General features: G+C 44.1%; 9 protein-coding genes across 14 annotated transcripts; 5 read left to right on the top strand and 4 right to left on the bottom strand.

Moving 5' to 3' along the window:
- Positions 1-453: 453 nt before the first annotated feature.
- On the top strand, positions 454-35,421 carry DYRK1B (dual specificity tyrosine phosphorylation regulated kinase 1B). 2 transcript variants are annotated; one of them, XM_054999387.1, is made up of 11 exons: positions 454-652; positions 25,485-25,630; positions 26,177-26,296; positions 26,697-26,885; positions 27,326-27,473; positions 27,940-28,226; positions 28,477-28,623; positions 29,681-29,821; positions 31,128-31,431; positions 32,000-32,106; positions 32,241-35,421. In XM_054999387.1, the coding sequence occupies exons 2-11, from the start codon at positions 25,568-25,570 to the stop codon at positions 32,634-32,636; spliced, it is 1,902 nt and encodes a 633-aa protein (XP_054855362.1). In that variant the 5' UTR covers positions 454-652; positions 25,485-25,567; the 3' UTR covers positions 32,637-35,421. The 2 variants fall into 2 exon arrangements, with proteins under 2 accessions (XP_054855362.1, XP_054855361.1); XM_054999386.1 differs by lacking the exon at positions 454-652 and adding an exon at positions 18,512-18,731.
- A 2,786-nt stretch (positions 35,422-38,207) lies between these two features.
- On the bottom strand, positions 38,208-61,761 carry LOC129343496 (beta-1,4-galactosyltransferase 3-like). 4 transcript variants are annotated; one of them, XM_054999727.1, is made up of 8 exons: positions 60,172-60,399; positions 53,799-54,000; positions 43,501-43,841; positions 42,292-42,527; positions 41,330-41,517; positions 40,412-40,534; positions 39,583-39,687; positions 38,208-38,758 (listed from the first exon to the last, which is right to left on the bottom strand). In XM_054999727.1, the coding sequence occupies exons 3-8, from the start codon at positions 43,760-43,762 to the stop codon at positions 38,611-38,613; spliced, it is 1,062 nt and encodes a 353-aa protein (XP_054855702.1). In that variant the 5' UTR covers positions 43,763-43,841; positions 53,799-54,000; positions 60,172-60,399; the 3' UTR covers positions 38,208-38,610. The 4 variants fall into 4 exon arrangements, with proteins under 4 accessions (XP_054855702.1, XP_054855703.1, XP_054855705.1 ...); XM_054999728.1 differs by having other exon boundaries at positions 53,914-54,000; XM_054999730.1 differs by lacking the exons at positions 53,799-54,000; positions 60,172-60,399 and adding an exon at positions 61,742-61,761.
- Positions 61,762-75,873: 14,112 nt separating this feature from the next.
- Positions 75,874-78,476, top strand: CTU1 (cytosolic thiouridylase subunit 1). Its single transcript, XM_054999589.1, has 2 exons — positions 75,874-76,401; positions 77,681-78,476. The coding sequence occupies exons 1-2, from the start codon at positions 75,900-75,902 to the stop codon at positions 78,229-78,231; spliced, it is 1,053 nt and encodes a 350-aa protein (XP_054855564.1). The 5' UTR covers positions 75,874-75,899; the 3' UTR covers positions 78,232-78,476.
- Positions 78,477-80,925: 2,449 nt separating this feature from the next.
- LOC129342930 (kallikrein-11-like) lies at positions 80,926-88,869 on the bottom strand. Its single transcript, XM_054998888.1, has 5 exons — positions 88,827-88,869; positions 84,770-84,920; positions 83,864-84,114; positions 82,722-82,858; positions 80,926-81,075 (listed from the first exon to the last, which is right to left on the bottom strand). The coding sequence occupies exons 1-5, from the start codon at positions 88,867-88,869 to the stop codon at positions 80,926-80,928; spliced, it is 732 nt and encodes a 243-aa protein (XP_054854863.1).
- A 4,696-nt stretch (positions 88,870-93,565) lies between these two features.
- Positions 93,566-124,263, top strand: RLF (RLF zinc finger). Its single transcript, XM_054999615.1, has 8 exons — positions 93,566-93,726; positions 106,328-106,482; positions 107,713-107,794; positions 111,122-111,254; positions 114,003-114,205; positions 114,941-115,077; positions 117,681-117,822; positions 118,874-124,263. Exons 1-8 carry the CDS (start codon positions 93,574-93,576, stop codon positions 123,620-123,622), a joined length of 5,754 nt encoding a protein of 1,917 aa, XP_054855590.1. The 5' UTR covers positions 93,566-93,573; the 3' UTR covers positions 123,623-124,263.
- A 5,658-nt stretch (positions 124,264-129,921) lies between these two features.
- On the top strand, positions 129,922-144,274 carry ZMPSTE24 (zinc metallopeptidase STE24). The gene is made up of 10 exons (XM_055000020.1): positions 129,922-130,123; positions 135,079-135,225; positions 135,507-135,593; positions 137,675-137,791; positions 138,216-138,368; positions 138,837-138,978; positions 139,811-139,998; positions 140,366-140,470; positions 142,118-142,261; positions 143,445-144,274. Exons 1-10 carry the CDS (start codon positions 130,001-130,003, stop codon positions 143,667-143,669), a joined length of 1,431 nt encoding a protein of 476 aa, XP_054855995.1. The 5' UTR covers positions 129,922-130,000; the 3' UTR covers positions 143,670-144,274.
- Positions 144,275-145,411: 1,137 nt separating this feature from the next.
- Positions 145,412-182,289, top strand: KDM1A (lysine demethylase 1A). The gene is made up of 20 exons (XM_054999660.1): positions 145,412-145,803; positions 150,574-150,739; positions 155,956-156,015; positions 163,139-163,272; positions 164,732-164,810; positions 166,206-166,298; positions 167,066-167,172; positions 168,257-168,338; positions 169,469-169,563; positions 171,047-171,189; positions 172,041-172,131; positions 172,425-172,559; positions 172,906-172,979; positions 174,911-175,022; positions 176,190-176,322; positions 177,009-177,196; positions 177,930-178,044; positions 179,748-179,875; positions 180,347-180,493; positions 181,242-182,289. Exons 1-20 carry the CDS (start codon positions 145,477-145,479, stop codon positions 181,425-181,427), a joined length of 2,595 nt encoding a protein of 864 aa, XP_054855635.1. The 5' UTR covers positions 145,412-145,476; the 3' UTR covers positions 181,428-182,289.
- Positions 182,290-183,161: 872 nt separating this feature from the next.
- On the bottom strand, positions 183,162-238,311 carry LUZP1 (leucine zipper protein 1). 2 transcript variants are annotated; one of them, XM_054999241.1, is made up of 4 exons: positions 238,275-238,311; positions 197,895-201,158; positions 191,112-191,293; positions 183,162-190,406 (listed from the first exon to the last, which is right to left on the bottom strand). In XM_054999241.1, the coding sequence occupies exons 2-3, from the start codon at positions 201,054-201,056 to the stop codon at positions 191,123-191,125; spliced, it is 3,333 nt and encodes a 1,110-aa protein (XP_054855216.1). In that variant the 5' UTR covers positions 201,057-201,158; positions 238,275-238,311; the 3' UTR covers positions 183,162-190,406; positions 191,112-191,122. The 2 variants fall into 2 exon arrangements, with proteins under 2 accessions (XP_054855216.1, XP_054855217.1); XM_054999242.1 differs by lacking the exon at positions 238,275-238,311 and adding an exon at positions 207,315-207,373.
- A 12,365-nt stretch (positions 238,312-250,676) lies between these two features.
- HTR1D (5-hydroxytryptamine receptor 1D) lies at positions 250,677-251,810 on the bottom strand. Its single transcript, XM_054999721.1, has one exon. The coding sequence runs from the start codon at positions 251,808-251,810 to the stop codon at positions 250,677-250,679; it is 1,134 nt and encodes a 377-aa protein (XP_054855696.1).
- Between the last annotated feature and the right edge of the window lie 4,480 nt (positions 251,811-256,290).

Raw genomic sequence — 256,290 nt, 5'->3', positions numbered from 1 at the left:
AATCTGTAGTGGTACATCTTAGAATCCCCCCTCTAGAATCTAAGTAGTACAGGCCAGAATCCCTCCCCAAGTGTTACAGCTCAGCACACCCCCAAATTCTCAGTGGTACAGGCCTGAATTCCAAGTCTGCAGCGGTACAAGCCTGAAACCCTGCCCAAGTATGCAGTGGTTCAGGCCTGAATACCCCCCTCTCCCTGAAGCCACATTGGCACAGGCCGGAATCCCCTCCCCCTCTTTTCGGAAAGGTTGAAATGGGAGGGCAGAAAACGAGCGGATGGGGGAGTTCAAACTCCCGCGCATGCGCAGAGGCGTTTGGGTGGTGAAGGGAGGCGGGGCCGAGAGGCGCGCTCTCTCGCTCTCGCCCAAGGAGGCGCGCGTGCCGTTTCTTCTCTCTCTCGCCCCGCTCGCTCACGTGGGCCGAGCCGTCGAGGGGGGGAGAGGGGGCCGCGCATGCGCCGCCGCTCGGCCCGCGGAGGCGGTTTGTTGTGGTCGCCATTTTTTGTTGCATTACTGGGAAATCCCGGCAGCGGAGCAGCGGAGCCGCCGGCGGAGAACGCCCCTGGCGCTGGGGGTGGGGGCGCCCGCCCGCCCCTCCGCCGCGCCCCGCCCCCGGCGCGCCTTCGCCTCAGCCCCGGCCTTTGAAACGCGTCAGGTAAGACCCGCCCGGCGGCCGCTCCCTCGTCAGTCAGCCAGCCGCCGCCTCAGGGGCCCTTCGCGGGGGGGGGGGACGGGGGGGAGGAATGAAGGAAAAATCGTTTCCCGCTTTCGCTGAGGGGGAGAGGACCGGGCTGGCCTCAGGCCCCGCCCCGGCTCTCCCTCAGGCGGGACCCCCTTGCGCACCCCCGGCCGCCCCGCCCTTGTCCCCTCCTCGCTCGGACCCCGCCCTGGATGCTGCTGCTCCCTGCCGCCGCCTCGCCCACTTCCTTCTCCCCTCCGCAGCTCAGCCGTCGCTTCCCCCTCCTCATTTAGGCCTGTTCAGTTCAGCGCAACTCCCCCCCTCAAAAATATCCTCCCTCGCTGCGTTTGCATGGACGGGACCCCTTCCTCTCTCCTTTCCCCTGCCCCGCACCAGGATGCCCGCTGGTGGAGCTCGCTCCCCGCGCTGGCTTGCAAGCAGGGCTGTTACTTGGGTGTCCTTATTGGGGGGGGGGGAGAAAATTATACTGGCGGGGGGTAGCCCCGTTTCCTGCATTAGGAAAAAGACCAGGCGAACGGGGTTTTTGTTGTTCTGTCGCTTTCCATCATGATCGTTTCAGCGTTTCTTGAACTCTGTTGGGTTTCTGCTGGGTTTAAATCTGCACATTTTGCATGTGCGTAGCCTGTTACCTGTATGTTGAAATGTCTTTGAAATGGACTGTACTGACCCACGCTTGTGTGTTCTCCCTTCAGTCTTGGTGAGAAAGGCCGACAATAAATAAATAATCTGATGGAGCCAAGGGGGTTTTGACAGAGGGGAAAGCTTATGCTGGGATAGGTGTGTGTGTTTAATCTTAGTCTGAAGAAGGGAGCTCTGAGTCTTGAAATCTTACATTCTGAAAATCCTGTTGGTCTCTAAGGTGCCACTGGTCTCAAATCCTGCTTTCCTGGGAGTAAGCACCATTCAGTCGACTTTAGTAGGATTCTGAGTAAAGTTGCTTTAGGATGGCTCTGCAAAAGAATAATTCGCCTGATGGAGCATAAGAAGAATCTTTCTGAAAATCAGTTTGTACTGAACCAGTTACAGAAAAGACACTGTAAAGACAATGTTTCATTCCATTTTCTCTCTCTTTTTTTGAGTTTCTATATATATTCTATATATCTCTTCTTTAAATAACTATATTATTATTATTCTGTGCACTGTGCATCTGATGAAGAGCGAACGTGATTAAAGGGAAAGCTTTATAAAGACTAACCTTAAAGACTAACATTTGGTTCCATTGTTTCATCCATCTAATTAAGCGAGCTCTTCTTGACTCATGCTAGAATAAATTTTGTTGGTCTCTAAAATGCCATAGGGCCACTGTTTTGTTGTGCTGCAAGAAACAGCTGCCCATCTGGAATCTTATTCCAGCCTAAGAGGTAAAGATTTAACTAAACTTATTTGAGCATAAGCTTTGGAGAACAATCCTAAATAGGTATGCTCATACATCTGTTCACTAGGGTTTATTCCCTTGAAAATCTTTGCATTGTTAATGCTTTGGTGACATCCTGAGAAGACTAACCAAATTTATTTAAGTCTAAGCTTACATCATGCACCTGATGAGGTGAGCTCTGACTGACAAAACAACATGCTCTTTAAAATTTATTCCTGCATAAGCCTTAAAAACTTAATGAAACTTATTCCTGCATAATTTTAAAGTCTTAATGACATTTATTCCAGCATATGTTTTCATGCATTTGATGGAAGTGATTCTGATTTGCAATACTGGAATAAATTTTTGTTACCCTGGAAGGCGCTGCTGGACTCCCTATCTTATTAAAATGAATTTCTGATAGGTTTTTATTTCTGTATGTGAAAGAGTTTTTTTAATCCATTTGTAACTCTATAACCTTTGTGCTTGCCTGAGATCACTAGTCTTGCTTTCAGCTTGATGCCAGATAGGGTTCCTAGTTTCCCCCCTCTCTTTCTTTTTCCTTATCACCCCTCAGTACAGAAGGTAAATGTTACCCCCAGTCTTCACCATATTTTTAGGGTGAATCTTTGAATTAAAGATATGTGTGGAGAGTAATCCTATAAAAATACACATTTGTTTTATATTTCTGGCAGTGTGATTTTTTTTAAAAAAATCTTTCAATACATAAAGAAACCCTGGGTCTTAAAAAAGAATCAGAGAGAATTTTGCTGTTGACTTTTAATTCCTTTTTAAAAAAAATCTGTTGAGGAACATTTTGATTATTTAACTTGTGGTGTAGTAGTCTTGTTGAGGGAAGTAATGGTAGTGGTTGCACTTGGATTATTTCCTCTAAAACCATCCTTGGTACTCTTTTATCTCATCCTTCTTCTAGTGAGCTTAGGATGATGTGCGTAATATTGTCCTCTTCTGTTTTATCCTTACAACAACCTTGTAAGGTAGTTAGGCTGAGAATGACTAGTCCAGGGTCCCCCAGTAAGTTTCATGGGGATTTGAAGATGTAGTTCTCTGGTCGTAGTCCTACACTCTAACCCTACATCACCACCAGAAAATAAGACCCTCACCTCCACTACCTGGCTTATCTGTTCTCTCCTATTCCCTGGCCAGATTAGATCACATGAACCCAAAATGTTTTTTCTGACAGAAATGATTTTAGTGTCATATGTTTCCTTACATTTTTCTGTTTTTATCTTTTTTCTCCCGCAGAGTTTCTTATGCTAAAATTCTATGCCATCAAAAATAACTGCATTAATAAATTGTAATATTTACATTAGCTGTTAATTGCAGTGAAAAACATTTGTTTTAAGCAGACAGTACAGATAAACTGGGGAGTCCTTGTTTGAGGATTATGCCAACGGTAAGAATTTAATAGCATGTGCGTACCTAAAGATATTGGATGTGTAACAATAATGTTGAATGAATTAAACAGATAGAATATAACCTCTCACCAAACATTGCCTATTTCCTCTAATGGGATTTCATTATAATTGTGCATCCTAGACTTGTAGCTGCTTTTGTAAGTGCCGACTTTATGACCCAGCTGCTTTGAGAAGAAATATGTACCGGCAAATGTGAGTTTTTTTGCCAACTCTAGCTTTATGTCAGTGGAGATTCCCTTGGGTAATCTGGAGCAATTTTGCCAGTGCTTGTTTCCAGTACTTGTTGCTATTTACAAATAATTTAGTTCTTTAAAATGATTGTTAACTCTTCACTTTTGGGAAACTCCCTGTATTGGTCCTTAGAACTTCTGTTAACAGATTTCTGTCAACTCAGAAGTTGATCTTTTTGGATCTTGGATGTTCGGTTTTTTTCTTTGTATGACCAGAAGTGCCAGAGTTGGCCCTGATAGGATTCGCTACAAGCCAGGTTGGGATTGGCTTAAGTGAATTCTTTTCTGTGCTTACAAAGTAATGTTCAACCTGGTCACATCTCATCTTTAGACTATTCTAGTTCCTGATTTTTCATAAGAATGTGAATGGTGGTGGTGTCAGGCCAAATCGCCACCTGTCTTTTTGTTTCTAATCTATAAAACCCCTGAATGTAGACTCAACCAGAATTCTGGCCTAAGCTCTGGCCACACTTGTAAACTGTACGAATAACAAGTTCATTTTTGAACATATACAGATGAACTAATTGCTCAAAATCAATCTGAGCAGATCAGTTCCCAGTCTTAAATTGCAACTGAAGGCTGATTCAGGCTCCCAATATTAGCTTCCAATGAATTATCAGACTGTTTTCAAATTCCCTAGTATGCAGAGAGAGAAAGAGAGAGTTGGTTGAATATTACATTACTAATAACATTTCAGTGAGAACTTATGCTGGCATATTTAATCACCTGTGGGTAATTTTAATAAGTTAAGAGTGAATGGACTTAACGTGCATTCATTTTGTTGGGTTGCTGATAGGTAGCTGATTGGTCCCAATGTATGTGCACCATCTGCCTGAATTTCTGTGGTTTCAATAAACCTTGATACCATACTTCTTTTCTTATATCCTACCTATTTTTCATGAGGGAGTATCACTGAGATAGATAATTATATCCTGCCAAGTGAGTGGAATCTAGGAAACACATAGATATATCTTGTGGAAGTTCTCTTCATTCCATGTAGTACAAGCAAATGAGAAAGTACCAGTTACCTGAGGCTGTACATTTTTGTAGGCTGGAGGGAGAATAGGAGTTCTGAACCCTGCTATGATGCAGTCATAGCCCTGGATGGGTAAGAAATGCATCCTGAGGCTCATAATTTTCACTGCTGAGCAAGATGAGAAACCTGTTCATTTCTTCTCCATTGTCCATAATGTTCTGCTACAGGATTTCTCAAGTAGAGTTGTGGGGGGTAGTGGTGGTGTTGGACATGTGTTTGCATTCAGGAGTTTCTCACACTTCAGGCAAAAGTTCAGGATTTTTTCCCAGTGACAGAGGTGAATCTGCTATGGGAATTGCCATGGTTTCTATGCTAGAGGAACATCTTGTGATATCCTGCTATTAACATGGCATTTGCTGATAATGTATTGATAGGGATCGTCTACAGAGGGTAGAGATCAGGAAATAATTTGTGATGGTGCTAGATGATGTCATAATGAAAGTAATTAAATTCAGTAATAAAGTTGGAGGCTGTGTTGCTGAATTTACTTAGGGACTGATACATATTTTTTTCTTTGCTAGATATAACATATAAAGAAGGAAAAAGAATCTTGCAGTCTTGCCCAAACACAATATGATGTGATTTAACTGCAGAGAAGGCAAACATAATGTTTGAATGTTTTAGGTGAAGTTTTTCTGGTATGTATGCAGAAGTATTAAATGATGCTAGCTGAAGGGATGTTTCATATGTTCAAGGAGGATACATTTTATAGAGCCAGTGGGTTGAAGGACCAGAAAAGCACCTTGTTTAGCCTCCACACATATTGGGCTATCCACACAGCAGCTCTCACAAATCATCCCATGCAATCCTGCTTGTGAACATCTTTATTGCCATATGAACGCAAGACCCTCACCTCATTACATCTGCATTCCAGATTCACTTATATCTTTGCTGTAACAGATTAACATGCTTTTTCTGGACGAAGTTTAATAGATAGAGCATGATTGCAAACCATCTGAGACTTGATAGGACCCACCACATCATCCATTTCTTCTTTTGGTTTGTGTGGAATATGATTAAACTACTGCCACTTGTGGCCACAGCTCAAGGACCAGTTTCAGAATCCTTGTAGTAGTAATCATTTAGATTATTTAGTCATTCGTGCTATTTCTACTCCCAAAGAGAAAGTGAAACACGGTAGATGGGCAACTCTCAATATGGTCACTTAAAATTAAGGCCAAGAAAATGGCCTGTCTGTTTAAGAAATGATTGCATTCTTTTGAGCCTAGGCATGGACAAGGCATCCAGAAAGAGGATTTTCTTGAACCGTTTATAGCCTATGGTAGAGTTGCTTTACAGCTCCCACAGGGGTGCTCTGTTGGTAGCCTAGTAAGACTGTTTTTCCACAATGTTAGTGAAATACCAAATTGTTGCTGGATGATGACAGCCTAACAAAGTTTCAGGACTTGGTTCGTGTTTGTTTTAATTCACTGATAGTTTGATTGCAAAAGCCATCTACCAAACAGGAGGGAGTTGTTCAGTCAAATTTTGTATACATGTGTGATACTCAAGCTGCAATCTTAAACATACTTACCAGAGTGCAAGTGGGACTCACTTCTGAATAAACGTGCTTAGGATTGTGCAGCAAGGCTTTTTGAGTCCACCTTATTTCTGATAGGATAAGTAGTGAATACTATTCCCATAGCCATGGCATAAATAACCATTTAGGTACTGGACATAGTAGGAAGCATCTGTATCTCTCTCTGGAGGAGAGGTTTGGAATGCAAGGTGTTCCAGGTAGGGTATTTTAAAAAAACGAAACCCTGAAGGGTGAGAAGCACTATGACTTGTGAGAATCTTGTATTAATATTAGTTGTGCCTATTTTAACTGTTCACCAGAGTCAACAGGACTGATACAGGGCCAGTATGGACATTGACACCTAGTAGTGCTGCAAAGGACTCCAGCAAAAGAGTTGTGTAGTTGCATGCTTAACACTTTTTAGATGGTGATCTTGTTGTCATCTGCATCCTCTTAACGTTTGGCTAGATGAGCTTCTGAGCCATCTATTGAATAAAGATACTTTAATTTGCTTCTACCGAAAACTCTCTTACCATGTCTAGCCTGAAAATCATGAAATAGTGAAGGGTTTCAACCACAAAGGGGGCAGACTGACTACCATTAGATGGAACATAGTTGTCACAGACCTGTAAGCAGCATTTAAAAAAACCCATCCTACTTCAAAAATCTAGTAGTATAATTATTTGAACATTAATCATGTTCTGTGAAAATGTTTTTGTGTGTGTGCAACTTCTGTTGACCAGTGTTTGCATGTACAGCACTGCAGCAATCCAATTTTCTGAACCATGTGGAGTTGGCTCAGTCTGTGCCCAATGTGACCAGCTTTCAGTGACCAAGTATTTTGTTTATTTGACTTTACTTTAGTTGTTATTCTCAATTTCTGCTGTGCCCTTTTCTCTGAACACTAATGTTCATACCCTTTGACTCATCCCTTTCCAGGGTATCTACATGTTAAAGAGATCGTGTTCAGCTAGTATTGCTATCTTTGGCAATATTTCTTGCTGTACTTCAAACCTGGAGGAGGCAGTTTTAGAAGCCATCTGTTGCCATTTCTTTCTGCCTCTCCAGCCCTCAAGCATTTGGACATCCAATAGAAAAGTGAGAGATGTTCTGGATCCACTTTTGCAAAGGACTTTTCTGTACCTCTTGTTTCATTTGGTCATTGTATGGTTTTGGTCATTGCATTCTATGTGAAGACCTTTTTATGGTTATGTGGGCAGTAAATGTGAGAAAAATTGCCTTTGATTGCAAGAATAGAACTGTTTGATAAAATGAAGGTCCCATTTTACTGGTCTACTTGGGACTCCAGTATATCTGTGAGTTGGGAACACAATTCCAGTCCATTGAAGAATAGGCACTTGATGTTTCCTATGTTTTGCTCACACAACTCTCTTTCCTGCATCCAGAACTAAAAAGATGAAGAGGGTTTCCCTCTGAAAGGCCATCCTTGCTTTCAAAACTGAGATAAGAACAAGGGAGTTTTGTTAAGGGTGGTAGTGGTTAAGGTGGTGTTGACAATTGTCAAAGCCTGGCCTCCTGAACCATTATAACTACAGTAATCCGAAGTAATGATAGCTCAATCTGGTTTTTTTAGCTTAACAATGATATCAGGATTTTTTAGACATTGAATTAGAAAAAGTGTAACAAATGTAACTGTATTAATAGAAAAATATATAATGTAGTTTGGAATTCATGGCCCAAGAGTGGGTCATTGCCAGCCTTCCAAAAGCATCATTAACAAAATGTGAAGCCAAATTATGTAGAGGAAAAGGAAGAATTCTGAATGTCATCCCTAAAAACTGTGGGTCAGTGCTTTATGACTGACAGGGGAAACAAATCCTAACAAGTTTTAGAAAAATGCAAAAGTAAGTCCGAAGATATCACAGCGCACACAAACACAAACCCCTTTATTTATTTGTTTCGAATATTTCTATGCCACCTCTTTAGAGTCCTGCTTGAGACAGCTTACAGTTAAAAGCCACAGTATTTGAAGAAGTCATTAGATGTAAGCAGCATAAAAACTATCCATGAAACAGAACCAGACTATTAAAAAGCTGATAAAATCTCTAATTAAAAGCCTAGGTAATAAGAGTTTTAGCCTGGTGCCTAAAAGAAAGTAAAGTAGGCACCAGGTGAGCCGCAAGGGGGGTGAGGGCGTTCCAAAGGCATGGTGCCATCACAGAAAATGCATTGTCTCTAGTCACCACCCACCTGACTGTTGGAGGGCACAGAGTCCAGGGCTTGAGAATCAGATCTTAACAGGCAGGCTGGATAGTATGGGAGGAGCTTGTCCTTCAGGTACCTTGTCCTAAGCCATTTATGGCTTTTGAAGGTAAGAACCTGCACTTTAAATTGTGGATGGAAACAGATGGGGAACCAGTGCTGATCTTTCAGCACAGAGGTGATAGGATTCCTGTAACCAGTCCTTAACTGTAGCCTGGCTGCCACATTTTGGACCTGTTGAAGTTTCCAAACTGTTATCAAAGGAAGCCCCACATAGTGTGCATTGCAGTAATCAAACTTGGATGTGATCAAAGTACAGATCACTGTGACTAGATCATGCTTTTCAAGGAATGGATGTAGATGGCAAACCAGTCGGAGCTGATAAATAGTGCTACAGGCTACCAAGAAGACTTGGGCCTTCAACTATAAGCCAAGATCTAGTAGCACCCCCAAGTCATGAACCTGCCCCTTCAGGGAAAATGCAGCCCCCTCCAAGACAGGCTGGCTTCACAGTCCCTGAGCAGCATCTCCATTGACCAACAACACCTCAGTCTTGTCTAGATTGAGTTTCAGTTTATTGGCCCCCTTCCATCTCATCTTCTCCAGGAACTTGTTAAGGGCTTCTACAGACCTACCTGGCTTAGTTGTTAAAGAGAAATAGAACGAGATATCTACATGTTGGTGACATCTCATTCCAAGTCCTAGGGTGACGTCTGCCAGTGTTTTCATGTTAAATGTATGGGGGATAAGATGGATTCCTGTGGGACACCATAGCATAAATGTTGTGGGGCCGAGCCCCAGTCCCCATACATCCTTCTGGAATTGGTTGGTCAAATATGAGTGAAACCTCCAAGTTGCAATCCTCCTGCTTCCAGCCCGGCCATTGTCTCCAGAAGGATACCATGGTTAATGGTATCAGAAGCCATTGCAAGGTCCAGGAGAATCAACAGGGATGTACTTCCCTTATCACACTCCCTGCAAAGTCAGGGTGGCCAAGACCATTTCCATTCCAAGCCAGGCCTGAATCTAGATTTAAGTGGTTTAGATCATGCATCTCCTCCCAAGACCTCCCAAAGCTGGATAGCCACCACTCAGTCAAGCACCTTGCCCAAGAATACAGTATTAGCCACTGGGCAATCATGGTTTGGGCCTTTGGATCATGGGATGCCTTCTTCAGCCTCACCACTGTCTCTTTCAAAGCAGTCAGAACTACATCTTCCCTGTTGGACCCCTGGTACTGCTGTATCTATCTCCTGAATATTTACATGTCATCCTGTTCACCTTATCTCAGAAATGGTTGGGGTATGAATTGGTTCTATATGAGTAAAGTTTTAAAAAACCAGAACGCCTAAAAAAGGTAAAGCAACTCAATTAGAAAAGTGAATACGACATAAGATTAGCCTGTTCACTTAATGCTAAAACTGGAGAGCTCCAAGCATGTTTGGAACAAGTGTGCTTAAAAAAAAACGCCAACCCTTCATAGTGCACAGCCTGTGGCACTTGCTTACACCAAATGTAATAGTGGTCAATAATATAACTGAGTTTAGAGGGGTTAGGCAATTTTGTGGAAAGGTAGGATTGTCTCCATGCCTGTTGTGCAATCACTGAAACTGCCAAAGACTTGGGGGTGAGAGGACATACTGTGCTAGTATCCTGAGCTGTTAAAGCATTGCAGCATCCATATCTGATCGCTGCTGGAAAGACAGTACTTGGCTAGAGGGGCCTTTGGTTGAGGCTTTGCACTGAGCCAGCTGTTTTCACATCCAGACATGGCCATCCACGTAACTGCCAGCAGCCTTCTATATGTTCTTCTTCCTGCCACAGGTCCAAGTCTGTGAACTGGTCATGTGAGTTTTGCCACACACACCATTCAGTAGGAAAGCTAGATGTAATTCTGAGTCCCAAGTATTTTCATTTACTGTGCCTTTGCTGCTGTGTAACTTCCCTGTGTCACAGAGGGCATCTTTTAACCTTGGTGGCTCTGAAAACATTTATTTTCCCTTGGTTGGAAGTGCCGCCAATCCTGAAGCTTGCTGTGTGCACTTCCCTAAGCATTGTGTGTGACTGTTTCCTGAATCATATCTATATATCTTAACCTTTGTGCTTATTGGAAATATATCTCATAAATATATTGGAAACTTGCATCAAAGTATGCACACTGAGGATTTCAACACTGGGCTTAAGTGCCCTTGGAAGGTATATTCTCTTGAAATCCATGAGGCTTACTTCTGAGTGAAGCCTGACTTTTCCAAATTTGGTGCTCCTGCATTGGTCTTCCCTGACTTTTCTTCACATCTTTGTGATGCTGTAATTTGCTGGATTTTATCTCTTTGCCCTTCCATCTCAACCCCACCGTTCCTGTCCCAGTTTGTCATTTTTAGTAATGTTAGTCTTTTAAGATTCTGTGTATTTTCATGACAATGGCAGTTGCTTTTCAGTTCTTTTCAGGCAATGCAGTTTTGAGGGTACTTATGTATACTTAATTTGCATGAATGGCTTTAAACTGAAGTTGAACATGGTGCTTCATCATTGTGTTTTTCTGTTGGCACAACTCTGCAAAAAACTGGATTAGGGTGGCTTGAATGTTGTAACAGTTATGACCATTGCTAGTCTTTTCTGATTGCCAGTTTTGATTTATGCTCCTAATCGTTGTCGCAGTGAGGGAAAGAGTACCTGCTGAGCGTGGAATAGTTTCCTTCTAAAAGAACAAAAATATACTGTCAACCAAGATGTTTTTCAGTGTTTCTTGTTTAAGGTGAAAAGCTCCTAAGCCGATAATGACCTGGATGACATTCTGAAATAAATCAAGAGTTTTTGTGTAAAAGCAGGCTAGTAGTTGGCATGCTCCCACATGTGATTGTGTGTCCTTAGGAGCTTCTGCATGGGTTTTGTTTGTTGCCTTAAATTTCTAGGAGTACATTTCTGAGAGGCATAGCTAAGATTGTGTTTGCTGAATATCACCTATGCATTTCTATACCATTGGTGGTTTGAGCTGGATTTCTAGGTATGTAATTCTTCTAGGAGGAAATGGATTAGAAAAGTGAACTGTTTTGATGAATAAATGAAAATGCAGCCTTAGAGTACACAGTAAAAGGTACCAGATCTTGACAAATGAAAGAAAACGCTCCCAGCTAACTAACTCCAGTGGACTTTGGATAGAGCCCTGCATCTCTGGGATGTAGGGCAGCTTTTCTGACTGTTCAGTGGCGCAGAACCAGCTGACGTGGGTGGAGATCCAGGCTCCCCCCCCCATACTTTTCTTATATCTGTTAAAGTCTCTTATATGCCTATCTGTTCTGGCAAAGCTGTGGCAATGAGTTTCCGCTGAAAGGGTGCTGAATACAGTGGTGCGAGTAGGCAGGCGCAGCTAGGGTTTTATGACCAAGCGAGGCAGCCTGCTTGCTTTGTCTTTTTTTTTTTTTAACCTTGCTGTTACGTCGGAGGATGGTGACCAGTATGAAACGCAACTCAAGCGGCTGTTGGAATTCTGGACAGGGAGAGTTTTGTACCCAGCTGGCTCTGAGAGCCACAGAGCAGAAGAGATCACGGCTTTGGTGAGTGGCTGTGGCACGTTGCCAGCAGCATGAGCCCTGTTGTTGCTGGGTCTCCCTTAACAGGTTATTTCTAGCCCCTATTCCTGGAAGGAGAGCCAGTTCTTTTACGGAGGTATTTTTGGAGACTCTCGCCTTCTCCTCTTTCTTGCTTTGTTTGGGCATGATCAGCCCATTGCATCCCGGAGAACCTAGCAACACAGCCTCCCTTCTCATTGGCTGCCTGGGCACATCGGTTCTCCAATGAGAAGCTTGTTGCCATGGCAGAGGCACCATTGCACAGAAGTGAGTGAAGAGGCGGGGATTGAATTTGCTGCCTGGTGGAAATCTGCAGGGCCGAACAGGGACCAAGCAGAGGGTTAATGTGTAGCCTGTGGCCTGGAAGCAGAGTGCAGGCTTGGACCTGTGCCAGTGACGTACATTGCCATGGTGGGCTGACAGGCTGAAACTCCCCTAGGTAGCCCTGCATGCTAGAAATACAGCTTCTTGGCTAATTTCTACTGTGCTGCAAAGAGAGCTAGTAACATGCCCCCTCCTTCCTGACCCCTCCTCAATCTGCATTCTCTCCCCCCCCCCCGCTTTTGCATAGCAAGAAGCTACTCTGGCAAGGGATGCATGCAGCCTAGAAAAGCTGGTTGTGAATTCTCCTTGGGTAGGGACTGAGTGTTTTGTTAATGTACAATTACATCGAAGTAGGACTGTGAAACCGTCGCAGTGGCTGAGCTGTGGCAATGCTGAAACATTCAGAAATCATGGGGCAACCCCACGAAAGTCTGAAATTGTAAGTTTGGGTTCTTTCAGGGGTGGGGCCATGGTTTAGTGGTACAACATCTGCTTGGCATACAGAAGGTCCCAGGTTTAATTCCCGGCATCACCAGTTAAAAGGGGTCATGTAGAAGGTGATGAAAAACGCGTCTGCCTGAGACCTTGGAGAGCTGCTGCCAGTCAGAGCAGACAGCAGTGACCTTGATAGATCAGTGGTCTGACTCGGGTTATAGCAGCTTCATATGTGTTCCAGTCACTTAGCTCTTCTCAGCATCCATTTCTTCTTGTCTCTCCAGTCCACCATTTGTAATATTGTTGGCTTGGTTTTTTAAAAAAAATCAATTGCCCTTTGATCATATGTTTTTATGGCTCCTGGTAATTTGAGAAAATTGCCTTGCTGCATGGACCCTGTTGTGGTATATTTCAAAAGCTATACCAGTGAACTGCTGTCCTGTCCTCTTCCTTCAGAGGCCTAGTAGAGAGATCTAGCTCTGGCTGGTCAGCCTCTGATTTCAAGAGCTTTTGGCTGCTTTGTAGGAGCCCCTCCCTTTCAGCTTGCATGCATTTAGCGTGCCACTGAGCTTCTGCCCAGCCCCCTTTTGGGATTGCAGCTGACAGAGGACCAGCTCAGCAGGCTATGCAGAGCGCAGATCATAGATGTAGATTTTAAACTGCTCCCACCCGGCATGCTCCAATTGTGGTGTGGGACAGGGCATCCACATGAGACAGGACCTTGGACAGGGCTGATCCAGTGAGTGCATTCCTGCCATAGCAACCAGCACCAGGCTGGTAAACGCGAATCAGCAAATGGACAATTAGCAAGAATTCTCCCAGTGGGATTTTGGTGATGGATGAGAAAGATGGAGAACAGAAATCCTTGGGAGGATCGGTTGGAGGGCCAGGGTGGGATTCTTCCCTTGTAGTCTCCAGCTTTCTTGGAAGAGATAGTGGCATCTTCCTTCCTCCTGAAAGACACCGCATCTCAAGATATGATATCAAAGGTACAAGAATAAGAGAATTTCAGAATTTCATGGTGGGAAGCCAACTCTTCAAACAGGGATTCTTGCTTTCCGCTGCAAGTTGAGTCGTTTGACTCACTTGTGAGAGTCATCTGGAGTTCTTTGCAATGCACCAAAAGTTGATGAAAGGTGTCAATGCATTGAACGTCCAGAGAGTATGCTAGAGAATTTGCACAGTACTTGTCTTTAGCAGAGTGATAGTACTTTCAGTTACAAAAATTCTGACTATCTAGAATAAAGCAGGCTGTTAGGAAGCCTCTGTGCACTGGCTCACAGTGCACTGGCAGAGTTCACCCTGATACTACAGGCAAGCTCAAATTGGTTTGCTGCAGAGAATTTCATCACATACAAGATGGATCTTGACTTCTTCTTCAAGGCCACCAAGACTTTTGCAGCAGAATTTTAAGCATTGGGTGCCAGTCTACACTTTCTGAAACTGCTTAAAAATAAGCTTCCCTGCAGTGGAGAGCACCCTCAAGTCATAGCTGACTTATGGTGACCCCTGGTGGGGTTTTCCTAGCAAGAGACCAACAGAGGTGGTTTACCATTTCCTGCCTCTGCAACTCTGGTCTTCATTGGAGGTCTCCCATCCAATTACTAACTAAGGTCGACCCCGCTTAGCTTCAGAGATCTGAAGAGATCAGACTCACCTGGGCCATCCAGGTCAGGAATGCACTAACTGGATCCCAAGTAGTAGGAGGTGTGGTGGCCCAGTAGCAGAACACGATGTGGCCAAGAGCTGTTCTCCTTATGACTTCAGCTTCTGAATATTTGTATGTTGGAAGCCCATCTTCCAGATCCCATTGGGAAATGTAGTAAGTAAGAAGTACTGCAGCATGGAAAGTGTATTCGTGGAAGGTAGTGGTGAAAACGGGGTCTCCCCTTTTGTGTTGCAAGCAGAGTTTTGAGAGTCCAAAGATCTTTTCAGGCACCAGAATCTGAATGGAATGTAAAAGAAACAATGTGAATGTGGAGAAGAGCTCAAAAGTAGAAGGCCATAGATCCAAGAAGCCATGTTGAGTACTCTAATACATAGACTTCAAGCTTTCGCTACAGAGGCATTTTAAACTTTCATTACCTCAGACTGCTGGAGGAGCTTTGGAGTTAAGTATGGAAAGACTTGAGATGATCTTGATCTCTGAGAAAGCTTCGAAGCATTGATATGCCGCATCTATATTGGAGCAACTAAGGAGAAACAATAGTATTGTTCTGCCTGGCACTGGTTAGGCCTTATCAGAAATCCTATTGGGAAAAGATCTGCTTACATTGGAGGGGTGTTCCTTAGGCTGGAGGAAGTCTTCAGATTTTGTTCAGTAGAGCAGCTGGATCCAGAAGTTAAAACAATGGTGATGCACTGGAGGTAGTTTAGGAGGTCAGTTGTAAGGAAAAGCCAAAAGCCAAAGAAAACAAAGGATGGAAAAGGCTAAGGGGTATGTGGCCAGTGTTGAGGTACTTAGAGAAGTAGTCAGAAAGAAGAAAAAAGCAGCGTTCCATCACACCTAGGCCTCTCAGATTTTTTCCCTGGGAACATACTTTTTTGGCCTTGGGACCTTGAAAAATCATGGGACCGTTTCCCTGTGGTCTAAGTACTGGATTGTAGCATTGCGCAGGTGCGGGCTCATAGCACTTAAGTCCCATATTGGCTCCAGTGAACTGTCTCAAGGGGTATTAGAAGTTCCAAGTGGGTTTTACGCATAAATAAATTAAAGATATAGTGTTCACTGTATTTACTCTAGGTTGATTTTTTTTAAAAAAAACCCTTTAAATTAGATGTAAGCGTCCTAAATGAAATTATTCACCGGTGAAATAATCTTTGTGGAGAGACTGTGGAATCTTTGGAGGTTTTCGGGGGTGGGATGGGGAGCTGACAGCTAGGTGGGAAGCTTGAGGGTACAGAGCTTTGTCATTGAATTAGATATCTTAAGAGATCCCACCTTCTTGTGGTTCATGAGTTTCTGTTGTTATGACCAGTGTTATATTTGGACTGACCTCCCCTCCTCTGTATACACTTGCCTTAGTGGAACCGGTGGCATCTCTGGAAGCATACATGTGCACATTTTTCATGTATGTGTGCAACATCCGTTGTCTGATACAAGCAAAAGAATGTACACCAGTATATAAAGTTTTATTATGCTTACCAGGTGCCTGTTTGTGCTCTGGAATCTGGTGGGTTCTGCCCTGGGAAACTCCCTTTCCTCTGTCCTGGAGGGGAAAAAACTTCCTGATAAGATTTATTCCAGAGGAATAGTCTTGGGTCTGGACCAAAGGTAGGACATGGCCAAATGAATAAGGGACAGGCAGCGTTAGGAGGGCGCAGATGACTCTAGGCAGAAGGCTTGATCTGACCTCTAGCATGGAAATGGCAGCTTTGTCAATTTTGTCTCGGTTTAAGTGGATGGACCTCTGCCTGCACAAGCTGAACTAAATAATGGCATGTACTATCCATCTACTGTGCAGCCAGTCAATGAACTGGCTGGCCATCAGGATCTAGAACTGGAAGAGCAGAGCCCAGCTCCCATCACTATTGGTCTCCTCATGACCACTGGAACTGCAGGGCTGCCAGGGTGGTTTTTGTGGCATAGAGATGTGTGGGCTAAAGTGACTCATTCATGGCCAACTGCTGGAGTTCTAAGCACGCTGAATACAATGGATTTCTCATAGGAAATAGGCAAATTTCATTATTTTGCTCGTTTTGTTCTGATAGCTTTCAGGTAGCTGAGTGTGAGTATCTATTTCAGCTTTTCCTAAGCTGTATTACATCCTGAAGAATATTTAAGCTAAGCAGATTTGGGGGGGGGGGGGACGACGGGGGAGGGGACTAAGTGTGAGAAGGGAATCCCCCCTGTGTTTCTGTTTGTATCCATTCATGTCTAAATCAGGCAGGGCCTACTTTTTTGTAACAAAAATTGAGTGTGTGGCTTACACCTTACCTTGCTGCTTGATTTCTCATTACTCACATACTTTTTTTGGTGGAGTTAATACACAGACACAGACACACACACACACCATGGTTTCGACATGGATCAAGATCACATGAATCATACCCAACACATCTAGTTTGGCTTTGAGGTTCTTGTAAACATACCTGTCAGGACTCTGGACCACTAAGACAAGTTTGTAACAAAAGCAGTTCTGGTCTGAGAGATCTTGATGCCAGCTCTTGTTGATGAAGATCTGTGGCTGGGGCTACCAGTGAATAGGTATGTTAGGATATTCCCTGCAGAAATGGTTTTATTGTAGGTTTTTTTTCCTGAAAAGGGATTTCCAAGCTCTGGCTACTGTCCTCACTAGTGATATGTTTGCATGTAGCAAGGTTGGATTGTCATGGTGGTGGGAGGAACCTGAGGCACAAACTTGGATGCTAATGAGGAGGACCAGCTGGCTGGTTTTTAGATGGGGCTGGATCCAGGAACTTTGTTCTAAAACAGTATGGTGACCTGCACATATTTAGGAACAAACTGAAGTTTCAGCCCACAACTGAATATTCCCCAATTTGGTGTTTTAAAGACACTAGCAGAGGAAGGCCTACCTGTAAGTAAGATGATTGTGCTGGCATGGGCTCCAGTGAATAGTCCAGCTTGGGATTAGGCAGCTGTTTGGATTGTATTTGACTGGTACTGGAAGAGAAACATGGCTTCATCCTCCATTGGGGTGCTTCAGGGGTAGATAGTTCCTGTCTTTCTAGCATCCCCTTTATGAAGGGTGGAAATGGGGTGAGAGCATCAAGGAGCATGGTAATTCCTGAAATGACAGAGGTGTTGCAGCTCCAGCTTCCATCCACAGCCATGGGATGGAAATCCCTCCTTTTCAATTTTATTATTGTTGATTGTATTATACTCCGTAATCCTTGAGCCTCAGTAAGACAGGCAAACTATAAATAATGTAAATAATAAATCATTGGCTTTGGAGGGTGAGTTTCCTTGCAGAATAGCATTTCTGTCTGCGGGGAAGCATGCTTGATTTGTTTGTAATTATTATTTTGGAAGTCATTTCACAATTTTGTTTAATGTCTTCTCCACCCCGCCCCCAATTTCTCAAAATGATTTTCTGGAACTATCAGTTACTCCTTTCGGAATAAGAATTTTGGCATTTAGTGCTAAACATTTCCTCCCCTTGTGTCCCCAAGTATGTGATTGAAATAAATATGTACATTCTTTATAAGTATACTGAGACTGCAGTTCTTCTTTGCTCAAAAATTAGCAGTTACTTCTCCAAAGCATTTAATTTTGTGTGTATGTGTGGATTGAGCTTTCTCCATTCTGATATCCTGCTGTCTCTCCTGATGCAACCAAAACAACTTGTTCAGGGACCGTTCAGATTTTCATATACTAGCACTAATGAGTTCATTCCATTGGGAAGTTCAAGAAGGCAAATTACTTCCTTGAACTAAAGTTCCCTGGAAAAGAACAGGTAGAAACTGGTATCTCCCAGCCATCTCCTTAGTTATTTCTCCGGCCTGCCTTTAGAAAACTTTTGTCAGCTGTTCCTCTGATCAGTTTCTACTTGGCTGTGGCACGTAACCAGCTGTTTGCTTTGATCCAGCCAAGAGAGCATTCCACACGCCTGTTGACCTTCCATAGCCTCTGCAATGACAGCTGTGTGTAGTGCAGCTTTCGAGTTTAGCTCATTGTGGCTTTAAGACTTGGTCTCTCAGGACTGCGACCTGGGCGAGTTATAGTCCAAAAGTCTGGCTGCATCGCTATTTGCTCGGGAAAGTAGTGGACTGTGAGGGAACAGGTCTCGATGGTGCAGAACATGAGTGGATTTTGTACAGTTGATCTGCTCTAGCACTGAGACACTTCCTCACACAATGCTGCTGACACTGCAAACGCATTGGGCCCGCCAAGAGCCTTCTTGCTTCCTGCCTTCAACCTGCTACAACAGGAAGCTGGTCACAGGTAGGAGCTTCAGCCAAAGGGTGGGTGCTGCTAAGCAGTCAAATAAGATCTTTGTCTGAATCTGAAGGGTAGTGAGTAACACAAGAACAACTGATACGGATTTGAGAAGTGTGTTACTTGTCTGTGTTCATGACAAGGGGAGGGAGAACTTTGGGAGGCTGCTAACAGCAAGGAATAAGGACGTTTCAGTCTCTTGACTGGAACTGTAATAAGTGGGAGAGGGAGGTCAATGTCTGAGAATTGAGAAGAATCTCTAATGTTACTGTTATGGTGCATATAAAATGAAGCATGTATCAGAAAGTATTTGGAGTGGCAAGAGAAGACCAAGAAGTCTAGGATTTTGAGTGGAGAGGTATTGAGTAGAAGATCAAGGAGAACATCCTCAAGGAATGCAAGATGTTATATCTTTGGCAGGGTGAAAGGAAGCCTTCAAAAATCAGGGTATTTTTCTTCCAGGGCCATGACAGGGAAGGCAAGATCCTTCGTACAGTATAAGCTACATGACTGAGCTAGTAGGAATTTCAAAGAGTGAACCCACAGACATGCTGTGATACATCATAGGAACATGCTTGTAATGTACCACTAGCAAAAAGAAAAGTGGGGGGAGGGGACAGTCATCTCCCATTTATGCTTTTTTTGAGATGTTTGAACCTCATGGTTCAAGAACTGTGTTTAGCATCTAAGGAACCAGCTGGGTTTTTTTTGTGGATTTGGGACTTGCATGTTAATTAAAGGGTTTTGATGCTAACTTGCAATGGAAATGCTCTTCCAGACTTTCTCTGGATTAAGGTAGTTTGCAGTATTTTCTAACACACTTGGATGTCCAAAATATATTATTGTACAATCCTTTCCTTGTGAGGGAAAAAATACTGGTGGGTGGGGGGGTGGGGGGGTGGGTGTTTGTTTGTTTGTTTGTTTGTTTGTTTGTTTGTTTGTTTGTTTGTTTGTTTGTTATCACAAGATGTGGGTAGATACTTTATTTTACTATAAGTAAAGGAGGGAATCACTTGGAGTTAAGCTGCAGTCCTTTGTTTGTAAATGCAAAGGTTCTAAAAGAGCGCTACAGGTAGGGAGATCATATTTGTTGGGTATGAACTTGGTGAAAAACTTGAAAATACACCAGAACTGTAGCAGTTGTCAAGCTGATCCTGAATGTGAGAAAGGAGAATATACCCTTGGAAAATTCATACTCCGGTTTTGTGACTCTGTCGTCTTCATCTGTATTTATTTATTTTGGGGTATTGGGATTCCAGATCAGAATTCATTATGCAAAATGTGCATCTGTTTACACAATTCTGTTTCTAAGATTTCAAATGGCCTTCAAGAGATTTAGAATTTTGGGGCAGGGCTAGGGAATTAAAGATGAGAAGGGTGTGGTGAATGGGGGCAAAAGACAAGGAAGTTTTAGGCAGCTGAACTGTGCAAAGCATTCTCTTGCTACTGGGGAGCTTATTGGATATTGCCTGCACCTTTTCTGAGCTTTGCTGCTCAGCAATAAGCGCTTCAGACCTGCTTTTAAACAATAGTTGAACTATTTTGCACAACAAACTGACAGATAATGCACATCTCTGTTTTTATTTTGTTAAGAGATATTGGTTGCTACTTGTTGAAAATCAGGTAATGCTTTAAAGAGGAAAGCTGTAGTTCTTTATAGTAATAAGAGCCTTGTGAAATCTCCAGAGCTGGGATGAGTCTGTGCAGGACTTTCCACTCTTTGCTTCTGAATGAAGGTTTATCATTATACATATCTCTAAGAGCCCGAGTTATCTTTAATTGTACCATCTTACATTTGGGTAGATGGAATGGCTTTCTGTAGCCCCTTGTTAAGCAAGCTCTTGGAAGATACGACTCCAGTAGTCTTGCCCTGCCTGGCCAGAAATGTGCACTCAGCCAATTGGTTCATACATGGCAGAAGCACAGCCTCAAAAAGACTTTCATTGTTTGACTAGACCTAATAAACATACAGCCACAGTCTGCTAGAGGGGTGCTGTGTTGCCAGGAATTGGATGCACTTGGACCTTGGCAGGTGCTCTTCCTGCCAAGTCAGTACTGGGTTTTGTGTCTCAGCATAGCAGAGCTAGGAATAGAAACCTTTAGTTCCCTTGGCCTGTCTTCCACTGTATCCCATTCCAGCCACTGTAACACATCCCTTCAATGGCTAAGAATAGTGTGGTTGCTGAGGTACCAGCAGAGGAAATAAAATTGCATTTTACGTCTAAATGAGTGTTCTATAGGTCAGTTATACCTGTATTTCTAAAAGGGTGAGTTCCCTGGTGGAGAACAGGCAGAAGCACAATGAAGAAGAGAGCTGTAAAATTACAGCTTGTAGATCCAAGATTTGGAGCCTACTAAGACCCGTATTCAGAATGCTTCCATCTTATATGGATCTTGCATGACAGGAGGTTCACTGGAGGTGTACTATCCATACCATGAAACAGTCAGATAGAGTTTGGGGTTAGCCATGGGAGCTCCAGGTTCAAAACCCCATTCAGCCATAAATCCTACTTTCAGTAGCCTTGGGAAAATGCGTTGTTAAGCTTGATTCAGATGTTTGCTGCTACGTTAATGACGCTGCAGGATCCTTGACAACAACAGCAAACTGTGGTTTGCTACAAAGCAGAAATCTCTTTAATTATCTGGGTGCACACAAGGGGAGGACAGGAAGTCCACAAGCACCTCGGTTCATTCATATTGCAGCAAGCCTTGGTTAATCTGAACCAAGTCTCACAAGTTTTCTTGTGAGAATGAAAATACAAGCTGAATAACAATTGAATAAAATTACTTCTGCTAGTCAGAGTTAAGTCAATATTGCCTTTTGGCCTGAATACTTGGAAGTACAATCTACAGGACCTAGCCCAGACCCCAACAATCTTTCACCGTTGTTCCTCTTCATTCTGTTTCCTCTTTTTACAATAAGCTCTGCATTAACCTGGCTGCTTAGCTCATGCTTAATAAAATGGAAATTGTGATGTCAACAGTTTAGGATAATAAAGGAGGAGATTTGAAATTTAGCTGGGGGCGGGGGGCGCTTTTATGAGTGAAATGTCTGGAAAATAATGGGATCTACAAGCGCAGTACAGTGACTCCAGGCAAATTCATTGTCAAAGGGTTTCTTTATATGTATTACCACAAGTTGTTAGGGTAAAAAATTCAACAAATAGAATGTAAGGAATTAGTGTTCTCTGTTACATGTAAAATCTACATGCTTGGCTAATATGCAGACCAGACGCAGTCTGCAGGCTAAATGAATATGTTTGGCTTATGCTACTTGCAGCTACCTTTAAAAGCTACAGTTGAACTTCTTTGTTTTTAATTGACTGTAACTGTCAAGCCCCAGTGAGTGATCCACGATCCTGAGATGCTGCGACATTGCTGGAGCTAAGCAAATGTGAGACCTGTTAAGTCCTTCGGTTGGAAGGACCATGGCTTTTTTTCAGCAGGAACACAGTGGAACAGAGTTCTGGAACCTCTTGAAAATGGTCACATGGCTAGTGGCCCCGTCCCCTGATCTCCAGACAGAGGGGAGTTTAGATTGCCTTCCGCGCCACTGGAGTGGTGCAGAGGGCGATCTAAACTCCCCTCTTTCTGGAGATCAGGGGGTGGGGGCACCAACCATGTGACCATTTTCTCCTAGGGCAACCCACTGAGTTCCACCACCTCTTTTCCCAGAAAAAAAGCCCTGGGAAGGACCATGAAGGAGCAGGATTTAAATAATAAAAAGATTGTTTAAAATATTAGTGCTATTACTGTGTATGATTTTTATGGCACCTAATTTGCAAAGTGCTATTAATTTATATTCTTTACTAGAGAAGCACCTATTTATGAAGGGCTGGGTGTGTGTCGATGGAGGTGGATAGTGTCCCCAAGCCATAGCTGACTTATGACCACCCCGGCGGGGTTTTCATTGCAAAAGACTAACAGAAGTGGTTTGCCATTGCCTGCCTCTGCAACCCTTGTGTTTGTTGGAGGTCTCCCATTCAACTACTAACCAAGGCTGACCCTGCTTAGCTTCTGAGCTCTGACAGAATCAGGCTCACCTGGGCTATCTAGGTCAGGATGTGTCAATAGAGAATCTTGTCTAATTTCAGTGGCCCCTGTGGAGTGTATTGTTAACCTCTGCTCACTGTGCGCAGAAATGTATTGGAGCTCCCTGTGAGAATAGCTTCTGTCTGCAAAGCCTGGCCTGGGGATTCTCTTTCCTGGGATCAAACTGTGGGAATGATCTCAGCAATGTTGACTTGGTCTTGAGTTTTGTTTTCAGTTATCATCAAATGTGCACTGATCTTGCCATAGCTCAGGGTTTAGTATGTGTTGCAGAATTCATTGTCCTAGGTAATCTGTTTCTGTTTTACATTAAAGCAAGCTTATGTCCATTACAGGTATGAGCTAGGATTGAAAGTGCAGGATAGTGCTTGATGAAACTTCAGAATCCACTTTAGGATTCCCAATGGTGAAGCATCTCTTCCCATGATTAGCAGGTGCAATTAACAAATGTGCATTTATTTATAGATGCTAGTTTATCGTATCACAGATGTTTCATTTGCTTGTGCATTTTCTTATTTAAGGGGAAATCTGCTTGGGAACAGGATAGTGTGTAGTTGGATCTGTGGTCAGCAACTAGTTTTGCTGGTGGGAGACCCTGATGTAAAGCAGCCTAAAGTGAACTAGCACCACAAATATTTTTCATTCACATTCTTTTCTTGCTGCTGGAATTGGAAATTAGGGGACAGATGTAATTCCTCTTCATAAGGTCAGGCTTGGCCCCAGAGCTGCCATTGACTGGACCCCTGTATTAGTAGAAGCCCCGCAAAACGGGTAGAAATTGACACATTGATTATAAAAAACATTTTTTTATATGCAGAAATGTGCTCAGATACATGTATGTCCTTCAGAGCAAAAGCACCCCAGTCACAATTGCAAATTGAAAATGTGCATCCTGGAAATCTTCTGTCTTCAACAGAGTTAGATAGGGCACAACTCCCCAGGAAGTTTTCCTGCACATGCTGTGTTTGACTGGATGCTGCTCAAGAACACTACCATGCTGCTGCTACTGTGCAGGATCACTACCACCATACTCTTGTGCTGCTCCAGTCCATCTCATTCTGACTTGTGCAGGAGGACTGTGTGATCTGTTTTTCCTGTGAAGCCACAAACAAATTGCCAGAATGGAACATTAAGGCTATTTTGATATTCTTAACCCCTCAATTCAGAAGTGCAGGCCTGCTGGTTTCTGTAAGTCCCGGTGACTGACAGGACTAATTTGAGCTGTACATTGACTTCAGTGATTAAAATGAGCACAGCTAGCCCAGAAAGAGGCACCCTCACATTCCTGATAATGGCCTATACTGCTCACACAAGCCCAGGAAGATATTTTGTGAATGAGCCCCCAGGTCAGTGGAAGCTTCAGCAGCAATGACCCCCACTGTGAATAGCAGGGCTGCAAAGGTGCAAGGATATTTTCCTCTGTGTGCTGTGCATTAAGAATCCAAATCTTTCTCCTCTGCTGCTGCTTTGAGAAAGGAGAGAAGCCGCATGAGCACAAAGCAAGAAAAAAATTCCCTGCTTTCCCATGCTCTGCAGGCAAACAGTATTGAGGAATTGCACCAGATTCCCATGCTGCTGAGCATGAGGCCAGAGCTGTTCACAAGTGAGTGGTATCTGGAATCATCCTCCCATGCCCAGAGCACCGGATTGGTCCTAGAGGCACCAGCAAGTGAGGAATGGGATTGTATCAAATAAGAACCAAATTGCCAGGCCTCTGTGGAGATGTTTTTACTCTGCAGAGAGTGAAAACACTGCTTTCTACACACGAAATATTACGTAGTCTTCCAATTTGGCACTTTTCATACCTAGGCTAACATTCCAGAGTCCTCAGTGACTAATGACAGTATAGCTGTGGAGCATGCTGCAGTTCATGCAGGGATTACCATGCAAGTTGAGAAATGCACAAGAGGCATTTCTTAGCCACTTGCAACCTGTATTCTAGTCAGCACCATGCCATTGTCCTAACACCATCACCAAGTCCTCTACTGGGGACCCTTATAGTCTTGCCCAGTGTTTGAAAGTTGAGAACTGTCCTTCAGAGAGGCTAGAATTTGGCTAATCACTGGGTATCTGCTTCAGTCTTTCTCCCGCTCTACTTACTGTTCCTTGACCTCAATGCTTATTCATTTCTAGCTCTTCCTGCTCACTGAATGAAAGCTGTTGTTCAGCATGCCCTCCTGGGCCTGGGAAAATGATTGGGGGCCTGGCATTTCCTTCCTAGCTGTGATCCCTCCCTCCACATTAAGCAGGCTTTCCGTGATAACCACTTTACATGGTTTAAAAATGGTGATCAAACATGCAGAACTGTGAGCTGCTACCATTTACGAATGTACCACACGGCTTTAACTCTACTTGTGGCCTGTAGTATTGCAAAAGCAAATTTAGTGACTTACTTGCTTAATAACTTCATGAAATGCAGAAATTTTTGACTGATCTGATGCCTTTGTGTCACTGGGCTGACGTTCTCTGCCCTGGGTTTGTTTCAGAAAACTGGATCTGTACTCTCACACCCTTCAAAAGCCAGGAATAGAACCCGAGTTCCTGGCCCTCTCCTCACCTCTACTGTAAATCAAGGGCTCTGATTCTTGTTCTCAAACTGGAATGTATTTTGTGGTCAAAGCGGAGAGCTATTTCTGGGAAGGCAGGCATGAGTGTGTTAGGCTTGGTGACAAGAACCTTCACCGGAATTTTTTTTGTATCATCCTCTAGGTGGCAGCAGCAACCCACAATGCCAGCTGCCGCCCTGCAGCCAGGTTGCCTCTCTGGGCCGCTCTCTTCCTACTGAGACAATCATGTCGAGCCAGCACAGCCATGCACCCTTTTCCAGCATTCAGCCCATGGCTGAGCATCAGCAGGTAATAATAACCGGGAGAGTCCTGTTCTGTCTTTCTGCAGGGCTGCTCCTGATTCTGTGACCCTTTCTCAGTATGTGTAGATGATACACGCTTCTCAGGTCACACGGTAGACACAAGTGCTCTTACAGTCGAGGCCCTAAGGCTCGTAGGGGGAGACTACAGTAGGGCAGAAGGAGGTTTAATTATCACCAGAAGTAGTCATGATATATGGTTAGATGTACTTTACCCATGGCAGCCAGAGCCCCCTAGGCAGACGGCCGGCGCCTTTGCTACAGTATGGGGAAAGTTCGGGAGGTGAGGCTGCACCCGTGAAGCTTAGGGGATGATGGTGATTTTACCAGCTTTCTGTCTTGCTAATATTTTGTTCCTAGCCAAGGAAGTGGCACAGAAGAAAGCAAGGCTGCAACCTAAGATGCCCAGATGACTTGCCTGCTTCACTGTCGCCCAGTAGTTGTTGATCTTTCTGCTTGTGCTTGTGGCTTCAATGGCCATCTAGACTGAGAGTCTTAACCCCCCCCCCCACCTTGCTCCTCTGGTCCCACGCAGATCATGCCGGACCTGGCCATCCTGCAGAGAAGAATCCCGCTCACTTTTCGGGACTCTGCCACGGCACCGCTGCGTAAGCTGTCTGTGGACCTTATCAAAACCTACAAACATATCAATGAGGTAAGAGGTAACAGCAGTGGGAATCGGGGACATTTTCAGTGTCAGAGTCTTCTCTGTCTTTCAGGATGCATTATCAGTGATGCCATCTCCTAGTTACTTTATTTATTTCATTTACATCCACTCACCTGTGGAGATCAAGAAAACAGTGTACCTCAAGCTCTCAGGAATCTGGGTGCTTACTGGACCTAGACCTCACTTAGTTTTGGCATGCTTGCAGATTGTTTGCCTCAGACCCATGATCTAGAACCATTCTGTACCTCCTTTGCTCTGCCTCCTCTTGAAGGAACGGGATGGGGGTCACTGGGTGTTGTGTGCAGTATTTAGGGGAGATGTAGCTCCCTGTCTTTTCGAAAGATGTTTGTATTTCTGCAAAGCCTTGGTTGTGCCTCTCATTGTCCAGGTTTATTATGCCAAGAAGAAACGCCGAGCCCTGCAGGTCGCACCCGAGGACACCAGTACCAAAAAGGAACGGAAAGTGCACAATGAAGGCTATGATGATGACAACTATGATTACATTGTCCGCAACGGCGAGCGCTGGCTGGAGCGCTACGAAATCGATTCACTCATTGGCAAGGGATCCTTTGGGCAGGTAAGAGACGGGGGTGGGGATAGGAGAGTTCTCTATTTTCGTGCATACTGCATGACAAGTTGCATTCCATGTTCATGCAAATGGTAGCCAGAACCTGCAGATAGTTTATCAGCAAATGTGCCTTTGACCAGATCAGAGTGTATGTGTCCCATAGCCACCATAATGTGCCATTCGTACAACCTGTTTTGTTAAAAGTTTCTTCTCCACCTTTCAGTGCAAACATCCCACCCATCCTCCGTGGCTTACAGTGTCCATTTCATTGCAAGCAAAGCTTCGTTCTCCAATATCGACAGAAGTGTGTGTGCATGTGCATGTGTTCATGTGTGCGCCCCCCGCCCCCGATCTTGTGCTTCTCTGACAATTATGTCACTAAACACCACATAGTAGTGCTCTTGGGTGGGAAAGATGATCACAACATGACTGTTTTTTCCCCTTACTAGGTGGTGAAGGCCTATGACCAACAGGCTCAGGAGTGGGTGGCCATTAAGATAATCAAGAACAAGAAAGCATTTCTGAGCCAGGCTCAGATTGAGTTGCGGCTATTAGAGCTCATGAACCAACATGACACTGAAATGAAATACTATATTGGTGAGAGTCTGGGGGACAGTGCCTTTGCTTTGGGAAGGAATGGGTTTTTTTCAACTTTTGTGTGAATGGGGTAGGGAGAGTCACACTGGTCGAGATGAACATTAACAGGGGTCTAGAAGGTACCTGCTGGATGGGTAAAAGCTGTGGAAGGAATTGTGTGATGGAGATAAATGAGGGAGAGGAGAGGGCTATGTGAGTACTTGAGTTGGAGGTGAGGTTTCACTGACAAAATACCCAAGTGAGAGAATTGGTAATAACTCGGTATGTGTGTGTATGGTAAAGCTGTGTATGTTACTTATTTGTAACAACCAGGGGCAATAGGAAGCAGCACAGTTGGATGCTCAGTGATCGAAGAACATTTGAGATGGTTGCAAGGGCTGACTGGGATGTTGTCAAAGTGTGAGTGTGGAGTGATGACATCAGTGGTGTCGCCACAACACCTTCTTCCCTTTATCCAACCCTACAGTGCACTTGAAGCGGCATTTCATGTTCCGGAGCCACCTGTGCCTGGTGTTTGAGTTGCTGTCCTACAACCTCTACGACCTGCTCCGTAACACCAACTTCCGAGGCGTCTCTCTCAACCTCACACGCAAGTTTGCCCAGCAACTGTGTACTGCACTGCTTTTCCTGGCGACACCTGAGCTCAGCATCATCCACTGTGACCTTAAGCCTGAGAACATTCTGCTCTGCAATCCTAAGCGCAGCGCCATCAAGATCGTGGACTTCGGCAGCTCCTGCCAGCTGGGCCAGCGGGTGAGTTCCTCCAGAATCCTGACCTTCCTAGCCAATGAGTCATCTTAGGCTGTTGCCCGGCAGCTTTGGCAATATCCCTCATTTTAAGGACTTCTTAACTTGAACTTGACCAGGTAGACAGTGTCAGCGTAGAAGGCGCAATCCTTGTCCCACCCAGCGTTCGATGCCAGAGGGAGAGGGAGAAAGAGAGCCATGAGCATGATCCCTTCGATGGATCAACTGACTTTGTCTCACCTTTTTGTCCCCACAGATCTACCAGTACATCCAGAGCCGGTTTTACCGCTCACCTGAAGTGCTACTGGGCATGCCTTATGATCTGGCAATTGACATGTGGTCCCTAGGTTGCATCCTTGTGGAGATGCACACAGGAGAGCCTCTCTTCAGTGGTGCCAATGAGGTAGGTAGGCCTTGCTTGGGGGGTGGGGAAGGCCAGGGCTCAGTGAGGACCTAGATTCAGTCTTCAGCTAAAGGATCAGGTAGTCTGTGATGTGAAAGTCCTGTGCCTGAGACCCTGGAGAACCCTTTGGAGTACAGAATATTGATCTTGGTAGACTAAGGATCGGACCCAGTAGGAAGCAGCTTCCTGCCACATGGTTCAGCAGTAGAACATCTGTATTGCATGCAGAAGCCCAAAGGTCCAGTCCCTAGCATCTCCAGTTAAAAGTATCAGGTACTAGGTGATGTAAGTAACATCTTCTTGAGACCCTGGTTGGCTGCAAGCAGTGCTGACCTTCATAGACCAAGAGTCTAATTCAGGATACATCAGTTTTGTGTTTTCATTTATAGGTGAGGAATGACCAGTCACGAGAAATAATAATAATAACATTTGATTTATATACCGCCCTTCAGGACAACTTAATGCCCACTCAGAGCGGTTTACAAAGTATGTCATTATTATCCCCACAACAAACACCCTGTGAGGTGGGTGGGGCTGAGAGAGCTCCAGAGAGCCGTGACTAGTCCAAGGTCACCCAGCTGGCTTCAAGTGGAGGAGTGGGGAATCAAACCCAGCTCTCCAGATTAGAGTCCCGCGCTCTTAACCACTACACCAGAAAAGACAGTATTGTTCCCCTAGTCGCCAGCTGGGTAAGAAGAAAGGGAATGTTAGAGAGGAAGATTTGGGCCCTGGGGAGTTTGCTCCTGAAGGCTAGCTTCAGCAACTAGGGGTTGGCCAGGGTGGCCATTGGACTCCTTTTGGGGTGGCATCATATCATCTAGGCAAGTGAGGGTGCAGTGATAAATTCTTCATGCTTTGGCTGGAACAGCAGGGCAAGCAGAAGTATCTTGGGCAGCATTTTTATAAAACATGACTCGGAGCGATGAAAGGTTTGTATAGTGGGATTTAAGGAGGCTAGTGTACAAACAAAGATGCTGGGGGGGGTGTCAGGAGGAGAGCTGTAGGGGCTGGAAGGTGTCCGCCTGGTGCTCCTCCTCCTCTTGCTCTCTCCCTGCAGGCGGACCAGATGAGCCGTATAGTGGAGGTGTTGGGGCTGCCACCCCCTCACATGTTGGAGCAGGCTCCGAAGGCTCGCAAATACTTTGAAAAGCTGCCCGAGGGGGGCTGGGTCCTCCGGCGGGGCAAAGATGGCAGGAAGGTAATTCCTAACGGCTTTTCTGCTTTCCTCTCACGTCTTCATTCAGGTCTTCCCTGCCTTTTTCAAAGAACCAAAGGCAGTAGATATTTTAGTGCACTCAGAACATGGCAGCAAGAAGCATCAAGCGCTATCCTTGGTTTTTACTACTCAGTGTGCATTCAATTTAAACTTCTACTCTAACAAAGTTTCTAGTTACATTTTGAGAACAAAAGACACTATCAACTTTCTGCATGAATATAGATTATTTCCCCTGTTAATCTTACCCTTTTTCTAGAGTTGGGGGTTTTGTATTTGTTTCAGTTAACTTTGTGTTACAACATTGGGAAAAAATTACAATTTTCAGAGCATCTACAGGAAGTTAAATTGGAAACGTTTAATGTTCCTGATTTAGTGGATTGAGAATATGCCGCAGGATGGCATGCTTCCTCCACATTCCTATAGTTTGGGGTTAGGATTGTTGTCATGAGCATTTTCATTCCACCCTCTTCTTTTTTGAAGTTCTGTAACTTGTTTTTCCTAGGTGTGGTAATAGAGGAACTTGCAGGATCTCTTACTGGTGTTCCTCTGCACCTTTCAGGCCTATTTTTCTCTCATGCATTCAGAAGAGGTTTTAGAGGACCTGAGAACTAAAAATGTATGGACTGGACCCAAGCCATCTAGCTTGTAGGCTTGCTTTCAGACACACATTAATCCATTAATTCAAATGAGACAAGCCTTTTCTGGCAGAAGTACCAGTATGGACACATTGTTAAAGCATGAAACAGGCTGTACATTCTAAAGAATGCACAAACATAGACAAAGAGCTTTGTCTGTCTTGTTTTGTCTTTCATAATCATGTAGAAACCAAGATTAACAAATTCACGTATCATCTCCTCTTTAAACTTCTTGGTGCAAGTTATGTTGGCAGCTGTCCTTGGCCATGCTCGAGAGGAAATACCTCCTGCACCAAATTCTTGGAAGTAAACAGCTTACAACCGTGTGTGCAGGAGGCATAGCCACAGCTGTTTCAGCATAGTGACACTTAATTTTTGCATTGTACTATTTTTCTTTTAAACTTCACGCTAGTGGAGTTTAACACCTTCCTTTGAACAGAAAGCATCTTGTTCCCATTGCATATTAAATGTATTGTTTCCTATTTCCAAATACAGAACAGAGAGATTTATTGTACACTGCTTCCCTTTTGGCATAGCTGATCATTTCGCCACTGGATGTTGTAGCACAAGTACAAGGCACTCCACCCACCCTTTCTGCATCTTCCCTTTGAGCCGCTGTCCAGCTGATTTTACTGCTTCTTGATGCCTTTCAGGATTACAAGGTTCCAGGAACCCGGCGGCTGCATGAAGTGTTGGGGGTAGAGAGTGGGGGTCCAGGTGGGCGCCGTGCAGGAGAGCAGGGTCATTCGCCTTCTGACTATCTGAAGTTCAAGGACTTGGTGCTGCGCATGCTGGACTACGAACCCCGTAGCCGCATCACCCCCTTCTACGCCCTGCAGCACAACTTCTTCAAGAAAACAGCTGACGAGGGCACCAACACAAGCGCCAGCACCTCACCTAGTCTGGGCACGGAGCACAGCCACTCCACCAGCACCACCAGCTCAGTGTCCAGCTCTGGTATGCACCTCTCTTTTAAAACTCAGTGATGGAAGGGGATAGGTGAATCTCCTTTGGGAGGGAATTCCGTAATTTTGGTGCCACAACTGAAAAGGCTGTCATCCCTCTCGCCTCAGATGGCCGGGGTACCTAAAGCCATCTGAAGATGACCGTGGTGGTCTGGTAGGATCCATATGGGTTAGGTTTGTAAACCCCCAAGTCATATTGGCCTCTCGTAGATACATGCTTTTAGACCAAGTCTGTATAATTCAGTAGTATCTCATTTGTCTGACAACAGTTTTCATGGCCTTTCCCCAGCCTTGTTACCTGAGATGTAACTGCAGATGCCAGGGCTTAAACCAGGAACGCATTGCATGCTATGCAGTGCACTTTGCTGCTGAGTTTATAGCTCTTCCCCTCCCCCCCCCACTCCCCACCCGTCCACCTGGTTTGTGGGGCTGGGTCTTGAGCCCTTCCCAGAGTCTCCAGCTGTGGAACCATCCACCTTCTGTTCTGTTGGTCCCTGTTCCCCTTCATGCATCTTGTTGGTACCTGTTCCCCTTCTCTCATCCTGTTTCTCTCCTGACAGGCGGTTCCAGTGGCTCTTCCAACGACAACCGTGGTTACCGTTATAGCAATCGTTACTACGGCAGCATGGGCACTGTGCATGCAGACTGCGAGATGCAGAGTCCCCAAGTAGGTTGTGTGCCAGGATCTGACCTTTGGTTTTCAATTCCCTTTCTACAATACCTCTCCCAGTCTATTTCTGTCTCTTCTATACATGCCCATTTCGCTGCCATCTGCATTTCTTTTTGTTGTTGTTGTTGCAGGCCCCCTCTCAGCAGCAGATGCGTCTCTGGGCCAGCGGTGACAACGAGAGTATTCCTCACATCTTACCTCACAAACCCACACCCAGCCAGGCCATGCCATGTTTCCCACCGACTGGGCACCCCCCGTACCAGCGCCCTCCGCTCCCGCTGTCTCCCCCTCTCCCCGAGGCCATGGAGGTGTCTCTGGGCCCTCGCCACCTGGACTGCAACCCCTCCAGCCTGGGCTCCTCAACCTTGCACTTGGGCACCTCAGCCTTCCGGACTAGGACTGCTGGCGGCTCGCGCCCCGAGGGACTCGGCCTCAACTACCCTCTCCGCGGGCGCGGGCACCGAGAAACGGATGAGACTGCACTGATGGGTGTCTGCGTGCCCCAGGGCACAGCTGCCAGCTCCTGATGATGGACTGGCCCGGCAGGCTAGGAGCCAGTGCCCGGCGAGAGTACTCCCTTGTTGCACCGGAGCCTGGACGGGCCAGGACTGACTGTGTAGGGCAGGGAACCAGTTGCTCACAGAGTGCTTCTCCGCACAGGAGAGTTCGAGTGGGCCCAGGACATTTAACGGTGGGATGGGTCGGGTTGCCTGGCTGGCAGTGGCCAGTCTAGAGACCAGGTCCTCTTTGCTACCCAGGATCCGCCCTGCTGCAAGTGGTAAGCGTTGTTGGGGGATGGGAGGGGGAGCAACAGTACAGGGGGAAGCATGTGGAGCCAGCATCCTCCCACCCTCACAGCCCAGATGCCCCTTCCCATCTTTCCGGTCAGTGCTTTCTCTAACTTGCGTGGTTCCTCCTGGCTGCTGCCACAAGCCTCCCTTCCACCCCCCACACCCCTCGAATCACTCGGCAACGTCTGGGCCTGGCAGCCATTCCCTTCCCTGGTGCGAGAGATTTCAACACTCTTGTGTGCTTGGATGGACAGACAGACTCCTGTGCACTACCTGGACTTGATAGGCTTGGCGGGCCTGTGTCGGTCCCATGGGAATTGCTGCTAAAACTCCCCCCTCCACCCCCGCTTGGAAATAAAGGGTTGCCCCAACCAACAATTGAATGTTTATGCTGACTCATGTGCAGCCCTCTTGGACCTGCCTCTTGCTGTGCATACACGAGGGGAGGGGGGGGAAACAGTGCCTAGGTCTGAGCTCTGGCACCGTCAGGATGTTCGCCGCACATGCTGCCCTTACCCTTAGCAAGGCAGCAAAGTGGGGGACATGGCTCAAGCCTGGACCATGGCTGTGAACTTTTCAAACTCTGCCTTACTTGAGCGCATGCCTCTTTGCACGGGATTCTGTCTGAGCTCAGGCCGTTTTCCTTAGGGTCCTGCTTTCTTGCATAGGAAAGCGTGGAAACGGTGCAGAGAACATGGGATGTGTGTGACCCAGTGTCCCTTTTCCTTCTCATGTGAGGCTGGCCCCTTCACCCCCACCGCCATCTTACCCCACTGCCATCATACTGGCGTTCATGTGAATATCGGATTCCTACTGAACAGGCGAGGAACCGAAGCACAAAGAGCAAGACTGGGAGCCTCCTACCGTGGGTCTCTTTGTTCCACCTGCTGCTTGTCACTCACTAGCTACTTGGTGCTGCTTCCATGCAGCTTGGCACAAGGGGTGATAGCTGTGCTTTCGTGAGCAGTGTGGCATGCCCCTATTCCTTTTCTCTTCAGCTGGTCGGGATGGCTCTTCCTTTCAGAAGGCATTGAAGCAGCTGGGTCCCTCCCTACCTTGTCACACAACAAGAGGGTTGCCGTTTGGCACCAAAGCCTAAAGTCGCCCATCTTCAATGCATGGTGGAACTGTTAAATGTGGTCAACACGGGCAACTGTGTAAACTCTTGCTCTGGAACAGATTTGCCACTAATATTATAGCAAGCTGTTAGTTCTATCTATTGTTCTGTAAGTCAGGGTGTGTGGTTCCAGGCCCAGTTGCAGGCAGAAGGGGGTGGGGGCACCTGGATGGAAATGTTAAGTGGCTGGTCACAGCCTGGGTCAGTGGTTCACAGCTAGCTTACTCCAGGAATTTATCTCATTACCTGTCTAGTCAAGAGTGCAAGATATATTTGCACATTCAGGCCTAAGTCTCTTAGACTGTAGCATGGAATAATTTGACACAGGGCCCAGAATTCAGTGTCCTGAAAATCTTGTTTTAAGAAAAAAAAATTCTTACGGCTATAAGAACAGGCTGGGTTGTGTGGGAAACTTCTGGCTCAATAGGATTTCCATTGGCCAGAGATCGGGGCATCTCATCTTTGCCATCCACCCACCGCACTAACAGTTACATAGAACTGAACGTATACCTGCATATTTGCATAACATGCGCAGGTTACAACCTCTAATCTTTCTGGATGCAGACTTTTTTGCCCTTAACTACACTAAAGGCACAGTCTTATATGTGCTGCTACTGGAGGCAAGGGCAGCAGGGTGGATGCAGCACAGGGGTGGTGAAATAGCATTAGTGCCCAGGCAGGAAGTGTAGATTGAAGCATCAGCAGTGGCTGTAAATGGGCCTTTAGGGGGGAAAAAATCAAAAACTTTGTAGCAGACATAAAGTTCATTAGGAGGCACTGGGCAAGTGAGCACTTAGTAGCTGCTGAGCACTACCCATACTGCAAGCTGGTCCAACATTGGGTTCTGAATGGAATTAAGTTCAATATGTTTGAGCCAAACCAAGGTTTTGCAAGGAATTGCTTAACACGGGAATGTATTCCATTAGTTCTCTCCACCCATTTAAATTATAAATACTGAGAAGCGATGGTCATTGGGATTCTTGTATTCTTGCTTTCCCTTCTTTATGTCTCTTTCTCAGGCCAGCCCCCCCCTTCTGTGGCTCAGGTTGCCACACACCATCCCCCTCTGTCTCCTTCAGAAGCAAGTCCGTGCAGTCTGCTTGAAAACCAATAGCTTTATTTCACCTGTGACTTGTCTCCTGTGTAAAGTAATTGCCTGAACTGGTAAGAGTAGCCAAACTTGCAGTGGCAGCTTTTAACCTGCTCGGATTAGTAGTTGCTGTTATCATGGAATAGCCATAACTGAATTTCCATTGTAAACTGTTGGTAGTTCTGTCTGTATTTTAAAAAAAGATACTTGATAGAGACTTGGCAGCTCCTGTGAAATCTTGTGGCCAAGACTGGGTGTAGTCTGATTATGCACAACCACGGAGGGGAAAAAGAACATGAATTAGGTGAAACTTTGATTGTCTGCAGAATCTTCGCTTTCATCACCCCACCCTACAAGGTTTTAGGCTTTGAGGCTACACAGATAGGTTCGGAAGCATGGCGCTCTGGTCTTGTTCAGCATGACTTAAGTCTAATTGGAAGCTATGATGGAACTGAAACCAGTTTGGCCCATTGCTTCTAATGGGAGTTGGCCATGTCTTGCACTGCAATCAAAAGTCACGCTTGGAGAGACATCAAAGAAGAGTAATAGAATGGATGCCCACCGACCAAGCAACAGGGTTGAAAGTTTTTTTAAGTGTGTTACTCAGTTGGAAGAAGGGTACTTTACACAAGAGTCTCCCAATATGGTCACATGCTAGAAATATAATTGTGGCAACTCACAAGGAATGCCTCTCATGTAAGCTCCCTTGTGGGAATAACCTTTTTAAAGGCAGGCAGCAGTCTGGCTAACAAATTATGCCTCTTCCAAAACGGCGGCAGGGTTGCCTCTTGTACCTGCGCGCGCGCGCGCGCGCGCACGCACGCACACACACCCTTTGAAAAGGAGTGAACTTGCTGGAGCTGTGTTGGCTAACCAGACCTGGTCAAAAAGTGTAGCTGCCTCCCCAAATCCAGGAGCAGGAGAAGGAATTGCGCCACATGGAAATGCACTTACATGTATAATTTATGTAAGTCACAGCAGGGAAAAGAAAGGAGATGTGGACTTAAATGGCTATTCTAAGCATTTGGTTATTTTGATGCTGGGGTGTGGACCGCTGGCCATGTCTGATCATAGATTGAGATGGGGTACAAATGCTGGAGTATTAATAACGACATGGGCACAAACGGGAAAAAACCCCGAACACGTTGTTCGGTGCCATCCACGAACGTGGATGAACATGAACTGTTCCTGGACATGTTCATTGTTCGTGGGGGCCAGAACCCCACCCCCAAACATCCCCACTTAGCCCCCCTCCCCTCAAACCCACTTAGCTGGCCCTTTAAAGATCCCTCCCCCCCTGCCTCCTGCCAGTTTAAAAGCCCCTTTCCTGCCAGGGCCCTTTAAACACCCCACAAACTGACCTTCCCAATGTCCAATACCCACCACATTTGCAGGGGACATAGTCTTCACTGTCCTCTGAAGACCTCCCAAGTTTCAGAGAGATTGCACCCCGGGAAAGGCATGATCCACGGGTCTCCCCGTTGGCTGTCATTTTCACAGTGGCAAAAACAGGACTCTCTGCTGGAAGTACTTTGAAGGATTAAAGCCAGAAGGAGTTCAGACAGAGTTCAGTCTCTCCTTGCCTCCAGTTGCCAAGGGGATTGATTGCAGCAGGTGCCAGACTCTCTGGCTTGCCGAACCGTTTGTTTAGGATCGGACCTCACGAACAGCTTGCGCGAGAAAAGCAGATTAGGCTGTTCGTGGTTTTTTTCTGTTCGTAATGCTGTTCGTGCCCATGTCTATTAAGAACTAGTTTTTAATGGAGGAGGCTAATAGGGAAATGATCTCATAGTTTAGGTAGCTGCAGGTATAGGATTAGATTCACATTTCCATAATCTAAAGTGCCTAATCTCCAAATTTTATCGCACTCGGCAAGTTTGAACCCCTGGAAAGCTTGCACACAGTGCTGAAGGAGCACCCTCCTCCATCTGCACCTTTCCATAAACTCATCAGACTTATCCCTACCTTTGTGAATAGAAATGCACAGACAAAGCTGACGCTTCCTTACGGTCAGTATGAAGCGAGGTGTCATTCCTTACGGCATTCTTCCTTTCAATTGGGGGCAGGCAGGGATCTGTATTTAGTCCAAGACACCACCTGTTGGATGGAAGTCCCATCACCTTGAAATCGGGGACAAGGGGGAGTTGGAGTAGGTCTGGGAAATTGTATCGGAGAGAGCCATATTACATTGCAGAAGAAACTTTCCCACTGCTCTTGAGGACTCCGGGAAAGCTTCAAGGGTTTAAAAAGGACATGTAACCAGTGGCAGATGGAGAGCCATTGAAGGCAAGATGGCACCCACCTACTCCTGCTTCCTTTACTCAGCTTACATCTCATCTAGCAGTTGAGACTGATGGAGAACAACTTTCCAAGCTCGGTAACTAAATGAGTTTTAAAATGTGCTTTATAAATGCAGATCTCATTCCGCTTCCAGCAGATCATTTCATTAGTTACTTGTCTATTTGTACTTGTGATAAACCCCAAACAGTTGATGAAGGCAACGGGTTTTTAGGCAGAGCAGCAGATCGGATCTGCTTGTTCTACAGAATGGATCAAAGCAGCAGCTGAGGACAAGCTTTATACCGAGCTAGTCTGCTGATCCCCTCAGTACCCGAGCGCTCGCCCCTCTCCAACCTCCCTTGTGAACATTGTCCAATGGAGCTGCTGTGGAATTAACCCCTGGGTCTTTCTGCATGTAAAGCTCATGCTCTCTCATTGAGCCCACAGCCCTACTAACCCAAAGAAGAAATTAGCCTGGAGTTCTTCCTGCAGTACAATTATGGGGGAGGAGAAAGATGTCAGCAGTACAATGAAAACCTCACAAGAGCAAATCCCTCGAGTTTTTATTGCTTTCTCCTAGGCACCAGCAGCAATCTGCAACAGTTCCCAAATTTCTTCCATTACAACTTACTTACCGTCTTAGCACTAGTTTGTTGACTTATCCATCAGGTCTGGAACCAGGATAAGCAGTGTTGGCTTTCATCCAGTTTCTCCAGCCAAACTAGGTCCTAAAGCATAACTCATCCCACACTTTTGGCTCTTGGATATTTCCTCCTCTCTCTCCTTGACCCCAAGTGGAGAAACTGCACTTGGCCAGGTACACTTTAATATAAATTGCACTTTAATAAGAAAGATGATCTGGTGTGGCAGCTGCAGAGTTCGACAGTCCCTGTTTCTCTGGTGAAGCTGCCATGCCATTCGTTCAACCGAGGTATGAAAGGCATCCCCCAAACCAACTCCCCGAGAGTCGGACGCCTCCCCCCATACTCAGCCCCAAGATTAAAAGAGCAATTCTGGGAAGGGGGGAGGAAGAGGAGACAGTCTTCGTGTGAAGCTCCCAGCCGTTTTCTGGAATGCAGCACCAGACAGACTCTTGTGTTCACATTTTTAAAAAATGACAGGTGGTTCAGGGCTCTGCCCCCTGTGGATTCTTTGGTTTCCGGGGTCCCAGAGCCATGCTCGGGGTGGGGTTCTTATCTTGTGCCACTGCATGGTAATTCCCATCACGTATGCCGCAGACCTTTCTCGGTACCAATGAAGACTGTGATGTTGGTATAGAGGGGGTAGAGTTCCTTGGAGAGTAGCTTGTATTCCAGCGTGTTCATACCATCCTGCTTCCATGTTCTCCGTGTTTTGGCCAGCAAGTTAAATCTGCAGGAAGAATTCACATGTGAGAGATGATGGCCAGAACTCATTTTCCCTTCCACAAAGGAAAAAAGCATGAATCTTTCAAGATGGAATACACAGTAGCTAAAACCTGCGGTCGTTCTTCTAATCAGGGCCGCATCATGCAGGTCCTTGGGCATCCCCCTCCATGTTACACAGATGAAGCATAGTGGATATATTGAAAGAACAGATAGCCCTTAGTTGGTGCTGTATTCTGCCATCTTGGTAGAAGGCAATGCTGTGACTGTGGTCTGAGAAATATCCTGCCTCTTTCCTTTGAAGTTATATCCTTCCATTTTCTGTCTTTGAACTTGTTTGTGAACAAGATACTGTTCTGAGCTGCCTTGAGCTCCTACCCCTCATCTTGTCCGGCACAAATACGGATAGCCAAGAAAGCTGTGTTAATTTTACATGGCTTAAACAATTTGGGAAGCTTTCTTATGATTGACTCTGAGGCTATATACACCCAACTCTCCCGAACTGCGTCTCCTAACACAACCTCTCTATCTCTACTGTGGCAGTGAAGTCTGGGTCTTGATTGGCTGAGCTGGGGCAATGCTTTAGAATGTTCAGTTGCAGCCCAGATTCTGTGAGGGAATGGAGAGCTGACAGTTTGGCTGGGATTAAAACCTCACACTGGGGTGGGGAGACATACAGGAAGCCTGGGAGTAATCCTATAACTGGAAATTAACAGAAAAGGCTGAAGTAAAAGTATATATATAAAATGAGGCTTTGTCAAAAACAAAGAGCCAGAGGCTAGAAGGGACTAAAAAGAGAGCATTTCACAGTGCTCATGAGAGGACCCTTACCTCTTAGGATTCTGTTCATTGCCTTTATCATGGCCATGCTTGATCATTCGGTAACGGCCGTACTGAATAGATGGACGAGAGATCAACATCCCACTCAGTGCCACCCTGAAGGAAAGAGTACGGTCATCAGCCGTTGTGTATGTGCTTGGCTCTGATACAGACACGTGTGTTAAACGTTATTTCTCAGCTGTAGAAATGTGACTACTGCGGCTTCCTGCCCAGTCCCTCACTACCAAGACATCCAACAGGTTCAGGGGTAGGAGGGAACCCTGTTGAGCCTGTAGACACTTTTGGAATCAAGAACACTGAGCAGGCACGATCAAAAGCTGTCACGGGGGACACAGCCAACCACAGAATAGCTGCCACAGGCTTGCAGGCCACTCAAAATATTGGGAGGTTCCAAGCCAAGCAGCATCCTAAGATGGAGATGGGAGTGCTCCCCCACAGACACAACAGTGATGCCTCCTAGGCTCTTCTGAAGCACTTCCTACTCCAGTGACACAGGGGCAAGCTAAGATTGGCTCTTATCTTTGGGAAAGAGAGAGTTCGATGAAGTATCTGCTAGGTGCCAGGAAACACCTCTCTGGGAGCCATAACACACACGGCACCATTTTAGAGACCAATGCTCTAAGGCAACACAAAAATAGGGGTTGGGAGCTGGGAGCCAACAATCCCCCCTATACCAACTTCCTATAAAACTTCATAGAATTGACTGGTTGCCATATATATGACAACCTTGAGAACAGCAGGCCATTGACTGCATTTCATGTGCCAGCCCCAGATCTACCTCCTCTTCTACACTGAAGGCCCATCTGACGCAGAACCTTACCGGACTGCGATGTCGTCGTCTTCTCCACCCCAGCCCCAGTAATTGTTGGGAAAGCCGTTCATCTTCATGTACTGCTCTGGACTGAGCGCTGAAACTCCCCCAAAGTAGGTCTTATAGGGAAGCCTGGTAGAATTTGGGGGAAAAAAACAGAGTAACGTTACATTTACGGGTCAGTCACCAGCCAAGACTATTCATACAGGATCTCAGCTCGCACTATGACGTGTTGCACCCATGAAGGATTGCAGGGCAGCGTCGCAGAGCATTTCGAAAGGACCAGTTCTCTAAAGGCCATGCACTGGTACTCAACATGGCAGCTACCTCTTGCCTCAAGACCGAGCTGGTGGGAGTGTAGAACTCCAAAAAGGCACCCACCTAGGGAGTTACCAGGGAGAAGCCACATAAAGAAATGCAGTTGCTGTTCTTTGTATGGAATTGTAACTGCAAGAGTGAGCAGAACATTAGAAGGTGCTATTAACGCAACAGCTCCCATCTTTCCGCCGGTCTACATTACAGTTGCACATAAGCAGGCGCTCACTCACCGGAGTCTGTGTTTCCTTAGCATTGCTGGGCAACCCTAAGCACCCGAGGCAGACTCCAGAGGTATGGGTGCTGGGCAGCTCCCACACCAGGTGTAAAGGGGCTAAGGTGGGAGGTAATGGAAAGTGAGCCACACCTGTCACCCCTCCCACATTGCTGCCCTGTATCAATCCAATGGCCCCAAACGGCTATTTGTGTGTGGCCCTAGAGGCCGCTCCCTTGGCCTCATTCTGGACTAGCTCTTCTAAGATTGATTCTGCAGCCCTACAGCAGGAGGTGGTAGAATTGTTTCTCCTCTTCCTGAACTTGAGCACAAGCATCACTTTTTTTAAAATAGGGGATGCATCTGTACGGAAAGGAACGGGCTCCTGAAAGCCTTACTTGTAGCCAAACTTGTCCATGGCAATAGCCACATGTTTTGGAAAGCGGTCACAGGTGTACAGGTTGCGGTCATCCTCAGGGATGAGGTCCACGTCATGGAAGAACATGCAGTCCCAATCCTCATCCTTCATGGCCTCTTTGAAACCCACATTCAAGAGCTTGGCCCGGTTGAAAGTGTAGTTCTCTGCCTGAAGTGGAAAGGGCGGAATGGCCATTACCCCGGAGTCAACAGTCACGCAAACAAGCAAGAGTTCAAGAGAAGGCCCACACTGCTGGACACCTTCACCATCTGGGGCTACATCTGCTGTACACCGTGTTAAAAACGGTAGCCCTAACCTGAAGCCTCTTGCTAGGACCCACCATTCAGTGCCTTTCCTGCCTTTCTCTAAATCATGGATGTTTCAGTTTTGTAGGGCTTTGTTCACCCACTCCTCCCCTCCTTTCACAACCACCAACTGATCTCCTTCCCATTCAAGGACCTCAGTAAGTTTCAATCCCTGGGAGAGCCTCATCCCTCTGTATCAACTGGTGCTGTTAAACCTTGCTTTATATGCCTGGCTCCTCCCTGCCTCTCTTAGGATGACTAGACCCTTCCATGGCACAGAGCCGTGAGCCACTGCAACTTTTGGAAGGAACGCATCTTTCCCACCTGCTGCAGCAGTCAGAATGCTAACCCCTGCCAAGGCCCAAGCAGAGACCCTGCAACAGCCACAGTACCTCCTTCCCAGTTTCCTGAAAGACGGGGTACGAAACTGCATTTACAATATTTATAGTCCTCCTTTCTCACTGAGATTCAAGGTGAATTACACAATTGTGGCTATCACATATTCATTCCACACTTGGAAAAGAGGTTGCACCGTCGGCGCTTGCCCCCTTCCAAGAATCTTGCACCGGGAATGCAAGAGGCCCACTCCCCAGCAACTCAAAATTCCTGCCGTACTGAAGATGGTGTTCCACCTTACCTGGTGAATGATGTAAATGCCATAGCTGAGCTGCTGCCGCTGCAAAAAAGGGTGCAGGTAGTAGAGCAGATACTTGAGATGCTGCTCCCGGTTGCGGTGGGGAATGATGACGGCAGTTTTGTGGGTGGCGTCACAATCTGGGGGGCGGTAGCGTCCGCCTTTGCTCACGTAAGGATTCTTCCGCAAAATATCGTCCAGCGACAGGCCTGGGGGGAAGGTCACCCGAATGGGGCCTCCTGCAAATGAGCAGACAGAGAGGTGTCGGTGAGGCTTCCTCCCGCCTGCTTGGTGTCAGCAAGTCAAGGGTCAGTTCCACAGCGACCCACAACTGTAAAGCCAACTCTTTTGTTTCAGACGGGAAGATGCGTTCAAGATTAAAATCCGCAACAGCAATAGGGTTCTAGTGTATTTTCTCCTCCACTTCTATTCCTGATCAAGTTCTGCTGATATAGTAAAAACATTTTCACCAGCATTATATAATTAACAAAAAAAGGGGGGGGGGAGACGAGAACCGCTTCTTCTGATTCACAGGTCACCTGGCAACTGGCTCAAGTTTGGGGGAGGGGGATTCAGGTCCACCCTATCATCTCAGGGTCTCGTTTAATATTTTACTTGTGCTACATGGATCGAAAACAATAGAAATATTTAGACCATTTGTGATTTTAAGCAAAGTAGTACATAAAAACCACACACCATTAAATAGGCTATAGAGATTTACTGGCTTTTCACGTTTCTAGTTCTTGTTTCAGGCTAGGTGCATAATGTACAAGTCCAGATTGTGGTGTGTTGATTATCATGGCCGCCTCCTTGAACTGAATTCTACCCCTTTGTTCAAGATCATACTGAAGAAAGGGCCAGAACCTACAAGCCTGGTTCTGGGATTCCCCATCGCAATGGAACTCTAGTCACAGTACTGCTCAACCGACTTGGAATCAGTGATTTATTTCACAGTACCAACCACAGACATAAAAGTGACGGCACCTTTCAAGTTACACTGAATTTTTCATCAGGCAAAATGAGCTCGCCCAGTGCAACTCAAAAAACTCGCAACTCTTCTTTACGCTGCTGGTTGGTCCAGTGACAGAGAGAGTCACTGGTTCTTGCTCCACGTTTCTGCTCTACCTTCTCAGCTGCCAACACTTTGGTCTCAGAACACAACACACAACCTAGCTCAGAACCAAGAACAGTTACGCAGGTAAATTCCCTTACCAAGAAAAGGAGATGTCTCGGGGCAGTAAGGGAGGTCCTCTGGGGGCAGAGGGGGCCGAGCAATCAGGCTGAGGTTGGCATAGACATCCCCTGGCAGCGAGACATTGTGCAGGTTGCTCAGCATAGTTGATGTGCCCGCCTTGTAGAAGATGCCCAGGAAATAGGCAACCCGCTTGCGGTAGCCCTCGCGGTACAGAAGGGCCATCACCACCAGCTGCACCCCCAGGAAGAGCAGTAGGTAGCGGCCACGCGACTGCAGCATGGCGGGACGGGGCCAAGATCATCTATCCATGGTGCAGCTGGGCAGAAGGGAGGCAACAGCAGCAGAAGGCGGCGGTGACCTGTTGAGAGAAGATTAAAGAATCCTTAGTCAAGCACAAATGGAAGTGTTGCCATGCTGGGTCACCCAGTCCAGCACCTGTGTCTGACAGAATAGTAAAGACCACAGTAGCACCTTTAAGACTAATCAACTTTATTGTAGCATAAGCTTTCGAGAACCACAGCTCTCTTCGTCAGATGCATGGAGGGTGTGAAGAAACTGGCCAGAGATATATAGGTGGTGAGGCGAGCGGGGAGAGGGTGCAGGGAGTGAGGGCCATGTAAATGTAAATCAGTTGCAAAAGTCATGAAAGAGTGCAATCCAGGCTGTGTGTAACCCCTCCATTGCTGAATCTCTGGGTGTGACCCCTCCATTGCTGTGTTTGACATAATGGCCAATGGCTTGCCCCAGAGGGCCAACAAACATGGCACTGAGGCTAATGGCCGACCCTTGAAGTTGCCTCCTAGTGTAGATGCCCCCCTCCTGGCAACAGCCCCCCAACACTTGACAATCCTCAATAAATGGAATATTTTGCTTCTGCAAGTTACCAAGCCGAACAGACAGCAGCAGACACCATGAAAGTTGGCTGGCCCCTACTGAATCCATCGCAACAAGCGACTATGACCACCTCTCGTGTAAGTGAGTTTCACAAGTCAGCTACTAGTGAGAAAAACTACTTCATTTTATCTGTCTTCAGTCTATTGCCAGGCAGTTTCATAGGGTGACCCCTGAATCGCAGCGTTATGGGACAAGGAAGAAAAGTTTCTATCCACTTTCTTCAAAACCATTCATAATTTTGTAGACTGCTATCATGTTGCCCCCCTCAGTCATCTCCCCCCTAAAAAAGGGCAAAGCATACTTCGTTTCAGATCATGCAAGCTCATGCTGCAAGGACCACCTTAGAAGAGGCATCCTCTCATACGCAAGAAATGCCTCTTCCAAGGTGGTCCCTGCCATCTGGTTTTAGTTTGCATTAACAGTATCGTTTTTTTTTTTTTTTAAATGGATTCCTGATTAACCGGGATTCCTAATCAAACGGACTCCAGGCTGCAACCCTCCTTTGAAGGATGGCTTCAACGGTGGCTGAGATGGAGGGGAGCAGCTAAACACACACACACACACACACACACACACACACGTTTTCTCTCCCACGCCCAAAGTGTGTGTACATAAGACAAGCCGCGTGTACAATAATGCAAGCTCCGGTTGCAAGGCAAGACAAATCCGTGTCGTGGCACTACTGGAACCCGGCCAAACCGCCGGCTGCCCGCAAGAACATATCCACACTGCTCCTTGCAAGCTGACACCAACGGGTGCGTGGTCGAAGGAGGCAGCTCTTCCTCTCTGCAGCTGCTCAAGCATCTTCACTGAAACATGAGAGTCAGTTCGCCCAACGCGTGAGTGCCTACAGGAAATGAGAACAGGTGGGGCATGGCTCGTCCAGAAAGTAACTCTGCCAAATGCACAATGAAAACAGATGCATGAGGCAGGAGGGATTTGGGACAATAAGTATCCAACGGGAGGAGAGAATAGAATCTCTCGCACACATCCCCAGAAGTTTCTTGTTTTAAGGAACTAATGGCTTGATCCAGCAATACGCAAGCAGAACGCAAAAATACTGAGTGCAGTCCCGCTTGTGCAACAGCTATCTCTTTACTCCCCAGCACAACCAGAAACGCAAGTGGTGATACAATAAGCGACTCAGCTATCACAGTCTTGTGTTTCCACTCTCATCACAGTTCTTACGCAAGCAGAAATTTTCCACTGGATCCAACCCTTTAAAACTAGACCCTAAAAGCTACTGAGTGGGAAAAAAACCTGTGCCAATTTAAAACGTCTTCCTTAAAACAAGGGGTTGGATCCCATGAGTCAGTTCCACAGGTAGCTGTGTTCCCTCATTCCCCTGTGCTCTTGTGTTAGTAGAGGGCAAACACCAGCACTCACAGATTGGATCCAGTCCAGTTCCCCTCCCTTCACCCAAAGAATCACCACAATTCAGTAGCAGGGCACATTCTCTGGATTTACATACAAACCCTATACTGTATGAGAAGCCACCTCGAGAGGGTAGCAAGCCCCTCCGCCATAGCTACATTTCTTCCATACACACACCTTTTTGCCTTGTTACCAAAGCAGAGTCCAATAAGAGCTGGATTAGACCTTGGGCCTTCCCAGTTGCCAATCCCCAACATATAAAAGGTATGCCAGGTTCTGACAGGTTTCAGGAGCTGGAAAAGGTTCCTGCCCAAGGGGGGCTTTTAAGTCTTAGTTGTGAAGTTGCCACAAGACTTCTGTCTGTTTTCACAGCAATAAAAGTAACTCAGCCACCCCTCTGGAATGAGTTGCCAGAGACCCTGAGAGATAGCAACACGATAGGGTACAATAAATACAGATCCTTTGTTCTGCTGCCACAGCAACCATTATCACCCGAAAATACAGCTGCTTACAGGCCGCCATAAAGTCCATCATCATCCCCCAGCCAAGGAGGAACAAGGAAAAGGCAGTCCCTCTGACCCAAGGAATCTTGCCCCGATGGCCCATAGTGATTAGGCGCTGGAAAAGCAAAGGTTGGGAGGGGGGAAATAAAAAAGGGACATTCTTCCATCAATCAATGTGGAATCCAGAGGTTTAGGCATCTGGATATGGTGCTGTATAGCAAAAGGTAACGAGTGACCTCAGCTTTTGAAAGGGCAAAGCCATCTAAAAACAGATATTGATGGGAGGTTTCCACTTAAAAGCACACACAACTTCTGTATGTTCTCAGCAACGACAACAAAAAAGGACATCCACACTTCTGCACTACTGGTAGAAAAGAAGGAAAGTGTTGCTAAGCCAATAGGTCAACACAAATTTCCTTGCCGGTAATCAAGGACATATATCTTATTTTACACAACAGCTTTTGTGGAGAAAACTAGCGTGCTTGGATTTAAATATCTTCGGCCCCTACTGCTTCCCTAGGAATTCAAATGCACTGAGGGGTCCTGAGAAAAGACCCTTGGAAACATAAGAAGTTGCCTTATACTAAATCAGATAACGGCCAGTTATCATGGCCAATGTTGTCTATCACGGTATCAGGTCGAGGTCGTTAACATCACAAACTGCCCGGTCCTTTCAACTGGAAATGCTGGGGATTGAACCCAGGACCTTCCACATGCAAAGTGGGGGCTCTTTCACTGAGCCACAGCCCTTCCCCTGACCACTGATCAGATTTCACCGGCTGCATTTGGAGTTTCTTGCTTAGAAACCAGGATTCCAAGCCCTGGGGTTCACTTTCATCTACCAGTCGCATGAAGGGGGCAAAAGAGCATGGGAGACTGAGGACTTCCACCTAGTTCCTCATGCACATGAGAAAGGGCTCCACATGCATCTCTGCTCCACAGAACAAGGTCACAGCTGCTCAACAGGAACCAGTATTACCTTAACAAGCCATTAAGGCTTCAGAGGCCATCTTCCAAGATGTCATCTGGTGTCCTTCACAGGGCTCCACCTTGGCCTATAATTTCACTCTCTCCCTCTTCTCCACCCACCCTGCGTGACACCTGTTGGAATCTCTAAAGGTACTTAACCCCAAGGATCACAGACACGATATTTGTCAATTCCTATCTAGCACCAATGTAGACAACAATATTTCCTCCAGAACTTACCAGCAAATACTGCATAAGAACCTATGGGAAGAGAAGAATGGGGCCCTGAGAAAAGAAATTTAAATTAAGATTCCTACCTGTAAATGTGTGGTCTGAGTTTCTCAGCCACAGAGAACACCGCTCGCACAATGGGGGGGGGGCACTTAAGTTGCTCAATATAGAGACAAATTCCCTCTTCAGGGCAAAGATCAAGGGCAACAGCCAAAATATATATACCGGATTAGGACTAAAGAGATCTGGGTTCCAGTCCCTATTCTGCCATGAGGTTTACTAGGTAACCTCCCAGCGTTGTGAGGATGAAGTGAGAAAGGGTGAAGCACCATCTATATGCCATCTTGAAGTCACTAGAGGAAGGGCAGGGTGGCAGCAAATAAAAATAAATCTGTCCCAAGTTTAGCAAGCCACAGAGGAAACCAACTAACTGAAACCGAGACACTTAATAAAATGAGAACCGCTCTTACCTTCCCAAAACTGAACTCGAAACCATTCAGCAAACAGACTGCACCCCTCTTTAACCTTTCTTCATATCAGTTCATCCTCATTGCAAAACATATTCAACATTCGTAAGCAAGAGGTTTTTCAGCTGCTGATCTGAAGCTGACCCACCGGAACACAACTGGAGAAACAGGTTCTGAAATGCTTCCCACACACACACACACCGCCCCACTGCATGGCCAGCATTAAGAGGATACAGGTCTCTTAGAAGGTACCTTGTGATGCAGTCTATGAATACTGCACCAAACATTTCTGGGTAGGGTGTGAGCAGGTACCTGGGAGGTTGCTAATCCCCAAGAGAATGGCCGAAGATGTTATCTGGAAGACAAACTTTGTAACACAAAGGCATTTTCTGTCTGCTAAGCAACGCTTACTAGAGCAAAAAGGAAAAGAAAGAAACAAGAGAAAAGAGAATCACTCCATTCCTCCAGCACTAGTTAAGATTAACATCCTGGCACCAAGCCAGGACTACTCATGTATGGGGGAAAAATCTCCGTGCCCCCTCCCTGTGTGAAATTCTCCTAACTTTGTCAGTGGTACACGAACACTCTGCTGCTCAAATTGCAATTTAATCGCAAGTCATAAACAGCATCCAAAAGCACTTCCAAAAATAAAAAAAGATCGATTTTTAATCAAGCATTCAGAACGACACCAGGTTGTGTGGCAGCCATTACTCGCATGGTTCTTTCCCATCTCTCCCACCCACCATCTGCTCAACCTACCTGAGAGAACAAAATCTGTATAGAACAGGTGCTTTCCTTGGTTGTCTTAGTCTTGCTGGGAGTGGGGGCAGAGAATGAGAAGAAGAAGCTATGTTGCTTGTTTCAGTAAATGTTCTAGCCATGCCCATTTTTGATCTGCTTCCATGAAGCTGGGCATATACTTTGAGAGTTGCAAATACTTTGAGAGTTCTCACACTGCCACCTGGGGATTACAGTTTGAGCCAGTAAGTTCGAGCCACACACCAATATGACAAATACGGGTTAGACTAGATGACTCTGGAGGTCCCTTCCAACCCTATGAAATGCTGCTGACTGAGAAAGCTCAAATACTCCAACTGTAGTGATGACCACGGGGCTGATGCAGTCCAAGCAATTCAGTTAATTGTGAGCAGGCACTATCGGCAGCTACCTGACCAGGCAGATGCAAAGCAATTCTGCCAGTTTTCAACTGCAAAACAAATTAATTGGGGTGCTTGAATTAAAAGAAAACTGTCACTGCAAACAAGCTAAGTTTGATTTTTGAACGTTTTCTTGGTGCAGCTTTGGATCATCCATATCTTACATGATATTCTCCTCCAAATTTTTCCTTTCCTCCCCAAATCCTCTCCAAATCCTGGCTTATTTCAGTTCCGGTGCAGTGACCACAGCATACAAATTAATGATGATAGATCTCAGAACATAAGCAAAATACTGTCTTATATAGACTTAACCCTTTTAAATCACATTCTAATTGCACTAGATAAGGATTTTACCACTACTACAGTGAAAAGTAAAGATGAAACTCCAAATTCAGATAATCTACCAAAAAGCTTAGAAATCCAAGATGCCAACGAATTAGATTGAGGTCCAAAATAAAGGCTACAAGTTAAATAATACATAATAATAACAACAACATTCGATTTATATACCGCCCTTCAGGACATGTAGAATAGAAGCTACAACATTACTATTACAAAGATATATCCTTTCAGATAGAGGAATTTGCTTAGAACAACCCTCCAACAAACACTGCACTAGAATAAAAAACTTTCAATATTTAGAGAGAATCAAAAAACGGCAGATACTTGGCTTGACAATTTATCTCATAAAGAGTTAATCCATAAATTATAACTACTTGAATCTCCTCTACAATATGTCACATCGTAAAGCACATGTACGGCTTCCTGTCACTCTATGAAGCACCCTGGCCCCCAACCCATGTGGTGATAACACATGGCACATCATGTGTATGGTAGGGCAAATTGTGTTTGTTTATGAACGGATGAGGTCCCCTCCAAAAGAACAATTCTATTAGTTGGGAAATACAACTTCCCAAGGCAAGCTGATCCCAGGGGCCCAGGCATTTGGAAGAGCTTGCAATTCATGTGTGGTGCAAGATGTTCTTAGTTATCTAATCAAGATTGGGGAGGAGGGGGAGATCTATCTCACAGTTCTGCTTCTTCCTCCAGAGCAAGGGGAAATGTGCCATTATTTGGCCTTAGTATAATTTAAAAGACTAGAAAGGGCATTTTCCTCTTAACGCTAAAGATGTTTCCCAGGCTGGATACTGAAGGAGGAAAAAATATTGCTTGCAGCTGTGACAGGTTGTAGCATTGGTTTCTTTGATACACTTTTACCCTCCCCTTACTGCTAGGAGCTTATGGTGGCACACACTCATCTCCGCTCTGCCCTTCTCTCCCTCACAACTACCCTGCTAGGTAGTTTAGGCTGACAGTGTACAACTGGCCTAAAATCACCCAGCAAGCTTCCATGGCAGAGTGGGGATTCCACCTGGGTCTCCCAGATCTTAGTCCAACGCTCTAACCACTACACCACGTTGACATTTAGGAGTTCCAGGAGTTTACCCAGCCATGGCTACAGAATTTCAGTTCTCAAATGGAAGAAAAAGTGGGAGCAATATTTAGGAACTAATCCATGATTCTGTTGGGAGGAGCAACTCTAAAGAGACACGGTGCCTGTAATTTTTTGGGCAATGAAGGAGTAACACTTGGGGTTTTTTTTTTCTGACTGAATGGTTACACCTTCCACTGACACTTCCATTTCAACTTGATCTGAGGTTGCATTCACCAACGCCACCTTGGGCTTTCACACTGAACTCATCTCTGTAATTGCCTAGGTTCACAGCAATCGTAATTTCCAGTGCTTCAATCTAGTATCGGCGTTCTCTTTCTTCCGGCCACCTTCTTTAAGCCATTGCAAACCAGCTGTGCAAAGCCTTCTGTGCTTGAGTGGCAGAAGCCCACCTAGAATGGTCCCTCTTCTATTTACGGCATTAATAAAAATCGGTGGCAGTAAGCACATTATTTTTGTAACTGACGTGGCTACAAAGGGAAGCAGCTTGGGCAAGTGGCACAGACAGCAATGATTTCTGTTTTAACAAACAGACATTTACGAGTTCGGTAATGGACAAAAAGTACAATATAATGTCAAACGGAAAAAACAGAAAAAGGTTGGGAAAAGGGTGGGAGTCTGTCCGTTAAGGAGCGGCTCCCCAACCAAAGAACATTTTGTTCATCGGCGGTCTTCCTGTGCAGTAACACATGTGTTACTGCACGGAAGACCTAGATGAACAACAGTTACAGGTATGAAACACTGTTTTTACTATACAACCTGCACAAAAACCCTTATCATCCATTTACAGGTAAACCCAAGTTAGACATGAAGAAAGACCAGTCAGCGTTGTCTCTGGGAAGAAACTAACAGTGAGTTCCCAGTACCAGCAATGGAATCTTGCCAGAAATTGCGACGAACACCAATAGGCCTATGAGAGGAGGGGCTATGGCTCAGTGGTAGAACATCTGCTTGGCATGCAGAAGATCCCAGGTTCAAACCCCAGCAACTCTAGTTGAGGTGATATGAAAGACCTCTGCCCGAGACCCTGGAGAGCTGCTGCCAGTCTGAGTAGATAATATGAACCTTGATGGACCAGTGGTCTGATTCAGTAAAAGCCAGCTTCATATGTTCTGGGCCCCACAAAAATTGCACCAAAGGGGTCTTTCATGGGCAGGTACTCTACACAGAGGAACTGTTAAAGTGCTTCTCTCAAGGAAGCAATTGTGGTGGAGAATGCCCTGAAGTCATAGCTGATTTATGGCAACCCCTGGCAGGGTTTTCAAGGCGAGAGAGTAACAGGTGGTTTGCCATTGCCTGCCTCTGCAATCCTGATTTTCCTTGGAGGTCTCTCATCCAATTACTAACCAAGGCCAACCCTGCTTAGCTTCTGAGATCTGATGAGATAAGGCTCACCTGGGCTGTCCAGGTCAGGGTAAAGAAGCAATTAAGTAAGGAAGCAATCAAGTATCCAGTATTTATCCAAGTCAGACAGTGTAGCAAACAGAGCATTGGACTAGGATCTCAGAGGCCCAGGTTCAAATCCCCGTGTTGCATTGGAAGCTCCCAGGATGACTTTGGACCAGTTACACACACACACACTCAACCTAACTTGCCTCTAAGCAGGGCTTTTTTTCAGCCAGAACACAGTGGAACGGCATTCTGGCACCGCTTGAAAGTAATCACCTGCTCAGTGGCCCCACCCCCGATCCTGTTTCCTCCTGTGCAAAGCCAAGGCGTCCAGCTCTTTAGCTTCAGACAAAAAGCAACACTTTTCTTGCCACTTGCAAGCGGCAAGAAAAGTGTTGATTTCAAAGCCCACGCTTTTCAGGTGATGGGAGGGGGATCCCCCATCAGCTGAAAAAAGCTGTGGGCATTGAAAACAGTAACACTGCTTTCAAACACCCACTCCTTCCCCCCCTCCTTCCCCTCCCCTCAGCTGAAAAGAGCAGTCCGGCATCTGAAAGCAGCAACACTTTTCTTCCATGTGTTTCTCCCTCATTTCCCTCTTGAGAGTTCCCCCACCTCTTTTCCCAGAAAAAAAAAAAGCCCTGCCTCTAAGAGTCGTGAGAACAAAATGGAAGAACGAACAATGTTGGTAAGTCGCTTCAGGTCCCTGCTGTGGAGAAAAGCGATGTATAAATATCTAAATTAAAACAGTTTACATGTCTTGCTTGGGCAAGTGCGGCCAAAAGGAAAGCAAAAAATTTCAGGAGGAGGGGAGGGAATACGAGAGCACGAATGTGCCAGCTTGTGTGAAAGTTGCACAAATTTGGACCAGGGAGTGTTTCGAGGATGAGCAGTGGGAACAGATGCTGAGGCAAAAACTGGATCTTCCATCTCCGCATCTCACCCTTAAAACCATCTGGCCTCATGTCCCCATAACTCCCAGACTGCTGGCCCTTAAAAGCTTAGTGCAAATATTTGCTCATATTAGAGGTCATGTTCCATTTCCGACACTACGGAACGGGCAAGCCCAGAGTCGAATACCACTTGGCTCACAAGACAGCACAGTAGCAGCAGGAGGACAATTTCAGCCAGGGATGGGCACCTCCTCCCGAATAATAATTGCAGGCAAAGGTTGTGCAATTTCCCAGTCATTAGTAGGCAGCAGAGAACACCTCCTTGCATATCTCAGAAAATGCATGGCTTCATGGGGAAAACGGTATTAACAACACGAACAGGCATGGCAGTTTACATTGAAGCTAAGAACATCACAGACAGACCACAGCACCTGAAATGCCCTTGCGACTCTTAACAGACAAATCCAGAAGGGCCAGTTCCAACACTACGTTTCCCAATGCACGCTCAAACATCCCCGGCAACAGAGAGATGTGCATTAGCTGGCTTGGATCCACTGAAGGATTTCCGCAGATGAAGAGGGGGATCGTTTTTGCTAACTCTTCTCTCCTGAGCAGCATTTTCAAAGGGCAGTTTGGGCTACAGTGGGAGGGAAGAGGCAGGGACAGACACCAATTGCATCCACAGAAAATACTAATGGATCCTAGCCTGTGACATGAGGGCTTCCCAGCATGCAAACTGGGATCGATTTTAAAAAGCAACAATATACAGCTTATGCTTCAAGGGTCAACTAGAATGGCTATGGAAAAGAAGCAGCCCACTAACCTACCTCAGGACAATTCTAATGCACTTTGAGGTGTAATCATTCCACAGCCTGGGGCCACCACCAAAGATTCCCATAGGTCAGGGGGGGGGAAATAAGCCCACAAACATGAGGATGACATGTTATTAATGAAGTACGTAAATACATAAGAAGTGCAGAGGAATTACCTGGAAGGGGCACTCCAAGAGGGAAAGTGTTTACCCCCAGCGTAGCCTGCAAAGGGGACTCATCTTTGAACACACAACATCCACGCTCAGAAGACATGCGCTGAACGACACCCACCTCAGAAACTGCAATTTGGTTTGCTTAGTGAGGTCTGGGACGTCCTGATCCTTGAAACCCAGCACTTTTTTGGGTCCATGGGAGGTTCTGTAAGGAATCAAGAGAAAGTGAAGAAGGAGGAAGGTTTAGACCCAGTGCAAACCCCAAGAGGGCAGTGAAAGAGAGAGGGGGAGGAGGCAGGGAGGTGAAACCTGGCATTCGACACAGTAACGTAACACTGTCATTCCATGCCGAGGCGGAGAAGCCAATTTAAACAGGAAGTGGGAGAGCCGCTGGTGTGAAGAAAGATGAGGAAACAGGAGGGAGGGGGAGAGAGATGGGGTCAGGAATGTGCTACGTGTACAGAAAAAGGATTGGAGTGGAGTTAATCACTACCAGAAACTGGTACCACCTCAACAGTCAAATGAACAGTTTTTTATACCAACAGTGCCATTATCCAGATTATCCCCTATGATCAGTGTAACACTGAAGAACAATGCCAAGGGCAGAACAGCCTTAATTGACCCCCCCCCCGCCAATCTCACTCAGTACCTCTTAGAACGGATAACATTGGCACAATCCCCCCTTCTAGGGCCAACAATGATCCAAGGCTCTCGCCCACCTGCTATCTAAGCAGGAAGTCAGTTCTGCCCAGCATGGTGGCTTAGCCTGCAAGGAGAGGCGCAGAAATCTCACGGTAGGTTTCAGAGAGCTCACCAGGGAGTCAGTGCCACACTTCCCTAAGCGAACAACAGACATGGCGTTCAGTTGCCGGGACAACCCTACAGGTTGCCAAGATGCACCCACGGGGCCTACATTTTTTCTTAAAGGGATAGAAGTTCTAGAACAAGGGGGCATTAAAGAAGACCCGAATTCTAACTCAGTCTTCCAAGTGACAGCGACATGTCTGGCCATTCCTGGCGGCCCGATAAAGAGAGATCATTTCAGCACCCTTTATGGATTTTGATCTACCACCACCTCCTACGGGTTGTTGAACCACAAATTATTACTGGAGTTTCTCAAAACAAAGGAGCAGTCCTATAAATCTAGAATCATCAAAGCGAAAGCTGCCTCCAAGGTCACTTTGCCCAACCCTCTTCCAAACCCGACAAGGAAGTGTTGCACAATCTGCACAGACTGGATCAAGTCTCATTCCCAAGCAAAGACAGCAATTTCAGGGCGACTTTCAACATACACCTCATTCATTCAGAACTGCCACACCTCATTCATTCAAAACTGCCCCATGTAGGCCCAGACCACATGGCAGTTTAACATCATACACATACACACTTAGTAAACAGATCAGGAACGCCTGTCATCTGCTTAGGTGACTCTCCCCCCCTTTGTTGTTTCCCATTCATTCTTCCAAAAAGAAACACACTGTTAGCATTCTTTGACAGTTTCCGTTTGTGGCAGTCACAAGTGCTCCCACAGAAAGAGTCAGGCACTGCTAGACTGTAATAATAAAAACTTTTTAAAAAAGGAACTCAGATGTACAAGTACATGTTCCTCTAGCGTTTCATATACCACCACCCCACCATATCAGAGAAATTCCTGTGTTAATACCCACAGTATCAACATCACAATGTTCAGGAACCAGCAAGTGAATATTTTAATCTATCGTAGATCTTAAAGTTACAGTTCTCCTATAAAAAAAACCTCAAAAGGGAGAATCTAATGCACCTTGGAGTTGTGAACATAAAAGCACTAACAGGACAGACTTCAATACATCCAACAAAGTCAGCTCAAAAGGTTTACCCTGGGACACGCTACTAAGTCATTCAAGGTGCCACTGGACTCCTGTTTTATTATCCTAAGGAGAATGATACCATTCCAAGCCCATTCACTTCAATGGATTACAGAAGGAGTAACTCTGTTTGGGATTGCACTGCTAAGTGTCAGACTCCTCTTTCTACAAATTAACAACAGGAACCTATCCAGAATTACAATATTAATACCCACTGGGGCCAGCAGTGGTTCTCCAGGGTTGTTTTAGTTTGGGAAAACAGTACCTGGGGTGGGGGGTGGGAGAGTATTTAAACCGAGGCACAACAAATCCCAGATGCCAGGTTGCCATGCCTCCTTGAAATTGCATTGTGGTGCTAATATTTTTGTGTAGCAATAATTTAAAAATATGGTCATACATACAAATGCAAAAGTATGAGTCTGGCTCCTAATTTTTGGGCTGGCTTCTACAGCCAAGGAAAATTTGTCAAGGCCTGGTTTAAACCCCCTCGTCTCATGGTCCTATTTCAAATGAGGCTCCCTCACATCTGGTGATTTTTTTAAATGCACAGCACATCGGACACAGGACAGTGTCTTGTCTAAATCAGCCTTAAGAGGGATAGAATACAGACGTGGTAGCCCTTCATTTTGGCTTACTAAAATGTCATTTCTTTTGGTCTGACTCTGTGTCCCCCCCACACACACCCTGAAGCTCCCACGCCCTTGAATTATTTTGATTCGGGAGAGAGGTAAAAACTGATACCTAGAAGAACTGCCATAACCTGCTCTGAGTCCCGTCCCCTCCCCCCCCCCCCCGGACAGAGACGACCACTATTTGAAGTGTGTAGGTGACTGTCCCCTTGTGATCTCTGCCTTCCCACCCTACCTCTAAAGAGAAAAACTCACCTAACACGGGAGTGGGAAAAGAACAACAACCAGCAAGGGCATTAGAAGTGTTGCCAAAATCTGTTATGCTAAAACCATCATTGTATTATTATTTAAAAAGCCCGAGGCACAAATAGTTTTAAAGAGAAACCATAGACTCACTGTGAAAGAAAAAGCAGAATTGATGGTGCAATTCTATGAGAGAGCAGGTACAATTAGGAGGTGAAACATACACATAAAAGAAAGGCCCCAATCCTTTCCAAGCAGCTTCTCTTCCCCTTCCAGCCCTACCCTAAGGAAGCAGACCCTCTAGGCTGCCCACAGCAACCTCCTCACACACACCCCTTCCTACAAGCACTCCGGCTGCAGAAATCACTTCAGGGGGATGGACCACAGCCAAGGAATCTTGGAACTCCGCTTGGCTTCTGCTTGCAACCAGACTGTGCGGAAGGCATTTGAAGAGGCCAGATGCTGCACCTCAAGAGGAGCCTTTCGGGGAGGAAGAGGGTTGGAGAACCAGACATTCTCCACACACACACACACACCCCACACACAGGCAAGACTAAAAGTCAGGGAATTCACACACATGCAAACCAAAGGCAAGTGTTCACAGCACAGACGGTTGAGGGAAGAAAGGTTCCCAAGAAACGGAAAGTAGAAAGGAGAGCTGCTGTAACATAATGGTTAAGTTGTTGGGCTCCAGGTCAGCATTCTGCTGGTTTGAATCCTGCTACTGGCGTGAGCTCAGCAGGTGGCCTTGGGTAAGTGGCTCCTCTCAGCCCCAGCTGTATTGTGGGGATACTAATAACACTGACTTTGTTCACCACTCTGGGTGGGGCACTAATCTGTCTGGAAGATGGGTATATAAACACAGTATTATTATTATTATTATTATTATTATTATTATTATTATTATTATTAGAACCAACAGGTACAGAAACAACCACATCAGTGCCACCTGTCAGTACAAAATGGACTGTCCTATGGAAAATCACATACAGCATGAGTTGGGACTCAAAAGGTCACGGGTTCGAATCTCATTCAGGCACAAACTCACTAGGAAAGCCATTCTCAGTCTCTTTGGCCAACTAGGGATAACATTTCTGGCCTTCCTTACAGGCATGTTGTTAAGGATGACTGTGATATCATAGGTCAAACACTTAAAACATTGAAAGCAGTATACAAATGCTAGGTACTGTTATCAACTGGAGGGTGCTAGCTCCTCTCATGGGGTAAAGTTTAAAAGCAGGGAAGCCACAAAGAAAATTCAACATTTTTTCAGAAACATAAAAAGGCAATGCCTCCCCACACACCACCACTAGACCGGTTTCTGCTAGTTTAGGGGGAAAAAATGCAATCTCATGAGTTAAAGAATTTTTACTGGCAGAGCAGAAATACCACTTGGATACAGAGAGGAAGACTGGATTCAAACAAGCGTTTCCTGGTAACTGAAAATAGGGACCTATTCACAAAGCGTTGATCATTCAGACAAACAAAAAAGATTTCTGCTAGGAGGGGGGATATGCAGACCGTTGGAAATGATTCATACATGCCAGGTGCAGGATGCGCCCCAGCAAAACTTCTCAATGCACAGAAACCAAGCGTTTAAGATTTTTCTCTCCCCTCCGATTCCTAACAAGATCTTCATTTTAGCCCACAGCTTCAGCAGCTTCAAGTCGCAGGTTCAAATCTTGGCGTCCAGCTACAAAGTTGGACAGGCCACCTCACTTTTGTTTAACCACATGGCAGTTTGCAAGGAGGAAGTTAGATGGCCATTGTTCAACCAGCCCCAATTCCTCTAGGAAAAGGTCTACCATTTACTTAAATAAGTACTCGGAAGAAGTCTTGTGATTTAGGAAAACCAACAATTTGGAAACCTTTATGGGCAAGGTAGTGTTTTGGCGATCAAGAGGATTTAGCAGGTTCAACACCTGTAGCTAGCAACAATACCTGCCAGCCCAAATGGATGGAAGAGAGCCAGCCTGAATCATCTATGCTATACGCTTGAGGCTGTCTAGATATCTTAAAAGAACATTACAGTCCTTTATGTGCCACGCCATACAAGGAGGATCTGCCCCACTACAAAAAGGGGGAAATATGCAACCTGGGGACACAATATTTATTTATATCTCCACCTTTCTCCCCAGTGGGAACTTGAAGCAGTTTACATCATTCTGTCCTCCATTTTAGCTTCACAACAACCCTGTGAGGTAGATAAGGCTGAGAATGTGTTATTGGCCCAAGATCACCTATCAAGTTTCCATGGCAGAGCAGGGACTTGAGTCTGGAGTTTCCGGGATCCTAGTTTGACACTCTAAACGCTACACGTCAATTGTTGGAAGAAGCAGAAAAATGACTCTGACCTGAATGGCGCAGAGGAAAACGACAAGTCTGAAAGTACCCTCAAGCCTAGCACGAAAGGTGCCAAGGAATAAGAATGCTAAATGCCAGCCTGAGAAGCCGGCCCAACACCATTCTCCCTCACCCACTGAGATTCTTTAGATGCAACATAATACTGAAAAATAAAATCCCAGGAAGTTGTTTCTCCCTAAATATTCTAAACCCTGGCCATTACCTGTGGGCAGGGCTTTTTTTCTGGGAAAAGAGGTGGTGGAACTCAGGACCGCGCAATGACATCACTTTGGGTCAGCTGGAACCAGGGGGGAGTTTTTTAAAGTTTAAATTGCTCATGGCGAAAATGGTCACATGGCCAATGGCCCCGCCCCTGATCTCCAGACAGAGGGGAGCTTAGATTGCCCTCCGCGCCGCTGGAGATCTGGAGGCGAGGCCACCGGCCATGTGACCATTTTCAAGATGTGCCGGAATTCCGTTCCACCATGTTCCAGATGAAAAAAAGCCCTGCTTGTTGGTGGGGTCAAGCTTTGATGTGATCCCCCTGCCCCATCCTACACATGGACCTTGTTTGGATATTATAGGAAGAGAATCCATGCAAAGTTGGGCGACTTGGTCAGTATGCAGAATCACCATAACCACAGCACCAGATCCAAGTTTAAGAGGGAGGAGGGAATACTAAGGAACCCTCCTTCCACCCACCCCTGACAGAGCAGAGACCACCTCACCCCACCCACTTCTCAAAACCCAAAAGCCACAGAAAGTTTCACCCTGGATTAAATCTATGGTCTAGGGAACTTCGGGGTGCGGCCAGCAGGATTTACCCCCAAACAGGGGTACAGAAGAAGCTTAGAAAAACTAATTTTTGTAAACGGTAACATATTGGAAACACAAGGAAAAAAGCAAATGGTAACAGACTGGGAATAGGAGGAAGCGGGCACGATATCAGTCACACCCAACCGGAGATCTTTCCCTGCCCAACGTGCGGCCAGAGAAGCCGTTCGCTTCCACCCGGCTGCTCCCCACCACGCACCGTTAGTCCCAACGCTACATGGTTGCCCTGAAGCTTTTTAGCCGGCACACTTCAAAGCGGAACAAAGTAGCATCCCGAGAGCGGCGCTCTCTCGGGGGAGACGGCTGGAATTCTTCTCGGATCGGAAGCAGGGCGGGTAGTTCAAGGAGCACGAGCAGAAAACGGGTGGGAGGGGGCCCCGATCCCGAGAAAGGGAGAGAGCCAAAGCTGCCTGCTCCCCACCTCTTGCGAATAGCAAAGCTAACCTGAAGCGCCCCAGCGACCCCGGCCAGGCTGACACTCACCGTTGCGCGCGCGCTCTCCTCCCCGGCGGCGCAAAGGTCTGGGGGAAGTTGGCGAGGACTCGGCTGCTGGCCAATCGCCCCTCAGCCTCGCCCGCCCCACGCGCAGGGAAGGGCCGCGGTGGGGAGGAAAGCAAAGCAGGGCTGGGGGGGGGTGGAGAGGCTGGGGGCGGGGGCGACGGGGCCGCGTCACGCACACCGCTCCTGGACTCGCCAAACGCCGACTGGGCGGCCGAGCCAATCATGCGCTCCCGGGGAGGCCTGGGAGGCGAGGGATTGGGCGAAAAGCCCACCTCTCCCCGCCAGCCAACCGAAGAAGGGGCACCGGCGGCTGATTGGTGGAAAATTATAAAGGAGGGGGAAGGGGGAAGGGGCGTGGCCTTGCCGGGGGAATCCAAGGAAGAGGTCGGTTGGGAGGGGGAGGAACGGAGAGGTTCGCTGTGCGGGGGTGGGGATGACTGCGCATGGGCGGGAGGCCCAAATTAAGGCGAGGGTTTGGAACGGGGTGAGGGAAGCGTTGCCAACTCTGGTTTGGGAAATTTCTGGAGACTTGGAAGAAGTGCTGGAGGGGGAGGAAGTTTGGAGAGAGGAGGGACCTCAGCTTGGGATGCTTTAAAGTTTTCTCTCTGGAACTGTTATCTGCTCCAAGCGAACTGGTCTCTGTTGCTTAGAAAACTCCAGGTCCAACCTGGAGGTTGGCAGCCTTTGGTGAATGACTCTTGTGCTTATTTTGGATCAGAGTCCAGTAGCACCTTAGAGACCCACAAGATGTTCAGGGCATAAGTTTTCGAGAGTCAGAGCTCCCTTCTTCAGAGATCTTGTTGGTCTCGAAGGTGCCACTGGACTCAAATCCTGGGCGACCCACCTGAAACGGTGTTTATTTTAGGTACACCAGAGGTTTGCATAGAAGCCTTGGAGGCTGTGCTTCTTATTGCGTTTTGTGGCTTTTCCACCGCACTTCCTCACCTTCTCTGTGTAGAGAGAGAGCCAGCTGCAACAAGTAGTTGATCTAAACCCCTTTTGATCTTCTAAAAAGGAGCTCCTAATTAGTTGGCCAGATTAATACAAACAAGTATGCACACACACACATTTATAAAAATTACAGATCCTAACCATCAGCATCTAAGTCATTCCATCTTTCCATACCAAGGAGGGAATGCCTCTTTAGATGACAAGTGAGGCTGGGCTTAATCCAGTGTGGGTTTTTTGTTTCTGGTCTACTATTTTCACTCAAGTACAACTTTGGGGGCCTGGTTATCTCAAAGACCACTGTCTTCCCTATGAATATCCCTGGGACCTAAAGACAGCTGCTCCTCTTTCAGTGCCTTCATACAGAGAGGCAAGATTTGCCTCCATGTGTGTAGCAGGGTAATTTAGTGATAGCCTCGCAACAGTGCTGATGTGTGATTTGTACAGAGGTTTGAGCTCTGTTTTTGTTTATGGTGTAGAAAAGCAGCTTAGATGTGGTATAAATAAAATCTCAGAATTGACTGAAAACCATGTAAACGATCACCTAACTGCAATCCTACACACACTGCATGGAATAAGCCCCATTTAAAACAGTGGGACTTACCTTTGAGTAAACTTGCATAGGGTTGTGCTGTAAGCCTTCTTTAATTGGACAGTCCTTCTATGTCTCTGCCAATGGAGGGCAACTCTTCTTAGACTTAATGAAGTAGGTTCTAGTTCATGAAAGTTTATAATGCAATCTGCAAGCCTTTAACATTTCATGAGATTTCTCCTCCTCCTCTTTCGCTGTAATAGATTAACATGGCTACCACTCTGCGATATGTTACTCTGAACAATTTTACAGGGAGATTCTGTAGCAGTGTCGGTCAGCAAACCAACAGGTAAAACTGGTTCATCCAAGGAGAGGAAGTTGTGCAATGGTGTTTCACACTATCTCTGCATGCTTACCTAAAGGTAAAGGTAGTCCCTTGTGCAAGCACCGAGTCATTACTGACCCATGGGAGGACATCACATCACCATGTTTTCTTGGCAGACTTTTTTATGGGGTGGTTTGCCGTTGCCTTCCCAGCCATCTACACTTTACCCCCAGGAAACCAGATACTCATTTTACCGACCTCGGAAGGATGGAAGGCTGAGTCAACCTTGAGCCGGCTGCCTGAACCCGACTTCTGCCAGGATCGAACTCAGGTCGTAAGCAGAGCTTGGGCTGCAGTAGTACAGCTTACCACTCTGCGCCACTCTTAGCCCCATTGAAATCAATGGGACTTTCATCCAAGTAAACAAGTAAAGGATTGGTCTACCAATCACCTATTTCTCAGACTCCATATTCTGCATCTTGTAAAATGTAGTATTAACAGGTCGGCAGTGACTATGTGGTCATCATCATCATTATTAACTTCATTTATAGCCTGCCTTTCTCACTGAGATTCAAAGGGGATCACAAAATATAAAAAAACAAATTCAATCAAACAGCACAGGTCTCTAATAAACAAAATGATGTAGTGGATTTAATTTAACTACATTTTTTATTCAACGTTTTCAGTAATTGTTTTTAAAACAAGTGGATTTATGTGCCATTTTAATCTATGACGTAGTAATACAAATATGAGTTATTCAGGCAGATACCATGATGTGTGACTCATCCAGGGCAGTAAGTTATGTTAACTGGCTCCACTTTCCAGGGAAGCCATATTGCACACCCAGAGTCTTTTTGCTGTTGGCTCCAGCTAGTCCACTCAAGTGCTCTGATTTTTTAAAAATTCCATTAAGTCTGACAAGGGAGGTACTGTGGCTCAGTGGCAAAGCCAGGGCTCATTTCGAGGGGGAACGTGCAGGAACGCAGTTCCGGCAGTTCCCCAAAGGTCACGTCAGGTAGCCCTGCCCACCTGACTCTCGGCCATTTTGGGTCCGTTTCATCCTGGATTGGGGCCAAAATGGCCCGGATCGGGCCTCTGACGGGTGGTGGATCACTCTCCTGTTCAGCAGTGGCCCAATCCTGACCATTTGGGGCCCCTTTTTGGCCATTTTCAGCCCCCTTTTGCCATTTTGGGCCCAATTTTGTTCCTGAATGGCCAGGATTGGGTCCAAGACAGCCAGGATAGGTGATGTCAGGGGGTGTGGCATATGCAAATCAGTTGTGCTAATGACACATTTCTGGTGATGTCAAGGGGTGTGGTATATGCTGGTGAGTTATGCTAACGAGTTCCTCCAGCTCTTTTTCTATGAAATGACCCCTGGGTAAAGCTATTTGGTATGCAAATAGTTCCAGGTTCAATCCCTGACACATCTGGAGAGCAGCTGCCAGTCTGAGTAGACAATAATGACCTTGATGAATCAAAGGTCTGATTCAGTATAAGGCAGCCTCATGTGTTTGTGCAACATTGGACTATCCATTGGACTAAATAAACATATAAATAAACCAGAAATGATCCTGTTAAATATAATACCGGATGAGCTAAATAGGGAAAATAGATATTCGATAATACATATAATAACAGCAGCAAGAATAGTATATGCCAGATAATGGAAAAACACAGATATACCAATAAAAGAAGAATTAATAGAGAAAATCTTAGAGATGGCAGAAATGGACACATTGACAGAATTAATAAAAGAAATAAACGGACATAATGGAAAACAAAAATGGACCCCATTTTATAGATGGGTTAAACGGAAGTATAAAATAGAGACATAACTATATGTTAGCAGAATACAATCAAATGAATGGGCAGAGTAAAGAAGTACTCAAAGAATGCAGACTTATAGCGATAATAGCGTAGTGAAAATAGCATAATTATGATGGAACTGTAGAGATGAAATGGAATGTATGATTTATAACATGTAACCGAAGAATGTACAACTTTTGATTAATTTTGTTTAGAATAAGATGGAACTAAAACAAATTAAAATATTAACAATGGACTATCCTTGGCAGAAATATCTCGCTAGGGGTAGAAGAAAAACAGTCAAATGGTCTTGCAGTTAGCACTCCAGACTCCAGCAGTTGTGCCTATCTCCCCTGTACTTTAGTTTGTTTACTTGGATTTCTAGCCCATATTTTAATTATATGAATTCAAGACAGTCCCACGATATATCAGAAGGGCAAACAGAACACGCAGACTCATATTTTACTAACAAAACACAATTGAGCAATAAGAAAACCAGATAACAGACAACAGAAGATGTATCAAGAAAATGAATGGATAAAACGAGCACAGATACAAACATTGACATTTGTATCCTTCAGAAAGGGCAAGAAGAAACTGTGATGGAGCATATGAAAAGTACATTCCTGGCATTATACTATAATCTCAAACGGAATGTTATGTTAATCCTAAATCTCACAGTCTTGATAGGAGATACTGTAACGTCATGTCAAATGTTACATTAGCCTGATAAACAGAATAACTTCCGTATATGAAGGGTCAAAGTCCAAGCCATCCATCTGCAATAATTCATTATGATTAGTTTATAACTTTTCTGACATCTGGAGATAAAAGAAGAACATGTTACTTAACTAAATTAGCAGAATTAGATGGGTATATAAGAGCAGATCAGCTTGCCAGACCACTTTCCCCCCTAAGAACAACGATTTGATAGCTGGCAGACATCTATGCAAGATAACTGGATACCCCTCCATACACACTGGGCTATATGAATTTAATCACCTCTGATAGATGTCATCATAGGAGTGCCATACTGTATTATATAAATTGGTGAGTATACCCTGTCACTTTAAGGGATTATATATATATTGATAAAGAGAGTATTTTATTCTTTTATCATATTGCTATTAGCTGGCTTAAACATTTGTTCAGAGAAAGTGCAAAGGAACAATAGGTTTAGAGTTCAGAGTTACACCAGTTGACGCCTGTTGATTTCAATGGAATTTGAATGCAGAGGATTGAATTGTTAGAGTGCAATTTTAAGAACACTCTCCTGGGAGTAAGCCCCACTGAACAGTAGAAAAGAGCAAGGGTCCAGTAGCACCTGTAAGACTAACAAAATTTGTGGTAGGGTATGAGCTTTTGTGAGCCACAGCTCACTTCTTCAGATACACATACACACACAGCTTTTTACAAATAAATTTTAATGACGGTGATTTAGCACTAATCACACTTGCCACCATCGACTCTGGTCTGTAAACATTTTCATCGGTAGAGGTTCCTTTGGATTTGACAAAATAATTTAGGGGTTCCTCCATGGAACAAAGGTTGGGAAACACTGCTCCAGGGTCTTAAGTGGAAGTCTTTAACATTACCTCTTACCTGATCCTTGTAACTGAAGATGCTGGGAATTGAACCTGGGACCTTCTGAATGCCACGCAGAGGCTCTACCACTGAGCATTACAACTGAACCCCTAACTTCTGCCACTGAACCTAATGCCTTGACCTCCAGAGACGAGCTTCCTCATAACCAAGAATCAGTGGAAATCCTGTGGCCCTTGGGCACATGAAGCTAATCAAACTCTCGGTATGTCAAGAGTTTCCAGCAAAGGTCTTTCATGTCACCACCTAATTTATCTTGTAGAACATGTTTTGCATGCAAAACCTCCAAGATTTGACCACTCACATCTCCAGTTAAAAGTATCCAGGTAGGAGGTGATGTCCAAGATCTCAACCTGAAACCTTGGAAAGCAGCTGCTAGTCAAAGTAGATGATAATGACCTGGACAGACTCGGTGGACTCAGTGATTCCACACACGTTGGATAATGCACTTCCAATCCTCTTTATAGATCATTTGGAATGGATTTTTTTGCGTGCGGAACAAAAAATCCACCTCAAACGCTTGATAAAGTGCATTGAAAGTGCATTATCCAACGTGTGCGGAATCAGCCTAAGTTAGCAGAATGCAGCTTCTTGTGTTTGGGTGTGCCCCTTACCAATAACAACAAAAACAGCAGCAGCAGCAGCAACAACAATAATAACTGCACTTTCTGGACAGATTAGTGCCGCACTCAGAGCGGTGAACAAAGTTAGTGTTGTTATGATCCCCACAATACAGCTGGGGCTGAGAGGAGCGGCTTACCCAATGCCACGTGCTGAGCTTATGTCAGATGTGGGATTCGAACCAGCAGAGTACCAATTTGCATCCCAACCACTATGCTACAACAGAGAGGAGAGATCTTAATTCAGTGGGAAAGCTAGGCACGGAACCCTCAATTGGTGCATATTCAAGGTCTTTTAACGTGGATTAGAAAGTCGCTCCTTGACATATTTTAACTATCCTCCCCTCCCCTTATCCTTTCAGACCCCTTTGTTGCATTTCTGTTCAAAAGTATGACCTTTGATGTTCAGTGACGCTGCTGACTTCCAGGTACGTATAAGAACATAGCCTTCCAAGCAGTCTTACAATGCAGCCTTTCAGTACATGCTCAAGAGGAAAATATTGATTCTAGTCCCTATTAACGACTGTACACCCAAGGGAAAAAAGGCTTGGTTGCTCTCCTGGTTCACTTGGGTTCTGTTTGTTTAAAGCACTAGATTATCACTAGTATAGATTATTCATTAATCCAAAAGAGAAGGGTGCGATTATTGGTGTGATCCTCCCCTTGTGGCTGTCTGGTTTGTTGGTCTTGGCTGCGAGTGTTTAACACTGTGCAGACTAATTTCCTCTGGTTTAAAACTCTGACCTGCTCATGACTTCTGTCTCCAAGCAGCCGAACTATTGGCACAGGGGGAAGTTAAAAGCTTCTATCAGTCTTGACAATCTGACCCGGAGATTCAGGAGGTAGATCCTGGAAAATATGGAGGTGGTACCTGAAAAATCAGGTGAGAGGATCGCAAAGACTAAGGGCAGTAGTGGCTGGAGGGGATGGGGGAATGGCACGTGGATCTGACTCTGTATAAGTCAGCTTTGTGTGTTCTTGTCAAGGCTCAGAGATATGCAGGGCTTTTTTTCTGGGAAAAGAGGTGGTGGAACTCAGTGGGTTGCCGGCACAAGGGGCAACTCCTGGCAGGAGGTGGTGCCCCAGTACCATGTGCGCATGCGCAAAGTGCGTGCACACTTCCAGGACTGCGCAATGACGTCACTTTGGGTCAGCTGGAACAAGAGGGGAGTTTTTTAAAGTTTAAATCGCCCTCAGCGAAAATGGTCACATGGCCAGTGGCCCTGCCCCGATCTCCAGACAGGGGAGTTTAGATTGCCCTCTGTGCCGCGGCACGGAGGGCAATCTAAACTCCCCTGTCTGGAGATCAGGGGGCGGGGCACAGAGGGCAATCTAAACTCCCCTCTGTCTGGAGATCAGGGGGCGGGGCCACTGGCCATGTGACCATTTTCAAGAGGTGCCGGAACTCCGTTCCACCGTGTTCTGGCTGAAAAAAAGCCCTGGAGAATATGGCATCTGCTTGGCATGTAGAAGGTCCCAGGTTCATTCCCAGTTAAAAGGATCAGGAAGCAGATGATGGGAAAGATCTCGTCCAAACTCTGGAGTGCTGTTGCTAGTCAGAGTAAAAACTGATATTAATAAAGCAGCTTTATGTGTTCTTGATATGAAGCGAGGCTGCGTTTTCATGGTAGAGCAACTGCTTTACATGCAGAAGGTCCTAGGCTCAATACTCGGCATCTCCAGTTAAAAAGGCCCAAGCAGTAGATGATGTGAACGGCCTCAACCTGAGACCTTGGAGAGCCACTGAAGGCAGTGTGAGTAGACAATACAGACTTCGATGGACCAGTAGTCTGATTCAGTGTTAAGCCAATTTCGTGCATCCATGTCCCTGATGATGCAGAGTCTCTGTACACGAGACATCTGACACTTGAGGAACACGTGTCGGGAGATACAATGATAGCCAGGAGGGGTTGTTTCAAACGACAAAGCCAGAGGCAGGGCAAGGGCTTTGCTATACACTGGAGTTGTGTGAAGGGTCTGTAAAATGTCAAAAGGGAAACTTCAGCCCATTATAACCTCTCCAGGTCCAAGACTGGCTCTGGAAGGCAGCTGCAGCCCATTTCCATGCCTCGCTGCCCTCTGGTTGTGATCCCACACAGTTTTAGACTGGAGAGGTGAAATTGACAGAGCCTTCAGGGAGGCGAAGATGAAATTAACAAACCCTCGGAGAAGCAATCTCCGCCAGCTCTGTCTTTTAAAACTACATTTCCCGACCAATATTGCGTCTCCCTACACTTGACAAACACGCACCCAGGCATCTCCTGTAGAGAGACTCTCACTGGCAGAGCTTGCCAGACAGAAAGATCAAATAGAAGCTCTTAAGCTAAGCAGAAACTGGCAGATTCCGCATACGTTGGATAATGCACTTTCAATGCACTTTATCAATTGTTTGAGGTGGATTTTTTGTTCCTCACACACAAAAAAATCCATTCCAAATGATCTATAAAGAGGATTGGAAGTGCATTATCCAACATATGCGTAATCACTCATTGACTCATTCTCTAAGGTTCTGATCCCTCCCCTGAGATTTGACTCCTCCCCGAAACCCTGAGAAGGAACTGGGTCAACTCCAGCAGCCCTTCCTTACAGTATGGTTTTGAGAATACTCAATGCCAAAACTCCGTGCAGGCCACCCCAATTTCCCTAGAAGAAGCTACGTTGTAATAAATACATGTTTTCAAATTATATAAAAGACAAAAGTTACAAAGATGACAAACCATACAAATATACAAAACCCACAAATATAAACATATAAATTCATATGTGATGAAGGGAACTTGACTTTCAGAAGCTTACACTCTGAAAATCTTAAGGTGCTGCCGGACTCAAATCTTACTTTTCTACTGGAGATCAGTTACGGCTACCCACTTGAAACTGCAATAAACACTGCAATAAACTGTAATAAACCCCCTGTGACACCTTCCACTTGCCATTAAAAGAGGGTGTTGTAACCACAGGAGGTCCTATGAACTGATTGCAAAAATAAGTACTGGATCAAACAAGATGGCTATCTAGGTCCTAGCCTTGAAACATACCTACTAGGAAGTAACCCCATTTGAACTCTGTAGAAATTTCCCCTCCACAAGAAAACACGGTTACGATTATGCTGTAAAAGTTAAAAGTTTTCAAGCCACACAAGAACCAGAGGGTTCAGCAAGTAGATGTTTCAGCCGTACTTGATTTTGAAATTTAAAAATGCTACCACTTAAGCCTGCCTTGAACATGAAATCACTTGACCTGGAAGGGCTTTCTACTGTTACGTCCAAACATACGGGGTTCAGATGTACTCACTGGCTGGGAAAGGAAGAATAAGCAGGCTCGGGGCTTTTTAAAATTCATAATTCACATACCTCGTGCCTGACCTCAGCATTATAATTAATGTCTTGACCAAGCTCCGGATTTCATTTAGCTCTGTTTTTTCACCCAGCTGTCCCTAAGTGGAGTTACAGTCATTGAAATGCGCTTAGAAGAATGTGAATGTGCTTAGGACTGAGCTGTTTAAGAAAAAGAAAACCAGACCTGTTTAGTCACTGTTGAAAGTCATCTCAAGAGGCTCGATGAACAACAGAAACGACCTGAATAAAGTTCTGGGTGGGGTGGAAATTCCTTGGTAGCCCATGCTGCTTTATCCAACGGATGACTTTGGGTACCAGTCCCTTAAGAAGCAGCGCCAAAGTTATGCATGAAACTCTTTAAATTATGCCCCCTCCCTGTTTTTTGTTTCTTTCCCCTGCTGACTGCCAGCGGCCTTCGCGGGCCCAAAATGCCTGAATACGGGACTGTATAATGTGTACTACTGAGGGTGGATTTGTGAATTATACCTGCTTTTTGTGCTACCAATTTTATCTGTTTTATTTTATGTCTTTTAAATTGATGTGATCCACTTTGAGCCTGCTAGCGGGGAGAGTGGACTGTAAATGTAAAAAATAAATAAATAAAAGCAGCCAATATATTACATTTATTTATTTTAGAGCAAGATTTGGGTCCAGTAGCGCCTTAAAGACCAACTAGATTTCCAGGGCATGTGCTTTCAAGAGTCATAGCTCCTTTTGACTCTCCAAAGCTCATACCCTAGACATCTAGTTGGTCTTTAAGGTGCTACTGGACCTGAATCTTACTCTTTGACTACAGACCAACACGGCTACCCACCTGAAATGTTATTTATTTAGTACACTTAATCCCATCCTGCCTCTAAGGAGTTCAAAATGGCATACATTGGTCTCCACGCCTCTATTTTATCCTCACAACAATCCTGAGAGGTAGGCTAGCCTGAGAGAGACTGGCCCAGGGTTGCCCAGTGAGTTTCATGGGAACCAAGCCCCCTAGATCCTAGTCCAACACTCCCCACATTACAAAGCTGGCTGAAAATGAAATCCTGCTCTCAAGTCATAGTTGACTTATGGTGACCCCTAGTGGGAGTTTCATGGCAAGAGACTAACAGAGCTGGATTGCCTTTGCCTGTCTCTGCAACTCTGTTCTTCCTTGGAGGTCTCCCATCCAATTACTAACCAAGGCCAATCCTACTTAGCTTCTCAGATCTGACAAGATCAGGCTCTCCTGTGCTACCCAAGCTGGCTATTGTGCCCTCATTCAAGTCCCAGGTGTGGCCATATTTAAAATTCTCTGCACAGTTTATGTTGCCTTCCCCCCGTATTGAAAAGGATATTAAAATAGTGGAGAAAGTACAGACAAGGGCAAGCAAAATGTTCCCAAGGGTTTGGGGCACCTCTCTTTTGAGACAAGGTTTTTCAGTTTAGAAGTGACTTTGGCTTGAAAACCTAAGAACGCTTTCCTGGGAGTCAGCCCTACTGAATGGACCTAAGTAGGATTCTGAGTAGACATGTCTAGGAAGGCACTATGAGGGGATAATACAACAAAGGTCTACAGTATTCTGCACGGGGCGCCAAGAAGGTCAATAAAATTTTTCTCCTCCTCCCTTAGTACTAGAACATGGAGTCACTCTTAGAGATCGAAATTTTGTAGCCTGGGGAAAAACAAACAGAAAATTGGGGGAAATGTGATTTATATGCAACACTTAACTTTTCTATCAATCCTAAACATATTCTACTGTTTTAGTAACTTCAAACACATCATTTGTAACTTTAGGCACACAATTGTACTATCTGGCATATTTATGAAATTTAAAAGGAAAAAAATACATTCATTTCCTACAGGCAGAACGGTGAATATACCCAATATAGACCTAGAGTGAGAATGAGAGCTTCAAATGACTGCATCTTATGCTGCCTCTGGGTGGATAAAAATCAATTTTAAAAAAATCGAAAAAAAATCAGATTTTTAAACATTTAAATCGGACTTTTTAAATAAAATGTTTTTGAGGAAAAATCTATCTAAAGATAGTTTTCTATTTAAGATACATTATAGTCCAAAGGTTATCATCATGAAATAAGGATGTTTTTAATTATGTAGCATGAGGCTATATATTTATGCAATGTTTAAATTTCTTGGTAAACGAATTCCATTAATCCATTCACAATGTCATGCTCTTCTAGAGGTTTCTGTAAGATCATTGGGCAATTTTTCTGTGTAGAAGATATTATCACAGATGCTTAGTTTTACAGTTCTCAAAACTGTGCATTTGTGTCTGCAGAGATCACGTCTCTTCTTCACAGCAGAAAGGTTATCAACATACACAGTTGAGAAAGAGACCTTAATCCCATTGTTCCTTTGCACATCTTTGTACTCAGAACCAAACCGTTACCACTTAAGTGTTAAGTTTCAAAAAATTCAATGAATAGAAGATTGTTGGGAGTAGAATAGACAAGAAGCTAACCATGAGGAGTCTTTATGGAGAAAACCATGATTTAAATCTAGTCTTACTGACAAGAGATTTAAATCATGATTTAAATCGATTCGATTTAAATCAAATCCACTCTATGCTGCCTTAGCACAGATGCCATTTATTTTGATATCTGAGAGGTGATGGGGGTGGGGAGTTGATAAAAGAAATGATCTTATTCGAGCAGAAAGTCTCATACAGTTATTATGCTTACAGACGTATTTTGACATCAAGTCAAACCGTTGAAAGCACTGAGCTTGTATTATTATATATGTTATAGCACATTAATTGTGGACAACCTTAGTCTCATTGAAATAATAAATATATGCTTGAAAATGCATTGCCTATATCTGTAGTGTGCCCAGGAATTAACTAATGCCATTTTCCTGTAATAAATACAGCTCCACTGGGTGGGGGGGTGTTTTTGGCTCCTATACAATTGTGTATGTAATGCAAGATAGCATTTATGCTGCAGCATGGATTGTAGCACAAAGAGATGGACCTCCATACTCTCAGACATTAAGGTGTTTGACTCCCCTTTTCTGACATCATTGTATCAGGGAGGATATGAAGGCCCCCTGGCAAAGAAGCCCCTTCCAGGCCCCTGCCGACAAATACAGATGAAGAGAGGGCAGGAAATTAAAGTTCTGACCCCAGGCAAAGGATGAATAACAGGAAACAGCTTTGGGAGTGGGAGGGCCCCCGACTGTACACAAGGCACTATGGATCAAACATAAGGCGGCAAGTTCTCGGATGCAAAGGGAGCTCTCTAAATCCTACAGCAGATTGCAATCACACACACAAACACAATGCATACACATTCCAAATCCAGTACAGTTCCAACAATTAAGCCAAGCCTAGTGTCATCAGAACAAGACAACCGTCACTGGAAGCAAAACTGATTTGATTCTCTTGGTCTCTTTCCTACCTTGCAAGACACTCTTGTGTCTACAGAGTGAGGCTGCCCCCTAGTGGCAAACCTGCTTTGTCCACCCTTTCACATTGTAAACCTGTTTAGCTGCCTTACATGGAATCAGAGCATCCATCTAGCTCAGTATTCTGTACTATGTGGCTGCAGTTCTCCAGGGCCCCTGGGAGAAGAAGATTGTTTCCAATGCCTGTTACTAAAGTTCTTTTAACTGGAGATGTCAAAGATTGAAGCTGGGACCTTCAATATGCAAAGCATGTGCTCTGCCACTGAGGCATAGTCCTGTCAAGCTAACATGATTTGCATGCTTTTCATCTGACATTTCTGTCAAGCATTACAGCGGGCAGAGTGCTGATGCTAAAGTGCTTTTTGCATGTGTGCTGCAGTCTGAACTACAACAAGGCCAGTATGTGGGGGGGGGGGGGGGAGAACCGGCAAATCAGGTGTGACTGTGATGCTTTTTCATATGTGGGGTCCAAGGTTTCCAGCGTCTCATACCTGGCAAAGTTCATCTTGTGGAGACTGACCCTCATTTATTAACCCACCTTTCTTCCCAAATTTCCTTCCATCATCATCATCATCTTTATAGTCTGCCTTTCTCACAGAGATCCAAGGCAGATTACACAGTGCAAGTGGAAATATAACAAACAGCTTAGACATTCACTGAGCAAAGTACAAGAATGAACAGTCAGTGAAAGAGAGACAATTATTCTCACAACAACCCTGTAAAGTAGGTTACAGCAAAAGAAAGAGAGCAATCCCAAACAGGGCTCTTCAGAGTCCTGCTCAAGTCTATTCAATGGGGCGTACTCCCAGGAAAATAGTCTTAGGACTTGGCCCTGAGTCATCCAATTAGCACCTTGGCTGAGTGAAGATATGATGCAAGCCCTAGTTCGACACTGTAACGACTACCCCACATTGGCAGCCAAACTGAGAACTTTTTGCGGGGGGGGGGGGCTGCACTAACTGGCCTAATTCATTCTGCATTATACCTCTCCCCCTCCTTTTTAAATTTTGCCTGCTGAACTCTAAAGAAGAATCCTGATGAACCCTAAAGCTTGCAGGCTATTTGAGGATAATTTTAGTTGGTTCTGTTTCACAGAGCAGTTGGATAAAGAGGGGACTGCAGCAACTGCAGCAACTTTGCACAGGCTTGCCTATGAATGCGTTGAGCAGAATCAATGAAACCATCACAGAGTATTTTTTAAAATTTTAATAATGTTAATCATAGTCTGCCTTTCTCACTGAGATTCGAGACTGATTATACAGTATAAATCAGGGGTGGCCAAAATGCGGCTTGGGAGCCACATGTGGCTCTTCTAGACATATTGTGCAGTTCCCAGAGGTCTCTGAGTATCGCCGTGGCCGTACATTTTATTTTCTTTTAGTTTATTTCCCTCCCTTCCCTTCTTTCTTTCCATGTCTCTCCCTCCCTCCCTCCCCTCCTTTTTTCATGTCTTTCCCTCCCTTTTCCTTTTTTCCTTCCTTCCTTCTTTCTTTCCATGACTCTCATATTTTCAATAAAAATGTTGGGGTTGCCAGGTCTGACTCAAAAAAAACCTGGGAACTTTGGGGGTGCTTCGCCTTGCAAGGATGTGACAACACTTTTGTGGTGTCACTTCCAAGTCAAAGGTCAAGTGACGGCTCTTCCCAAGCTCTAGCCCTTCCAATGATGTCACTTCCAGCATATTGCACCAAAACCCCACCCCTTCCTGTGATGTTACTTTCAGGACACTCCCCCAACCTCGCCTCTTCCTCTGACGTCACTTCAATGCATCATGTCTTGCGGCTCTCAAACATCTGACGTTTATTCTATGTGGCTCTTACATTAAGCAAGTTTGGCCACCCCTGGTATAAATCAACACAACCAATGGCTGGGTCATTCATAAACAATAGGAGGTTCCCTGGAAGTGTGATCAGATACTACTGAGAGTTCATGCTACAATGAAAAGCAAGCATCCCTAGGAGGCTAGATGTGCCCATTTTGCAGTCACTCCATTAGGCTTCCCATCAGTTACCAGCCTCAATTCAAGGTCATGACTATCAAATTCAAAGCCCTTCATGGCCTTGTGTACCTACCTCTCTCCCTATGTTCTGCCACAGCAGCTTCGCTCATCTGGACAGGGACTTCTGCAGATATTACCCTATGTGTTCAAGTGGTTCGGCTGCAAATCGGCACTCTACTGGTTCAAATCCCACTACTGCCATCAGCTCAGTAGGTGGCCTTGGGTAAGCCGCTCCTCTTAGTCCCAGCTGTATTGTGGGGATAATAACAACACTAACTTGTTTGCAGCTCTGCCACAGAGTTCCTCCAGCCTGTGCTTAGCCTGGAATAACTGACTTGCAAATTTACAATAGAATAGTTTTGGGTGGTTAGCCCTGTGCTGGCCTGCAGTAGAAGAGCACGATTTGGATCCAGTAGCACCTTAAAGACCAACTAGATTTTCCCAGTATGAGCTCTCAAGGGTCAAAGCTCCCTTCTTCAGATATTTTCTGTTTACTTGCACAATTTACAATAGGATAGTTTTAGGTGAATAGCCCTGTTGGTATGCAGTAGAACAGCAGGATTTGAGTCCAGTGGCACCTTAAGAAACCAACAAGATTTTCAGGGTGCAAGCTTTCAAGCGTCAGAGCACGGGCTGGAGGAACTCCTATCTGAAGAAGGGAGCTCTGACTCTTGAAAGCTTACCCCCAGAAAAATGTGTTGCTCCCTAAGGTGCCACTGGAATAAAATCTTACGACAGGAAATGGCTTGCAGATTTGCATAGGAGCTGATATGCAGATTTAAACTAGGATAGTTTCAGGTGGGTAGCCCTGTCAGTCTGCAACACTGGGGTCCAGTGGCACCTTAAAAGACCAACTAGCTTTCCAGGGTATGAGCTCTCAAGGGTCAACGCGCCCTCCTTCAGATCTCCTGACTGTTTACTCGCAAATGTGTGTAGGAGCTGACCTGCAAATGTGCATAGAGCTAACTTGCAAATTCACAACGGGAGCTGCCTAGCTTTGTGCCCTGGGCCAACGTGGGTCCAGCCGGGGCACTGCGGCGCGCTGGCCGTGACGCACAGCGGCGACCCGCCGAGGCACGCCGGGAAGGGTAGTTTTCCTCCTCGCGGACGGGACGCGGCCTCCGGCTCCCTGCGCGGGCCATGCCGGCGCCCGTCCTTTGCCAGAGCTGCGGGGCCGGCCGCGCAGCCCTGCGCCGCCCCAAGACGGGCCAGGCGCTGTGCCGCGAGTGCTTCGTGGCGGCGTTCGAGGCGGAGGTGCACGGCACCATCGTGGCGGCGCGCCTCTTCCAGCCGGGCGAGACGGTGGCGGTCGGGGCGTCGGGCGGCAAGGACTCGACGGTGCTGGCCCACTTGCTGCGCCTCCTCAACCAGCGCCACGGCTACGGGCTGCGCCTGCTGCTGCTCTCCGTCGACGAGGGCATCGCCGGCTACCGGGACGACTCCCTGGACGCCGTGCGCCGCAACCGGGGCCGCCTGGGGCTGCCGTTGCACGTGGTCTCCTACCGGGAACTCTACGGCTGGAGCATGGACCGCATCGCCCGCCACGTCGGTCCCAAGAACAACTGCACCTTCTGCGGCGTCTTCCGGCGGCAGGCGCTCGACCGCGGCGCCGCCTTGCTCGGGGCTGACAAGATCGCCACCGGTAAGCGGGGTTGCCAGCTCCAGGCGGGGAAATTCCAGGAGATTTGGGGGTGGAGCTTGGAGGGGGCGAGGTTTGGGGAAGGGGTATAATGCCGTAGAGTCCACCCGCCAATGGAGCCATTTGGTCCAGGGAACTGATCTCTGTCGCCTGAAGATCAGTTGTAATTCTGGAACATTTCCAGATATCACCAGTAGGGTACCCCGCCTTTCTCATTGGTTTTATGCTATGGATGCTTTGAATGTATAGATGTGTGTATACAAACATATATCTATGTACGTATCCAATATATTTTGGTAATAATGAGATCAAAAATAGGTAAATTCGTATTTAGATGTTTGGGCGCTTTCTTGTTTATTGGAATCTCCGGGGATCTTTTGTTATTTTATTTACCTTATTTGTAGTCTCTTTTCTCACTGAGACTCAAGGCGGATTACACAGTGTGAGTCAGTACAGTCCCTTTCAAAGACATTTCAATAAACAATGTAATGGGGTATATAAATGCAAATTGGCAAGGTGTTAAAACTAACAGGAATCTTGTACCGAGTTGAAGAAATGCTTAGCAGAGCATAAGATATTCTAAGACTGGCATATTAAACATAACACAGAAACGTAGGATCGTTCTTACAGCAAAATACAGTACATAGTAGTAAAGTCTATAGTCTCTATCTCTTTACTGATGTATTTTTTTAAGACCACTTCCTTAAAGTACAGCTTTCTTATCCCAGTAAAAAAACCCACCACTACACCATGCTGGTCCCTCAGGTCATAACTGGCCCAGCTGAGCTGTAGAGGTTATATTCCCTGATGAACATAATAACAATAACAACAAAACAATAACATTTGATTTGTATACTACCCTTCAGGACAACTTAACACTTACTTAGAGCAGTTTACAAAGTATGTCATTAGTATCCCCACAACAACAAACACCCTGTGAGGTGGGTGAGGCTGAGAGAGCTCTGAGAGAGCTGTGACTTACCCAAGGTCCCCAGCTGGCCTCAAGCAGAGGAGTGGGGAATCAAACCCAGTTCTCCAGATTAGAGTCCTGCTGCTCTTAACCACTACACCAGACAGGCTCAGGGAAGTGGCATACTCTGGGAAGGGGCAAGAATCCAGTAGCACCTATAAGACTAACAACATTTGTGGTCGGGAATGAGCTTTCGTGAGTCACAGCTCACTACTTCAGATACAGGCTACCCTTCTTGATACTCTGGGGAAAATGCTAAGTGTGACGCATGCTCCGTTGACTTATTCTGTGTCTATCTCATAAATCTTTTAGGTCACAACGCAGACGATGTCGCTGAGACAGTGTTGATGAATTTCCTCAGAGGGGATGTGGGCCGGCTGCGGCGCTGTGCGGGGATCCTGACCGGCAGCGAGGGGGCCTTGCCACGGTGCAAACCCCTGAAGCACGCCTACGAGAAGGAGATCGTGCTGTACGCCTACTTTCAGGGCCTGGACTACTTCAGCACTGAGTGCGTGTATGCGCCCAATGCTTACCGTGGCCACGCCCGCACCCTGCTCAAAGACCTCGAAGCCATACGGCCCAGCGCCGTGGCCGACCTGGTGCACTCGGGCGAGCGGCTGGCGGTGCGTGAGGACGTGCGTATGCCCACCCAGGGCACCTGTCAGCGTTGCGGCTACCTCTCAAGCCAGCCCCTCTGCAAAGCTTGCGTGCTCCTGGAAGGGCTCAACCGGGGCCTGCCTCGGCTGGGAATCGGCAAGCCCAGCCGCATGCAGAAGGTTCTGACGGATGCCGAAAAGCCAGAGGTTGGCTTCCGAGAAGACTCGCAGCAGGCCAGCCGAGCCATTAGGACCGTAGACTTCTGAGCTTACGTTTTTCCTTTCTTGGATCCCCAGACTAGTGTAGGTGTTGCCATCGCCAATTACAGAGGAAAGGCCTCTGTGCCCGATGCAACAGCTCTGCAGCTGGTGGGTGCAGAGCAGGGGTGCAGCCGGTAATACAGATCCGTACTGTATGAGAGCCCTTTGCTATGGTCAAAGAGGAGCCAGGAAATGCAAAAAAAAGTCACTTCTTATCACCATATTAAACTTGAGTATTGATCATCACCCCACATGTGTGTTTCCATTCTCTTCTTTCTAACGCAAAAGCTGGGCATTGCAAGGTCCTTCACTGGTTAACAAAATCTCCTGATACTGGATAGAGAGGGTGCTTAGTTGTCTCCCAGTTACCTTTCCCATTGCCTATCAATATTTGTTCTGTAAGAAATAGGAGGTGCCTTGCTGGCTCAGCCCAGCGGTCCATTGAGTCCAGCTTCCTGTCTTGCAGTGGACAAAAAGTTGCTCTGGAAGAGCCAAGAAAGAGGGCATAGAGGCCAGGGCCGCCTCCTGGTGCTTTCTCCTAACAACAACAACAACAACATTTGATTTATATATTATCCTTCAGGACAACTTAACGCCCACTCAAAGCAGTTTACAAAGTATGCTCTGAGCACTGGCATTCAGAGATTTACTGCCACTGATGAAACCGTGAATGTGTCTATAATGCATAATTTACTTCATTTATACCCCTTCTTTCTCACCAACAGGGACCCAAAGTGACTTACAATTTTCTCCTTTCCTCCATTTTTATCCTCACAACAACCCTGCGGGGATTCAAACCTGAGTTTCCCAGATCCTGGTCCAACACTCTTAACCGCTACACCATGCTGGCTATGAGAACGTAAGAGTGCTGTTCAAGCTAGGGTTGGATAGAACTGTGATTTAATGTCTGCTTGATCGAAATAGCCAAATACAAGATGGGGGCTGCTGAGGAATCTCAAGCAGGGGAAACAATTTGGGAATCCCACTCTACCTATCCCACCCTACCCCCCCTCGTTTCCTGTCCTGGTTTCTCTAAGCTCTCAGGAGTTTGAGCAAACTGATTTCCCTCTTACCTCTTCTCACCCCTTGTTTTCAGGATTCTGCCCTGTTTGCAGCCGTAAATGTCCTTATGAAGCTGTCTCTTGATTTATGAAAATATTTATGTTCCACCTTGGTCCAAAGAATCAAAGTGGCCTGCAAAGTCATAATTTTCTGCATATTTGCAGAATCCTCTAAATGAGCGGAAGCACACGCCCCAGAGCTGCTGTTGCACAGTGGTTAAGCAGTTTGGCTGCAAATCAGCACTCTTCTGGTTCAAATCCCACTACTGCTATAAGCTCAGTAGCTAAGCCACTCCTCTCAGCCCCAGCTCCCCAGCTGTACTGTGGGGATAATAATAACACTAATTTGTTCACTGCTCTGGGTGAGACACTAATCTGTCGAGAAGAGCGGTATATAAGCGCAGTTGCTATTATTTGTGGGAAGCCTGGTGTTGCTGTTTTCCATATAAGGGGGGGGCACAACCTGTTTGTTATTAGAGCAATTAGAATTTCTAACCACCATATGGCACCGGTGCTGAAATAGGCTGTATTTCCCTCCTGCATGACATATTGAGTCTTTTGCCATAGAATGGGCTAACTTCATTCTTAGGTGGTTATGTTTACTAGAACGCCTGTGCTCAACCAATATACCTTTATAAAGCAAGGATGCCTTTTCAGGATCGATTGACACTTTAGACCTATCTTTTGTTAAGAGATCCTAACTTTGAATGAATGAATGAATGAATGAATGAATGAATGAATGAATGAATGAATGAATGAATGTTTTATTATGGTCATAAACCAGCAGAAAGTGATCCTGACTTTGCACTCAAGAATATACCACGCAGATTCAAACCTCTTTTTCCTGTACGTTTTTTTGCAAGAATCTCTACAACCAGGGGCTCCCAGCTGCACCTTTGGAAACTGACCAGAGGTATATTAACGGTCTGTGATCTCCCACCCATTTCTATCCTGTATTACATTTCCTATTCTATATGCAGCAAGACTAATCAAGGGGGAAAGGCCATGGCTGAGTGGTAGAACATCTACTTTGCATGCCAAAAGTCCCAGGTTCAATCCTGCCGCTGTCTCCCTGCTGAAACATCAGGTCAGCAAATATCTAACAGTACCATTGTAAATCTTCCTGTTTGGCAACAAGCACAGAATATTGGCATAAATGAGGCTTAAGATCATAGCCTGCAACGTGCTTTTTCTCACCCGTCCCTATTATTTTTGTTTTTGTAACATCCAGCCTGTTGAACGATTCTGGTCAACTCGGAAACCTGCACTTTATCTGTAATCTACCTTTCTCATTGAAACTCAAGGTGGATTAAGTCAACACAATCGATGGATCTTGTCTTGTGTCATTTTGATTGGTCCTAATAAAAGGAGTCACATATGGGTTATGTTGGTAGTTTTGGATTTTGCTCTTGGACCAACTCAGCTGCAAACCAAACTTTGTCCTCTTCCAACCTTGTTTCCGTTGATTCTTGCCGTTTGGCCATCAATGTGATTGGCTGGAGGGGTCACTGTCTGGTGTGATCACCAAGGCTTACTCCCTGAATACTCCATGTGAGAAAAATGTGGGAAAACGGAGGCTGAAGCAGAGTCCAAACCACAATTTCTCTAGACGTTTATTGGGGAGCAACAGCCTGTACAGTTAGTCAGTCATGCTCTTTATGATCCACCCCCTGAATTTGCAGATTTCGGTGTAGACCCCAGGTTTATTCTTAGCTGCACAGTGCTCATTTCCCCACGACACTAATCCATGAAGGACCCCGTTGCAGACCATGGCGCCTCCAGAATCACCCTGTAAGATACACCAGAGCCAAATGAGCTGAGGGTGGCTTGGAAAAATTGTCCTAGATAAACATCGAGTATGATTCAGAAAGGTGCTGTGATAGGAGCACCCAGGGATCATTTCGTAGAAAAAGAGCTGGAGGAACTCATCAGCATAGCTCATTAGCATAACTCATTAGCATATGCCATGCCCCTTGACATCACCAGAAGTGTGTCATTGGCATAACTGATTTGCATATGCCACACCCCCTGACATCACCTATCCTGGCTGTTTTGGACTCAATCCTGGCCATTCAGGGCTGAAATTGGGCCCAAAATGGAAAAAGGGGGCTGAAAATGGTTAGAATCGGGCCGCTGCTGAGTGGGAGAGTGATCCATCACCCGTCAGAGGCCTGATCCAGACCGTTTTGGCCCCAATGCAGGCTGAAATGGGCCCAAAATGGCTGAGAGTCAGGTGGGTGGGGTCACCTGACATGTGACCTCTTTGGGGAACTGCCGGAACTGCGTTCCTGTGCGTTCCCACTCGAAACGAGCCCTGGGAGCACCTTGCTTACAACAATGTCAGGTGGGTATCCATGTTGGTCTGCAGTAGAAGGACAAGATTCAAGTCCAATAGCACCTTAGAGACCAACAAGACTTTCAGGGTATAAGCATTCAAGAGTCTGAGGAAGGAAGCTTGACTCTTGAAAGTTTATACCCTTGTTGATCTTTAAGGTGCTACTGGGCTCGAATCTTGTCCTTCTTGATTAGAACTGGTTTAGTTTTCTGCCAGGGACAAAACATTTGATTTTTCTTTATTTATACTATTTGGAGGGTCCAAACAGTTTCTTTGTCTGTTTCCTTTCTATATTTTTGAAAATCAGAATTTTAGAGAACGTGTGTAACCTCTCCAGACACCTACTCGAGGCGTCTCGCAAGCAAAAACCATACCACAATACCATTAAAGTGACAGCATAAATTAACAATGTTAAAACAAGCAATGGGGAATAAAAAGATCCAAAAAACAGTCAGGCTTGAGGCAGACCGGAACACAGCTTTAAAAAGATGTTTAAAATCCTTAGCTTGAAAGCCTGAGAGAAAGAAATGTTTCGGCCTGGCACCTAGAAGATAGTAAGGCAGGCAGCAGGTGAGCATCAAGAGGGAAGGCGTGCCAAAGGCAAAGTACCACCACCGAAAATACACCGCCCACCTCAGTTAGATGACATAGACAAAATTTCATGCAACATCATTTTAATATTTTGCCACGGAAAGTGTTCCCTTGAGTCCAAAAAACGATGAACAAGAACTTTTTGCTGCTCAAGAGGCTGAATGAGCTTCTAAAAGAACAAAAGGAAGGCTTTTTCCACAGAAAGCTCCCCCCCTCCTCCCCCCAGTTTATGGGAATCTGCAATTTGGAAAGAGTGTTTTCGGCAGATAATAACGTCTGATTTTCCCAAGCAAAGCGCTTTTGGCAAGGTTGGTGTGAGAAGTCCACTTTAAGGCCTTCTCCAACGTGATAATTTGATCTGGTCTTCTGACATCTACTCAGACCTTTCTCAGACTCGATGAAATGATGCCCGTATAAAGAGTGTCCCTATTGCAACTCTTCTGGGTCGGTCCCCTTCCTTCAAGTAGCTGTGGAAGAAAACTCAATGTGATTGGCCGAAGCCGGCTCACCTGGCAGGAGTCTCTCCCTCCTTCCATGGCTCCTGCACAAATCTCACTGTCGACAAAGGTGGACCCATAGGCATCCCGGCATACTTTAGGGGGCAGGATTGTCACTTCTGTGCATTGCAGGTTTCTGGCGTGATTTACTGCAAGAGGAATCTCTGAGTGAGTAGGTTGGCACAGGCTGATGGGGCATATTGTGGCTTAGCTAAGTGGGCTTCCCGTTTCCCACGTCACAAGCTCTAGATATTATTCCCCATCCCATCATCTGGAAATACAAAAATGATGCTGATTGGATCAACCATAGCTCATCCAGTCTACTGTTACTACAGCCAGTGTTGAGTAATTGTTAGAAGGAGGGGATTATCTTAAGCTGTTTTGAGTCCCCATTGGGGAAGAAAGGAAGGGGGAAGTCTCTAAGCAAATACCATCTTTTCACGCTTGCAGTGGCTCTCCTAGAGCTCACTCTGAATTCCTTTTTACAGGAGAGGCAAGGGGCCAAACCTCAGACCAGTAAGGTTTGTACCTAAGAGGTTCCAAGATGCAGTCCCCGGTTTTCCTTCCAGACAATCCCACTACCCTACAGACACAAACCAAGCAAGGGTGTGCAGGTGAAGCCAGTGAGCTTCAATCCATGTTTCTTCCAGTAGCGTCGATTCTACACAGGGTTACTCCAATTGAAGCTAATTGAAATGAACGGAGAGCTTTGACTCCTGAAAGTTCATACCCTGGAAATCTAGTTGGTCTTTACAGTGTTAACCGGAGCTGAAATTAGTTACTCTGCGTAGAATTACACAGCAGCCTTGGTCCCAATCCTCAGATAAGTGTGGGTACTTGACTTCCCATACCAGTAATGGGAAGAAGTGCTTGCTTTGTGACTCCTCTCATTCAAGATTTCTCCAGATGTGAACTTGCCCCTGCTGTTCTTTCATCCTTGTATGTGTGTGTGGTGTCCTTATGGCTACCCCTGGTGGGGTTTTCATGGCAAGAAACTATCAGAGGTGGTTTTGCTGTTGCCTGCCTCTGAAACCCTGGTCTTCGTTGGAGGTCTCCCATCCAATTACTAACCAAGGCCGACCCTGCTTAGTTTCTGAGATCTGACAAGATCAGGCTCACCTGGGCTATCCAGGTCAGGGCTCTTTCATCCTTACCTTCAGGGAAAGTAGTAGTGCCCCAGCCTGTCACTATACATTTCGTTCCAACAGGTGCGCATTGAGTCGCCAGCGGAATGGTCTTGACCGTTTCCCCCAGAATGGCGGGGCGGTTCAGGCGGAGAAGCATGATGTCATTATTCAGGACCACGGGTTCAAAAGCAGCATGGCGGATGACCTGGAGTGCTCGGGTAACCTGGGCCCCTTTTCTCTTCCACAGATCGTGAGCTCCAAGAAAAGCTATGATAGATCTATAAGGTAAACACAACATGCAAAATTCAGACCCATGCAGAGTTAGGCACGGCAACTGCAATTCGCTGAAATGTCAGGCAAGGAAGCCACATGTCTGAAGCTTTCCAAAGACAGCAGGGGAAGAATAGCTGAGGCAGAGCAGCTTGGCTTTGCAGGACTTTCAAAAACTCAGCAACTGGAAGGCAGGAACTACAGAGAATGAACCCTGTAGCACTAGCCATTTTAAACTCCTCCGAGGAGGCAATGGATCAGGCCAGCATGTCTACTAGGCACATCTAAGCGATCACATAGAGTACCAGAGGAGGCATTTAGCCTGTAGCAGGTGCACCTCAGTGATGGTTGCCAACCTCCATGTGCAGCTTGGAGATCTCCCGAAATTACAACTGATCTCCTGACAGATCAGTTCTTCTGATGAAAATGGCTGCTTTGGAGGGTGGATTCTATTGGCATCACATCCCTGCACTTTCCCCTCCCCAAAATCACAATTCTCAGGCTGTATTCCCAACTCTCCAAGAATTTCCCAACCCAGAATAGGCAACCCTACCCGCAATCTTAACCCAGTGTACCCTTTGGATCTCTTTTTGTCTCGGGTTTGTGACCCCAGATTATCTTCTCTCTCCTTTCCCCTTCCTCCCCACGGGCCCACAGACTTGCCTTCCATGACAGTGTCCGGCTGTAACCACCCAATACTTATCAATCAAGACCCCTCCGCAGAAAATTTGAGTGGCGTCGTAGAGGAAGACCTGCCAAGGTTGAGAGTGAGGCCGACACTCGCCTCCCCCGATGATGCGCTTCTGAGCCGACACTGTGACACAAACACTGCCGTATCACACACAGAAGGACGGGAGAGGCTTCAAATAAGTTTAGGTACCCTTGCTATGTGACACCCCCTCAGATGTAAGAGAACTTCTCCCTGGATAATGAACAAACAATACCATAAGGCATGGGAAGTTGTCTTATAACAGGATCGATGGTCCACCAAGCCCTGCACTATCTGTTCTGAACGTCTGGCGCTCCCCAAGATCTCAAGATTTACCCAGCTCTACCGTCCATGATCCTTTAGGTAAGTGGGAATGAATTTGGGGTCTTCTACATGCAAACCACGCATCCGCTTTCATCCACTGAATTAAGTTTCTTCCTCTCTCATTGGTGCTAGCAAGGATAACAAATGGAGCTGCCTTGGTCTGTCAGAGTTGGTCTTTTCTACTCTGCCTGGCTGTCACTGTAAAAGGTCTCAGGTGGAGGTCTTTCCCATCACCTGCTACCTGATCTTTTGAACTGGAGATGCTATCGATGGAAACTCAAATGTTCTGCAGGCCAAGCAGATAATCTACTGAGTCAAAGCCCAGGAATAGTTGTGCATGAACAAGAAGGCAACGGTTGGTATTCTACCTACTCTGCTAAGTCAATTTCGAAGACTTTCTCTAGTCTAAGGAAACTTCCTCCAATTTAAGTGGCTTTTCCTCCAAAGGTAGAATTTGGTGTCTACAAAAGAACTACATAAGTTGAAGGAAGTCTCCATAGACTGGAGGAATTTCCTCCAGCCCAGTTATTACAAGCAGTCTTTTGTTACCGGGTCCTACTCGGAAGACTGTTTCAACCCATGGCAGACTGATGATGTCAACCCATGCTGGTTTCCAGCCATGCTGCTCATAGGTTGAGCAGGACATTTTCATGCATCATTGGACTTTTCCCTAAAGACGTCAGCAAGGACAGGCTGAAATCAAATGGGATTATGCAATCACTGTGTGGATATGTTTGAAATGCTGTGGTTTTGGGGAGAAAGCCCAGATCTACCACATTCAAAACTTTCCTTCCTTTTTATCCTCAAAACACAGTGCAGGTTGGTTATGAAATTAGCCCAAGGTCTCCCAGTGAGGTCCACGACTATGCTATAATAACAACAACAATCATAGTAACAACCAGGGCTCATTTTGAGGGGGAACACACAGGAACGCAGTTCCGGCAGTTCCCCAAAGAGGTCACGTCAGGTGGCCTGGCCCTCCTAACTCTCGGCTATTTTGGGCCCGTTTCGGCCTGGATTGGGGCTGAAACGGCTTCTGACAGATGGTGGATCACTGTCCCGCTCATGAGTGGCCTGATCCTGACCATTTTGGGCCCCTTTTCAGCCATTTTCAGCCCCTTTTTTCCATTTTGGGCCCAATTTTGGCCCTGAATGGCTAGCATTGGGTCCAAAACAGTCAGAATAGGTGATGTCAGAGGGTGTGGCATATGCAAATCAGTTATACTAATAACACACTTCTGGTGATGGCAAGAGGCATGGCATACACAAATGAGGTATGCTAATGAGTTCCTCCAGCTCTTTTTCTACGAAATGATCCCTGATAACAACTGCGCTTATATACCACTCTTCTAGACAGATTAGTGCCCCCTCAGAGTGGAGAACAAAGTCAGCATTATTATTATCTCCACAGTACAGCTGGGGCTGAGAGGAGCGGCTTACCCAAGGACACCTGCTGAGCTCATTGCAAAAGTGCGAGTCGAACCAGCAGAGTGCTGATTTGCAAGCCAACCATTTAACTAGTATGCTACAGCAGCTCTACCAGTCTTTCTGCATCTTTTCTGTGTTCCAGTTGTCTAATAGAAAGAGCTAGTTTTGGTCTATAAAGTTGATGATGGGTTTGTCCCAGGAGATTTTGCTCCTTAACATCCCATCACAATCTCTCAGGGCAATTGAAAAATCCTGTCTCAATAATGATGGACTCTAAAAAATATACCAGACGTAGCGACAAATTTACTTCCTTTCCATCTGGAGGGAGAACCCTAAATTCTGCTTCCTGAAGTTCAGCTGCACAAATAAGTCTATTTGCTTGTGTTGGCTCAGTGGTATAGTTGCTTCTCTGTGCGGTTGCATCCCACAGTATTGCAGCAACATTTGGAATGTGAGTTCAGGTGGGAAGAGGTTGTAGGATGCATTTCAAATATAACTGGAACAGTCTGAGTCAAGAACAGGTAAAAACAACCATGTCATTTCAACGTTATGAAAGAATCAATCATTTGTGACACAAATAGTTGGCGGCCAAGGGATGGGTTGGGACTCAACCCCAACCTCTGCCACAAACCATCGCAGACACAGCTATGGAGCTTGAACCCAGAAACCTGCTGCAAGACAGGGAATTTTAAAGGAGCCCTAGATTCCAACTATGGGTTGCCAATTCCAGCTTGGGAAATTCTTGGAGATCTGGAGAGGGTGGAATTTGGGGAAGGGAGAGAACTCGACAAGGATCTAATGCCACAGACACCCCCCCCCCCCCCCGCTCTACAGCTGCCATTTCTTCCAGAGGAATTGATAACTGTGGTCTAAAGATCAGGTGTAATTCCAAGAGGACTCCAGATCCTACCTGGAGATTGGCAGCCCTGCTTTGGGGCAAACGTACAAGGTTCCAACTCAAAGAGTCAGCAGGAGACCCTCAAAAACAGGCTATAGCTTTGCATTTGAAGTATACATGGTTCTGTAAAGGGGAGTCCTAGAAGATGGGAATAGTCTAACAGTGAAATCCTAAACAGACTTACTTCAGTCTAAGCCCATTGATTTCAGTGGGCTTAGACTGGCATACGTCTGTGTAGGATTTCATTGTAAAATTAGCTCGCTGGCAGGCAGGTGGCTTTACAATGGCATCTTAATGATATCTTGGCACTCTTGCCCCAAGGGTGGTTGTAACAGGAATTGCTTAACTAGGAAATCTTGCCAATGCTGGAGTGGCAGGAGGGAGTTAAATGGTTGAACAATGGGCAAAGAATGTCCTGACATTAAAAACCTCTCCGCGAGAACAACAAGCTGCCTAAAGATTATTACATATTGTGCTTTCCCTCCGGGTACAATACGGTCTTCATTGGGCCAGGTGCGCCATAGTTGTGAAGCCTACACCAAAAATTAGAGCTCAGGTTTTCTCTATGTATCCTTGTGATCAAACAGTGATGTGTTTACTTCTTCATTTTCTTCATAAAGCTATCCTGATTAGGGTTAAGAAGGCAAGAATTTGAATCCAATGCAGTGTTTTGAATCGGTTGCTTTTCTTTAGGGTTTTTTTTGTGTGTGTTGTTACCCACCCAAGTTTCTGGGATGGGCAGACTTAGAAAGAAATTAAAACTAAGACTGGAGTTCTAAATATATGGGAGTGCTTACCTCCTGTTTTGGACAGACTAACACATCTTTGCCTGCTCTGTTTTCTTCTAGATGTTTACAGAAACAAGGGGCACCAGGCATGTCCTAGGAACGCAGTTAGCATTCCTCATTGCTGGCCACAAAAGAGCTTGCACACTTATTTATTTATTTATTACATTACATTTCTAGACTGCTCTCCCTGTCATATGTTGTAATTAAAGCACCATAACTGAAGCAGGGTCCCAAACACACGGCCATCCTGTACAAGAGATACCCCCTTCTACGTCCATGGACTTCAGTTATTAGAAGACTACAACTCTGTTTAGGATGGTAGTGTTTGGTTAACTAGATTTTTAATTGTGCCAGTCCTTTTCCTTCATCTTTTCTAACAGTGGCCCCTTGCTCACGTTGCATAACTTACGTCTTCATAAAGCTCTTTGCCCAATCTTTTGATGCTGTTCTAGCAGAACACACACATTTTAAAAAGCGGTTATCAAGACTGTATGCTTGACCCCCATAGAATATATTAATGGTAAGCTCCCTGCCCTCATATATATTAGTGCCTCTGTAAATAGCTCCTCTTACCTGCAGATCCCAGAAGTATGGCTATGGCCACAACTTGCTCCATCATAGTAAAATGAAGAGAATCAGTGATGTGTACTTTTATACCCATTGATGTCCATAATCTGGGTAAATAATTGACAGATTAATTCATCTTGCTCCTAGTTTCATCCTTCTTTGGAATTTGCAGAAAATATCTTACATTCCCACACATCAAAGAGAAAAATAGAGACATACTGTCCCCTCCCCCCATATGTACTGGGAGACCAAGCATTGTAGATTATACTACTGTAGATTACTGTTGTTGTGGCACCCCCATTTCTTTTATTCCCCATTACGATGTATGGATGTGAAGGTTGGACAGTGAAGAAAGCTGACAGGAAGAAACTTGATTCATTTGAAATGTGGTGCTGGAGGAAAGTTCTGCGGATACCATGGACAGCCAAAAAGACAAATAAGTGGGTACTAGATCAAATCAAGCCTGCTGAATTCTTCCTAGAAGCTAAAATGACAAAACTGAGGCTATTGTACTTTGGTCACATTATGAGAAGACAAGATTCTCTGGAAAAGTCAATAATGCTAGGAAAAGGCAGGAGGAACAGATGAACACCTAAAACGAGACGGCTTGACTCAATAAAAGAAGCAATGTCCTCCAGTTTGCAGGATCTGAGCAAAATAGAGTCCAGTAGCACCTTTAAGACTAACCAACTTTATTGTAGAATAAACTTTCGAGAACCACAGCTCTCTTCGTTAGATTACAGATTTGTGACTACAGACTAACACGGCTAATTCCTCTGGATCCAAGATCTGAGCAAGTCTGTTAATGATAGGACATTTTGAAGGTCTTTCCTTTGTAAGGCCGCCATAGGTTGGAGGCGACTTGACAGCACATCACACACACACACACACACACACACACACACACACACACACACACACACACACACACACACATTGTTGTAAGTATGTTCCTGGGCATTTTTTGCACTGTTTAATATGTCATGTTTAATTACTTATGCTTCATTTCAGCTCTATATCAGATAGCTGCTTGCTTTCAAATTTCTACAAATGTTGTATTTGCATCCCCAATTGTATTGTCTATTGAATGTCCCAGCTGTTGATCATATTGACTTACACTGCACAATATGCCTTGAGTCCCAGTGGGAAAGACGGACTACAAATAACGTAAATAAAATAAATATCACTCATGACTGAAGGCTTAGATGGAGAAAATCATAAGCAAATTAGCCACACAGCTAGGCAACTTTTTATTTATTTATGTCATTTATAGTCTGCCTTTCTCACTGAGACTCAAGGCAGATTTCATAGTGTAAGATTATTACAATTTGCTAGTTTTCACCTAACCTACTCCACAGGATTGTTGTGAAGAGAAAACAAAAGAGGAGAGAATGTTGTTTTAAGTCATTTTGGCTCTCCATTTGCAAGAAAAGAAGGGTACAAATATCGAAATAAAGAAACCACTTCTAAACAGTTCTGTCAATCAAGCAAAGCTAATATCCTCACAGATACATATGCATTCTAGTAAACTCCAAAAACGGTATATCAGCAATATCAAATATCCTCCAGAGGATACAAGAAACTGGTCTAAACAGCACAAGGGCAGTAGAATGCTTCCTAAGCAGAGCTGGGCCCTTCTAGATGGACCAACCTAGAGACAGTGTGATGTAGTGGTTACAGCTTCAGACTAGGATTTGGAAGACCCAAGTTCAAATCCCTTGTGTCACTGAACACAACCAAACTGGAAATCTTGCTCAGGTAAGAGTGATTGATTGCTCATCTTCCTGGGCCAGTACCTTTGGGAGAATGGGTAAAGTATCACATACCATGGCAGCTATGTCTGCATTACAGGCAAAATGGCTGACTGAAGCCATGGGCATATTTTGAAGGCTGATGACCTCATAGTTAGCCCTCTATTTGTAACATGAATAAATGAAGGATTTGTAAAGAAATATAGTTGGGAAGAGTCCATACAGTTTGTAGAAAAATTCCCTCCAAAGTAAAACACATGTCATATTGTCTCTCAGCTCTAGGTGGAGCAGTCGAGTTACATTTGGGGATAAATTCAACGAGGAGTCCCCACGTTTCACCACAAAGCTGAAAGAATTGTGAGGTGCTTTCAAAAGATTTATGGTGGCAAAAACTTGCATGAGCTGCACCCCACTTCCATGAAGCTTAACTGGCACACTCTGTGACAATTCTGTACGCCTCCCTGAGCATTTTGGAGGAAGTTGGACCCGTGATCCACCCCCTTCAGCACTTTTTAACTATAACATTGTGTGCCGTTGTGTTTTCAGTTTATTGTAAACTGCCCTGAGCTATTGGAAGTGCAGTGTATACTGAAAGCAAATAAACTGAAATTCTTTTCTCTGATGGGCAGCATTTCTCTGGGGTCTTTGCGCTTTACCAGCCTCCCCTATCTTCATAGCCTCTTGGAAAGCTTCTACGTGCCAAAGGTGGGCTCTGCCAGTGAGCCTTAAATCGCTGCTACAATTATCTCTAAATTGTTACATGCAAAAGGGGAAAGCAATGGCACGGACTTTAGAACAGTCGCAGGCCAATCCACTGCCTATTGTTACATCATAAGCTGTTGTGAAGACATAAGAATATAAAACTACATTGCAGAGAAAAAAATAACCTGGAGTCTTGTAGCATATTCCAGTGTAAGCTTCTGCAGACCCACTTCTTTGAAGAAAAAGGCAACATGAAATTGCCAAAAAGAAGCAGAAACAAGCATCTAAAGAAACAACAAAGAATTGTTGTAATTCAACATTAGATATTAGAAACAGGAAAGGAACATAGGAAAATCAAAGGCTTAAAAAACTGTGCAAGGATAATATTGTACAGGTGACTATTGTGTGTCTTTCCTTATTTTCCAACATATATAACTAACAGGCAAAATGATTACTCATTGGAGACACATCCAGTACGACCCTTTGAGAGCACGATGCCGTCACAGCAGGAGCTGCTGGTAGTCCCAGCACCAGGGGATGAGAGAATGGTTTTAAAGTGGTCCATTGGTAAAATATTCATTTTACCATTCTTCAGTCAACTCCATCTTGGTCTATGTTCAGAAAATTCTGCCAAGTTGAATTGTTTAAAAAGGACTTGGGGGATTCACTGCTGTTTCATTGTTATTTGTTTTTTGTTATTCTGTGTATTTTGTTGATGCAACGATTTTCTCTATCTTTTTTTTAATGGAATGGAATGATTTTCTTTTTTTAATGGAAATTGCTTTGCGTGATACCTGTTGTCTGAGAAGAGAAGCAATATATAGAAAGAATATAACAGAATTATGTGTGTGTGTGTGTGTGTGTGTCAAAAAATAAAATTGGATGTGGGTATCATTTGCTATATACATATTTTAAAGTGGTACGTTAAAATATTTATTTGCTATATACATATATGAAAACAAGTAATGAAAATATACACACATGTATTATTCACTGTATATGTGTTTTAAATATTTTTAAAAATTATTTCTAATACTGTCTCTTCGGAGTCCTGCTCAAGGCATGTTCCAATTATACATTTAAGTACATGGGCTAATTATTTTGCCACATTTCAAATACATAAATAATATTATGTGTGCATGTTTAGCATTCATTTTATACATATTTTGGACAAACAAACACAGGCTTTTAATTATTTGCTACACATATATTTTAAAATGTATTTGTTTGTTTGCTTGCTTTAGAATACTGCTTCTTCAGGTGTTTATACACTGACTTTGTTTACTATTCTGAGTAGGGAACTAATTTGTTAGAAGAGTGGTATATATGTGCAGTTGTTATTATTTAATGATTTTGTCACATTTCAAATACATGAACAATATTATATGCATGCATCTATCATTCATTATATACATATTTTGGACAAACAAATACATGCTTTTGTTATTTGCTACATACATATTTCAAAATTTTATTTATTTTATTTATTTAGAATACTGCCACTTCAGAGTTCTGCTTGAGGCAACTCTCAGTTATACACTTAATTGTTTTTCCACGTTTCAAATACATAAAATTATAATACAAAAATTATAATATAATGTTGTGTGTGTTATGTGCCGTCAAGTCTCCTCCGACTTATGGCAAACCTATATAATGTTATGTACATGTACATACACGTGTATATAGCTATATAGCTATCATTCACTATATACATATTTGGGATGAACAAATACATACTTTTTAAAATTTGCTACACACCTATTTCGAAGCAAGTAAATACAATTAAACATGTCCTTATGATTTCTTAGATATTACAACCTCCCCAACAAGAAGTCTTTTATCATCCCTTTTGTGCAATCCCAAGAAGAGTTAAGCCTTTCTATGCCCATTGCTTTCAATGGGCTGAGGCTGCCTTAACTCTTTTTAAGACTGCCCTGTCAGTTCTAACGAAGAAGGCATGTGGAGGATCGCATTCGTCCACCTCGCCGCAGCATCACACCACGAGCTCCCTCCCCCTCAATAAGCCAGGCCCCGCCCCCTTTGCTGGGGCGGAAGCGGAAGGGGTCATTGGAGAGGACGCTTAAACAAGAATTATAGAACACCCTCTCTCGTTCCCCCAGGTCCCCCCTTCAACCCGCCCTCAGCGCGATCGGATCGCGTCATCCCCGCCGTCGGCCAATCGGAGCGCCGGAGGGGAGAGAGGGGGCGTGGCCTGGCGCGGTCACGTGGGGCTGTCCTCGGCCGATGCGGTCAGCGGGTCACGTGAGGGGGTTGCCTACGCGCGGTGGGGCCGGGTGCAGATGGCGGACGCCGAGGCTGACGCGGCCCTGCCGCAGGAGATGCAGTGCCCGGCCGCCGGCCTCCGCGCCCGCCTCTGGCAGCTGCAGGCCGAGCTGAGCGAGCAGGGCCCCTCGGAGGCCGCCTCGGGCGCCTACTGCCGGGGCTTCTGCCAGGTGAGGCGGCTGGCGGGGCGGGCCCGGCGGGGGCGGAGGCGGGGAAGGGGCCGTCGCTGGGGGGAGCGAGGGAGGGACGGCAGGGCGGCCGCGATGGGGAGCGCCGGCGAGGGCGGCGGCGGTGGGGCGCGAGTGCGAGAAGGCGGCGCCCTCCGGGGGCTGCCAATCTCCAGGGAGTGGCTGGAGACCTCCCGGAATCCCAACCGATCTCCAGGCCGCAGAGATCAGCTCCCCTGGAGAAGATGGCAGCTCTGGAGGGTGGGCTGTGTGGCTTTATCCCCCACTGAGTCCCCTCCCTTTCTCAAACCCCGCCCTCTCCAGGCTCCGCCCCCCAGTCTCCAGGAATGTCCCAAGCTAGAGCTGGCAACCCCAGAATATGGCTTTTTTACAGTGGCCCAGCCACATCCCCTTTTTCGCATGTGTGTTCCTTGCCCAACATGTTTGGTGTGTCGCCACCTGCTGTGGCCCTGTAGCGTGTTGTGGTTGTGGGTGGGAGGTTGAGGGGTGATCTGTGACTTATGATGGGGGGGACCCAGCCTCTTCCCTGTTGGACTTTGCACCTTGGGAATGCGCAACACTGTTTCAGAAGGTGGGCCTGTCAAAATCAGGGTTGCCTGCTCTGTCTGGCAGCAGCTCTCTCGGGGCCTGGGGCAGAGGCCTTTTGCATTACTTCTGTCAGAGATCGAATCTGGGACAGCAGAAGCAGAAGTTCTGTTGCTGATTCTCCAGAACAGACATTAGACTCTTGCAGTTCCCTTGTACCGTGTCTGGCTGTTGTAAGAATTGCCAGCTCTGTCCGGCAGTGGCTCTACTGGGTCAGAGGGACCTTTCACATTTTCCACCATTGGGGATCAAACCTGGGACAGCCTCAGGGCAAAGTAGATGGCCCACTGCTGAGCCATAGGCACATACCCAGGAGGAGCATTGGACTTGTAACGTTCCCTTATGGTCTGACTGTTCAACCATTGTCTACTCTGACTGGCAGCTGCTCTCCCAAGTTCTCAGAGACAGGTCTTTCAAATTTCTTTCCTTCTTTTCCTTTTAACGGGTGGTGGTGGGGATTGGACCTGGAAACACGCTGTGTGCAAAGTAGACAGCACTGAGCCACAGCCCACTCCCCAAAAGAAATGCTGAGCACATGGGTGTTGAATGCATCAAGCTCTACTATAGTCCTTGAAGCACCATCAAGACCATTGTTGTCTATTCTGACCGGCAGTAGCTCTCCAGGGTCTCTGTCAGAGGTTTAGAGCATTACTTGCTAGCTGTTCCTTTTAACTGGAGATAGAACTTGGGGCCTTCTGTGTACAAAGCAGATACTTTGCTGTTGAGATCTAGCCCACCCTCAGAAATTCAGAATGGATGTATATATTTTTCTTTTCTCCAGAACTGGTTGAGAATATGTCTGTCTACTTAACTTAATATGCTTTGACTTGGCTCTTGCTGTCTTTGGGGCTTTGCAAGGTGTCTGTAGGGTTGTGTATACTCTTGGGGAGACTGGTGTTGTCTTTCAGTTTTACTCACAAGGAGTTCTGTGGCAAACTAAAGACTGACAGATCTATGGTAGCGTAAAATTTAGTGAACTTGAGACCAGTGTGTTTTCCAGAAGAGAAGCTGTAATTGCTTTGTGTGTGTTGACTAAAAAATAAATCCCCTGGTTTCAGTGGTCCTTAACTTCCAGGAAGTGTGTATTAGTCAAAAGTATTAGTATGTTGCTGCAAAAATAAGAACTTTGTGGCCCCTTTAAAATTAGCAGGACTTATTCTAAGGAAACTTTATGGCCCTATGCACATTAGTCTTTAAGGCGCCACAAGAATTTTGTTTTGTTTTTCTGAGGTGTAGAAACTGACGTGGTCTTTGATTAGTAGTGGTTTCTTGGACAGAAAGGTTTTATCTCTTTTGTTTGAAAATGGGATTTTCTCTTTCTGATACTGGCTTGTATACTGCAGATGGTGCTAGGGAGAGCCTGTGTGATTTAATAGTGTGCTGGACTACATCTAGGGAGACCTGGGGGTCGAAATCTCTGCTCTGTTATGAAGTTCACCAGATGGTCTTGGAGTGGGATAAAATGCTGGAGGATAGGTCTGGGTATGACACCCTGAGCTCTTCGCAGGAAGGTTGATATAGGAAATGGTAAACCAGGACAATGCTGAAAACATTACAATGAGTAACATTTTATTTATGCTGAAAACTTTACATTGAGTAACATTTTATTTACATACATTATCTTTGTTATAAACGAAAACATAATTTAACATACCACAGTCAGTTTGGCTTCCCTTTTATGTAGTAGCAGTGTGAGCTATATCCCACCAAGTTACTTCTGACTTATGGTGACGCTGTGGATTAAGAACCTCCAAAACTTCTACCACTGACAGCCTTGCCCAGGTCTTGCAAACTGAAGGTGGGTGGCTTCCTTTATGGAGTCAGTCCATCTCATGTTGGGTCTTCCTCTTTTCCTACTGCCTTTCACTTTTCTTAACACTCTTGTCTTTTCCAGCAAGGCTTGTCTTCTCAAGATGTGATCAAAGTACAGTAGCCTCAGTTTTGTCATTTTTGACTTCTAGGGAGAATTCAGGCTTGATTTGATCTAGAAGCCACGTGTTTGTCTTTTTGGCCATCCGTGCTGTCTCTAAAAACAGAACTTTTTTTGTACTTATTTCCGGAATTCGATACTTGATGGGGAAGGAGAAGGGTATGGGCTTGGAAAGGACTGTGTGTTCTGGATAGATTCATGCATTGAAGTGTATGTGTTATCTTTTGGCAGTAATAACATTTTGTGATCAAAGTAAATGCCAAACTAGCACAGAGAAGGAATAAGCTAATGTCCAGTTCTATTAAGATTATTTTTAGAAGGACTTCCTAGTAGACAGTAACCTGAACAGTGTTCATTGACTGCTGTATTGACATGAACTCTACAAAGGACTCCAGTAGGCAGCCAAGTCCCATTTGCCCCCACGCGTATCAGAGGTGCAAGATGGTTATTCACAGAGGCTGGAATTGGTTGGAGAAGCTGCAGATACCACCAGTTTCGAGAGGCAAGATGTTGTTCATTTTCCAAGCAGGTCAGAAGAACCATTGATAACAGCAAGAGAGGCTGGGGCATGGGCGAGGAAAGATGGTTATGTGTTCTTCTCACAAGAGGTGTGTTCTTCAGTTGTGTAGTCAGCTTGGGTTCACCAAATGTGTTGATAACATCTCAGAGGCCCCAGTTCTGGAAGCTGCTTTGATCCATACAAAAATATGAAGCATTCAATTTATTGTAGCCATTCTGTGTGAAGGCTTAAAATACTCGATTAAGTAGGATTAAACCGTAGAGATGGCATTGTGTTGTTGTCCCATTGGCAAGGGGAGCTTGTTTGGATCCATTTTTGTTGTCCTTTTTAAAAAAAAGCGTTAGGCAAGTTTTGCTTCAGAACATAGTTTTAGCTTTAGCTTTCGTGTGTGGATTTCTCAGTGGCAGAGTTCTTGCATTTCTGGATAAAACGTTGAGGCATCTTTGTGTAATCTGCCTTGAATTTCAGTGAGACGTTCAGACTATAAATAACATATAAATAAATAAGCTCCCAAATCACTTTCAAATTGACTTGGTGTTCAGGAGATGCTTCCTTAAGTTGAAATTGAAGACTAGACTTGTTCATCTTTGTGTTAAGTTCCTCGGGGTATTATGCTCCATGGAAAACTTTTCAAAATACATCTTGGAATGTAAGCGTACTGTTTTTGCAGTCTTAGGAAAACTTCTGGTAGCAGATGTACATGTCTTTTCTGAATTACTGTTCAAGGCTTTCACTCTTCTTATCACACCTCTGCTTTGACACCATTTAAGAACCCAACCTGCGTATTGAGTAACTGATCATATTGGTTTACACTGTGGAATCTGACTTGAGTCTTAGTGAGAAGGTGGCCTATAAATAATGTAAATAAAATAAATAGTACACAACGAAATTGCCCATCCACAGCAGATGCAAATTGAATGCAAGCAAGGCCAGAAGAGTGGGTCGTGCAGTGTTGCAGCAAGCATCTTTTTTTCAAGTAGATGCTTTGCGTTCACAGGATCCATTATTATTTTGCCCTGCATAGTTCAGGAGATTTATTGCTCGGTTGGTTTTGTTCCTTATTGTCAGTACCGCAAAATGTGGGGATGGCTTAGTTTTAGACAATACTTGCTGAAATCCAGTATACAAACATCACAAGCTCTGATGTGACTGAGCAGCACATGGCACCAAGCAGATGAGAAGCGAATAAGCTATACAAAACATCAAGTGAAGAAGATGGGGTGTGAGAGTGACTCTTAAACGATTCCCGTTGAGCGGAACCGTGTGTTCATGTATTTGCATATTCAGGGTAAGGTTTGGCTCGAGTATTAATTGTCTAGATGGAGATGGGATCGATATTTATAAGGCTTGGAGATGATCTCTGATCATTACTTTAACAGCTTGAAAAGGAGGTTCTTAAGTTTAGGTTTTATAACAGAGGAAATTAAGGATGCAGACTTCATAAGGGATTGGAAATACAAGTGTTACGGTATCTTGTATGAAACTATCGAGAAATTCCAGCTTGGGTGTGACTGCTGAAGCAAGCAAGAAAAGTTAGAAGTTGTCATAGGTGAAAGGAGTTCTCTCCTAGTTTGTGATACTTGGTGGGATAACTGTGACAAAGCTGGAATTGAGGGTTGCCGTTTGTTTATTTTGTGAGGAATATGAAAGATGAAGTAGAGCACCCACCATCTCCACTTTGTCCCATAATGAAAGAGGAGGCAGTCCCTCACAATATTTCTGGAGCAAGGTATGGGGTGCAGAGGGAAATTAAAAAGGGCTGTTGTGCAAGTTTGCCCGTTGACCAAAAAACCCATACTGAACAAAGTAGGCTTCTAGGAGAAGGTAACCAACAGTGCAGTGCTTTGTGGAGTTACTCCAGTCTAAACTCACTTATTTCAATAGGCTTAGACAGAATTAATTCTATGTAGGAGTGCACTGTCAAATATGCTGATAATGTTGCGAGACTTCATTATTATTCTTTCTGGAAAGCAAAATACGTATCATAGCTCCTGTCCCCCAAACCCTGATGTTTGTTATGCGCTACATTTTTTTTTATCTTGAAGAGAACGTAGTGGTTCAGCTATTCTAGGTTTGGTTCTGGCTAATAGATAAACAATGTGTGAAGTCGGAAAGAATCTTGGGGGAGAGCCTTTGCAAAGTGATAAGATTAGTGATCCAGAGACAGGAAGCAGCGGCAAAATACTGGCATCAGGTTTCTTTTGCAAAAGCAGGATTTGGCATGCACCGTTTGTAAGCTAGACGCAAGACGAGATTCAAGAAGCGTTCCCTTTTGGGGTCCATAGGAATTGCATAAAATTCTTGTGCAGGGATAGGAAAGGATCGTTATTCTGATGATCTGAAAACAGGGAAACTCAACAGGAAATGCAAGTTAGATTATTAAGGATGCATCTGCTGATGAGCAAAACTGGAGAAGGAAAAGAACTTCAAAGTTGTGAGAGACCTTTGAACTCACACAGAGAAGGTTCATAAGGACATTAAAAAGGCCCTTCCAGATGATTGCTTGCTTCCAAGAATTCGCAATCTGTAACACAGCACGTCTCGTTTTGCTTCTGGTTTGTATCGAATCATTCGGAGACTGAAGTGTTCACTTCCGCTTTTCTTTGTCACGCTGCTTTGCCAGTTTCAAAACAAGCAAGCTGCCTTAAAAAAACACAAACAAGCCAATTTCCACCCTTCCTCCATTGTTTACTCTCTGTACTAAATGGCTAGTGCTGTGATTTTCACTTTCTTTTGCAACTCCTGTGAGAATTTACACCAAAGCACACGCATGCAGTTGCATAAGTAAGAGTCGTCGTAACACTGTCATGTTATTACACCGTTGTGAATTCTTAGCATTGGAGCAGAAATGCTTTTCCAGCAAATGCACTCCATAGACTTAAATAAAAAAAGAGAAAGGACCTGTGTTGTATAAGAGTGGTGGGGACTGTGTTTTTCCAGCCTTGGCATCCCAAAGTTCTTTGCAACTTCTTGCCTTCTGACAAAGGGGATCGTGACTCTCAAAAGCTTATACTTTGGAAAATCTTGTTGGTCTTTAAGGTGCTACTGGTCTCAGACAAGGGTGGATAAAAATCAGTGTTTTTTTTTTATTAAATCGGCTTTTAAAATATAAATGCGATTTTGTTTGATAAAATGCTTTTTGAGGAAAAATCTATCTAAAGATAGTTTTCCATTTAACATACATTATAGCCCAAAGGGTTTTCATCATAATTATTTAGTGTGAGTCTGTATGCTCATGCAGTGTTTAAAAATTCTTGTGAATGCTCCATTCTTTTCGTTCGTTCGTCAGTGTCATCCTCTTCCAGAAGTTTCTGTAAAATTATTTTGGGTAATTTTTCTATCTAGAAGGTACCATAACAGATTCTTGGCTTTGCAGTTCTCAGAATTCTGATTTTGTGTCTGCAGAGATAACGTGCCTCAGGAAGAGGCAAAAATGTTTTAAAATAAACACACAAGAGTTGAGAAAGAGACCTCAGTCCTATTGTTCTTCTGTAAATCTACGTACAAAGAGTCAGCCCCTTACCTCTTAAGTGCTACGTTTCAAGAAGTTCAGTGAATAGAAGATGGAACAAATCAGGATACGGAGATGTTAACAGCAAGGAGGGAAGGGCAAGCAGTACAAATGAAAGTGAAACTTTTTGAGCAGAAGACTCCAGAAGTCTTGAGATCTTTGTGAGTGGAGTTTGACATTTATCTTAGTATTCTCTCCTTTAAAGAGAAAACCAGTAATAGCAGGCGGCCGTAAAAGAGACCCAGTTTGGGATTGTGATGATTACATCTTTCTCAAATTTAACCATGTTAGTTAACAAACATGGATGTTTAAGCAGTATACGCTTACATACGCTATATAATATTATTGTTTTAGTTAAATAAAGCAAATTAAATGGTTAATGTTCATGATTATTTTTCTCTTTCCAATAAAAGTTCGGCAGAAAAGTTATCCAAATATGAATGGTTAAACTGGAGGTAGTTCATTTTGCAGTGATTTCATAATTATTGGTTTAAGATGGTATATAACTAAACAATCATTAGTTTTCTGATATAACTGTGAAACCATTTGTGTTGCAAATATTAGGATTATAACAAACAGCAAGAATCTTTATGTGGAAAAACGTGATTTAAATCAAGTCGTACAGACTAAAGATTTAAGTCAATTTGATTTAAATTAAATCCACCCTGGCTCAGACCTTGCTCATTTACTGCAAACTAATATGATTACACACCTTAAACAAACTTGCCGACGTCTATTCCAAGCCCATGACATGCATTTTGCTCTAGGAATGCATGTGCAGGGAAAATGTACTCTGGAAAGTCCTGTGTGTTAAAAAAACCCCAAAAATGTGTACCAATAAATTCAGCTATTGGAAGGTACTCACTCTGCCCTAATTAATGTATGGCATTTTGCAAAAACGGTGGCTGTTGCCAGTAACACTCAGAACAGTTTAAGGTCTGGCTGCCATGATGCTATAAATATTAATGATAAATGAAAGAATTCCAAATCATATGAGCCCTTTGTCCAGCCCTAGCTGTAGTTGAACTGAAGTACTCTTTTAGGCACTTGAGTTTTTGTTTTGTATACTACTCCAGATATCCAAAAGCGTTATGATGCTACCTTGTTACTGCTTAAACATGGAATGATGGATAAAATGTCTGAACCAGTTTGCTTCAGGCCTTTAGGAATGTCAAAATGTGACCACAAAAGAATGGACTTACAAGAGCCTCTTGTTCCTTTGGGTTGGTCCCTGGGAGGTCAGAAAACCCCACAGCCATCCCAAGTCTCTGCACAATGCTGCTACTTCTCCCCCTTGCTCCCTGGGAGTGCCAAAAATGGGGCAACAACTGCAGCAGAAACTACTTGGAGAGTACCTCCTGCTAAATGTTGGGGTGCTGTATCACAACTTTGTATTCTTGAGTTATCCCTCTCCAAGAATAGGTAGCTTACTAGCTGCCCCTCCCTCTTACTGCACTTCAGGAAGTAAGACTGAAAATGTATGATGTGTTTCCGGAGATCAGGCTTAGAACATTCAAAAATAGAAGTAAGTTTAATAAATGAATAAAAAGAACACCCAATGTTCTGTTCAAGTGTTCAGGCTGAGCAAGTTGACAAAGAAAAGGTGAAAAAATGCAGTCCCCTTTCCATACGCGGTAGGTAAGCTGTACTTGAAGTTGCAGTAATTTAAAGTTTGGCATTACCTTAACTTTCCATGGTTCGGTCTTCCCTTGTCTTCATGGCTTTTGCCTTCCTAGTCAGAAGGTGGAAGTTAATCAAACCTTTTCTCTGTGTCCAGAGAATTTATAATATATCTCTCACCCTTGCCATGGCATGGGTTAGCCTGATTTCATCAGATCTTGGAAGCTAAGTAGGGTCAGCCCTGGTTAATACTTGGATGGGAGACCACGAAGGACATCCAGTCATTACACAGAGGTAGAGTAGAGCAGAGAGTGCCCTCAAGTCATAGCTGTTTTATGGCAACCCCTGATGGAGGTTTCATGGCAAGAAATGAACAGAGGAGGTCTGCCATTGCCTGCCTCTGCAACCCTGGTCTTCATTGGAGCTCTCCTATCCAATTACTAACCAAAGCTGACCCTGCTTAGCTTCTGAGATCTGATGAGATCAGGCTCACCTGAGCTATCCAGGTCAGGCAAACCACCTCTGTTCAGCTCTTGCTTTGAAAACCCTAAGGGATGGCTATAAGTCATGTGACTTGATGGCACTTTCCGCCGCCGCCACTTTCTTCCTCCCCCTTCGTGTTGCAAAGGAAGAGCTTTCATTCTTTCACTTTAGTCTTCCCAGCTTTATGACTCTGGGTGTGAATCTTTGCTGTGAGTGGGACCCCTGGGCTGGCTTTGTTCTCCTAGCTGGGGTCCATCTGCATTTCTTTAACACTGGCTTGCTCTTTTGGGGGGGGGTTGTGACTCATCTCCCCTCCACCACCACCATCTGCATTTCCTCCAAGTGCTTTTTTCAGATTGCAAAGGGACACTTTTTTCTTTCTGTCCCTGAGCAAAATGCACACCCAAATGAAAATAACCTAGGTATGAATTTGGGGGGGGGGGGGTGAAAGGCCTTTCACCGCAAGGACTGCTGACAATCCTGATGAAAGGGAGGGTGGAAAGTAGTCGTTTGGAATAATAGAGCAAAAAATACTTTTTTGAGTATTGAGGATAAGTTTAAATTAATGCCCCTGATGACATTCATTCAAGCACCATGAAAAAGTCAGAAAGGCAGATTTTCACGTTTAGCGATGATGTCGAAGAATTTATGGCAAACTGCTGTGGTTTCAGAAGACTGGAAGAAGAGTAAATCCATAGTCTTCCTGAATAAATGGGAATGACAGCTCTAGAAGACTTTCAGCTGTTCAAACAAATAATTAAACAGTTAAGTGAAGCGCCTACAGGAAATTTGTATGGTTGCTAGCAGTCAGTTTGAGTCAAGATTGCTTGTCTGCGGTTCACATTTGATATTAGAGGTGTGTTTTTCTTTTGAAACCTCCAACATTCTTGCTGAATTCTTAAATACTGAGGATGGAATTGACCCAATTGTCTTTATCAGAGTGCTTGGATGAACATAATCAGGTTTATAATCATGGGGTTGGAGCCTTCCACGTGCACTATTCGTATTTCTGCTTGCATGAATAGGGGGCCCTTTCTCCTGATTCTCACCCCCCATTGCAGGCTCCCATGTTGCACCCCACACAACCTCTGTGTCTACCAACCCCTGCCCCTGACCCCAGGGCTTCCTGTCAGGAGCACCACAGGAGCTGATGGAGAGGAGAATTCCTTTTCCATGTGCACCGCAGTGCTTAGGATCCAGTCCTCGGTCTGGACACATTCACCATGCAGCTACTTTGGCTGAGCCCAAGAGATTATGTGCTCCGTTGCACTTCAAACTGCATACATGCACAAACACACACACACGCATCGCCACAGGCTGCATCACAAAATGTACTGTGAGTTCATTCCTGTTTCAAACAGGGTTTGGTGTGCCCTGTGAGGGATTGCCATACAAGACATGGAAAGTCCCTTGCATGTGCAGAGTTTGTATGAAAAAATGCCCGTGCATTCGTAATGCTTTGCTATGATATAGCAAGTTGTAGAAATGGGAGCATTTTTTCAAAGTCCCTGGCAACTAATATTATTGCCCTGTTTCATACTAATGAGAATTGTACAATATATGGATACCACCAGCATACTTTACCAAATGGTAACAGTTCCTGTGTGATAAAACATGTAAAGTACTTCCCTAAAAGCATTACATAAATGCCCTAGTTTGCCCTCGGGAGGGCTTTTCACTTGAGTAATAGGGCTGTTCCTAAAGGGATAGGGACTGTGGACTGTTCTACTGGGTACTGTCTGTTGACGTACATTTGCTTCTGCTAGGTCGTTTCCACATTGTTAAAGATGTCGTGTTCAATTACTTATGCTTTGTTTCAGCAGTGTTTTCATTCCTGCCCTTGGATTTATGCTTGTTTTCAAATGTCTGCAACCCGTACCTTGTGGTATTTGCTCATTGAGCATCGTAGTTGTTGGTCATACTGCCTTGCGTTGTGTTATCTGCTTGGGTCTCAGCAGGAAAGGCGGAATAAATAAATAAAAATAACAGATGGGCAGGCACTCCTTAAACATCCCTTCCCATGGACTTCCTGAAAGATTCTGCCGCAGCTCTTCACTGGCTCACAAGTTCATCCTATTCGGGAGTTGCTTATTAGTGCTCTGATATACAGAAGAGAAGGACGCCAGCATCCCTGTTGAAATGTAGATCTTGCCAACCTGTTGGTTGCAGTTCTTCGTCCTGTATAGATTGACTGACTGGGAAGGAAGAGCTCCATTTCAAGGGGCTGGCTACAGCTCTCCATGCCCACCGATCTCCTCATGAGAAAATGAACCCAGGACCGATCCCTGAGGCACTCCACTTGTCACTCTTCTCTAAGAGGATGAGTAGCCATTAACAAGCACTTAATCTGTCAACCAATTACAGATCCACCTAACAGTGCTGTGTGAGTACTCTCAAGTCAGAGTTGACTTACGGTGACCCCCGGATGGGGTTTCCATGGCAAGAAACTACCAGGTGGTTTGCCGTTGCAAGCCCTGGTCTTTATTGCAGGTCTCCCATCCAATTACTATCCAAGACGGACCCTGCTTAGCTTCTGAGATCGGACAAGGTCAGGCTCACTTGGGCTATCCAGGTCAGGGCCATGAGAAAATGACTTGCAGGTTATTCATGAGTACGTACATCAGCATAGAGCACTTCCCAGCCCGTGGATCTGGTTGCCGCTCTTCAGGTATCTTGAAGTGCTGTTCTGTTGACAAGTGGAGGATTGTGCAGTAGCACCATGCTGAATTCATCACGAATGGCAGCAGCTTTCCTTGGATGTATCCTTGGGAAAGAGCTTGTGTGTGTACAGATCACGTAATGCAAATATGCTTCCTCTCCCCTCGCAACCCTTTTGTTGATGCTGCTGGCATGTTTTCACACACGACCTCCGCTTCGTCTCAGCCTCATCCCAGTGGTAGAGTAAGCACCAAACTAGTCAAGAGGCCAGTAGTTGTATGAATGACTCTTGCGTGGTTGAAACTGGTAAATAGCAACTGTGTTGGAGAAAGAGGGGATTTGGATTGGCGTTTGCACATGCCGTTTAACCCTATAAGAAACTGCCTTATACTAAACCAGACCACTGGTCCATCAAGGCCTGTGTTCTCTGCTCTGACTGCAGCAACAGTCCAGGTGGAGGTCGTTCACATAACCTTTTAACTGGAGGTTGACCCTGGGACCTGCTGTGTGCACCAAACCACAGATCCTACCTCTTCGCTCCTGTCTGCTCTTTTCCGATCTTCAAATTACTCCTCTTCTTTGCCCCACCCGTTGCTGTTTATCAGTAAAATGTGCCCAGAAGATCCATTCACTGATCTCCCAGCATGTTTCTCTCTCTTTCTCATATTTTGATTTCCCCAGTTGTTAGGTTTTGTCATATACCATGTCAAAGCAGATCTGCTGGTGGCTCCACTTTAGCTATGCAATTGGTACTTCTGAACAGGTACGGCATGTGCCTGATTGTCTCGTGCCACTATTCACTTGGCAAACCCGATCCTTTTTTTAAAAGAGGTGTAATTGTCTTCCAGGCCAGCTGACTGAATGTGAGATTTCATGGCAGTCTTCATTGTGAAACTTTTCCCTGTAGGGTACAAGCACCGCTTGAGTGCAGGTGTTGGGTCTATAATAGCCCGCAGACAAAACTTTCCTCTAGTACCAGAGCTTTATACACTGTTATCGGATAGCGCCAGTTTCAATAGCTGCTCCCTCTTCACAGGAGTTGGTTAATAACAGTAATTAGCATCGGTGTTTATGCTTTAGGAAAGCCCAAAGAGCAGAGTGACATGCCGCCAAGTTTCTTCATTTATTTGGGGGTAGGGGGGAGTTGAGATGTTTTACTTTCGTCTGCTATATAATTAGAAGATTGGCTTTGAAGTAGCTGGTTTAGTTTGTGTTGCTTTTTTCTTTTTAAAATTATCATCAAGAGCAAACACTCTCCTTATTATTTCTTTTTTAGACATTGCTACAGTATGCTGGCAATCGGGGCACTTCGGAGCATGCCTTGCCTCTCTTGGAAGTGTATTGCGTCGCCATTCAGAGTTTTGCCAGTGCCCGACCTTTCTTGACGACGGATTGTGAAGAAGTTCTTCTGGTCCTTGGCAGGCTTGTGCTGTAAGTATAATTCATGTTCATTAAAAAAAAAATTAAACAAGGCTACGGGTCAGAGTTGGTTGCAGCTCTGCCTGCATCTTTCCAGGTTTCTATATGATATGTAAATCACTGCTCCCTTTATTAGCAAAAGGGAGAGACTGTGCAGGTGAAGGGAGGACAGAAAAATACAGAGAGTTGGAATGACAGACCCTGCCTTCTCCCCGAAACCAGTGTGTATCAAAGGCTACAACTGGAGTGTGTCCTATAAAGCAGTGGTCCCCAACTTTTTAACTGTGGTCACTCACAAGTTCAATTTACATGCTGTGTGGATCCAATTTCTGGGGTGGGGGGGACACAGCGCATTCACAAATCATTAAAACCACAAACGCCTGGGACCCACTTTCACAGGCTTCAGAATTGTGAAATTGTGGCTCAGGATCCACAGTTTGGGGAACACTGATCTATAGCAAAGCTTCCCCTTCCCCCTGGATCATTTCAGCAGGAAGAGGGATGTTTTTTTTCTCCCAATACAACTTTATTTTTATTTACTTTGTATACCTAATTTTTCTCCTCAATCAGAACTCAAAGTGGTGTATAACATTCTCCCTTTCTTTTCATTCTCACAAGATCGCTGTTGGGCTGGTCAGGTTGAAAGTGGATGACTGGCCCAAGGTCAGCTATCAGGCTTCCATGGTGGAGTGGGGATTTAAAAGAAGGGGGGCTGGCCTCAACTAGCATCCTTCCTCTCAGCCCCTTTGTAGGCCTTTTATGGGCATCTGGCTGCCCATTGTGTGAAATAGGGTGTTGGACTAGATAGATGGCTACTCTTATGTTCTCCGTGTACCCAGGACAGCTAACGTTCATCTTAAGCTCAGCCATGAAACTCAACTGGGTGGCCTTGGGCCGTTCTGTTAGCCTTAATCTACCTCACAGGATTCTTATGAGCAGGAGGGGGAGGAATCACAGGTGCAACCCCCCCCCAAAAATATTAGTTTCTGAGCTCCTTGGAAGAAGGACACAGAAGACAAATAGAAATAACTTGCAGAGAAATTAGCATTTTTCAGGAGCTGGAGACAGCATTTAGCATGCTACCCATTCCCTGCTCCTTTTAGTGAATCTCAAGCCTTAATATTGACTGCTGTTAGAGTCCTGAGCTCTTAACCACTACACCAAACTGGCTGTCCATTAATGTGCTTCTTCCTACTTGTAATTTTGGCAAGCATCGAAAAGCTCTGTGGCTTTCTGTTGCAGGAGCTGTTTTGAACTACTGCTTTCTGTGCCTGAAAGTGAAGAGCCGTGCGAACCACTGTCAAGATTGTTTCAGTCTATACAGGTGAGTGAATGTCATCTCGTCTTTTCTGCGGCATCTGCTGGCGTCATCCTGAACAACGTAAAAAACTTGGTGCAAAAATGTTACCCCAGTTATCGTTTGAGAGACGACGATTGTGTGAGCTTGGAAGTCATGTTGGAGGAAATTGTATTATGATGTGACCGAACTTTGTGCCTAATCGTGCTGAGAATTTCAGTTCTTTGCAGACCCTTTAACGTCCATTGGAAGCAGCTTTTAAAGCAGCTTTTCCAGACGATTAAGAGAGTACATCGTTTCCCCCACTCTGCAAATTTGGTTCCATTAATGCAATATCTTATTTTTGCATATTTGTTGAAGTCTGAGGAAGCTCATAAGCTTCTCAGTCAGTTTCTGGAAGGGCCAACTTAGTGACTGCGCTTTCAATTACTTGACTTGCTTAGCCATCCCAAATAAGGTTTAGTGGATAGCTGTGCAATAGTAGCAGCCAAAAGCCATCAAAGTTTTTGGGGGGATGCTGCTATAGATTATACATATGTTGTGCTTGTTAATTTTGCAGTACAGATGGCTAATTTATGTTACAATTACGGAATTTTTTTCACTGCCACTTCTTATAAGTATATTGCACCACTTGTGTATCTGTACATGTATATTTTTGATGGTTCTTGGCCCTTGCAAAAATGCACAACTGCTAGACACACATAATGGGATTGTGTGTGTGTAGTGGGAGTGTAGCCCTTGTTTTTGAGGAGTGCTTTAAAATGGGGCATGTCTGCTAGAAGCAGTCTGTGCACAGACTTCTGTGCACCATTAAATACTGTAGGGAAAGGATCCAATGAAGGCCTTTAAGTGCTTCTGTAGTGGAGGCTCATTACAGGGCGGGGCGGGGGGGGGGAAGAATCTCATTTCCCAGCTACAAAATGATGTAATTTCAGTACCAGGAAAACTGACTTGACTCTCTGGTTGCCTTTTCTTCCAACAGTCTTGCAGAGCACCTCTCGGTGGCATTTTCTTTTTCTGCCTGTACAGCTTAGATTCTTTTGTTCTGTTTTGAAACTTATAGCATCAATTCAGTAAAGAGAAAAGATGAGTTGATGAGGCTATGGAACGAACCCATACAGGGCTAGTAAAGTGGGGAAGAATATTATATTCTTCAAGCTAATTAGGCAGATCTCAGACTAGTCTATGCCTAGAAGGGACAGAGCCTGGGAGTACCCATGTAAGCTGCTGTGAGCTTCTCAGAGGAGAAGTTGGTGGAGATGGTTTTATTTTTTAAAAGTAGTAGGAAATACAAGTGATCGCTTCTTTCATCCGCAAATCTCCAGCATGTTTAACCTGAAATCCACCACCCCCCCCGGAACTTGAACTAGATAACCTGCCTTTGCCTTCATGATTCTGTGATCGAGACGTAATCAGTCCAATCTACCTACCTGGCCAAACCAGTGCACTTACTACAGAAAGCTGCTGGAACGGTCATTTCCCTCACCTGGAAATGGCCTTGCAGTCTGTTGCAGGGGACCCTGCAGCTGCCCTCTGGGCATGCTGTTGAAGCTTGGTTCCTGTTTCCACTTGTGCAGCACCCTTTTCCATTGCAAGGGCAGTCCTCTTCTACAGAGTGTGTTCCTCCAGCACTGGGCACTTCCAATCACATTGCCTTTCGATGAACTGAGAAGGGCATAGCACCAGAAGAAGATGCTCCACAGTATAGGCTTGCCTCCACATCAGGGAAAGAGGGGCACAACCAGGGAACAAGGATTAAGAGTTCTGGTGGCAAAATAACCAAGACTGATATTATGAACTTTCCTTGTACCAAGGAATGCCTCCCCTCTAGCTTTCTTAGGCATCTTATTCTTGCATATGGATATCTTGCAGTGGCATTTGTTCTATGGAATTCTTTCCCTGGGGAAAACTGCCACTTGAGTTCCCTTTTACATAAAAAAAATAATGTCCCCAATTTTCAGTAAAACAAGAAGCATTAAACTCTTGGCAGCAGCTGCAGAGATGAGGTGAAGGGTGCAGTTCGGTGCATACTTACCTAGAAGTGGGCCTCATTGAACACAGGGAGACTTGCTTTTGAGTAAGCATGCATAGAAGTATACTGGAAGATGTTTGCAAACATAAACGAAACTGATTCAGGATGGAGAGGTATACCTACAACCAAGAGATGGAAATAAATGAGATGCATGGCTTTTTTGTTTGTATCTTGATTTCTTTTCAATAATAAGAGATGCCATTTTTTCCAGAAAGTATTTTGCATATTCTTTTTTATATTTAAAATGCTTTATCTCAAGTATATTGTTTTAGGTGACATCTAGGTTTTGTCCCGAATCTGTCCACTCACCTGTATACCAGAATCCTTCTCCCAAGACCTATTTCACCACTTCTTTCCAGATCAAAACAATTGCACATTCAGGCTTTTAAAGGGCCGTTTAAATAACTTTGCCCTACAGAAAAAATGGAGGTTGCCAATGGAGCTGTTTCTCTCTGTTTATCCTTGCTATTTGATTAGTAGTTTTATCTTTTATCGGTGGTGATTTTGTAACTTTTGTTCTATTTCGTTGCTCAGGCTGTCTTTTCAGCTGTGTTTTTAGACGTGTATGCAGTCTTTTGACACAACAGAGCCCTAAAGGAAGGTCATTATAAAATAAACATTGTGTCGATCCAGCCCTAGACACAGTAAATATTCCAGTTGTCACATTTAGTCTTCTGCTGAAGGGGCTGTTTGGCAAAAAACTGAGGGAAAGGAAGTTTATGAAGTTATATATAGGGAAGGAGAAGAGGGCCTGTAGCTTAGAATTAGAGCAAATGCTTTGAGTTTGGCTGGCTGTGAATTTAATCTTCAGCGTCTCTGCTTCACAAGGAACTCTGGTAACTGGGCTGGAAGAGCCCTCTGTCTGAGACCTTGCAGAATTGCTGTGTCAGAGTACTGGGGTAGAGGGGCCCAGTAGTCTAGCTTGGTGTAAGACAATATCAAAGGTAGAAGAAAGGGTCATGAATACGGCAGAAGCTGTCAGGATGTCAACCTGCCAGAGTGCCTTTGAGTTGTGGTGGTTTCATGGAAGGCCTTTGAAGTATGAGTTTTGTGTTAGGAGTGTTAAATGTGCTTCTTGCAAGCATCTTGTACGGCACAACAACCCGGAACTTGTGCATTGGTCAAATATCGATCTTTCAGCATTAAGACTTTGTATTAAAACAAAAGAACGGTAATGCTTCAAACAAGGGCAGGTGCATTCAGTGCAGTTCCTATACTTCTGTTTCTATCAGTTGTGGGGTGGATGACCGACTAAAATGGCCATGACCCCCTAAGTGGAGTCTAGAAATTCTAAAGCTCCTTTTTGTTTTGGTTTCTCATAGGATTCCCATAATGCTTTACTTCAGTGTGAAGACAACAGCCTCGAAATACTGGCTGACATCGCCAAGGAAGGTGTGTGGAAAAACCCAGTTCTATTTAAGATTATATCCCAGGAGCCAGTTGAAGTAGAAGAAGGTAAGATATTGTGAATAAACCTCAAATGAGAATTGCATAGCCTTGCCACTGTTCTTGTATGGTGAGTGTCTCATACTTTTGCATTGCTGTTTGTGAACAGACCAAGATGATAGCAGCTCATAAATTAACATTCAGTTTAACATTCAGTTTATATATATCACCCTTCAGGACAACTTAATGCCCATTCAGAGTGGTTTACAAAGTATGTTATTATTATCCCCACCACAATCAACCTGCAAGGTGGGTGGGGCTGAGAGAGCTCTGAGTGGGGAATCAAACCTGGCTCTCCAGATTAGAGTCCTGCTGCTCTTAACCGCTACACCATATTGTGTAGCATTTGATACATCTCTTTTTGTGAAATCTCACATTTCATTCGCAGGCTTTTATTGATTCATTTCAGGTGGGGAACTTTGCTATGCAGTAGAGCAGCAACATTTGAATCCAGTAGCACCTTAAAGACCAACAAGATTTCCAGGGTATAATCTTCTGAGAATCTAATGAAGGGAGCTTTGCCTTCAGTAGAAAATGAATTAGTAGAACAGCTCTTGTTTGGGAGTTTTGATTTAATATTCTTGTGCGAAGCAGAATGAAGCAATGGCATCTTAAGCAATGATTCTCAGCACTGTGGGGTAGCGATACGCTTTTGTTACACCTCTACCAAGTACCTTGTTAGGACTTGTAGAGTGTCACAGATTCGACCCCTGCAGTGTTGTCCTCAAATAAACTCTGTTGTTAAAACGGAGTCATTCTGGGGTTTGTAAGCCACACCCTGTTTCTGACCGTTAGGTCAAGTATGGGTCATTCTAATTCTGTACAGAACTCTGTGAACTCAAACCATGACCAATAGCATTGTCTCTCTTGACGTAGCAACTCTTTATCGATAAAAATGAGAAGTCATAGGCCGCTTGCGTTGTCAGGGACTTCTGTCTTTTTGCTCAGCTGTATTCTCCTTCAGTGGTGGTGGTCATTGAAGAGTGGCTTCGTCTTCCTCTAGGGAAGTGAGTTCATGTTCAGCTCCTTCCATTAGAAGAAGCCTGCCCAGCTCCAATCCAGTGGCTTTCATAGAGCTTCAGCACCATAAACTCTGTGCTAGCAGTCTGCTTGGAATATTGGTTCACCTAAAAGCTTAGTCAGTCACGCTGGCCTCCTCCTTTCAGTCATTGAAGACATAAATTACTTAGTGTTGTGGGGATCCCCTGATAATGGGTCTCATCAACGGGCCCTTCATTGGCAAGTATTTTACTCTGACTTAGGGCTGTCAGCTGCTTGCCCAGCATATGCTATAAACTGACGTGCACCAGGTGGATGCAGCTCTCTTCCAGGTGTGCCAGTTGTAAAGATCCACTGTGAAGGGGTATTGAAAAGCAACCACTTGGAAACTTAATATGTCCCTTTGGTTGAACTAAAGCAACACACATACCACTAGCTTACAGCATGAAACTGAAAGAAGGCTTGAATGCGCAAGGATTTTCATGTCAGTGGTTTTGGTATGTTCAATTAACAGAGAGATTTAAAGTTGATAAAAAGATGTTTGGATTTGATCAGGATATGTCTGCTCTTAAAACTGAACTGTGTATACATGATGATCATGTTATTGCTATACTGTATCAACTTTTGTTGAGATTGGATACAGAAAAAAAGAAGTTAAAGTATGTATGATAAAATGGGCGAAGAACTTTGGATATAGTATCCAAATTGAACAATGGGAGAATATGTGGTTGAAGGGTCTTAAATTTATTCTAAGTTTGCACTTGAAAAAGAATTTTTATAAAATGATGTATAGATGGTATATGTCACCAGAGAAACTAGCTAAAATGTATAAGAATGTTTCGAATAGGTGTTGGAAATGTGAACAGTATGAAGAGACATTTTATCACTTATGTAACAAAGTAAAGAAGTTTTGGAAACATACATTTAACTGTTCAGAAGATTTTAAAGACTAATATACAAATGAAACCAGGATGATTGAATTCTTCTTTGTGAGCACTGTGTTTTCTCAGTCAGTAATCAGGGTTCCAGATAAAGTTATTTAAAAGTAGGTTAACTAAATGGGAGAAAGTAAAGTATAAGAGAATGAAAGGTACACAAATCACAGTGACATACGTAAAAGCGTTTATGAGTAACTGTCTACATTGAATATAAGAATGAATTCAAATCCTAAGTCTCTTACCAAACATATTCAGAAAAAGCACCCTCGATCAAGTATCTGAGCCATCCTGCCAAATTGTCTCATGATGTTACTCTGAGCATGCCCCAAGTAAAACTGAAGGCTAAAGGCACGTCAGAGTCAGTTTATGCTAAATTTCTCAAGAACATGAACTGTTGCTTTAAGATAGTAAGAAAGAGAGATGTCTGACTAGAATGGATAACAGCCATAATTATTTCAGGCTAACATGCGCTGAATAATGAAACAAGACTACATACAGCCTACAAACCATGCATGATTTACATCAGATTCCCCAATATAGGAGAATTGGCTTAACAGCATGCTCTGTTCTCAAAAACTGGCCGGAGGCTCAACCATTTTTAAAGGGCTTGACGTAGTGATGTCTAAAATTTGAGTAAAATCAGAAAGAGTCCAGTAGCACCTTTAAGACTAACCAACTTTATTGTAGCATAAGCTTTCGAGAATTACAGTTCTCTTACGAAGGTACAACCTGCTTAAAGTACATATTACCTGCCTGATTTGCCTTCGTGAACACTGATCTATTGCCAGAAGTGGTAATACTTCATTTTCTTCTTTTCTAGCGAATAAATTAATTAAGCGAGAAGGACAAGCCTTCATGCAGATGCGGATAAAACACCTGATGAAGACAAACTGCATTCCTGAGGCTGCTTCCTTGTCCAAGCTGTGTAAAGAGTCTCCTGATATTTCAAACATTTCACCTTTTCTCCAGGCCTACATCACATGCTTGTGCTCTATGCTTCCAAACGAAGAGTCTATCAAGGAGGTCAGTAGATGGTTGCAGTGGCTTGTTACTGTGCAAACTGCCAAAATAAAGCTGGGCTTGAAAGTAGATAAGCACAAAACCCATGAGCTGAATTCAGAAGGTGGTGGAGCAGGGACTAGTTCTCATTCTGCCATGTAACCCTGGTAGTTTTCCTATTCTTTGTATGTAGGTGCGGTAGCAAAATACCGTAATTTCCATCCTGCTGTGCCGCAAACCTCCCTGTAAGCGTTGTGTGTAAGCATTGGCTTCAGCCAACATGCAAGGCTAATCTATATGAACTGCAGGGTAACAGTTGGGTAGTTCATCTGCAGAGGGGTCAGCTACTATTGCATCTAGGATGACATAGACATGATCTTGGAATCTGGAATTCTCTGCTAAAATACAGTCCTCAGAAAAATCCTGAGAACTTTGAATAGGCCAGGGGTTTTTAAACAGATGGATTTTTTTCTTGGGTATTAGATCAACAGTTCAGGAAAGCCAGTGTCATTCCTGAGGGTTTTTTTTTAAAAAAAGATCAGAGATGGATCTGTGTTGTTGCATGTGGGATGTGTTGCACTGTCATCAAATCAGAATGGCTTATGGGGCACCATTGCTGCATGCGGGAGACCTGAATTAAAGCAGCAAGACTGAGGAGCAAGGGAGATACCATCTCTGATGAATGGCTTTGTGCATGCAAAGAGAAACATGGTCTTGAATGAAAAAAAACAACTTCTGATTTTGAATTCTTTTTGAAAGATTGCAAAGGTAGACTGCAAAGAGGTTCTGGATATGATATGCAACCTGGAGGCAGAAGGGCAGGAGAGGACGGCTTTCATTCTTTGTACAACATATCTTACTCAGCAGCTGCAGACTGCAAATGTGTACTGTTCTTGGTAAGTTCTGTGTCCAGATAATTCCCAGCATAGGTAAAGGTAAAGGTAGTCTCCCAGGCAAGCACCAAATCATTACTAACCCATGGGGGGACATCGCATCATGACATTTTCTTGGCAGACTTTTTGTGACGGGGTGGTTTGCCATTGCCTTCCCGAGGCATCTACACTTTACCTCCAAGAAACTTACTCGTTTTACCAACCTCAGAAGGATGGAAGGCTGAGTCAGCCTTGAGCTGGCTAACTGAACCCAGCTTCCGCCAGGATCGAACTCAGGTTGTGAGCAGAGCTTGGGCTGCAGTACTGCCGCTTACCACTCTGCGCCATGGGGCTCTTCAGTTCCCAGCATACACAACTTGTATTCAGCCATTCAACCCAAATGCCCTCCCATGGTACTCTTAGTAACACAGAAGGCTTAGCATGACTGTCTGTTCAGATGCTACCTGAGTAGAAAAAACAAGCAGCTGAACATAAATCCAATAAATCCTGCTGATGTGGGGAGGGTGGAATATAAATCTAATATTAAATTAAAAGTGTTGGCAGTTCTGTTTTTACTGAAGTGCTGAAACACCACTAAACGTCAAAACAAAGAAATATTTATTTATTTATTTATTTATTTATTCAATTTATATACCGCCCATCCCCAGGGGCTCTGGGCGGTGAACAGTTAAAATTGATAAAAACAAAAACTAAAATCAATATACAAATAATAAAACAAATTAACAAGGTGCAGTGGTGGGGAGAACCTTCCCCACACCAAAGGTGGGAGGCCGACATGGCACCGCCCCCTTCAGTCACCAAACGCCTGGCGGAACAGCTCTGTCTTACAGGCTCGGCGGAACGATAATATGTCCCGCTGGGCCCGGGTTTCCATTGACAGAGCGTTCCACCAGGCTGGGGCCAGGACTGAAAAGGCCCTGGCCCTGGTTGAAGCGAGGCGGGCTTCCTTAGGGCCGGGGACCACAAGTAAATATTTATTCGCCGATCGGAGCGATCTCCGGGGAACGTACAGGGAGAGGCGGTCCCGAAGATATGCCGGTCCCAACCCACTCAGGGCTTTAAAGGTAAGAACCAACACTTTGAACCTGATTCGGAATTCAACTGGAAGCCAGTGCAGCTGGCGCAGGACAGGTGTGATGTGTGACTGGTAAGGTATACCAGTCAGGACCCGTGCCGCCGCATTCTGGACCAGTTGTAGTTTCCGGATCAGGCCCAGGGGTAGCCCAGCGTAGAGTGAGTTACAGTAATCTAGCCTGGAGGTGACCGTTGCATGGATCACTGTAGCCAGGTCCTGGGGCGTCAGGTAGGGGGCAAGTTGCCTGATCTGACGAAGATGGAAAAATGCAGACTTGGCAACCGCCGTGACCTGGGCCTCCATTGATAGGGAGGCATCCAGGAACACACCCAGACTCTTTACCACTGGCAAAGTTGCCAGTGGTGTCCCATCCAGGGCAGGGAGCTGGATCCCAACATCTGGCAGCCCCCGTCCCAGCTGCAGGACTCCGTCTTCACTGGGTTCAATTTCAGCCTGCTCTGTTTCAACCATGCCGTCACAGCCTCCAAAGCTCTGGCCAGAAATATAAGAAATATAAGGCAAATATATTCAGACTTTTAGATCCTGCTCCAGTTAAAATAGCTGTCATCAGAAAAGAAGATTAGCTTGCATGTGAAATAATGAGCTACTGCCTAACTGAACTCATGTATTGATCACAGCTCATACCTTGTGAATGTATCAGAATCAGTATATTTGCCTTTTGCACCCAAATTTCCATCGCTTCCTGTTTCTGTGGCGCTGCTCTTGTAGTTTCAGTGTCCTGAAGCCAAATCCATACTCCGCTGAATGAGTAAAGTAAAATTACAGTGCAGTCCTAAGCAGTGTTGCTCCAGTTTAAGCCCATTGATTTTCATGGGCTTAGACTATACAGGGCTGTATCTAAAGATGCTTTTCCAGCTGTTCTCACCCAAGCGAGAGTTTTGTGTCAGAAACGAAATCAAATCCAAGGAAGTTATTATGTTTGTGCAACCTCTTTTGCAAGAAAAAGCACGAGAAGTGCTTTAGAATGTAAGATCTCTTTCACTAACATTTGTGTAACAAAATTTTCAGTTGCTATCCTGAAAGATGCTCTCAGTTTTTTGCATCTAATCCTTAGATCTTTAGCTGTATATCTCTCTAGAATATGTATTCCTAACAAATCTGTTAAACCATTGAAGCTCTGAACAAACTTTTTGAGCAGCATGTTAATTCTCTGAAGTGTGCTTGATGATGATCTCGCAGGTTACAAGTTTCAGTAGATGTAAAAATCAGGTGTGGATGAATAGATCGGTGTAGCAAATAGTGTTGTTAGGATATGGAAATCTGGATAGATGGGAAGGGAGTTGTTGGGTTTGCCTCTTATTAGACCAAGTACAAAAATCTTCTCGATTCTTCTTGTTGCTGATAACATTTTGTGTTTCACATTTCTGTTTGAAGTTATATGTTAGCAAAATCTGTTTAAATGTTTTGATAGCTCAGTATTTCTGGCTAAATCACTGTTGCTGTTTGCTAGGGTCTTTTTGCTTTTTCATTGTTTGCTGATTTTTGTTCTTGTTTGTCCTGGACTCTGTAGGGAGCTGACGTTATTTTGGAGCAAATTGCAAAGGAGAATCGACCCATCTTTAGACTCCTTTCTGGAGCGCTGTCGACAATTTGGCATCATTGCTAGAACGCTGCAGCATTTGTTCTTCCTAATAAGAGTCATACAAGCCGAAGTACGTATCTCTGTAATCTCCTGATTTGTTGTAACACTTGTTCTTCAGTCCTTGGAACAGTGGGGATAAAAAGGTGTGTCTTTGGACTTAACCACAAATTGCAGAGGGAGTAATCTTGCTCGGTGGTGGGCAACCAAACAAATAGACTAATGAAAAGACTAAATGGGGTGGGAGGCAATCCCTGACTGTTCTCCCAGACTCCTCAGAGAATAGGCGGGATATAAATGGGTGGATGGAAGGATTGAGGGGTTAGAAGTCTCTCGGTCTGTGTCCAGAGTGTCCCTTACTCCGTGTATTTGCATGCCCTCTTTCCCTTTCCCAGGTATATTTATGCCAGTTTAAATACACAAACTATATTTGTGGAAGGGCAGAAACATGTTCCCATTTATTTTAACTGCCAAGTCATATTTTTGACCACTTGCTTACAAGTGTACTTAAAGCATTGGGTTACTTTCACACATGTTACGTAATCCACTTTCAATGCATTTCAGTGATCATTTGCAACTTGAAAACAATATGTAAAGTGCAGTACTTTTTGTCTTTTTATAAATACACTTATATTTAAATTGGAATGAATGTTCTTGGGGAAAGAGGGTGAGGACATGATTTAAGGAAAAAAAATTGTCAGAAGGTTTGGTGCTAAGTTTTGTTTTACGTTCTGTTTATGTTAGAGCATCTTTAGCCTGCCTTTCCTTCAGGCACCTTGCGGTGATAATATACAAGCGGCAACTCTCCATTCCACATCAAGTCACCCGCTTATCTCATGCTGTCCCCAAACCCCCAAGTCCTTGGGTGGTCAGACCAGGGGCGACACAAAACTTCTGCTTCACAAATGGAGTTCTGTTTGTTTCTGTAGACCTCATCAAATTGAGATAAGACAGAATACGAATTGCTCTAAGTCACCTTTGGAAAATCTGCAGAAAGAATTGCTTCTTTCTCTTGGGCAAAATGTCAGGCTTAATTTCATTCTCCCCATCTTTTTTTTCTTCTTTCAGAAGACTTCTTAAAAATATATAAAACTAATGTGTGTGTTTTCTCCCACTTCCAATAGGCAGAAGAATCAGGCCTTGCTGTGTCTATCTTGTTATGCGTGAGAGCCCTTCAACTCCGGCAAAATGAAAATGATGATATGAAGACTTCTGTGTGTAAAACAATCTCTTGCCTTTTGCCAGAAGACCTTGAAGTCAGAAGAGCATGCCAGCTCACCGAATTCTTACTTGAGCCAAGCGAAGATAGATATAATCTTCTGGAAGAGCTCCACCTGCAGCCAGATCAAAAATTTGACGAAGAGAACGCTCCCGTTCCAAACTCACTCCGCTGCGAGCTCCTGTTGGCTTTAAAAGCTTATTGGCCATTTGACCCAGAATTCTGGGACTGGAAGACTTTGAAGAGGCATTGTCTGAAATTGTTAGGAAAAGAAGTTTCTGACTCCGAGGAGGATATCAGTGGCAACGAAATAGGGTTCTACAATGAAAATGAATTGCTGGACAGTCTCCTAAGTGACTGTGAAGAGGCCAGGGAAGATAATCCCTTTGAAGGACACGATTTAACGAATAGGCCTAAAGAGAGAATAAGAGTAAAAAAACCTATTGGCTCTTCGGAAAGGTACCAGAGATGGCTTCAGTACAAATTCTTCTGTGTCATTTGCAAAAGGGAGTGTATAGAGGCGAGAATTCTGCACCATTCAAAGATGCACATGGAAGATGGTGTCTACACATGCCCGGTGTGTTTAAAGAAGTTCAGGAGAAAGGACATTTTTGTAAAGCATGTTGGGGAGCATGTGAAAATGCCTCCGAGTAGAAAGTACCGCGCTAAAAAGAAGATACTGTTGAAGAAAGAGCGGCTGACTAAGAGCAGCCTGACTAGGATGGCTTCTGCTGCCCTGAGCACAAACCGGACGATGAAGATCAAACCGTGCGAAAAACCCCGAAGTGATGTGCATGATTACATCACGTTTAGCAAGTTAGAAAGTTGCCACCTGCAAGACAGAGACCTGTACCCTTGCCCGGGCACGGACTGCACCAGAGTATTTAAGCAGTTCAAGTACTTAAGTGTTCACTTGAAAGCCGAGCACCAGAACAACGACGAGAATGCGATGCATTACTTGGATATGAAAAACAAGAGAGAGAAGTGTTCGTTCTGCAGGCGGCATTTCATGTCGGCATTCCACCTGCAGGAGCATGAGCAGGTGCACACCGGCCCCGAGCCATTCATGTGCGTGTCGGTGGGCTGCTACGCCAGGTTCAGCTCCGTCAATGAACTGCTGCACCACAAACAGCAGCACGATGACCTGCGCTACAAATGTGAGCTGAATGGCTGCAACATCGTGTTCAGCGACTTGGGGCAGCTTTACCATCACGAGGCCCAGCATTTTCGGGACGCATCGTACACATGCAATTTCCACGGCTGTAAAAAGTTCTATTACTCAAAAACTGAGTTTACAAATCACCTTTCCATGCATATTTCAAATGGTGAAATGAAGGAGGTGCCGGTTAAGCGCGAGGAGCATGTTTCAGGCAACCGTCTCGCCTGTCTTTCGAACTCGGTGGGGCTTGAGCAAGCAAATCATTCCTGCGTACCTGAGAATATCAGTTTGCCATCGGTGTCTACAAATTCGGATGGAGTTTTACAAGTCAAACAAGAACCCCTCACTGATGAAGAGGTAGATGGGAAAAGCAACGGCAGCTTTGGCAGCAATGTGGCATCTCGTGCCAAAGAGAAGGCCTTGTCTTTATTGACTGAAACAGCGGATCCAGGCCAGACTGTTCCTGGCATTCTGTTACCCCATGAGAAAGTCTTCCTTCCACCAAACTTAAAAGAGCGTTATTCAAATGTGGCAGTTTACTTTGATGGGAAAAGGTTTACCTGTGGTTTTGAAGGCTGTGATTCAACATACAAAAATTCCAGGGGTATGCAGAAGCATCTTCGAAGGGCTCATCCATACCATTTCAAACCCAGAAGGAAGCTGGGCCTGAAAGCTAAAGATCTTGGCCAGCTCGATGAAAGTCAACACAACAGCACTGCCGGGGAGCTGAGTTCAGAGCTCAGGCATCTTTTGGACACCCAAGCAGACTCTCCCGGCAGTATAAATGGCAATACAAGTTCTAAAATCAAAAGCTGTTTCAAGCAAGAACTGTGTCCCTCTTCCCCTGAAATTTCCCTATGTGAACATTCTAAAGTGTCTAATGCAGAAGACTCGATGTTGGAGCTCCTCCTGGGCTTGAAACATTTAAGTTTAAAAAATTCTAGCAGTCGCATTGGGAACTCTTCCAGGTTGTTACAGTCCTATTCCTCCAAGTGCCCCAACTCTGAAGACGATTCTACCTCAGACCATTTTCCCGAAGAACACCAAGGCAACTTACCAAACCAATACCTTACTCAGTTGGCAGCAAAGCCATTTTTCTGCGAACGCCAAGGTTGCTCATGTGAGTTTGTGACCCGGGAAGCTCTCTTAACACACTATGTTAGAAAGCACAATTATTCCAAGGAGATGGTGCTTAAGTTGAACATGTTCCGATACCGGTATTCACCCTTCAAGTGTCATATTTGCCAAAGATCGTTCACGAGAAAAACTCACCTTAGAGTCCATTATAGAAACCAACACAAACTTGGCAAGATGAGAGCAAAGAAATTGTTTAATGAAAGTTTTGAGGACTTAGAGGGGTGCACTGAGGATATACTGAACAGCACAGCAGGTTCCATGTCGTCCTTTTATACCAACACAGAGGAAGAATTGGATGACCAAGCTAAGCTCACGGGTGAACAGCAGTGTCGTCCAAAAAAGGAAGAGCTTAGTTCTGAAACGGATTTGGAGTCAAGTGAAGAAACGGAAGGCTGCATGCCTGGGAAGCCGACAAAACTGTCTGTGCTCGAAAGCCACAGGAAAGGGCTAGAAACGAAAGAAGGGAGGGGAAGCAAAAGAACAGTTGCCAAAGGAAACCTGTGTTACATTTTGCATAAATACCATAAGCCGTTCCATTGTATTCATAAAAATTGCAATTCTGCATTTACTAACCAGAAGGGCTTGATTCGTCATTATAGAACTGTACATCAGTACAACAAAGAGCAGCTCTGCCTAGAAAAGGACAAAGCACGAACAAAGCGAGAGCTTGCCAAATGTAAAAAAATATTTGTTTGCAAATACAAGGATTGTAACAAACGCTTTCTATGCTCTAAATCACTCGCTAAGCATGCCAGTGACTTTCACAGCCTCGAGTCTGGGGAGGATTCCAAAATGCTTTCTGAGTCTGAGTCTGTGAGATTTCCTTGTCACCATCCACGATGCCCTGCTGCGTTTTATTCCTTCCACAAATTAAAGCGTCACCTGATGCAAGAGCATGCCCAGGAAGAAGAGCTTAACAAAGACATCGAAATCCATTGTGATCTCAATGGCTGCAACAGAGTTTTCACGACATACAGCCGATACTCGCAACATGTGTATTTTCGGCACGGCAACTATGAAGGGGTCTCCAGCAACGCCAAAGAGAGAAGGAACCACCTTAAAGATGAAGAGGAGCAAAGCTACTTGAGTGACCAGTGCTTCAAGCACAAACGAAAGAGACAGACCAATGACAGCATGGAAAAAAATAAAAATAAAGGAAAGCAATTATATAATTTTAGAACCAGAGCAGAAGCCCTACGGATGTGCAGAGACAATTGCAATCAAACCCAGTATCCTTGCATGTTTCAGGGGTGTCCCTCGGTGGTAAAACTGGAAAGCAGTATTGTGAGACACTATAAGCGTACCCACCAGGTGACTAGTGTTTATATAGAACAGCAGTATGAGAAACTTGTGTTTTGTGTTGAATGTGGTACTGTGATCGATGATGCCTGTTTGGAAGAAAGTGAAGATTCGGATAATGAAACCAACGGAGACTTTCAGGAGGAGCCTGCAGCGCACACTGCGTGTCAGCATGACCCTGAAGTGTGCCTTGTTCCAAATGCGGATTATGATCAAGACAGAAAAGGTAGTAAAAATGGCATATGCTCTGAGGACAACAAGGCCTGTGAGTCGGGTGTCTTGTCATACACAGGCACTTTAAAACATATCCCCAATTCAAAAGCTAGGTGTGCGGAAGAGTGTAGTAGTAGAACAGCGTCACCATCCCATCAGCCAGAAGATTTGCCTGAAAGTGACAAGCAGGGAAATGGCTCTTGCTGTGCTAGTTCAGGCATATCGCTGCCAAGGGAGAAGGATGCCAGAGACTGGCCGCACGTGTCATCACGACAGGGCATTAAGAGGCCTCTCCTCCCCGCTGCGAAAGACAAGAGACAAAAGCAGTCTGCGCCCAAGCCCTTCGATATCAAGTCCTTCAAACCAATGGGATTTGAGTCATCGTTTCTGAAATTCATTCAGGAGAGTGTGGACCGGAAAGATGACGATGACGAGGAGGAGGAGGAGGAAGAAGATCTTGAGGAAGAATGGGAGCCTGCTGAACAATACGAACTAGATCGTGTGCTAGGAAAAGATAAAGACTCCAAAAGGGCCACAGCACACGAACGGGTCGCCTGTGAAAACATCCCACCGGCAACCATGTCAAAGAGGAATGGTGGTTCCAAAGCTCCCGGGCAGCTGAGGGAAATACAGCCTCTGTTATCGTCCCACTCTCCCACTCTCCCCTCTCTGGAAAACTTGAGGGCCATATTGGACAAGGCACTAACAGACTGCGGGGACCTGGCCTTAAAACAACTTCATTATTTACGACCAGTAGTTGTCCTCGAAAGATCTAAATTTTCCACGCCCCTCATAGACTTTTTTCCAACAAAAAAAACAGACCAACTTTGTGTGGGAAGTTCATGAATTGTTGTGTTCTATTGAAAGGGGGGAGAAGGTCTTGCCTCCACTACTGTTAAACAGGAGGGAATATCATTAACCGGTTCAGTGCACATGTTGTCGAGGTTAGATTAGGCTGTTCAGTTCCACGAATGTATGACATCTGGCTGCAGTATTGGCTGAGTTAATATAGTTCCCCTGTTTTGAAATAAGAAGAAAAAACCCTGATATTTTGGTGCTAATTAACAGAATATTGAGGGGGGCCTTCCTCTTGCAAAGTAAATGTGCATGATTGTATATGGAACAAGTACTTAGGGTACCAGGGTTGATTGGGAGGGGGGGTGGGAGATGGAGCTCTTACTTGACTTGAATGTGCACCTCGGGGTGCTCCGTGTAACATATTGTACACTACAGCATCGTCTATTTTTTGAGTTCTGAGTTTCAATAAAAGGAATTTTTTCACCCTTTTTTTTTGGTTGACTGTACAGCCATAGGTCATGACATATTTGGGTTGAGTTTGGGGTTTGTTTGGGTTTTTTTGTGTGTGTAGTGAATCCAGTACCTTTACATGAATGTGAACAGTATGTTTTATGTCTAAGGCTGGCTGGGAAAGCAGTAGGTAGCCTGTCGATAAGAAATGGGTGGGTGGGTGGGGACGTTAGTGAGCTTAAATGTTTAAAACGTCATCAGGTGTGCCAAGAAGGAATGAGGAACAGCCTTGATACAAACCTGAAAATTCTAGATTCTAAACTAGCCCTGCAAATCTTTTAATTTGGCAACCCCTGTAGGTGATCTAAGCCACACTGTGCACTGTGAAGAAAGATTTCTGTTGTTTCCTGCCGTGCTATGAGTTGCTAGCAGTCTAATTTGCAAGGTGGGGAGGGGGAAGTAAAAATAGACTTCCAGTAAATGTTTCACCACTAATCCGTTAGGCCTGCTCCAGAGAGAATGTTCTTGCCACTGTATCACAAGTCCACTATTTTCGCTTGTATTTAATGCTGCAGCTCTGTACTGTAGAAGAAGACCCAAAGGATCTGAGGTTGTGCCAGCTAGCAGTATTTTTTTGAACTTAGTGATAGGTTATTTACCAACATCTGGTAGTTTCCTGCAAAACGGAAGTGTAAGCTTAGTAATTCTTCCCCTCCCACCCCATCTTACTTGTTTTCCATCAGTTGGCTTAAGGCTTCCCCCCCCTGAACATTCACATTTCTGGTTGAATGGTTCAACTTTTTGGGGTAACAAATACCCGTAAGGGGCAGAGCTGCTGAACGTGGGTTTGTTGTAGCTGCAGCGCAATCCTGTGCGTGTTTAATCTAAAATCAGATCCTCTGCATTCAAGGAGTCTTACTCCAAGTACTTATTGCATGGGATTGCAGCTTTGGAATCCTCAAGTGTAAGAAGTTGGAAACTTGTCCATCCTCGTTGGGGGCAAAAAGAATCTTAATTTGGCTTTAGCTGCCTTTTAAAAATCCTTCTTGTCATTCCTTCTATTCCTATCTTCAGTAACTTGCCAAAAAAATTAATCACACACATGTTCTTGTCAGTTTCTCATTGGGGGGGCTCCACTGCTTAAAATGATACCCATTTACTTGTAATAAATTTTTATACTACTGTTTAGGTATGTTGGCATTCTTTTGGTTCTTTTACCTTGCGCATCTTTCATAAAGGTATTACTTCTAGGTCACTTTGAATGCTGCCGCGTAGCGTTTTGGGGAGCAAGAGCATGCTGAGTTTTTTAAAAAAGCCATTGAAAACTCCACTGCAGTTCACCCAAGTATGAGAAAGTGAGTCAAGATGGATATAACATGCATATGGAAAGCAAGAGGTCTTTGCACCTGTAATGTGCCTTCTGAAATCTAGGTTTGTGCCAAAGATGCTAAATTAGACCACTTTAAAATATATGAATATTCTAAAGCATACAGCTGGGGGTGGGGGTGGGGGTCATAGGTAAAGGTAGTCCCCTGTGCAAGCACCGAGTCATTACTGACCCATGGGGGGACGTTACATCATGACGTTTCCTTGGCAGACTGTTACGGGGTGGTTTGCCATTGCTTTCCCCAGTCATCTACACTTTACCCCAAGGAAATTGTGCTACAAGGCTCTTCCTCGTGTTTACCCGCATTTAAATTTGGAACCTCCTCTCTGGCTGAGGACAAATGTTGACCTGCAACTAATTACGGCCTGCTTTTCATTATATGTTGTGTGCGCGCACTCATTCTACAAAATGACTGTGTTGCTCATCAGAGAATAGGTGTTGCTTTGCCCTCCGTGGGACTAGGAAAGAATAAACCCCCTTCTGTGTAAGATAAAAGTGGCAACTTATAATATGTGTATGCCCTTCATAGCTAGCACTGTGCATATGTCCCTGTGTCAAAATGGTGAGAGAGAATTCATGCTCGCCTTGAAGAGAAAATTAACGTGAGATTGGATATGTTGGCTGAAAAACAGAAGGCTGACACTTTTAATAAAAGGTGCTGGAAACAAGAAGCCCCTTTGAAGCTGGCCAGAACTGACTGACTTATACATATGTGTGGGTGGGTGCTTTATATAGAACATCACAGACTCCAACCTATCTGTGGGCTGATCACTTCTGTAGGGAGATGCATCGTCCTGCAAAACGGGCACAATTTAAAGAGAGCTTTCCCAGCATGCATTCCTCCAAAGTGCCCCTAATTAACGGCCCAAAATGCATGAAACCAGTGCTAACTTGTGTGAAAATGGAATCTCACGTGGATGCAAAAATGAAGTCTGGCACTTTTTTAATGTTCTGCCTATGGTTCAAGGAAGAGTGAACCCCCTTAGGTTCATTAGTTTTCACTATACCAGGTGCTCCTTGGGTGCCATGGAGCCCACTGCCAAGTGAATGGCAGGGTGAGCGAAGATGGATGAATGAGAAACTAATGAACACTTTTTGTTTTCTCATTGCTTTACGCTGACAGTGAAGTGGAAGCATTTTGCATTGGCTGGACAGTGTGGTGTAGTGGCTAGAGTGTGATGGACTAAGATCTGGGCAAGCCAGGTTCAGTTCCATGCTCTGCCATGGAAGCTTGCTGGGTGACCTTGGGCCAGACGCAGACACACAGCCTAACCTACATTATAGGGCTATTGTGAGGAAAAAATAGAATTATGTAAGCTCCTTTGGGTCCCCATTGGGGAGAAAGATGGGGTATAAATAGTGGCTGATTCCGCACACGTTGGATAATGCACTTTCAATGCACTTTATCAATCGTTTGAGGTGGATTTTTTGTTCCGCACATGAAAAAATCCGTTCCAAATGAACTATAAAGAGGATTGGAAGTGCATTATCCAACGTGTGCGGAATCACTCGAAGTAAAATTAATAAAAAATATGGTGTTTACAGGGAGCTATAAAATGGAAGAGTAGTGCATTTGACAGAATGCTTTCTAGTATGTAGCGAAGAAACATTAAATGTATAGCCTGCCCTTATTGTGCTTCAAGGTGCATTATAAAATATGAAAAGCAATTCAGTCAGAGAGCAAAGCCCCCCAATAAGCAATGCAGTAGGAATAGCATTACAGAACTGGAAGCCAGTGCAAACGACGAAAGAAACTAAGGCATGTTTTTTCATTTAAATTTTTTTACTTCATTTACAAGGGTAGAGTATGTTAAGGAAAAAAGAAAATGAGCTAATTCTCATTGAAACCAGTGGGACATTGCTACAATGCTCTTTAAAAAAACAGACTCTAAAATAAGCATCCATTACTTTTTAATGAAATTTTGCATATCTGATTTCTAAAGGAAGTAAAGTTATGCCTGAGAATTTAATGATGTTTGGAAGAAAATCCCCAAAGCCACAGACAACAGAAGACTGGACACGTTTTTTTTCAATGGGAAACAAGCAGGGCTTTTTTTCAGCGGGAACGCGGTGGAACGGAGTTCTGGCAGCTCTTGAAAATGGTCACATGGCTGGTGGCCCCGCCCCCTGATTATCCAGACAGGGGAGTTTAGATTGCCCTCTGCGCCACTAGCGGCGCGGAGGGCAATCTAAACTCCCCTCTGTCTGGAGATCGGGGCGGGGCCACTGGCCATGTGACCATTTTCACTGAGGGCAATTTAAACTTTAAAAAACTCCCCCCTTGTTCCAGCTGACCCAAAGTGACATCATTGTGAGGTCCTGAGTTCCACCACCTTTTCCCAGAAAAAAAGCCCTGGAAACAAGAATGGCACAAACCAGTGGATGATTAAATAGGGGGAAATGAAATGAATGCAGTGAAAATGATGAAATGGATGAAGGGTCTTTAAAATGAAAACATGGAGAATTTAAAATTAGTATTTCCATGTACCACCCTTGCACTTCAGCTTGTCACATGAAGTTGCCAGTTGGAAATACTCAGAAGCTGCACGGTTGAAACTTGTCCTAGAAAATTTTTTTTGAAGCTGCCAAATATAGAGACATAGTCACCTAAATTGCACTCCAGTAAAATAATCCTCTCTCGTTATTTTGTCATTAATGTATCTAGACATACTGCCCTAAATCTTAGTGGTTTTTATCACTCATTCTAGAAGGGAGTGAGGGGCAGTGTATGTGATCTCTTACTATTTATTTATCATTTGTATTCCGCCCTCACTGCAAGCGGGCTCAGGGCAGATAACAACCTTAAAATCATTTTAAAACGTTCCATATTAAAATATCAAAACATCATATAAAAATAGCAGCACTCTTTTGCCTGGCGTCAGCAATACAACCAATAACCAACAATACAGCAGTACAGCTGGATATAGCAGCACAGTAAGGGCAGCTGAAAAAAAAATGGTGGGCAACTTTCACTATGGCAGCAGAAAAAGTAATCTTGGCCAACTGCCACACTAAATCGCACTGGTTTTGATATGTATGTTCTGTAGACTGCCAGTTCCAGTTGAGCTTCATTTCCCCACTGCTGCTCCCACAGTCTTGGAAAATACTATGGATTGGAGCCAAAGTTCATGCTCTTCCCTGTAAAATAAGGCAGGAAGAAATTAAACAGGTATTTTTCTCATTGCTTCCAGCTTGAATATTTGTGTCTTAGGAAGCATTTAAGACTCCGGAACTTTGCTTGGGAATCTTAAAGAATGAGATTGGCTGGAGGCAGGAGAAAGATGAGGAAGCCATATGGCATTTATTTAAATTCAGCTTCAGTAAATGTTGTCATGCGCCAACAATGCCCTTCTACTGTCTACTCTGGACACCCAGGTTAGTCTCTCTGTGAGAATCAACACAAATCTGACATAAGAAACCACAACATTGAGAAACTTGTGAAGAAACGTTTCAGTCATCTTGGTCATGCTGTCACAGGTCTAACAGTCACTGTTGTACCAAACAAACTAAACTTAAAATATAAAACAGGAAAGTGTTGAATTAGAAAATAATTTTTTTTAAAAAACCCTACCTGGTCATCCTGGCTTAAGCAGAGACTTGGGTCTCCTTATTACAATTTCCAAAAACTTCTACAGGCACCCACTTTTTAGAAACAAGGGCTATCCCTGTTTGTTTCATCATACTCTACCCTTGTATTGCTATCAGTGCATCTTTTTTTCCTGATTAGTTACCTTTATCCTACTTCATTACTTTGTTTACTCGAGTCTCAAGAAAGTCTGGAACCTCTGACCTTTCATCAGCCATTATGTGACTATTCCCTTGCCCAGGGAAGTTACACCTGAAAGGTTTGTGTCAGAGATTCAGACCAGCACTCTCTGCCTTCACCTAACACACACCCTTCTGTAATTTTCTCTACATGTATTCCCAACATGATTTCCTTTCCAGGTATCTGAACAAGACTCAAAAGGTCATACATTAATAAACGTTAAATCCACCATAAACTGGCATGAGTAGGTGATCTATTTCCCTTAAGATCTGCTCGCCCCCCCCTTCTCTTTGCTTTGTATCACCTGGCCTAAGGAAGACTTCAGGGTAACTGGAAAGCGTGCACATTGATACGTGTCCTGGGACGGGTCCTAATAAAAGTATTATGTGGATTGCTTTCTTGTCTTGGATGCCAACCTCCAGGCTGGAGATTTCCTGGAATTAAAACTGATCTCCAGGCCACATAAACCACCTCCCTTGGAGAAAACGGCCACTAGGAGGGTGGACTCTAAGGTATTTTACCTTGCTGAGGTCCCACCTTTCCTAAAAACCCACCGCCTCCAGGCTATGCCCCTAAATCTGCAAGAATTTCCCAACCCGCAGCAGGCACCCCTTTCGCCCATCCTCCACAGGAAGGGTCAGTTTTTCTCCGGAACCATGAAGCCTCTCCCGCGAGGGAGGAGAGCGAGTTTTGCCGGGGCACCAAAAGCGGAAGTTGGGCGGGATGGAGGCGGACGCTGTCGTCATCCTAGGCGGAAGCCTGCCAGGGCCGCTGGAGCGGGCGAGGCAGAGCCGCCGGCTGGGCTGGCGCGGACGGGCGGACCATGGCGGTGCCGGTGCTGGGCGCGCTCTGGGCCGAGGTCCCGCTGGAGACGCGGATCTTCGGCGCGGTGCTGCTCTTCTCCTGGGCCGTCTACCTCTGGGAAGCGCTGCTGGCCTGGCGGCAGGTGGGACCCTTCCCCTCCCTCAACCCCGAAGCCCTCCTCCCTTCCGCGTTGCCTCTTCCCCTTCTCGTCTCTGCTGGCTTTGCTAGGAAGGCGCCGGTCCCGCTGCCTTCCCGGGGCTGGCTCCCCAGTAAGCGGGCCCGCTGCGGAAAACAGGGACCCCAGGCCTGGATATGCAGCCGCCCTCGTCTCTGGGGTAAAGGAAGGCACCCACAGCGTGGGCATGGCCAAGCCTCGAGGCTGCCCATAGTCACACAGTGCTTAGCAGAGGCCGTTATTCGGTAGGATAGCTGCCACCATGAGGAGAGTGTGCCAAAGCAAGTGTTTGCAGACTCCCCCTCCCCATCTCTATCACGTTCACTTGCTTTGCTTGTATTATACACACACGTTGCATGCATGCTTGTATTACATACGTACATAGTGTGTGTGTGTGTGTGTGTTATGTGCCGTCGAGTCGCCCCCGACCTATGGCGACCCTATGAATGAAAGACGTCCAGAACGCCCTGTGAATTAACAGACTTGCCCAGATCATGCAAACTGGAGGACATGGCTACTTTTATTGAGTCAAGCCATCTCGTTTTAGGTCTTCTTTTCCTACTGCCTTCCAGTTTCCCAAGCATTGACATTTCCAGAGAATCTTGTCTTCTCATGACATGACGAAAATACGATTGCCTCAGTTTTGTCATTTTAGCTTCTAGGGAGAATTCAGGCTTGATTTGATCTCGGACCCACTTATTTGTCTTTTTGGCCATCCATGGTATCCACAAAACTCGTCCAGCTCCGCATTTCAAATTAATCAATTTTCTTCCTGTCAGCTTTCTTCATTGTTCAACTTTCACATCCATACATAGTCATGGGGAATACCATAGTTTCAATATGTGTGTGTGTGTGTATATATATTATGTGTATATGTATTTATGTGTGTGTGTTATGCCTGAAACAGCTCACCCTCTGCATCCTATCCAATTAGACACAAAGGGCTGGAGTAGGAAGAGTGATTTTTAAGACTTTTATTGCAATTAAAGGAGAGGAGAACCATAGGCAAGTTTATGCCCCCAAAATGGTTTCCTCTGCCTCTCCTTTGAGCAGAACAATCCTTATAGCTTTTATGACATGAGAATAATCGTGCAATTAATTATAACATAATTGGTTAACAGACATTGCACATTAAGATATTCAAGATGCATGTTCAACCTTTTGATTCAGCATGCATGTGTGACTCTACAAAGCCAGCTTTTGTTGCAGACTTGTTACTTTTAAAGCATGCTATTCAAATCTGACTTACGTGTCCAGCAATCTCTGAGAACAATGCAAGAACTTTGCCTGCTTTATGTTATCTCGGAAACAAGGCCATGAACTCTTGCTGTCAGCTTCTAGTATAACTAAAGCTTCCTATAGCAATTAAGCAATTGTGAATTGCTGATGGTAAACACGTAGCCGAGAAAATACTGTTGGTTAGGGTCTTCATGAGCTGCAGATTGCTTTAGTAAACATATAGCTTGCTTGGCTGAACCAAAATACTGTTTTACTGGGGTATCGCGCATGTGCACGTGCACGCTATGATAAAAGGCAGAAAGGGGAGAGCGCTATTATAAGCTGCTTTGGGGTGAGAAAAGGATAAAAATCTTAGATGCTTAAAAAGCTTACTTCATCAAAGACATCTTTAAGATGCTGCTGGACATGTGTTTGCTTTTGCCTTCTGGATTTGTTTAATTTAGTGCATTTTTGATCTTCTCTTTCTCCAAGGAATTCAAGGTGGTTTATACATTCTTCCCATTTATTATGACAACGATATTGTGACATTGGTTAAGCTGTGAAAAAACTGCGACTGGCCCAAGGTCACTTAGTAAGCTTCATAGCAGTGGGTGGATTTGAACCCTAGTTTCCCAGATTTTAATCTAGTGCTGTAACTGCTGCCCTTTACTAGGTGCAGAGTGCTTTGTGTGGGGCTTCCTTTGGAAATAACATTAATAACATAACATTCGATTTATATACTGCCCTTCAGGACAACGTAAGGGCCCACTCGGAGCGGTTTACAAAATGTTATTTTTATCTCAACAACAATCAACCTGTGAGGTGGGTGGGGCTGAGAGAGCTCTGAGAGAGCTGTGACTGACCCAAGGTCACCCAGCTGGCTTCAAGTGGAGGAGTGGGGAATCAAACCCAGTTCTCCAGATTAGAGTCCCACCACTCTTAACCGCTACACCAAAGTGTTCAGAAATTATAATGGTTTTGGAATGTTGTAGCTGGCTTGTTAAATGATATTCAACACTCTTGAGCATTATTCTTTGTTGCAAGATCTGTGCTAGCTCCCAGTGTCATTTTGACTGTAGATCAAAGAGCTGGTATTGATCAATGAAACCATGGGGCCAGAGTGGCTGAAAGACTGCCATTTCCCGTATGAACTTGCCTGTTTGCTGCAGTCTTAATTGGAAGCCCCTGCTCAGTGTCAGAGGCTAAACAAGTAATGACCAGGAAGAGGGACTTCTCAGTGGTTTTGTTTAGACTATGAAATTTCTACCCCGGAGATATTAATCTCGATCATCTGTCACCCACCCTTCATAACAGTTTCACTCAGCTGAGTGGGGCGACAAAGTGTTTTCTGTTCCCATTGTGTTTCAGTCAGTCCAATCACACACACTCACCTTAGCCTACCTCTCAGGATTGTTGTGAGGACAGAGCCGAGGAAAGAACAATGTAAGCCCCTTTTGATTTCTACTGGGGAGGCAGGGCATAAATGAAGTAAATAAATAATATGTATTACCTGCCCTGATATGCTTTGGTCATTGTATAAATACACTTTTACAATAAACCTGTAGCTAAAAATGTAACAGCATAATGAAAACTTTTACTGGTTCCATCTCCAGTAATCCCCCCCAATCATTTTCAGATCTCTTAGCTATGCCTATTTTTATCTTGTTTTTTAATCTTAAAAAAAAAGCCTTGTCCCTGAAGTTGTGCACAACCTGGAGGAAAAAAATATCCGGACTCTTTAAGAAAGGTTTAATGGCATGTTAGCTAGCAGGTGGTGTTCTTTCTTTGCCATGAAAAGCTTTAACTGCCCATTCCCTCTTGTTAAACCTCTGTTAAAGGGTAATACTTTTTTCTCCAGGTTTTTGGCAACCCTGCTTGAGTTATCCCCTGGTGTACACTAGATCCAGTATAGGATAACTTCTGGTCCTCTAGTTCCCTTGTCTTTGGATTTTTCCTCTCCTTATCATTTGAGCCTAACAAGAGGGCCTGCTGTTCTCATGTTCCTTGTGTGCCTTCCCCTCGCCCCCAATAAATGCACCTACTTTGGGGTGGGGGGAAGAACCCTAATTATAGGATTCTTGGTCTGATTCAGTGTACAAATAGCAGTCCTTTAGGTTATCAACCACAAGCAGGACACATTTTTAATTTTTGAATGGTGCCTAGCAACTTCAGGTGGTTTGTAAATAAGAATGGCAGGGCATCCGTTACTGGCGAAAGTAGGTTTGCATTCTGTAGTAGACCAGTGGCCAGATACAATTTAGGGGGTTGTGACTGCTCAAGAACTAGCATCAGCAATCTGTTATAAGCATTTTTTCAGGTGGACAGCAGTGTTAGTCTTTGGTAGCAGAACAGAGTTCGAGTCCGGCAGCACCTTAAAGACCAACAAAATTTTCCAGGATATAAATTTTTGTGAGTCAAAGCTTATTTTGCCAAATGCCGAGGGCCAGCATGGCTTTTTGTTATGACTTCTTGTTATAAATATGTACATTAAAGTATTTAAAGATCTTTAGACCATGATTAATTGTGTTTGAGGTGCATATAATTATGTGTTTGGCATGCATATAATTATATAATATATATAATTATATGTAACACACACACACACGATTCTTGGACCTCATTTCCTCACATGCTAATAGGGTGTTTAAGAGAACAATCCTGAGCAGGTCTACTCAGAATCCTACTGAGGCCTGTGCAGTGGGGTTTACTCCCAAAAAAGTGTTCTTAGGATTGCACTGAAAATCATTAAGAAGCATAGCTGCAGTTTAGTATGCAGATCCATAAGTATTCTGATAGTGGGGCATTTTACTTTTCTCTCTCAAAATTCAGGGTACCAAGTCTGCCTCTAATAATCGCAGAGCTCAAGCCAAGTCGCAGATTTGATGGAAGTTTTCATGGTGTAACTTCCCCAATTGCTGCTTAAAGCAGTCTTACCTCATGGAGATTCATTGTAACAGCCAGCAACGTAAATTTGAGACTTCAACAAGGTGTGCAACTGGCCTTGACAAATTTTCTTTGCCTGTAGGAGCCAGCCCTAAAATTTAACAGCCAGACTTGTTTTTAAGCCTCCAGAGGCGTGTATCTGAATGACCATATTTTCTAATTATTGCTGCCTCAAAAGCTACTCCTAAACTCTTTACAGTTTCTTATTAAAGTTTTAGCAAAGTTGTTGTAATATAGGGTACCCGTTTGTCAACACTACAACGAAAATCTAACATCTAATCTTAACCTAACATCTCCCCAATTTCTCATAACTTCATTATCTCTTTAAAAAGCTCTGTTAATTTAATACTGAATATCGGAGCCAAACTACAAAATAACTGGTTAAGAAATGGATTCATATACCACCACTGAATGGTGTAAAGTTAACATATAAACAGGTAAGGAGAATAATTTCATGTACATGTACTTTTATGTCATACAGCAAAAAATATTCTGATGCAAAATGATAAGTTGTACTTCCCCGAGGATCACTGAGTGATGCTACAATAAAATCATTGCTGAAAATAGTAGATGCCGCAATGAAATTTCAGGCACTATGGTGACCTGGTGCCTATGATTTGTCAAGCCCTGCTGAACGTATCCCCAGCACACATTGTAACCATTCTTAAATGAGGAAGGATGAGGAGTCAAACAGTAGCCAATACCATCTCTCTTTTTGCAGGGTGCAAGCTGTATTTACCACTATGTTTAAAATATTTCAGAGGACCGTGTACAAGACAACAACCCATGTGCCGTTGGAGCTGGGGCCAATAATGGACTTGGAAACATTTGAAAAATCTCGCCTTTATCAGTTGGATAAAAGTGCTTTCAGCTTTTGGTCAGGTCTCTACTCAGAGGTCGAGGGCACCGTGAGTATCTCTTCAATTTGCAGATTTCTTGTGTTTCTCAGTTAAAATTGTTTTCTAAGTACTGAGAATCAGGTTTTTACCTAAGCAACAGAGAATCAGTACATTTTGCAAGCAACGTTTATCATTCCTACTGTTCAAATATAAAAAAACCCTCTGTTTTTAAAAAAACATTCAAAAGTAGTACAAAGATGGAGAACAGGAGAAACTGAAGTTATTCTTTTTTTCAAGATTCTTCAACTTTGTGCAAACATGTCCCTTAACTCTGTGTCTTTGCTTTATAGGTGATTCTTCTATGTGGAGGTATTCCTTTCCTTTGGTCTATATCTGGAGAGATCTCTGAACATGCTGGCTTTGGACCAGAGTATGAGGTAGGCCCTTAAATTTGGCTAAGCATCTAAATACTAGAATACAAACTTCCCCATTTTTGATAAAAATGCTAGATAATCTTTCCAATGCTATCAGTATGTGACTGCAGGTGGTAGAAAAATCCAAGGTATTTTGTTACTTGAACATTTAAAAAGTGTTTGTAAACTCACAGGGCAGTCCTCAGCACAGTTACACCTTTCTAAGCCTATCAAAATCATTGGGCTTAGGAAGGTATAACTGCTTAGGATAGCACTCTCAATGCATAGGAATTACATGAATTTTTTCCCTTCATTTTGCACTGCGTGCAATTGTGGGGCTGTGTGCGCTAACAGGAGCTAATTCAAACCCAACTTGCTCGGTTTTTTAAAAAGCACTTTATTTCAGCAGTGTATGATTTATTTATTTTTAATAAATGTATGCTGCCTCTCCAGAATGGCTTGACTTGACATACGACTGAAACAGTAGAATGAAGTAAGTAACAATACAAACTGGTAAAAATAACCCCGCCAATGAAAGCAACTTCAGTAACAGCATGCCAATAAGAAAAGGCCAATAAAAGCATATAAAACAGAGCAGTCTGGAAGGATTTTAATGACAATAGTCCTCAGGCTAGGAGTGGGCAGTAACACTGCGTAATAGTCGAAGGAAGCCCTTTGGTTCCACTCACCACCATTACCACTATCAGAGTTGTGTGTTTGCTGGAAACTTTTAAGTCGTGTTTCCAGGTTAGAAGCATGTGAGCATTTGCTTCACGAATTTGCAGCCTGATCCAATTCAGACTTTCTTGGAAGTAAATTCTGTTGTGTTCCATGGGGCTTGCTTCCTGCTAAGCACGTGTACTATTGCAGACCTAGGATCGTATTGTAACTAAATTAGCAGTTTCCACCGATTCTCTCTTCCTGCTGCAGACTCGATTTGTGTTGTTCTTCAGGGTCCCCTATCACCCTGGATCAGCACTTCACATACATAAGTGGGGTGCAGTGAGGGGCAGGGGAGGCAGGAATGTTCCATTCCATTTATGGAAAACTTAGTCTGGCTCCAGCTCCCAGTCTGGAATAGAGGGAAGAAACAAGACATCATTCTGGCAAAGCTGGCATTTGTGGGTCTTCATGCACGGGCCGCCTTCCGAGGCCTGGAAGTCCGGTAACACCTTAAAAGGCCAACAAGACTTCCAAGGTATAAGCCTTCAAGAGTCAGGCTCCCTTGTCAGATGGTATCTGATGAAGGGTCACATCATGAGAAGACAGAGTGTCTCTGGAAAAGTCAATAATGCTAGGAAAAGGGGAAGGCAGTAGGAAAAGAGGAAGACCTAAAACGAGATGGCTTGACTCAATAAAGGAAGCCACGTCCTCCAGTTTGCAGGATCTGAGCAAGTCTGTTAATGATAGGACGTTTCGGAGGTCTTTCATTCATAGGGTCACCATAGGTCAGAGGCGACTTGATGGCACGTAACACACACACACACACACACACATCTGATGAAGGGAGCTCGACTCTTGAAAGCTTACACTCTGGAAGTCTTGTTGTTCTGTAAGGTGTTACTGGACTCAAGTCTTGATCTACTGCAGACCAATCATGGCTACTCTTTTGAAACTGCCAAGACTTGTAGACCAGCAGAGGGACCACTGCTGACAGCAGATACCAGGCCAGTCTTCTGCCTGTGGGCAATGGAGAAAGAAAAGGGCGAGAGAATCATGCGCTGTGCTATCCCCCCCAGGCATCCTACCTATCAGAAAAGGGGTTGCTCCCAACACCACTGAAAGAGTCCCTAAGGCCATCTTCCATTTTTGGATGGGCAGTCCTAGTTTCTTTGTGCTCTCTTAGTATGCCTGTCTCTGTGGGTGGATCTTACACGAGGTGTGGTGGGATTTTGTTCCATTTTTTCTGGTGTATCTGCCATGTGTCGGGGAGATGGGAACTGTGATGCAGCAGTTTATCAAAGTCACAGAAAAACCTGCACAGCTGGTCATGTACTTTGGGAAGAGCTACGGTTCATCCAAAAGGATACAAACATTGTGTCTAAATTAGAATGCAACAGGTTCCTGCTTGTGACTTTTCTCTCCCCCCCCCTCTCCGTGCTTAGATCATTCAATCCCTGGTCTTCTTGCTGCTTGCTACCCTATTCAGCGCCGTCACGGGTCTGCCCTGGAGCCTTTATAATACTTTTGTCATAGAGGAGAAACATGGCTTCAACCAACAGGTAGGGTGGAATGCACAACTGTAGCTGCCAAATGAATATTGGTTTTATTCCATGCTGCTGCATTCATTTCTGTAAAACAGTCTGTTTTAAAATCTGTTTTTGGTTCATTGATCCGGCACAGTTGTGTTCCTACATTTTTATTATTGAAATAATCATTCTGAAAGAGAGTGGCTGATGGGCCTTGATCCTTCAGGTAGCCTTCTGCAGCGGTGATGTTTCTACCCCTTTTAGTATTGTAAAAGAAGTTTCTTATTTTTCATTAACTTTCTATGAATCCTGATGCCATGATAGCTCTCTTCTGTGTAAAGGCCTGCACAGGTTTGAAACCCAGCCAAAGGGTGCTTCATTTAAACATACCGTGTTCCTTCAGCTAGCTTTAAGCCACTTTATCTAATAAGCGTTTTGGATTTTTTGCCTTTCTCAGACTCTGGGGTTCTTTTTTAAAGACGCCATCAAGAAGTTCATAGTGACTCAATGCATCCTGTTGCCAGTAACGTCACTTTTGCTTTACATTATTAAAATTGGAGGAGACTATTTCTTCATTTACGCGTGGCTTTTCACATTAGTAGTTTCTCTGGTGAGTATTTTGCTGCTAGCTCTTTACTGTACCCAGAATTGTTGACTATGTAACTCTGCTAAAATTGAAAAATCCTGTTTCAGTCATTAACACTGCCTCTCTATAGAAGGTGCAGCTTTCTTTTCCTAATCACAGTTGCTTTTTTTATTGTCCTGTACAAATGTGGCTGGGCTAACTTGTCTGAGCGATCTGAATGGTTTTTACTGTGCAATCGTTTTGAGCATTGTCCTGAGCACAGGGCGTTTTGGGCCGGCCAAAGCTCAGCACTTTTTGAGCCCATGTTTTAAAGATGACTTTCTCCTATTAAGAGAGGAACACATGGGAAGGTAGCCTTTGCGGGTAGGGCGGAATACAAATCGAATAAAATAAATAAATAAATAAAACAGTATTGCTTGCATGGTCGTAGAACTGCATGTTGATAAACTAGCCAATGACAGCCCTGTTTTAACACTTCTGTTTCTCTCATAGGTTCTCGTCACTATCTATGCAGACTACATCGCTCCTTTGTTTGATAAATTCATTCCCCTCCCTGAAGGAGAGCTCAAACAACAAATTGAGGAGATGGCAAAGAACATAGATTTTCCTTTGACTAAAGTTTACGTTGTAGAAGGTGAGATAGGTGAAGTGGGCAAGTGTGGTTGGGCAAGCCTCAAACTCTGATCTGGGTATAACTGGATTTTATTTATTTTATTTCCAAGGTGACACCTGTCACCACATATATTCAGTGTGTCTCAATTTTTTTAAAAAAAATTAAACAACCGTAAAATCTGTAAAATAGCAATAAGAAATGGCAAGGGCAGCGTGCGTTATGAGTCATGTGAAATTATGCTGTTGAGGATGCAGTGTTGGCCATTGACCAGTGAAACTCTTTTTAATCTGAGAGTCTTAAGAATACAGGTGGAGCAGGTTTATTTGGAAAGGCATCTTTCTTGTATTTTTCAAGCTCTCATGCCCCTGGAAGGCTTTGCCAGGAATATGGGGTGCAGGATTGAGCTGGTTTGTGTGTGCGTGTGCGCGCGCGCGTGGATAATTGTCTGTTCACATTTTCCATTTTGGTTTTTAATTGTTTTTTGTTAAGGTTTTATAATACTTGTTTTAACTGTTAGTTGCCTTGGTGGTCTTGACGGGGCAAAAAGGGTACAAATAAATTGCCTCTTCTCTATCTTGTGCCATTAGAAGCATCAGTAGGCCCTATCTATTGGAAGAAATATGTCTAATATGTATTGGTCCTCTTGGATAACTCAGACGTCATTTAAACAACAAGCAAACTTTAAGTCTTATATACTTGAGGGAGATGAATTTCATTATAAGCAAGATCATGCAATATTCTAATAGTAAATAATTAAGTAGGTTCCCACTTGAATAAAGGAAAATACATACTTGGGATGCTGGAACATGCGGTTGCTTATGTAGTGAGACGTGGTTCTCTCTTCCTTCCACAGGTTCCAAACGGTCCTCCCACAGCAATGCTTATTTCTATGGCTTCTTCAAGAATAAACGCATTGTGCTGTTTGACACTCTCCTGGAGGATTATTCTGCGCTTAACAAAGAGCGTTCCGAGGATGCTGGCTCAGAGTCCCAGGTGGCCAAAGGAAATGGGGAAGAGGCAGAGACACAGGCTAAAGCCAAAGTGAGTTTTATCATTGGGCGGGAAAGCCCTTTTGGAATTTGCAGTGCCCCGTTTTTGGTTTGGATTTTGCAGAGCTCCTGCGCCTGTCCTCTTAAATAGAATTGATTTTGAAAACGAACCTTGATTTAACAAGCTTATTGCTGGGTTTGTCGCTTAGTGTGCCCGGCGAGTGTGTATGCCTAACCTGAATTGGGGGACGGTTTAATACAAGGCAGAAAGCTTTGGTGTAGCACTGGGTTGGATCCTACTATGTTTGTAGTAATCTCAACTGTGATCTATTTTTTTTTACTTCAATAGTTTTTTTTTTTAAATCATCCTTGCCCATGGAGTGACAGCTATTGTAGCAGTATTGATTGTTTTGATCTAGAATACGAAACAAGGCTGCAAAAACGAAGAAGTCTTGGCTGTGCTGGGCCATGAGCTGGGGCATTGGAAGCTTGGCCACACCATCAAGAATATTGTCATCAGCCAGGTGAGCAGAAAGAAGCAGGGATATCCCAGGTGTCCCCCCCCCCGCCTTTGTGTTCTTCTCTTGCTGTCTTAGAAGCAAAGACGTTTCTGTTTCTTTACATGCAGCTACTGTTGATGTGGTGGATCCGGTTCTTCATACAAAATGATATCCCTGTAGCATAAAAGTAGAGGAAGGGCATGAGGGCTGTGGTTCAGTGGAAGAGCCTCTGTTTTGCATGCAGAAGGTCCCAGGTTCATACCCCAGCATCTCTGCCAAGCAGTAGGTAATGTGAAAGACCTCTGCCTGAGACCCTGGAGAGCTGCTGCCAGTCTGAGCGGGCAGTACTGTCCTTGATGGAAGCGATTGTCTGATTCAGTGTAAGGCAGCTTCATGTGTGAGGGGGCATGCTTGGAGCACGCTGATGCCTAATGCTAATACGCGTATGCTGTGCATGCAGAAGATTCCTGCTCTGGGATGTCCAGTTTAAGGATCGCCAATAGTAGCAGGCGTTAGGAAGACTGTTCTCTGCTTGTGGCTGTGAGGAGCTGCTGCCTGTCAGAGTAGACAATGCTGAGGTATCTGGACCAATTATCTGATTCAGTGTAAGGCAGCAGCATATTCTCCTGCATTTGAAAGAGCCTGGCTAGGTGGCAGAGGAAAAGTTTTGCATGAAGGAGGTACCAGGTTCAAACTCTGGCACTTCTAATAAAAAAAAACTACAGGTAGCTGTTGCTGGGAAAGACCATTTTCCTCCTGAGACCCTGGAGAGCTGCTGCCAGTCAAAGCAGAAAGCAGACAATACTGAGCTTGATAGGCCAGTGGAGATCCTACCTAGTGTAAAGGTGTTTTGTATGTTCATCACAGCTTTTCCTAAATGGATTCATACTCTGATTTTATATTGTTAACATCTTTCCTCATAGTTCTCTGCACTCTGTTCTGATGGCGCGTGAGCTGGGAAAAGGAAAGGGCTCTTCCATCCATCTGTGTACAACTGGATAATTGTTCCCTTATTCTGTAATCATTTGTTGCTCTGCCATTGATTGTCTGATTGCACTGCTTTATATTCTGTAATCTGCTTCAAGTCTTCAAGTCTCAGCAAGAAAGGCAGCTAGCTATAGATAGATAGATAGATAGATAGATAGATAGATAGATAGATAGATAGATAGATAGATAGATAGATAGATAGATAGATAGATAGATAGATAGATAGATAGATAGATAGATAGATAGATAGATAGATAGATAGATAGATAGATAGATAGATAGTCAAGGCAGCACTGGGCACTGGCACTAGGTAAAATGTAGGCCAAGTTTCCATGAATGGCTTGGGATAGACATCTGTATCAGAGAATGTGACGTCGGTAGCTTCATGTATGCTTCAGTGAATGTATGAAGCTTCCCCTACAGCAGGGTTTTTGGGTCACGGTTCTGCATGTGCGTGCATGCACAGGGCTGCACTTTCATTAGAAGTTATTGGAAAAGGCCTTGAGCACCTAGTTGCACCAGGAACACATGCTCAGAGTGCTACTGGATCAGGGTACCCTGGATCAGGGTATGTTTGCATACCCCCCCAAAGAGGTGGTTTATTTATTTGAAACATTTATAAACTGGCCTTTGTGCAGCAGTATTCAAGGTAGCTAACAAATACGCTTTTCTCCTCACCCCCAGATGAATTCCTTCCTGTGTTTCTTCTTATTTGCTGTACTGATTGGTCGAAAGGAACTTTTTGCGGCTTTTGGATTCTACGACATCCAACCTACCCTGATAGGCCTCTTGATCATCTTTCAGTTTATCTTCTCACCATATAACGAGGTAACACAATGCTCAGAATTACATGTTAAACTCTGTGTGACACTTTACAGGTTTGGCTCCCCTCTCCCACTTTTAATTTATATTTTCAGTTCCTCATGTGCCACCATTTGTGAGGAATATGGGTCCTTCCATATACCTGAACAACCCAATTTATTGTTGTATTCTCCTTTTGGATTCCACAACTCTCCCACCAGAAACTTTAATAAAAAAACCCTCAATTAACATTACATTCATCCTGTATTTTAGTGGAGTGCTAAGTGGTCTTTTAGAGTATGTATTATTACTCCACTCCATTCCTTTTGTCTTTATACTTATGCTATAATAAATTAGAGGAGCTAATTTAAATCCGAGACAATATTTATTCCGTATGGAATTAAGAGTAATAATAAAATAATGAAAGAGACTCTCTCAGATGTATGAGGAAAAGTTTCTCCCATTCCTTTCCTTACTTTTTCACTCCTCTCTACAAAGCCCACTGATAATTGAACAACACGCTCACCCCCCGAAGCATCTCCAATGATCTGCCCCCTGCTGTCAGTGCTTCCCAGTCAGTTTCCACCTCTGGAGCACTAGCCCTTCCCATTTTTTTCACCTAACTGATTATATCCCGTAAAGGAAAGAGGTTAGCCTCAAATAAGCAAATAACATTTTCAACTATTCACACAACCATGTCTTCCCACCAACAAACACCATATACTCTGTTACACTCTGAATGTAAACACCTATGGCTTATCCCGTGGCTTACATCTTGCATTATATTTTGTATTTATTTATATCCCGCTTTTCTCCATTGCCATATTTCTTACTACAACCACCCCGATGACATAGCTTAGGGTGACAGAATGTGACCGGGCCAAGGCCACCAGCGAGCTTCTATGATACAGTAGGGATTTGAACGCAGGTCTCCTAGGATTCTAGTTCTACATTGCGTGCACTAGGCCATGCCACAAATTCTGTGACCTTGGTCCCTGAGGATTAAAGATTGTGGCCCACTCAGCTGTAAATCTGAGCCTACTCTATCTCACATGGTTGTTGTTAAGGGAAATTGGAGGAGGAAAAAACCGTGTACTTATCCATGAGCTCCTTGGGCAGAAGAAAAATGTAATCAGCTGGGGAGTGGTTTTGAAGGACTTTGAAACACGTTCTGAGATTTCACACGTGTCCCCTTCTGTTTCTGCCGTAGGTTCTCTCCTTTTGTTTAACTGTGTTAAGCAGGCGATTTGAATTTCAAGCAGATGCTTTTGCCAAGGATCTTGGAAAGGGTAAAGACTTGTACTCGGCGCTGATCAAGCTGAACAAAGATAACTTGGGATTCCCTGTTTCAGACTGGCTGTTTTCTATGTGGCATTATTCTCACCCTCCACTGTTAGAAAGACTTCAAGCACTCAAGGAGTCCAAGCAAGACTGAAATAAGTGGATGGATGAAAAGAGGAGCTTTTACCCCAAAATCAAGTTCCTGGTTTTGTTTTTTTAAAACTATATGTATATAAATACATCCATTCTGAGCACACCATTCTGTGTAAGCGACATTACACTCTTCACCTGATCTGAACGAAGCTCTTGAAAAACTTGTGTTCAATTAACTGAAACGAATTTTAAAGAGAAATAACCTTGTGGGGACTGAGTTGGGGATGAATGTAATGTTTAAAAAAAAAATCTCTTAATCACAGAGAACAGTTCTTGAGGAGGAAAGTAATTTATTACAACCCGAAGTGTTGCTTGAATTTGTGGAAGCTTTGAATGTGACTCTTTGTACCTTAAGCACTTTGTCTGAGTGTTCTGTACGGCAAACTTCTAGCTTTCCTACCTCATTTGTGGGGTTCAGGACCTAGAAACCTCTCTCCTTTTCGACCACTGGGGTTCCAGCATTTAAACCAAAACACTGTCTGGATTGAGAGCACGGGACTTTCTCCCTAGGTTCAAGTTCAAACCTGCAATGAAAATGAAAAGGCTACTTTTTACAGATAATAAAGACATCTCTGCCCCTTGGTGGGGACCAGAGAATAAATTCCAGCAACCTGGCAACGTGTGTTTAATATATGTGTGTTTTGGAGTGGAGTGTTTGGAGTGTTTTGGTCTGTAGAAGAAGAGCAAGAGTCCGGTCCTGAAGCACCTTAAAAGACCAACTAGAATTCCAGGGAATGAGCTTTGGAGAGTCAAAGCTCTCATCTAGTCGGTCTTTAAAGTGCTACTGGATAAGAAGGTTAATTCAGATACACTTGAAAGACCTGATTGAATTAACCCCCTGCCTAGTTCCTTTGTAATCTGCCTTACAAGGATTCTGCTGAAATGAGTTTGAGCGATGACTCATACAAGATAGTGAAATAAATGCTGTGTAGTCTTTTAAGGTAGGGCTTTTGTTTTTATTATAAATATTGTTAGCCTCTAAGGGGCTAGTGAGTTAACTTTACTGCTACAGTCTAACACACATAATCTGGGACAGTGGACCACATGCACTAGCTGTTTGGAGTAGTGGTTAAGAGCAGCAGGACTGTAGTCTGGAGAACTGGGTTTGATTCCCCACTCCTCCACTAGAAGCCAGCTGGGTGACTTTGGGTCAGTCACAGCTCTTCCAGAGCTCTCTCTGTCCCACCCATCTCACAGGGTGATTGTGGAGAACAACACACTTTGTAAACGGTTCTGAGTGGGTATTAAGTTGCCCTGAAGGGCAGCATATAAATCATAATAACAAATCGAATATTATTATGTGGTAAGGGAATTTTGGTTGCCATCTCTGGATTGGAAAATTCCTAGAGAGTTTGGAGAGAGAAAACTGGCTGCTTGCCAGGGGAAGTGTATCCCTATATTTTCAGGATAACTGATTGCTATGGCCTGGAGATCAGTTGTAATTAGGATTGCCAGGCTCCAGGCGGTTGCTGGAGATCTCCCGGAATTACAACTGATCTCCAGGTGACAGACATCAGTTCCCCTGGAGAAAAATAGCTGCTTTGGAGGGTGCATTCTATGGCATTATGCCCCACTGAGTCTCCCAAAGGCGTGGTTCTGCTCCACCTACGGCACGCGAGAAAGGACAATAGCTTCCTCCTCCCCGGAGCTGCGCTTTTCCTGCTGAGGGCGAGGACGTGACCCGCCCTACGGAGGCCGAGAGGGAGGCGGGGCGCACGCGGCGGCCGAGGGGCGGGGCTTGCGGCGCGCTCGGGGCCGCCTTTGTCCCCCGACTGACTTTCCTAAGGCGGCGGCGCGGCTCTAAGGCGATGCTGGCGGCGGGGAAGAAGGCCGCGGTGGAGGCCCCGGTCGTCGTGGGTGGCGGTGGTGGAGGGGACGGGGTGGCCGAGGCCTCGGTGCCGCCGCCCCCGCCCCCTCCTCCCCCGCCGCCGCCCCTCTCCGGCTCCTTGGGCTCCTCGGAGGGCGGCGCGACGGCGGCCTCGGAACGGACGCCCCGCAAGAAGGAGCCAGCCCGCGCCTCGCCCCCGGGGGGTCTCTCGGAGCCGCCGCTCGCCGGGCCCATCCTGGGCTCCGAGACCACCGGCATCGCAGAGACCCCCGAAGGCCGCCGGACCAGCCGCCGCAAGAGGGCCAAGGTGGGTGGGCCGCTCCGCCGCCGCCTGTCATCGCAGAGCTGGGCCGGTTCAGTCCCGCCGATTCCAACGGGCTTAGGCCGGAGTCTCTCTGCCGAGGCTTGCATCCTGTGTGATGTGAAGGGGAACTTCTGGCGTGCTCCAGGGATGGTGAAGGGGTGGGGGTGGGGGGAGACCATTTTCAGTGCCCCAAAGTCAGAAAAGGAGGGAAAGACCGGTGAAGGTATCCTTAAGTCCCAAACAGTGGCCCCGTATCATTGGCAACAAAATAAAAATGGTGACCTACGCCACAGGCCTATGCAGAGGTTATGTGGTGGTGGAGAGTGCCGTCAAGTCATAGCTGGCTTATGGTGACCCCTGGCCGGGTTTACATGGCAAGAAACTAACAGAGGTGGTTTGCCATTTCCTACCTCTGCAACTCTGATCTTCGTTGGAGGTCTCCCATCCAATCACTAACCAAGGCCAACTGTGCTTAGCTTCTGAGATCTAACAAGATCAGGTTCACCTGGGTTATCTGCGTTTGGGCATGCAGAGGTTTTGAGGGACTTCTAAATACAAACGATGATGATGAGCTGGCAGTGCATCCTATGGTGAGTGCCTCCAGCCTAAGCCCACTGATTTCCCAATTCTGAGAGGGGGATGCTTTTCTTAATAAATAAATGTAAACATTTGGTGACCTAAAAAGAGTATTAGAGATGATTCTCCAATTTTTTTTTATTTTATGCAGCCAAATACTGACATTTGCTTATTAAATAGCAGAATAATTGTAAAAATGAATAATCCTCCTTTTTTGAGCATTCAGAAACAAATATCCAGCAGATGTCTTAGGATTTCTATAAATGTAAGAGTGTTGTGAAAGTTTTACATCTTACATGTTTGTATTTTCTTTTAATCTCATAAAAATTAAAAAGGGCATGAAATCTAACAAGTAGAAAATGAACAGGATAGACAGTCCTTAGATTTTCCCTTTTCCCCATACTGTGTTAGTTTTATTTGCTTGTTTAATTCATTTATAGCCCAATGGAGACCAAAAGCAGCTTATGTCATTCTCCTCTCCATTTTATTCTCTTTGAGGTACATTAGGCTGAGTGTGTGTGAACTGGCCTGAGTTCACCCAATTAGCTTCCATGGCAGATGATAGTTTTCTGTGTGTGGGAAGTTTTATCTGTTTCCCTATATATTAAAAACATAAACTACTCCATTTCCTTGCAAGTAGAAAATTAGTAGGGAGTTTTGTTTCCTCCTAAAAATCACTCCAAGGGAGTAGATAACTTTGTACAGCCTCAAGTTAAACCTAACCTTTTTCCATAATACATTCATTAGCTGCTTGTGGAGAGTTTTGAATGCTCCCTTTTGTAAAAAAAAAGAGAATGCAAGTAAAAATTAATGTGATTGGGACTCGGTTTAAATGCTCCTTCTATTATGTTAGTCTGTTGTTTTTGGGGAGCTTTGAATGCTGCCCTCTTCATTGCTCAATACAAGTAGAAAACAAGCTCTCCTAGTTCTATTTCTGTCCTACTAATTTTCTACTTGCATGGAATTGCTTTTTGCAAATGGAAAGCATTCAGAATTCTCTGCAACTAGAAAGATGACCGCGGCGGGAGAAGTTGTATTCCAGCAGCCTTTCTTCTGTACCAGTTAGTTTCCTTGCAGAATTTTTCCCCTTTGACAAAGGGGGAGTCTGATGTAGTCTGGTCTATGGTACAGCCTCAGGATTTTGCCACTTCCTCCTTTTTCATGTTTAAATCGGTCTTGGTCCTTCAGAGGCTTCATAACATTGCAGTGAAGTGGGGAGGAATTTGAGAATTCTCTGTTGCAAGACAAGATGGGAATGAATTTAATTACTGCTTATTGTTTGCCTCTTTGTGCTGCTTGATATATGGCTTTCAGTGAACAGCTGATTCTATATATGAAGGAGTCCTGAGGCATTTTTAAAACTTTTAACACACATTAAGCTTTAAAGCTACACTTTCAGTGCCATAAGATTCCAGTTTTTGCTGCCACATAGCTGTTTCTCTAGCATTTGATCCCTCATGTATTTACTTAGTCCTCTCTACTTCATTGAGACTTACTCTCAGATACCCATATATAGGACTGTAGTCCTAGATTATTTTGCCTTAGTCTCAGAATATGAACCTGTTCCATGGCAACAAGTCCAAACAAATGACACCATAAGACTGTTTCTCGTGGCTTGCTTTTCCAACTTAAGAATTCTTTGTTACAGGGAAAAGTATTGAAACCTTTGTGCAGTCAGTCACATTGTAACTGTGTACATGTATTTTGTAGCACTTGTGCAGGTGGAAATTGTTGGTTACACTTTGCTGAGCACATACATTTGATGAAATGTGTGTGCAGTCATATGATTTTGTGGCCTTATGCAAGGACGCACTTTACATATAGAGCAAGTAATGTGAAGCAGCCTTAGTGAACACAATTAATAAATGCCATGCCCTAGTTCTGAGTGAGCCACAGCAGAGACTGCTTCTTTTAAACGAAGGCTTGCAGTTGGATCTGCCAGAATACTTAATAGTTTGGAGTGAATCAGTTCATACAGTTCTCTAGTTGCACAGCTGCTTTATTTGTGGAAATCTTTAAAATGTGATGAGCCATGTTGTATTTCTTTCCTACTGCCTTGTTCATGGCCAAGAGCTGCTGATTAGGAGTTGGTGCTGGATTTATGTGACTCATATAACACCTATACTATGCCAGCTGCATTGGTTGCCGGTTGAGTACTGGGTCCAGTTCAAGGTTTTGGTGTTGACCTATAAAGCCTTATGCAGACTGGGCCCAGCAAATCTGCAGGACCACCTCTCCCCATGTGTACCCCAGAGGATGCTTCGTTCAACAAATAAACAACTGTTGGTGGTCCCTGGCCCAAGGGAAGCCCACCTGGCCTCGACCAGAGCCAGGGCATTTTCCATCCTGGCACCGACCTGGTGGAGCTCTCTGCCTGAGGAAACCAGGGCCTGGTGGGATTGGTTATCTTTCTGCTGGGCCTGTAAGACAGAGATGTTCCACCAGGCATATGGTGGAGGATAGGTTGGATGGTGGCCACACTAAAGATCTGTCCACCACCCTATATATGAGCCTATATAAGAGCTAGGCCCTGAAATGTAGTATTTTATTGTCACCATCTGAAGAGAAGCTGTATTGTATTTATTGTATAAAGTTTTTTTTAATGTTACTTGTATAATGTTTTATCTGTTTGTAACTGTTACTTATGTAAATTGAAATGTTGTACTCTGCCCTGAGCCTGCCTGGTGGGGAGGGAGGATTAAAAATCTAATATAATAAAAATAAATAAATAGTTTCCCAGTCCATACCTGCAATCCCAGACCTTTATTTGGTATAAATCTCGCATGTGGAGCATTGCTGCTGCAGGATGCTGAGGGCCTTTTTCTTGGGGAGCCATGTAGGGAAACATACTTATTGATGTGTGTTTCATTACATATGATTTGTGTACCTCAGTACAGGAAGCTAATGTGCCCTTGTTGAGCACAGTGGGTAACAGTCCATGAACACATGCTCACCACCTGAACACACAATGGAAAATCTCCCCAGTTGTGCATTGTTTCAACTGAAGTCAGAGGGTTTAGAAGACATGCTGCCCAAGAGGGCACTGTAACTATCCCAAGTCTGTCCACCACCATACCCAAGAGTAGTCAGTGTAATGTAAAACTTCAGGCCCTTGTGGACATGGTGTCTATTTTTTCTTAGTGCTTTTCTTTCCAGGAATTTGCTGGACTCCCACTTGGTCATTAGATTGTAGTAGCTTTTCAGTTTGTAAAAGTGTGGGACTGCGACATGTACATTCATGACAGCACTGTGGTGATTGTCTCTTATAAATCTGAACTGGGAAGGTCCCCTCTGCAGATAAACTGAAGACGAATTAGTTATGCTAAATGCGGGCACTTTAGTAGTCTGATATTCAAACTTGTCCAGTAGCTGGGAATACTGATTCTTAGCCACCTTGAATCAATATTTAAACTTGGCACATGGTAGCCAGTCAATGGCAGTGATTCTTGTCAGGTGTGTTACGTTACAGAAATAATTATGGCAAGGCATTAATTTTCTGTGTCTCCTATTGGGCAATTTGGGGAAAACTATGCTGGGTGTTGTTATGAATTGTTCCCCACAGGCCTTTATAATCAGTACAGATAGTGAGTCTTCATAGTACTTTGGTATGGTCTTGTAGTGTTTTCAGAAATGGGAATCAAATGTTTCAGTAGCAGAAAAGAACCCAATATGATTTTTTTTGCTTTTAAATGTGCCACTATTAGAGGTGCATTTTTAATGTTTGGATACAGAGATCAGATTTTATTGACAATCTAAAACATTTGATTTACATTCAGACTTATATTGTCGAAGGCTAACATTCAGACTACCTTTGTCTGTGACATCACATGTGACTTACCTTGGTAAAATCCTCTGCATTTTATTAACTTACAGTACATCAATTCTCCCCTGAAAACCAAATCTAAGTTTTATTGGTGATACTTGTTAGTATTCAACTTTAGTTGTCCTTGGATTGTTACATAAAAAGAATTATGCTGAATCAGACCAGTAGTCCTTTTAGTCCAGCGTCCTGTCTCTTGCAGCAGCCCTCCAGTTACTCTGTAAGGCAAACGACAAGGTATAAAGGCTTAGACCTTCCCCTGATGTTGCCTCCTGGCACTGATGTTCAGAGGTTTACTGCCTCCAAATGTGGAGGTTCCCTTTAGTCATTGTCGCTAGTAGCTACTGATAGGTCTGCTCTCCATGTTCTCTTTGCAGGTGGAGTACAGAGAAATGGATGAGAGTCTTGCTAACCTCTCTGAAGATGAGTATTACTCTGAAGAAGAAAGGAACGCTAAAGCAGAGAAGGAGAAAAAGCTGCCTCCTCCCCCTCCCCCTCCCCCACCTGAAGAAGAGAATGAGAGTGAGACAGAAGAGCCATCTGGTGAGTAGAAGGCACCCAGCCAGCAGAACAGCAGTTGCTCAGTATCAAAGTATGCATGCTCATTTGAAGACAGTAGGGTGACACCGCCTCTCCCCAGTGTGGAATAATTTGTGCAGTGGGCCACATGTGCAGTGCGTTGATGTGAACTTGGAAGATGCCTTTTGGTCAAATATCTTTTATGATTTGACTGTACAGATTCCATTATTAGTTCTGCCAACCCTAAGTTTATATCTGCTTTGCAAGCATTTCAGTTTTCATTCTGTCTGTGTTCTATTTGAAAAGAACCTTGGGGAGAAGGTAATGAAATTTTCTGCCTTTGCTATGTTGGTCATACAGTGTAGTCCTAAACCAAGTTACTCCAGTCTAAACCCATTGATTTCAATAGCCTTAGACTAGAGTAACTTTTCTTAGGATTTCACTGATAGTTGCTTGTTTGTTTATTTAGTGCTCTGAACTCCCCCCTCCAAATATTCCAGCTATTTAGTGACAGATTTAGAATCCTTAGGCCTTATAAACACATTGGCTCCTATCTTATCTTTAACTAGGCTTCTGTACTCCTCTTCCTTGATTTTTTTTTAAAAGTGTGACCCTTTTTGTATAAACTGATTCTAGCATTTTTCTCTAATTATTGCCAGAATTCAGGAGAATGTGAGTGTTGTCAGCCCCTGAAAAGACAGTTTTCTACTGGTAAGAAATTAATGGTTGTAAGGCACAGTCAGCAAATTACTAGCAGACAATGAAAGCCTGTTTCTGCTTACCTTTTTGTCAAGCCTCAACATGGCAATGCTGTGAAAACAGTTTTACCAGTGAAACTAATTGAGATTATTGCCAGAGGCAGTCAACATAGCCCTGCATGCTCTTTTGGCAAATTGCATCCATCCTGTGTAACGCAGTGTCCTTGCAACTCGGGCAAGGGTTTGGCAAGACTGCTCTGTATAGACTTAGAACTAATGAGTATTTAGGTATAGTGCTTGTACTCTGGGGGAAGAAGACTCCAGTTTCAGTAAGCATAGTTTGTCTTAAGGTGAAGCATTTAAACATAGTTGGCTGGTGTAGTTAAACTTCATACCTGCAAGATCCATATGGATATATGTTCCATGCCTTATGCACTGAGAAAACACACTGAGTAGCACTGATTTCATGTATGAAGCCTTACTACTACTACATATATTCCCTCATTTCCATGCTTAATTCACCTGCCAAATTGCCATTCTGTTTGGGGGCTGGGGTGGCGGCAGTGAGATGCCTGCCTGACGTACAATGTGAGCATTGACTTTTTATTATTGGGTACCCTTACCAATAAATAATCTCTGCCATGAACTCCTAGTACTGTATCTCTGTCATTAAGTGCTTAGTTTCCCTAAGCGAAGTGGAGATAGCCAAAATTATCATACTCTTTATCATCTAATTTCTTAACTAGATGTTGAGTATTTATTTGTTTTATTTACATTTATAGTCTGCCTTTCTTATTGAGACTGAAGGAGGATTATATTATATAAGTCAATACAATCAATAGGACGAGGAGACATCTAATAAACAATGCAATAGGACTAGGATTGCAGAAATCTGAAACAGTGGAAGAAATTATATTACTTTACAGTGTCCGTTCTGTAAGGAGATGGACACACATCTTTGCATTTCCTACTGCTTGCATGCCTCTCACTGGTGCTGAAAGTTGACTTGCGCAAAGTAGCCATATAGTGGAGAGAATTGCGTATCCCAAATTACATAGGAAACAACTTTGTACCTGCACTGCTAGCTAACCTGTATATTGCATTATGCTTAGCATTGTGGAGTCATCTGAAAGTTCTGGGGAGAAGATTAGGCACTGTACGAGTGTAGAGTTTATGATGGTTGTACTGACAGTTTAAAATGACATAAGCTTCATATTAGGGTTTGCTGCGAAGGTGGTGAAGATGGCATTATTAGTAATTGGATGCTCTGTCGCAACTGTACTGCAGTTTTTCTACATATTATAAGTAGGAAAATATTAATAAGATGTTCCATTTTAAATACTAAATTGTCACTTTTGTCTAGATGGGGAGAGGTTAATCTCCAACATTTGGGAACTTTTTTCAGTATCTTTCTGCTGTCGATCAACAAATATAAACATATCAACATAAATATGTTCTCTCCTTATGTGCATGTTCCCCTCTTTTAGGATTCAGATAGGACAGTTATTTCTTCCATTGTTTGGCTGTGCTTCCTTCTCCTTCTTAGTCTGTTTTAGATATACTTCAGCTATTAGCCCTAGCAGCTGCTTGCCAAGTTCCCTGCCTGTGTGATCTCTTGTGAATTTATACTTAGAATATTTGGGGTCATATTTTGCAACCTCACAAAATGAATGATTAGTCACTTATCAGCCTAAAACAGTAGAGAATTCACCTGCACTGCTTTTTAAAGTATAGTGGGGATTTCATTTTGGCTGCATTGTCAGGGATGATTGGACAGTACGATGTTGAAAGCACTGGCCGCTTCAGCATTCTGTTGCTACAAGGAAGGCGAGAATTTAGGTAGGTCAGTTATGCGTATGCAACATTAATCTGCTTTATTGAGAACAGCATGTAAACATTTTCTAATACAATTTTTATACCCTCCAACTGTGTTCCTGTGTGTGTTTTTTAAAGTGTATCAGAAAAGAGGACTTCAAATTCAATTCAAAGCAATTAAATATTTTAACAGCCTTTATTTTCAGGTTCATAAGTATATTGTGTACACAGGAACAATTAATTAAAGAGAGATTGCTATTTTTTGTCAGAAAGGGGTTTCATGCTTTTGCTGTAGTTAGACTGTGTGCAATAATATAAACCTGGCAGGAGCTAATGGATATGGAAATGACCTCTCCGTTAGTTGCATCCTGAAGTTAAAATAATACTTCCAGCTATTAACCAGGAGGGGTTTTGGATTTCATAGTACAAATAGATTCTGATTTGAGGGTGGATAACCAGAGAACTAGCCTAACTTGGTGTGAAACTAACTTGGGTCCAGAGGAGATGCAGTGCCAGGTTTCTGCAAAATCCCTTAGTTGCACATTCCTTTCCTTGCCCTTCCGTTTTTTCTTACCCTTCTTTTCTTAGTGTTAACCATAGTTTTATATCACATATGCACATAACATGAGCCAAAATATCATTCTCTGTCAATCTAAAGATTGGGGGGGGGGGGCGGGGAGAGATGTTGAAGCAAGTTTGCAAATGTGTACCTGTGAACCTGGTTTGCATTGGTTTATCCTTCAGCTTAACCTGCTTCTTAATCATTTTTAGGACCAAGAGGGGGGAGGGGCAACACAAACAGATGAATTGTGATACAAAGGTTAATATGTATCTGAAACTGTGCCTTGAGCGCAACAACTGCTGGTAAATTCTCTTCTCTGACTTTTCCTTATTTGGTAGGCTAAGGAATTTTTTAAAATGTTTAACTTGGAAGACTTGGTAGATACAAGTTTTGAGGAACCTGCTTGCCCTTCTGCAGCAAATACATAATTTTATACTTTTCTCAGAAATTTGTTTTGCATGGAAGGAACAGAGATAGATGTGTTTCCGGTGGCAGTGGTGCTTAGGGTATGGGAATTTCCATGTGGCGCGTGCCATTTGCTGGTTCACATTTCCATAGCACGATGCAAGCATTTTCTGCACTCGTTATCTTCTACGATCTGTCATTCCATTTCATGTCAGTGGTTGGCAACTATTTCAGCAGAGCAGTTTAGTAACCATGTCGGACAGGAAGCCGAGGAGCTCCAGGTTTTCTCCCATCTTCTGTGCTTGTGCCCTTGCATTCATCCTTCTATGTAGTGTATGCTTCTCTTGTCTGTACCGCTTCCATTGTGGTATCTCACAGCATGTGCATGTAGAGCTTCTATTCCTATCTCTAAAAAAGCAAAATGAAAAGGGTGCAGGCCTAATAGCCATACCGTCTAATGTCTTTTCCAGAAAATCCAAATGACCAAAGGAAGCATGCCCATGTGTCCACTCTAGATCCTCCTCTGGTCTTGGGAAAGAAGATGGGTTGAAGAAGCAGAGTTGAAATAGGTGGCAACTGTTTTGGTCTTGGTAGTATCACTGAACACTGGCTTGGCTACTAGATGCCCCTGGTCTACCGTTTGCTAACCATGGAAAGGTCAAACTCCAGTAGCTTAAAGTGCATTTTTCAGCATATGGAAAAGAAAAAGCTGCCGTTAGAGTGGTTAGATAGTAGGTACTTAGTTATTATACCAGACAATCCCTATTGCCCTTAATTTCAGCAGACTTATAAGCCTGTAGTGAGTTTCATAGTTCAGAATGGTCTGTTAGTAGATGTCCTCCTGGGATGCTATCAAGAAGGTACCTGTGTTACAGAGAGGCTCTGTAGATGGCAAATGGGCTGGAGTGTTTTGGCTTCCTATATCATACTGTTCTGATTAAGCCTTCCTCGATGTAGGTGTGAATGATAGAAGAGTAGTTGAAGATCATTAGTGTATTCTTACCCTTTTCCTTTAGAAGTGACATTCAGTCAGAAGAAGTAGAGTTATCTTCTCAGTTGATCAAACTGGGTTATTGTGTATTTACCTGCTTTAAAAAAGCACGGACTGGAATTGCTTTATATGCTGAGTTGTGTATTCTTCACACTTGCATCTCTGGATATGTTAAAGCTCAGAATACTAGCAAAGCATGGGTGAATGCACACACATTCAGCATGAAGTTATTTTAACTCTGACTTGCTGGATGGTGCACATGGTGTCAGTGACCTCTGAGCATTAATAGGTTTCCTGGCTTTGTGGTGGTGAAGGAAGAGAATATCAGGCTTCCCCCCCCCCCATCAGAATGATTCATGAGTGAGAGAAAGGCCTTGCCAAGACCATTAAATCCTTGGTGTTTAAAACCCTTGGTTAGACTACCTATGTACATACTCTTCCTATTGATACCAGGAAGTGTACCCTTCATCTTGCTCTAATCTGTTGTTAAATTGATTTATAAGTATTTACCAACAAAGTACAATATTGTGTGTATCTATTTTTTCCCCACTAACAGTCTGACAAAGGGTTCCAACAGCAACGATGAAGCATTAGAAGACTACAAAGTGTGGCACCCTTGACACAGAGTCCACACGCTGGAATACAGAAAATGGGTTTTCTCAAGTTGGTGAACTCCTAAGCCCCAATCACCAACTATCAGGCCTCGATATCCCCACATGACTTGAACTTATGGAGTAAGGTCCCTGAGATCTCCTCTTTCCTTCCACAGGGCAAGCAGGAGGACTTCAAGACGACAGTTCTGGAGGGTATGGAGACGGCCAAGCATCAGGTGAGGGTGGTGTTTGATGCTTGCCACTTAGTAAGAGCCCCCCCCAAAATCAGGGATAGATGCTTGCCAGGTGGGGGTGGGTGGCCAGGCCTTAGCATGAGGGGCAGAAGCCATGTATTTGCCCACTGCACAAGGGAGGGATAACTTGGTGATGCAATTGGAGAATGCAAGAGGAAGATTTGGAAGTACTTGAGGTATATATTTCATAGCCTTCTGCTCTTCCTGTGTTTGGTGTTAGCGTTGAGAAATTGAAAAGGTAGTCAGCTCCCTCCCTTCAGAGCCCCAGGGTCTTTTCCATTGTACATGAATCCCTAGTTTTTCAAGAGTTGCTCTGCATGTTGATAGAATTAGTTACAAATAACTATCTGCAGTTTCAGTTTGGCTCCTTTTTAATAGCTTATTTAAGGTTTAAGTCCCATTCTGTGCAAGAGGGTTGGCATTTAATCCAGTTTAGTTTTGTCTCTGAGGAGCCGGAATTCCCAAGTGGCCTTCTGATTCTTGAAGCAATACCTGACCAGGTATGGGGCCTGGGCTCGTTTGAAATAGTAGAGCCTAGTTATGTTTGATTACCAGTGCTAATAAATAGGACTTTCAGATACTGTAGACAGGGAAGGGGGGTGCAGTCCCTTCCCCACATGTTTCTTCTTGAGCATTTCTGCAAACTGACGTATGTTGTATCTTATGTTTAATTTCTGGAAGGTGGGCTTTGTGTGAGTGGTGGGTTGGGTGCAATTAAGGGATCAGATGTGCAGAAGAGTAAAGGCTCATCATGAAATCTGAGAAGTTTAGATGTGCCATTTTCCAGGAAATGTTTTCTTTAAAATATGTTGTGAGGAGAGGAGATACGTGAAGGCAGTATAATAATGACTTGAAACTGGGTGGGGAGAACTTTTCTTTGCTATAATTCTAAAGTGAGACCGAAGAGACCGACTACCAAACATCTTTTTTTCCTCAGTCGTTGCGGTAGAAGTGAGTTTGAGTCATTGCTGGAGATTGCTGTGTCAGCTTCCTCTCTGAAGCCCTGAGTCTTTCCCGAAGGAACCCAACTTTGTTTGGAGCCCAGGAGGCCTTGCTTCCTTCCTTTCCTTGTGACCTGCTTGCCGCTTGGTTGAGAATAAGCTCGGCTATTGTTTTGTATGTGCTGCCTTTGAGAGGTCCAGGCAGTTGTCTTGACTCAGTAGGGCTTGCTAAGATTTGAGAGCTGTGATTCTAAATAACGCATTTGAGAGCTGTAATAGTTTAACCCTGTCTCAACACATATTTGCCCCACTGTAGATTTCAGTAGGATTGGCATGCTTTATTACGGTGTAAAAGCCCTCTCTCACATTTGTGCCTATAAAAGCATGTTTTTTGTGGGCTACTGAAAATATTCTACATTTATTCACTTAAATTTTTAAACCATTCCCACAGTTGATGATGATTCATAGACAGCATAAATGCAGAAATTTATTTATCAGCTAACCTATGTACTTAAGAGTTGCCTTGGGGACCCTATGTTGGGTGGAAAGGCTCCTTTAAAATGTTTTAAATAAATAAATACACATATATATTGTTAATGTTCAGGGCTGTGTTGAGTAACTGTACTGTATGCTAGAAATAACAAACGTTGTAGAAAGATGCTGGATATTATTCCAAAGTATATGTTAGCACACGTGCTTATCTGTTTTTGCCATACAGTGTGAAGCTTGTTTTTACTTGCTAGAAGAAATGAAAGTTTTTAGGCTATTTAGTTCTGTCCTAGAGATCATATTTTAGTGTTTACTCTGTGCAGTCCTGAATGCACAAGCATTCACATCCTCTGCTTGCAACTTTGTACATTGCACCAAGCACTTTTTATAAAAATGAAACTGTAAATTGCATAAATTATAGCTGGAAAACTTGCAGGTAAGTTTACAGGCTTTGTAAACGGCTTATTTGTATGGTACTACTCTACCTGGGACTCTTTCATTACTAGAATACAGACAAGGACTGCATATTTAAATGTTCCTTCATATGAGAGAGCCCTTCTGCAGAAAAAAATGTGCATGTATTGTCGAAGGCTTTCACGGCCGGAGAACGATGGTTGTTGTGGGTTTTCCGGGCTGTATTGCCGTGGTCTTGGCTATTGCCAAGACCACGGCAATACAGCCCGGAAAACCCACAACAACCAAAAATGTGCATATTAGGGAAAGTGGACACTTCTCCCTGTCAGATTAGTTTTCCATGGTCAGGGAGCTTCCGCATGAGCTTTCAGATGCAAACTTCCCTACCTCTGTTAAGCGACACATTCCTGCAAAGGCTGTGCCTTTTGATTTTGGCCACAAAAGCCCAAGAAAAGAGGCTTCTTGAAAAAACTTTTAACACTGAATAGGCTCTCTTTACTGGTATATGTGTTTCTGGATGTATATATCAGGAATTTACAAACTGAACAAAAAGACTGGATTTTTATATAGAACATGAGCTCCTTAGATTGTATCCTAGAAATCTTTGATGTCTAATCTTCGTTAGACTTGAGCCCACTGAGTAATCTGGAAGCATCTAACTAACCCTGTGGCTTTGATCTGGCAGGTGTGGACTGGAATAAAAGGGAGACCATTGGAAACCATATGATCATGGATAAAATCTTATTTTTTAAACCATGTAGAGTGGGGAAGGTAGAAGCTTGTGAGGATGATTTTTGTACTGTAGGCTCTCATTTGCAGGATCCCCAGGGTTTTAGGTATTCTTGTAACAACACAGTTAATATTTCTTTACCCTAGGATAATATTGTAAGTTATGTGGATCTTAGATGTCTGTGAGTGTAATTTAAGTTATTTGCAGCAGGCATTCAAAAGTGTTTGTAGCTAAATGTTTCTCACCACCGCTGGAAATCCTTCCCAGCATTAGCTAGCGCTCTCTTCACCAGCCTTGCTCACAACTCTGCAGACATGGCTTATTGCCTGTACTGCTGCTCATGGCATATGCCAAGGCCTGGAAACTTTATTTGTCAGAAATTCAATGATATTAGTGTTTGAGCAGTGGTCCTTCTGTATGCCTACCCGTCTTGCCATTTTCAGTCAAAAAACTGTCATATTGCTTAATGGAGGTAGTAGCCTTATTTGTCTGTTGTGCTTACAGCTTTTTAGCAATTTCTCTCTGTTGATCTCCATTATTTGCACAAATGCCTGTATAGCTAGCTGATTGAAATGACATGTTTCCTGCCTGAGATTAATGTGCTTTTAGACTGAAGTAGATGTGTCTGGTTTTTGTGGGGAGGCTAATCCCCGCCCCTGCCCTGAATATAGAGGCATTAGTACTAAGCATTAAGTGGCTTCAAAAGAAGTATTTTTTTCCATTTTAGTAAATTTTTTCCCAAAGTAGAAATGTGGGGAGTTTGCTTTAGTCACCAAAAATGTGTGAGGTTCTTCCTATCCTGCTCCTAATCTGGTGAAGCTCAGTATTGATAACTACTGCCAATTGACAGTCAGTACCTTAAACGTCTCCTAGCTTAAGCTTTCAGGGGCTAGAGCCCACTTCATCAGAATATGCAATGAGTCCTAAGTAGACATACATAGATGAATTTTTGAAGAAAATGTTATAAGCAGAAAGATCAAAGATCCAGTGCAGTAAATACAAACTACTGTTGTGGAATTACTACTGCAAGTGGAACTAGATTTCCAGGGTATGAACTTTCAAGAGCCAGAGCTTCCTTCATCCGATAAGAAGGGAGCTTATACTCTCAAGAGCATATACCCAGAAAATCTTGTTGCTCTTTCAGGTGCTACTGGAGTCAAATCTAGCTGTTCTGTTGCAAGTTGGTAAACTTCTAGTGGATTACATTGAAGGTGAGATTCTTGAAAACTTTTAGGGCTTCAGAAGATTAGTGTTCACAGCTGACATCTCTGTAACCCATGGAATGTCTGTTAAAATAGGGACTCATCTGGCTTTTAAGAAATCTGCTCTACTTTAAGGCTTAATGTGGGTTGGATCTGTATATATTTCAGTGAAGGCTCATCAGATTAATACTTACAAATCAGTGCTGTGCTTCTAATATTGCTGGGGGAAAGCTCTTGCTGTTGTTTCTGTGCAATGAAAAGGTTGTTTTTGACAGCCCTTATGCACACACATACACACATATGTATGTTATTTTTAGTGGGATTTATATGTTTGTCGTTGGTCTTCAGTACAGTCCCACAATGGGACTGCGCAGACGCAGGCCAGCTGCCGGGAAAGATTTTAAAGTTCTCAGACAGTAGAGAGTGCTCCCTCGTAGCCACACTCATGCGCGGGAGCTTCCCACCGAATGCCATGTTGCTGGGCAGAGCGTCCCTTCTTCCCTCAGATCCTTCTCTCTCTGTTCTCTCTCTTTCAAGTTTCTCCATTCCTGTCTTGACTTTTGGCCCCAAACCTCATCCACAGAGGCCCAGTTCTCCACCACGATGTGATCATTCTCAAACTCACAGCATGGCCCCTACGCCCTTGACTTCCCCCTTCTCCAGGGAGGTTACTCGGATCATGTTGAACACTTGCAAAGCATCTAGCAGGTTGTCATGCAGTCAAAAATGGTCCCGTTTTTCAACTTGGTTAGCTAACACGGCATATTCCCCCTTGTCCTGCGCAGCCGCCCTGAGCCCATTTGTGGGGAGGGCGGGGTATAAATCGAATAAAATAAATAAAAAATAAAGAAATTAGCTCTTATTTTCAACTACTTGTTACTTCTCCTTAAAAACGGCTTATCCACCTCATCAGTCAAGGTTCACTTTGCCGCCATATTGGCATTCCATGAACCCATGGATGGCAAAACAGTATTCTCACATCATGCCTCAAAACCATTCCTGAAGGCTGTTCTTAATACCTTCCCACCTAGGGCCCTTCCACTACCTCAGTGGAGCCTCTCACTAGTCTTGGGACAGCTTATGCTACCCTCTTTTGAACCGCTTGTCAGCTGTGATCTTAACCTACTCTCCTGGAAGGTGCAGATTTCACCTGCAACAAAAGGTTGTCTTACCAGTCCTCTTCCCAAATCCTACCTCAGAATCAGAATGCACACTACACAAATTAGATGTGAAAAGGGCTTTATTGTATTACGTTAACGACAAAACCTTTCAGGAAGTCCAAGGCCCTATTTGTGTACTATTTAGGTCCATGCAAAGGTCTCCAAGTGGCTAACCAATCGCTTTCCAGGTGGATCGTTGCAACCATCAGAAGATGGTACTCTTCAGCCAAGGTTCCCTGTCCAGTGACCATTAGGGCACACTCTTCAGCGGCCTTCCTACAGGACACTCCCCTGCAGGACATCTGTCAAGCAGCCACATGGTCATCAACAGACACATTTATACACCATTACTCTGGGTATGTAAACTCCAGAAGAGATGCAGCAGTGGGGACAGCAGTCCTCCATTTACTATTTGCCTGATCTGCTCACACCTTCCTCCATTGGTGAGTAGCTTGCTATTCTCCCACTGTGGGGCTGCACTGAAGACTGTTGATGAAAACAGTGTTGCACTTACCTGTAACTGTTGTTCATCTAGGTCTTCATGCAAGTACGCATTCCCTCGCTCCTACCCCCAGCTGACTTGCGGTGGCATAGGAGGAACTGAGGGAAGAAGGGATGCTCCGCCCAGCCACACGGCATTCAGTGGGAATCCCCCATGCATGCATGTGGCTGCAAGGGAGCGCCCTCTACTGTCTGAGAGCTTTAAAATCTTTTCCAGTGGCTGGCCTGCGCAGTCCTAATGTGTGTCTCCACAAAGACCTAGACGAACAACAGTTAGAGGTTAAGTGCAACACTGTTTTTCAGTGTGCTTTGGAACAGCATCTGCTCTGTCCTCAATGGAAGTTTAAGCATTTGTATAAGTATTTTGTAGGATTGTGCTTTAAGGACTCGAGTGGCTGTAGAACTATACTCATTTGATATAATGCAGTAATGGCCCCTGGCCAAACACATTGTACCCTTTACCTCTTAACAAGACTGAACTATAATCATGTACCTCTGGAGGCTTTGACCAGACTTCAGTCATTTCATTTCTGGAAACAGAAGTAAATCCTAGTTCTGAGCCCCCCTCCCAATTGCATAGAAGCCGCCTGTCACTTAAAGAGAGAGAGAGAGCTTTTCGTAGTCTAGATAACTTTGGTATTGTGGATAGAGTTCTTGAATAAATGGGAAATGTGTGCAGTAGTTAACTTGTTATAGTAGAGGATACTGCTGCAAAGACATTTCAAGATGTAGTACGTTTTAGCATAGTCATAATTCTTACTATCCCTGCTAGTTGCATCCTCAAGCATCCACACAATGTCCCCAGGGTAAGATTGAGGGTGGCAGTATTAAATAACCTTAGGACTTGAGTGTATTCATGTACAGAATGAACTCTGCAAAAATAAAAGCAGCAGACCTTCTTGATAACTTTTTTGTGATGCACGTGCTTTGGCATTCTTGATTATGTTGTGAGCAAAGCTTTTGGTGTTCTCAGTTGAATGATCAGCTTTGCAAATTCCCCCCTTGATGTGAGAACTGACTTTTCTTGATCCTGGGGCCTGACCCTTTCTCAGAGCCACATCCCACAGTTGTGCTGGCCAGCTTATCCTTTGCTGATGGTCTGCGATTGCCTCCTTCCTTCAGCTTGCCTCTGAGTCCTTGTCTCAGTGGCTTGCTGCTCTTCGTAATTGTTTCATTCCAGCTCCTTTCATCCTGAGGTCCCAAGTCTGTTGCCTGGCCCTGCTTAGCCTCCCTGTTGCTTCATTCACCTTTGCTCCTAGCTGCTGCAGAGAAATGGCTGTGCAGTTGCTTAGGAGGGGTTAGATCTCATATAGGCAGCATAAGTGCCCATGCCAAAGCACTACCACAGACGTTTGCCTGCTGTAGAGCCAGTTCACTTTCTCCACAATGATCACTTGTTGGTTTTATAGTACTTTGTGCTTTGCATTAGGCATTCAGTAATTGTTTTACATTATATATTTCTTACTAAAAGAGCTAATTTAGAACCTTCAGAGGAACTACCAGAGAAGGAAGGACAGAAGGTCCGGTGGTGTGCAGTAAGATGAAAGTTGAATGAGACACACTTACTTACATGTTTCAGCTGGGATCAAAGGTGACTCCGTAGTAGCAAAATCCTGGCATTCTAGGTGCCTTTGCAGTACTTGTCACTTGTCTGTTCTTTTATCTTAGGTGTAGAAGGAGCAGCTTTCCAGAGCAGACTTCCACATGATCGGATGACATCCCAAGAAGCGGCTTGTTTTCCAGATATTATCAGTGGGCCACAGCAGACTCAGAAGGTCTTTCTTTACATCAGAAACCGAACGGTATGTTTCTTCTTAGAAGCACAGTACACATATCCTTAGTTTCAAAGAGCTTTCTGGGCAGTCTTGAGGTACCTCCACATATGGTAGTCTCAGTCTTCAGTTTTGTGTTTGCAGTCTGGTTGAGCTGCTGTATTACAGAGGTCCTGTGTTAGTGTCTGAAATGGTAAATTTCATCCAGTTTTGATGGTGGTCTGAAATACATCAATCACATTATCTGAGGATGTGTTAAGTGTGTGATTTTCCAGATTGTGGTGTTAGCTCAAATAACATATCATAGGTAACCCAGCAAATGTTACCTTTAGTAATAAGGAAATAATGCCCTTGTACTGTAAGGGTGCCACCAGTAATTAGATAACTGCAAAGTTACCTGAAGTTTGGTGCACCGTAGCTTGGTTGACAACCTCCAGGATACCTTCCTACTTTGTGTTCTGCTCGCAATCCCACCTGCTTACTCTTTCCAGTTGTTTCAGGATTGGAAACCCTGGTAGCTTTCCTCTTAGACTATCACTTTGAAGAGGGGAGCACAGTTTGCACCATCACTTCCTCTACGCTAAGTGATCCTTCAGATCACACTACCCAATTGTTGCTATTATTGTTTTTGTTGCTTGTTTATAGTCCATCTTTTTCACTGAGATCCAAGGCAGATTACATACTGCAAGTGAATACAATATAATCAACAGCTAGGACATTCACAGAGCAAAAATACAATATGATCAACAGTTAAGACATTCAGTTAAAACAGATCATAACAGTGTATGATATCTGCAAATTTGAAAAATAGTTCAAAGCCGAACACATAGATAAAACCTTTATGAATTAAAGTGCAAGTAATTAACATGACATTTTTGGCAACATTGAACTACTCAGTAGGAACATCTCTTCATCAGCAGACAGTACTCAGTAGCCTAGTCTGTAGTCCCTGTCCTTTACCAAGGGATCTCTTTGAGCTATTTCTTATGACCCAGCCCTGTAATCTGAGTCGAAGGCCCTCCTGAATAATTCAGTCTTGCATAGTTTGCAGAAAGCCAGGAGAGTGGGAGCTTTCCTGACCTCTTCAGGCAGTCCATTCCACAAGGTGGGGGCTACCACAGAGAGAGCGCATATATGGGCTGTTTAGTCCAGCTGCAGGGTGATAATCCGCAGAAGGCCCTGTTCAGATGAGTGAAGCTGCCGTGGCAGAATATAGGAAGAGAGGGATTTCACGGATAAGAGAGGCCTAGGCCAGGAAGGGTTTTGAATGTGATAGTCATGATATCGAATTGAGCCTAGTACGTAGTGGGTAGCCAAGCCAACAGTTGCTCTAATATGAGGCTTTTAAATGTACTGTTTTATGGGTGTAAAAAAATTAATGCAGAACTTGAAGGTTTAGTCTTTTTTTAAAAAAATCTCTAGCAATGCCTGTTCTCTGATAGCATTTTCAGTCGTAAAATCCTTGGTCTGCTATGTTATTTAAATACAGTTGCAGCTTTGGTTGGACAACCCGAAGATTCAGTTGACGTTTGAGGTAACACTACAGCAGCTGGAAGCACCCTATAATAGTAAGTTGACATTCCTGTGCTTGTGTATAAGCTCTTTGGGGCATGGACTTGTCTATGAAAGTAGCCTCTTAAGGTAAAGAAAAAAGACAAAACCTCAAGTGGCACGGAGGAGATCCTACAGTAGAGTTTTTTAGGCCGTACATTTGAAGAGCCTTTTGTACACTCATGTGTATGTCTATGTCTCTTCGTGATTGGCTCTGACTTCTTAGTGCAGGGTCAGGTATAGTTAGAGCTATTGTCTTCTAGCATTAATATGATCCTTTGAGGTGTTCGAAGCACTGCATGTGTAACCTTGTCATAGTCCTCACAGCAGCCTTTTAACTTACATCCATATAATCTATAGACGGGAGTGCCAAGGCAAAGATTGTTACAACTGGGCTACGGTGTGAAAGTTAGAAGTACAAGATAACACCGTGACAGTAAAAGCCATTGAGTTGCGATGAACCAAAATCTAAAACAGCATGCAGAGAGCCAATTCTCTGATGAAGAAATTAAAACCTCAGCTCAGTGCCCAGATGTATGTGTTTAATGAGCATAACTAATTCTGGCTTTCTGTGCAATACATGGAATTTCTGCCCCACATTCCTCCTCCTTGGACAGGATAGGTACTGGGGATAGGTACTTGTAGCTAACTGCTGGTTGTAAATATTCTGGGACAAAGGCCTTCCAACTGTTCTTGGCTGGGAGGAGCTCACTGTGGAAGAGTCTTGCATGTGCTGTTCAGGTCTCATGAATCTTTCTTACACACTTTAAGTTAAAGCTAAGTTAGCAGCGGTAGAAAATAAAAACTGCATAAAATATCAATGGATTTGTCAGGGACAGAATATCTTTAACTCAGAAGTTAACATGGATTGGAGCAAAAGTATAACATCTTCAGAGATTGGCTTCTGTCCACTAAAATGAGTATGAGCAACCATATGTCTCCATATGTCTCTATGTGGGCATTGCAAACAAACTGTGTTTGTGTGTATAATGGTTTATCTTTGGGCTTGAGCATTTCCTCTCTGAGACTGAAGACCTCTTGATTTGAAAGAAGCCAAACTGGAACACAGTGTCTGAATTGAGCCTATTTAATAAATAAAGATTGTAGAAAATGGCTTAATCCTATTTTGTAATGTTTGTAGGCAAGAAAAAAAACTGCTTTGGGTACAAGTATCTCAGTTTGAACGTCTCAACAAACTGTGGTCTTATAAACCCAAGATACCTTCTTTCTAAACTCTGAGTCCAAAAAGTGTGAGGGGGGAGGGGTTCACTCATACAGGTGTGCATGAGTCCAAGGATAACCAGACTTGTTCTCATTGTGACATCTCAGTTTGACGTCTGAATATAGCCAGTAGCCTGCTAGTTTAACAGTGCGTGCGCACACTAAGACATCTTTACCCTTTGGCTTTGTAGGTGACACTATGCTAGTTCACCGAGTGCATAGCTATTTGGAGCGGCATGGCTTAATCAATTTTGGAATCTACAAAAGAGTGAAGCCCCTACCAAGTAAGGAGTTCAGAAGTTCAAAAATATTTTCTTGGAGCCGAATTGTGTAATCCCCTCTGAGAGTAATGGTTTAATATTTGAGCAAGGTCTGAAGGGGAAGGTGCAGTGGCAACTTCTGTGTATTTGTTCAGTGTTAGATTAGCTTTGCCATGTGCTACTGTCGTCCTGGAGTATTACCCACGTGGTTTTAAGTCTTATTTAGTTAAATTGGAGTATAAAGCTAAAGGATTCTGCAACTGTGGTCTGGCCTGTCTAGCTTGCCTCCTATATTATATCCCTCCTTCAGAATTGTTTGCAGAAACTTACTAGTGAGGAGTGAGGGGCTGTAGCATTGTGGTTAAAAAAACAGCAATTAAAACATAGGACAAGAAGGAGGGATCTTTGAGGGAACACCGTACAAAACTGGTTGCTGATTAATTTATGTACAGACCAAATGCCTCTTACCTTCATCTAGGAGGGCTAGAATTTCTGGAAGCCAAGTCTGAAACTATCTGCTCATCAATCTGTATTCCAGAATTGACAGGCTTCCTTCCTGGTTGCAGATTGGCAGTTGTTTCTGGAAACTCAGTTTAGGAATTTGCTTAAAATATGCTGCCCTTCACACAGTAGCACACAATGCTAATGTAATTTTGTACACTGAAAAACCACCACCAGCTCGGAGAAGAGCACAACTCCCTTCAGTTTGTTCCAGCTTTGCTGTTTTGTCAGACCTCATTCAATATAAACATGCATCCTTTATACCAGTGTTCATACATCTGCATTTTTAGCTAAGAAGACTGGCAAGGTGATCATTATTGGTTCTGGAGTGTCTGGCTTGGCAGCAGCTCGTCAACTACAGAGTTTTGGCATGGATGTCACGCTCCTAGAAGCAAGGGTAAGTGCCTGAGATGATTTATTGCTAAGGCCACAAGCCACAAGCCTACAGACATCTTACTTCCCTGCCCACTCACTCAGGCCTATATTAGTCATGCATGGTCCTTACACAGCCACCAGTTCACATGATTGTTACCACATACAAAATGGTACAAAAATCCAGCTGAATAAGGGGAGGACCATGGCCTCTTGCATGCTGAACTTTACATCGGGTTTTCTGGATATTCGGCCCTAGGGGTGTGCAGTTGGTTTGGTGTTCAGATTAAAAAAACAAATTTTGGCTGTTCTGGTGAAATGTAGGTATTCCAGATCAAACAATGAATACCAAACGAGATTCAGTATTCCGTTTTTTAAATCAAATTAATTTGGCAAAATTTGGTATATAAGGATTGGCTGTTCCTTTGCGGCAAATAAATAGCAGTTCCTGCCTTTTTTGCAGAGAGGGGAGGGGAGGGTGGAGTTTTCAAGCAAACTCCACCAAATTTTCAGGGAACCTATTCCTGACTGTCCTCTAAAGACCCATGCTACCAGTTTCAGGAAGACTGGATGCTGGGGGTGGGGGTGGGGGATTCTGTATGCTCCCAAAGAAGGTGCCCCAGCCACTCCATTATTTCCTATGGGGAGAAAGTCAAAGTTGACTCCCACTGCAGAAACACACTGGCACAAGGCTGCCATACATACTCCCAAATGCAAGATATACTCCCAAATGCAAGCTGAAATCATCCTAGAGAAAGTCCAACAGAAGCAAACTGAAGCACAGGAATGGAATCTCCCCAAAACCAAAGTGAAGCAAGGGGATCAGCATCACACCAGAGAATCACACCCATTCCACCCAAACCAAAGTGGAGGAAGGGGCACTGTTGCAGTGCAGCCCACCAGAATCAGTGTCATTCACAGCAGCCAGGCATTGGGTTCAGCCAGGGGGGAAATACCACAGAGCTGAACCAAGCAGTACCCAGCCACAAGCACAAGGATGCTTCTGTAGCATTTTTTGTTTCATAATTTGATTAATATTTTAAAACTTTCCTGCATCAGTGAAAGCCCTGAACCTTTAAATTTGATCTGTGGAATTTTCATTATTAAAGGATCGTGTAGGAGGCAGAGTGGCCACATTTCGGAAAGGGAATTACGTTGCAGATCTAGGAGCCATGGTGGTAACAGGACTTGGTGAGTCTAAATTTAAGCTAATCTGGGTTCAAATATTCATTGTTTGACATTTATTTTTTATTTAAAAAATTAAAAATCAATTACACATGCTTAAGTATACACTAGCAAAACTTTAAGCAAGGCGAATCTCATACTTCTACATCAGTGTGTTTCATGTATTGAACCATAGGTTTCCAAGTCAAACTCCAACTGATCCACATCTTTAAATTTCTGTAAAACTGCAAGCCTAATAATTTTGTAGAACTGTTTCACTTTATCAGTCCATTTGTCTTTGGGGGGATAGTCTGTTATTCCCAACACCTTGCAAAATTATTCTGCTGAATTTCTATCCCACCCTTCTTCCCTTCCCATTGTTTCCTTTGAGATAAGGCTGAGATAGAGACTCACTAGCTGAAGCTCACTTGTATCTGTGGCCAGAGGGGGGATTTAAACCTGGGCTTCCGATGCTCCAAGCCCAGTACTAATTATTATGCCACATCACCTCATGCGGATTACAATCTTTCAGACTCTGGTTTTACAATGGACAATAGTGGTACTTTCCTCAACTTCCCAGAGAAATGTTGCTTCTTTTATTCCTTCTGAGTCCTTCAGTTGCCACCTAAATCCCTTTTCACTATTCCTTACCAAGTTGGCTCTTTCAGGTAATGAGGGCATACTAATTGTCAAGTCTCACCCCTCTGGTGCATTCCCAAGCTTGTTCAAAAGAGGATGGGATACAAATGCTTCAGTAGCTGTGATAGCTAAATGGAATCTCGGTATTCAGAACTGGGATATCTCTGAATACTGGTTAAAGAAAAGCAAGAGGAGACTGCTGTTGCATTCATGTCTTGCTTGAGGATTTCTCAGAAACATTTAGCTGGCTGTTGTTAGAAACAGGATCCTGGAGTAGATGGAGTTTTGATTGGATCCGGCAGACTGATTTGCATCTTATTGGATATGGGAGTCAGTCCTTTTTTGCTTCATTGACTAAATTATTTGCCTTAGGAGAATTTCCTGTTCTGTCCTTAAAGGTATCGTGTTTTGCTTCTATAATGGTTCTGTGGAGTAACTCCAGAATTTGATTTCTTTATTTGTTAAATACAGTCCTTCTGGAAATGGAAATACTGTTTGCATTTTTCTCTCTTCTGCAGGTGGAAACCCAATGGCTGTTGTGAGCAAGCAAGTCAACATGGAATTGGCCAAGATAAAACAAAAATGTCCACTTTATGAAGCAAACGGACAAGCAGTAAGTCTAAAAAATGGGTTTTGGTAACTTGTGAGGAGATGGTGTTGAGGAAAGTGACCTGTTGCTTTGAGGAAAGTGTGTGTTGCTGAACTATTGTACTTAAGACCTTCCCATTGTTTAGCCAAACACCTAAAAAGTAAACATGTTCTTCTGTGCCTATGGGGATCAAATACAGTATTTTCTGAAATGCAAGAATAGGGTTTTTTTCACAAGTAAGTAATTAGGAAAAAAGAAGGGGCCGTCTTGCGCTTGCATACAACAGCAGGATTTGAGTCCAGTGGCACCTTAGAGACAAACAAGATGTTCAGGGTTTATGCTTTTAAGAGTCAGAGCTCCCTTCTTTAGACACCTGAAGAAGTCTGAAGGGAGCTCTGACTCTCGAAGCGTTCAAGTTACAATTACGTCCAATAACGTTTGTGGGTGGGTGGGTATAACATTTTCGAGGGGTTGTCTTACATTCAGAGTTGTCTTCCCTTCAAGTAAATACGGTATTCTCTCTGTTTTCCCCGTCATTGTTGTGCAGAGTTAATCATATGGCTTTCATGGGGATCAGTGAGTTTGGCTCAGTGTAGTAGCTAAGAGAATGAGCTGTCATGAACTCAGCAGCTCTTCCTTCATTCTTGGCTCCCCATATGCAATTAAGGGTTAACTATACTAAGCTGCTTTATAGGGCTGTTGTCAGGACTGTATCAAGACAATTGCTGTGAAGCCCTGAATGTAAATGCTATAGTGTTAAAAGGGCAGTCTGCTTGTTGCAGCGGGTTCTCTTGTTAATAACAAAATATGGGCCTTTCCATTCTGCTTGAACGTGTCCTTTCTGTAGCACTGGAAGATGATGGTTGTAACCTCAGTAAAGTGCTGAGTGCTGCTTGGGGGGAATGTAAGGCCCATAAGTTCAAGAACATAATAATTCAGTGCTGCAACTGGATGGCTTGACCAGTGATGGATCCTGGTGCCATTTTTACCACGCGTTTTCAGACACAATAACGCCCTATCAAGTACTACAGAAAAGGTGCAGTTGGTTTGCTGTGACAACATGGGCATCCGTTCTTTCTGGACTGTGAGAAGCTTCCTAACAGTCTTCACTAGCCACTTCTCCTTTAGCGTTCTTGAAGCAGTTACCAAAACCATGCACTTGCTCCCTAACTCCAGGGTTTGCTTTAAGTATTTCCAATATAAGCTTCAGCTGTATTTCATTTCTCAGAGCTTGGATATTATGACACTACTAATGAAATTTTAAAATGAGCTGGTGGGATATCGTGGATGGTATGTTTGAAATAGACAGGCCCAGGAAACTTGAGTTTAACTCTCCATTCAGGCATTACGCTGTGTGGTCTGGAGTTGAGATTATCCATTGGTCTCTCCTCTCTCACTAGATGACCAGTATCTCACAGCTGCACAAATGGAAAGATCTTCCCCAAGTTGAGGGCTGATTTTTTTTTTTGCAGTGTTGTGCATTTTTAATCAAGGATCATACTTGCAGGTTCCTAAGGAGAAAGATGAAATGGTGGAGCAAGAGTTCAATCGTTTACTGGAAGCTACCTCGTATCTAAGCCACCAGCTAGATTTCAACGTCCTCAATAACAAGCCAGTCTCCCTGGGTCAGGCTTTGGAAGTTGTCATACAGTAAGTAGGATTAAATTTTACTGGTCAGATTTCCATCAGGGCTGTTTAACTGGAATGAAACCTCATTTCCTCCAATAAGTTGAGTTTCAAATACACATAGCTGGGATTTGAATGCTGACATCTCTCTTTAGCCCTGATTTCCTCTGTGCTGTGCCTACAAGAGAATTTCCATTTAGCATGAGTATGTTGATTATACTCGTTGAGGAATCGCAACAGTAAGAGGGCTGTTCCTCTTCTTGCTTACCTTCTCATGTCTGCCTGTCCTTTGCTACAAGCAGTTGGGAGGAAAAATGAGGATAAGGAAAGGAAGGGCTTGGCAGCTGAGGAGAAAGATTCCCCTTCCACCCCCAGACATTAGCTGCGAAGCCATATTGCCTAAAGATGCTTTCCCCTGCCGTTATGGAGTAGTAATGAGGAAACCTGAGTTAATTTCTGTCAAATTGAAATCTCTGCAAAGTTTCTGCTTTTCACTGACATGTTTCTTCTTGTTGATAGTAAACTGGCCTGATTTCAGTTTGCCCCATTTAAATGCTGACTGAATCTGTGTTCCCACTTTCATATTCTGTTTGCCCATCTGGCATTCATCCACATTGATAAGACAGGACACCAAGCATCTAACAGATAATTTAACTGTGTTGAGGTATGTCCACACACAGGACATAATTTTTGCACATTAACAGCCTGCTTTAGTGGGTAATTCCCTCCCCCCTTAAATTCTTAACTGCTCTTCATTTTTAGATGGTTAAATCTAAAATGACCCTGCCTGGGTTGTCTTCTCTTTGTGCCAGTGACCTTCTTTTTGCTAGAGAAGGGAGGTGATTTCTGATTACGTGGTGGCTTGTCTGTCTTAGATTACAGGAGAAGCACGTGAAAGATGAACAGATTGAACACTGGAAGAAGATAGTGAAAACTCAAGAGGAACTTAAAGATCTCCTCAATAAGGTCAGACGTTATTCCAGCCTGAGATGCACACAGCCACACCTTTTCTCTGATTAAACTTGCCTCTCCTCCATGACATGAGCATTCTGACCCCTCCCACTGCTTTTAAGGGCTGCTAGAGTGGATGTTCTTTGGCGTGGTCTCTGTTAATTTCCACATCTGATACTGGCTGACAAGCCATTATTACAGAGCCATTGGGTGGCAAGCCGTTATTACAGAGCCGTGTAAAGCTCAGAAGAAGCTTTTGTTCCTCCTTCCAGTAGTGATTTTTTCCTCTTTTTTTGGTACCTCCTTAGATGGTGAATTTAAAAGAGAAGATAAAGGAACTCCACCAGCAATACAAGGAAGCGTCTGAAGTTAAGCCACCTCGTGATATCACTGCAGAGTTCCTTGTGAAGAGTAAGCATAGGGACCTGACTGCGCTCTGCAAGGTATGGCGTGGCATGAAAATCAGTCTATGAAATGTTTTATTTTCAGAGGTTGCTTAAGCAAAAATTGTACACCTAGGGGTCCCTTCAGTTACTGCACCTTTTTGCACTGCTGTATTGAATTCCAAAATTTGGCATCCCTGTTTCTACATTCTGGGATGCTGATGTGCCAAGACCGTATGATTTAGAAAGCTCTGCAGTGCACTCTGTTCAAGGTTGAAGCCTCTACTGTGGAGCAGTTGAGAGACACTGTCATGTGTGGAAGTTTTGCTTCACGTTCCATGTGCTTCATAGTGGTCCTTTCAACATTGCCCTCTGCATTTATGCGCCTGTGTCCTCTCTTACCCAGGAGTATGACGAGTTGGCAGAAACTCAAGGGAAGCTGGAAGAGAAGCTTCAGGAGCTAGAAGCCAATCCTCCTAGGTAAAAATGTGGTATAGTCTGTGTCAGTGGATAGATGCTAGCAAAGGGGAGTTTGTGATTTGGATTTCCCTCTCTTCCCCCCTTTTGTGCTTTGCAAATACATGCAGAGCAGTGCAGTAGTTGAGTGCTTAAACAGTAAGCTGATGGTCCTTAAGCTGTGGTTTTGGGTGCCACAAGTACTCCCCAGGGCAATTCACAGATAGTCTCCAGCATTGCAGTGGAAACAAGGCATGTTGTGCAGAAGTGGCAGTTTCTTTGAAACTTCCTCAGTGTCTGAGAGAATTCACTTCTGTCATGCAGTGCAGACAGCTGCAGTGGTAACCTCAAACAAATTGGCTGTGCGTACATTTCTTTTCCCTGCACTCATATTGTTTGGCTCAGATGCATTGGAAGCAGTTAAGTTCTAATTCAGGAACATTTAAAGCATGAAAGCTTCCCCCATCCCCCAGCAATTGGGATTCAGAGGTATACTGCCTCTGGACTTGGAGGCTTCATTTAGGTATCATGGCTAGTAGTTGTTGATGGACATGGTCCACAAATGAGTCTAATCTGTTAAAACTATCCAAGCCTGCTGACTGTCACTATATCCTGTGGCTATGAGGTCTAAGGATACTTGTGTTGTATGAACTAGTACTTTCTTTTGTCTGTCCTGAATCAATAGCCCATCAACCCGTCGTGAGATGCTCTTGAAAACTTTTCTTTCCTTCCTCACTTTTCCTACCATGTACATAATTTTATTATGTCTTCCCATTGTCAGATCTGGGAAAAAAACCCAAATGTTTTAGTCCTTCTTTGTAAAGAAGAAGGTGCTCTCTAACACTTTGGTCACTTTGATTGCCCTTCACTGATACTTCTGATAGTATCTGAACACTAATAAAATCCCTGAAAGGCACACAATAAACAATGGAGGGATGTGGAGGGGGTGTAGATTGAAGATGGCTATGTGGGTTTGCAATTCGGGTTTGCAATTTGGGATAAATACGCAAATCAGACCCGATTTGTAAAAATTCAGGATTTCTGAATTGGGTCCAGCATTGGGGGCCCAATTCGGGAATCCTGAATCAAAGCTTTCCTTTTTTTTTATAGAAGAATTTTTCTTTAAGCAAGCTATAAACAGTAACATAAAAAATAAACACAACATTCTAAAACACACACCCCCTAACAATACATATAAACATAAAATAACAAACAAGAAAAGGAAAAAAACCCTAAAACTAAACTGCAAATTGAGTTCTGATGTCCTCTGCAACAAATACACATCTTTTTCCAAGTCTCACTTATTCTAAGTTAAACGTAAGAGTCCTCCTTTTTCTATTGTTCATGATTCTTAATCCATAAATCCAGATGTCATCAAGTCATTATCTATTTCATGTAAAAATTCTATAAACGGTTTCCATTCAGTCAAGAATGTAACTAATGTCTTTTCTCTAATCAGTGAAGCAAGTTCTGCCACTGACGCAAACTCGAAGCTTTCTGAAGCTGGAGCAAGGGCACAAACTTCCCTCGGCTTCAGTATGCTCCAAATCTTTATGGAGCATACTGAAGCGGTTTAAATTCTCGAAGTTATTCCAGATTGTTTTCTCGGTTTGGGTAAACCTGAAGCGGGAAACCACGTACACCCCTAGATGGCTATTTAACATGGCAAAGATGATGTGGATTGGATGGAACTGGGGGCAAGATGGAATCTGACAGCACAGCGATAGCAGGATCAGGGAGCCTCTTCCTCATCTCCACAGCAACAGGGTAACGGGCACCTTGTACGGAGTTTGGCAGAATAGTTGAGCTGGCCTCAGAAGCCATCTTGATTCAGGGGATGGTGAACAGATTGTTGAAGAAAATGGCTGCATCCTCAAAAAGTTCAGCATATGATAAGAATTGCTGGATAAGTGTTCTTAGCCTCGCCATAACAGTGCATGTCTCTCTCTTTACAGTGATGTTTACTTATCCTCAAGAGACAGACAGATTCTCGACTGGCATTTTGCAAATCTAGAGTTTGCGAATGCCACACCGCTGTCTACCCTATCTCTGAAGCACTGGGACCAGGTGACTATTCCATTTTTCCTCTTCTCTCCCATCTGGAGCAAAGGGGTCAGTTTCATAATTAAAGTCTGACTTTCTCAGTATGGAATGATGCACAGCAACGAGACTACCTTTTGGTTCCCTGAACAAAGTCAACAATTCTGCCTTTCAGCTCTGTTCCAGGAGAAGCTGAATTTTGTATTTTGCCCTCTTCTTTAATTAGAGCACCTTCCAGTGGAGACCTGTTCTCAAGGTTGCTTGTGCTGTTCCATCACACAACTGAAGCTAACTGTACAAACAGAACAATTACATTAGGACAGTAAAACAAAAACTAGCATATGTAAGTAAGCAGTTCTTGCAAGTCTCCAAATGTGCAGTGGAATAAAACCCTGGAAGAAGAGCATTCTATAGCTCTGAGGCCCACACAAATAAGACCCTGATCCTGGTGGGCACTAGACTTTCTTGCCTAAAGGATGCAGGGCTCATTGATATATCTTAAGGTGGGGGACAGGGGGAGTAAAGGTCATGCTGGAAAAGGAGCCTCCTCTGATTTTGCTACTCATGGAAAGAGGCAAGGGCTTTGGAAAGGCATTGGCATTCCATCCTTTGGTTACCAGAGGAATTGCTCCAATGCAGAATCTTCTGACAGAGACCAGCTTCTGTGCTTTTGTTCCTGTAATCTTTCTAAAGTGTCATGCCAATAGGGACAGCTTTGCTTTGAGACTCCCCTGCCCTGCCCCATCTCTGTGCAGATTGAAAATTGAAATTTTTAAAAGATTGAAATTAATGTATGTGTACTCATATTGGTATCTGTAGCATTGTTATAAGCTCTAGCCATTGAAATTCTGTGTTGGATGTACAGCTTTAGCATCCTGTCTTCCTCCTTTTCTCTTGTGGCTCTTATGTTGTCTGGCAGGGTGAGATGTGTGGGATGCAGTCCCCTGAGCTCTTGTCATCTGTCACTGTCACTTGTGGGCTCCTCTGCTCAAAACCTGTAATTGTAGATGGAACCCTGTTCCTGTTGGGCATTTTCTTCTCATATAAGCAGTTGTTGTTTGTCATTGCTGTCTGGGGGGATTTTGTCATCACCTTTTATCCCCAGGAAGCCCAGGCAGTGTGTCAGTAATATGTCTGGGTCAGCTGGTTTGCAAATACCCCAACAGGATTTCACATTTCTCTTTCTCATTTTAGGATGATGATTTTGAATTCACAGGCAGCCATCTGACTGTGAGAAATGGGTACTCCTGTGTGCCGGTGGCTCTAGCTGAAGGATTAGACATTAAGCTAAACACAGCAGTTAGACAGGTTCGCTACACAGCTTCAGGTAAGCCTCGCTTTGCAAACTAAATATTTCTGTGTGGAGTGCCCTGCCCCTGGCAGAGACTACTTGCTTGGAATCTGCAACAGAGGAAGATGGGGAGGAATTAGTGATTTGAATGTGGCTTGGCAAAAAATGGAGCATTCATGAACTGTGTCCAAAGGTGAATCTGTGGTGGGCAAGGAGAGTTGTCAGTCATATGCTTTGAGGAGGATGTAGAGGGGAAGGACTTAAGATATTGGGGAAGGGATGAGTCCTGTCCAACGGAGGTGTGAAGGGGGAGCCCATCAGGGAGATCTGTTAAGTGCAGCACACAACTGTTTTGAGGAGGACAAGAGTGTGGTGCCAATGAGAGCTTTGCTTAGCGTTTAGCATGGAGCAAGTAACTTTGTAGGTTGGTTTTGAGGCTACTGGATATGAGAATCAGGTTTGTGCCCTAGGAAGGCCAATAGCGGGCAACATAGAACTCTGAGCTCTGCCTTTTTAGAGGAAGAGATGAGGCCAGAAAGAAGACTTTGTGGTTCTGCGTAAGATGATCATATTCCTGAATCCATCCAATATTCCTAGGAGCATGACTGGAAAAAGAGAGAGTATTTTGTGCAGCTGTCCTTCCACTCTTGAATTTACCTTCTATCTCTAGTCATTGACTGACACGAGTCTCCCCCTCTCCCTCCACCCCTTTCATTCACCAGGATGTGAAGTGATAGCTGTCAACACTCGCTCCACCAGCCAGACGTTTATTTATAAGTGCGATGCTGTTCTGTGTACTCTTCCTTTGGGGGTGCTGAAGCAACAGCCTCCAGCTGTACAGTTTGTTCCTCCGCTTCCAGAATGGAAGACATCTGCTGTGCAAAGGATGGGATTTGGGAACCTGAACAAGGTAACATGGGAGTGTTAACAGCGGTTGGGCCCAGCAGAAGATTAAATAGAATGCCCTACACCCTGACTTGTTACGGAGGGAGAAGGGATGGGTCCCTGAGAGCCCTTTAGGGAGTTTCTCAGTGGCTTGATTGATTGCTCCTAAGGAAGCTTTGTTGCTGTTTGGAGTTCAGTGGGGGGGTGGGGGGTAACTTGTGCAGCAGGCTTGAGTGCTCCCACGCGTGCTGTTTGGTCTCAGAACTTACTTTACACCTTGGTTTATTGAGGGGCTAGGGGCAATTAAATGATGTCTTAGACTGGAGCACAATTGGAGGAAGGCTTTTGAAGAATTTGATTGAACACGTTGGTGCCTCATCCATGGGGCTTTTTTGCGGCAGTGATGGGGGCAAGGCAGTCTCCTCTGCCGCTACTGCCTGTGCACAGAGCTGTCTGGCTGATCTCCTCAAAGTGGTTGAGGGCACTTATCCATCCTACCTTTGGTGACAGAACATGTGGTAGCTGCCACTGACTTTGATGGACTTGGAAGGGGGTATCCTGCTTAGGTTTGCACAGTCAGTCTCCATCACGTGCATGTGCTAACTTGCCTTCCACTTGCTTGTGATGTGCCCCTGTGAGAGCATGAATAGGCCTTGGATTTGAACTTGGAAAAAAACACCTTAATAGCAACTCTTGGTGGTCATTGCTGAAATGCAAAATGGGCTTCCTTAGATCCTAACTGTCCTCTCATTTTCTAGGTTGTACTCTGTTTTGATCGTGTGTTTTGGGACCCAAGCGTCAATTTGTTTGGTCACGTTGGCAGCACAACAGCCAGCCGAGGAGAGCTTTTCCTGTTCTGGAATCTGTACAAAGGTAATTATGTCAAGCCGTGCAAGTCTGTTTTTTCAGTAGAGCTGAAGTAGTATTACTTGTTGCTTCCTCAGCAGGTGTTGGTTGGCTCTTCATGGTGCAGTCATAGTTTAGCCCTTTTTATAACAGAGATCAAACTCCACCTTAGGGTAGGAAATGGTACATCCTGTTGTATGTTAGCACCTGCATATATTCTGGCGATTCCTATGGAGCTATTTGAAGCAGCAGCAAGCAAGAGTACAGGAACTATAGCAGGCATTCCCTAGCTTGCCAAGACCTCAAAGGAGAGAAACTGGCAGGCTGTGGCCCCATTACAATTTTTCATATGATGTGAAGTAGGATTTTGATTTCTACATTGACAAGAATGCATAGAACCTCAGTAGAGGCTTCTGCATAGGCTATTGCTAGCATTCCTGCCCAGGGCGGGTGTTCTGACTGTATTTATGAGTGGTTGACTGCTTGCCTTAACAAGCAGTCAACCACTGATAAGTTCTGCTTCACTATTTTTTCTACTCTGTACTGGATTCTTGTTCACACTACGTCTTTTAAACTTGTATCTATTTACTCTATGGTATTGTTCCTTGATACTGTATTGAAATGTACTTGATACTGATTGTACTAATCTCATACTGTGTAATCCACCTTGAGTCTCAGTGAGAAAGGCGGACTATAAATGGCATAAATAAATATTATCAGAGAGCAGAGTTAGGTGGGCTTTTATGAGGGTTGCACAGCTTTATCTGGGAGATCATGGAATTTTTAACAATGTAGGGACAAATAACTGGAGGGAGGCACTATCTGCCTGTTGAAGTGCTACACATAAAAAGGCTTGCCACGTAGCCCACCCACCATGCAGAGGTAGTGTTAGGGAGCTGTACCTGCCAGCTACGGTATCCCTGTGTACACAATATAGGTAGATCGCCTGGCATTGTGGATGGAGCCTTTGTGAGTATGCTTGGTGCCCCAGCTTTGGGCTGATTGGGCATAGCTGGAGGTGAGGTTAGCAAACCTGGTACAAAATGTGCTTCTTATTCCCAGGAATGTTATGTATGCCGTGCTAGAATAGGATTATGGGTGATAGTATGCTCCTAGTGCAAAATGAACATAAGAAAGATTTGCCTCGTCTTTGTTTCTTAATCTTAGGTTGTGACTTTTGGTCAGATGTCACCAGAAATTAAACATACCCAAGTAGGAAATGCAGTTACATTCTCTCCACCACCCCCTGCCCCCATGCCCCTGGTACTCAGTGGTACTCTTGCTATATGAATCAGTTTGGTGTAGTGGTTAAGAGCATGGGACTCTAATCTGGAGAGCCGGGTTTGAGTCCCCACTCCTCCACTTGAAGCCAGCTGGGTGACCTTGGGCTAGTCACAGCTCTCTGGAGCTCTCTCAGCCCCACCCACCTCACAGGGTGTTTTGTTGTGGGGATAATAATGGCATACTTTGTGAACCGCTCTGAGTGGGCGGTATATAAATCAAATGTTGTTGTTGTTGTTATTGAAGATGAGTGCAGGCAGCTGGCTCCCCCCCTCCCCCCGTGCCTCGTTTTCCTGTATAAGAACCCTCAGTGTTACAGTCATTCTAAAAATGGTTGCTTTTAAGCTGTTTGCTTTAGATAAGAAACACAAGATGGAAAGGAAACGTTTATTGAAGCTCTTGCTGCCTCCTGGTACCTGAATGAATCTCTCTCCTTCCTTCCACCACAGCACCGATTCTACTGGCCTTGGTGGCTGGTGAAGCAGCTGGAATCATGGAAAACATCAGTGATGATGTAATTGTTGGGCGCTGCCTTGCTATTCTCAAAGGCATTTTTGGCAGCAGTGCTGTCCCCCAGGTACCATTTTGAACCCTTAATATGTTTTTTTTGTTTTTGATAGTATCGATCCAAGAGTACTAAAGTATTGATTTGGGCTCAAATCCTCGCTTCTGCCTTGGAAGCTGACTGGATGACGGTGGCCCAGTTATTCCCTTGCAGCCTAACCTACCTCACAGGGTTGCTGTGAGGATAATTAAAATTGTTGAAGAATGTTGTGGGGTGGGTGCCCTGAGGAAGGGTGGGATTAAAATGTACTAGATGCGCTCTCTCTCTCGGTCTCAGGATCCTATAAAATCTTCTCTCATTCACTGTCATGTCTTGCAGTTTTTTCTCAGCCTAGGTAAAAAGCATGCTATATGCATTTGTGTGCACATTGTGTACACACATTCCTTCAGTTCCTGGGACCCAATGAACCTTTTACTTGTTGCACTCTTCCTGTGGTAGGTGGAATGCCACTGCTTCAGTTGCTGCTTTTCTCTTTGTTCTCAGCCAAAGGAGACGGTGGTGTCTCGCTGGCGGGCTGACCCTTGGGCCCGAGGGTCCTATTCCTATGTAGCAGCTGGCTCTTCAGGAAATGATTACGACTTGATGGCTCAGCCAATTACTCCAGGACCAGCCATTCCAGGTGCTTCCCAGGTGAGGACTCAAATATTGCATTAAAGCGGTCACAAAGCAACCGTTCAGAAGAACCTTAATTGGCTCTTTCCACCTTGGATTTATTCTAATAGATACAGCTTTGTTTTCTGACATAATTTTGAGGTGTCATGAGAGGAAGATACCCTTTTTTTTTTTTACAATCTATATCTTGTAAAATGGCCATCTGTACTTGTCTCCCTGTAGTTGGGTTTCTTGATTCTTTTGGCATTTCCCTCAGAGGTTTTCTGTTAGTAAGCAATAATTCAGCTGGTGGTGCTCAAAATGTGCAAGAGACCTGGTCTGTGCCCTAAGGGCTCTTCACCTGTGGAAGATGGACAGGGAATGTCAAGTCAGAATTAAAGAGGAAGCTTTTTTACACCCTCCGCCCTGCATCTGTGTGCAGGCTCCCAACAGGGGGGGGGGCGACCATTAAATCTAGGAAGAATCTTGGGGATTGGTGTTTGGGCGAGGATGCTACCAGTTTCTGCTATCTGGTTGGAGGAAAGCAAGCAAATGCTGTTACCTAGTGCCCTTGGTATAATTTCTACCCAAGCGTGAGGGAAAGAGACCAAAATTCTCAAGTTTTGTTTGCATGGATCAGACTCTGTTTTCCTTGTGGTTGACTTGGAGAGGTTTAAATATTTAAAAGAAATGAGTTCATTGTGGTTGGGGGGTGGGTGGAGTTTTAAAAGGTGCATGGGAGACATCAAGACTGTGTCAACATACTCAGTTTTTCTTTCTCTTCCAGCCAATTCCTCGCTTGTTCTTTGCGGGAGAGCATACAATTCGCAACTACCCAGCAACTGTTCATGGTGCTCTGCTGAGTGGATTGAGGGAAGCCGGGCGCATTGCAGACCAGTTTCTCGGTGCTATGTATACTCTGTCTCGTCAGCCCACTCCTGGGGCAGCTGCTCAGCAGGCTCCTTCCATGTAAAAACAAAAGATGCAAGCTGCTGGGAGCAGTGCAGCAGGTTCAGGAAGCTTCCTGGGGCTCATAGCCCTACTTGTTGGAAGGCTTAACAAGGAGTTGTAAGCATCGTGTCCACAGAGTGGCATTTCGGAGCAACATCCAAGTCAACGCAGCTCATCTGCCAAGCCAACCCTGGCTTACTGGAGCGGTGCCGGCCCCCCCGGAATAGACTTCTGTGCTGTTTAGTGGGATCTGTTTTGGTACTGATGTGGTTTGGTTTGTTGTCTTCCTGGGTTTAGAATTCTTGTAAGCTAGCTGCTGTTAGTGTCTAAAAATAAGATTGTGGGTCTTTGGTTTAGAAAGCAAAAATAAAGCTTTCTGGTTTTTTTAAAAAGTGTCCATTGAGAAATGTAGGACCGTGACACACTGAGAACCAATGGTGTGATGGGTGTAAGGAGTTATCTGGGAGATTTAGATTCAAATCTCTGTTTCGTCACAAAGATCTGCATGCTCTAGGAGCAGCCAGTCCGTGGTCTCTTGAGCTAACCCGCTTCAGAAGGGTGGCTGTGAGGCTAAAATGGGAAGGGAGGAGGTCTGTGCCACCTCAAGCTCTTTGGAGGAAGAATCAGGGGCAAAGCTGTGCAGAGCTCTCCCCTGTGTGTTACTGAAAGGTTATGAATATTGCCGGTTTACAGATTCACTTCAAAGTTTGGGTTGAAATAATATCCTTTCTTAGAACGGACACTAGGAGATGCAGTGAATCTAAGAGAAGATGAGCACACTCCCGGTGTAGGCAAAGTTTGAGCTGAGAGACTCAGTCCAGGGCTTGCTCGTCAATATATTAGGTGACCTAGTAAAAGCTAAAACATGAGCTCTCCAGATTTGTGTGTGTGATCTGTAATTTAATTTATAATGCACATCTCTCTCTTGCTTAAAAAAATGAAAATCTGGTTTGGAAAACTTTGTCACTTAAGAGTTGCCAGTCAAGGTTGGGATTCATGAAAATTTTTCATAAAATGACCACCTCACCTTCCTAGAGTTAATGGGTTGGATGCAGCGATCCATGGGCACCAAGATAGCACATCTTTCCTGTGTTCCCCTCCCTGAGCAGTCCTTTTGGACCTTGGAAAAGTTGAGTCCCAGGAGTAGCCACACAGCTGCACCAAGGAAGATGAAGGGGACAGAATTCCCACCCTCCACATTTTACTAGCATCAGAAAGTCTGCTTTGGGGGCGAATGAGGGAAAGTATTTGTACCTGTGGATTGCTGGGTCAAGGCCAGTGCTTGAAAGGACTCAAGCAGCATCTGAATGGTGGAATATTCAGGGGGGTTGACCTGTTGGCTGCTTCTGAGCGTGCCTCTTTTGCCTACAGCACTCCCCTTGCCACAAATCTGATACGTTCCAAAAATCTGAGTGTTGTAGTAGACCCCAGTGTTGTTTCAGTTCTACCCCATTTTATTGGGGGAAGAGACAAATTTGAGTGAGTGTACCTGATGTGTGCAAAGGCAAGCGCTCTTTCAGATCGTGTTTGGTTGAGTCAGATTCAAGGGCAGAAATGGTGTTGCACAGGTCTAGAAATGCCATGGAAATGCTTCTAAGTGGCAAGGATGCAGATCAGGGCAATGTAGTTTTGAATACCTTGAGAAAATTGTTCCAGCCATGTTGTCTGGCTGCTCAGAACACGCTGTGGCCAACACAGTTCCAGGGAGCTGCCCCAAAGTAGTCCCCACTTTTCAGTAACATACAAATAGTTTTTATTGATTATGTACTGCAGATCAACAGCATTAGTCAGAAGATAACATGCGGACAAACTTGGATTTAAACATAGCATGCAGACTTGTTGCTCTGTGTGCCTGACAGGCGGCTAGCCCTACCTGCTGTCCAGTGCACAGGCAGTTTGGGAAGTGAAGGAGGCAGGGCCTTGCCCAACCCAATGTGCTAGCACCAGCATGTTTCCTTTGCATCAGGGGCGAAGTGGCTGGGACAGTGCTGGTAGCCTGCCAGAGATGGATTGGAGGTGGCTTTTGGGGAGCTGGCAAATGAGGACCTCGGGAACACACTGTGCTAAATTGCACTTGTTTTTCTCAACCTGAAAATGAGGAAAAGTAAGGCAGGAGACGCACAACTGCCTATAGCACAACATCTGGATTTAGCAACCCTTTCCCCCACCCAGTCTTAACATTAGCAAATAGAAAAAATATAATTTTTAATCTCTTAAAAATACATTCCACACAATCTGAAGGATTCTCAAGTGTAATAAGGGGCAGGAAGACCAACATTGCCTGCCTTGTGCAGACGTGCAGCGAGTACGAGACTCCCAACAGGCCTTCAAAGGGCGAGAGCAGATTCTTTTTGGTCTCCAGCCAAGAAGAAAGAAAAAAAGGAGGAAGGATGGCCTCTGCACAGCAGTTCCTTCACCCCTTTTCCCTCTTTGGATATCAAGCTGGGGGTTCAGCTGAAGCAGCAAAATCTTCGGTGGGTCTCTTCTTTCTTCAATGCTCAGGTTGGAGGAGCAGCATTACATACGTAAGCTTCTCCACACCCCTTCCCTCTTGGAGAGGGCCACCAGTCCAAAGCAAGAGACAGCATCCCATTGCAATATACAGATGGGGGTCCCTTCGGACCGACATATGGCTAAACCCTCGATTCTTGGCACTCGGACATCAGTTTTACCACAAAATCAGAGCTTTTATATACTCTTAATGGCTGTTGATAAGAGCTGCGTTTTTGGCGATGAAGGGAAGAGAGGAGTGCTAACCAAGCTATGCTGTGAAGGCCAAGCATGAGGACAAATCCTCTTGCGCTCCAGCCAGAAGCCGCCGCATCCATGTTCCTTGACACGGAAAAAAAGGGAATTCCACATGCAGCACATACAATTACAACATGGGGGGGGGTCTTTTTACAAACAAATTCTCAGCATTAGAAAGTACAGGGGGAAGGGGGGCGGTTCCTACTGTATTTCATAGGCTACATTTTAAAAAAATTAACTTGCCAAATGCTGGCAATATTTACAAATACACTTTACAGCGGTTTCTTTTTTCAAAAGTGTGCAACTTGAGCCAAACAGTCTCCATTTCCTGAAATCGTTCACTGTTAGTTCAATAATACAATCTGCTCCTATTGCACTCAGGGGTTAGGGTCTCTGAAGGGTGATTAAATTCTCTAGTTTTACAGGGCTGTTCAGCAAAGAAGGCTCAGCCAATGTGGACTGACTATTTACATTCATTAGCCACAGCTAGCAAAATGTTTTTAAGACTTAGATTTGCTGATAAAACTCTGCTAAGGAATGGAGAACAAACTGGCCAGAATAACCAATAGCAGATTCATCTCTTTCCAAATGTTCCTTCTGATTTGACTGAGCTCCATAATTATGACATGATCTATTGGTCATTACTGTTACAAGCTTCCAAACTGATCCTGAAGAATCACTTTGCTCCTGTTCCTGGATGTTCAAACATTTGTCTCCAAATTTAAATCTTGGAGAGACATGAAGCTGCCTCATATTGAGTCAGACCAAAGGAACGCCCATCAGAGTTGGTATTGTCTGCTCCCACCAGCGGCGGTGGCAGCTCTTCAGGGATCCGAGTCTTTCACATCACCTACAACCTGGTCCTTGTAACTGGAGATACTGGAGACGGAACCTGGGGACTTCTGGTTCTGCCTTTGTCACGTTAACAGGATCTTTTGGCAAGAAAAAGGCGGGAATTGTTCCCCTAGTAGAGATGACGAGGTGCCAGGTGGCTGTGACTTTTCTGTCTTGACAGGCATCAGTGTTGTCCATAACTGAATTTGTCGGCCAATCATCTAAGCTCCTTTGCCCTAGACGTTCTGAGTCCTGGAAGAAGAAATAATTATGGTAGCACCCACATACTGACCTTGAGAGAGCAACTTTTGGGTATGGATGTCTGGTTGGTTTTTTCCAAAGTAATGCAGAAATTTTTAAATTCAAGAAATGGCCAGTTACATCAAGTGCTGTGAAGGGTAAGAATTCTGATGGCCCTGTACAAATATCATCTTACAGAGGAGAGTCGTGTTGCATGCCGATCATTTGTAGATAAAAAAAGTTACCTAGATTGTCTTCTGTGCCTCCAGCGGTACTGTTCACACAGTCTCAAGGTGCCTCCAGTGGTACTGTTCAGTTCACACAGGCACAATGCAAACTAGTGAAATTTCATCTTGCCCAGATGAGAAACTGAAGAAGGGGGAACTTATTTATAGATGAGATTCTCAATGTTGTTAAAAAAAAGAACTTACTTCCCTTGTAAATGTTTTTATAGGAAAGGGCTGAAGATCTCTTCTGAAAAGTGGTCTTGCTCTAGCCTTGGCTGTGGCACCTCACAGGAAATTAAAGGCATTGATGACCCAGCCAAAAGGAACGGCTCAGATAGCAACATGGCACACACCCTATATTGGTGGTTTTGCTTTAATTTTCAAGTAGGCTCAGATCCAACATTGGATATTGCTTCCAACTTGAGAGGGATGGAAGTACTTAAGTTACATTGCAGGTGCTAAAGTGCTTTCTTGGATGAACAATAAAATGGCTTTCTTTTAGAAAAACAAAAATCTACTTTGGAACAACTCACAAGTCCATGTTTATTGCTTGATGGGGCACCTTTATCTGGCTAGTTCTAAAAATGGCCCTAGATCATTTATCCCTATAAGAGACCTTTATGTAAACACTCAACCCACTACTAGAAGCAAGCAAATTAACTGTGTGACACAACTCCCAGCTCAAGTAATCCATGTAAGCTAGCCCAGGGAAGGGGGGGGGGGGTACTGAAATGGCAGCAAGACTATATACAAGGCTGTGATTGCATCAGGAAGATACTGGAATACAGAATGTAAGTTTCTAACCTAGGCTGTCAAGTTTGGGTGGGAAAGTGGGCTAGAAATACCCAATAAAATGTTACACTCGGCTGGATTTTCACTGGGCAGGGCTTTGGGGCTGCTTTGCCATGACTAGCACAGCACCTTTATGGAAACATAAGAAATTCATGCAAGCTGTAGAAATGAAGTCTTTGTAGGGTTTTTTTTTAACTGCTGCTTCTCCCCACCTTAAGGTGGTGATTCTCAGTGGATCAGGAACCACAAGTGGCTCTTCTAAACTGTTCCTTAATGTGTCACAGGCACCATGTTCCAGGAAAGTGAGCAAGCCATTGGTCAGTGGGGCTTGTGGTTTGCCCCTTGAACACTTTGAAGCAGCTGCCACCAGAGCAAGCTTAGAGTTTCTGTGAGCTGGGGGGGGTTGTCAAAGAGAGTAACTGCCCCCGCCATAGTCTGTGCATTCTCATCCCCACACTTGGCTGCCAGGAGAACAAGCTGGCCCCAGAGAAGAGAGTAAAGCCATAGCAGCCACCTGGGGAAAGAACAAGCTGGCCACAGTGCAGTGGTGGTGGTTTTGCGCTCTTTCTCCATGGCCAGCAGGCCCTCTTGGGGGCACCTTAGTAATCTCACTATTCCCCCTTGCTCAGAGGAGAGCAGAAAAGCACAGTGGGAACCCCACTGCCCTCCCTCCAGGCGTGGGGCTGGAGACTTAAGAGTGGTGGGGAGGGAAAATTCTACATGCCCAGAGGTACTCTCGTAATACCTCTACTGATACACATACCAGGCTCTGCCACCGCTACAGAATTTTCAAAGCCCTTCCTATCCCTAGACACTTGACACACACCCATTTAAACATTCAATTGGCAGCTTTTTAGAATCATTTTTTAAAAAGTAAACTTGAAGCATTGCTCTGGTTAAGGAGTGACTTTGAGTGCCTTGAGAGTCAGCCAAGCAGCAAACTCTGCCCAGCTCAATTGTGTTGCCGGGGGCAGGGGTGCGGTGGGCACAAGCAGTTTTATGCTTACCACAAGAGCCAACCAATCAGCTCCACCAGATTCTCCTACAAACAGGAGGAATGGGCTTTTCCAGGTTTGTAGAGATGTCCAAAAGGGAGGCAAGTGCAGCGCTGCAGCAAGCTCACTGCTCAAGGAAGGCTTCATGTTTGTCTTAGCACAGATATTCACTAAACAAGGTCTCCCTTTTTTAGTGAATAGCGCGAGTAGAACCCCTCCTTCTTTGGTTTAGGATTGTCTTAGCACAGAACCTGGATCTTTTTAAAGCCCAGACTCGCCTTGTGGTTACTTCGAGATGGCCACTGTCCCTACGAGGATTAGTATTCAAGGAGAGGGCATCCATTACACTCCAGAATCAGGAGGATGCAGCAGAAAGTAAGAGGTAGGCATGCCTGTCTAATGGCATCCCAGGCCTAATACAGTCCTGGAAGAAAATTGGAATTAAACTCTGCCCCCAGCAAAACTGAGTTTTTACTACTTGTGGCCAATTTTTCCATTATAACTTTTAATGTGTGGGCTACAGCAGAGCTAATGTCCATTTATCTAAAAATTATGCCAAGCTAAGAATGGATTTTGATCATCTCCCACTGTCATTTTGTTCAAGCAGTTTTTTTTAAGAGTAGAAATTTACTTAATCCTGATTTCCTTGGGCTGTGGCAGCAAAAGTGGCTACCAGAATGCATTGCTTTGGCTTAATTTCAACTCTCACTGTGGCCGTGAAGGTGTGACCCAACTCCCTTTTTAATACACCCGTCGCTGCCAGCAGGAACGCAAGCGCTTCCCTCTTTGCTTGGAGCACTGCACTGTGAAGCCACGGATGCTTTGCAAGCTTGCAAATGGTTTTAACTGCTAGCCCAATGAAAGTTACCATCCCCTGTGATCTATTCCTCACACTGTCATAAAGCACAATGTAGGCCAAGAATATGTGTTTGAACAGGTGCGAAATAAAAATTGGTGTGTGAGATCTGAGGGAGCAGAAGCCTCGCTCACAACCGCTAAAGGTCCAAAGAGCTCAAAGGCAAATGAGCATACGGCCAGGCGGCGGCTTCTACACTGCCCTCTGCTTCGGAAACCCCAGAACCTCAACTTGCTTTACCGTTGCAAGAGTGAGACAAGCAGGATCAAATCCTGTGCATGGTGGAAATGGAAGGTGCACTTACTGCTAGGCTGGAGGGGATTCTCTGCTTGCCTTTCACTGCTCTACTTAGGTGGAATTTTGTTGTTGTTGTTAAATGACTGCAGTGGAGCTGCTCTGGACTTGTGTTGAGTTGTGTGCTTTTAAGTCGAGGGTGGAAATACTTTTCAGGAGTGAATAATACTGCACACCTGCATGCCAGGATCTCAAACAGCAGAAAGGCAGGGACTGGGGGGGGGCTCAAAAATAGGAAAGCCAGTAGGGCGTTTTGCTCTCTGGGTAAAGAAAGTTGTGAGTTTGGCTTTGTCTGAAGAGCACTGCGATTGGTACATAAAACTGACTGTCCTTCTCCAGTACCTTCCCCAGCGGGGCAGGGAAGTAAGGGAAATAAAAGTTCCATTTTAAAATTTAAAAGCCTTTAGATCCACAAACAGGCAGGAATGCAGGGTTACCGTTGCTCTTCCCTTGTTAGGCTTGTCCCTGCTGAGTTGCGCGAGAGAACTGCGGATACGGGTTAAACAGAAGCACTGCCCTCTTCCCCCTATACTGGCAAATGGGGTTCACCAACATCGGGTGGACTTCTGCCCACAGGAAGGCTGTTTCTCTCACGCACGCACGCACATGCCTGCTCAGGGCAATGACTGAAGCACGGAGAAAGCTCAAGTCTCCCGGGGGGAACCATCCCCTTGGGTATTAAGTCTTGAGTCACACAAATGATGATAGGAGGCTTGAATCTTGCAGCTGGGATTTGGTGGAGAAGGCACAACACAGCACAGCCTAAGCGGGAAGGGAGGATAGCTGGGGAGCAAGTCTAGAGGCTGAGTCGAAGACTGGGCAGAGAGGGCCGCTGCTGCACGCTGGGAGGAGTCTCTGCTGGTCCCTTTGCGCAAGCAAGTGAAGAGTGAGGTAGCAGAAACGAAGGAATGTCCTGCCCAGCCTGGGTCGAGGTGCTGAACAAAGGAGACTCCCCCACAGCTAGTGGTGCCCAGCCGAGGCCTCAGGCTCTACGTTCAAGTAACGTGGCGAACACCCGGGGGGGGGGGGGATAAGCAAAGCCTTTGTGACAGTCGCCAACAGGTGGGCAGCTTTTCTTGCACTGCCTCTTCTATGGCCTGATGTTGTCCAGCTGCAACACGCCCTTCTGGATACTCTTAGCCTTCTAGCCTCAAGAGTGTAAGCTTGTGTTGACCCGTGTCCAAAGAGGAGATGCTCTTAGCGCTAAAGATGTGAGCATGAGCACACCATGAAGCGAAGAGCAGCTTTCTCAGCAGCTGTGTGAGAACGCGTCACTTTATTGCTTGGATGTGAGGATCAGGCTTTACGATGGGCGCAGGGAGGCATGTCAGGTGAAGCTTCAGTGAGATCAGCAGCCTTCAAGCATGCTGTGCGATGTCTCCCCTCTCCTGTCCTTTTCTCTCTGCTGGGGGGGAAATCATTCCCTCCAGAGATGAATGGTAGGTGCTTTCCTCAGCTGCCCATGTAGACCAAGATGGGAATGGAGTCTGTCCCCCTCTCTCTGTTGCTCTGTACTTCCAGCTTCATGCAGATTCTGGGCTTCTTGAGGTCTGACAGATGGCTGCGCGGTGGATCAGTTGCACTGCCCCTGCCGCTCGTAAGGGCTCCAAGTTGAACTTGTGCTCCTCCGGGGAATGCCACGGTAGGGTGAGGAGGCTGGGACCGCATGTCCCAAGAGTTCATCATACTGCCTCAAAGTCCTGGGATATCTTGGGGTGGGGGTGGGGGGCACAGTCAGGCACTGGCCAAGGGTTCCCATCATTCAAGCTCAATAAGATTGTGGAGTGGGGTTCCCCTGAGCAAAGTCTCTGCAATTTCCTCACCCCCCAAGTGGGAGAAGGAAAACACAAAGCTACCATTTTAAAAAATAAATCCACCCAAGGTGAGGGATGAAAAGGGCCTTGAGAGCTGAAAGGGCTGAAAGTCTGCACATGTCCCAGTGATGGTCTGGCTGCAGGGACGGCCAGTGTAGAGAGGAGGATGAAGCTCAGCTTCGGGAGGTCATGCAACTGAAGCTGGAAAGACACAACGGAGGAGAGAAAAGCAAAAAACAAAGTTAGAGCAATCTTCCAGTACTAGGCCCAAGGCCTGTCCAGTCCAGCATGCTGTTTCCAACATGGGATAGCCACACAGACCCAAGAGGTTTCATTTTGCTATTGTGGCAAATAAGACATTGAGGGCACTCCAGTCTATGAATGTGTTAGATCCCATTTTTCAAAAGACAGTGCTTGTCACTGCATCTGATGGCGGTGAGTTCCATAAATAAGTGAAGATGGACAGCCGTCTTCATCACGAATACCTTCTGCATTTTAATCATGAACTGCTCCAGGCATCAACTGATCAAAGGTCAACCCCTCCCCCTGCCCACTGGTAGGCTAAAAGATGTAGTAGCGACAGCGCAGGGCCCCACCTGCCAACTTTTTCCTTTCTTTTTGCTGCCGAGAGCAGAGCTAGAGAGTAACGGATTTCCGAAATCGAAATGGCAACCAAAGGAGTAAACATTATTTGTATGCTGGTGGCCATACTCAGCATCTAAGCCACATTCTGCACTTTATAACGATCAGCAGCAGCAGCAGCAGCCAAGTAAACAGGTGTGGAACTGGGCACCACCACAAAGCAGCTGAGAGCTTTCTCATGTGAAGGTGTGCCTGTTTTTTTGGTACTTTTGAGAAAGAATTAAGAGCAAGGATCTCTGAGCAATGCAATAGAGGCTAACCTACCTGGCCTTGGTTCAATTGTCTTTGGACCAACGTAGCCGCTCCTCGGTCTTGCTGGCTGGCAGCTGGTGAGGGGGCTCCATCTTGGCCTCTGGCTTCTTCCGTGGCGTTTCGTCCCAGGTGAGCTGCTCAGATGAGCCAAACTGCTTTCTTCTGGAACTACGAACAAAACCTTTGTTCTCCTCCTGCACCAAGACCAAGAAGAAGATTGCATGCTTAACAGGCCTGCTGGGAACCCTTCCACAGAAACCTTTTTGCACCCCTCCAGCAATTTTCTGCCCCCCTAAGTGACGTCTTTGTTGACTACAAAAACAATTATCCTTTCATCTTCACAGGACTTTAGAAACAAAATGCTGAGATGTCAAAGTTAAGTCAAGAATGAATGACAAAGTTACTTGTTCCTCAGAACCAAGAGGATTTAGCACCCCCAAAGTGAAACCACACTAGGAGCTTGAAGACAAGTTTTTACAGTTTGCTTGTACCGTTCCAGGTCTCACGGTTATTTTACAGGCAGGGGTCAGAGACTGTATGCCTGAGAAAACACGGTGAGCCCACAGCTAAGCACAGTCAACCTCCCCAAAGGCAGTGTCATCTCTTGCTTAAATGGTAATGGGATGGATGCTCTTCTTTCTTGCAAGGCCTGTGGTTCAGAGGGAGAGCGCTGGGGATGCAAGCAGAGAATGCCAAGTTTAATCCCTGGCTGCTCTCACCCATCTTAGGAAGGAGGTGTTGGGAAACTCATGTCTCTGTCTGAGTCCCTGGAGAGCCACTGCCCGTCAAAGTACACAATTTGAGCTCAATGGCCTGACTCGTACATTCAACGCTGGCATTAACTCTACGATGCCCTCAGGAAGCCAAGCATGCGCTTTCCATGCCAAACTCAACGTGGCAGAAGCAATCCCCCTTGTTTAAGCCCAGGCCTGTCCAACTCATGCATAAGACAAGAGAGTCAGAAGCCTCCAGTGGTTTAGAATGGAAGGACACCCAGCTGGGGTGCGCCACCTTCTCTCCAGTCACAGATTGTTACCTCATCGGTGCTTTTCTCCTCAGTCAAACGCCGATGCCAGGCACATACCCTCCCGGTAGAGAAAAGTAAGGGCTGGGGGTTCAGCTCCCCACACCCGCCTCTCCCTTCTGCTCTCAAAAAAAATCAACCCTGCTTCCATGACTGCGGGAGCGCCTGGTTTAAGCGACTGATGCTGCCCGTGAAGCATCTAGGAGGGCGCATGGCCTCTCCGTGCCCCCCTAAGAAGTCTCCCTCCCCCTAAACAAGGCCTGCATTCCTGGCATGGCCACCATTAGGGCTTTGGAAGCGAAGAAATAAAGAAGAGAGGGGGGGGAGAGAAGGAGAAATAGGAATTGCTTTTTAAAAATGGCTCTCGCAGATTTCGGCCGTAAATTAGATTTGAGTCTGAAAAGGCTGACAATACAACCAGCCCCACAAAGTAGGACCAGCCTGTCCTCATTCCACGTGTCCATCTGGGCGGCGAAACACTGGCCCCCTGCAAAGAATGCTGCGCTTGCAGGCTGCCACCAGCAGAGAGAGCCACACCACCAGGCCAAGCCGAACTGCAGAAATCGCACCCGTCTGCATCCAGTCTGGTTGCAGAAATATTCCCAAACCGAAAAATATTCCAAAAATAATGCCCATATGCTTCCGTCAATATCGTGAGATTTTAACACTCAAGCACTCTCTTTAATTGCCATCATATGGTTTTCTGAACAGTCAGGCTCCGATGTTTGTTTTCCCTCTGCCTTCAAGAAAGAGCATCTTTCAATCGTACTGCAGAATTTTCGTTAATTTACGAAGGAGGCAGCTTTCCCACAAATCAACTGCTTCGCTTCTAGTGTTCCCTGCTTCATGCGCAGGACAGCTGGAGGACTCAAAGCTTCCCTTACACATTGGGGGGGGGGAGGTTGGGTTTGATGCTTCCTAGAGATGGCTGCCTTTAAGGTAAAGGCAGTGAGTCATTACTGACCCATAGGGGAACGTCACATCACAACATTTTCTTGGCAGACTTTTTACAGGGTGGTTTGCCATTGCCTTCCCCAGTCATCTACACTTTACCCCCAGGAAACTGGGTACTCATTTTACCAACCTTGGAAGGATGGAAGGCTGAGTCAACCTTGAGCTGGCTACCTGAACCCAGCTTCCGCCGGGATCGAACTCAGGTAGTGAGCAGAGCTTGGGCTGCAGTACTGCTGCTTACCACTCTGCGCCAAGGGGCACTCAGAAACAGGGTCCTTGAAGCCCATCAGCATCTAGAGAGACAGGCAACAAGCAGTTCTCCAGGGTCTCAGGCAGAGGAAAGCCCTCCTCAGCACTAGCTACCCGACATCCTTTTAACAACTGGAGATACCAGGGACTGAACCAGCCTTCCCCCCATGAAAGAGTCTGTCACCAAGTGCTTCCTATTGGTCCATCTAGCTGAGTCTTGTCCACCTGCACTGGCAGTCACTCTCCAGTGGCTGAGGCAGAGAGACGCCTTCCCTAGCACCCGCTAACCGAGAAGCTGGACCTTCTGCATGCTCCTCTGCTGAGTTAAGGCCCTGTCTGAAGAAAAGCACACGCACCATCTCAACCCCTTCCCCTCCAGGGGCTTCTTCACCCTCTTTCCTCTCTCACCAGCTATAACCAGAACTGCAGAACTGCCCCAGTGCATCAAAGGGAGGATGGAGGAGGAGGAGAGGAGGAATATGATCACCTCGCCCATTGCATCAAAGGAGGGCAGGCCCCATCTCCAGACAAGTTCTTGGGCTTGGTTCTCAACATGCAGGAGAATGAAGTGGTGGAATGGACCATCCCTTTTAAAGTGCAGGTGAGGGGGGGGACCACATCCACAAGATCACACCCCCCTGCAAATAACAAATCAGCGCTGGGATATGGGGGGGAAGACGTGAGTCAAAACCTTTCTCCTTCATCTGCTACATCTTTATTTTTAATGCAAAAGAAAGACTTGTTGCTGAAATCCCCCACCAAAACATTCTCTTCATTTAGGAACCAGGCCTCGCTTCAACACCGGCTTGTTCAACTTGGGTCTACCCTCCTATTTAAACAAGTCCCACTAGGTGGCGCTCAGCCTATGTAACTAAAAGTCACTCTTGATGCTACATTCGCCTCTTTGGGCCATTGCAGTGCTACTTACAGGTATTGTTGAGAAGTTCAAACAGAAAAACAGGGTTGCAAGCTGAGCTAGGTAAGGTAAAGAGATCTACGCTGCTCTAAGACTGGAAGGGAAAATATTCTTATGTTGGACGCATGCTTATCGCATGTACGATTAAAGAGATTTTAGTCAAATGAGTTCTAGAGAGCAATCGTAAGACCTTATACAAGTCTATTTGGGGTCTTACTCCCAGGAAAATGTTCTTTGGATTATACTGTGAGTGAATCAACTGATTCAATGTGCATAAATTGTGGCCATCTGCCAAAATGACATCAAGTTAAATGACTGGTCAAATGCTGGTCAAGATTTTTAAAACCATATTAGAGCAATGAAAAAGATACATCTATCAAGCGGTTACAGTACACTCAACAAATTAGCTGAGTGTCATTCTGGAACAATTAAATGCATTAGGGAGCGGGAATAATGAATTATTGTAACTTTTAGGCTACATTGGGTAAGTTTTTTTTTAAAGTATGAACTCATCACTGGACAGATGTTCTCTGAAAGTTTCAAATAAAAAACAAATGTAATTAAAAACAGAAATAAAGCAAAGCAGCAGCAGTTTTTTAAAAGAGCTGTTTTTAAAAGTAGTTGTGCTTTTTAGGCAGGCCGATTATTCCTGTTTGGAGCCACCCACAATTATAGAAAGTGGCCAGTCGGAAAAGCTTTGCTATGGTTTGCTCCAGACTGTTCCAGGACCAGGGGCCAAACGCCCCTCCCTCCTGCCATCGTCACACAGGGGCATTCTTGCTATGGTGGAATATTGGACGAGTCGACGACTGATAACCAGTCAGCTGAATGGCCTATTGATCCTTATGTGCACCCCAGAAAAGCTCATCTAAAAAGCTATTTTTAGACGTCATGCACATGTTGGGCAATAGGCATTGTCTCAGATTGAGGCATTCCCATCTCCTCTCACACGAGGGAATGCCTCTTCTAAATGGCACTTGTCATCTACAGTCTTTACAAATACTTGCATTAAAATCGGTGTACCTTTTTCAAGTTGATCAATCAGCATCTATATTAGAGTAACACAAAATGTGTGTAATGGGAAGGGACTGGCTTGCATAGCCTGTGTGGCTCCTGCTTAAAAGGAGTTTCTCTCCTTTTGCAGAGGCAGGCAATGGCAAACCACCTCTGCTAGTCTCTTGCCTTAAAAACCCCAGCAGGGGTTGCTATAAGTCAGCTATGACTTGACCACCTTCTACCACTATACATACTCCAAACTAAAATTACATGATTTACACAGAAGTGATCTGAGTAGATGCTAACAAGGGTGGCTGTAGCTGCTGTCCAACCTAAGAGTACCCCTAGACCCAGCATTCTCAGGGAGAGGGGTGGAAAACAGAATGCAGTTAAGACTCATTTTTAGAGTATGTGCGCTTTTAGATAACCTTACTGAACATGCAAGAACACTGCAAGTGCACCTCTGGGCTCCAATAAGCCTTTCCCCAATTTTATACAAGTGTGTCTGATGTATATGAGAAAACATGCAGCTCACAAGGAATTACTACTGCAGCCTTGCAACTTAGTCCACACAGGTTACTAGTCTACAAGGAAAATCTTACTGGTTGTCCAGCTGGCACATTGTTTGCAGCCCCTCAAAGATTGGAAAAAAAGAAAGGGGCTGGGTGGGAATTTATAGCATAGTGAGCTGCTGTAGCACAGTGGTTAAATGGCTGGGCTCTGAGCCAGCACTCTGCTGGTTTGACTCCCACTATTGCCATGAACTCTGCAGGTGGCCTTGGGTAAGCCGCTCCTTTCAGCCCAGCTCCTCAGCTGTATTGTGGGGATAATAATAACACTAACTACTTTTTCACTGCTCTGAGTGTGGTACTAATCTTTCCAGAAGAGTGGTATATAAGCACACAGTTGTCATCGTTGTTGTTATAGCTTCCTTGTCTCAGCTTGTCTGGAAGCAATTTGTGACTTCCCCAACCAAACTTGCTGGGGGATGTTTACAGGCCTGCACTACAGGACAAGAATTGAATAGATTGGAAAGCGTCAGAAGTGTAAGCCTACGAGTGCCTGGAAGAGGCTATCAGCACAAGCCCAGTCAACATCCTGTTTCTAGCTGGCATCCTGTAGTTAATTTGGACGCGGTCTCTGCCGCTGCCGCTGCTATTTTTGAATTAATGCTCCTGTTCTGGGGTTGCCCTAGCAGAAAGAAACCTGTGGAGGGAGCAGATTTTGCAGTTAATGATGCCCTTCTGCTGGGGACAGCTATGCTGCACGTGGTCACTTGTCCATGATCTCGCACTCTTTGAAGCAAAAAGGGCCAATGGTAGAAAGTAATTTTTCCATCAGTGCTCATTCCTCACTTCCAGGAAGGCATTTCAAGTTGAAGAAATGGAGTTACATGGCTCCAAGGAAAAAACTTCCTGCCTGTGACAGTCTTTGCTCGTTGGAAAGAACTGGAGAATCACAAGGTATTTATAGTGCCAGGTATTTTTTTTCTTCTGCAAGAGCATGGACAAATGGAATGAGAGCTGGTCTGAGCGCAACACATGCATCCCGCCCTGCAGCATTCTAGACGTGATGCGTTCAATATGGTAAGAACAGAGGGAGAATTAGGTGCCTTACTGCCAGGCAAGCTTATAAATAGATTTCTTGGCCATTTGGGCACAGGACAGCTGTCATTAGGCAACAGTGAGCCAGTGTGGTATAGTGGTTCGAGTTCAGGACTTGGATTTGGGAGACCAAGCTTTGAATCCCCACTCTGCCGTGGAAGCTTACTGGCTGATCTAGGCTAGTCGCACTCTCTCAGCCTAACCAACTCGCAGGGTGGCTGTGAGGATAAAATGGGAGAAAAGTGGGATGTGTGTCATTTATAGTTTGCTTTTCTCACTGAGACTCAAGGAGATTACATAGTATAAATATCCAAATAAAACATTATTGCTATTCAAAATTTAGCCGAGTAGCATAGACAGTTGCTAATTACATACAAAGAAGTCAGCCCATTTTGGTGCACTGGCGCAAATACGGCAACTGGACAAAACAGTGGCCTGGAGAATTCGAATACCTTTTTGTCATGCAACTTTACAAACAGGCAAGCGGACTGCTCGCCTATGCTGAATTAAAAACTGCTTACAGATGACCAGGCAAGGAAGGGGATTCTTTTCTCTGAACATTCCTGAAATCCATACATTTTATTACAATTCTCACCTTGCTGACTTTCACCAGTGGAAAAGCTAGAATGATACAGCCCAGTATCCTGCAGCTGGATTAGATATTCTTGCCTGGCTCATTTATTTTATTATTTTATTTATTGGGCTTCTATCCCGCCTTCCCCGCAAGCAGGCTCAGGGCAGGTTACAGCAATAAAAACATGTAATTTGCAATAAAATCACAACGTTTCATAAAACACCACCCCCAGACAGCACCCTACACGTAGTGGAGATCAAAAGCAATCCTTCCCTCCCAGCCCACCAAGTAAAAATTTCCTACGTGACAAACAAAAAAGACACGTAAAATGCAATGTTGATCATATATCAATGTGCAATCTGGATTTAGATTTCACATGTGCCCAACTTTTTGAAAGTTACACCCACATTTGGCCTTTTGAGAAATCAACATTTTTAGAGTTTCTGCTTTAAAATAAAAGAATACTGGATACACTTACTGGTAATACTGTGCAATTCCAAGATGATGCTGTTGTGGTATCACTGACACAGCTCCCCTGGCTAAGCATCTCAGATGCACTTAAGCTACTTTTGGTCCTTCTGGAGTCTAATTCTGGAGTGTTCCAAGAGTTTATAGTGGCACTGGCCCTTCGGGAACTCTGCTCAATTGCATATATGCGTGCGCTAGTCCCTTCTGGCTTGGAGAAGTCCGTAGATGACCTATATGGGTTCCGAGCAGTTGTATTTTCAACCACTTTGGGTGCAGAGTCATCAGAAGCCAGCAAACCGCGCCTTGTCCTCCATGCGCTTCTCACTGTGACATGTTTCGTCTCCAACAAGTTAGTATCAGAAGAGCTGTGGCTCTTCCAACCGACAGTCTCCCCGGGAGATTCGCTATTCTTTTCAGTAGATTCGGACGGTTTTATCAAGATGCTACTTTTCGAGACGACCGTTTCTATCCTGCTCCTCAAAGCTGAGTCCCCGTTTCTGTCAGTGTCTGGTAACTTCAGGGTTAAATTGTTCTTGTTAATAGATATCTCGTAAGGTGAGCCGGTTGCATTTGCTCCTGATGAGAGATCGTTCGGCGTGACTCTGATATGCTGAAGTTCCTTTGCAGCTTCATTTGTACTGTTCCTTTGAGAAACCGGCTCAGATGGATAAATGGTGATGCTACTGGTCATTTTGTGAGACATGGCTTTAACCACTGATGATGGTTTCTCAGGGTTTCCTTCCAGCCCTGGCCCTGTCCCGCCCATTATTTCTTTCACATCTTTCTCCACGATGGCAGGCTTGATGATAGCTTTGGACCTCAGAGCTTCCCTTGGACTGAATGCCCTCCTGGATTTTAACCCTGTGATGGTGGCAGCAGAAGATGTTCTGGGTGACATTCTGCCAAATTCCTCATCACAAGGATATCTGTCATTTTCAAAGGGAGATGTTCGAAGGGCCCCCCTGGAGCTTGAGAATTCTCTGGAAATGGCTTCCCTTTTTATCCCAAAATCAGAAGTGGCAGCAGGGGTTGGATTTTTCCCAGTCTCTTCATCCGTGCTGAATTTTTCATGACTACCGGACCGGATTGCTTTGGCTCTTGCAGAAGTGGCTTTTAGGCCAACACTGTTAGACTCTCCCACTAAAGCAGTGGTCTGGTCGATTTCTTCCTTAGGAGGAGCTGGAAGAGACTGCAAGAGATCTTCCTGACTTCTCGAGACAAGCCAAGACTTTGATAAAGGCAAGGGCTTTACATTTTCATGCGGAGGGTCTATAAACTCTCTCGCTTGGGAGTTAACACCCTTGACAGAGCTTTCTTCCAAAAGCTGCCTCCGAGATGAGACCAGGGTTGGGGCTTCTGTCTTAGGGCTGGTGGGTTCAGCAGCTAGTGTTTCTGAAGAGAGGTGGCGCCTATAGGATGATGTGGCTCCGTTGGACGGCCCACGATTAGTTTTCGAGATGCGTGTTTCTGCCGACTCTGTGAGATTTGCCTTAATTCCCTTTTCTGGAGGAGATACAGCAGTTTCCGTTTTCCTTTGCTTTTCTTCAAGTATGTCGGACCTACACTGATGAGAATCATTCAAGGGTTGGGCTGCTCTTTCAACTTTACTTCTCAACACTCCCTCATTCTTGGGCTTTGAAGAGGCCTTCCAAGATTTCTGTTCCTGTGCTGCAGGTGGGTAACGGCTAAGAACAGATGGCTGCTCTCTTGACTTCTTCACTTCCGCCGGATGGGCACCGTTGTCTTTTGGCAAGGAAAAGTGCACACCTCCCACAGACGATTTGTCTTCTGTCCGTTTCACATCGGTTGCTAAAGTGTCTAGTAATGCTGGTGTACTAGAAGCCTTGGCTGTTCTCCTGTTGTTCAGATTCGGACTTGGAATCCGCTTGGTATTTTGGGTGCTACTTTCATTATTGAGCGAGAATTCTCGGTTTCGTATCCTTTCCCGCCTGTGCTGAGGGGAAAGCTCTCGAGATTTATGCTTTGAAACAGCTGACTCTGCTGTGATTGCCCGGTGTTTTGGTCTGTCATGTTTAACTCGGTTAGATAAGTTAATTTCCTCAGCTTCAGCTTCACCATTCTCCAGTTCTTTTTGTTTTTTCATCTGCATTTTTATTTCTTCTAACTGGCCAATGAGGATCTTGTTTTTATTCTGCTCGCTCAGGTAGCTGTCTTGCAAATCATTATTTTTGGCTCTCAAGGTTTTAAGTTCTTCTTCCAATGACTCAAAATGTTTGATTTGAGTTTTCAGCTTCTCAATCTCTTGGTTGAGGTCCTTCACTTTGTTGTCTTCTTGGTTTTTATTCTTTTGATTTTCCGATTTGTTTCGCGTTTCGTTTTCCACAAGCTTGAGGTAATCCAGACTCCCTTTTCTTCTTGTTTCTTTTGAAGACAATGCAGAAGTTGTCAAGTCGGCTTCGATCCTCAGATCATTCCTCTCAAGAATACTGTTGGATGACCTTTCTAGCAGGTTCGATGTGTTTCGGGTTTGATCAGCCCTGTTCAGTTTATTATTTTGCTCTAGCTTCTGAGTTAGCTCTTGGATTATTTTTTCACTTTGTTTCTCCCTTTCGCTGAAGTGTTTCTTTTCACTCACGAAGATGAGAGCTAATGATTTCAATTTTTCAAGTTCACTAACTAAACTCTGTTCAGTTTTATCTAGCCGGTCTTCAGATTGTTCGAGCTCTTTTACTTTCGCCCGAAGAACGTCCAGTTCTGTTGAGATTTTCTTGGTCAGGTTTTTCTCCTCATTGAGACTGAGGCACAGCTGGGTACAGTCGTTCTTGCTCCGGCCAAAAGCCTCCTCCAGTTTCTCCAGCTCTGCCATTCGCTTCTGAAGTCGCTCAATTTCAGATTTCAGCTCCCGAGTGAGGCTTTCCTCCTCCTCAAGTTTCTCCTTCATCAGCCGGCAAAGCTCTTCTGCTTTTCTGATTTCCTCGTCCTTGCCTTCAATTTTCAGCACTCTTTTCCGCAGAGTTTCCACATCAGCCAGCATGCTAGAGTTGCTGCCCTCTGCCTGGATAACTTTGTCTTGTAAGTCAAGTAGCTCATCCTCAGCTTTCTGTAGATTTTTGGTCGCTTCTTCCAGTTCATCAAGGCGGCGGCCAAGACTCTGCAGTTTGAAACGTAAATGGCGATTTGAGGTCTCCTTATAAGCCGAATAGTCCGCCATAGTGGTGCTTGGGGTTTTTTCCCCCCAGCCAGGAGTGAGGGAATAATTTAATCTCTTACTTTCCTCCTTGCTTCATGAAGCTTCTTGACAAACTGCTGGCACCTGAAAAGAGAAAAGCAGAAAGTGAGAAAGACAGAAAGGGAAGGTTTATTTCCTATTACTTTTTCCATCTGTGAACTGAAATTCAAATTGCCCTAATCTCCTCTTGCCAAGAAGATCTCATAACAGGTGAGAAAGTATGATTTTTTCATTCAGCAGAAGTTACAGCACTAAAAAAACCAGGGAGGAAATAGCCTCTGAACAGGGAGAAAAAATAACTCTCAGAGGTGTTCTGTATAATCTAAGAAGTAACTAGCGAGACTGATTTGATATAGTAGTTAGAATGTCACACTAGCACTGGAGTTCAAAACCCCGCTTAGCAATGAACCTCACTAGGAAATTTTGGACAAGTCATACTCTCTCAGTTTAACTCACCACACACAGATGTTGTAAAGGAAGGAAGGAAGAAACATGTACCATGCCCTGAACTCCTTGGAGGATGAAAACATAATGCAAGTGATAGAAGAGAGTGACAGGTATTGGACTTATATGCCAGTCTGGTATTTTTTACTTGGGCTCAACCTCAAGGATAGTCAGACCCACCAAAACTTGCCAGACACCATTCCCTAAACCTGCCAAACGCACATTAGGGTTTACCCTTGATCAACAAAAGCTGTCTAAATTAAATAAATCAAAGGCTCAAAAACTTTCTATTAAAAGGATTGTTAATTTAATTGCTAAGATGAATAGGGGGGCAAAACACCCAAACCATCAGCTGCTCCTGCCTTTTCAAAAAGCATTTGACCATTTAGAAAGGGTTTTCTTATTCAAGATCCTGAGAAAGTTTGCTGCAGTGAAGACTTTGAGGGAGAAACTTAAAGGCATTTTAAACGGGCAATACTGATTTTCAGAGGTACCAGACCGGACTTTATTTGCAACTATTTTTATTTGTTCAGAACCTTTTAGAACATTCAAAGACCTGCTCTAGGTGGCTCACAAAACAAAACAATACTATAATAAAGCATACAATTTATCAACATTAAAACTAGCAATAAAACAAATCAATAGTAGCTTTGTCAGTTCATCATTTCAGCTAAGATCTGGTAATGGTATATGCATAGGATTGAATCCCAGCAACTCTTCCACTGGAGAAAGAGGGGGGCGGGGGAAGACTACAGAATTGTGAGGAGAGAAATCAAGGCAGAATCGAATGGAAGAGCCCGTGCAAAATCGGAGCTATTTATTTCAACAGACCAAATTGGTTCTTAGACAGCAGCCTTTGATATTTTCTGTTTCTCATTCTTTTATAGTGTTTGTTGGTCAGGACTTTTCTAATCAATATTAACCCAGGAACATAACTGCTTTTAACACATTACATGAACAATATCCCTGTTTAAATTTGAGTTCTCCAGGCAGCCTTTTCTTTATTGAGAGCCACTCATGAAAAATTACCCCTACCACTCTCCCTTCCCCAGCACATTATTAAGTTTTATTCTGTCCTAGAAACAAAACATGGATTAGGAGCACTAGAAATAACTAAGCAGCACAAAGAAAAATCCTACAAAATAAAATTTTTCTTAGAAGCCTGGAGCAGATCTCACTACCTTTTCCTAGGTCTTCCCTGTAGCAACCGGCAAGCTATGCCAGTAGCTGTTAGAGACCACTGGTCTAAAAGAAAATGCTATATACAAGGATTCTCTTCAACTCAGTATGTGCTCTTCCGAACAGGGTCTCCTGCAGGTGCCACCCTGCACATCAGCGAAATCAACAGCAGACTGTACACGGACTTTCTCTGTGGTAGCCCCTACACTGTGGAACGGCGTGCCTGAGAAGGTCAGGCGAGCCTCCACTCTCCTAGTGTTCTGCAAACTATGCAAAACCAAATTATTCAAAAAGCCTTTTTCCTCAGATAGGAGGGCTGTATTGTAGGGAGGGGGAGGGTCTCAGATGCTTCGCTAATGAGTTAGGAACCATAGACTTCACCACTATGTTGTATTGGATTCCTGCTAATGCTATGTCTTTGTGAACTTGTATCTATTTACCCTATGGCATTGTTTATGGAAATGTTCTTGATACTCACAGTACTAACCTCACACTATGTAATCTGCTTTGAGTCTCAGTGAGAAAGGTGGACTATAAATAAATAAATAGTGCCTTTAATATATTATGCCTGTAGCTGATATATTTAAAGAAATTCAAACAAACCACTTTATAAGAGAATCTGTTACAGCTGCCCACAGACTGATTAGGGTGTCAGACTAGGATCTGGGAGACTCAGGTTGAAATCCCTACTCTGCCACAGAAGCTAACTGACTGATCATAGGCCAGTCACACACTCTCAGACTAACCTACCTCACAGGGCTGTTGTAAGGATAAAACAGAGGGAAGACCACAGGACAATATATGCCGCCTTGAGCTCCTTGAAGGGAGGGGAAGGATAAAAATGTCCTAAACAAAGAAAACAGATATACACTAATGGATGATGCAGAATACCAGACCTTGACCTGTGGAGGACAGAATTCCGCCAGGCTCATGGCTGAGGTTGGACCTCCACTGGCCAGAGGATGCAACATCTACCCCCCTCCCTGTGAAAGCTGCTCACCACTGTTTGTTTTTCAGCTGCTGTTACTGTGCTGCTATATCTAGCTGTACTGCTGTATTGCTCGTTAATAGTTGTATTGCTGCCACCAGGCAAAGAGTACTGCTATTTTTATATGATGTTTTAATGTTTTAATATGGAACGTTTTAAAATTATTTTAAGGTTGTTATCCGCCCTGAGCCCGCTTGCGGGGAGGGCGGAATACAAATATGATATAAATAAAATAAATAAGTATTTTCCATTCTGAGTTGCTTTGTTCTCTGCAGTATGTCAACTGCACAGATACAGTCCTTCCACTCAATTTACAGCTCTTCACTGTGTACTACTTAAAATGCCACTCAGCTCCTCCTTCCACCATCTTTTTATTTATGGATTGTTTTTATAAGTTGCTTTTCAGCCACAATGACTCTCAAGGTGAAGTCTCTTATTGTGAATCACAATTCAGGTCCAAAAATAAATCGGGTCCAAAAATCAATCTGAAAACCGACAGCCATAAAACCGACAGTCACAAAACGCACCCAAATAACAGCAGCAGCAACTGCAGGACACTTTATAAAAAAATCAGAACAAGCAAAGCAATCAAACTGCGGCAGAAGGACTTTGCTCAAAGACACACTGGAAAAATATATTTTCATTCCCCGTGAAAGGGCCAGGGGAGGCTGTGCCTCTCAAAACTCCAGTGGCAGCAAGTTCCAAAGAACTGGAAGCTTTCACAGAAAATGCCCTCGATGAGGACAGTGTTGCAGTCGCAACTGACGGTACCCAAAGCAGAACTTCATTGGTAGGTCTTAAAAGCCTGGAGATGCTCCTGGGATACTCAAGGTCCCAACCATTTTCAGGCCAAGTCCTGTGCCTTGAATGGGACATTGAAACAGCCAATGAAGATGTCTTAAAACAGGCATTCTATACTTTAGTGGCTTTGCCCACACACATCCCAAGTCTGCTTAACAAAATTAAGAGACAGAAACGTCTCTTAAGGACACGCATCCCTGACAACTCTGTTTGGTTTCTTTTTTAAAGGAGCAGCAAACTCAAGCGACATACAGCCCATGCCCACAGCAGTAATCACGCCAGGAGTAGAACGGGAGGAACAATGCAGAATTTTCTACTGTGAGAATTGCTGCTTCCGATTCAATCAATTCCTCTACTATGCTGTTCCCCGGATACAGGATAAATCTGGCCACTTATGCAGAGCAGCTCCTGCAAACACAGGGTTAACGCACCAGCCAACTGAGATTCCAGCAAGCAAAGGTTTCCTGCTGATTTGCTGACCTTCTAAGGAGAAGAAAGGAGAGAGGAAAAAACCTCACAAGTTTCGGCAGCAATGAACACAGCTGTAGCTGTGGCTGGATGCAGGAAGCACTCATTTGGGCTGGGCATTCTGGGCTGTGCGTTCTGTCCCATGTGAAATAGCTGAGAGATAAGAGTCTAATCAAAGTAAACAGATAGAGGTGTCTCACCGTGTCTTCTCATACTAGCAAATTCTTCCCTTTGCTTAAATTCATGTCTTAAGACAAACACTCACACATACGGTGATGACTAGAGCCTTGGATTGCACAACCAGCTGTCCTGTGATAACCTCTTGACTGACTTCAGTCTTCAACTGAACTGGAAGGGTCCAAAAGGCTATTTCAGTCCAATCCATGCCTCAAGTTGGTTATCTCATACCTCACAAAATAACCCAGGGAGTACAGACACAACGGAACACACAGAAAGCAACCGGAGAGTGGTGCAGTTCACAGTAAATCGTTTAGGACACCTCAGCTCAAGGTCAGATCAAATCAAAGCCATACACAGAGAAGACCCCCCCCCCAACCCACATCCTCCATGCCTGCCCCCTACCCAGCAATTGCAGAAACATCTGGACACTCCCCAAATCTGATTCAGAGGCAAACAAATGCTTTCTCAATCCCAAATGTTCTGAGCAGTCCAAATGTGAAAGTAAGTGTAGATTCCCCAAACAAACCATCACTGTGACCCGGATTCACACCAGCCAATGTGTTTTTTCTCAGCGTGGCAGTGTTGGATGCCCCAAAGAAAAGGAAAGAGGAAGATATCTAGTGAGCCACAACAGATCAATGCAATTATTATCTTACATGCACAAGGAATTAATCACTGAGAGAAGCCGATGCATCTACGTAACGTATTTTAATTGGTTCCAGAGCTGTTCAATTGCCAATAGCTCCCAGCTAGGTAATTGTGGGTCACAGTAGCTCTTTGGAGGGCCTGCGGAAGTCTTCTCAGGCATTGCTTTCAGCACCCTCCTGAAATGGACAACTCCAATGGTTGTCAGGAGGAAGCCAAGTCTGTAGCTACGTTTCGAAGGGTGACGTCCTAAAGACTATTTCCTGGGAGTAAGTCCCATTTCTGAAACTTATTTGGGACTTATTTCTAGGTGGACCCACTTAAAATTGCACCCAAAGTGTTGTTTTATATCTGTAGTGTGAATATGCCCCATGGAGTACCACAACTGCACTCGACTCACCTCTGTTCAGTCTTAGAATACGAGTAAAGAATCGGTGTAAAAAACAGCACCAACGGCAACAGAAAAGGCAACGGCTGTTTAACTGCTGCCAGACACAGTCTCCGGGGTGCATTTGTTCATAGCTCAGGTACATCAAGATAAATGTAAAAGGAATTAACACACATGACAAACTATTGGCAGCCGAACTCCATTTCAAGTAGATCTTCATCAGATTCCTTCCCTGTTATGCTTTCTATTCAATTTCAAAACAGCCTCCAATTCAAAAAAGGAGCCAAAAAGGGTCTCTCATCTAAGCTGTATGAGATGCAAAATAACATGAGCAGCGATGTTATTTAGCCACGTGTGTTCACATGCAGTCGTGTGTTAACTCATTTTTGATGCATTGTATAGTTATACAGTGTATTTATACACATGTTATTGATACACTGAATACTGTTTACAATTCTATGCTAGCCACGTTTTTTCATATTGTGGATTCCGGCGGTGCATTTATTTTGTAGTTTACAATACATTCCTGCTTTGTTTATATCCCTTCCTGTACTTGTGAACTTTGTTTTTGCATTCTTTGAGGGTGTCCCTTTTTGTTTTCTCTGTCGAGAAATCAACTTCATGCATGCATCAACACCCCCTGGTCTTTCTACCCATCAAAAATACCCGATTCTCTATAAATAAGTACAACTGCACTTTTTGTTTGCATAAACCCAACCTGCACAATATACAGTTAAGAGGAAAAGCTATGGGCTGTCAAGCTTCTAGTACAGGAAGTAGAAGAAACAACATTGCTTGACTAGGTCCTTGCTAGGGATAGTAAAGAGTTAACACAGCCAGCACAAACAAACTCGGGAGGAAGAAGCTAGCCCACTTGAGACAATTCAAACCCTAGACTTTGATTTGTTTAGGTTACGTCATCATCGCTGCAGAATTGTACTCCACTGTTAGTACTGCTCATTTGCTGAAGGACAAAAGCCAATTATCGCATTTCATTTCCCTAACCACAAGTTTACTCCCATGGAGAAAGGCACATACTGTAACATAAGCACGTATATGTGAATGCTCATCCATTCCCCCATCTCATTCATTCCCCCAGCTCATCCATTTCCCCAGACATACCCATTCAGCTACCCCAGCCACCAACCTGTGCACAGCATGGTGTAGTGGTAGGAGTATCAGACTAGGGTCTGGAAGACACAGGTTTGAAACTCCACTCTGCCATGGAATTTCGCTGGGGTGACCTTGGGCCAGCTGTTCTCTCTCAGCCTAACCTCTCTCATGGCGTTGCTGTTGCAAGGATGAAATGAAGAACAGTGTTGTAAGATGCTTTGGATCTCCACTAGAGAGAAAGGCATGTATAAATATCTAAATAAATAAAACACAAAGACACGCTAGGCAGACAAGTGTTGGGACTGACACACAACTTCTTTGTATGCTCATGTTGCATACTCATGTTGAAAGGTGGGGGGGGCGGGATGTACCACGGAGAAATGTCTCACAGACATGCCTTGTATAATGTCGCTATCATTCCCTATTCAGCCCTTCAAATACCAGGCACCTGCTATTTTGAAACGTAGACAGACACAAGGCAGAAGACATTTTCTCCCTCCCAAGCATTTGGGGATACATAGTTCTGTCTGTTTCTCTGGTGCCCTTGCTTCGATCTTGCTGCATTGCTCTATAGTTTTAGCATCGTGGCTACTTGGTTTTTTCTACAGGAAGCTTGCCCTTTGAGTTAGCCAATAATGTATACACAGGGCAAAACATTCAATGTTTTGACTGTATTTTAGGACATTCGAATGCTGCTTCAGAAACCGCAGTTGGGAACACGGGGCATAAAATGTTTCAATAAATTAAATACACATATACATTTGCTTTAAAACCATTTTAATTGATGGAAGTTTGTTTTTTTAAAAAAAATAGTTTCATTGTTTCTTTCTTTTTTGGAGTGCATTTGCTGACTTTGATCAAGGGCCTGCTGAGAGGCTCACTATGAGCTTTTTACATGCACAGAAAAGTAATTGTGAAGCAACCCTGTTCCAGGCCTCCTTTTCCCTCTTTGTTCAGCCTCCTGGCTTGTTACACCCACAGACCGGTCGACTCTGGAGCTCAGGACAGGCACAAGGGATAGGCAAGTTATGATCTGCATGTCAGGAAACCCTGCCTGTGAGTTAATCAGAAATGACAGATTCCCCACCCGTTTAAGCCAGACATTGACTCACAGCTATGCACAGCTCACTTAGGTGAATACCCACACATCTGATTTCATTAAAATTGCATTTTAGTTAGGTAGCAGGCTTGAGTTATGAGACATGGCAGGGCAGAGGAAACAGCTAGATCTGTGACACTCATTTCTGCACAAATTCTCCAGAACTTGGTCACTTGTTCTCAATGCTGCATACTTTGGTTATTGTTCTTAGACTTCCTCATGGAATTAGGACTCCAGTCTGGAAAAGAGGACAGCTTTGAAACATGCAAGTTCACACTGCTGAGATTGCACAATGACCGCAACAACACAGATCCAGGCTGGTTCAACACAACTGTTGCTCCTGGCATGTGACGCAGTGGCACTAATGTGTACACAGGGCACATTATCAATGTAGCAGCTGTCTGCTGGTTCTGCATTGCTAGGGCTATGTCCTCTTTTCTACTCATTACCCAACCAAAACATACATGGAACTTCATATCTGGTGTTAAGAATTATCTAGAGAAATTCTTGTGGGCTTGTGGGGGTGGGGTTTTAAGAAAGCAGCTGCTGGCCAGGTTTGCAAACAGTAATTTTTATGCCCATGTCAGGCTCCCAATTCTGCAGCCGCTTTCCCCCATGAACTAGCACAAGTTAAGTATGTTTATAGCTGCTCTTAAGGATACAGCTGCTAAAATTCAAGTTCTCATTATTGAGTTTTGTCCTCTCCCTGCCAGCAAGTTGAATATGCTTTACTGTGCTAGGTTATGTACACCGGGCCTATAGCAAAGCTGCAATGGTGCCACTCTTCCTGGATGGCTGCCCTCACTGAGCCTCTGAACAAACCGGCATTTTATCTAGCTGACCGAAAAATTGCTTCACTGTATCCCTACCCAGGTCTGGGCCAGAGCTGCTGTCCTGATGGCCCCTCAGCCAAAAAAGCCCATCTTAGTGAGAACCAGAATTGAGATAAAGCTGTTTGTGGATTGAACCAATTTGAGGCTGTGGTGGGGGTGGGGGGAAACTGTGAATTATCACACTGATACAATGGGGGAAGGGGGAGAATCCTTACGTACAGAGACTAGTTTAGACTAGCTTTCTTCCTGATTTTTTTCCTCTGTGCAAGAAGTGTTTTCATGGAGGAACATACAACACCCCATCTTCAACATGAACCTCGAGAAAATTTTTTACAACTTGACTGTGCTACCTCTTTGAACTGAGCCTCTTCTGCTTCGTGACTGGGAAGGTACACTTGAAAATGGGTCCGCAATGCCTGGAAGTACTGCAGAACCAATACACAGCTGAATTGACTTCCAGTGCTCAGGAGGACTGGAGATTCAGTGCTCTGCATCGCTCCTCACTATGGCGAGCAGAAACAGAACTGCTCAAGATAACTAGAGGCAAAGGTGTTTAAACTGGCATCAACTTGTTCAAGCCATATGAGTAAAGCAACTCAGATGCAAGAGAAGAAGGCTTGGCTGTGGGAACCACTGCGTCAAATCCCCACTATGCCACGAGGCTCAACTGGGTGGCCTTGGCCAAGTCACACTCTCTCTCTCTCACTTGGTCTAGCCTACCTCACAGGGTTGTTATGAGGATCAAAACAATGAGACAGCTCGTGTATACTTCCTTGACCTCTGGAGGCAGGGACAGAATTTAATGACTCAAAAACCAAAAGGTAGAGGCCAAGAGGCGTATCTCTAATAACTCTGTGACACCTAGTAGTTTAAAACACTTATGTCCTACTTAATCTGGGTTTCTAAACCTTGATTAATCAGAATGGAAGTGAGTGAGGCAGAGCAGAAGCCTTGGTCTGGTTTATTGCTCCATTTACTCACCAAATAAGTCACTAAGGTTTACTTGATCTAGGTTCATTCATAGTGCCCATCACCCATGTATCTAATGGTACATAAATCAAGGCACACGTATAATCTATGGGAGAGACGGAAGTACATAATAATCAAGTATAGCCCATGAAACTGCTGAAGAGAGGAATTCAGAACACTATTTTCTGATGACTACTACAAGGTTTGCATATTTAGCTAAGGATGGGGTATGAATATAAGTTAGGATCTGTAAATTCAGACGTACCTTAAAACATGGGGCCGTGTGATTTATTTTCTCTTGAGGGCAGTGAGCCCCACTTTCCTCTGTCTTGGCACTGCATATGACAGGTAAGCCAGCCTCATGCTGAGCATAGTTTTCAGTTTTGCCCCTATTTGCCTTTTTTTTAAAGTACTGTACATACACATACATAATTTTTTTTAAAAAATCATTCAACACTATATATAAAAACACGTTTCAAAGTTGAAAAACTTCCTTGGAGGAAAAGGGAGAATATGATGTCTTGGTGTCACACATACTAGCCAATCAGTGCTGTGCACAACGGGTGTTGGCTTCTGCTGCAGCCTGATAGCACCAGTTCTCTTTAGGGAACACTGTATGCCCGTACAAAACAGTGTACTTTGACAATGGGCCCACTATTCAAGTTACGCCTGTCTATATGCACTGTGTATTAATCTATATCAATTGTGGGGTTTACCCTGCTCCCTACGCATCAGTTTTGAAAGAATATTTGATCCCAGTGATCTGAAGCTACCTCCTAGTAGCTTGTATCACTTGTATCACAATTTATATAATTTATCACTTGTATCACAAATTATGGATTGGCCATCCAGATTAATCTTGTGCTTAGTGAGCTTTCTGGAAATGTTTTCTGTGGACGCATACAGGAAAGCTGTTTGTTTATGCATTTAAGTACGTGCCACCTTTCTCCCTAATGGGGAGCCCAAAGTGGCTTGCGTCAATCTCCTCTCCTCCATTTTATCTTCACAACAACCCTGTGAGGTAGGTTAGGCTGAGAGAGTGTGACTGGCCCAAGGTCACCCAGCAAGCTTCCATAGAGAGTAGGGATTGAAAACTGGGCCAACAATCTAACCACTACACCACACTGGCGAAAAAGATTCTGCTCTGCATTTCCATCTTCCAATTATCCTTTCAGCAAATACAACTGAGTTATCATGCGTCGAAAGAGCTCAGACTGAACTAGAGAGCCGTCACTCTGCATTTCAACTGAAGACGGCGTCCGACTGTGTGACTTGAAAGACGACACACGCAGGGGAAAAATGAGTTTCTGACCTTGGTGTAGGGCTAGCAAGAAACACAGCCTTTCCCCTCGATAGGAGGATATTGGGGCCCAAAATCATCAATGCCGCAGCAAGCTCCAGCAGGCCGCCTGCGACTGGATCACGCCTCCCGCTGAGTCATGAAGGAAAAGGAGCTGCAGCAGGATCAGGAGCTGTGCTGGTTTCTGACTCGAGGCAAGATGCTTCTACAAAGCAAAAGGCCATTCCTGAACTGAGGCAAGCTAATCCTTTGGTGGAGGGAGAGGCTGGTTTCCGCTGCCGGCCTACCATGCCTAAAGGCTCACCTAAGCACTGCGCAGGAGATTCCTGATCCGATAACCCGGCATACATTTTTTAAAACATCAAAATGCAGCTGGCGGCAGGGGTGGGAGGAGAGGGATTTGGATAGGAACCATAGCACTGGGGGGAGTGTGTTCATTTCGCCCCATTTCCCTAGTAATCAACTTCCCCCCCTCCACCAGCTGCTACTAGCTCGAGCAGTGAAAGAGGGACAATACGGGTGTCTTATTTCCCCTACTCAGCAGGGGATTTCTGCCAAGAAAATGGTACAGGGAGAAAGACAATGAAAGCCTTAAACACAAGTAGCCGAACAATCCTCCAGTTCTTGAATCATACGCCACTTAATCAGGCAGCCCCCAGCAGAATGCTGAGGGTCTTTTATGTCATGCTTACATGCAGATGTGCCGTCAAGTCATAACCAGCTTATGGCAAGCCCAGGAAGGGGCTTTCAAGGCAACTGAGAATCAGAGGTAGTTTGTCATTGCCTTCCTCTGCAGAGCAACCATAGTCTTCCCTGGTGTTCTTTCATCCAAGTTCTCACTGGAGCCAACTCTACTTAGCTTCTGACAAGATCAAGCTATACCACACCACCTTCCCTCCCATGTCATACTTAGTCACTTAAATAGTGAAGCATTTCTCCAAAAATAAGCTAAGGTGCTTAAGATCAAAACCTCGCCATACCAGTATGAATTAGGGCAAGAACACACATGCATTCCTGGACCGCCACTTTAAGCAAACATTTGTACATATCCAGTAGCCATCACGGGCAAAAGGCCATCTGTGCACATTGCTGCAGATATAATGATTTTTCAGTACAGGCTGTGATAAGATGTCGACAGATGTACACGGATGTATGAATCAGCCCTTAATTACCAACAATTCAAGCACTTATTATACGCCAACCATATGGGTGGGTTGGTGGAATCTATTCCTGGCTTTTCGCACAAATGGTACCTCCTCAGCTCAGCTCTGGCCAAGCCGGGCAGAGAAGCAATGCCAGTGCTGATCAGGACATTGAAAGCAATCTGTGAGGGAGACGGGGGCACCCATTCATAATTTGTTCAGGCCGCTGGTATTTCAGGAGCTGGGCCAAAATACACACCTTATGGGCAGAGCTCATTCATGCTTTCTGGTTGCCCTCTCTCTTGTGATACCCTGACAGCCAACAATGCATTCTGCATGAATGATGAATCACAGAAGACTCATTCACCGCTACAAATGAATTAACCAATATTCCCTCCATCAGTATAGCGCACTTCATATCAATCCGTATCATTTACTCAAGCCATATGAGACGATAATCTCCAGTAGACACTAGCGTTTTCCAAAGATGCACCTATTCTTCCAGGGATGCCTAAGAAGGGCAACTCTATGGGGAGGCCAGCTAAAAATCTCCAATAGAAAACTCTCGGCAACTTTATCAAAATATAATTCCCTGGATTCTTTGGGGGAAGCCACAACTGTCACCATGGAATAAAAATCTTACGTAAGATTATATTAGCCGTATTCACATGTTACAGTGAACACCCTGCATGTACATACATACATCTGTTTGTAAGGAAGTGCCAACTTTTCAGCTGAAACCAGAGGACCAGTACCTAGATAAAAATGGTGTTTCTATCACATGCTCCAAAGTATATGTGTTGAGTGTAACATGAGAATTACTCAATGCGCACATTTAAAAAAAAAAATCAAGGGTACACGGATTGTGCATATGTTCACTGTAACTTGTGAACAAGGTTACAGGGGATCGCAGCAAGCCTTTTGATGGACATGTGAAGCTCCCCGATACTTAGTCAGACAACGGTTTATCATTGTTAGCATTGCCTGATTGACAGCAGCCCTCCAGGAGCTCAGGCAGAGTTCTTCTTCATCTCCTATTACCCGATCCTCAACCAGAAACGTAACCTGGGACCTTCTACATGCAAAGCAGATGCTCTTGACACCGAGTCACCGCCCCTCTCCTTTCCCCCACTGATGCAGTGAATGATTGGACTGTCCAACTTCTCAGAAGCCAAAGTGTGTCAAAATATAAGAACAGAAATAAACAAATCTCAAGAACAGGGCTAGCAGCATGCACAGACATATAATTATTTCAACATACAACCATAAAGGAAAACACATGAACTCTCAAACTAACTATTATAGATTCCATACATTCATAATAAGGCAACTCATTGTGATTGCAACACTAGAAATGGTCCCATCTTGACATGGAAGAGTTGTTTATTTAGATACCGAATGGATTTGCATCCCATTTTTGGGAATCCTCAGAACAACTGCAACATTTGAAAAAAACGCTACACATACCATTCAGAACAATTAAAAACACATTTCAGCTTCCACAATTAAAACCGTAATATCAATAGACTGGGAGGGTGGAAAGAGGAGAACCAACTGGAAACAGAATTTTATGATACTGATCTGAATTAGTCTACACATTATGGTTGATGCGTGGCCACAGCTCTAAAAAGCCTACACACAGGAAGCATAACAGGACCAGGTGAGAATGGCTCACCATTCTCCTAGCCTGATGAGAACCTCCATGTCATTGCCAGAGACCATCCAGCGGTAGTTCAAAATCTCTCTGTGCGAACCCAAGTGCCAATTAGCCTCGCCTGTGGCAGCCACACAGGATGAATAGGAACTTTACTAGCAACCTTACAGTGCCATCCTAAGTACAGTCCCTTGACTTCAAAAGAGGCTTAGGACAACACCGTCAATGTGGCAATCACAGCACACAGACCAGGTTTAAGATATATCGGGAGGGCCCTCATAATACTGTCAGCATACTGAGTTGCTGGCAAATATGTATAAATATTCTCAATGGCCACTCCATAACTGTGGGGAAAGCTTTTCTAGAGGAGCTACAAAATCTTTTTATCTGGGCAAGAACTTAATGTACAGGGTAAAGCAATCGGGGGGGGGGGGCGTTCCTACATCCCCTTACCCAATGTAGCCAATTCAAAATTGGAAATATGTACATTAATTTCAGTGTGTTTGTCCTCTACTGAATAGGCTCGAAACTGGGCTGATCACTCTGCATTCCCGCAGCCCCCTACATTAAGAATACGTACACTTGGGCCAAGGATTCAAGACCTCCACCTCGAGACTGTATTTATTGGTTTTGCAAAGTAAAATACAATTCTTTTTCCAGCAGAAATGAGGCCTGTCCAAATTAATCTTGATGCACTGGGGAAGGGGAAGGGGAGGGGCAGGAGCGCCCCTTTGCGCTCTCATTTTGTTCTCCTTTGGTATGTTTTGCCAAGATATCACATGTAACAACAAGTTCACAAACATGTCATCAGATGCTCCCCCCTCCTTTCCAGGCTGCTTTGCACGCTGGCACACGAAGGCATGGGACCACAAAGACAGAAGCCGGCAGCCAACACCACTGCAATGGAACCAGGTGGCCAACTTCAGCCTCTGCAGTTGCCTCTGCTCAGAGAGTCTCTCTCTGCTCCTCAGATCACACGAGCAGCTTTGAGATAGCAGCGTGTACTGAAAGCAACTGATGCCACCCATAGTTAAAAGCAAACAAAACCCAGGACAGATCCTGTTGTAACATGCCACTTACAGGCAGCAAAGTCTGCTGTCCGGAATGCGAAGTTATATTGCTAATCGTAGCTGGCTCCAGCAGGGTTAAGAAAATACTAACCAGATTAAGACACGCTTGCTGTCACAAGCCCCCAGCTACATGCCGGCTGGCATTTACAGACATCTCTGTTGTCCCCTGACTCTGTGCTTCCCCTCATTGAGACTGCTCAGCCCCCGAATTTAAAAATGCATTAAGAAGGCTCAAGCCTGTGTGTATGTTTCTCATCACTGGAAAGCCAGTTTGTAACCAACTGGATTTCAAATGCAATCTTAGTCTAAAGAGTCATACTTGAACATACATTGTGGCTACACAGTGCATGAACCGCTTCCCTCCTGAAGTGTTATATTTTCATGTGGGAAACCAGGAAATCTCCACTGAGTGTGGTGCTTGATTTGTGTTCGCTAAGCAAATGGGAACAGCCCAGCTGGACCAGTCTAAAGGTGCACTTTGTCAATATTCATCGCCTACAGTTCACCCTCAGCAGCAACTGATATCCACAGGTACATTGCTTCTGAACATGGAGGTTCTCTTTAGCCATTCTATTTTAACAGCTGAAAGACCTATCCTCCATGTATTTGTCTCATGGCTTTTTAAAGACACCTGAGCTAGTGGAAATCACTGCGTCTTGCAGAAACAAATTCTGCACATTCATTCTGCATCGCACAAAGAAAGTAGTTTCTTTGATCTGCTGCAAATTCTGTGCACGCACGTCCTCACTTCATGCAGCTGTTGCCAACTGATAAACAGTCACATGTGAATTCTCTGTAGAGCTGGCTGAAGCACTTGCTCAGCTGCAGTTTCCTAATCTGCAAAAAACAGAGCAAGAGAGGAAACTGTGGCCTACCCCACAAGGTTGCTGTGAGGATGGATAAGAATCATCATGCATGAATACTTGGGATGACAGAGTCTAAACAACTTGTAAAATTCCTGATACTCCCTTCAGGCAACACTGGGAACATCGTGTTCTCTACTGAGTTCTGACAAACAAAGTAACTACCACCCCCTCCCCCAAACAATTGACTGCAGAGGAGTGGTACTTTCAACAAGTTTGTCCAAATTAGGAGTTTCTTGCCTGTGTTGTGGTACTCTAAACATGTATTGAACAATGCACAAAAAAACCCATATAATTTTAACTCAAGATGTGTTTCATCCTATACTAATTGCACTTAATTCATGTTACCTTACAAATAACCTGGCAGCAGGCAGGTCATAGGTGAAAAGAAAACAGCTCATCATATACAATGCTATCTTATACAGAGCCAGCCCATTTCTCTTTCTAGCTCAGTCTGTACTTGCTGGAAGTGGGCTCAGGGTCCCAGGTGGTCTTGCCCCAAAACCTTAGGGCCAAACTACATGTTGCGATTTCCATGCCAGCTGCAAGTTTGATGTAGTGGTTAAGAGCGCAGGACCCTAATCTGGAGAACCGGGTTTGATTCCTCACTCCTCCACTTGAAGCCAGCTGGGTGACCTTGGGTCAGTCACAGCTTCTAGGAGCTCTCTCAGCCCTACCCACCTCACAGGGTGTTTTGTTGTGGGGATAATAATGACATACATTGTAAACCACTCTGAGTGGGTGTTAAGTTGTCCTGAAGAGTGGTATATAAATCGAATGTTGTTGTTAATAAGAAGAAGAAGAAGAAAGAAAGAAAGAAAGAAAGAAAGAAAGAAAGAAAGAAAGAAAGAAAGAAAGAAAGAAAGAAAGAAAGAAAGAAAGAAAGAAAGAAAGAAAGAAAGAAAGAAAGAAAGAAAGAAAGAAAGAAAGAAAAAGGAAGAAGTTCCCCATGGGAATTTTATTTGGAAATGCCACAGGGGCCCAATTCTGGCCAGGACTGTAGCACGGGAAGAAGAGAAGCTCCTGCTCCTGTGTCTTCCCCCCAATCCAAAATGGCATTATGTGCCCCATCCGCCAGGGGGTGGGGGCTGCATATGTACTGAACGCTTGCACATGCAGCTCCCTAGCAGGGCAAATAATATCCCTTTGGTTGTTGTGGGTTTTCCGGGCTGTATTGCCGTGGTCTTGGCATTGGAGTTCCTGACGTTTCGCCAGCAGCTGTGGGCTGGCATCTTCAGAGGTGTAGCACCGCAAGACAGAGATCTCTCAGTGTCAGAAGCAATTTTTCTCCTTCTTGGTGTCCCAGTCTTGGGAACTTTAAAGCAAGGCATTAGCTAGCTAGTGGAAGCTCTCCTCCTCCTTTTGCCCATTCAGTTTTCTGGCACAAGACCAAGTTTCACTAATTTGATTCCATTTTACTTTTAGCCATGATGATCTTGTTTAAGTAAAATCTGAGAATCCCTGATCAGGGAAAAGCCTATTATATACGGCATGAGGAACTGAGACAGACATTAACAGTCAATGGGCTTACAAAGATGTAACTCTACTTAGGACTGCACTGTAAATTCTAATGCTGTCTAACTGAACTGTGACGGATGGGCTAATAGTCATGTTACAGGCTGACCACTCCTTGAGTTTTACACCCTTAAAAATGCATGTAATTATTCAAGAACCCATTCTTGTGTAGGTATCGAAACTGTGCTTTCATATCTGCAAATACCTCCATTCGCCCCAAAGAATGCAACCTCAACCTTTCTCCACTGTGTAGCGTCATGGAAGACAATAAAAGTATTCCAAGACACTCACAAGGGAGTTGAGAAGTATTTTGTTTCTACTGGAGAGAGGGAAAAATGCAAGCCCGCCTATAACAGGGGTGTAGCTCCAAGTGGATAATTAAAACTAAACTTTAAACAGATTAATTTAGTGTCGTATGACATTAAAGCATAACCCTGAAATAGCCTATTAAAATAAGATATATTCAACAACAAAACATTACTGACTCATATCCTTCCAGCTCTGAAGAAATAGCAAGCCCTACCCATGTTACATGGTGCAATTCAAGCCACACAAGGCTATGACCTGTCCACTGTGATGTGCCTTCAAGAGAGGGAATCTTCCCCCACAACTGGTATGAACAACAGGAACATGGCATATTTGTACATAGGAACAATACTTAGCATTTGCACAGAGCTGTAATCCTTACAACAACTCTGAAGAGTAGACATTATTATCCACATACTGGAGATGGAATGAGGCCAAGAGAGAATATGGTTTGCCTACTGAGTTCACAGCATGGTAAGATCTGGCCTGGGTATTTTTAGATTCCCTGGATGAGCTGCTATGCCACATCAACTTTCAAGAACAAATTTCTGAAGGCCAAGGCTACTCCACGTATTAACAGATGGCAGAGTGATACAGAGAGCCTTTTTTAAAAAAAGTCACCATATATAGTTAGCCAAGCAATTTCTTTGGCTTATTGAAATTTCTGACTATGCGTAAATCATAAATGAGCAGCTGGTATAACATGCCGGCTGCAGGCTGATGCACTCTAAACATTATTTATTTACTACATTTAAACTCCACCTTTCTCCTCAATGGGGACCTAAAGGGCCTTGCCTCATTCTTCTCTCCTCCATTTTATTCTTACAACAACCCTGTGAGGTAGTTTAGGCTGATGGTGTGTGACTGGCCCCAAGATCACCCAGCAAGCTTCCAGGGCACAGTAGGGATTCCTAGTCTCACGCTAACCACTATACCACGTGGGCTTTCACCAGACATTTCCTAGCACAGAATCCATCCAGCCCCTTCTTCACTGTCCCCAGATGAATGCAGAAAGAGACAAGGGAACCAAGCTTTTCCCATGCATGACTAGCAGTGATTTCCGCAACTGCGGCGGCACCTTTTCCAGCCAACATAATCCTGAGGCTCCCTGTGGCTATAATCATGTATAATTTGGTGAATGCTAAGTAAGTATCCAGGGACAGCCAGATCCAATCTTACCTTGTGTTAGCCAGCCCTAAGAGAATAAACAGTTTTATTTAATGTATCTCTTTTTTCTATCTAATGGCTCTGCATAGCAGCTAACTATTGTAACCTTGCAGATATGCCCTCCCGTTACAAAGACAAATGGGGTCAGTTACTAAGGGTGCTTTCTTCCAGCTTCATCTTGCATGGAAACTGACTCTCTTTTTCGATGCAGCTGACCTAGCAATGCTGACCCATGTTATGGTAGTGGCAAGGCTAGACTACTGTAATGTGCTCTACATGGGGCTGCTCTTGAAAAGACTCCAGAAACTGGCCTGTTTGCTGGTTGGAGCATGTTACACCTGTGCTAAGAGCACTACACTAGCTGCTGGTATGTTCCTGGGTTCAATTCGAAGTTCTGGTACTTACCTTTGAAGCCTTTCCTGGCCCGGGACCTGCCTAGCATCTGTACTCCCCTGATCAGGACTTGGAGGCTGTCCCTTTGTGCAGGCAGGAGAGATCCACTTCAGCCCACTCACGGGCTTTTCTCCTTCCTTGTGCAATATCCTTTCAGAATGGGCAAAGAGGACTTACACTTTGATAGTGTTCCAGAATCTCTGCAACTTTTCAAGAGGGCTTTTTTTTTGTACACAGTGCTTTTTTTATTGCTGATATTTTATGTAGAACTTCATTGGTTTTTAATTATTTTAATGTTTGTATGCTACCTCTGAATCTGTCGGGAGAGAGGTGGGATATAAATTATTTATAAAAAAATAAATGAACTATAAACATGGAGAGGCAGGGTATACATATTTTAAATAATTAATAAAATGTACAAAACCATGCTACACTGAAATGGCAAAGTACCACTCTTTCAAGTATCATTCCTACAAGATACACAAAGATAGTAAAAAGAAACAGGAGTCTGATATACTGAGCTCTAGTCCACAAAAATAGATACTGAAATAAGATCTTAATATTTCAGGTGCCACTAGACTCCTATTTATTTTTCTCCTACTGACTAACTTTGCTACCCACTCTGGAATTATTATAAAGACAGTAGAAGGCCAAGAGTTTATTCCCCCAAAGGTAGAATAGTCTTGGCCTTGTAAGATTCCTATGGTAGAATGGGCACCGATCCACACAGGATGCCAGCACCTTCCTGTCTTAAATCACAGACAGCACCAGCAACTTTAAAGCTAGCTTGGAAACAAACTGGTCTCTCAGTGTTGGCCTAATACAATTCCCTACAGGATAGTATGACCTGAATGTGGACTACTACTCAGGTTTTACCATAGTGAATTTGTAACAAATAAAAAGAAGCAGATAAAAATGAAATAGAATGAATTACTGGAGCTGCTTTTGTTCCAGGGATAGCATAAGAACGTAAGAGCCTGTTAGATCAGACCAGTAGTCCATCAGCCTGCTTTTTCACACAGCGGTCAACCAGTTGTCCTTGAAGTCCACAACACAGGACACAGAGATCAAGTTCTTCCCCTAATGTTGCCTTCTTGCACTCATATTCAGAGGTTCGCGGGCTCTAAATATGGAGGCTGGAGGGAGTATAGGACAATGGTCTAGTGTGGAAGTTACCAAGGTACATGCAACAATTGCAAGATCCCTCTTTTCCAAGAAGTTGGACAAATCAGCCCCAGCTGAGAAAGGCACTCCACGGAGACATAACTCCAAGTATCTGCCATAAAGCATTTCTTAGCCATGAACTTTTTCGGTGGCCTTGTACAAGCCAAACCCAGTACTTTGCAGGGCTATTTTAACAAAGCAAATCCCTCATCAGCAACAAAATTTACCCCAGCATCACATTTATCAATTTATTTATTTACACTATTTGTAGTTTACCTTTCCCACTGAGACTCAAGGCAGCTTGTAAAAAGTAAATCGATGCAATCAACAGAATGATACATCTATGTAAAATTACATGGGAGCAGGGTTCCAAGTGACAAATGGCAGCTGAGTGCTGAGATATGGGAGGAGTCTAAGGAAAAACTCACTATTGGTTCTGTCAACTGGGAGTTCGGATTTGGGGAGCTGATAGTTGGGAAGTGAGACAGGAGGGTTGTTGAAGGATTAGTTTACCCAGAGTGTGGATGAGTATTAAAAAAGAACAGTATTTCAAGCACTGTTTGTTTGACCTAGTGCGTAACTAACAGTGCAATCCTCAACAGATTGAGGTGGGTAGCCATGTTGGTCTGTAGTAGAAGAATAAGATCTGGGCCCAGAAACACCTGAAAGACTAACTAAGTTTCCAGAGTATGAGCTTTTGAGAGCTCTGACTTTCGAAAGCACATACCCTGGAAATTTAGTTGGTCTTTAAGGTGCTACTGGACCTGAATCTTGGATCCTCAACAGAGTTACCCTCTTCTAAGTCTACTAACTTCAATGGACTGAGAAGAGTGTAATTCAACTTAGGACTGCAAAGCAAATTGCAGCAGAATGCTGTATTTATAGGTAATAAACTTGCCTAGGAAGATTTATTTTCTTTCCCTTAGCACATACAGTTTAAAACATGAAATCCCACATCTTGATGATTGTTAATATTTACTTCAGTTGTGTGTTTTTCTTTTAAATTAACTTTGTTCTCATTTCTTTGAAAAGTAAACCCTGTCAAGTTTACCTTATACCTTAGAAAGTAGGTTTGAGGAGGTTTATGTTCTGGCCAAGATTCTCTCCCTTTGGAACCTTAATTCCTTCTGGAAACTCCCTGGGAAAGTGGAGGAGGCTGAAACTGTGATGGAAAATCCTTTGGGGTGGTGTCCAGTCCCAGGAAGTCATCACAACCCTGTATGACTTATTTCAATTATCACAACAACAACCAACCTCCCAACGTTAATGTGAACAACGAACTGATTTTTTTTCTTCTTCTAGCAAAACTAGTTTGCTTAACATATAGCTTTAAAGTTTTTGCTTTGGATTTCCCCAGGACATACTCAGTTATATCATCATCACCTTCCAAAGACATTACACAACACATACCAGCAGTATTGTGTTACTCACATCACTATAGTCAGGACTGAAAGGGGATAAACTGAAAAGGGGAAGATCAGGTATCAGAATCAGGGTGAAATGGAATTTTAAAAAAACAGGACTCAATCCATCAGAAATGTCTCCTGAAGACTTATTCCTCCTGAAACAAATGAAACTGATACAAGAACAAAGTTCTGTTCTACTTGCCTAGACTGCAAGCAGTAAAGAACAACCCACAACTTTCATGCGTTTCACTGGCTGCATTTGCACAACACAGTAAACTGAAGTTTGATCAAATCCCAGTTACTCGAAGATGGCACCAAACTGGGATTTCAAACTATAAAGTTTTTTAGCAGCTTTATTAACTATAGCTGCTGCAAACTGTGGCTTGCTGCAAAATCTGAAAACACCAATCATGATTTGTTGAGTAGAACCACCTCTCATAGAGAAAACAGAAGAGGCGAACCAGAGAAGAGGCATAAGGCAGATAAAGTCGGATTTATGCACACATCAGGATTTGTTCTTACATCATGTGGACTAACCAAAGTTGGAAGGACAAAGCATGGTTTACCATGATGTTTGGAATGTAGGCACAGACCGCTATGCACACCATGCATAGGAAGGTCAACAATGTTACAAAGAATCTGAAAAGCACACATGGATGCTCTGAAGTTCTAAGAGGGAATCAAAGATTTGGGACCTAGGTGGATGAAACCTCAAGAGTTAACAGAATGGATGATACTGAATGGATGATTACGCCAGTACTGAAAAAAAGATGAAACTGTACTTTCTACAACATGGGATGGAACTCCAAGATTGCAACAGGGGGGGGGGAGAATAAACTCAGGGTCCATATCATTTCTGTAGGCCCAGTACAAACTTGAACCATGAGTTTCCTCTTCCTGATTCCAACACATACAATCTCATGGGTCGTAAAAGAAAAAAATAAATTTCTGAAATGGTATAAATAGACCATATCACCATGGTAACAGACTTGCAGTCCACACCAGGCCTTCTTGAACCTTAATTAAATGTACCCATTCCCCACCCCAATGCTTGAGCCCAGACTATACCACCAAGATGCCCAAAAAATGTATTTTGAGATGCCAAGTTACTAATCAACTGAAAGGGGTTGGAATGTATACTTTCTTGCTGTATATTTACATTGTCACACCTTTGCATTTCTTCTGGTTCTGACACTGTTTTGTGCCATTTTCATGCAAAATTACCAATAAAAAGAGAGGAAAAATCAGTGCAAGGAAACAAAAACGGATGTGAAAATTAAGATTCATGCATTCAGTCTATAGAAAGGAGGAAGCAAAATGTAGATGTTTGAGTGGAAAAACAAGGGATGACAAGTTCAGTAACGTCCCTAGTTTTAAGTCAGCCTGGAAGAGAGTCCAGGGTAATTTTAACTATGCAGGTGGTTACCATAGGGTTTTAATTAAGGGTTTGGTGGCTAAGGGAAGCCACCTCTGAATAGCAGAATGAACAAATTGCTGGTGTACAATGAGTAAGCTATACTTATTATATTACATATTTTATAGAGCTAAGTGAATCCTGGTAAAATACTAGCTAGAAACGGAAAATCTGCACAGCTGGTAACAAGATACATTGGAAAAGAAGAATTAACAGGAAAGGGGTATTTCATCAGCCCAATCAACAGTGATGAAATAAAGAATGACAAGATGGATAAGGCAAGATTAATATGCACAAAGAATGACAGAAGAGAGTCTGTTCAGGTCGTATATGGAGCTTGCTATAGACTGCTAGGCTCCAAATTTGATACAGTAAAGAGGAGAGAGGCTACAATGCTAGCCAGACTTCAGTTGCCTTGACACAGAACCAATTTAAATAATATGTGTTGCCCACAGCCATGCAACCTAACTATCCCTGGGTGAGTCGAAGAACAAGTGAGGTACTTCAAGGTATAAGTTACAGGGCCTGTTTCATTCCAAATTTTTTATTCATGACCTTGTAAAGTGAAGGAGGAGGGCGCAGAAAGCTACAGGTGACGCCAAGATTGCAGGTGGTGTTAACACAGAAAAGGATCAGGAAGGAGTTATACATAGCAAACTAGGTGACCTCACGAATGTCATAGCAATGGAATGAAGTGTAAGGTCATGCACTTGGGGACAAATGGCAGATGTTTATGGAATGCAACTAGAAAATAGCAGAGGTGGCTGGAGACCTCTCATGATAACAGGACAACTACGGGCCGATTCACACCAAGCCCTTGAATATATTTTGTTTATATGTAGGCTGCAAACTTGGGTTCACATTTTGCCACACATCCAAAGAGCATAAAACGTGATGTGAGGCCCACACACATAAGCCTGTGTGCATACAGTACTTCACAAGGGCAAATCATCTACCTTCCCCACACCATCCTTCTGGGGAGGGATGAAATCTAAATAAATAAATAAATAAATAAAATAACAACCGTGGAGTCAACTTATATGTGGGTGTGAGCCTCATATTATTACCCTCTACGTATGGGGTGAATATGAACCCCACAATTCACCATTCTAGGACACGGTGGCTATGTCTGAACCAGCCCTATGAACCCTCAATGTGATGAGATTGCAAAAAAAGTAAATAACGTTTTCATTGGTGCCTGCACATCAGTTGAGATTGGCTTCTGAGGTCTTGCACTCTCTACGCTCACCGGAAGACATGAACACACCAGAGATCAGGTCTTTTCAGATGTGACACCTCAGTTATTGAATTCCCTCCCCACCACACTGGGCTGCCAGATGAAAACAATTTTGTTTCCACACTTCTTGATTCTGTTGATTTCTCTCTTTGTCCCTGAGTATGATTATGATGAGCCCAAAAAGGAATGCTGCTTCTTCCACCCTACATGGTTTTGGCTTTCTGCTGACCTCTGCTTTCATTCCTGATTTGGGTTTATCGTTTCGACAGGCTGTTTGTATGTTGAAGGTTTTTTTTTAATGCCTAACTACTTGAAAGCAATGCTAAGAATTCAGAGAAGAAACATTTTAAATAATAAAGCTAAAAATGGATTGTTTAGGTGGAACGTTTCTGGAAAGAATAGGGAACTATTAATACTGTTGAGCCAAATCCCGATACCGGAATACTGTTTCCAAATGTGGTCATCTACAGCAAAACAAAAAACCCCAAACCCGCTTTAACGGTAAGAATGAAGAGCCCATTTTAAGATGCACTGATGCTGCCAAATTTCACAGCCCTATAGTTTTTGATGCTAAAATCTCTACATCATTTCTGCTTCTCCCTTGAGAAATTGCACCCATGAATCTTTATTTTCATATGATTTTCGGTTGCCACACACCAGCCATTTCCCATTAGATGCATGTCTTTTTAATGTCACTTTTGAGTCAATGGAGCCAAAGAAACTACCAAACCAGGAATAGCAGCAACAACAACAAATGGATGAAACAAAAAAGGGTCAAGATGGCACCAGGTGAGAACAAACAAAACGAAATGAAACACGGGATCTTTTTTTGTTCGTCTTATAAGCACATTATAAGCATATTATAAGCACAGATTGTTTGGCCGAGGAGGAAACAAGAGAGAGGAAAGGAAATAAGATTCTCTGCCTACCATTGCCTCCAAGACACTAACATAGCATGGTATGAAAGGTTATTGAGATTAAAGAGAGAAAAGGAACACTGGCTACAAGAACTAATGACCGTAAGTGATTCATTAAGTTTGAAGACAATTTGAAATGGAGAGAGGGAGCCTCAGACATTTCATTTTGTCATGACTGGCATTCCCTGGTATCTCTCTCATATTCCCTCACTCACTCAATCAACTCAGGAACATCATGAATTGCTACAATTCCTATCAGGTGAAATGATGACTGGAAACTCCATTCCCTGCTCTACACGGAGAAATGATTTTAGTCCTCATGAGTATAAGCCTGAAAAAAATGGGCCTTTTTCTTCATGCCTGGAGATGTTTGTTTCATTTATACCTCACCTTTCTCCTCAATGGAGACCCAAAAGGGCTTACGTTGTTCTCCTCTCCTCAATTTCATCCTCATAATATCCCAGTGAAGAAGGTTAGGCTAAGAAGAGTATATGACTGGCCCGAGATCATTCAGCAAGTTTCCATGGCAGAGTAGGGATTCGAACCTGGGTCTCCCAGATCTTAGTCTCACACTAGTTTCTCTCCCCCATACACCCCTCCATTTCCCCCCCTATCTACCCTGAAGAAGAGAACCTGAAAAGTTTGCTCACTTGCATTCTGAATATTTTAGATAAATCTAATATGACACTGCAACTCCTTTTGGATTTCTTACTAAAGAGCCAAGCTTGCCTACCTGCAGATTTCGGCTTGAAAAGCACAAGGCTAAAAGCAGTAAAGTAACTAGCAACAACAGCACACACAGAAAAACATGTCCAAACATGCCACACCATGCTTTTCAACTCTTGCCATTCCAAATACATTATGGGATCGGTGTTTGTTAAAAGATCATCTCAGTGCTTTTGAGAGCTGATGATATTCCAGAAAAACAATATTACAGAAAATATGGAATGTGCCTGCCGATGGTGCAGTTAAAAGTTCCCAACATCCCATAAATGAAGATGGAGTCCCTAAGTGTGTAACTTTTAATACCTATCAAAATTCACACCTTTTATCACCTTGCCTAGCTTTTTATTATTATTTTTAATTTGCTTACTCTCTTCGGATAGACAGCCAATCCTATACAACCCCCTTAAGAAGAGGACTTACCCTGCCTAAGTGCGCTCGGGACCACAGCGTTAAGGCCCGATCCACAACTTCGCTCTTGCATATCTACCAGCTCACCTCTCCACACACCCCCTCGCCACGCCAGAACAGGCAGCCAAGTCCCAGCAAATCCCAGGCATACCTGGGAGCCAGAGATTGCAGTCACTGAACCGCTCCTGGCGTTTCTCTGTTCCCGGTTGAGAGCTTTTGCAACTGGTCAGACCAGTCACAACATCCCCCTCACCCCTCCAGCCAGGGGACAGAGTGCTATGGGCCTGGCCCAGGGGCTGTTATCCTAGCCACTGAAGGTCACTTTACTAGCCTTTGGAGTCCAGGCACAGCTAGGGATTGCTGGGGGAGGGCTATCAACACTGCACAGTGAAACAGAATTGGGGACTGGGCCCCAAGAAGTCATCCATGAACTCTGTAACGTCACTGATCTTTCCAAACTTTCCGATTATTAATAAATCTCCAAATGTAAGCCGCCACCACAATACAGATCTTTCAAGAGAACTCTCTCTGATGCTCATCTCTCTTTTAAGACAAAATTTACCAGTTATTTTAATAACAACAACAACAGCAACAGCTGTGCTTATATACTGCTCTTCTAGACAGATTAGTGCCTGACTCAGAGCAGTAAACAAAGTCAGTGTTATCATTATCCTCACAATATAGCTGGGGAGCCGGGGCTGAGAGGAGTGGCTTACCCAAGACCAACTACTGAGCTCATGGCAATAGTGGGATTCGAACCAGCAGAGTGCCACTTGTTAGCAGTTCCTTTCTTCCTCCTGGAAGCAAGCTTGCTCCTGCCTAGTAATCCTCTCCAGTAGTGTATGGATAGAGGAGATCATATTGGTTGTATTCGTGTGGTAAAGCCTCACATGTCCCAGTCATCATCCCCTATATATTCTGAGCTCGTGTCCTAAAACTTGTCCCGAAATCCTCCACAACACACAGGTTTCCCTGGCAGATGTCTTAATGTGAAAAATGCCCCAGAAGGTAGAAAGTTTGTCTGTCCTAGGGAAATGGTGCTCCTTCCTCCTCAAGCCAACCTGTCCACGTTTCCTTAAAGTTTTAAGAACAATATAAATGGCTTCTGGCACACACAAACACATCCTTCCACTGAGAGTAACTTACTTCAGCCTGCTACAGTTATGATCAACATTTAAAGAGAAAATAACTAGTTAACTGACATGGACTAATCAAAATCCAAGACTTGGCTAATCTGATAGCCTTGTCATTAAAAACTCATCTGGGTTTCTTTAAAAACTGGCCTAATTTGATTTAGACGTGTCACCGCTTATAAACTCCACCTGAAAGCAGAGAGAGATTGAATTTGGACACTTTTCTAATCAGATGTGGCCAAAGATTTTAGTGCACACAGAGGGCTTATTCATTGTAAAACTATTCTCAAGCATGGAAAAAATCAGAGCTATACCACAACTTGGAGTTTTCTCCCCCTTACACCTGTATCAGGCTGATTCTGCACACGCTGGATAATGCACTTCCAATCCTCTTTAGAGATCATTTGGAACTGAATTTTTCGAGTGTGAAACAAAAAATCCACTTCCTAACGATAGCTAAAGTGCATTGAAAGTACATTATCCAACGTGTGCAGAATCAGCCTCAGTAAAAAGGAAAAAAGTGTCATTTTGGAACGTTTGCATATAGTCACTCTAGGCCACACAGATGACCTAAAGTGACAACATACAAATAAACTTTCACAATATCGTATGAACTTCCACAATATCTGAGGTCTTCTAACAAGCCCATGTATCAGTTTCCATTTTTCACAAAGACAAGACTGGCCTCCGCTAGAAAGAGACTTTTCCTTTGCGGCCCTAGAGTTATGGAACTCCATTCTCCTGGGGAATTTGTTGCCTCAGTTCCTTGCCCACCCCCACCCTCCGTCTCCCAGAAAACAAATAAAACTTTTTTTGTTTCAGCATGATTTTGCTACCAAATAGGGGTTCTGTTCTGTGATGTTGCTTTTTCCTATTGTTTTTCTCTTTTAATTGTTTTGTTAGCCATTTTGAGTTTTCATATGCCATTTTGTGAATTTCAGTTGGATGGTGATATAAGCATTGTAATTAATTTTGTTTAATATGGCAAAAGACTCTGATAAAAACACTCTCCCATGCTAATGCCAAATGACTGATTCAAGTGATCAGAAAAACCATCCGGTACAGTCTTGCCAGAACCGAACAATTTTAAAAACAGATTGTGGCGCCGGGGGGGGGGGGGGAGCCTCATGTTTGAATGCCTTCCTGTTTTTTAAAAAAATATAGACCTGGAAACTAAGCAGATCTTGAATAAGAATTTCAGTTTACCTTCTCCCCAGTGTTTTAAGTTTTCCAAATGCATGACGTTTTTTATGAGGAAACATTCAAGCGCACAAAACCCTGATAAAATCTGAAGAAATCTAAAACAATTTGAAGCTGTTTGACATCTATCTTTTAAATTTACTGGAATATAAATCCTGACATATATATATATATCTAACTTAGCATTGTCTACTCTGAGAGTAAGCTGATCTCCAGCACAGAAATATGTTTTTCCAACAAGTGCTACCAAAGATCTGTTAACGTGCCAGTGATTGAACCTGCGACCATCTAAACACAAAGCAGGTGCTCCACCAGTGAATCACTGCCTTACACCAAGGTCGGATCAGGCAACAGGTTCAGTTCTGTCTACACAGACTGGTAGTGACTTTCCAGGGTCTCAAAGGCATGTGCTTTGTCACTGAGCCACAGCCCCTCCACTAAAAACTGCACCATGTGCCTTTTATAAACAGATCGCACTGTCGTTTAAATAGAACTCACCGAGCACTTTCATCTCATGAATTTTATACATGAGCTATAAAAACGGAGGAATGCACAAAGCAGAAATGGCCCAGTTGACAGGCATTTTCTGAACATGTAGAAGCAAGCATGGTATAGTAATTAGGATCTGGAAGACCGAGGTTCGAATCCCTACTCTGCCATGAAAACTTGCAGACCTTGGGTGAGTCACACACTCTGTTTAGCCTACCTCACGGAGTTATTGTGAGGATAAAATGGAGGAGAACGATGTCCCCATTGGGGAGAAAAGTGGGATATAAATGTAGTCAATACATAAATGAAATTAATATTTTTAATTAAACAACATATTTTAGAGCTCAGAACAGAACTAGGACACTTGTGTTATGAAATCAGTGTTACTTTGTCATAGCAGCAAGGGTACTGCTTTTCACTGTCATCTTCTAAACTAGTCTCCTAATTTTGTGGACCTAAATTATGATTTTTGAGCATTTGAGACTAACAATAACTGGGACCTTTGTTACCGTAGCAAGCAAGATGGGACTTGTCCTCTATATCCATGCAAATTGCTAATTATACGAAAATAAAGCATGGGAGCTTAGGATGAGTTTCTAATGTGCTTGAACAAGTTGTTTACTCTTGATGCAAAGATTAATTAAAGAAACAGACTTGCGCATAGTGTGACCATTCACCCCTTAGGTCAGAGTGACTAGTACAGCCCATTATAAGAAGCAAAGGACCAAGGAAGTTGTGGATCACTCAACCCCTCTGAGGCCTGGGGTAGGGTAGAGGAGTGTTGGGGGGGGGACAGATTTTGGGAAAAACTGAAATATGTAATACTTATTTTCTTATCAGCTCTAAACTTATTTCACTACTTTAACAACACAACATGCAACATTTAGGACAAACATAACATACCAAATTTTACTATCTGGCATATTTATGGAATGTAAATATGTAAATGCCTTTGTTTTCTACAAGCAAAATTGCAAATTCACCCAACCCTAAACAGAAGAAGTTGCAAACTGTTGTACCCCATGCTATCTTAGCAAGTGTATCTTAGAGTCTCTCTATACCAGACATCTGACACATGAAGAACAGGAGTCAGGAGATGCAATGTTAGTGGGGAAGGATAGCTTTAAAAGACAGAGAGGTGAAATTGACAGAGCCTTTGGGAAAGAGAAGATGAAATTAACAAACCCTCTGAAGAGTGATCTCCACCTGTTCTGTCTTTTTACATTACACTTCCAGACTAAGATTGTGTCTCCCTACACTTGAGGAACATGTGCCAAAGCGTCTCGTGTAGAGAGACTCTTAGTTTTAGCCACTGGAGAGTCGGGGAGGGAGGCTGAAAGCAGAAAACACCGTTTGTTTTTTTTAAAAAAGCAAGTGAAGGATTAGATCCAGAATAAATCTTTTCATTACTGGAAGGGGAGGTGAAAGTTCTGCCCCTTTGCTACTGCAGGTCCCCAGTTTGCCCCTCAACCCGTTCTGTCCCCCAGGAACAGCAGTTCAAGAAGACTAATGGGCTGCCTTGGAGGAAGGAAGCAAGAAAGTTCTGTTCTGTTGACAGAAATGCCTTTCCTTAGCAGAAAACAGTCTGAATCTAGCCCATAAGAAAGTATAAGATTTAGAATAAAAGTCTCATACAGTCACAATAAGACTAACAGCATAATTGGATACTGACACTGTCACCCACACATCTTGGAAGCTTTGCCCTCCTACACACACACCTCAAAAACCACTTTAAAAAATGTTGGATTCATGTCCACAGTTACAAGAAACTACTCTTAAGTGATCGCTCTAAGTAGAACAATTTCCACAAATGTGTAATAAGAGAGTACCATGTATACTTCCCTGAGCTCCCACAGACAGCCTTCCCAATGGAAACTACTCATAGACCACAGTCTTTCTCCTTTTATGCATGTGTCTTGAATCATGCTATTAACATGCGGACTCCCTTCTTCTATGTACACTTACCTACACACATTCTTAATTGTGCTCGTACCCAAACCTTTGACCTGAAAGAGGCTCTCTGTGAGAAAGTTTGATAACCCTAGCTGTTGCCATATAGACCTCAGAGAACAAAAGATTCTGAACACGTACAGTAACAAGGTATGTACATTTCTTTTAATAAAACAACCATCCAAAATCGTATTGTTTAAAACTTTAACAAGCTAGGACTCTGTCTAGTCCACATACATATTCTTACATAATGCCAGCTTTGCTACTGACTTTCGACAAGAAAAATTAACATGTTTAGGTGTACTGGTACCAACCTTGGGCCAGCATTAGAAAACATGGATTCCACGAGCAGAGACGAATCTAGGACAGTACAGCTAACCCTTGGCAAGATTTCAGTGTCTTGGAAAATGTTTAAACTTTTAAAACAATGTATAAACAGCAAACAACTCCTTATAATTTAAACATACTGTGTTTTGCATCCCTTAACAGTAATATCTTGTACTATGCCATCTGCTGTTACACAGAACTCTTCATCATTTTGCCTAACAAAGAGATCTGTGTAACTCAGAGAGGTACATTAGGGACTGGTAGTTTGGTGCACAGAGGTTTAACCAAAATCTGTCCATCTGGTCCCAATCCCAAGGGAACCTCTTCTACAGCTGCTCAGGACTCTGTACTTCCTCCTCCCTGGGGTCAACAGCAACAGAGGCTTTGGATAAGCCCCTTGTCTTTTCATGCCTCTTAGATCCCACTTATGTATCCCCCTAATCTTACTTTAACCTGATACAAGAGTCAGCACAGAAAGAGGAGGTCTTTTCCACTGTTGCTGTCGATGCAGAGGGTGATGGGATGTAAAGGGCCCTTTGCCTGCATCTCTGCTTACAAATAAGGGAGTCAGCAAGTGCAACCAATGCAAACGGGTCAAGTGGTCACAGGCTCAAAATGAAACCAATAGCAACTTATCCAGTTCTCCGTCGAATGGGTGGAGCAATCACAGCAAAGAAATAGATCAGGGCATTTTAGAGATTTGGCAACAGAGAGTGTCTGTCATTCTGCATATGGCAGCATTCAAATAAAAAACCGAATGACAATTGTCAAGAACCAGCATAGTAGATACTGTATCAAACTAGGATCTGGGAGACCCATATTCGAATCCCCACACTCAGCCATGGATGTTTGTTGGGTGACCTTCGGTGAGTCACATACTCTCAGCACAATCTACCTCACAGGGTTATTGGGAGGATAAAATGGAGAAAGGGAGAATGTTTTAAACTCCTTTGGGTCCCCACTGGAGAGAGAAGTGGGATATAAATGAGTAAAAAAATAAAATCCTCCCCCACAAGCCAATGCTTCAGTCCCTGCTCAGTAGAAAAAAATAACTTGAACACCCAGGGAGTGCAAGTTTGAACCAGTCCTAGCCTAATAGCCTAGCCACTACACCATGCTGGCTCTCCATTAGTTACTGACCCAGCGTGTATATATTCCTATACCAAAGAATGCACACATATCCCATGCCTGCCCCATTAAATATGTGGTACAGTAGCCACATTAACAGTGGGGAAGCTTGATTTTAGATTTGTGATTGGCCATGAACCTTGGTCCAGTCACAAGCCTAACCTACCTCACAGGGTTGTTTTGAGGGTACCACAGAGGGATAAATTCAAATAAATAACCAAGAAATGCTGTTCTTAGCAGAGATTCAGTATTCTGGCCCAAGTAAGAAATCAGGAGAAATTAATAATTAAGGAAAGCAGGAACCTTGGCCTGCTTCTCTTGCAAACAATAGCCTGGCTATAGCCAAAGTGCTAAATTCCACAGTGAAAACAAATGTTTCATCAGAAAGTATGCACTGGCTTCTTCCAGGCCCTTCTCAAGATACTGTTACTCACTAGTAAACTCCAAGTGAATAAAAATGGATTTCACTTGCATGGCAATAATAAAGCACGCCTAGGTTCACACCCAACACTGTCTCATATGAGCAAGAAAGATTTCATTTTAGAAAAGCTGACAAATTCCTCAAAGTAAATTGAGCAAAAGCATCTCTATCCTGGGGGTGAAGTCTGATTAAAATAAGTCTGATGCAGAAGAATTCTCTGCTAGTTACTACATTTTAAGAGTCCTCCTTGTTCAACCTGCACGAAATTGCATTATGCGTTAACTGTGCGTCTTCAGCACTTTTGGTTTTTTTTACAAAACCTCCTCCCCAACTAAAAAAGAAGACTGACATATTTCAGGCTGTCAAGAACTACAGTGTCTTGCACAAATCAGATAACGTTAAAAGCAGCAGGCTTTTTTTCAAAGCAAATACATTCCCCCGGCACCACTCATGCCTAGCCCAAAACGACCTCCTGCTGAGTAGTCCAGCTTCTGTATTGCAAACATTTGTTTGATTTGAGGTCATCAGAAACTACGAACCAGATAACACCAAAAGCCCTACTATGAGAAGCTTTATTTATTCTATTTATTTTAACTTGATAGCAATAAGGAAAGCTGCTAGGGCTGACCGTGAAGCAGTACAGTGGCAAAGCTACAAAATGTCCAGAATGAATCTTGACTCTGCCATATATTCAGCTACATCAGGAGTCTTCAATCTTTCCGGACCCAAAGCGCACCTTTAACTCCCTCTAAGTTACAAGCATGTGTGATAGGAAAGCTGTGTGTCATAAGAATTAAGTGACAGGCCCTTCCAAAAAACTCACATTCCATCAGAAGCTCTGTGATCCACTTCAAGGTTGGTGTGGAAGACCAGCCACTACTAGGAAACCTTATTCAAGCCTTTCGCTCAGCTTGTTCTGTTCTGTAATATGAGGGTAGTAGCACTGACCTACTTTATAGGGTTGTTGTAAAGTTTACAACAAAAGAAATGTATTTGAAGTGATCTGAAAACTCCAAAAGTATTATATTAAATGTATTGTCGAAGGCTTTCATGGCCGGAGAACGATGGTTGTTGTGGGTTTTCCGGGCTGTATTGCCGTGGTCTTGGCATTGTAGTTCCTGGCGTTTCACCAGCAGCTGTGGCTGGCATCTTCAGAGGTGTAGCACCAAAAGACAGAGATCTCTCAGTGCCAGCCACAGCTGCTGGTGAAACGTCAGGAACTACAATGCCAAGACCACGGCAATACAGCCCGGAAAACCCACAACAACTATTGTATTAAATGTTAAGTGCTATGTTTAGAGTGGGGGTATTAGTGCTGGCGTATAGGTTTCTCCTCCACAAGAGCCAGGTTCTCGTCTGTCCTTTTCATAATTTGGAAGAGGAAAGGCCTCTGCTCAACTCAGATAAGCAATGGTAGAGTTTGCAATCTATAAGCAGTGCTTTTACCATGCCCCATAATACCCTGCATAAAGGAAAGAGGTTTCTGCAACCTCCGCCCCCTACTCCGCTTCACCGGTTGGTCAAGACAGAAACAAAGCATCCACCGCTGTCGAGTCTGTCTCCCAAACATTTAAATAGTCAATACATCCAGCCTGAGCTCAGGAGTCCACATATCACCCATTTGCCAAAATGCAGACAGTACCAATTTGTACCTTTCTCAGAAGTCATGTACTCCACCCAAAGTTTTCCTCAAAACTGCAATCCACTCTAAACCCCAATCTGATCTTTTTCTTAAAGAATCAAGATGTCTGGCAGGCCTTCCTGAGGCTTTTAACAACTGTACAACTGGTAGGAATTCAAGGGCTGTTATTAGCCTGATGATGCAACCCTTAGGAAAGCCACACCTGCTGAATTCCTACCTGTCACAGAGCTGTGAAAGTCACTGAAGAAATGGTACAAAAAGGTGGTGGCTCACTATCACATAAGGCTCATCACAAATATTATTTTCCTCCTTTGCACATGCCCATTTTCTAGACTGGAAAACCAAAATTTGTCCAAGCCACTAAGGCCACTCAGTAAACCAGGAACAAAACTCCAATTTGAAATGCAACCTGACGGCTCTGTCCTGCTGAGAAGCAGCACTCCTATAAACATTTCTGTGGGAATACTTCCTTTGGATTACAATGGCCCTTGACTCCCAAACCTGTACGTGTAGGAATGCAGCCACAGAGCCCAACTAGCCAAACAGAAACCCAAAGCTCAGTAGGCCTTACTTCCAAGTAAAGATTTGTAGGACTGCAGCCTCCCAGTCCAGTCATCTGTGCATTTACCCAGAAGTAAATTTCAAGCTCACTGGGCCTTGCTCCCCAGCCTGAATGTGCAGAAATACAGTCTCAGGGCCTCATCACCTGCATGTTTACTCAGGAGAAACGTTCATGGGCCCTTATTCCCAAATCATACATTTTTTTAAGTAGCAAGCAAGCCTTTATTGGCATATATAAAATATAAAATTTTAAATACAGAAACTCCATACAAAATGAGATTAAAATTACAGATAGAAGCAGGGCAACAGTGCAGCAAACCAGTACAGAATATTACTTGTCATGGCACTGTAGAGAAACTTTGCTACTATTTCAGTTATTTCCCCATCTGGGTTGTCAAGCAGAAACTGAACCTTAAAATCATCAGAAAACTCTGAAAGTTGGGCTAATATAGGATGTAGAAGATCCCAGCGTGGCACCAGAAAAAAAGAGCACTGGAGAAGAACATGGGAAACAGTTTCAACACAGTCCATCAAACAAGGACAACACCTGCTATAATAAGGAATCCCATGAAATCTGCCAGATAAAATGGCTGAAGGAAGAACATTAAATCTGGCCAGAGGAAAGGCTCTACGTAAATTGGGAGCCAGGAGTTGGTAAAGGTATACTGCTGGGAAGCTTACATTAGGGACAATCCCCAAGTTTAGGGGAGAACAAGTTCTATTAGCAGAACTATAGAGAGAGTGTAACTCTAATCCCAAAAGAAAATCAAACATTTGTAGAACTGCGTCTTCAAGCCCAATTCTTTGCACATTCTCTCAGGAATAAAAGTGCAAGATTTTAGTCCAGTAGCACCTTAAAAACTAACAGGATTTCCAAAGTATAAGCTTTCAAGAGTCAAACCATCCTTCCTCTCTGTCTGAAGAAGGAAGGTTTGGCTCATATCCTGGAAATCTTGTTGGTCCTTAAGGTGCTACTGGACTTGAATCTTGCTCTTCTACTGCAGATCAACATAGCTACCTACCTGAAACTTGGGAGTAAGTATGGCTTATTCCAAAAGCCAGCATGTTTAGAATCAAGAAGGGAGCTTTATGTATGTATGTATGTATGTATGTATGTATGTATGTATGTATGTATGTATGTATGTATGTATGTATGTATGTATGTCATTTATAGTCCGCCTTTCTCACTGAGACTCAATATGGATTACATAGTATGAAATTAGTACAATCAATATCAAGGGCATATCCATAAACAATGCCATAGGGTAAATAAATACAAGTTTGCAAAGGCATAGCATTAGCAAGAATCCAAGACAGAGTTGAAGAAATGCTGAAACAGAACATAAGCTAGGACTGACATTAACATATAACTACACAGTAGGATCATACTTGAAGCACAGGGAGCACATATTTAAAGTAACAGATAGGACATAAGGCAACACAGTGGTGAAGTCTGTGGTCCCTAACTCATTAGTTAAGCATCTGAGACCCCCTTTGACTCTCAAAGTTTATACCTTGGAAATCTTGTTGGTCTTTAAGGTGCTATTGGACTTGAATCTTGCTCCTCTACTGTAGACCAACACAGCCACCCACCTGAAACTCAAGAGTAAGCGTGGCTTATTCCAAAAGCCAACGTTTAGGCGCAGCATCCTCAATGGATTCCAGCGGGGCTTCCTTCTGAGTCAAGCCAGCCAATGCTTTCTAACAGGAAGCCCTTTCTCCTAAAGGTGCTGAAAGCCTCCAAGGCAACGCAATCCCATGCATGCTCACCTGGGGAAAATACAGGCTGACGGAAGGAGAGCTCTGACTCACCCAAGCCAAGATCATGCTGCAATAAATTAGTGTTAGTGCTGGAATTGGATTTGACTGCCTCTGGATGTATAAGGGGCACCTTTGAACACTGCGGGGGGGGGGGGGGGTTACTCGCGAGTAAGCTTTGCTTCCCTGTGCCAGCTCCATATCTGAGCCTCTCTCTCCTGCTTGCTGGTGCACCATTTCCCAAAAGCCAGGCCGGGAGAGCAAGCTTCCTCCGAGGCATTTCCTCTGCAGGAAAGGGCCGGGCCCTTTTGCTCCTCCTGGAGAGGGAAGAAAACTTGCAGCCAGGAGAGACACTCCTGCAGCCACCCCGAGCTGCACAAGCGAGTCCAGGATTCCCACCACAAAAGGCAGGGAGCTTCATTTTCTTTTTGCTTCCCACCTCCAAAATTTAACACACACACACACACAAAATCCCTAATTAATGGCTTTCCTTTTCTTCTTTCTTGTCTACACTCACACACACACACAGGCAACTTGGAACAAAGCGGATGCCTCGAATTCCTTCCCAGCCCCAGCTTGGTTTTTTTGGCACAGTCAGCCCCAAGGAGGCGGCACACAACACACACACAACAGTCCCGCACCAGCCAGGCGGGGCGGGGAAGCTGCGAGCCCCCCGCCCGCCCCTTGCCTCCGCCGAGCCCCCCAAAGCCGCCCCGATTCACCCCCCTTTCCAAAAAAAATCCCCCCAAAAGTCGACCCCCCCCAAATCCGCCGCCCCAACGGGGCTTGCTGAGAAACTCACCCGCCGGCAAAGGCAGCGCCTTCTTCCCCCTCCGTCGCCACCCCTGAGGGGGCTACGCGGGGCGGCCGGATGGGTGTCCGTCCGAGCCGAGGGCGGCCGTGCTGGGGCTCCTCCTGACAATGAGAGGCGGGGAGCCGCCGCCGCAGCAGCAGCACCAGCCCGGGGCTGGGGCCTTGACGTCAGGGAAGAAGGGGAGGGAAACGAGGCGGGAGAAGGACCAGGAGGAGGAGGAGGCCCCGCTCGGCTCCCTCAGCCGGCCCGCCTCGGAGGAGTCCCCTCAGGAGGCGCGCCAAAGGAGGGGCCGGGTCTGGCCTGGCTGAGGCGAAAGTTACCTCAGGGGCTAGGCCGGGAAAGCCCCGCGCGCTGCCCCCTGAGGGAAGGCGCCTCCTGCCTCGGATGCGGGGTGGGGAATGGAGCGGGTCTTTTTTGAGAGGGGGAGACTTTTGAGGCCCTCGAACCAGAGGGAAAGATGGTCACTCCAGGGGGGTACCAGGGTTGCCAGCTCCCAAGATGTCCAAAACCTGGAGATTTGGAGAGGGAGAGCCAGGAGGGAGTGGGGGAGGAGAGGGAAGAGACCTTAACAGGGCACAATGCTATAGAGTTCACTCTCCAAAGCAGCCATTTTCTCCAGGGGAACTGGTCTCTGTTTCATTGAGATCAGTTGTACTTCCAGGAGATCTCCGGCCACCAACTGGAGGCTGGCAACCCTAGGGGTAGCCAGGACGACAAGCAGAAGGGGAGTTCAGTAGGGTTGCCAGCCTTCAGATGGTGGCTGAAGATCTCCTGGAATTGTAAGTGATCTCCAGGCCATGGAGAAACAGGCTGCTTCAGAGGATGGAATCTATGGCATTATACCATGCTGAGGTCCTTTCCCTCTCCAAACCCTGCCCTCTCCAGGCTTCACCCCCCAAATCTCCAGGAATTTCCCAGCTTGGAGATGACAACCATAGAGTCCAGTGGCATTGAACAGGGCGAGCCTAGAGTTGAGGTCAAGAGCTCAGAAGAGAAAAATTGTGCTTAGGGGTTAAAAAAAAGGAAGCCAGTGGGGGCAAACACTTGACGTCCTTAACAAAGTTGCATTCTTCTAAATATAAATGGGTTGAGCAGGGTGTAATTCTGCTTAGGACACTGAAGAAGGGAGCTGTGACTCACGAAAGCTCATACCTTACCACTAATTTTGTTAGTCTTACAGGAGCTACTGGATTATTACTCTTTTCCACTGCTACAGGCAAATCTAGTGCAATCCTAAGGAGAGTTACTCCAATCTAACTCCATGGAAATCAATGGGCTTAGGCTAGAGTAACTCTCCTTAGGATTGCACTATAAGATAGGAATCCAGTTAGCCAAATCTTAAACTAGAGTTGCATCCTTCTAAATGCATAGAGGTCAATGGCCTCAGAAGGGGAAAATTCTGCTTAGAGATAAAACAGGAGTCCAGTGGTGGTAAACAGTGCCATTCTAAAGAGAGCTGCATCGTTCTAAATCCACTAAAGTCAATGGGCTGAGCAGGGAGCAATTCTACTTAGGATGATAAAACAGGAGTCTAGTGGCATCAAACAGCCAAATCTTAAACAGAGTTGCATCCTTCTAAATCTATTGAGGTCAATGGGCTCAGAAGGGGGAAATTTTGTTTAGAGATAAACAGGAGTCCATGGGTGGTGAACACTTGGCATTCTAAACAAGATGTCCAATGGTGGCAAACGGTACCATCCTAAACAGTTTAGGTGGGTAACCGTGTTGATCAGCAGTAGAAAATCAGAATAGGAATCCAGTGGCACCTTAGAGACCAGTAAGATTTTCAGAGTGTAAGCTTTCGAGAGTCAGAGCTCTCTGTCTGAAGATGGGAGCTCTAACTCTCGAAATCTTACACTCTGAAAACCTTGCTGGTCTCTAAGGTACCACTGGACTCAGACCCTGCTATCCTAAACAAAGTTGCATCCTTCCAAATCCATTGAAGTTAATGGGCTGAGCAAAGCGTAATTCTGCTTAGGATAATAAAACGAGAGACCAGTGGCATTGAAAAGGGAAATCCTAAACAGTTGCATCCTTCTAAATCCATTGAGGTCAGTGGGTCCAGGAAAGTAAAATCCTGCTTAGGGATAAAATAGAAGTCAGTGGTGTCAAACTGCGCCGTCCCAAACAAAGTTGCTTCCTCCTATATCCATTTAAGTCAGTGGGCTAGGCAGAGTGTAATTCTGCTTAGGATAGTAAAACAGGAGTCCAGTGGCATTGAACAGGGCAATCTTAAACAGAGTATCATCCTTCTAAGTCCATTGAAGTCATGGGGCTCAGAAAGGTAAGAGTCTAAGAAAACAGAGGAGTCCAGCGCTGTGAATTGGTGCCGTCCTAAACAGAGTTGCGTCCTTCACTAAATGAACTGAAGTCAATGGACTGAGCAGATTGTAATGGCTTATTGCTTTTGTTTCCACGTTGTTTCAGCTGTTTATCATATCAGATTTCAGCTTGTTTTCAAATTTCTTCCATCTATGTCTTATTGTAGTCTTTATCAAATGTCCTGGCTTTATCAAATGTCGATCACATTAAATTACACCGTGTAATCCACCTTGAGTCTCAGTGAGAAAGGTGGACTATAGATAACGTAAATAAATAATTCTGCTTAGGATCATAAATCAGGAGTCCAGTGGCACCTTAAAGACTTAACAAATATTTATTCCAACCTAAGATTCTGTGAGTCAGATCTCACTTCCACAGATGCATGAGAGTGCCAATCCATCAGGCAGATTTCTATATGCTACAGAAAATGGGGGGGGGGCGTAGATTTTGGGACTGGATCTTGTTCTGAACCAGCCATTCCTCCTCCCTGGCTTTCTGTTATTTATATAAATCAACCCTAGTGAATTTATACTTCTATGCATTTGATGATGTGAACATAGGGATTTTTTATGCTTTCTCTCGAGTCTTGCTTGAGGCAACACACAAGTAAAAATCAAGTTGCAAAGTATTGCTGTTGCTCAATGATATGTACCAGTTTGTTAATGCTGGTCAGCTATGGTACAGAAATCTACTTTGTTTTCAGAAGGTCCCAGGCCAGGTAAAAAGTCTTGGCTACTGGGAAAGATCTTTCTCTGCTAATAGCTGCTACCAGCCTGAACGCATATAGATAATACTGATTCCAGTGGTCCAATTGTGTAATAATGTGTTCAGCATATCCACTGGATAATCCTAAAAAGGGCACACAAAAATATGAGGTTTTGCTGTTTAAATGCTTGATTTAATCCAGAGCTCCCCAGGCTTAGCCCCAGAAACACTGATCAGTTGCAGGGGAAAGGCTGGTGTGAATATTTAAAATACATTTTAAATTAAAAACCATAGCAAAACCCTGCAATGAGGTGAGGTACCACTAGAGTAAGAAGCCTTCCTGAGCACATGTAGAGTTACATCTCAGGACCAGCACACCCATTTTATTTCCATTGTTCATATCCCCCACTCCCAGCTGAAGTTTTTGAGGCAGCTGTGAACACATGCATATTCATGACGTGTGATGTAGTCTGTCATGGCTTTGAATAAGCAACATGTGAAAAAGAAATGTAGTTCAGTTTCAGCAAGATAGATCCGTGTTTGAATATGATCTTTTTAATGATTCTGCACTTCTTCCAATGTTGTTTTTGAAATACAACTTTTTAAGGAATGCATTTTTAAAAATCTGGTTCACAGAAAGAAAGGGCAATCTCACATGCGTATGTGAATGTAATGTTACACAATGGGCACAAGTGCTGCTTCTCATATATTTGCAGAAGTGTGTGGCTGATTAATAGCCAGAGTTAAGTTTTAAGGCCTGGTTCTCAAGAATTTATGAATACATTACACGGCATGATTCATACCCTGATTCGAAACCCTTTTTGTAGACCCATCCTACAAAACCTGTGCAACATGATTACAGCTTTCCCATGGTAGCATCCCACATTGCCCTGATAACTTTTGAAATAGGGAAGACATTTGGAACAAACAGATGACACTATTGTTTCCATGCTGGCATTGACACTCAGCTAGGAGTTGGGGCTCTAGAGGGGGGAAGTTACCATCTTGTGCAATCTCTCCATTGCAAAATTAGTAATGCATTGTTTATTTCATTTACTTATTTACTTCATTTATATTCTTTCTCCTCAATGGGGAGCAGCTTACATCATTTCCCTCATCTCAATGTTATCCTCACAACAAACTTGTGAGGTAGGTTAGGCTGAGGGTGTATGATGGGCCCAAGGACACCCACCAAACTGCCATGGCTGAGTGGGAATTTGAACATTGGTCTCACAGATCTGTCCAACATCCTAGTCCAACGCTCTAATCACTTAATCATGTGGAAACTGCTACCATACTGACATATTCCAGTATACTCTGCCGGCTGTTAAAATATTTCTGTTCCATATACACAGTTAGTAGTTTGGGCCTTTCCTTTGTGGGACAAGTGGTAGTTCTGCGTTGGAAAGTTTTTACAACCAGGATCTAATGAGCTATTTTATGTTCACTCAAGGGCTTAGACATGCCTAGTGGGATTTTTTTTTTACTACTTCCCCCCGCCCCCAGACACAACCAACTGATTCTGTATGATAGCATACTTTTGAAAACATCCTCCGTCCAATCCAAAAGCAGTTTGTTCTGTGGCATGTCTAAGAAACAGGTCCAAAAGCTCCTTGGGTATGCATAACTAGTTTTCGGATTGTTTGGATCCTAGCGCACGCGCACACATGCACACACACACCTCTCTGTCCAAAGAACATCAGCTCACGCTAAATATAACCATTATTCATTAAGCTAAACATAACCATTACATAACTATTACTTGGATTTCTAATATATTTTATTTTAAAGATGTTTCCACTTCCTTTCTCTAAAACCCAAACAAATAAAAAAGGAGCCTCAAACCTGGCAGTGTAAAGCAATCCTTCCTTTTACGGAAGAGTTTGCAAGGTACAAGACTCAGTGTGGAGTAGTGCTTCGGCCACTGGACAGGGGAGACCATTCAAATCCTTATTGCGGGCAGCTTTGGGCTTTCACTGTATCTCATCCTGACCTACTTCATAGGGTTGTTGTGAGGATAAAATGGCAGGGACTTGTATGCTAGTGCATATGAGCTTCTTGCAAGGGTGGGATAATATTGCACTACTTTCTGGATAGACTGACCTTTGAGGAGAAGAAACACATTCTTAAGTTGCCAAGTAACAATTACTGGTAGCTTAGACCTCTCAGTGGAAGTCACAACCAGCTGACATCCATTGAAAAACAAAGTCTTCAGAAAAAGTGAGGATTAAAAGTTGATTTGGAGTTTCCTTTCACTGAAAATTTTAGACTGGATTGGGCCTCGCTGATGTTGGCCCACCTTCTTTAGCCTTGGAGAACTTTTTCCTGTTTTGGTTCCCCCCTCCTTTCATTTGAAAAGGACTATTTATTCACACACTTCCCTTGTATTCCCTTTCCTTCTTCCATTTTGCTTTGATCAGTTCATTGCTTTTTGCTCACACAGCAGTAGGCAAGAGGGGAGGACAGCAGGTCACCGAGGAAGAGGAATCAGATTTGTGAAACGTTGGCACAGTGGATTTATTCAGCCCAAACAGAAGGACGTTACACTTGCCTCAACACTGCAATGGTTTTACTGATAAATCAATTGGCAGTTAATAACCAGACAAAGGTCTAAAATGAGCTTTTATTTGCAGGGCACGTTTTCTGCTCTCCCCTTAGTCTCATCAATTGCATGAATGAATAGGTTATGTGAGTGAAACGGCGATGACATCAGAGAATGGGAGACGTTTCACCCCCACCATCCCATGCATCTGATTCCTAATATATCTGGATATGAACAAAATATTGACTCCGTGCACCAGCTCAGGTAGGAGAATGTCACATATTTTGCATTCAAATGTTGGCCGATTCAGGCCTGGCATGTGGAAGTCTTCTCAATTTGCTGCTAAGAGACGCGTGAATCTATTCTTGCTAGCTCAACATTCCTTTTTTCCTTTCTGTACTTCCCATTTTGGTATAACCCATCTATAGGGGTTTTTTGGCTACCCATCTTCAGCTTTATTATCCTGTTTTCAAACACTTTTGGGTAGTAAGAAGAGAACACTTCAGACCCCCCCCCCCAGCCTTTCACAAACATATCAAGGTTATACTGGAGGGCAAGGCACTTCAGGGTCATTGGCTTTGGCTTTATGAAATTATGTATTTACAAGTTTTAAAAATCTTGCCAAAATTGTATAGAGTTTTTTAAGTCCAGCTATTTACTCTAAATTCAAAGAGCAGTGAACTGAATACTTCAGCCTTCAGTAACTACGGAGTTGGAGCTGTGCCTGTGAGTGCAGTCAGAGGCAAATTTACCTAGAAGCAACTCCCATTAAAATCAGTGTGATTTTAAGGTCTACTGTAAAGACCATACTGTAAAGTATGTGCAATATGGGTTAGATATATGCACAGTGAAATGCAGAACCATTGACAGACTAGCCACTGAATTCAAGAGGCTGAAGTTTGTACCCTTCCACTCTTAAAATATATATTTACTTGCAAGTAATTCCCATTGGTTTCAGTTAAATTTACTTCGAAATAAGCATGTTGAAACCACAGATCTCTAAACGGCTCAAACTCTAATATCCTGATGAGAATTTTCATGATCATCATGCCATCATAACACAATGCAGTAGAATAAACCTGAACCATAGAGATATCATCCGATTTTACAAGTCAAATCACATTGAAACCCCGCAATAGGAAAATGAATGAAAAACTCGAGAATACCTGGTAGGAGGTTGCAGTCATGCTGGGGCAGGCAAGCTGCCTTTGTGAAATGCAGCATTGCACAACAATCCCAGAATGGAGGCGCTGTGTGCGTACTGCAGTGCCACATCTTGCCAGCAACGACTTGGTTAAATCTCTCTCCTCTGCCAGCTGATGGTGCTTCTAAAGACTCAGCATAATTTCTGAACAGGAGAAAGATGTTCCCTTGATAGTTATGTCAGCACTTGGAATCCAGATTGTCTACTGAATGGACAGCTTAGGACTGTTAAGGGGAAAAGACAGGGGCTGTTCTCATCAGGGATCTCTTCCTAAAGCATCTGGGCTGAGCTGAAACAGGGAGATGTAGCATATGCAAGATGGATGGCTTGCACCATTTCTGAACCAATCCATCTCACACTTAATACCTGGAAAAAGCAACCGAGGCCTTTGTTGAGGGATATGTTTCTCTAGACATTGCCTGCCTCTGTGAAATAAGCAAGATACTATGCACCCCTCTGACTCTGAGCAGGAAAAACAGATTCCTAGACAATCTTACAGCACTTCCAAGGGAAGGGGGAAGGGAAATGTACAGATGTTCTCCATGCTTAATTTAATGCTGCTGCAGTAATTGGAACTATAATTTAGGCAGTGATCCACAAATCAGTTGAGCCAGCAGATTGGACAGTGGGTTTAATAGCTGTCCAATAGCTGATTAATAATGTTTAATAACTGATTGGACAGCTATTGGATTTCAGTGGGTAGATTTATATGGATGTTTGTTGCGTGGTGAGTGGCTCGTTTTCTTTTCGGTGTTAATTCCACATCATTTACCAATATACATGTTGTGTGGCATCAGAAGTGGGTAACACACCATTATAACAATTTATCTCTTCCTGTATCAGTTTGCTATTGGTGCATATCACATGGCAATACATGCAGACATGATTTTCAGTGCATGGAATCAAGCTATTGATTGCATGGAATTACACTGGGTAATACACCTTGGGCCTTAGTGAGGAAGGCAGACTATAAACAAACAAACATAAATAAATAACCTGAATAGTATAGTGGTTAGAGTGTTGAACTGGGATCTAGAAGACCCAGGTTCAAATCCCCACTCTGCCATGGAAGCTCACTGGGTGACCTTGGGCCAGTCACATCCTCTCTGCTTAACCTACCTCACAGGGTTGTTGTGAGGATAAATAAAGGAGAGGAGAATGGTGTAAGTCTCTTTGGGTTCCTACTGTGGAGAAATATGAGGTATACATCAAACAAACAAAAAGAAACCAGGGTTCTACACGTTAAAGCTTTATACAGATTCCCGAAGAGACTAAAATCTAGTACTTTTCATGTTGTAGGTAAGACAAACCATTGATCCTTTTCCACCAGAAATTTTTCACAGAGGTCTCAAGGACACCATTCTGGTAAATAACTCCATGTGAGCAAAGTAGAACCTTTCTCAAAAAAAATCCCCTATACAATCAATAGTTCAGGTGGCAATCTTAGACACAATTAGAAGCAAGTCCCATTGAATTCAGCAGGACTCACTTCTGAGTAAATACATACAGGCTTGTCCTGGGCCTTTCTCAGAATTTCATTCTTGTTCACTTCAATGGGCTGCATGGTGGAAGATGGGCAGAGGGATCAGGAAAGTGCATTAAAAACAAAAGAAGACCCGTATCTGTAACATGTAAATAATACCCATCTGGCAAAAACTCACATTCAACTTGTGTATTTCAAAGATGCAAGTTTCCTAGAGAGTCTACAGTTGCCTCCTTTTTGAGTTTTAAGGTAACAGCTGTAGGGGAAAGCACATTTTCCCATCAGAGATGAATACAGACATCCTGTTTAACACATTCTTTTGCCAGTATATGTTTGCCCCCTAATTCTAATGCTAACTTTTGAAAAACATGGGTGTAAATTTCCTTCTCTTCAGATATATGTAAACACATATTGATAAATGTGCCCATTTTCCAGCAGAGATGCAGATTCTTTGGGGTTGCTACGGGGGGGGGGCAGGGTTGCAGTATGGAAATAGATGTATGTTTTGGGCAAGAATTTTTTGGCCCTGGCTTGAATGCAAAGCACGGGACTTGTCAAGCTACATCTTTAAATAACTACAGGCAGAAAGCTCTCTAAGTCTCCATAAAAGCAATCTCCGTTCTCCCCCCTGCTTCTGTCAAGTTGATTGGTTTAATTGTTGTTCTCTTTTCTTTTTTTCTTTTTTGGTAATTGTTCTTGCATTCTTGGCAACATTCTTCCCACCGAGCTTGTTAAAAAAAAAATCCGACTTAGAAATGAATGCAGACACTGCCATCTACTGACACATAACAGTTATTACACAAACTGAAATTGCCTTCTATTGAATATACATTTTGATTTAAATTTAAGGGTGTCTTCCCACCCCCCACCCCCATCTAAAGGATTTCGCCTCTCTTTAGCAGAGGTGTTGGAGGGAAAGAAAGACAAGGCTGATGCGCATTTAACAGCGGGTCTGAAGAAGGGAATTGGGGCAGGGGCTTTTTTGGTTTTCCCTTTATGTTCGATCTCAGGGACATGTATACTGTAGGTTTGAGATAAAGAGGGGCTGCATGCTTGCCAGACGTTTGTTGAACCAAGTAAGAAGGACTGCTCTGTTAACAAAGCCCTATAGCAATGGGTGCAAGCAGACACTTGTGCCATGGGTTCTTACCTGCTTAGACTTTGCCTTTGCGCAAGAGGCCACCACATGCGCCCTGTAAACCAGCTCCTCCCACGTCAGGTATGACTCAGTAGTATTGGCCAGGAAGTGGCAGCCAGAAGTAAGGAAGCATCAAGTGCCAGTAGCAACCAGTGATCACTACATCCACCTTTGCATATTCTGCAACCATCTGACCTTATTATATTTCTACTTTAGAAGGGCCTTATAATTAAAGTTGGTGGCTGGTTGGTGGGCTAATGGGCCCAGAGGTGGGAAGAAAGAGTACCTATGGCCTCTGCTGTTGCATTTTCAGATCTTTGGGGTAATTTGGATGCACAGAACATTTTCAACAGTGGCAGCACAACTAATTATACTATTTTAAGGTATCTGTGATTAATGCATTTCTGGTTGGTTGGTTGGTTTTTTAAAAAAAAACTCTTTAGGTTAAGTACTGAGATAACTTTACCTACAGAATTCTGGGCAATGTAACCCAAACAGAACATCTTCCAGTTGGCCTACAAAACTTTTTGACACATCCAAAGGCTGCCAGAAGCTGAGAACTTTATGTAAAAAAAGCAATAGTAATATATGCAGTTCCTAGAAGTTGAGTTGCAGTGTTTGGGTTACCACCCCAGAACAGAAATTTGCTGAAGGGGGTGGGGTTCCCTGCAGAATATACCTGGCCCCACTGTTCTGTTCTAACTACCATATACATATTCATAGTTTAAAATTTTGCTCTTGTTACTGCATTTTAGTGGAATTTGTTTTCAAGTCACTGTGTTGATGGTCCCAGTTCATAATATGATAGGACTAGTCCAAAGTTATGCAGAACACTAGTGACTGAAAGTCGGGGCTTTTTTTCAACGGGATCTCCTGGGATCCGAGATCTGGCACCTCTGAAAAAAGATCATGTGACTGGTGGCCCCACCCCCGGCACCCAAAGACCCATTGGCTGCCTCCCCGGGTGGAGCTTCTCCTGGGCCGTCTGCTTCCTTGGCCTCTTCCCTGGCTTTTCCTTTCTTCCCATTGCCGCTCATGATATGGAATAGACTTTTCATCCACACATAACTCTGAACAGACCTTTCAACCACACATTTCTCTAATCATTTTTAAAGTCCCTAATACCCTCTAGCAGTTGCCACTTCATGTGGCAGTGGCAGTGAAGAGGAAGAGACATCACTTCCAGGAAGCAGTGTCACTTCCCAGAAGTGACATCACTTCCCGGAAGTGCCATCATCACGTGTTACCGGCGGTGCACGCGCTTCACGCGCACACATAAGGTGATAGAGAGATCCACCACCTCTTTTCCCAGAAAAAAAGCCCTGCTGAAAGTACTCTACCTACATTCTCCCTGAAAAGAAATCTTACAAAGATTTTATTCCTCTGACCTTTGGCATCAGATCATGGGGGGAATAACAACACAAATAAGAAGCACATATTTAAAATAACTTCTCATGCTCTTTATTTAGCTGGAACCAATTATATGATTTAGATCTGACATGAGAAAATGTAGAAAAATAATTCCAAATGATGCCCTCATTTTTTATGAAAATTCACAAAACTCCTCGGGGCCTAAAGAGAATGTACAATATTCTCGAGAAATATGTGGCTGCCTTTTCCACCAGCTATCCATACATGGATTTCAGATTTCCTAGGAATCAATTCCACATGATGAGCTTTTTTCAGATGAAGAATGTGTGGTCATCTTTTTTGAATCCCTGCTTGTCACAACACATTCTGGGCTGCATTCTGAGGGTGCCAGACAGTCAACTGGACCAGGTTCTCACTCCAAAGTACCTGGGGGAAAAGGCTTTGTGTATTGTGATTGTTTCAGGGGAAGATCAATAACAAACAACATCCTGGTCCACCACGTTAGATCTTTTCTCAAGGAACCCTTCAAAAGCTTCTCTAGATTTCTTATTTTAAACACCTCCTTGGTGTTAAATTATCTCCATGTTGGTTTACAATATCTTAAAACATTACAAGATACACAGCTTGAGGTGAGTTTCCGGTGAGTAGATGTGTTGTTCTGTGGTAGAAGGGCAAGCGTTGAAAGTCAAAGCTCCCTTTGTTAGATGCTGATGAAATTTTGACTCTCAAAAGCTTGTACCCTGGAAATCCTGTTGGTCTTTAAAGCACCACTGGACCCAAAGCTTGAGATGAGTCATGGCTCCTATCTTATCTCTTGAGGGTAGAGCTGTTAAGAGGGACACTTCAGGGATGGCAACAAACCTCTCCCCCCCACAACTTGTTTTCTGCCTACGCCACTGCTGTAATTGCAAAACCCACGGTGACCCCCCCAGGGGAACTAGTCACTCTAGGAAGTGTGCTGTGTTAACCATTCTTAGACCTTAAAAAAACCATTTCACAATATAGTTACAGAATGTCTCGATCATAGAAATGGTTAGGAAGTATTTCTGCTGCCAAAAAAATGGGCTTGAACTATAGTCTATAGCTCAGTCTATAGCTCAGATCTATTCCCTTCATGACAACCCTTCATGACATTATTTTGATAATGTGTGCAGTAAATAATAATACGTAGTATTTATATTGCGCTTTTCCTATGCACTCAAAGTACCTCATACAATTGGCCTTGTAATCCTTACAAAAGATCTAAAAGGTAAACTGATATTACTGTCTCCATGTTATAGATGGGGTAGATGAGATAAACTATGTAGAACGAGATGAGTTATCGCTACTCTCTAATTGACAGTAAAGCAACAATTGAGAAATTATGTCATATTACAAGGGAAAAAATAAGCTTCTCTACTATTATTTTTTCATTCTCTCTTGTCCTCCCTGGTTTTGCAGATACATATTCAGTGTATGGACTAAACATTAGAATTATCACAGACAGAAAAAAATTAATCCAATGAAAAATAAGAGATTGTTGGTCACATGTACGAGACAATGATTTTAGCAACCACTCCATAGGAAATTGTATGTGTAGGGTGAGTTAAAGCCAAGTTATCTATCAGCAATCTGGGTTGTGATGACTAGGAGCATTTTTTGAATTGTATCATTTTCTGGAAAGCCTGTTTGAATTCATCATTAAAAGCGGTGTATATAATAGGATTGATTAGGGAGTTCAGGTAGCCTAACCAGGTGAAAAAGTCAAGAAGGATGCGGTGAGACCAGCAGGCATCCTGACAGATTGGTAGGACCAAAGTCACCACGAAGAATGGCAGCCAGCAGACAATAAAGGCACCTAAAATAATCCCCAGAGTTTTGGTGGCTTTCCTTTCCCTGGCAGCCGAAATCCGTTTCCTTTCTAGGACACTGTCAGCAACTTTGATTTTCACGTGGTTGATGAGCACTGGGGAGCCCCCTGAATGGGAATGTCCCTCATGAAGATTCGAGCTAATGGAACAGAGAGATGATCCAGCCGAGCCGGTGATGAGGTGGGCGGTGGTGAAGCGCTTCCCGTACAGAGAAGGCGGTTTAAGGATTCGGGATCGAGCGGCTACATAAATCCTACCATACAGTATCATGAGCAACACCGTTGGGATATAGAAGGCGCCGCAAGTGGAATAGATTGTGTAGGAAATCTGATCAGTGTTCACAGCACAGAATGCCTCTTCTTCATGGGCTTTGGCTTGCCTCCAGAAAAGTGGTGGCATTGAAATACAAATGGAAATAATCCAAACAATGGCAATCATAAAGGCAGCCCTGCCTGCAGTCCGGCGTTTGGTGTATTCGAGAGCATCTGTGATGGCCCAGTACCTGTCCAAAGCAATCACACAAAGATGCAGAATGGAGGCAGTGCAGCAGGTGATGTCTGAGGACAACCAGATGTCACACATAATCTGCCCAAATGTCCATATATGGCTGACGGTGTAAGCGATGCTGATTGGCATGACGAGGATCGACACGAGGAGGTCCGTGGCAGCCAAAGAGCCGATGAGATAATTGGCAGGGGTGTGGAGTTTTCTTGTAAGGATAATCGTGATGATGACAAACATATTGGAAAGCATTGTCGACAAAGTGATTATGGCCAAAATCACAGCAAGTGATACTTTTAGGCCTAGCAATGTCCCCTCATCCCAGTCTTCTGGTATTTCACTGGAGTTCAGAGTCATGTTTGATGTACCCTGGAAAGAAAACTCCGTAGACCGGTTGTGTGGGGTCATTCTCTTCTGTGCTGATTTTTCCTTCCTTTTCAACTTAATCCTTTACATACTTCTTGAGTGTGTATCTAAATCTCTACCGAAACTAGGCCTTCTGGAATACAAGCTTGGGAGAGAAAGCATGCCGTTGTTAAATAGAAGCCAAGAACAAAAGCATTAAGCAAGCATCAACCACGGTGTGTTTTGTAACTGTACAACCCTAGTAGATGATCCACAGGTATGTATTCATGCACAACATGCAATAATGGGCGACAAGAGATGCCTGCCACATGTTAACTTCACCACCTAACATCTAAAGATTACTATTAAGGTTGCCAATTCTAGGTTAGGAAATTCCTGGAGATTTGGGGTGAATCCTGGGGAGGGGAGGGACGTCAGCAGGATATAATGCCATTGAGTCCACCCTCCAAAAGCTGTCATTTTCTCTAGGGGAACTGATCTCTGTGGCCTGAAGATCAGTTGTAATTCCGGGAGGCCTCCAGCTACTGCCTGGAGGTTGGCAACCTGACATTTATTTTACTAAATACCAAACCTAAAGGAACAACTAGGGTCCACCTGCAGCTTAGCTGCTGCTCTGAATACAGGAGAAATTCCCACATTCGGTATACAGAAAGGGCTCTCAGGCAGCAGGAATAGAAAAGATCTATGCTGGAAGAAAAAAAAATCGGAAATGGACAATGTTTGAGTCATCTTCCCATTTTAGGCTAAGTTTGTGTAAAATGCTTTTCAGAGCAGATAAGGGTTTTGCTGTGCATCCAATTACCATTTGCAATTGCAATAACTACAGCAGATTGTACTCCTGGGTCAAATTTTGCACAAGCAGTTTCATTTCTGTGAGCCAAGCTACAAGTGACGCCTGACACAGGTTGGACACTTGTCAGCTTCCCTCAAGTTTTGATGGGAAATGTAGGCATCCTGATCTTGCAGCTGTAATGGAGAGCCAAGCTGTAAAACCAGGATGCCTACATTTCCCATCAAAACTTGAGGTAAGCTGACAAGTGTCCAACCTGTGTAAGGTGTCACTTGTAACTCGGCTCTAAGTCTCTTACACATGCTGTCTTGGTGACTGAACATCTCCTTCTTTGTCCTCTTGCAACAGAACCCTCTCCTCCCCCAAACAGCCTACAGCTTTCCCATGTTCCGTTGCAGGGCTTTTAACAAAGTTATCACATTTTGTCCCCCTTTCAGGACATATGTTGTATTATCAACAGACAAGCACTTCAGATATCAAATGCTCTGCTATGAATGTACGCAGATCCTAATCAAAGATTGAGAAGGGGAAATCCCAGCACAAGCACAACAGAAGTGCTTTATCTGTCTAGATACTACTCTTAACAAACTTCCTCCTCCATCCCTTGGAATTCCGGATTCAAGAGACCACACAGTAGAGATCTCCAAGAAAGGACAGCCACAAATGCCACTCTGGCCAAATATTTCTGCCTGCGCTGACTAAAGGAATGGCTCCATAGCACAAAGGGTTGTTTGCACAGGCATTTTGTAATGATTCAAAAAAAAAACCCAGAAAGTCAAAAAGAAAAGTGGTTTGCAAAAGCATTAAACTGCCTTAAAACATGCTATTTTCCACCATAAAACGGCAAGCCCTTCAGGGACAGGGATAGATATCCTTATTTTTGATATGTAATTGTGCAAGTCATTTAATCTCCCCAAAGCCCTTGGGACATAGCAAAGGACAGATCCAAATAAATAAGCTGGCTGATAAATTCATGGTAAAATGCTCACAAAAACACAGCGTTCCATGTTGTGGAACACAAACACCATTATCTGTTATATCTGCATGGCCTCCTTGTCCCTTGTACATTCACTTTGGAAAGGTCTTTGAGCCACCACCTACCACTATTAATGGACAGATGATATAGAAGACTTTCTAAATTCTGTGAGTCGTTCATGATCAAGTGCAAGATGCACTACTGGTTTCCAGCTGCAAAGTCATGGAACTCCAAAGAGGAAGAAGGTGTGGTTGTCTGACATGGCTCATGGTTCCCAATTGCATCTAAAGGAAGAAATCCAGTATGTAGCTTAGCAATAATGAGAAGAACTGCTGAGATGTCCTAGCAGCTGAGAGGTCCTCTGTATATCACCAAAGCAAGCATATGGTTTATTTATATACTAGGTCACCAAGGCTGGTAACCTTGGGGCCTACGTATGGAATGGTAGACTGGTCATTTAATTTACAGGGAAGTTTTCCAGTGGGTAGCTGTCTTAGAGGGCCACTAGCAGCCAGGCGTAAACCAAACCTTAGTAACTCCGCCAACACCTCAGGGGTGACTTGGCTTTCAACCCTTCAGAAGCAATTACAGAATGTCTCCTCCTGCACAGCCATCAATTTGAGGAAGGAAGCAACAGGCACGGTAGCCAGTTCTGGGTTGGGAATTGCCTGGAAATTTTGGGTGTGGAGTCTGGGGAGGATGGAGTTTGGGGAGGGGAAAGACCTCAGTGGGGTATAATATCATAGAGCCCACCCTCCAAAGCAACCATCTTCTCTAGGGGAACTGCTCTCTGTTCTCTAAAGATCAGTTGTAATTCCAGGAGATCTCCAGCCCTAGAGGGTGGCAACCCTAGCACCAGGTCTGTAGCTGGAGCCGCTGACCTGAGAGGGCCCTGTAGTGTAAGTTGTAGTGCTGCAAGGACAGCTTCGCTTGGCTTGATCCAGATCCATTTTAACGTCTCAGTCTGCACCTATGATTTAAAAGGGAAGACTAGTGGTACCTGTATTTCCCCCCCCCCAGGTAAAGCAGTTTGGGGGGGGTGGAGATTTTTATTAGGAAAATAGCATGAAGGAAATAGCAAAAACAGCAGCAGCAGTGTGCTTATATACTGCCCTTCTGGATAGATCAGTGCCACACTTTGATGAACAAAGTAAGGCCGTTTCCACGCGGCCAACGCCTCCGGAAGATCGCACGAAACTCACAGAACAAAGCGTCTTCCTAGCACGATTTCCGAGCACGATCCTGTTTCATGGCGCTATTTCTGATGTCATCACGCCATTAAAGGGGATCATGCTGGGAAATCACATTAGGAAGACGCTTCATTCCGTGAATTTCGTGCGATCTTACAGGCACATGTGAAAACAGTCTTAAGTGTTATTATCAGGGCTTTTTTTCAGCGGGAACACAGAGGAACGGAGTTCCAGAACCTCTTGAAAATGGTCACATGGCTGGTGGCCCCGTCCCCTGATCTCCAGACAGAGGGGAGTTTAGATTGCCCTCCGCGCTGTGGCCACCAGCCATGTGACCATTTTTGCCAAGGGCAATTTAAACTTTAAAAAACTCCCCCCTTGTTCCAGCTGACCCAAAGTGACATCATTGTGTGGTCCTGAGTTCCACCACCTCTTTTCCCAGAAAAAAAGCCCTGGTTATTATTATCCCTACAGCTGGGGAACTGGGACTGACTGGAGTGGCTTACCCAAGCCCATCTTCTGAACTCATGGCAGTAGTGGGAGTTGAAGTAGCAGCGTACTGATTCGCATCCCAGCCACTTAACCGTTATGCTACAGCCGCCCCTCTCCTCCAGTCCGCTCTCTCCCTTTAAATAGCAGGCTTCATTGCTGCGTTCTGTGAAAAAAAAAATTCATAATCAGGAAAAATAATCACAACACAATGCAACTTGTAGTTCCTGCCTGAAGACTAGGCCAAAGTTGGCCAGAAAGACACAAAAGCCTAGTTCAAGGGCTTATAGTTTCCTGCATCTTAAGCATTTAAGTTCTCTCCCTGTCAGCAAACGGCTGAACAACGTTGAAATTAAATTTTAAAGGCAACTGTCCACGTAGCAAGAATGACCTTGTTTTAGAATAACTGTGGACATGTCATCATCAGCTAAAAATATACTGTTCTTCTGGCAAACCCAAGAGGGCTTCTTCAGCAGTATCCAATCCGTCACCCATTAAGTGAGAGACCCCACAACAGAGTATAACCAAAGCACATTCACCTGCCCTCTCAGCTGCTGACACATGTCGAACTAGGTGATCTTCTGGGGAAACAAAACAGGATAATTAGAAGCATAATTCAAAGGCAGCAGTACGCGAAACCTGAATTTTATATTACGGTAGAATTTCACACATCAGCACCCATTTTGATTGGTAAGGGCAACGTTTCAATACAATCTGATTATTGTTGAGTCCCAAATGGCAGCCCAAGATGAAAATAAATAAAAGATTTAAAAATTTTTCCAGAGACAAGTGTGACAAAGGCCAGATTAGAATTCAGCCCCTCCCACAGCGTGAGTTCCTTCCAACTGCCCCTGTTTATCATGGGAGTATCCCTATTTGATAAAGATTAGGTTAGGCTGTGAGCAGGGCTTTTTTTCTGGAAAAAGAGGTGGTGGAACTCAGTGGATTGCCCTAGGAGAAAATGGTCACATGGCTGGTGGCCCCACCAAGTGGCGCGGAGGGCAATCTAAACTCCCCTCTGTCTGGCGGTCAGGGGGCGGGGCCACCAGCCATGTGACCATTTTCAAGAGGTTCCGG

This window comes from Eublepharis macularius, chromosome 15, assembly GCF_028583425.1.
Source record: "Eublepharis macularius isolate TG4126 chromosome 15, MPM_Emac_v1.0, whole genome shotgun sequence".
Lineage (NCBI taxonomy): Eukaryota > Metazoa > Chordata > Lepidosauria > Squamata > Eublepharidae > Eublepharis > Eublepharis macularius.
The sequence above is the reverse complement of the archived record's forward strand: the minus strand, read 5'-3'. Positions and strand labels throughout refer to the sequence as shown.

Bases quoted from the DNA above. Each gene is read 5' to 3' on its own strand.
- LOC129342930 (XM_054998888.1), bottom strand. From the start codon at position 88,869: ATGGAGCAAGTTGTGGCCATAGCCATACTTCTGGGATCTGCAG. The intron at 84,921-88,826 runs GTAAGAGGAGCT...TTTGTGTCACAG, and splicing joins CATACTTCTGGGATCTGCAG to TGTCGGCTCAGAAGCGCATC. The intron at 84,115-84,769 runs GCAAGTCTGTGG...TTTACCTTATAG, and splicing joins GCCGGACACTGTCATGGAAG to ATCTATCATAGCTTTTCTTG.
- LUZP1 (XM_054999241.1), bottom strand. From the start codon at position 201,056: ATGGCGGACTATTCGGCTTATAAGGAGACCTCAAATCGCCATTTACGT. The intron at 191,294-197,894 runs GTAAGTGTATCC...GTCTTGGTGCAG, and splicing joins GGAATTGCACAGTATTACCA to GAGGAGAACAAAGGTTTTGT.
- CTU1 (XM_054999589.1), top strand. From the start codon at position 75,900: ATGCCGGCGCCCGTCCTTTGCCAGAGCTGCGGGGCCGGCCGCGCAGCC. The intron at 76,402-77,680 runs GTAAGCGGGGTT...TAAATCTTTTAG, and splicing joins GGCTGACAAGATCGCCACCG to GTCACAACGCAGACGATGTC.
- LOC129343496 (XM_054999730.1), bottom strand. From the start codon at position 43,762: ATGCTGCAGTCGCGTGGCCGCTACCTACTGCTCTTCCTGGGGGTGCAG. The intron at 41,518-42,291 runs GTAAGGTGGAAC...TTTCCACTTCAG, and splicing joins GCATTTACATCATTCACCAG to GCAGAGAACTACACTTTCAA. The intron at 40,535-41,329 runs GTAAGGCTTTCA...AAATTCTACCAG, and splicing joins ATGGACAAGTTTGGCTACAA to GCTTCCCTATAAGACCTACT.
- RLF (XM_054999615.1), top strand. From the start codon at position 93,574: ATGGCGGACGCCGAGGCTGACGCGGCCCTGCCGCAGGAGATGCAGTGC. The intron at 115,078-117,680 runs GTAAGTTCTGTG...TGGACTCTGTAG, and splicing joins GCAAATGTGTACTGTTCTTG to GGAGCTGACGTTATTTTGGA. The intron at 117,823-118,873 runs GTACGTATCTCT...CACTTCCAATAG, and splicing joins TAAGAGTCATACAAGCCGAA to GCAGAAGAATCAGGCCTTGC.
- DYRK1B (XM_054999386.1), top strand. From the start codon at position 18,644: ATGCTGCTGACACTGCAAACGCATTGGGCCCGCCAAGAGCCTTCTTGC. The intron at 28,227-28,476 runs GTGAGTTCCTCC...TTGTCCCCACAG, and splicing joins CCTGCCAGCTGGGCCAGCGG to ATCTACCAGTACATCCAGAG. The intron at 32,107-32,240 runs GTAGGTTGTGTG...TTGTTGTTGCAG, and splicing joins GCGAGATGCAGAGTCCCCAA to GCCCCCTCTCAGCAGCAGAT.
- HTR1D (XM_054999721.1), bottom strand. From the start codon at position 251,810: ATGACCCCACACAACCGGTCTACGGAGTTTTCTTTCCAGGGTACATCA.
- KDM1A (XM_054999660.1), top strand. From the start codon at position 145,477: ATGCTGGCGGCGGGGAAGAAGGCCGCGGTGGAGGCCCCGGTCGTCGTG. The intron at 169,564-171,046 runs GTAAGTCTAAAA...TCATACTTGCAG, and splicing joins ATGAAGCAAACGGACAAGCA to GTTCCTAAGGAGAAAGATGA. The intron at 172,560-172,905 runs GTATGGCGTGGC...TCTCTTACCCAG, and splicing joins ACCTGACTGCGCTCTGCAAG to GAGTATGACGAGTTGGCAGA.
- ZMPSTE24 (XM_055000020.1), top strand. From the start codon at position 130,001: ATGGCGGTGCCGGTGCTGGGCGCGCTCTGGGCCGAGGTCCCGCTGGAG. The intron at 135,226-135,506 runs GTGAGTATCTCT...TTTGCTTTATAG, and splicing joins ACTCAGAGGTCGAGGGCACC to GTGATTCTTCTATGTGGAGG. The intron at 140,471-142,117 runs GTGAGCAGAAAG...CCTCACCCCCAG, and splicing joins AGAATATTGTCATCAGCCAG to ATGAATTCCTTCCTGTGTTT.